Below are 288,358 nucleotides of genomic sequence, written 5' to 3'. Positions count from 1 at the left end.
TTCTTTCTACTTAGTTAGGGGTTCCTCTGTTAAAAATAAAATAAAAAATGATGCCATTGTGGGTGGAGTGGGGCTTGGCTGAGAGTGTACATATTGACTTGCTGTTGGCTACTGCAACACACTGCCAGCCAAACACCAGTCCACACACTGCCATCAGCTGGTGTGATTGTTGTATCAGGCACGTGGGCGTATGTAAGTGATGGGCCCTTGAGTGGCGCTGTCTGTCGATGTGAGTGTTGTAATGTGCTGGGCCCGTGGCTGGCGGTGTGAATGGCCTTGTGTGTGTCATGTATGAAAGTTGTGTGAATGGACTGTAAAGCGGTTGGTGCCTTGTCGCGGCTTTACAGCTCACGAGCTGTGAGTCATTGGTTCAGTTTTTTGCCTTTCAGTTACTAACAGTGCATTTCATTTTTGTGAAAGCTCTTGTTAGTAAAATTTGATCCACTGAACCATCACTCACCCTCGTGCCAAATCCAACCAGTATGTGTGGTAAAAATGACAAAACCTGCTCCGCTGTAATCAGGCGTCGCAGCACACCTGTGACACGCTAGGTGCCTCAGGTGGGACCCTGATGATGAAGCATGCCACCAACTTGGTTGGTGGGTGAGGGGTCTTTTTCACATAACCTAACTGTGTTTCTTTTCAAAATTTTTGTGTTTGGCACATCACGGACGTATGTGGGCACATCAAAACGATATCTTACAAAACTACCTGTGTTTGGGGGGGAGAGGGCACCTATGTTTTTGGTCCTGTGTGCGGCCTTCATCTAGGGAAACCTACCAAACCCAGACATTTTATAAAACTAGACACCCCAAGGAGTCCAGGGAGGTGTGGCTTGCGTGGATCCCCCAACATTTTCTTACCCAGACTCCTCTGTAAACCTCAATGTGCTTAAAAAAAGCATATTTTCCTGACTTTTCTTCGTAGGATCACCACTCCAGCACAAAATTCCTACTCCCCAGTGTTCCCCTCAGCCTCCCAAGTAAAATGACACCTCACTTATGTGGGTCCCCAAAGCAGAGTCAGTCTAAAGATGTATAAAAGAATATGTCCTTATAAACTTGCTGTGCTATCCCCTCTATCTCTACAAGTTGTGGGCCTTATTCTGTTGCAGGCACCTGGCCCACCCACACAAGTGAGGTATCATTTTTATCGGGAGACTTGGGGAACGCTGGGTGGAAGGAAATTTGTGGCTCCACTCAGATTCCAGAACTTTCTGTCACCGAAATGTGTAGAGAATGTGTTTTTTTAGACAGAATTTGAGGTTTGCAAAGGATTCTGGGTAACATAACCTGGTCCGAGACACACAAGTCACCCCATCTTGGATTCCCCTAGGTCTCTAGTTTTCAGAAATGCACAGGTTTGGTAGGTTACCCTAGGTGCCGGCTGAGCTAGAGGCCAAAATCTACAGGTAGGCACTGTTTTCAATGAAAAAATGTGATGTGTCCACGTTGCGCTTTGGGGCGTTTCCTGTCGCGGGCGCTAGGCCTACCCACACAAGTGAGGTATCATTTTTATCGGGAGACGTGGGGGAACGCTGGGTGGAAGGAAATTCGTGGCTCCTCTCAGATTCCAGAACTTTCTGCCACAGAAATGTGAGGAACATGTGTTTTTTTTGCCAAATTTTGAGGTTTGCAACGGATTCTGGGTAACAGAACCTGGTCCGAGCCACACAAGTCACCACATCTTGGATTCCCCTAGGTCTCTAGTTTTCATAAATGCACAGGTTTGGTAGGTTTCCCTAGGTGGCGGCTGAGCTACAGGCCAAAATCTACAGGTATGCACTTTGCAAAAAACACCTCTGTTTTCCTTCACCAATTTGGCTGTGTCCACGTTGCGCTTTGGGGCGTTTCCTGTCACGGGCGCTAGGCCTACCCACACAAGTGAGGTATCATTTTTATCGGGAGACGTGGGGGAACGCTGGGTAGAAGGAAATTCGTGGCTCCTCTCAGATTCCAGAACTTTCTGCCACAGAAATTTGAGGAACATGTGTTTTTTTAGCCAAATCTTGAGGTTTGCAAAGGATTCTGGGTAACAGAACCTGGTCCGAGCCACAGAAGTCACCCCATCTTGGATTCCCCTAGGTCTCTAGTTTTCAGAAATGCACAGGTTTGGTAGGTTTCCCTAGGTGGCGGCTGAGCTACAGACCAAAATCTACAGGTAGGCACTTTGCAAAAAACACCTCTGTTTTCCTTCACCAATTTGGCTGTGTCCACGTTGCGCTTTGGGGCGTTTCCTGTCGCGGGCGCTAGGCCTACCCACACAAGTGAGGTATCATTTTTATCGGGAGACGTGGGGGAACGCTGGGTGGAAGGAAATTCGTGGCTCCTCTCAGATTCCAGAACTTTCTGCCACAGAAATGTGAGGAACATGTGTATTTTTAGCCAAATTTTGAGGTTTGCAAAGGATTCTGGGTAACAGAACCTGGTCCGAGCCACACAAGTCACCCCATCTTGGATTCCCCTAGGTCTCTAGTTTTCAGAAATGCACAGGTTTGGTAGGTTTCCCTAGGTGGCGGCTGAGCTACAGGCCAAAATCTACAGGTAGGCACTTTGCAAAAAACACCTCTGTTTTCCTTCACCAATTTGGCTGTGTCCACGTTGCGCTTTGGGGCGTTACCTGTCGCGGGCGCTAGGCCTACCCACACAAGTGAGGTATCATTTTTATCGGGAGACGTGGGGGAACGCTGGGTGGAAGGAAATTCGTGGCTCCTCTCAGATTCCAGAACTTTCTGCCACAGAAATGTGAGGAACAGGTGTTTTTTTAGCCAAATTTTGAGGTTTGCAAAGGATTCTGGGTAACAGAACCTGGCCCGAGCCACACAAGTCACGCCATCTTGGATTCCCCTAGGTCTCTAGTTTTCAGAAATGCACAGGTTTGGTAGGTTTCCCTAGGTGGCGGCTGAGCTACAGGCCAAAATCTACAGGTAGGCACTTTGCAAAAAACACCTCTGTTTTCCTTCACCAATTTGGCTGTGTCCACGTTGCGCTTTGGGGTGTTTCCTGTCGCTGGCGCTAGGCCTACCCACACAAGTGAGGTATAATTTTTATCGGGAGACGTGGGGGAACGCTGGGTGGAAGGAAATTCGTGGCTCCTCTCAGATTCCAGAACTTTCTGCCACAGAAATGTGAGGAACATGTGTTTTTTTAGCCAAATTTTGAGGTTTGCAAAGGATTCTGGGTAACAGAACCTGGTCCGAGCCACACAAGTCACCCCATCTTGGATTCCCCTAGGTCTCTAGTTTTCAGAAATGCACAGGTTTGGTAGGTTTTCCTAGGTGGCGGCTGAGCTACAGGCCAAAATCTACAGGTAGGCACTTTGCAAAAAACACCTCTGTTTTCCTTCACCAATTTGGCTGTGTCCACGTTGCGCTTTGGGGCGTTTCCTGTCGCGGGCGCTAGGCCTACCCACACAAGTGAGGTATCATTTTTATCGGGAGACGTGGGGGAACGCTGGGTGGAAGGAAATTCGTGGCTCCTCTCAGATTCCAGAATTTTCTGCCACAGAAATGTGAGGAACATGTGTATTGTTAGCCAAATTTTGAGGTTTGCAAAGGATTCTGGGTAACAGAACCTGGTCCGAGCCACACAAGTCGCCCCATCTTGGATTCCCCTAGGTCTCTAGTTTTCAGAAATGCACAGGTTTGGTAGGTTTCCCTAGGTGGCGGCTGAGCTACAGGCCAAAATCTACAGGTAGGCACTTTGCAAGAAACACCTCTGTTTTCCTTCACCAATTTGGCTGTGTCCACGTTGCGCTTTGGGGCGTTTCCTGTCGCGGGCGCTAGGCCTACCCACACAAGTGAGGTATCATTTTTATCGGGAGACGTGGGGGAACGCTGGGTGGAAGGAAATTCGTGGCTCCTCTCAGATTCCAGAACTTTCTGCCACAGAAATGTGAGGAACATGTGTATTTTTAGCCAAATTTTGAGGTTTGCAAAGGATTCTGGGTAACAGAACCTAGTCCGAGCCACACAAGTCACCCCATCTTGGATTCCCCTAGGTCTCCATTTTTTAGAAATGCACAGGTTTGGTAGGTTTCCCTAGGTGGCGGCTGAGCTACAGGCCAAAATCTACAGGTAGGCACTTTGCAAAAAACACCTCTGTTTTCCTTCACCAATTTGGCTGTGTCCACGTTGCGCTTTGGGGTGTTTCCTGTCGCGGGCGCTAGGCCTACCCACACAAGTGAGGTATCATTTTTATCGGGAGACGTGGGGGAACGCTGGGTGGAAGGAAATTCGTGGCTCCTCTCAGATTCCAGAACTTTCTGCCACAGAAATGTGAGGAACATGTGTTTTTTTTAGCCACATTTTGAGGTTTGCAAAGGATTCTGGGTAACAGAACCTGGTCCGAGCCACACAAGTCACCCCATCTTGGATTCCCCTAGGTCTCTAGTTTTCAGAAATGCACAGGTTTGGTAGGTTTCCCTAGGTGGCGGCTGAGCTACAGGCCAAAATCTACAGGTAGGCACTTTGCAAAAAACACCTCTGTTTTCCTTCACCAATTTGGCTGTGTCCACGTTGCGCTTTGGGGCGTTTCCTGTCGCCGGCGCTAGGCCTACCCACACAAGTGAGGTATCATTTTTATCGGGAGACGTGGGGGAACGCTGGGTGGAAGGAAATTCGTGGCTCCTCTCAGATTCCAGAACTTTCTGCCACAGAAATGTGAGGAACATGTGTATTTTTAGCCAAATTTTGAGGTTTGCAAAGGATTCTGGGTAACAGAACCTGGTCCGAGCCACACAAGTCACCCCATCTTGGATTCCCCTAGGTCTCTAGTTTTCAGAAATGCACAGGTTTGGTAGGTTTCCCTAGGTGGCGGCTGAGCTACAGGCCAAAATCTACAGGTAGGCACTTTGCAAAAAACACCTCTGTTTTCCTTCACCAATTTGGCTGTATCCACGTTGCGCTTTGGGGCGTTTCCTGTCGCGGGCGCTAGGCCTACCCACACAAGTGAGGTATCATTTTTATCGGGAGACGTGGGGGAACGCTGGGTGGAAGGAAATTCGTGGCTCCTCTCAGATTCCAGAACTTTCTGCCACAGAAATGTGAGGAACATGTGTTTTTTTAGCCACATTTGGAGGTTTGCAAAGGATTCTGGGTAACAGAACCTGGTCCGAGCCACACAAGTCACCCCATCTTGGATTCCCCTAGGTCTCTAGTTTTCAGAAATGCACAGGTTTGGTAGGTTTCCCTAGGTGGCGGCTGAGCTACAGGCCAAAATCTACAGGTAGGCACTTTGCAAAAAACACCTCTGTTTTCCTTCACCAATTTGGCTGTGTCCACGTTGCGCTTTGGGGCGTTTCCTGTCGCGGGCACTAGGCCTACCCACACAAGTGAGGTATCATTTTTATCGGGAGACGTGGGGGAACGCTGGGTGGAAGGAAATTCGTGGCTCCTCTCAGATTCCAGAACTTTCTGCCACAGAAATGTGAGGAACATGTGTTTTTTTAGCCAAATTTTGAGGTTTGCAAAGGATTCTGGGTAACAGAACCTGGTCCGAGCCACACAAGTCACCCCATCTTGGATTCCCCTAGGTCTCTAGTTTTCAGAAATGCACAGGTTTGGTAGGTTTCCCTAGGTGGCAGCTGAGCTACAGGCCAAAATCTACAGGTAGGCACTTTGCAAAAAACACCTCTGTTTTCCTTCACCAATTTGGCTGTGTCCACGTTGCGCTTTGGGGCATTTCCTGTCGCGGGCGCTAGGCCTACCCACACAAGTGAGGTATCATTTTTATCGGGAGACGTGGGGGAACGCTGGGTGGAAGGAAATTCGTGGCTCCTCTCAGATTCCAGAACTTTCTGCCACAGAAATGTGAGGAACATGTGTTTTTTTAGCCACATTTGAAGGTTTGCAAAGGATTCTGGGTAACAAAACCTGGTCCGAGCCACACAAGTCACCCCATCTTGGATTCCCCTAGGTCTCTAGTTTTTAGAAATGCAAAGGTTTGGTAGGTTTCCCTAGGTGGCGGCTGAGCTACAGGCCAAAATCTACAGGTAGGCACTTTGCAAAAAACACCTCTGTTTTCTGTGATGTGTCCACGTTGTGTTTTGGGGCATATCCTGTCGCGGGCGCTAGGCCTACCCACACAAGTGAGGTATCATTTTTATCGGAAGACTTGGGGGAACATAGAATAGCAAAACAAGTGTTAGTGCCCCTTGTCTTTCTCTACATTTTTTCCTTCCAAATGTAAGACAGTGTGTAAAAAAGACGTCTATTTGAGAAATGCCCTGTAATTCACATGCTAGTATGGGCACCCCGGAATTCAGAGATGTGCAAATAACCACTGCTTCTCAACACCTTATCTTGTGCCCATTTTGGAAATACAAAGGTTTTCTTGATAGCTATTTTTTACTCTTTATATTTCAGCAAATGAATTGCTGCATACCCGGCATAGATTGAAAACCCACTGCAGGGTGCAGGTCATTTATTGGCTCTGGGTAGCTAGAGTTCTTGATGAACCTATAAGCCCTATATATCCCCGCAACCAGAAGAGTCCAGCAGACGTAACGGTATATTGCTTTCGAAAATCTGACATTGCTGGAAAAAGTTACAGAGTAAAACGTAGAGAAAAATTGATGTTTTTTTCACCTCAATTTCAATATTTTTCTTTTTCAGTTGTTATTTTCTGTAGGAAACCCTTGTAGGATCTACACAAATGACCCCTTGCTGAATTCAGATTTTTGTCTACTTTCCAAAAATGTTGCGGTTTCTGGGATCCAGCGTTGGTTTCATGCCCATTTCTGTCACTGACTGGAAGGAGGCTGAAAGCACAACAAATCGTAAAAATGGGGTATGTCCCAGTAAAATGCCAAAATTGTGTTGAAAAATTGGGTTTTCTGATTCAAGTCTGCCTGTTCCTGAAAGCTGGGAAGCTGGTGATTTTATCACCGCAAACCCTTTGTTGATGCCCTTTTCAGGGAAAAAACCACAAGCCTTCTTCTGCAGCCCATTTTTCCAATTTTTTTAAAAAAAACGAAATTTTCACTGTTTTTTGGCTAATTTCTTGGCCTCCTTCTGGGGAACCCACAAAGTCTGGGTACCTCTAGAATCCCTAGGATGTTGGAAAAAAAGGACGCAAATTTGGTGTGGGTAGCTTATGTGAACAAAAAGTTATGAGGGCCTAAGCGCGAACTGCTCCAAATAGCCAAAAAAAGGCTCGGCACAGGAGGGGGAAAAGGCCTGGCAGCGAAGGGGTTAAACAAACACTTTTTTGTTGTTTATGCTAGGAGGCTATTTATTTTTCTGAGACAATCAGAGGTGTCCGGGACAGGCTTGGCAGTAGGTTTTCTCAACACTTTGTTTACTACATATTTCCCCTCTTTGTTTTGAAGGGGATATTGGCCTTCATTATGACACTGTCAGTAAATTTCACTAGCCGTCGCGCTGACGGCTGCCATCTTACCACTGCACTGGCGAATATCCGTTCACCACATTATGTCACACACACATCAATCCGGCAGAATACAGCCACATACACAAAACCGCCAGAACAAAGGTCAGTGATAAACTGGAGGTCTCAAAACCTACACCGTTACGCCAACAGAACAATGCCCATCACATTATGACCCACGAATCAGCACGGTGGACATTCAACGGCGATAAACTATTGCCGTGCTCAAAATAGACACCCACATACAAAACAACACTACATTGGCCAATACCATACACACACCACACACACCCACCCACACCACTATAAATCACACACCCACATTACCCACAAGCCTTTACGAACAACAATTACTACCAGGAGAGTGACACAAACAGCACAGACACACTAGACACACACACAACATATCCCCATATACCCCTCACGCACTCCACATCACACACCCCACCCCACCACATTACACAACACACCCTCACCAACACACATCACACAACAACCATGGCACCACAAAGGCACCCCCGTTTCACTGAGGAGGAATTAAGGGGCATGGTGGAGGAAATCGTTAGGGTAGAGCCACAGCTCTTTGGAGCACAGGTGCAGCAAATGTCAATACCAAGGAAGATGGAACCATTGGCGGTGCATACCGCCGCGCTCAGAAAAGACACCTGCATTCAAAACAACACTACATGGGCCAATACGAAAAGAAAACACCTGACACTCATACACACACCACACCCACACACCCACACCACTATAAAACACACACCCACATTACCTACAACCCTTTATCAATAACTATTGCCACAAGGAGACTGAGAAGAAGAGCACAGAGACAACTAGACACCCACACCACTGACACCCATACACCCCTCATGCACTACACACCACACACCCCACCATATTACTCAACTCAATCTCACCAACACACATCACACAACTACGATGGCACCACAAAGGCACCCCTGTTTCAGTGAGGAGGAGTTAAGGGTCATGGTGAAGGAAATCATCAGGGTAGAGCCACAGCTCTTTGGAGCACAGGTGCAGCAAATGTCAATAGCAAGGAAGATGGAGCTATGGCAGAGAATCATGGACAGGGTCTACACCTTCAGACAGCACCCAAGATCAATGGACAACATCAGGAAGAGGTGGAACGACCTACAGGGGAAGGTACGTTCCATAGCAGCAAGACACCAGCTCGCCATACAGAGGACTGACGGTGGACCCCCACCTCCTCCCCCGCAACTCACAGCATGGGAGGAGCAGGTACTGGCAATACTGCATCCTGAGGGACTCACCAGAGTTGGTGGAGGACTAGACACTGGTATGTCAACTTTTAACAATTATCACCCTCCATACCTGCATGCTATCACACACCCTCATTCCCATCACCCCACCACATCCCACACACTCCACCATCACATCTCACTAATCCCAATGCCAGGCTCTGCATGCTGTACCAATGCATGGACACCCCTCCCAGCCCTGCATGGACATTCATCATTAAAGCATGCACAGCATGGGGAAACTAACATTTTTTTTTTTTCAAATATGTTTTTATTAACTGTTTGCTGTTTTACATATGTAGGTCTATTTGCAGTAACATTTTGTTCTTATTGTACATTTCTACTGACTGAGCCTCGTCCTTGTTATGCTTTGCTGGTAATTTGTTTCACAATCTCCTGTTCATTTTAATTGCAGCTTAATATTTATACATCATTGGTTCCAGCTCTTTAATCAATCCGTTTTTTTGGGTGTCAGTTCTTTCAGTGTCCCTTGTTACCTTTTGTATTTTGTGACCTTATAACAGACTTAACTCAACTTCAAACTGTAAATAAACTTATTGGCTTAAGTGGGTGGATCTGTGTAACTTCTAAAGGGAGGGTTGCCGGGGTATTTCTTGTTATGCAGAGGTGGCCAGCTGTCCGCTCCCCCCCCTCCTCTATCTTTTTAGTTATTGTGTCCTATCCCCCCCTACTTTCCGCCCTTGCGTGTAGCCTGGTGGGGCGCCTGGCATTTCTCGCTTCCTGGTTTCAGGGACCTTCCCTAGCAGTCATATCTATTGGCCGTTTCAGCTAGTTCACCCCATCCCCTCGAGTGCTATCGGTCTCTTCGTTAAGTCGTCCCAGTTTGTCACCAGGTTCTCCCATTCCGAAGCGATGGGGGTCTGGCGAACTCCCCTGGCCTCCTCGGCTTTAAGGACCTGCAGCTCAGCCCTGGACCATCTTGTGACATCGCTTTTCCATTCAGACAGTGAGGGGTGGCCGGGTGACTTCCAGCCCTTCGTAATCAGTCTTTTATAGAGGGCTAGGGACAGGTCTAGGAAACGACCCCCAAACCTACTCCACTTGACGCCGGCCCTGAGGCCCAGTAAACACATGGCGGGGGTTGGCCGGAGCTCCGCCCCGAGTAGCACTGTGAGGACCGCCATCATCGCACCCCAGCCCCTCTGGAGCATCGTGCATCCCCACATCATATGATCAAAGTCGGCCTCTCCATCCCCACATCTGGGGCATGTCCTGGGCGGCCCCCCATATATGCGGTGCAGCCGTTGAGGAGTGAGGTATGTTCTGTGTAGGTAGTTGTATTGGATGCATCTTAACCTCGTGTTGCGTGAGATCATCCTGGGGTAAGCTAGTGCTCTGGTCCACTCTGACTCAGACAGGTCCCGCCCAATTGTCTTTACCCATTTTTCTCTTAGGGAATGCAGGGGGTCCACCGCGGCCTCTATTTGGGCCCGGTAGATTTTAGCAATAAAGTGATGTTCCTCTCCTGCTGTTAGCAGGAGGTGCAGTACCCCGTGGACAGCGGGTTCCGCGTTAATCGTGTCCCAATGATCTTTCAGGGTGTGCACCAACTTCCTAAAGAGTAAAAATTGTCCTCGTGGCACTCCCCCCTCGGATACATCAGTGAAGCTCCTCAACACCCCTTCCTTGAATAGCCCCCCCACTGTCACCATCCCTGCTCTCGTCCATGGTCCCAATCCCAGCCCCCCCGTTCCCTCACTCCCGGGTCCAGGGCGACGACCGCCAGTGGCAGAGCGGGAGAATATGGTGGCCCCACTCCAGTCCTTTTCGTGCACCGTTTCCAGCATTTCATTGCCACATTGCACTTTATGTTGTCCCTTATGGGGGCAACCTTCCTGCCCGCCATACATGCTACTATCCGAACTGTGTCTATTACACGGTGTGCGGTGATCAGGTCCAGTTGTCCCCTGCCCGCCAGCCAGCCAGCAACCCATTGTAACTGGGATGCCAAGTAATAAGCCTCGAAGTCAGGGGCACCCAGGCCCCCCAGATGTGTCGGTCTACAGATGGTCGAGAGCGCCGTTCTCCTGCGACCCTCATCCCATATCAGCTCTCTAAGCAGAGCGTTCAACTCGCGGAACCATGCAGAGGGGACCTGTAGTGGTAAGTTAGCAAAGTAGTAGAGGAGACGTGGAAGCATGATCATTTTTGAGAGCGCCACTCTGGCCATTATTGTTAGTTTCAATGAACGCCAGAACCCTACCGAGGAGCGCAGGGAACTGAGTTTCCTGCCCAAATTACCGTCCCTGAGGTCGTTCAGTTCGTGAAATATTTGTATGCCCAGGTATTTAAAAGTACGCGGGGCCCAGTTTACATCCGCTGGGCATGCATCAGGGCGTGCGCTGCCTGACAGCACGGGGAACACAAATGTTTTCCTCCGATTAAGGCGAAGTCCGGATAAACCCCCGAAGTCTTCCAGGATCCCCAACGCCCACGTGAGTCCTCTTGTCCCGTCCCTCAGATAGAGAAGTATGTAGTCGGCATACAGAGAGACAATATGCTCAGTCGGACCCCAAGCTATTCCCTTGCCCATGCCTTCATACCGCAGCTGCGATGCTAGGGGCTCAATTGCCAGGGCAAATAGCAGTAGGGACAAAGGGCAACCCTGCCTGGTTCCCCGGTATACTGGGTATGCACTGGAAATCGTCTTTCCGGTCTTTACTCTTGCTAGCGGGGATGAGTACAGCAGGTCCACCCATTTCACCCACTCCTCCCCCAGTCCCATTTTAAGCATCACAGTCCTTAGATAGTCCCACCTGATAGAGTCGAAGGCCTTCTCGAAGTCTACCGCGAGCAAGACCCCGTTGGCGGTTTCAGGTCCTTGGGCATGTGCAAAACAGTGAAAACCTGTCTCAGATTCAGGGAGGTACTGCGGCCAGGAACAAAGCCATTCTGGTCAGCGTGCACTAGCTTAGTCATAAGGGGGAGCAGCCGACCGGCCATAATCTTGCTAAGAATCTTAAAGTCGCTGTTTAGCATTGATAAAGGCCTAAAGTCCGTCACCGATGCTTCCCTGACATTCGTCTTGGGAAGTGGCACCACCAATGCCTCCCGCAGCGTGCGTGGTAGCTCTCCATGGTTCAGTGCCTCCACATACATCTCTGTCAGTTGGGGAGCCAGCAGGGACTTGTATTTTTTATAAAAATCCATGGGGTGACCATCGGTTCCGGGGGTCTTCCCAGGTGCTAACTGCGCAATGGCCTCGCTTACTTCCTCCACTGACACTGGTCCCCCCAGGCTATCTCTCTCCTCTGCGCTCAGTGTTGGCAGTGGAGTTTGCTGTAAGTACCTATCGAAGGTCTCTGTCCGCAGGTCGCTGGGTTTCCCATACAAATGCGTATAGTATTCCCTAAATGCGTCATTTATGGGGCCCGGTCTGAGCCTGCGAGATCCCTCCCCATCTAGCACACACGTAATAGGCTCACCATGCCCCCCTGGGCGCACCAGCCACGCCAACAGTCTCCCCGATCTGCCCTCCTCCGATTGTAGGGATGCTAAGTATTTTTGCATATTATGGCACCTAAGCTGTTCTTCGATCCGGGAATATTCCCTGCGGACACGGTTATATTCTTCATTCTCCTGAGCTGCAGTCCCTTGTCCCAACTCTCCCTCATGCATATCCTTCTCTAGGGCATTCAGTTCCTTTTCAAGTGTGCGCTTCACCCCCACTGACTGTCCCAAGCAGTAGCCCCTCGTCACCACCTTGAGTGCTTCCCACTCCGAGGCCCTAGAAGGGGTGGACCCACTGTTTGTCTCAATATATTCTGCTAGATGGCAGTGTAGGGCCTCCCTATACGCCTGGTCTTCAAGTGCTGAGGGAGACAGTCTCCATGACGGTATGGGGGGTCTATCCTCCGACACCCTCATCGTTAATAGCAAAGGATTATGGTCAGACAGGGTGCGGGCTAGATATTCTGAGCGTATCATGTTATTTATCGGGCCTGCAGTGCAGGCCACTCTGTCAATTCTAGTATGCACCCGGTGGAGACCCGAGTAATATGAGTAGTCTCTAGCAGTTGGGTGATGCTCTCGCCAGACATCCGCCAACCCCCACGTGCCCAACCACTCGCCTAACCTTTTGGCTGTTTTAATTGTCGCTGCCCCCTGTAAAGGCGGGGTAGACCTGTCCATGTTTATGTCTAGTACTGCGTTAAAATCCCCCCTATTAATAGCTCCCCGGTGCATTGACGTGTGAGGTGTCTTGACAGGCTCGTCATGAAGGGTACCTGGTCTTGGTTGGGGGCATATATGCAACTCAAGACTATCGGTATACCATGTAGCCTCCCCTCTAATATCACAAATCTTCCCTCCTGGTCTATGTTGGAAGAGATTATTGTGAAAGGGACCCCCGCTCTAATCCATACCAATACTCCTCTTGCATAGGCTGAGTATTCCGATGCAAATACCTTCCCCCTCCATCTGCGTCTTAGCCTCTCTCCCTCCCCGGGTGCCAAATGTGTCTCCTGCAGTAATGCCACCTGTACACCCCTTCTCTTCAAATAGGAGAGTATTTTGTGTCTTTTAGCTGGTGTGCCCATCCCCCTAACGTTCCAAGTCAGGAGATTGTAGTCTGCCATCTCATAATATCAGTCTGGTGACATTGTCCCCGGCTCTCCCAGGCCTTGGATTTGTTCTTTCGCATGTTCATGTTTTTGCCATAATCAGGTTCCACCACCCACTTTGCCATATTAACTTGTAACTGTGTATCCCAACTCCCGATCCCCAGGGCGCCTCTTAAACTGTAGGTTGCCAGCAAACTGTGCAACGGTGCAACTTGTTCAACCACTTATCAGCAGCACTCGCCAGTCTGTTAGATAGGCGAGGTTCTGGTCCGGGGGTGGCCAAGTCCGGAGGGGCCGTTAGTTCCCATGGCATGCCTTGTCTCCGGGGCCTTCTGCAGGTCCTGGCTAGCCAAGTTCGTCAGCCGTTTGTGGGGTCACCTTCGGGGCACGGGCTGAACATTCCAGGTCTCCAGCAGAGCACACCAGTGTGTCGTCCGACTCCTCCCCAGAACTTCCTGGGGGGACGCCTCACCACCCATGCGTGCCGCTGCTTCCAGGGCTTCCTTCCTGCTTTTCTCCTTCTGTGTTTGCGTGGGCGCCAGTCGTCGGCGGTCTCTGGACCTCCGTCCCTTCGGAGCCCGGTGAGCTCTGTTCCCAGTCGGGCCCTCTCCTGTGGACCTCCCCGTCTGGGAGCCATGTGACTCTAGCCACTCCCATGCCTCCTCAGGGGACTGAAGGAACGTTGTCTTCCCTTCCATCATCACTCTTAATCTGGCTGGGTAGAGTAGAGAGTACTGGATTCCGGCATGGGGAAACTAACATAACCACAATACACCAACATACACAAGCAAAAGCTGGCAGGGGAACAACAACCATAGAGGGGAAGCTACAGAAGTACAAATGTCACACACGTGAAGCATAATACATCATTAAATCCTCACAGGTACCCCAGCCAATGTCACTGGAGAGGAGGTGCCACCACTATCCAGTCCCCCAACAGAAGAGGCCCACAGTGATGACAAGTAACTCTGGACTTCTGGATCTGGACGATCTACCTGGCCCATCAGGGACCACTGGACAGCCGGTCACCCAAGCCCACTCACAGACCACCACAGTGTCTCCCCCATCAGGAACGAACACCACAGTACCCACCCAGTGTACCCACACCTCTGCCTCCAGGACCCGTCAATCAGCAGTGTGCCCACCTGTACAGGGACCCCAGGCCACACCTCACCCACAAGACAATCAGGGACCTGGGGTCAGTGGCAGTGGGCACACCGTTCAGGGGACAGAGGCACAGGCCAACAGGGACATTGGGAAGAATGCTGTCCACCAGGGGGAGGACAGGAGCAGGTAACCAAATCTCCGAGATCCTGGGAACCTACCAACATTTTGCAGGATACGATGGGCCAGATCCTAGACAACATGCAGGAGAACAGGCGGCTGCAGGAGGGACAGTATCAGGGGATCAGAGAGGACCTGCAGGCCATCAACAACTCCCTGATCTCCATAGCAGAGGTGCTGGCAGACATGGCCAACATCATGAGGGAGGCAACAGCACACCAGCGGTCCCCTACCACTAGCCAGTCATCTGAACAGCACTCCACTTCCGCTGCCGCCAGTGGCCAGGAGACCCCGCCATAGGACCAACAGGCCACCAGCACCCCCCTTCCCCTCAACAGAAGGTGAACCACCCCGCAAACGCTCCCTGCGACCCGGGCAGAAGCCAGAGACGTTTGCCAAGACCACCGCCAGGAAATTAAATTCTCCTGATTGTCCCCCTTGTGTCCCACTCTGTAACCATGTCCATCTTGAATGCCATTGCTCCCCTTCTTATGTCCCCATGGACAAGGCATCTGTGCTACAAACAGACTGGAACAATACCCTGCATCTTAGCACAACAATAAACACCCTTGGATAAAACTCAACTACTAGTATTTCATGTATTGCACATTTGTATTGATTGAAACAGCTACAACCATTGTAAATGAACTGTAAATAGTATGAGCATAGAATTAATGACCTGTTGCTGGCTGTTCTGATCACATCAGGACAATATTGTCATATCACCAACATCTGTAAAATAAATATCCATAGGTAACAGTAAGTAGAGGAAAGAAGTGGGTCATGCCAGCATGCCAATTCCACAATGAATATAACAATAGTCATAGAAATGTGAAGAAGCACTGTCTCACCTGTGTGTCATTGAAAGTACTAACGTATAACCAAAGTTCTGTTGTCCACAGCCTAATTGTCTGCCTCCTCATCCTCACTGTCCTCAGGGTCTACTGCTGCCACAGGGGCATCTCCAGTCTGCTCCTCCTGCAGAAAAGGTACATGCCATCTGAGGGCCAGGTTGTGCAACATGCAGCATGCCACTACTATCTGGCAGATCTTCCTGGATGAGTAGCACAGGGATCCACCTGTCAGATGGAGGCACCTAACCTGGCCTTCAGGTGGTCAAAGGTCCTTTCAATGATCCTTCTGGTTCGCCCATGTGCCTCATTATAATGCTCTTCTGCCCTTGTCCTGGCATTCCCCACAGAGGTCACTATCCATGATAGGCTGGGGTCATCCGCAGTGGTAGGGACACAAGAGTGAGTAGTCTGTCATAATCTGAAGAACTATATCACAACAGCAGTCCATATCACTGTTTTGGGACAGTGTAATTTAAAAGGTATGTGTCTATTTATCCTGTGACGTAGAAATTATCGATAGACCTGTTCACCCCCCCTGAAATGGCGACCACCTGTCCTGTGTGGAGGGACAGGTGGAAGTGAGGTAATGCCACCGACGTTGTGCGCCGTGGCGGTAGGCGGCTGGGAACCACCGTGCAATTCCTCATTGGTTCATATTGGGCCCTATGGGGTACAGTGGCCAATGGGGATCTCCGCCGGTGGTGACAGTATGCACCGCCGCGGACGTGACCGCCATTTTATTTCACATTCATCACTTGTTTCCTGACCTTCCATAGGAGAGGACCTACAGTGCAAGTGCTGCTGTGACCTGGGTCTGGAACCTACCATGGCCCGTGTGACCAGGGAAAGGGCCCAGCCTTCACTTCTGAGTAGTTGGAGTGTCTGGTGGATGGGGTCCTACCCCAATACAAACTGCTGTATGGGCCTCCAGACCAACAAGTGAGTACACTGTGGGCACAATGCATGTGGCATGAATGCATGGAGTTGTGTGTGAAAGCATTGTGTAAGGGGGTGGGTGGATGTCCTCTTGGCGGTGTACATGTTGAGTGTTGGACTATGTGTGCCAATGATGATGCAAACGTGTATGGGGGCCATTTGTGTGACAGGCTGGGCTGTTTGTCTAATGGTGTTCTCCTGTCTGTATTGCCTCAGCACGTCAGTGCCCATCAAAAGAAGGAATATGGCGTGCCATCGCCAAGGAGGTGCGGACCCTGGGGGTCTATGGCAGGCGGATCACCCACTGTCGCAAACGGTGGGAGGACCTGAGACGTTGGGCACGAAAGACCACGGAGAACCAGCTGGGGATGGCTTCCTAATGAGGAAGTGGTGCCCATCGGAGCCTGACCTCCCTGATGGCCCGCATACTGGCCGTGGCATACCCTGAGCTGGATGGTCGCTGGAGGGCATCACAACAGCCACAAGGAGATGAGTACAGTGGCTATCATTACAACTTTTGGCTGGTGGGGTCGTATCAGGGTGGTGGTTGTGTGTCAGTAGGTGCCCCAAGGCCAGGCCAGACATAGCACCGTAGGTCCTCTGGAAGCTAGTGGTTAAATGGAAAATACTGCTTACCAAGCTTGTTAGTATTCACTTCTAGGTGGGGCTCTGTGGGTCTCAGGTGTGCTGCAGTTGGCGGTGTGTGCCCCTCCTCATGCCTTGGTGGCTAGCCATTTCACTGGTAGTGCAATGCATGGTGTGTAGGCCTGTTGCCTGTGTGTGAGGGTGCTGTGTACGTCAACGGTGGTGTTGGTGCAGTCATTGACCGAGTGTATCCTTTGTCTCTCTCCCCCCTTTCTTGTTTTGTCATCCTGTCCTTATGTGCATTAACATCATCTGGCGGAGAAGCAGAGGCACCGGCAACTGAGGGAGCTGCATCCCACAGGACCCTGGAGGTGGAGTCCACCGACGCTGAGGGAACCAGTGGGACGGAGGGTGAGGGGAGCACCACGGCGGAGGCAGCAGGGAAGAACACAGACTCTGATACCTCCTCAGTTGGGAGCTCCTTGGTGGTGGCAGACACCTCTGTGACCAATCCAGATGCAGGTACAGCTGCCACCCCCGTACCAGCACCGCCCTCCCTGTAGCCCCTCAGTGAGTTGCCTGTGCCCGCTCAACCAGGAGGGTGGGCATCTCCTTCGCCCCAGGCACCTCAGGCCCTGCCCCAGTGAGCCCTGCTGCCCTGAGTGAGGAGGCTATTGACCTCCTGAGATCCATCTCTGTAGGGCAATCAGCCATTGTGAATGCCATCCAGGGGCTGGCAGCCCAGATGCAGCAATGCAATGCATTCCTGGAGGGCATTCATGGTAGACTGGCGGTCCAACAGAGATCGATTCAGGCTTTGGCCTCCTCTCTGATGGCAGCCATTGTCCCTGTTTTAACCGTCCCCCCACCAACTTCCACTTCTCAGTCCCACACTCCTCAACCCCAACCCATCCCAAGCACACAGACAGATGAGCATGCACACAAGACAACACTCAAGAGTGGCACAGGCAAACCGAAGCACCACACTTGATCCCACAGGCACTCACACATACACCATTCAGTTGCAGGCACAACATTATCTACTGCCTCCACTGTCTGCCCCTCCTCCTCCTCCACCTCCCGACCAGTTACGTCCACACTCACACCTGCATGCACTACATCAACATCCACTACCAGCATCATCACCATACCAAGCAGAACACACACCTTGCTGGCAGACACCTCCAAAACATCCATGCATGCGTCCCCTGTGTCCTCTCCCACCATGTCTGTCCACCCCCCACCTAAAGGGGACAAACGCAAGCACTCATACACCCAACAGCCATCCACCTCACAACAGTATACAGCCCATGCACCTGCACCCAAATCCAGCAGACATACACCTCCAACAACCACTCCATCATCCTCCACTCCCATTACTCCTCCCTCCTCCCGCCCCAACGTCTCTAAAAATCTTTTCCTTTCCCAGATTGATCTCTTCCCTACCCCAGTCCTGCACATATGGGCAGGGTAGCAAGGACACAGCCCAGCACCTTAGCCAAACAGTCTACTGGGCCAGTGGTAGCACCACCTACTTGTGGTGGTAGGGATACCAAAACAACAATACAGAAGAGGAAGGAGGCAGCACAACCTGGAATGAAAGGGAAGAGCATGTCACTATCTGTTTGGAAAGGGAAGGAGCCTGCACCAGCTGTTAAAAAGGGGAAGGAGCCTGCACCAGCTGGGAAGAAGGGGAAGGAGCCTGCCCCAGTAGGCAGAGAGGGGAAGAGCCCATCCACCCCTGCCATGAAGGGTAAGGGATCCCCAACCCATGACCAGGAGGAGAAGAGGAACTCTATGCCAGTGGAAGCTGTCAGGTAAACACCACCACCACCAGCTGTCACAGGGCCCCCACCGCCAGCCATGAATGTGCTGCCATCAGTAAATGGAAAGGGGCTGCCCAGGAGCCTCCCCCAACCACCACGAGCATGCAGTCATCACAGAGTGCAGGGGCTGCCCAGGAGCCTTCCCTAACAACCATCAGCATGCAGACATCACAGAGTGCAGGGGCTGCCCAGGAGCCTCCCCCATCCACCACCTGCATGCAGCCATCACAGAGTGGAGGGGCTGCCCAGGAGCCTCCCACAACCACCACCAGCATTCAGCCATCACCGCCGGCGGACGCCATGTAGTCCACCATCCAGGGGCTACTGTGCGGGCTGCCCCTTCCAGAACCAGAGGGCACTTGAGAGACTGTGGCCTTGCACTCCCCAGGACAAAACAATGGGCATTTTTCCCCCTCCAGAACCAGTGGGTTTGTTCCGCATCAGGCAGAGGTGCCCCCCCTCGAGGTACCTGCCTATTTGCAAACTGATGCCCCTGCAGTGTTCTATCCGGATGTGGTCAGGTTTAGAGTTGGCCATTGGACTGTGCCCTGTGTCCATGTGGGCCCTTTAAACTTTGGACTGGACAGTGTCACTTTTCTATACAAGTGTACATGTCTGTTTCCTGGCCAAATCAGATTATTAATTTTGATGTTGAAATGATTACAATCACTTTCGTCAATTCCTGTTGTCCTTTCTTTATTCTGCTGATTTTCAGGGTCAAATTGTTTTTGTGTTGCAGCTGGTTGTGTGTATGGAGTGTGTGTGTCAGGTGTGTTGTACGTGTGTGTGTCACTCTTGTTTTCTTCCCATCCTCCCTTGTGTGCTAGGTGGATGTACTCACCGTTGGCGTCTTCGTCGGTGATGGTGTTCCAGGTGGAGCGTAACGTAGAAGATCATCGGGTAGACTTGCAGTTCCAGTTCCATGGCGGTGTGGTTCTTCCCGGTGTCTCCAATGGTGAATCCTTTCACTTATGTGCTCTGTTTCCGCCAGGCTTTTGATGATGTTGGTACCTCCCCGGAAAAGGTGGCGGTTTGCAGGGTCTTAATATGGTGGGCGGGACTTTGGCTGTAGGGGGCTAACGCTGTGGTGGCTGTTGTTTTCACCCTGGCTGTTGGTGTAGTACATTGGCTGTCTATCGGAGATGTCACCGCCATGGTCATAATTTGGCGGTAATTACCACCAACCTGTTGGCAGTATTACTGCCACTTTATCACCCACCGCCAGGCCCGTAATGAGGGTCTTGTTTTTGTTCTATCCCTTTTTGAATAAAAAATGGAAAAAAGTGAAAAATATTAAAAACACAGAAAAATACAGTTGTTGAAAATTTTATTTGTAAAAGTTCTTTTCATAGCTACCCTTTACTTTTATTATGTATGTTGTTTATACTATGTACTCCTTTATGTCTCCTTGATGACTCTCGCGAGACACTCACAAGAGCCATGGTGCTCTGATACATAGCGTGGTTGACTCTTGCATGCCTCTCACGAGAACCAGGTGCAAAGTCCTCCTTGTCCACTCTGAGATGGCAGTGTTTGATACTTTACGCTCATGAGGCTCTCGCGTGAGTGTACTTTTATAGCTGAATTTGCATTTTCACCACACATTTCCTGTTGTAATAGGTATAATTGATATGCACCAGATTTTCACTACCCCTTTTTTTAATACAATCCAGTGATACTCTTGTGAGATCGTAAAATTACTTGAAAAGAAGAATTTACATTTTTCTTCATTAAAATACTTACCTCTTACAATCCCACAATAATGGACTATGGGGGAAACACTGCCCTCTCCACTGAGAACTTGCATGAAGATAACTGTTGTGCAGTGTAGGGTGTAAAGAGACACTTCCTCTCCATTGACACAATTCCCAGGCTCAGTAGTATGCATAGTAGGTTGGGCACGGTACTCACCTCACATGTAAAACCTCACTATTCCATACTAAGTATAACAAGTACTGGCTTGTTCACTGAGATGTCCCCTCAAGAAAATTACCATATTTATTAGTGTGTTGGAATGAATTTCCCTGTCTACTCACAGTTCTCACCAGCATGACATATATATATATATATATACAGTAGTATGTAGGGAAACTTTGCCTTCTACATTAACAGCTATCTCCACAACAACTAGCATATACAGTACAGTGTAATCTGTCCTAACACATCTCCTTAGAACAACACCAATATGTAGGGCTGTTGGGGAAGGAAGTCATCTCTCTGCTAATACATCTTAAGAGGGTTAGAGGTGTCTCTAGTAGGCTTTGAGAGAAATGTAGCTCTCTACTCATACATTTTCTCTTGGTATTCATAGTAGACTGTGGGGACAAACTGCCCTGTTCTCTGAGACAAGTCTCTGATGATAACGCCGCACAGTAAAGTGTGTGGAGAGACTGGTCTCTCTTCTCTGATGTGTCTCTTGGATCATGCTTGTGCAAATTGTGGTGAGAAACATGGCCTACCGTTGTGCTCACACCAATCCCCATTGTGAAAGAAGTACAAGTAAAGTATGCAATGGAAATGACCTTTATACTCATAGGTATAGCTTGCATAACAACTATAGAGATATGATATGAAAACACAGTGGCTTCTCAGCTAAGACATCTCCCCAGAATAACACATGCAAAATACGATGCAGGTAAAAACTGCCATCTCTGCTCATACCTGTCAGGCATCTCCATATGGGGACAGACTTTGTAGTACGGTGTACACAAAGACAGACCTCTGCAGTGAAAACTCTCTCTAGACGGACAGGCATAAATACTAAGATGTGCAAAAGATTTTACCTATCCATTAGCAAGCAGCAGTATGTAGTATACTATGAGAATGCATTCACCTCTGAACCAAAACCCGCCTGCTGTATAAAAATATTTATTCTACAGTGGGAAGAAGCACTAATCTCTCTATAGTACTTTAAACATACATAGGCATGCAGGAGATCAGTTACAATTCTTGAAAAATAACCTGTCACTTTAATTCAACATTAGAAGACTGTATTAAGTTTCAGATCTTTAAAACCTATTAAGGAAATAAACTAGTAGTACAAGCAAACATTTTACTTAAAAAACAATTTAACAACACAACAAACAATAACAACATTAATACACTACAACAACAACAGTAAAAACAACAATTTTTACAAATTGTTATTTATCTTTGCTGATTTGTAAAATATCTAAAAAGGAGTTTGGCAGGGGCAGCAAGAGCAAGGAATACACCATGAGAACCACTGCCATGTGGCAACATTTGAGGGCTGTGCACCATCAACGCTTTTCTTAGGGTGAGTTAACCCATGCTGCAGAGCTTCATAACTCCTCATGGGTGTCCTTAGCTTTTGAACCTTTGATACTGTGCCTGCCCAGGTACTCAATGCTCAAGCTGATACCAACCCTCCTTATATAAATAAAGCACTTTTTTGCTGCTTAAGTAAGCAAATAACTTTGTAATAATAACAGGTAAAGTAGAGCTACACAGAACAGGCTTCTCCTAGGGTATAAATGTTGCTGAAGCAGAAGGAACATCATCAGTTGTGCAATTACATTTTTTTCATGATGTTCCTCACAGTTACTGCTCCATCTTTCTTTCAAACTAAACTAATTTTGTTTTACTCCTCAATATGTTGTGGGACATGGTACTTCTATTTTTCAGAACTTCTGTATAAAGTTACATACTGGTCAGTAATTGATAACAATGATACATTGCTACATTCTCTGAAGATGTCTAGATTTTTCACCCATAATCACATATTTTTATGTACTGCACCACTAACTTCATTTTCCTTTCTGTTAAAAAAATTCCATAACCCAAAACTCTGCTTTTTTATCCACAATTAAGTTATGATATGCCTTCAAACGTGGCTTCATAACAATTTGTAAAGTAACAGATTCCTCTTTACACATCTTTTCTGACAGTGAGAATAGTGTTTTACTCTGGAAATGGCAACATCTCCACTCAAACATCTAATAGAGGTAAAATATGTGCACAGTAAGGTTCATATATACCCTAGGCTTTAAATAACAGATTGTAGATGCATTGTTTATAATTTCAGAAACACCACCTCTTTCACTTACAACTGCATACAGATTGAGCATTCTATTTTTTGGTACAGATTAAATATGTGGTGATATCTGTCCACAATATAAAGTCTATCTCTCAAAACCTATGTCAATAAACATGCTCCACTGCAAACAACATTTTCACTCACTACATCTTGTATAGAATAGAATTCCTAACAGTAATGCACTTGCTGACACTTCTCAACAAAGATCATAAAGTATATTTCCAATTACCTAAACTTAGAGCAGTTTATTTTATACAGCTGAAGACACAAGTCTGTCTCGGTTCCAAATTCAGACATTTCTGCTGAGCAAAACTCCAACAGGCTTCCTTCTCCTCCAAATCACCAAACAAAATCTGAGCAAGCCCTGGCTCTGCAACCAGTCATAGCACAGCATTTCTTCAACCCTGCAATATGAATGCTAACTGCTGGGTGAGCTTTGGAGGTTTTATTTTACTTTCCCCCATACGATCTCGTGAGACTCTTGCAGGATCCTAAAACATCTCATGCAGGCCCAGTATTTTCCAAGTGGGCCTTGCGAGAGGCTAGCAGGAACCTTGTGGCAGGCTAAGTAATTTCCTCTCAGGTCTTGCAAGCCCCTCATAAGATCGCTCATGTTCACTCCTGAAGCTTGTGAGGTACTCTCGCAAGTGTCTCATGGAATCACAACAAAACTGTAGGGAGGTGCGTGTAGTAGGGTGTGGGGAGAGACCGGCCTCTCCTTACAGACCTCTGTCTTACCTGAAAGGTGTGTGCAGTAGGGTGTCTGCATGGACTGCCCTCTCTTTCCACCCCTCTTTCTCAGATAATGGTAGTACATAGTAAGCTGTGTACATGGACTGCCCTCTCCTTCCAGACCTCTCTCAGATGAGGGGTTTGCATAATAGGGTATATGAAGAGAGACTGCCTCTCCACTAACTCCTCACTCTCAGATGGCAGGTGTACGTCTTAGGGTATGTACGTGCACTGACCTCTTCTGTCAGACCTCTATCTTACATGATGGCTGTGTGTAGTAGGATGTGTACTTTGGTAGAACTGGTAGGGTGTCTGGATGAACTAGCCTTTGCTTTCAGATATCTGGCTCAGATGATGGGTGAACCTAGTAGTGTGTGTAGAATGACAGGCTTGTCCTTTCAGACCTTTCCCTTAGATGATGGGTGTGCGTAGTATTGTGTAGAGAGGGACTGGCCTCTCCTGCCAGACCTCCCACTCAGATGACAGGTGTGCTTACTAGGGTGTGAACATGGACTGGCCCCTCCTGTTAGACCTCTCTCTTGGATGACTGGTTAGCATTGTAAGGTGTTTGCATGGGCTGGCCTCTCCTTTCAGACCTCTTTCTCACATGACAGTTGTGCATAGAAGGCTATGTGGAGACAGACTGGCCTCTCTGCTGTGACCTCTCTCTCAGAGGACAGATGTAAGTATTAGTGGGAGGAGGGGGACTCTCCTCTCTGCTAACCCACCTCTCTCTGATAATTGATGTGCATAGTAGGGTGTGGGAAGGGACTATACCCTACTCACAAATCTTACAAAGCCAATGGGTGTAAATAGTACACTCTGACAAACACCATCTCCATTAATACTGCTTCCTACAGTAGCAAGTGTGCATACTACAGTCTATTCAAAGATCACCTGCTCCTTTCTGCTGTTCACGATCCTGCAAGCGGATCCTCCCGAGATCGTGACCTTTTTTGAGAAACAGGAATTGACCATCTACTCATAATTGTGCTTATTGACCACAAAATGCATTCCTACTGATGGAGTGTAATCTTAACTCATCTACCCCTTTTTACTATTCGTGATCCCTCTAAAGTCCAGAGAGATCACAAACATTAGTTAAAACAATATACATTTATTTTCTTCACAGTAGTTATCCCTTAGACACCTCCTCTCTAAACCCAGGGGGAGAACATGCCTTCCTACGGTCTTAATCTTGGTCACTGTAGATAAGTCCTTTCTCATGGTCATATTATATAGTATTCACCTATCATTCCCATTAGGAGGCATTCTGGGTTACGTAGTTTTCATGGTTGTTACATATCTCCTGTATTTTTACCCAATTCAATAATAAAGTTGTTAAAATATAAGTTCCAAGATGTCTCTGCTGTTTCGTTCTCATGTATAGTTGTTCTTATTTACACATTAACTTTACGTCTTTTCTTCAGTGTGATGTGCCATTGATCTTCAAAGACTGATGGCATCTTTATGAGTGTGTGATCCGAGGACCGCCACACTCATGTTGACAGTCGTGCAGCCGCACTCCGGGCGGTCTGACTGCCCAAATACAACCCCGGCAGGTGGCCCGCCAGGAAACCGCTGTCCCCGCTGGGAATATGGTTCCCGATGGCATGATGGTGGTTAGAGTTGTACTTAGCCAGGGCGGTGCTGAACTCAGCGCCACCTGGCTGATTATGAGTCACCTCACCGCCAGCCTTTCCATGGTGGTTTCGCCGGGTGAGCTGGGGGCCCCACAGCCGGGTGTGCTGGGGGACCCCCTGCCCAGCACCATCAGAATGTGCACTGGCTGCTTTGCAGACAGTGCGCATTCCGAGGGTGCTGGTCGGCCCCCTGTATGCTATGAGATAGCACTCGGCTCCTTTAACAGATCCAAGTGCTATCTCGTAGCACTGTTCCTGCCTGTCTGACCAGTGGAAACGCTCTATTACAATGTTCCCGACAGTCAGACTGGGAGGAATATTATGATAGGGCTTGGGGGGGGGGTGCCACCACCCTGGCAGTGGTGTCCTACCCACATGTTTAGCAGTCTTGTAGTGGCACCACTATACTAGTAATGAGGCCGTTAGAGCCAATTTGTTGATGATGATCACCCTTGAACTTATGTTTTGTTTTATATGCTCCTACTAAGCAGCTCTTATTGTGTAGAAACCTAAGTGGCTATGAGGTTACATATTTGTATAGCTGCCAAAGAGGCTGAAAATGATATGCCACATAACTCACTAATCCATTGTTTCATTAGCAAACATGTCAGAATTTACATGAATAAATGCCAAAATATAGCCTATTGTTAAATGAACCAACATCTAATTGGCATTGTTGTCTGTATCATAGACTGTGACTAAGGGCACAGAAATAAAGGCTCTCTTCCATTACATTTGTATTGTGGATGCAAAAAGTACAGATTGCATATAAACCTCAACCATTGTAAATGCACATTTCATTCTGTTGCTCCTTCTTTTGTCTATAAAATACCCAAGAGTTTTATGTTTTTTTCAATCAATAAGAATTGTGGGTTGTTGATTGAGACCATCACTATGTGCAAAAAGTATAAAATGGCAACAAGGTTTACAGTGGTTCCATGTAACATTTCTCACATATGTGATTATATGGAAGACTGGATGTCAACTTTAAGGATAACTGTTACGAAGTCCAAGTGGACTAATCATAGGTAGAGATACATAGGCAAAAATGTCATGCCGCAAGGGGTAACACGTTTTTACTAAATATCAATGCTGGCACTTGAGAGAGCCCATGAATGTAAATACTTTCTCAGCATTTTATTCAATCATAGAAAGCGTACACCAAAAAATGATTATGGTCCAGTCTTCTGAACTCGCAATATTTTTCTGGGAAAATCATGGTGTCTGCAAACAAATATGTGAATGTAAAACAAAACAAACAAACAAGAGGCATGTCTTGTAGTGTTTAAAACAGGCAACTTACGTGTCACAGATGTATAAACAGTTCCTCATACCAGTTCAGGCCGCATGGCTTTAATTCACTGAATGCTACTGTATCCCTTGACTCAAGTTTTGTAAGTTTAAATTCTCTGTTACCCCTTCCATTAGAATTAGATACACAGTCAATACTTATGGTCATTAAGATATTTTGGTCGACAGGCCCCATGTGTGCACTGGATTTACTGTAAGTGATTGCGGATCTCATTTTCCAAAAGTAGTTTAAAATCAATTGCACCATGTTTACGTTTTATTAGAGGAACAATTGCTTTATATTAAAGCTCAATTAAAGCCGTTTTGTGTTTAGAACATGTAGATTAATAAACCCGTTCTTTAATTTATTAATCTAACATCTACATATAAAGTATTTGATAGATGGATCTAATTTTTGGTTGGGCTGTATAAATAGTCCCCAACTGAGACAAAAAGTATGGCTCCCCAACAGAAAAGATCTGAATGATTTTCATCAACCTTACCAGATACTATGTTAATATAACTTCTAACAGAGCAGAAATGGAAATTCACAAGGAACGTGCAGCATATAGTCGTCTTTTTCCAAAACAAAACTGGCTCTATAAAGCCTTGGAAAGCTTGGAATAGAAGGCTTTCTTCTCTGGGTGTATTTTGAAAGCAAAGTGCCTGCAGAAAAAAAACTGTTCAACCTCATATTATTTTTAAAAACCTGAGGCTTTGTGGTCCACTTTTCGACTTTAACTCTATGCTCTCCACACATTTATCGACGCTTTGGAAACAAGATCTCAGGCAACAACACTCAATTGTCAGGGAAAGAAGGATCAGTAAATGTCCGGCTAGACTGTCCCAAAGATGCTTCTTGGCTAATTATCACAAATACTTTAAAGTCAATCATCCAAATTAACACCATTTGGCCCCTTAAATATGAAATATATTTGACTTCAGTCAAGAGTAGTAAAATCATTAGGCATTCACTCAAATATTTGTCCATACTCCTTCTTTAAGAATGTGGCAGCACATCTGGGATGTGCAGATGAGTTTCTTAAATTAATAAATCAGTCCCTAAAGATGGGGTGTCACCCAATGAACAGAAGGTAGGTTCATTCTGATCTCTGCTAAAAATAAGTTCCTCCTCAAAATGGTTGCAATGTCAACTACATACATTATTCTAATGTCTTGATTCTGTCCAAGGTGTTAGGATGGATGGTACTATTCCAAAATGGCTATTTTTAGAATGTAACACTGTGCAGGACCAACACCGGGTACGTGTTAGGCAGCCACCCTGGCAATGATAGCTAGAACTGGTTCAGGGTGACATCATCTCTTTGGTCTTATTAGATCTATCAACATTTTGACACTGTGGACTACTATACATTACAGAAATAGCTAATAGAGGTTGGAATGGAGGAACACTGCTGAAATGTGGTACCTCCTTTAATTCTGCCAATCAGAGCACAGCTAATTGAATTTAGAACTCCTACTGGCCCACGGAAGACTGGTGCTCCAGAGGCATCTGCAGTTTCACCACTCTTACTCAGTGTCTGTCTTTAGACAATCGTATCATTGCATTCTTTGGATGCAGGACGTATTTTTATTAGGACTGACTACAATTTCAATTATGCTGGATTTTTCAGAATCATTTTGGTACAATGTGATTATGCCAGCATGCATAACTAAGGGTAATTTGGAGTAAAAAATCTTAGCAACAGAACCCAATTAGCGAGTGTGAGCAGCTGTTCAAAATCGCTATAATTTGTATTTTGTTGCTATTTCTTAGCACAAAATGCATCCTTGCATATATTATGGGTGCGAGCTGGGATTTCTTCGCTAAGAAAATAGCACTAATTGCAGAGCTACTCTTTTTGCAAACTTCTGCATCATATCTCTGATTTTTTGGGCAATTCCACCTGATTATGCTACACTGCGTTAGGCGAGTTATGCCCACATCTAATTATACTGACTATATGTACATTCTGTTCAGTCTGACTTAGTCACGATTGATAGCTCACATTTCCAATGGAGTACATGTCAGCTTTATATAGTTACGTTTTGCAAAACAAACTCCTCTCTTCTGACCAGAAGATATCAGCATCGGTTTACTGCCCATGTCACAGTTCTCTTGGTGGACACTGATATCACTAATTTTGTTGAAACCGGCAACTACAACCACTGTTCTCTGAGAAGCTTATTTCACTTCCTGGCTTAACGTCGATGGGAGACAGTGATTGTGTCACTTATGCAGTCCTGGAACATCTTTTCTGTTACAGTCAGATTATAAATTGAAACATATCCAGAATCCTCACTTCTCCAGCATTTAATCAGATGGGCTTGAATTGCAGATGCTTTGTCATACCCGGTCTGAGATCCAATACAGGCTACCAGTCTGTCAAAATAGTTCCACTGTGTTACCCATCAGCTACTCTATAAATGTAGCTCTGTATTTCTTCAACAGAAGTCATTCACTAGTGCTCGCATTGTTTGCTGTGCCTTGTGATGTTTTGCTCTTGAAGGCACAATGTTCCCTGATATTTCGAATTAGAGGGACAATTTTGTGTAGCTATTTCTTTGATAATTTTGAACAAGTAGAAAATATAGTTGTCATTAGCCCATATATATAATTGGAGGCAAACCTTTTTAGGGTCGAGCCTGCGCTAGCATGGCTTGCACATGCGTATCGCTTGCGAGATGCTGTAGTAGTTAGAAAATGGCTCGGAGCCCAGTCCATGTCACGTCAGTGTCTTTCATTGGTTCGTGGGCTTGCCTTTTAAAGTCTGCATGCTTTCATTAGTGGAAGGCATTCAGACGTCATGCCTTTTCTGGTGGTTCCTCGAGCGCAGCGACCAAGTACTGAAAACATACGGGGCTCACTGTTTTCCATCCGGTTTGTGGAATACTTTCTCTTTTTTTTCGCAGCGCGATCTCGCTTGGCAGAAGTCGAGCGCTTTGCATGACATCGACCCTGTTACACAGTTGCACTTTTGCCGGTTACGTAGATCATTGCTCTTTTGCCGATCAGTTTCACTATGAGTGAACTGTAGCAGCGTGATTGCGCTCTTTTTTTCCATTTTTTCTTTTTGCATGCTCACCCTTGCACCCCCATGGTCTCTTAGGCATCTTCATGGCCCTCCCAGACCCAGAGTACCGGAGCCGGACCTGATACTAGCACTTAGCCTTGCGATAGCTACCAGCAACTCGCCTTCTGTGCCGCTCTCCATGACTTCTGTATCCTGGTTGCATGACTTCTAATTTGTGTAAAGTGATACCTTAAATTTCCTTTTCTAATGTTGTTGCTCTCCACCTTTGCAAGAAAGAAAGGAAGGTGACATTAAAACATTTCCTGAAACCAAAAGCAAACAGGCACCTGGGAATATAACCTTTCCTCACCGCCAGATGCCTTTCGTGTAATCTAAGGAACATAACAATTACTGAAAAACACACCTTTTCCAGAAAGCCTGTTCAAGAACTTTGCCATACTAGCCTTTATGGGATTTAAAATATTGCACCGCTTCCCAATGGAAAATATAATGGGTTGTGTTTTTCTTTCCTAAAATGTTGGAATGTTGATTAAGAAAGCGTGCTTGGTAAAAACGTGAAAGTATTTGACCACCTCTGTCAAAGATGTACTTTTCTTTTCCAAGGAAACAGTGGATTTCACAACCTACGATCTTGAAACCACACGCAGAATACGAAAGACACGTGACTTTCCACCAAGTTACTGGTCAAATCTCCAAACAGAGGGTAGATATTATTAACATGCGCTGCTCGAATCTTCATACATCAAATTAGTAATTTACTTTCACTGGTCGGTGGACTTCGGTTGTTGAATGGAATTTGTGTGTACAATTCAATTCACAAGCCATTTTACAGTCTTTCAAAATTGTGTAATTGCAACAAATGTTTTGGGTTGCAAGGGTTTTGGAAGAAAGGATTATGTTTTTCAAAGAAAAGTTTTATTTTTTTCACTAGCAGCTTTGTTTGAAAGCGTCACCTTATACAACAATAGGCTCACTTTACTGTTTGTACTGCACAAAATCTTTATACCATGGTTGTGTTGGTCATTCTTGTGCATTAAATGTGGTTCTGTGAGGCTACCATGGTTCTCCTACCTTCTAAGTACCAATGTGTACATTTTGCATTTAAACGCAATTGCTGGTGACTGAATAGAAGGAGAGAATATCTCTTTCAACAGTGCCAGGGCTGTAATAAGCAGACTGCTTCTAAATACTACTGGATCTCCAGGGTTTGTTTACAGAAGACCATAATAGAAAAGCACAACCATTGGTGGCATGAATAGCTAGAGCGAAGACACCCTTGGGAATCCCATTTATGCAGACATCTGTTTTTTAGGTCGATCATTGCAAGCGCTTCTTTTCCGACGTGTTGGTATGTATCTGGGCTTTTAACCACGCCCACAGCACGCCCATCACTATCACTAGTTAATGGGCTTTCCCTTCAAAAATCCTTTCTTTTCATTGGTAAATGCTTTACATTTGTCCCTCCTTGGGTAGTTTTAGTTACACCTTGGACATCGCCCCTGTTACATGGCTAATTGCACTTTTGCCGATTCGTTTGACTGCGAGCGAACTTCTTTTTCCTTTTGTGTACTCCTTCACGCTGAAGCCGTGGAGCTATAAATTGGCTCGCTTATGTGAAACTGAATTACTTTTAATTTTCAATTTCTGTGCAAGAAAAGTCGAGTTAGGTGTTTACAACGCTAATAGCTCTAACTCGAGCAAATGCGAGACCCATTGCATTGCAAATGCTTGTTAGGTTTTGGTCCCAAACTATTGAGCATTTTTCCTGTGAGCGTCCACAAACAAACTGCAGCATGTTTGTAGATGTTGTACAATTTTCAGTTCATGGCAGTTTTCAGTAACCTTGCTACAAAAATGATCACTTTCGAGTGATATAACATATCCTTCACTCACTGCAAAAGATTAATAAACCACATCATATCTGTGATCTATATTTTTGCCATCATGCATCCCTCAATCGCACCCAGTATTGGGTGAGAAACATTTAATGTGATTGACGCAATTGTTTCCAGTTCATGACAATGTTCTCCTACTAGTTTCCACTTACAGTTGTTCTAATTTACTTCATTAGTGCAAGTCCAATAGCCCGGAATTACATGTTATTTTAGACATACTTATACGTAGCCTACTCTCTTTGCCTTTTACTAATTATCCCTTTTCTCAATCAAGCCATGCTTTGACACTTTCTCAGATCTTATCACATAAAGGGGCAGATTTAAGAGCCCCTTGTGCCACTTTAGCGCCGCCTTTGTGTCATTTTTTATGCTAAGGTGGCCTTTTCCCTGCACCATAATTACAAAGTGGTGAAATGCATGCATTGCACCTCTTTGTAACCCTTCACGCCACATTATGCATCCGCTAGGCATAATATATGCAATGGGGGCGTTCCGGCGCCAGGAGGCCCGCAAAAATGGAGAAATGAAAACTACAAGAGTTTATTGCATAATTTTTGGCATGATTTTTAATGTCTGCTGAAATCAGACGTTAAAAGGACGCACCCATTGAAATCACTGGGCCTCCTTCGACTTTGCTCCACTAGTGTCAACATTTTTAACACTAGTGGAGCAAAGTGCCACAATAGCACCAAAATTGTTGACACTCTTGTCCTAATACCTCCATAGTGCGCTGTATCATAAATATCGTGCACACATGGTGGCGTAAGGCGGGTGCAGGGGGCGCAAGAAAAATTATGCTGCTTGGATGCAGCACCACTTTTCTTAAATTCAGCCCTAAGTGTTTTAAGTCTCACTCTTGAACAGGAGTCATAGCCATTGACCTTTGTTTATGTATTTATTTATTCTTGTATATTGGAGTTTATAGAGTCCTAGACATCAGATAGACTACATCAGAGCATGAAATAATGAGTACAAATTTTACCTGTAAAGCTCTCACTTACGTTGGAATAGATGGAACTTTTTGAAATCACTAAAGTTCTTTCTGTTTTCTGAGTAGCAGCCAAACTCCTGAGATCATCAGGACTGGCCAGCAGCACATCTAGAATGGAATCTGCTCCCTATATGTAACTCCGAGCTGGAGGAAGCAGATGGAGGTAGAAGGCCAGATGTGTTAATTACTTATGCAAAACACTGAGAGCAATTTGTGACCAGCAAAGAATTTGTACTAACATGTCAGTTCATAAAATTCAGAGTCAGGTGACTCATAATCTGACCTATCTCATGAATGTTAATGAAGTAGGTTGCAAATTGCAACTCACTCTGATTGGTGGCCATCACAAGGATCAATTAAACATTTATAGAGTGTAGCAAATCATTTGTGAGGGTCTTGAGGCGCTGGAGCTCTATGCTGCTGCATGGTGGTATGATCATTTGCACACCCAGATCTTTAGTTCTCTTCTGAATTGCTAGAGTGATGGTGCTGTCCTGAGGTGCAGGGTGAAGTTGTTCCAAGCCTTGGCAGCCATCTGTTGAAGGAGCATCCCCTGCTGTTGGCTGGACACATCTGTGGGGTGTCTGCAAGGGAGAGGGAAGCTGATCGGAGATGTCTGGTCAGTTAATGGAAAGTTGAGCGTTTGTTGATGTATGCTGGTCCTTTGTTGTGCAGGGCCTTGTAGGTGTGGATCAGCATCTTGAACTGGCATCTCCTCTGAATCGGGAGCCAGTGTAGTTCCTTGAGATGGGGTGGGATGTGGGTTTTTCTGGGACGTGGAATATGAGTCTTGCCACTGAGTTCTGTATTGTCTGGAGTCTCTTCAGTAGGCATGCAGTGATTTCTTCGTACAGCATGTTTCCGTAGTCCAGTCTGCTAGTAATAAGGGTCTGTATGACAGTCCTTCTGGTATTTGCTGGGAGCTACCTGAATATCTTGCTGATCAAGCGAAGGGTGTTAAAGCAGGCAAATGAGACTGCGTCAACTTGTTTCTTCATAGATAGCTTACTGTCCAGGAGGATGCAAAGGTTGCAGACATGGTCTGTCGGGACGGGCAGTGTGCTGAGCTCTGTGGACCACCAGGTGTCATTCCACAGTGAGGTCTTGTTCCCAAAGATGAGGACTTCCGTTTTTCCGGTGTCGAGTTTGAGACAGTTGTCCTTTATCCAGTCTGCTACGTTCATCAAGGATCTGTGCAAGTTAGCTTTTGTGGTACAGGGATCTTCAGACAGTGGGAGGATAAGCTGTGTGTTGTACATGTAGGAGAATATGTTGAGTCCATGTGATTTGATGGGGAAGGCCAGGGGGATCATGTTGGTGTTGAAGAGGGTCGGGCTGAGGGACGATCCTTTGGGGGACTCCCTGGATGAACTTCTTGGGCTCTGAGGTGAACTTTGGGAGATGGATCCTTTGGGTTCTGCCAGTGAGGTACAAGATGATCCATTTAAGGGTGTTTCCTTGAATCCTGAAGTGGTGGAGTCTGTTGATAATGATGTGGTGGGAGATGTTGTTTAATGCAGTGGATAGGTCCAGGAGGATGAGGGCTGTTCTTTCCTCACAGTCCTGGAGGGCTCTGATGTAATCCCTGGCTGCAATCAGGACTGCCTCGGTGCTGTGGATATTTCAAAATCCAGATTGGGAGGGGTCCAGGAGGTTGTGGTCTTCTAGGAGTGGGTGTGTTGCTGTTTGATTGCTTTCTCAAGGACATTTGCTGGATAGGAGAGTAGAGAGATGGGTCGGTAGTTCTTCAATTCGGCTGGGTCGATGGATGTTTTTTTCAGGAGGGGCCTCACTTCAGCATGTTTCCAGTCCTATGAGAAGATATCTCCAGTGATGGCGGTATTCAGGACCTTCCTGAGCTCATCACAAATTGTCTTGCTTTTGAGGTTGAAGACGTGGTGCGGGCAAGGGTCCAGGGGTGCTCCCGGGTGGAAGGAGTTCTTGATGGAAATAGTGTCTTGCATGGTGAGGAGTTCCCACTGGGTTAGATGGTTTCAGGGTTTGTGTTTGTGCTTGTGAACTGGTTAATGGTGTCGGTGGCAGAGAGTTGGTGTTCAAAGTTTTTGTCATGGAAGAAGTCAGAAAGGTTCTTGCACAGTTCCTGGGAGGGAGTGATGTTGTTTTCGGGGGCTGTGGGATTGGTGAACTCCTTAAAAATGATGAAAAGTTCTTTGCTGTGGCTATCAGTGACTTTGATTCGGTCTGCTAGTGCGTTCTTCTTATTTTCTTTCAGGGGGCAGTGGTGTTGGTTGATAGCAGTACTGAAAGCGGTGCGGTCTTCAGATTTTTTGCTGAGGTGCCACTTTCTTTGCTTGCACCTTTGCTTTGTTCTTTGGCCTTGGCTGCCTTGGCAGGGACGATGGTGTCAGTTAATTCTGTGATCCACTGGGAGAAGTACTTTGCTGCTTATTCAGGGTCATGTGTAGAGTCTGGAAGGTGGAAGTGGAGACTGTTGTTCCACTGGTCTTCTGATACCTTTTCACAGTTTCTTCACATGGATCTGGGGATAACAGTGCCGGGGTAGGTGAGTCATGAGATGGTGAAGTGTACGCTGTGGTGGTCAGACCAGGTGCATGGTGTGGTGTGGATGTACCTGACACTGTCGCTGAAGGAGAAGAAGGGGATGTTACTCAAGCTTTCCAAGAGGTCAGTGGAGGTGGCGTCACAGGGGTTGTTGAGGTAGAAGTTGAGATCCCCTAGGAAGATATAATGTTCGGAGTCGATTGCTTGCGGGCGATGAGTTCCGAGACTGGCATTGCAGAAGCTGGGACATGGTCCTGCTAGTCTGTTGACAAGGGTGCCTCTGGTGGTGCTTTTTTCTTTATGTGTGGAGTTGGAAATTGAGGTATTGCATTACCGGTGTCAGGTCATTAGGGGATGTCGTGCAGTGGATGGTCTCCCTGTAGATGATGGCGATTCCACCTGGTGGCTTTCAATTTATTAAAATTGACCATATGGATAGGTGTTCCACTACTGAAGTCTTGGGAGGAAGCTGGCCTCGGTCCTGATAGCAGGCAGACAATGTGTGTTGATATGATTCTGGGTTTGAAGCTTTTGTTGGCAAACCTTTGTCAAGGTTTGCCCCTGGGAGGAGGTCTGGTGGTCATCACTAACTGAGGCATCACTATGATCTTGTAAACAATTTTATCAACTGTATGCTATTCCTATCCTTGTGACTTGCTCTTGAATTTCCAAAATTGATCTACACCGACTCAGCTCTAATGCAGGGAATTTCAGCTGCAAGCCAAAAAGACATTGGCGGTCATTACAACATTGACGGTAAAAGCCGCTTACCGCCGTGCAGAAGACCGCCAACACACCGCCGTGGCCGCGGAATTACGCCACAGCTATTATGACCCACAGCACGGAATCCGCCAATATTCAGACACCAACACAAGTCTGCCACACCAAAGGTCAGTGATAAACTGGCGAAAACAAAACCTCCACTGTCATGCCAACAGAAATATGCCCAAACTATCACGACCCACTAATCCACGCGGCGATCTTTCAACCGCGGTATTCCATTGGCGGTACACACCGCTGCGCTCAAAATACACACACATATACAAAACACAGCCACATTGGACAATTCAAAATACACACACCTGATACACATACACACACCGCTCCCACACACCCAATACAATATAAAACACACACCTACATCTCCCACAAACCCTTACAATCTCAATTGAGAAAGAAGCACAGAGAGAGACACCACCATCAACAATACTAGCATCCACAGGCACACAACACCATCACCCACATAACTTCCACGCACCTCACACAACACCCCACTACATATCAGCACACTTATCACCACACACACCACCCCACACATCACCCACACCACCCCATGGCACAGCAAAGACACCCCAGGTTCTCGGAGGAGGTGCTCAGGGTCATGGTGGAGGAAATCGTCCGGGTAGAGCCACAGCTATTCGGATCACAGGTGCAGTACACCTCAATTGCAAGGAAGATGGAGCTATGGCAAGGAATAGTGGACAGGGTCAACGCAGTGGGATTGCACCCAAGAAATCGGGATGACATCAGGAAGAGGTGGAACGACCTACGGGGGAAGGTGCGTTCAGTGGTCTCAAGACACCACCTTGCGGTTCAGCAGACTGGCGGCGGACCCCCACCTACTCCCCCACAACTAAGAACATGGGAGGAGCAGGTCTTGGCGATTCTGCATCCTGAGGGCCTCACAAGAGTAGCTGGAGGAATGGACTCTGGTAAGTCAAATCTTAACTATTACATCCTCCACCCTACCTGCATGCCATCACACACCCCCACCCTCACCCCATCACTCTAACTCCTCACAAATGTCCCAACGTCACAAACCCCACATCCTAACACCAAGCCCTGCATGCAACAACAAAGCATGGACACCCATCACTAAAGCATGTCTACTGCACATACACATACACCCCCCTAAACCATCATCACACAAGGTCCCACACAGGAATGCAAGTACTGGGGTACACGGTCACCCACCCATTGCACACCATGGCACACACAGATGTAATGAACATCCTTTTATACCCCTGCAGGACCCCTACCTAACGTCACCGGACAGGAGGGTCCACACATGTCCACACCACCAACAGAAGAGGTCCACAGTGATGACAGCACCTCTGTCCAACTGGATCTAGATGACCAGCCCGGCCCATCGGGGACCTCAGGACAGTCGGTTCCCATCACACAGTCACAGGCCACTACAGAGCTTCCCCCTTCTGGAAACACCAGCACAGCACCCACCCAGCGGGCCCATACCTCTGTCGCAAGGACACGTCAATCAGCAGTGTGTCCACCACTACAGGGAACCCAGGCTAACCCACCACCCCAACAACAACAGGGACCTGGGGGCAGTGGCAGTGGGCACACAGTCCAGGGGACAGAGGCCCAGGAACACAGGGGAACTGGGAGGGCTGCTGTGCGACAGGGGGAGGACAGGCCAAGGGAACCCACTCTCCACGAGGCCCTCTCCAACATCATGGGAGCCTACCACCACTCCCAGGAGATGATGGCAACGGTACTGGCCAAGTTTCAGGAGACCCAGCGCCTGCAGGAGGAACAGTATATGGGCTTCAGGGAGGAACTCAGAGCCATCAATTCCATCCTGTGCACCATTGTAGGGGTGCTGAAGGAAGTACACAACACCAGGAGGGACACTGTGGCACTACAAGGGGCCCCTGACACTAGCCTGGACGATGAACTAGTGGACAGGAGGCACCGCCACAGGACCACCACACAGGCACCCCACCCCCTGCAGAGGGAGAACCACCTCGCAAACGGTCCCTGAGATCCAGGACAAAGACAGAGAATGATGTCAAGACCCCCACCAAGAAATGAGACCACCCTGAATGTCATCCTTCTGTCCCACTTTGTCACCCTGTCCATCCTTAAACTTCCCCAGCTCCACTTCCTATGCCCATTTGGGCAATGCACCTGTGAGACTAATAGACTGGACTCTGCCATGGACATTCCTCCACCATCAACCCTCACCATTTTGCTACCCCCTCCAATATTGAGCACTAAAATAAACACCCTTAAAGCACAAAACAATCTGGAGTCAGTATGTGATTTCGGAATAGTGTATTAGCAATTACAGTGTCAAAAAGCTCTTTCATTTGTAACATACCTATGTCACACAGCTGTAGTCCATGAGGAATAAAAAAACTGTGGGACCCACATCTGTGAAATCGTACGGGAAAGTGACAACTCAGTGACCATACACTGGGTGAAAACGACGGACAGTAGAGAGGTAGTAGTCTTAAAGTACATGTAGTAGGCAGGTTTGCTTACCTGTGTTTCACTGGAAATATTGCTGGATCACTGAGTCCCTGTTGTCCATGTCTTCTTCTTCTGCTTCCTCGTCTTCACTGTCCACAGTCTCCATAGCTGCAACAGCACCGCCATCTGGACCATCCTCTTGCAGAAAAGGCACCTGTCGTTGCAAGCTAAGTTGTGAAGCATACAGCATGCCACGATGATCTGGCACACCTTCTTTGGTGAGTAGAATAGGGATCCACCTGTCATATGGAGGCACCGGAACCTGGCCTTCAGGAGGCTGAAGGTCCGCTCGATTATCCGCCGTGTTTGCCCATGGGCCTCATTGTAACATTCCTCTGCCCTTGTCCTGGGATTCCTCACTGGGGTCATTAGCCATGACAGGTTGGGGTAACCAGAGTCACCTGCAAATGGTGAGGGACAACTGTTAGACACACACTAACTCATAGGGACATCCACAGACCCAGACAACCATTCCCACTGTCTTGCTTCCAGGTGCTCACCTAATAGCCTCACACGGTGCCTCTGGAGTTGACCCATCACATAAGGGATGCTGCTATTCCACAGGATGTAGGCGTCATACACTGAGCCAGGGAACTTGGCATTAACATGGGAGATGTACTGGTCTGCCAAACACACCATCTGCACATTCATGGAATGGTAACTCTTCCGGTGTCTGTACACCTGTTCACTCCTGTGGGGGGGACCAAAGCCACATGGGTCCCATCAATGGCACCTATGATGTTGGGGATATGTCCCAGAGCATAGAAATCACCTTTCACTGTAGGCAAATCCTCCACCTGAGGGAAAACGATGTAGCTCCACATGTGTTTCAGCAGGGCAGACAACACTCTGGACAACACGTTGGAAAACATAGACTGGGACATCCCTGATGCAATAGCCACAGTTGTTTGAAATTACCCACTTGCAAGGAAATGGAGCACTGACAGCACCTGCATTTGAGGGGGGATTCTTGTGGGATGGCGGATAGCTGACATCAGGTCTGGCTCCAGCTGGGTACACAGTTCCTGGATTGTGGCACGGTCAAGCCTGTAGGTGATGATCACATGTCTTTCCTCCATTGTCGACAGGTCCACCAACGGTTGGTACACCGGAGGATACTGCCATCTCCTCACATGTCCCAGCGGACGGTGCCTATGAAGGACAACAGCGAGAACAGAGTCAATTAACTCAGAGGTACGTACCCACAGCTTACACAGAACAAAAATCATAATCCAAAAAGTGGCCTGTATGTGTGTTGAGTCTAGGCCTAGGTATGTGTGACGCAGTTAAAAATGAAGCCATGTGGGCCCCTGAAATGGCGACTGCCTGACCTCTAAAGTGGGACAATGGGATGTGAGGTAACTGCGCTGGCGTTGTACACCATCGCAGTAGGCGTTCGAAGGCCACGGCGCAATGCTGCATTGGTTAACATTGGACCCTATGGGTCCCAGGAGCCAATGACGATGTACGCCGGTGGTGACGGTATGCACCGACGCAGACGTGATCGCCATTTTCTATCTGTTCAATCACTCGATACCTGATCTTCGACAGGAGAGGACCTACACTGCAAGTGCTGCTGTGTCCTCGGTCTGGAAGAGACAATGGCTCAAGTGTCTGGGGAAAGGCCCCCTGCCTTCACATCGGAGGAGTTGGAGAAACTCGTGGACGGGGTCCTCCCCCAGTACACGCTACTCTACGGTCCTCCAGACAAACAGGTAAGTACATTGGGAGCATGCTGTATGGGCTATGCCTGTGTGGAGTGGGGTGGATGTAAGAGGGGGGGAGATTGCAGCGTGCCTGAAACGACGGTGAGTGCATGTGCCACATGGCAAGGGTAGGGATGGGGGCCAATGACTGTGACAGTGCAGTTGTTAATAAGTTTCTCTTCCCCCTGTACAATTCACGTAGGTCAGCGCCCATCAGAAAAAATATTTTTGGCGTGCCATCGCCAAGGACGTCCGGACCCTGAGGGTCTACCACAGACGGAGCACGCACTGCTGGAAAAGATGGGAGGACATTCGCCGCTGGAGCAAGAAGACGGCGGAGGCTCAGCTGGGGATGGCCTCCCAACGTGGGAGAGGTGCCCGTCGCACCATGACCGCCCTGATGTTCAGGATCCTGGCGTACCCGGAGTTGGATGGGCGCTTGAGGGCATCACAGCAGCCACAAGGGCGTGAGTACACTCTCATCCTGCTGATTTTGCGCGCAGTGGAGGTGTCTGGGTGGGGGAGTTGGCTGTGGGTTTCCCTAGGCCAGGGCGAGTTTCGTATTCAAGGTCCCTCCGTAAGGCAGGCCATGTGGTACCCCACCCCACCTCTGTAGAGTGCCAAGTACACCTAGTCATGCCCCTGTGTCATCCATGTGTGCAGATGTCGTCCATAGCTTAGTAGGCCATTTCCCAGGGATTGAACAGTGGAGCCCAAGAGTGCGGCGTAGTGCAGGGGGCTTCTGTGTCTGTCGTGTCTGCCAACGGTAGCGGTAATGCATGCACTCAACATGTCTTTCTTCTGTCACCCCCCCCCCTTTTGTGGTCTCCCTGTTCTTGTGTGCATTAGCATCATCAGGCGGAGGAGCAGTGGCACCGGAGCACGAGGGGGCTGTATCCCAAATGGCCATGGAGGGCCACACTACGGACTCGGACTTCACCAGTGGGACGGAGGGTGAGGGGAGCTCCACAGTGGTGACAGGAGCTGAGACCAGCGACATAGACTCATCCTCTGATGGGAGCTCCCTTGTGGTAACAGCAACATCTGTGCCCCCCCCCCATCTACAGGTACAGACACCACCCCCCCTACCAGCACCACCCTCCCAGCAGCCCCTCAGCCTTTGCACCGTGCCCGCTCACCCGGGAGGGAGGGCATCACCTACGCCCCAGGCAGCTCAGCCCCTGCCACAGTCACCCCTGCTGCCCTCAGTGAGAAGGCCATTGACCTCCTCAGGTCCCTCACTGTTGGGCAGTCTACCATTTTGAATGCCATCCAGGGTGTAGAAAGGCAGTTGCAACAAACAAATGCATTGCTGGAGGGCATTCATTCTGGTCAGGCGGCCTTCAGCGAGCTTTTCAGACTCTGGCCTCAGCACTGATGGCAGCCATTGTCCCTGTCTCTAGCCTCCCCCCTCTAACTTCCTTCACCCAGACCCAATCCCCTGTAACCCAGCCTATCACAAGCACACCTACAGACCAGCATTCACACACGTCAACACACAAGGGAAGCTCTGGCAAACATAAGCACCACACATCCAACAGGCACTCACGCAAGCATCATACCCATGCAGACACACCAACATCCACTGCCTCCACTGTGTCCCACTCCTCCTCGTCTCCTTCCTCCCTCCCAGTCTTGTCTACACTCACACCTGCATGCACTACATCTACAGCCACTTCTGCCATCACCAGCACACCCACCACCACACCACTCTCACGTGCAGTCACCACCCGACTACCATTCACACGTCCCCTGTGTCCTCTCCCAGTGTGTCTGTGACGCCACCTCCCAAGATACACAAACGCAGGCACACACCCACCCAACAGCCATCCACCTCACAACAGCCTCCAGCCCATGCACCTTAACACAAAGTCAGCAAACGAACACCTCCTACAACCACAACCTCTTCCTCCACTCCCAAACCCCCTCCAGCTACCCGTCCCAGTGTCTCCCAAAAACTTTTCCTGTCCAACCTTGACCTCTTTCCCACACCTCCTCCACCCCGTCCGTCTCCTAGGTCCCGAACAAGCACCTCAGCCACAACATCTCCGGGACCAGTGGTGCCTGTAGTCACCGGAATCTGGAGTGCACCGGCCACCAGGGCAGCCAGTGTGGCACGGATCCACAGCACGGACAGTCCCCCACCTGTGAAGCATCAAAAGTTGGCCAGTGCCCAGCGGGAGAGGGGGAAGACAGAGAGGACCGCCAGCACAAGCCCCGCTGGGCTAGAGAGGACCGCCAGCACAAGCCCCGCTGGGACAGAGAGGACCGCCAGCAGCTGAGTCACTGCAAAGGAGCCAACCGCCTCAAGCACCGCTGAACAGGGCATCACCGCCTCAAGCACTGCTGAACAGGGCACCGCCGCCTTAAGCACCGATGAACAGGGCACCGCAGCCTCAAGCACCACTGGCCCATGAGCGCCAAGGGCACTGACGCTACTGAGTCCGTCACGAGCAGGATGAAGCATTCTGGGCACCATGTCCCCTCCAGAACCAGTGGAGAGATACATACACTACCTCTGTCCTTAGCGGGATGAAGCACTCTGGGCACCATGCCCCCTCCAGAACCAGTGGAGAGATACATCCACTACCTCTGTCCTTAGCAGGATGAAGCACTCTGGGCACAGAGCCCCCTCCAGAACCAGTGGAGACTGTCATCCACTTGACAGAGTGTGGCTTTGCACTCCCCAGGATGGAAGAGTGGGCATGTGGCCCTCTCGTGGATTTGGCGTCATGCACTTAACCGGCTAAGGTGCCCCCCCTTCACCCTCCCCCTGAGGTGCCTGTTTTCTTGCTCTCTGATGCCCCTGCAGTGTTCTCTCCGTCATGGTTGGGGATCTTGTGTGGGCCTCGCCCATACCGTGTGGGCCCAGTGTTCCACGGTCTTCATTGGAGCACTACCTGGACTACTTAGCTTGGTGTATATTTTGTTTATGGTGTATATATATATTTTTGCCCACTTGATTTTAATATATTACAATGGTTACACTCACTTTCTTTTGTCTTTCCATTCTTCGGGGGGGTTAGGGGTGTAACTATCATGTATAAATATGTATTAGTGTGTATGTTGTAGTGGGTGAGGGTGGGGGAGGGGGTGGTGGTGTTGCGTGTGTGTGTCCCTGTTTTTTCCCTTCCCCCTCCCCTGTGTCGTAAGTGCAGTACTCACCGTGGTCTTCGCCACCAGCGTTCGTGCTCCTGGTAGAGGAGCAGGAAGACTATTGCAGGGAGAATTTGGAGTTCCGGCTCCATGGAGTCCTGGTTCCTCATGGGGTGTGTAGAGGTGAGCGTTTTCCCTTCGAAATCCTGTTTCTGCCATGTTTTTATCCGCGGTGAATCCGCCCCCGAAAAGGTGGCGGATTGGTAGGTTGTGATAATGTGGGTGTTACTTTGTCTTCCGCCAAGCTGTTTGTCTGTACCGCCGCGGCAGTTGGAGTGTTAAAGTGGCTGTCTTTGTTGGCGGTTTCCGCAACGGTCGTAATTGCAATTTTTTTACCGCTGGCCTGTTGGCGGTCTTACCACCGCTTTAACACTGTCCGCCAGGTTTGTAATGACCTTCATTGTGTTATATCAACACTGTTATTACCATAGCAGCAAGGCCTTTTAGTTGCACGTTTTTGGGCCCTTTATGGCCACTTGTTTCAAGTCAAAAGGCATGCTTCTCAATAAATACTTATGTGATTTCCCTTACCCCACCAAATAGGTCAACTGCCTCCCATAGACTCAAATGAGATCACCCGCCTTGAAAATCTTTCTCACTCTCAAAGAAATGTCAAGTGTCAAACAATTTAAATGTGTTCAACCTCTAAAACCACTAGGTATCATCTCATGATCTTGGAGATTTAACATAATAACTCTCAACAGTTTTTGGGGACTAGGTGTAGGCTAACACACATTTTAGATGAAGGCTTCCAAAAATAATTCACCCACAAATTACGTTACTTTACCTTTAAGAGCATTTCAGAACCCTGTTTTTAAAACACACTTTCTTAAATATTGTATTTCTAGAGTTCAGAAAATAGTATTGAAAATTAAGAGTAACAAAACTGATAACCCCTAGTGTACAAGGCCTGTATATGCAACATCATACAGAACAGACGAATAAACTACAAAGCTACCTTTAAGTAAATTAAACTCTAATGAGGGAGAGAGAAGAAGTAGAAGAGAGAAAATAGACAAGGGCAGTGAAGAAAAGGAGAAAGTTCAAATATTGTAGAGTTGGCCTTCATCAAAACAAGTAATACAACTACAGAAACAGTAAAGAATTTAAACAGTGCTGTGGCGCACATTGCAGCACTTTCAAGAAAGGATTAAAGGCCATTGTAAAGAACATAACAACGTGCCTCATATGGGGATTGCTGGACTCTTACCTTAAAGTTTGTATTACTGAGTTATGTATATATTGCTGATGTAAAGATTAAAATGAAGTAGGGGGATAGGGTGGATCCATGTGGAATCGCATGGTCAACCATGACCAAGGCTCCAGATAGATCCAAGAGTACCAATGCCTGAGTCAAGTCTCTATATTCTTCCTTCACATTGTCTACTACAGAAAGGATGCTGGTTTCTGTAGTGTGGGCAGGTTTCAAGCCAGTCTGGTGAGGGTCATGGAATTCAGATTCCTCAAAGAAGGAGCAGAGAGGTTGAGCAACTTGGGCCTCTAGTAGCTTTGCTAAATAATGAAGTTAAAAGATTGGTCAATAGTTCATCAAACTTACTTGGTCCTCTCCAGGTTTTTGTAGAAGTGGGATTACCACAGCTTCCTTGAAGGCATGTTGGACATTGCACGACCTAGAGATAGATTGAGAAGAGAGTTCACTGGGACTGGAAAGAGAGAGAGTATAGTTATTAAAATCCGAGGGGAACAAGTGTCCTTTAGGGATCCTGATTTAACTTTGGCCATAAGATAAACTTTAGTGGTAGCGGGGAAGGCTGTAATTGAAATGGGATTTCTGTCTTTCGTAGGGTGACATGGGCTGGTGAACTGGAGGGAATGCTCTCTTTTATCACCTTTATTTTATCATAAAAAAATGAGTTCAGAGCATCGTATAAATTTTGAATGGGAACGACAGGTAGGTTTAGTCTGTAATGGGGCACCTAACCTAAGCACACGTTTTCACTTGATCAAAACTCCTCTGTAAATGGGCCTGTAAATTGTATTCTTATCCCATCACATTTGCTGTGCACACAAAAAACAAGATCAAATGTGACACTGTTTTCCGAGGATGCCTGTAAACTTTCCTTCTCTGACTTCAAAGTGAAAGACACCTGTCCCTCCACCCCTCCCTCATCACTGTTTGCACCCTCGGTCCGTTATTGCTTGTTTTAGTTTCTTCTCCCCATGGACATGTTGCTTATTTCCCTCCCACCCGCCTGCCCCGCCCTGCTCATTCTGATCCCGACCCCCTCCTCTCTTGTAGTTTCTTGTTCCATTGCCCTGTTGCTTCTACTCGCCATTAAGAATCACTATAAGATTTCCACATGAGACAAAGTTACAGTCAGGCCATAGTTATCATGCAAGACACGCAAACAAAGAGCTCACCGACTGGACAACATGTGATGTACATTACTCTCTGCCGGGCACAGGCTTTTCCCTGCGTAGCGTCTTTTGAAAGGAAGGAATTTCAGCTCTGTGCCGGCCCTCTTTTACCAGCCTCATGCCTCACGCTTTATTTACCAATTCCAGCTCCGCGCTGCTGCTTCCTCGATGAGCAGAGAACTCTGCAGGTGACGTATGTAGCAGCAACCATATATCCAGCTTGCACTCATGACTAAAACATCCTATGAATTAGCTCCTATAACCAGATCTTAGATTGAAACCCCACCCCGGAGCAAAAGCCATGTTGGATCCCTGCATCCATTTGAATAATCGCTTTATGTACCTTTACCCGGGAACCTGCGTGTACCAGGCAGCACCACAACTTGTGGTATCTGCCACAAAACCAAACATTACAGACCGCAGCATTCACAATAGATTATGTTACCTTAGGATCCATCCAAAATGTCACCCAGATTAAGAAAGCGTTTCGAGGTCACACAGTCAGCATTACACAAGTACCAATAACATAACTACAGAAAAACCAGCGCCCCATATATTTGTCCCCTTGCCCCCCATCCCTGAAATAATGACAAGTTCACTCCACCACCCTTTGACTTAACTCTTAATGTAACATTACAAAAAAGAGACACAGCCAAAAGAAAAGCCACAAGATGGACAGGGAAAGAAAGAGCATTTTCTTATTAAAAAACTCTCACCCACCAGCGTTATCCCTTGGTGGCCTGCTTCATCATTGGGTTTCTTCCCGTTCCGCTGCGGAGCAGGGCGTGCTACGACTGACGAATTACGTGGGAGCACTGTTGTGGTCTCATCAATGTGAATTATAAGAGGATTAGGAGTGGTGGGTTCTCAGGTGAGTTAAAAATACCTGCCTCCGAGTGATACCGATGATTTAATATATCTCACGGGGATGGTATGATTAAAAAGGGGGCATCAGAAGCGGGGTGTGTTATGTACCCTGCTTCCTGGTCTACATGTTTCGGAGCCTTACCCCTAGGCTCCTCTTCAGGACTAGAGTTGATTCCCTAATGTCACTTCTGGCATGACTGCCACTATTAAGAGCATTCATATTTCATGCTATATAGTGTGGTATAATTCACCTAACTGTGGTGATGACTAAAGATGGTACCTATTAATTGCAATGTTCGTCCATAGTACTCAGTGGTGTTGGACTCTCATGTCATAGATCCGCACAGAGTGGTGTGTGCTTGAAGTCACACATTCTTCAAAGCGACACTCCCGCTCTGTACCTAATGCTCACTTTCCCGGTGTCTGAAACACTATCTTGTGCCAATAATAACAAAGCATTACTTGTGCTTAATCTGAGCCGATGGTTGCCTGGGGGGGCCACAGCCACCAGCACATGTTTTTGGAGACTGACACTCTTTTTCCACATCGTATATTGACAAATATGGAAAGATGCAGGAAGAGAAAGATGGAAAACAGGAACAAAGGAGGAAAGAAGGAGCCTACAACAGTGAGATAAACGGCAGCAGTGTCTGGCAGTGCATTTAGGAGACATGAGGGTGTTTCAACACTATGCAGCCTTCCCATGGTATTTGACACGCAGATTTTTACAACACCACCTGAGCAGAGCTTTGGGTACCAGCACTCATTCTTTTACAAATTAATCACTGGGTAAACTAGCACATGGATGACCAAACGTGGGTGTAAATTGGTCCAGTTTTCCGGAGGTATTTCATCATGTAACTAAGCTGTACTTTCCCTTCGCTAATGGATGTTCGATACAAATGATAGTAATTACCAAGCAGTCCTGATGATAAGCATACCCACTGTTTTGCCTACTAAGACCCTAAACAGCTGCCATGCTAAAATGGTGCTTTCCACCCTTCCAACTCTTTCACGTTACTTTGGTTGGAATCCACACTATGGGAGCCATTGCGTATTCTGCTTCAAATATGTTAATAACATGGGTGATGGCACATGCACAAGGTGTAAACCTCTCCCCACTTCACTGGTTTGACACCACTTCATGTTTTGAGAACAAATGACATATGTGTTCAGATTTACTGATTTTTCATGCACAGCAGCTCAGCATCCAAATTTGCTACACTGCTTTGCACAAGCAGAAAGACAGTGCAGTGAAATATCTACAAAGATTGGCCTGGTGCTGATGTCATCTTCTTCACTGGCCCTCAAGCAATGCTTTTTTTGGAAAATTATGACATTTTCTCTTGCTAGAGCTGCTTAAACACAATTTCACACCACCCCACATAATGCAATTCCACTCTACACACTTCAGCACCTCACAATTCCAATCCATTCCACAGTTTCACTCCAACCAATTCCACTCCATGCTAAACAATTCCACACCACGCCCCACTCAATGCCGTCCACGCCATGCAAATCCACTCCACGCCACTCAATGCCACACCATTCCACTGCACCCCCAAAAAAACAATAGATAGCACATTACCGAGACCTATTGGCTTTGCCAACGCTTGTTTTTTTAATGTTCCTAAATGCATTCTGATGCATCAGTAAAATCATTTCGTGATCAACTTTACAGGTGGTGACGTTCATGGATTCTGACAAAGGCCTGAAGTTCGTAAGTGATTCACATTAATTCCCACATACATTTGCTTCTGGCACCTGACTTACGTTTACCCCTATTGTGTACGTCCTCCTCATGGCGCTGGAAGCAAGCTTCCTTCCTTCTCCCACACCCCAGCCCTTTGTACATCCTTACCCACCCACTTTTTCCGCAGGTATGCTGGCTCTAGCCAATTCATGGGTTTCCCCCTTGAATTTTGTAGAAAGTTAACACCCCTCACAATATTTCAAGGCTCCAACGATTGATAAATGTAATTCAAAGTGCGCCTCACAAGCAGCGTTCCTGATTAAATATGTCACTTAACCCAGTCTTAAGATTTAAGATTTCTGTCTAGGAGTACCTATTTATTTCGTGGAAGAATTAGTTCAGTACAGAAAGATTCAGTGAGTCAGCCCTCTGTTTCTGAACGCCTCGGATGCGCCAGGCACCCTTTATAGATAACCGCCCTTCTCGTGCTCTCATTCCAAGGAGCCTTAGAATTGATTGTGAACCCGTTGTTATTGCCTCCATAAAGCACAATAGGCGGCCTGGCTCCCGCTCAAGGTGAGATCTTAGGCTGTGAATAGAATATTAATTAAAATATTATTGAGGTATAAGAGAAATACGTACAATAGGCAATTGAAGTACTTTCAAAGGCTATATAACATGTTGTTCTGCGCTCTTTTTCTCGAAATTACGATTTTATGGTTACTCAGTTAATAAAGGAGCTTCAATGAAATTTACAGTCTGATTAGCTGTAGCGCAACTACCATGCTGCTGGTGTGCGAAATTACAGGAAATGATGTCTGTAGAATCCTGCATTGGCGTCCTGAGGAGAGAAGGTATACACTGCATGCGGAAGACAAGGGAATCAGAGCAGGCCTTGCATGAATGGTTGCTGAGGCGAAATTAAAAGGGTGTTTGGAACAGTTGCGGCTGCCACTGAATGGGGGTGGCAGGGCTCTTTCCTATGCAGATGGGATTGTCTCCTCCGTCCTCTTACCGGAGGCACACAGGCTCCCAGCCACCCCTCCAATCACAACGCTGCTGTCTCCAGCATGACAGCAGTGCAGTGATTAGTGTGAGCACCCTGCTTCGGCGCTCACAGAGGGAGTGGTACCCTGTGCACTTTCTCCTCCTGGCTGTTAAGTACAGCCGGGTGGAGAAATGCAAAGTGTGCATGTCTGTTTGGGCAGCCGAACACAGCCGGCCAAACACACATGCGCACTTATGGTGCACCAACCACTCCTCCCCACAGCCACCTACAGCCCCGCCCCGCCCCACCCCGCCCCACCCCGCCCTAACCTGGCTCACCGAAAAATAAAATGATAATAATGCTTTGTTATTATCATTTTAATTTTTCCTTCCCCTTCTGCTGAAAGTAAGGGGGCGACGCTCCTCCGCCTAAGTGGAGGAGCCACTGCTGGTTTGAAACCGTATTGTGTCAGAACAACCTTCAAGCTGATTTGATAAAACCAGTAAGAAAACTGTATCAGGGCTGTAGCCAAGAGCATTTATGAAGGCATGGCCTACAGTTACAGCAACATGAAGAGAGAGGTGTTTGTGTGGGTGTGTGTGCGTGTGTGCATGTGCTTTTATAGAACAGAACACTTTGCTTTGGGAAATTTAGTAGTTCCATCATTCCTGGATCGAACTGCCTTGTAGCCTTACCAAGCTAATGCCCATTCAGTTTGCTATAATCTCTCTAAGGCAAGCAGCTGTAGTGTATCGGACCAAGAAATGGTACCCGATGAACTTGCTTCTTTATTTTGTACCACTGTCGGGCCGCCTCCCACATGTAGCCTTGGGCAATGACCGCTAGTCTAGCCGACAATGAACACACAGAGACCCGGTGTTGGTTGCGGCTGACTTTGACTAGCCTTAGCCATGCCCCACTCTCTTTTATTAACAATCCTGCATGCCCTGGAGTGAACCAACATTCTATGCATACATGGGGGCCCACCAGTAGACCACCCCACGATGAAAACAACATGGTACGGTACATTCCTCCCCAACTCTAATAAACAAAAAAAACATACCCAACAGGCAATAATGTTCATATCAATACATATTGTCACAATTCACAGTTGCAGCTTGTAGTGTTGCCTTCGTAGCATTCATTTCAGAAAGGCAGCCAGCCTAGAGGACGGTGCCGCGTTATGCCTCAGGTGATATCTGGGGTCTGCATTGTGGCTCTCCATATTCCTGAGGCTGCCTACACTCTGGCTGAGTCACAGCATTCTCCCCATCCTGATTGACAGACAGCAGCGTGTGCCCCAGAGAGGATGGATTTTTAGGCACGGCTCCTGGCTGTGGAGCTTTTGGTCAGTTTCTCCAGCTAGAGTTCTCAAACAAAGAGTCCTGGCCTTTATCAGGATTTGCATTGTTCTCAAGGTCACCCCGAACTCTCCTGAACAATGACACAGTTTCATCCCCCTGACAGCGGTGATGAGGGTACCTAGCCCTTTGACTTCCCTCTGTGGCCTATGTTCAAATGGCAGCCGAAATTTACTCCCTGGATATCTGTCTTTGACAAATACCCAATCTCCAGGTTCAATTGGACTAGAGAGAGCTTTCCTCAACATGCTGGCTGTGTGATTGGTGGTCTTTCTTTGGCGGAATACTTCAGAGTCATTGATTGTCGGTGGTGACCACATGGGGTGATGAAGAATCGTTTCAATGATTATTTGCTCCATGCTATTGCTAGCGCAGATGTCTTAATAAAAATGATTAATGAGTGTTTATGAATTTTTAATAATAAGTATTTGTAGAAAAAATAATAACGTAGAAAAATAATACACACATTTGAAAATGTGATCACTAAGAATGGCAACCAATGATAACTAAATATACTAATCAATGATTGAATAGTATGAAATGTTGAATATATGTTAGACTAATGCAGTAATCTGTCATATTAAGGGTTATGGATTTAGCTTTAACTTTATTAACTGTAGGCCTTAACTTAGCAAGTGTCTTGGCCTCCTTTCCAGACCGCTTGTAAAAGCTGTATTTCTTAGCCTTTAATGAAATTGCTGACCAGAGAAGTTAAACTATGAATGTCAATTGTAGTGTTCAAATGTGCTCATAGGAAGCTTTTCGTGTGAACCGACTGCTAAAAGATGATGTTCTTGCTAATGCAACATTTTATGTGTAATGTGTGTGAGGCTGACTTTCCCAGGACAAGAACAATGAAGATACTGCCTCAATCAATCAATCAGGAATTTGTATAGCGCACTACTCACCCGTGAGGGTCTCAAGGCGCTGAGGGGGGAGGGAAGATGCAGAGGTGCTGCTACTGCTCGAACAGCCAGGTCTTGAAGAAGTTTCCTGAAGGTAAGGAGGTCTTTGGTCTGGCACAGGTGAATAGGAAGAGTGTTCCAAGTTTTGGCAGCGAGGTGCAAGAACGATCTACCACCGGTTGTAGTTCTGGGAACGCGTGGGCGAGGGCGGTGGAGATGCTGGGTCTGGGTGTAGAAGGAGAGCTGTCTGTTCAGGTATTCTGGTCCAGTGTTGTGCAGTGGTTTGTGAGTGTAGGTGAGGACTAGAGTAGCAGCTGCAACAATATTGTTACCTGACAAGCTGGATAATGAGGACATCATAAGACGAACCAATCAACAATATGAGAAAGGAGAAATATTAGAATTCATAGATTTGGGATTTTAGTTTTATTCAACAGAGTGTGAACATACGATTAGCTGACCAATAGGGATTTGGGGGATAGTTTAGGTGACTTTAACTTAACAACACTGCACAGTGAAAAGACAATCATTTTGCCCATATTTTTCCTGACCGAGAGGTTACTACTTTCTTATGCGTCTTGATTAGAGATGTGCTTAACTTTAATGCTTAAAGACTTTGCCCTTTTAAATTTTGATGCAGAAGCCTGATGCCTTGCTGATCGACTGATGTCCTGAGAACAAAGACTGATTCTGCTTTGCTATTCCAACTTGAGGATAGGTGTATCCAGACTGTGATTATTATACATATTTGCTTTTTTCTTTCTGGGTACCAACTGCACTGATTTTCTATGGCTCTACCATAGTTAGATGTTTTTCCAAATTTGTGTTACTAAATTGTTTTGTATGAACCCCAACATGATGATGCTAATCTGATGTTAGTTAAGGATTCTCACTAATGACTTACGATAACAGGGACTGATGCTTGACACATTTCTCTGCTGAATTTCATGTATGTTATAAGGTTGACGCAGTTGACTTTGCTATTGATTTGCACCATACTTTAGAATGTGTTTTAGTTCAAGCTTTGATTAGATTGCGTTTCTTTCACCGCTTTGGACAACCAGTGTTGTTTCTATATGTGTTTCATCTGGTTTTGAGATTCATTTACATGACCTTAGCATTGTTAATATAGGGAAATAAACATTATAAACTTTTACTATAGGTGTGGTTATTCATGCTTGAAAGGTCATGGTGCGTGACAATTACTGACTCCAATGATTTTTATGTCATTGATTACTTATTGATTATTGTCTATTGTGTATTGATTATTGATTTTGTACTGGAGCTATGGTAAGAACATCTTAATTGCGACTCAAAAAGTTTCATCGACCTATTCAGGTCCCTTTGTAAGTCAGATGCGCTAACAGATGGTAGCAGACTGATGGTTCATCTCCTTAGGAGCTTACCATAGAAGTCCGGTACAGAGTGACAGGTGTTAACGGAGGTGGTAAGAGAGACTGATGGTTAGTCTCTTTAAAAGCGTATCATAGATGTGCAGTACACAATAACAGGTGTTCCTACAGATGGTAACGGCTTGATGAGTTGGTTCTTTGAGAGTTCATTATTACTGAGATTTGGATTTTGTTTTTCAATTATGATAATTGGAGAGAAAATGTTCCCTTAAGTCCAGAAATGACTTTCTCAGATCCTGGATCCTGCTAATGGTGTTTGAGGATGTTCCCGGCATTCTAGTGATAGAGTGAGTGAAATGGGTTGCGCTTCCACAGTTTATGCAAATCGCAGGTGAATTGTGAGGTTTGTGAGGGTTTAGAGAGTTTGCGTACTCCAAATGAAGTTGTAGTAGGAGTGTGCATACTCCACAGTGTCAGAGTAGGGAAGGCGTCAAACTTCATATGTGTGTGGCGCTTTGTGCTTAAAAATTGTCCACGTGGTTGTTGATGTACAGACCTTGCGTGGTCTAAGACTCCAGAGTATATTGAAAAGTGTATGAGACACTTGGTTATATGTTGTAATTTGTCTGGTTTAGTAGGTTGATCGGGCGTGGTCAACAAGTCAGTGTGTGAGTTAAAGTGAGCGAAAGAAAAGTGGTGGTGCTGTATGAATCAAAGCCCCTTCCGAGGCCAGCACAGTTTGAGGCATTAGTGATTTGGGAGCTAGTAGCTAGACATTAACAACAGTTTAAATTTGAGAGGAGGGTGAGAAAGGCAGAAAAGACTCTAGGGGAGGCTAGATGGGATTGCGTTCAGAAAGCATGGAGAATGGAGACTTTGCATGGAATAAAGTTGTTTCTGACAATTACACAGGAGAATGAGAAGGAAGGAAAGAAAGCGACTAGGAAAACTAATAAAAATCCATCCCAGAGTAAGGAGGCTAGAAAGTCTTAAACCGTAGAGGGGGAATCGGACGATGATGAGTTTATTGCACGGTTATTGAGAGATCAACCACCACCATACACAGAACATGAGAGTGGTTCGAGTACCAGTACTGATCCTACAGCTCCGACACAGGTTCATGGGACAGTGAGATCGGTACATGTTAATGCTAGTCAGACACAGAATGCGGTGAAAAGTATTCTTAATGTGCCCACTACTCCTGTAGTGCAGAGTCAGATGCAACTGCCACAGATTCAAAGAATTTATCCCGATCTGCCTATTATGGAAACAATTTCGAACTTAGTGGTACCCAAGGAGCAAGTCTTCCTGAGACCGATACTGGTTCAGACTGAGCCAACTCTGATTTTACTGCCCCAAGTACAGCCACAGATAATCCCAAGTTTTATGTCAGTGACAGGGACACAGTCAGATATGACTCCGATGATGAATCAGAATATGGGAGTTACCCTCCCAGAGAGTGTAGGTGCCAGAGCAGCCCTGGATGCTATATCACTACCTTTACTGTTGGTCCAGCGGTACCACTATTTGCACAAAAGAAACCGTCTGTAGGTGAACAGGGAGCAATGTCCCAGGACCTAATAATGGGAGGACATAATGAACATGTTCCGGTAGTCTCTCCTGTGGGTCAGACTTTTGATGGATTAAGATAATTGCTAGACCTTAGTCCATTCATAGCACTTCCAGATACAGTGACAGGGCCAAATATTAGCCAAAACTTGAAATTATTGACACCGCAGACTCCGAATGCAGTTGCACAGCAGGTGCCCCCGGTCGAAGTGAGTAACATTTTGTTACAAGGACTGACAGCTCAGGAATTAACTGAATGGTTAGACAAGCTGAATACCCCACAGCGTGCTCCTAAAGCAAAGGAGTATTTGAATTGTGCTAGGCTAAGCATGGAAGCGGGTGAACTAATTGAATGAACTATGGGGGTGAATAGGTTAGAATCCTACACAGAGGCAGAGTTGAGATATCTGTGCCCAAAAATTACAAGACAAGTAAGCAAGGTGCATTAGAGATTAGCAGATTTGGCAGAGAACTACGACATAGAAATAGAGAAAACAAAGCATTTGAAAAGGAGTTACAGATTAGATTTTGAGGCGAAAGATTTTGGACACATGAGATCTGCCGGAATGAAGGCACACCTTAAAGAATTGCTTCAAAGTGCTCAGACCTGGGGAGCCCTAGACAAGTGGGAAGGCAGATGGGTAAAGAAAAGAGACAAGAGAAAAAGTGAGTCTTTGGCGCTGACAGAAAGTGTGCAACAGGATAAAGATCCTGCAAAGATTTTACCAATGAGGGAGATTCCAGGGGGGAATTTTGTTCATGTCCCTTGGAGCAGAAGTGACATTCTGTCATTTACAAATGATTATCCAAAATTAAGAGAAAAGCCAGTAGAATGGTATCAGCAGACAGACAGATTTGTAAAACTTGTTAAGTGTTTGTGGGAAGATTTGAACCCATTATTAGAGATAGTGGTTCAGCTGATCTGTGGATAAAGTGTAAGTGGTGTGTAGACTGGCCAACAAGTGAACCAGAGAGAGACAAGAATACAGGTTCACTATCCCCTAAGGTATTAAAATATTACTATAAGGTGATTGAGTTTCTGAAATCGAGGATTTCGCCCAAGAATATTGATTGGCAGAGGATTGACAGGACAGCTCAGAAAGCAAAGGAGTCGATACATGCGTCTTATGAGAGATTGTTGCAGGCATACAAACATTACAGTGGTGCAGCGACAATTGAGGCAAAAGACATGCTTCATTTTGTGTTCAGATTTGTGGAAGGATTGATACCTGAAATTAGCCAGATGATTAAGAGTCAATTTGATTTTTGGCAAGCAAAGCCGACTGATGAGGTGTTGCAGTATGCGAAATACTGTAGTGATGAGATTGAATTGAAGCAGAAAAAGTTGAAAGAGAAGGCGATGGTGATGCAGATTAAAGCAGCTCAGAGAGGAGTGCAAGGAAATTTTTCACAGCAGTTGCCACAGCAGCAGCAGGGAAACATGATGTTTCAGCCTCAGATGAGAGGTAGAGGTCGTGGAGGCAATATGAATCGTGGTCCAGACTTGAATACTGTAGTGGTTCAGAATGATGTGCAGGGAATGAAGAAGCTATTGCCATGTCACACTTGCGGCGCTGTTGGACATTGGAAATGGGTGTGTCCCATCATGGTGCAGGAAGTTGCTGTTCAGCAGAGTAATGCCATCAATTCATTCCAGAATGTGAGAGGGCTGAGAGTAAGGGGTCCTAATCCAAATTTTCAAAATAATATGAATCAAATACAAAATTTTCAGCCTATGCAGCAGGTGCAAATGCCCCGTGCACAAGTGTCAAAGTTGCAGCTGATGCAACAGCAGGTTCCCATGGTACCTAAACAGCAAATCCAAATACCTCAAACTGCGATGGAGCAGCAACAGATGCTTTCTCAATGGGTCAGAGGTCAAAGGCAAAATAGAAATAGTAACATAGTGCACTAATTCCTGTTACACATTGAGAATGGAATAAATGATGAATGAACGAGTGATAGTTCAGATGAGGAGCCATGTGTGCTTGTGACTTCCCTGGAAGTAGATCAAAGAGGACCCTATGTGAAGGAAAAGGTTATGGGTCACAAAGTTTCATTCTTGGCTGACACAGGAGCTACATGCTCTGCAGTGAGAAGTGCAGAAGTTCCAAACTTGCCCCTTTCAGGTAGAACAGTTCAGGTTGTGGAGGTAGAAAACCAGTATTTGACAAACTCGATAACAGATCCAGTTCAAGTCGAGATTGGCAACTTTCAGGGATTGCATAAATTTGTAGTCTGCGATTCAAGACCGGAATACCTGCTGAGAAGAGACTTGTTGTATAAAACAAAGTGTTTAATTACTTGCTCAAATGATGGACTTGAGATTCAGACAAATAGTGATGATGAAGAAGAACAAGCCCCAGAAATAGAGTGTGAAACTACAAATGAGGAGTACCCTTTGATTGAGTTTTCCCAATGTTCACAGTGAAAGAGCTTCATCCTGATTTGCAGGGAACAGTAAAAGAGAAAGTGTGGGATTTGACAGGAAAAGGAGTAGGTTTGATAAAGGGAGTGGAGCCAGTTAAAGTTACTGTGAAGTCAAATGCATTTTTTCCCCAACTTCCGCAGTACCACATGCCGCAAGATGTCCTGATGAAAGTGGCTCAGATAATTGCAGACTTTGTAAAGCAAGGGGTTCTGAAAGAAGTATTGAGCAGTCCATGTGACTCACCAATAATGGGTTTGAAGAAGCCTGTGGGAAGGTTCGGATTGTTCAGGATTTGAGAAAAATAAATGAGATTGTGGTCAAATGTTGCCCTGTGGTGCCAAATCCAGCTATGATAATGTTCCAGATTCCATGTGAGGCAGAGTGGTTCACTGTTGTCGATTTGTCACAAGCATGCGTTTCTGTGCCTCTTCATGAGGATAGCCAGTTTCTCTTTTGTTTCAAATTTTTAGATCAAGTCTATTGCTGGTGCAGAATTCCTCAAGGGTATTCATAGTCACCTTCCATTTTCAATGAGACCTTGAAAACTAATTTGGAGTTGTTGGAATTGCCTTTCCAATCGACCTTGGTGCAGGACATTGATGTCTTACCGATTGTGTCCAAGACAAGGGACGAATGCTAGTATGATACGATTGCCCTATTGAACCAATTGGGAAAGAATGGTCACAAAGTGCCTCCGCTTAAATTGCAGTACTGTCAGAAAGTAGTGAAGTATTTGGCTCACCTGATTCAGAAGGGTTCAAGTAAGATATCCAGAGAAAGGATTACAACCATATTGCAGATAAATCCCCGGACTGCACAGAGAGATGTCAGGGTGTTTTTGGGACTGGAGTGTTATTGTCACCAATGGATTCCAAATTTTTCAGTCATTTCAAGATCATTGCAGAAGGTGACTCATAAGGAAGTCACTGATCCCATAGTGTTAGACCAGGATGAAAGCGTTCACTGAATTGAGAGAGAGTTTGTGCAGGGCTCCAGCGTTGGGTATGCCTGATTACACGAAGCCTTTCACATTGTTTTGGCATGAGCCTGATGCACGTTCTTTGTCTGTCTTGACACAAGTCCATGGAGGCGTAAACCACCCAGTAGCCTGTTTATCAGGTAATTTGGACCCAGTTGCAAGAGCCTTATCGGGTTGTTTGTGTGCAGTTGCCGCAGTTGGTCAAAGCCTTACGCAATGTGAGGGCATTATGATTCGACATCCCCTGACTGTAATGGTCCCTCACTCTATTGAGATTCTACTGACAAGGACGAAAACCCAATATTTGACTGGTGCAAGGTTGACTAGATATGAAACGGGTATTTTGGGGTCACCAAATGTTTCGTTGAAAAGATGTAAAGTGCTGAACCCGGCAACCTTACCTTCGAGTGAAAATGGTAAAATTGAAAAAGGGGAAGATGTTGAGCATGATTGTCTTGAAGTAACTGATTTGTGCACAAAACCAAGACCTGATATTAGAGATACACGATAGGAAGAAAATTACCAAATTATTTGTGTTGATGGTTTTTGTTTGTAAGACAATATAGGGACACTGAGAGCAGGATATGCTGTGTGCACAATTACAGGTACCTTGGAAGCTTCTTGGCTGCAGAGTGTGTTCTGCTCAAGTAGCGGAAGTGGTAGCCCTTACTAGAGCGTGCCATGTTTCTGCTCAGCTGAAAGTTACAATCTATACAGATAGCCAGTATGGATTTGGAATAGTCCATGATTTTGGTCAGTTGTGGTCACAGAAAGGTTTCCTGACCTCTTCTGGTTTACAAGTAAGAAATGGTGAGAGGATTAAAGAGTTGTTACATGCTATTGAAATGCCTGAAAAGATTGCTGTGGTGAAATGCAGTGCACATCTGAAGCTGCAGGACTATGTGTAATTGGGAAATGGATATGCGGATCAAGTTGCAAGTTTTTGCTCATTTAACTGTATATTGTTCAAAGATAAGTGGGAACTGTTACCTGAAGAAGACGAAAATTGTACAAGCTATGCATTGAAAATAATTGACACTTTGGAAGAATTAAAAGCATTGCAGAATAATGTTGACAGGGAGGAAAAACGCTCATGGCGCAAAATGAAATGTGTGCAGAGATAAGATGAATTGTGGGTATTAGAAGAGGGTCAGTTGTTTTTGCCAAATAGCCTGTTATCACGGATGGCGAGGTACTATCATGGTCAACCACATATTGGGAGGGACGTAATGGTTCATTTGTTCAAAGATGATTGGTTCAACCCAAAGTTTAGACAAGTTGCTGAAGCAGTTTGCTATCGATGTGTCATTTGCCAACAACTAAATGCGGGGAAAGGGACAGTGGTTAATTTGATCCACATTGGAAGAGCAGGAGGTCCATTCAGCAGAACGCAATCTGATTTTATTGGGATGCCTGTGTGTGGAGGTTTGAGATATGTGTTGGTGATTGTATGCTTCTTTAGTCACTGGATTGAAGCTTACCCTACATGAGAAATGATAGTCTCACAGTAGCGAAACTACTGCTTAGGGAACTGATACCGCGTTTTGGGTTTCCAATCTCTTTAGAATCAGATAGAGGAAGTCACTTCAACAATGAAGTAATTAAATTACTGTGGGCAGCATTGAATATTGAGCAAAAGTTGCATTGTAGTTACTGCCCTGAAGCATCAGGACTAGTGGAACAGATGAATGGAACATTGAAGTCAAGAGTTCCAAAGATGTGTGCGGCTACGAATTTGAAATGGCCTGACACATTGCCTTTAGTGTTGATGTCAATAAGAAACACACCTGACAGGAAGACAGGACTGTCGCCACATGAGTTCCTCATGGGCAGAGCAATGAGGTTACCAGTGGTGCCTGCAAATGCACTTGTCAACATTACAGATGATATGGTGTTGGATTACTGCAAAGGTCTGGCTGATGTGGTCCGCTCTTCTTCTCAGAAGGTGGAGGCCACCACACTGCCACCGATCCATGACTCAGGACACAACCTGAGAGCTGGGGACTGGGTTGTCATCAGAAAGCACATGGTAAAGACATGTTTGAAGCCTCGTTGGAAGGGACCAAATCAGGTAGTTTTGACAACTACCACAGCTGGGAAGTGTGCTGGAATTCTGAACTGGATTCACACACATCACACAAAGAAAGTGGCATGTCCACTGGATCATGAAGAAGAGTGGAGAGAGTACCAACAACAGTGAAACAAGTCTCAGGCCCGGAAGGAGAACAAAGGGGAACTGAGACCAGATCTGAGCTTGTTGAGAACGGTTCAGTCACTCCTGTGAGATGAGGGAGAAGACCTCCAGGAGAGTGACGGAGAGCCTGTTTCAACTAAAGCAGCAAGAGAGCCTAGTCAGAGGAGGGCTTTCCCAGAAGCAGACAAACTTGAGGGACAAACAGAGCAATTGCCAGGCCCAGAAGGGGAAGGAGTTGAGGTAGATCAAAGTCAAAGTGATCTGACTCTTCCTGAACCAGTTGCAGGTCCATCAAGAGAAAACACCACAGAACAAGGAAAAGGTACAAATTTGACTCTAAAGAGAATACTGACAAAGGGTACACTAAAGGGAGATAAGTGGCCGGAATCACAAGTGGAGAAAAGGAAAGAGGTAGTTATCAAACCAACAATCTAGGAAGAAATAGATACCATAAGGAAAGAAGATCTAAGTGAAGGAGAGCTGAATGGTGATCGAAAATTGAAAAGAAAGAGAATAGCAAGTCAAAGATACGCAGGTCCTGAATGGACGTATGCAACTACTAACGAATGGCAGCAAGAGTTTATGTCTTTTTGTTTTGATAGAGAAGTTCTGGGTCAGTATTTTGGCATGTGAAGAAAATTAATGAACTGAACTGTTGAAACAATCTGAGAGAAACATTTTTGAGAAAGAGACTGTTGAAAGTAACCGGAAAAGACATTAATAACCTGATTTTGACAAAGCTGCTAACCGATTTTGACATGGGATCCTGGATCCTGAATTGCTGGAAGAAGAGTTGTTTGTTTTTGATTTTTGCTGCAAGTTTTTCTGAACTTCCTTCTGCTTTGTGATTCTTTACAGATCATGGGTTACATTAGTCAACAAGGTAGAGGTGCTAGGCACTGTAAATATATGAGCATTGGTTTGGCGATTATGTGTGGGATATTGTTTGTGGTGCTGATTGTGGGTATGTCTATTCTTGACCAGAAAGAAGCCAACCATATTTCTGATTTTGAGACAACTACTGCACTAAGAGCATTAGAGAAGTTTAGGTTAGATGAGAAATATTTGCATGAGGATACTAATGAGCAGGGAGAAATATAATCTAATATTTTCTATCGCTTATTGAGTGAGTATGTTGAGACAATGGATGCGAAGAATTGTTTTGTGTGTACGCAGATTCCTTCATCAGTCGAGGAAGGATTCACCTATCATAGCTTGCCTTTAACCTACGGGAAAAGTTGTAGTCTGTTACTAACACGACTTTATAACCAGGAGTATATTCAATATTTTTACTCAAACTATGACGTTGTGTTTTCGTTTGTTCCTATAAATAGGTATTGGAGTAGAGTAGCTAAAGATAATGACATAGTAATAGTTAGAGGGTTCTTTGAACCTACATTGACCTTTGGCACAGCTTATGCACATAGAAATAACTTGACATGCTTGCTTACACCTTTAGAGAAAAGTTTCTTAGATCACACAGATGACAGGAGAAAAGCATTAAAAGAGAAATTAGAGAAAGGCTTAGAGAAAAGGACTTACAAGAATAATGATGCTTACAGTGCAATTAAAACGCAAGGGAAATTAGCTTTAGATGCACAACACGTAGGGAAACTTTGTATATATAGGCCTAATTTGCACACAGACACTTTATTTGTAGGAACGTGGGAATGTAGGCATGGATTTTTGTTTCAGAGTAAATGGACATTTATTTTGAATGGACAGGACCCTGCAATTCCAGGATATATTACATACGTGGACTTAATGCTTATTACCGTCTTCCGAGAGGATGGTATGGGACATGTTATTTAAGGATAGTTTTCCCAAAGATTTTATCAAATGGAGGATCTGAAGAAGTTTCCGAAAGGGACTCAATTACATCATGAGAGACAGAGGAGGGAGTCCTCTTCTGTTATAGTGGAGATCTATTTGGAGCAGTGATTCCTTCAATGGGAGTCATTCTGAATTTGATAAAGATTCAAAAGTTGTCTACTATTGTGGATAACTTGCTGGCAAATTTTTCAGGGGCCATTCTCCTGATAGATACTGAATTAGCTGCTGATAGAGCTATGACTCTTCAAAATCATCTTGCTTTAGACATTCCTTTAGCGAAGAATGGTGGAGTCTGTAAAATGATTAATTCTAGGCATTGTTGTTTGTATATACCAGATAATATAATAGCAAAGAGATAAGAGACGTACTTACTAATCTGGCTAATTCAAGTGCTGATTTGAAAGAATTGAAAGAACCAGGTGTTTGGGAAAAGGTTGGCAAGGGGTTTGCTTCAGGGGGAAATTGGCTCAGCAACATTTGGAATGGGGTTCTATTGAAAATACTACAAGGAATATTAATTGTTGTGGTTTGTCTGATTGGAATATGGAGATTATGCAAATTGTGCTAAAGAATTAAAATTAAAAGGTCAAACAATAATCAGAGGAGGGAAGAAAAGAAAGGGGAAACATTTTACAGGGAAAATTCAAGGGGAAAACTAAATTATGAAGAGATTGAATTGTAAAAAGGTTTAGCTGGTGCAAAGAATTTGTGGGTAATAGTGTGATGACATATTTAGTCAGAAGAGGGATTGCTAGCAGAGGTGTCTTAATAAAAATTATTAAAGAGTGTTTATGTATTTTGAATAATAAATTTATGTAGAGAAAGTAATAACGCAGAAAAATAATAAAAGCATTTGAAAATATGATCACGAAGAATGGCCACCAATGTTAACAAAATGTACTAATCAATGATTAAATAGTATGAAACGTTGAATATTTGTTAGACTAATGCAGTAATATGTCATGTTAAGGATTATGAATTTAGCTTTAACTTTATTCATTGTAGGCCTTAATTTAGCGAGTGTCTTGGCCTACTTGCCAGACCTCATGTAAAAGCTGTATTTGTTAGCATTTAATGAAATTGCTGACCAGAGAAGTTAATCTATGAATGTCTATTGTATTGTTCAAATGTTCTCATATCGAAAGCTTTTCATGTGAACCGACTGCTAAAAGAGGATGTTCTTGCTAATGCAACTTTTTATGTGTAATGTGTGTGAGACGGACTTTCCCAGGACAAGAACAATGAAGATACTGACTAGAGTAGAAGCTGCAATAATATTGTTACTTGACAAGTCGGATGTTGAGGACATGGTAAGACAAACCAATCAACAATATGAAAAAGGAGAAATATTAGAATTCATAGATTTGGGATTTTAGTTTTATTGGACAGAGTGCGAACATACAATTAATTGACCAATAGGGATTTGGGGGATAGTTTAGGTGACTTGAACTTAACGACACTGCACAGTGAGAACACAGTCATTTTGCCCATATTTTTCCTGACCGAGAGGTTACTACTTTCTTATGCGTCTTGATTAGAGACATGCTTAACTTTAATGCTTAAAGGCTTTGCCCTTTTAAATTCTGATGCTGAAGCCTGATGCCGTGCTGATCGTCTGATGTCCTGAGGATGAAGACTGATTCTGCTTTCTGATCCACTCTGAGGATAGATATATGCGACTGTGATTATTATAGATATTTGCTTTTTCTTTCTAGGTACCAACTGTGCTGATTTTCTATGGCTCTACCATAGTTAGATGTTTTTCCAAATTTGTGTTACTAAATTGTTTTGCATGAAGCCCAACATCCTGATGCTAATCTGATGTTAGTTAAGGATTCTCACCAATGACTTACAATAACAGGGCCTAATGCTTGACAAATTTCTCTGCTGAATTTCATGAATGTTATAACGTTGATGCAGTTGGCTTTGCTATTGATTTGCATCATAAATTTAGAATGTGTTGTACTTCAAGCTTTGATTAGATTGCGTTTCTTCCGTCGCTTTGGACAACCAGTGTTGCTTCTGTATGTGTTTCATCCGATTTTCAGATTAATTTACATGACCTTAGCATTGCTAAAATAGGGAAATAAACATTCTAAACTTTTACTAAAGGTGTGGTTATTCATTTCTGAAAGGTCGTGGTGCGTGACTCCATTGATTATTGATGTTATTGACTACCAATTGATTATTGACTATTGTGTATTGATTATTGATTATGTACTGGAGCTATGGTAAGAACATCTTAATTGCGAGTCAAAAGGTTCATCGGCCTATTCGTGTTCCCTTGTATGTTTTCTTATCACAGTCAGACGCGCTAACACTAGCATGTCTTGGGGCTTGACCAGTTGTGGTGTGAGGGGTCCAGCGGTACTCGAGCAGGAAGCTGTAGATAGCTCTATCAAGCAACTGGTTGTCTGTGTGGGCAATGTGGATCACTTTATTTAGTGTTCTTATGAACCACTCCACCTCCTGATTGGCTTGAGGTCATCTTGGTGTTAAATGCACCAGGAATTGAGGTACTCTGCAAATTCTTGTCCCTGGAATGGGGTACATTGTCAGTCTTCACACTCTTCATTATGCCTTGGGTGGCAATCAAGTTTTCCAGTTTTGTGATCACTTCTGGGGCTGACTGTGAACCTAGAATTTCAACTTCAAGATATTCTGTGTAGTCATCTATAATGACTAGAGCATGTCTTCCATTTGGGAGATAGCCAAAATCAAGACTGCCAGATTCCAATAGCCGGTGGGGGCCTTCTTCAGTGATGACAGCTGGGGTGGCTTGGGTGGCCTGGCCACTTGACACTAATGACAGGACTTTACGGTGTCTTTAACCATGTTATCCATGTCTGGCAGCCACACTTTGGTATGTAGTTGGTTCTTTGTTTTGGTGATCTTTTGATGTCCATGAAGGGTCATCTGGACTGCATGTTGGGTTAGACTGGCTGGAAGGAATAGGCAAGAACCCTCTCAATAGAGACTTTTCATTGTCTGCAGACAGCTCTTGTTGAACGTCTAGTAATGATTCTAGTATTTTTCTTGCCTCTGGAGTTCTTTGATGCAGTTGTACTTCGATGGCTCACCAGTTGTTTGTTTGAATTGCAGCTAGGGCAAGCTGCAGGCACTCGTCTTCCTTCTTGGCTTGTTGCAGCATTTCCAGAGATATGGAAAGCGGTCAAGAACATACTGCAATGAAGTGCACATAGGCTTCTGTCACCTCGGCCTCAGCTTCTTCTTCTGGAGTTGCTGCTCGAGGGTGCTGGGAGAGGTAGTCAGCTGGATTGTTTGAGCCTGGCTGGAACTCCACCTGACAGTCATATTCCTGGAGCTGCAATATCCATTTTTTATGCAAGGGTGTGGTTTGGGGACTGACCCTTAGGAAAGTGGCATGAGTGTCTTTTGATCAGTAGTGATGACGGAAGGGTGGCCATATATGTAGAGGTGAAAGTGTGTGCAGACCCAATGTATGCTCATTGCCTCTCGCTCTATTTGCAAGTACTATGGTCTGCTTAGGTGAGCGATCGGCTTGCATACAGGACTGGAACCCAGTCACCATGAATTTGTTGTCGGGTAAGCACTGCCTCTAGTCCCTTGGAGATGGCGCCCACTACAATGTTCATCAGTTCTGCTAGGTCAAAGTAGGAGAAGGTAGTGCTTGGTGACAATGCCTCTTTGTTCCATTGAAAGTCCTGCTCCTGTTTCAGCCCCCAGAGGGTAGTGGCCTTGATAAGCACCCTCAATGGTTGTGTGAGGGCAGTAAGGTCCGAAATAAAGTGACCACAGAAGTTGACCATTCCTAGGAAGCTCCTGACGTCCAACATGTTGGTAGCAGTCAGGGCTTTTTGGACATCACTTACTTTGTCGAGGTCTGGTGCAATGTTTTCTGATTAAAAGGCATATTCAAAGAAGCTTATTTTCTGCTTCAGAAATTCTCATTTTGCTTTGTGTAACTTGGGGCCAGCATCCCAAATGCTCTGGAGGACCCCGTACAGATGATCATGATGTTCTTGCATCAACCTGGTGTAGATGAGGATGTCATCACTGATATTGATGACTCCCAGGAGGCCTCTGAGAACTTCACAAATCATATTCTGGAAAATTTCTGCTGCACTGGAGATGCCAAAAGAGGGGTGGTGGTATCTTCGCAAACCCATGTAGGTCGAGAAAATCATGATTTAGTGTGACTCAGATAATCAGATGAAAGATCGACTTTGGAAAACCATTGAGCTCTATTTAGGTCTCTGAGGATGTCGTTTACAGTGGGAGTTAAATGTTGCTCCCGTTTCATGGTTCTGTTGGGTAATCTCATATCCACGCAAATGTGAACTTCTCCTGGCTGTTTGGGTTTTCTAGTGCTCAAAATTAGTGAAAACCATGGTGTGGGTCCTGACGCCTTCTCAATAATACCAGTTTTCTCTAATTTGATCAGTTCCTCTTCGACTTTGGGTCTAAGATGAAATTCTATGCACCTGTGTCCCAGAGCAATCAGTTGGATTGACCAGTTGATATGGAGCTTGACTTCACTTTATTTGAGACAGCCAATGCCTTTGAAAACATCTGCATATTCTTCTAGGAGGGCCTCAATCTCTTCTCCCTGCACTCGCAAAGCAAATTGTATCAATCCTTGTGCCTCTGCTGTCTGCGCTCTGATCGGCATCCCTTGCCCTCTATTGGCGACAGATCAATATTTCAGCACTGATGTTTCCATGGGATACTGATGTCTGAAAGCATCCCAACAGCGGCATTGTTTTTTTCTGGCCATACGCGAACACTCAAATCTGCTCTTTGGTTAGCAGAGAAGGTTCTTTAAGGAAATCATAGGTGATCTCTGACATCAGTTCGATGGAGGCTTCAATGTCAGTGGTTGCTGTGAGCTGCTGGCTCCTATTTTGATTTGATACTTCAGGAGAAGGTGAAAAGCAGGTGGTGTAGGACCCTATGGCAAAAACAGTGTGGACTGCATTGTGTTCCACATCATCGTCCATGTCTTCTGACTCATCTGTTTTTTCTGGGACTGCTTCTACAACCACTTTTGAGGTCTTAGGCTTGGAGGATTAGCAAACCTTCGTAAAATGGTTATATTTCCCACAAGCGACACATTGTCGAACTTTCTCTGGGCAGTCATTAAGTTTGGGGTGGAGGGGTCCTCTACCGTATCCGCATTCTTTGTGTTTGTCTTGTGATCCTTTCTGGGCCGGTGGGTTTGACCAGGTTTGGACAACATTGACTTGTTCCATTTCGATTGATCGATAAAGAGGGGCTTCCATGTGAGAGGCTCTGACTCTTGACAGTTCCTTTGACCTCCCTAAGTTCAGGATGCTCTGTAGCGATTTTCCCAATTCTTGTAGAATTGCCTATCTTAGCTTTGTGGATGAGCATCCTTGTACCACTTGCCCGCAGAACTGCTCTTGTTCCTTTGTGAAGCCGCAGGTGTGAGCCAGCTCTACTAGTCAACAGTGAAACGCATCCAGAGACTCTTCTGGTTCTTGGCAGGCTTGGTGGAATACAAATCTCTCATAGTCTCTGTTCACCATTGGTTTGAAATAGGTGTTGAGGGCCTGTACCAGGGTGGTGTATAATTTTGGTATTTCCTCTGTCAGCATTTTGTATATTTTGTGAATGCCTTTCCTGCCGAAATGCAGCAGGAGGGTCTTTCATCGTTCCGCAGGGATGTCTGCCCCTTCAAAGTCGAATGGAAGATGCTCCACCCAGTCCTTCGGTTTTGATCATCCTTCATCTCTTCCCGATTTTAATGAAAAACTCCCATTCACTATATGCCTGTGGCTCTCCTAACCAGTGTCTTACCACCCTTCCTGGGATACCTATTGAAATGAGATAAGTTGCGAGTCACCCTCCTTCCATCTGTTATGGCTGTAACCATGGTTCCTTTTCTGTAAATTACTTGGAGGGGTTTGCTGCCATGTCGGGCATTCTTTTTCTTCTTCTGCTCCTTTTGATGATGCCCCAGGCTCCTTCACTGATGTCTGACTTGTGAGCCCTTTCATATATGCTGGCGTGTCTCTTTATTTTCTCTTTTTGCTGCTTGTCTTTGTGTCGATCCCAATTCCTTTCATCTGGGGATTTTTTGTGTGTACTTCTCTCCCTAGCATAATTGTTGCTGGACATTTCCCAGTAGTGGTATGAGGTGTTCTTTTGCATGCTCCCAGTACCATATTTAAGGCCAGCTGCACTTCTTGACGGTTGTGTTCATGTTGCTGGATAGATAGTTTTCTTCAGTCTGGCATTAAACTGCTCTACCATCCCATTTGCCTGAGGCCACAGAGGTGTGACTTTGCAATTTTGGAAATTCAGGTTTCTCACAAATGTGGCAAAATCATGTCCTTTGAACACAGTCCCATTATCAGTCTTGACCGCCACCGGTGCCCCCACACCTCAAACACTTCATCTAGGTCTAGGCTGGTGACCCTGGCTCTGGTGAACAGTATTTGTCGAGCTATCCGAAACCTGGAGTATTCATCCATGCTGACATTGATGTACTTCTTAGACTGCAACAGGCAAAAAACATCAACCTCATCCTGGCACCAGACATCTTTTGGTAGCATAAACATCTGCAGGGGTAAGGGGCAATCTGCTTGACTGATGATTTGGCAATAGAGGCATGCCTTTAGTGTGTTCTCAGCCATCTGGTCTAAGGAGGGGATTCAGAAAAACTGCCTTAGAGCCCGCTTAGCTGCCACTGTGCCTCTAGGCCTTCATTTGTGAGGTTGGTGAATTCCTGGCGCAGTTTCATGGGGATAACGATGCACTTGTCTCTTACAATGACTTCACATACGGCCACTGACAGCTCGTCCTTGATGGGTCTGAAAGAGATCACTTCTTTTGAGCCCACCTTGGTTGCAATGGTGACTACATATTTCCACTCATTTGTTTATCAACTACATCATAACCTTCTGGAGGGTGGCATCTTGTGTGGTGGTGTCTTCGATGGTGCCTAAAAGTATGACAGATAGTTGAGTCTGGTCTATTACAAAGAGGAGATATTCTGCTGCTGGTGATGGCCTTGTGTGGACTGATGCAATAGGACATTTAGGCATACAGTCAGTGGCATTCTTTGCCTTTCCTGGCTTGAAAACGATAGTATAGTACATGTGTGTTCTTGGAGGAGCAGCTCCAACCCACTCATTTTGTGGTGGCATCTTTGCTCAAGGGTTCTCAAAGATTGTTAGAAAGTCTTGCTGGTCTGAACTATTTGACATACATGAAAATGTGAAAGTGTTCACAGGCCATACCACCACCAGGCTAACGTTTCAGGTTGTGGGTGCGCTCTTTCGATAGCAATCAGACTTCAGCTTGTGTGTACCACAATTTGGCATCCCTCATCTGCTTTGCCATGTTGTGCAAGTATCACTTCCAGTCTGATAGGGCTGGCCTTCACAGTAATCTCTGTGTGGAGTCTGGGGTTGAAATAAGCCAGGTTAATTGCATTACCTTCTTTGCTTTTGATTTCCTTGAAGGACCTCTTGCACTCTGAAGTCCACTTGACGATCTGGCCTTGTTTAGTCAGTTCTAGGAGAGGTTGGCTGAGTGTGTCATAGTCCTTTATGTAGCGGCAGCAGTAGCTAGTCATTCATTGAAATACCTGAATGTCACTGACATCCCTTGGGCTGGGTGCCTTCTTCAGTGCTTATATCTTGTCTGGCCTGAAAAGATGTGTCCATACATAAGTAGATTGGGTTTGTGAAATTCACATTTTCCTGTTTTGAGTGTTGGTGTGGTGTTCTGGAGGACTTGACACACATGCTCCAGGGCCTTGTTATGGGCCTCCGTCATGGTTCCAAAATACAACATACTATCATTATAATTTAGTGTGTTTAGTATTGGATAAATAACTCTCTGGATGGCTTCCTGAAACATTTCCACAGCTGATGATATGGGACAACGTAGCTGTGAATAGCTGAACAGTCCTTGATGAGTCATGAAAGTGGTGATATATCTAGATCCTGGTGTAGCTCTAGATTGTGACGCCCCATGTCCAGGTCCAGCTTGGAGAAGACCTTGACACCATTTAATAGCAGAATCATGTCACTGATGTGTGGGCCAAAATGTCTCTCCTACTCAATTGCAGCTAGGCAGCCTCATGTGTACACAGAGGCATACTTTCCCTTCTGTACTCCGCTTTGCATTACGACCACTGGGGATACCCATTTGTTGTCCTTTTGGCTCGTACAATGATGTTGGTGTCCAATAGGTCCTGCAATTCATCCTATCCTGCTCTCTAAAGGTGGAATAGAAGTTTCTGGTGATTCTGTGCTAATAATGTCACCTTCCTATCCATGTGCACCTGGACTTGAACGTTCATCATCTTTCCAACTCCTGTGAACAGTTTGGGGTTTCTGTGCACAATTTGAAGCCTGCCCTGCACCTTGACAGGATGACCACTGTTAGTAATTGGGTCTCTAGTTGGCAGAGGTATGCAGGCAGGCTTAACTTAGAAATCAATGTGTATAGTATTTGTGCAATATCTCATACAGTAACACAGTGAAACCACCACAAAAAATACTCCACACCAGTTTAGAAAAATATGCAATATTTATCAGTGTAAATGAGATCACAATGACAAAAATCCAATAAGCACAAGTCAAGATATCACTTTTTAAAGATTTAGGTGAGTCTCAATCCCTCAGAATCAGTGGCTGTATTCTTTTAACACACAGTACCTGGAATGCGTCAAAATTAATGACGCAGAGTGCCACAGAGGAGGAGATGCATCAGAAAGTAAAGAGTTGCACGTGAAGGTGATGCGTCATTTCTTTCCACGCGGCAAGGTGATGGGTCGATTTTCGGGCAAACAGCCTTGATTCCTCACTGGGATGCAGGGATATTTTGATGCACAGAAACAATACTTGGAAAATTCATAACCTATTCCGAAGAGGTACTGCGTCGATCCGCCAGGCGATGCAATACTTTTTCAGCTGCAAGACAGGTGCTTCATTGATTATGTAGGTGTTGCATCGAATTGCCAGTGGTTGCATTATTTTTTCCGGCTCTGTGGATTTTCTCATTCAGATGAAGTCCTTGATGGTCCTGAGACTTCAAAACAGAAGGCAAGCTCATTCCGAGCCCTTGGAGAGCACTTGTGGGGGAAGGCAGATTCCTTCCAGCAGAGTCAGGGGCCAGCAAGCAGCAGGGCAACAAGCAGGAGAGCATTCTTTCCAGAAAAGCAGTCCAGATGAGTCCTTTGGGCAGCACAGATGTCCATCTGACAGAGTCTAGTTGTAGGTCCAGAAGTGTCTGATTTTAGGGCGTCACAGACCCAGTTTATATACCTAAATGTGCTTTTGAAGTAGAGGAAAACTTCCAAGAGTGGTTTTGAAGTGCACCAGTTCCCCTTTCCACCCAGCCCTGTCTGCCAAGAGATCTGCAGGGGGGTTATCAGTCCTTTGTGTGAGATTAGGCCACTAGCCTTTGAAGTATAAGTGAGAGCCCCTCCACCCTTTTTGCCCTGGAAGACCTATCAGCATGCAGATGGATGCAGATAAAGCTGAATGTCCTGTGTTTATGGCTGTCTGGGTGGAATGCACAAGGGGAGCTGTCAACCAGCACAGACCAGAGAGCAGTAAGTTCAGATACATGCCTACTTTACAAAAGTGACATTTTTTCTAAAATAGTAATGTTAAATCCCGCTTCACCAGTAAGTAGGATTTTCACTACCATTCCAACCATACCATGACAATGCTACTTCTTTCAGATCAGAAATTACTACTTAAAGGTATATGAGGGAATTTCCAATGCTGTCCTATGGGAGGAGCAGGCTTCACAATAGTGAAAAACGACTTTGGGTGTTTTTCACTACCAGGACATGTAAAACGTACACACGTGTCCTACATTTTAGTTACATAGCACCTTGCCCAATGGGCTACCTAGAGCCCACCTTAAGGGAGCCTTTTATGTAATAAAGGGGAGTTTAAGGCTTGGGAAGTAGCTTTAAATGCCAAGTCAAAGTGGCAGTAAACTGCACACACAGGCTCTGTAATGGCAGGCCTGAGCCATGGTTAAGGGCCTCCTTATGTGGGTGGCACAATCAGTACTGCAGACTCACTAGTAGCATTTCATTTACAGGCACTGGGCACATGTGGAGCATTTCAGTAGGAATTTACAAGTAAATTAAATATACAGATTGGGTATGAACCAATGTTACCATGTTTAGGGGAGAGAGCACAAACACTTTAGTACTGTTCAGCACTGGGAGAGTGCGCAAAGTCCTAAATCCAGCAAAAATGAGGTCAGGAAAAGAGGAGATGGAAGGCAAAAAGTTTGGGTGGCCCTTCACCAATTTCAGTTGTTCTGCTGTGTGCAGGCTTAGAAGACCATCTACAATTGTAGATCAATCAATCACTTGAATGTCAACCTATATTGACTTTTCTAGATATGTGAGCTTCGTATTGAATTTTCCTAGACATGGCATTGAATCTTAGGCCACGTACATGTATACTCTCACGTCAGCTCACCTTAGCTTCGGGTGAGGGTTCATCTTGCTATGCTCTATGGCACAAATGTAATTAAGCGACACTCCACTATTAAGGATAAACTGGGCATGATTGCCCCCGTTTGAATATGTAACCAGGGGTATCTTTCCTTCCCTTCTTGGTATGATCCATGAAGGTATAATCATCATTGTATCATAATATTGGAGAAGGAGATCTCAAACGTGATACTTGTGATAGCGAGCAACGGAATTTGGACATGACTGGGGACGTTGTGCCAGACCTTGAGGAGCTTGTGGACTAGTCACTTTTGTCTCCCCAAGATATCCTGTGATGACGCCTTGTACATCTCCTCATAATGAGTCTTTTTTCTACATCATCTGCATTCTTGGCCCATGGCTGAGCATCTCCTGGCATGTGGATACTCTTGTTCTCATCGTTTACACACCTGTTTGTTTTCATGGTGTTTCTGAAGTGGTCCTCTGTTTCTCTGATGCTGTCTAGGCTTTGACCTTCTATGCTTATCTTGACAGCATTTGTTGAATGCCTGTGCCTGCAAACAAAATGGTTGCTCCGGTTTTTTGGTTTTCCCTGCTTCTATTTACTCTGCTTGGATCTTGGCCTGGCTACTAATCTGCATCAGCTCCTCGATGTTGTCTAGTGAGTAGCTCGTCTTCAGCAGTCATTAAAGAAGTGATTTACATTGGCTCCTTCAATGATATGAAGATAGCGGGCTTCTTCAGGCAGGAAATTGTCAAAATCCCATACTGCACTAAACGTTTTAGACTGGTGATAAAGTTCTCCATTACCTCATCTTTGTCTAGTGAGGCCAGATTGAATGTCCTTCATTCCTAATCAACATTCCGCTTATGTAGGAATTACTAGTTGAATGCTTCACATATTTGTTGGTAGATCATTGATGACTCATATGGCAATTCTTTGATTATCGGACCAATGTCTTTGCCCACTAATTTTTTTAACGCTACGATTTGTTGTTACCCATCTGTTTCTCTTGACCCCTTCATAAAGTCTTTAAAATTGCTCATCTCAGATCCCACTGTCCTAGCTAGAGTCACCGAAGTTTCTTACTTTTTTTTGCTGTGTATGATAAAAGGCTACAGACGGTTTTCATTAACTGCGTTTTTTGGCAGTAACATCTGACCTTATTAAAGTAAAGTACTAGCCGTAAAACATTTATTATTTATGAAGGTGATTGATATACATGCTTCCAAGATGATTCTGTCAGAAAAATGAAGGTTAATAATTGCACGTCAGCACTACAGATGCCACGAGGATTTAGCCTTTCCACTACCACATTTCCCAAAAGCAGCTAATTTCTAAAATGTGTCTCGTTACAGTGGCAGAACTACTTTCGTGTTCTATCAACAATAAAAAATGTTACTCAAAGTTTCAAACATAAAACTGGGGTGGGCAAATCTTGATAAGTTTTACCAGAATTCAGGTGAGTTACATAAAAACTCAGTGGGCAGAAATCGGTACGTTTGATTTTTTGAGCCAGGAGCTTGTTTCATGCTGAGAAATTAGCGTGAAGGGCACCAAGCGGCACGCTAGAGGATGCTGCTGCTCGAGCTGTATTTACTGCCACTCGAGTAGATTTTTGTACTCGAGCTGCAGCTTTGCCAACGTGAACACTTACGACTACCCGCTCTGGGAAAATCTCACCAGGTACCTTCCAAGCGCCCAAAAATCAATTTTCGGTCCCGCTCGCCATGTTACTGATGGTGGGCCAAGTTCGAGAAAAACACCCCCACACACCTCTTAGTGGAATTTGGAAGGAACTCTGCGTTACATACGTAACACAGAATAGCCAAAAAGAGTTTATTGCTCAGACCTAAATGTCCGTCTGAAGTCATGGCAGTGGTTGAGTCCACAGGCACAAGGTGAACTATGATTTGTTTTTCAATTTAAGCATTGTATTTCTGTGCTGCAGTGCACCCATTGTATGATGGCAATATGGGGTAGCTGGCCAATTGTCATCCATTGTGGGGGATAGGCTCATTCTGGTTTCCCTACGCCCCGTCTTTCTGGGTGCCCCCCTGTATCCCTTTTATCTATGTGCCTCTTACCTCACGCTGACATTTTTGTCCGTGCTACTCTCAGATGGTCCAACTTTCTGATGAAATTACATAATTATCTGAACCACACTTAAAAAACTCAGCTGCCCTTTACAGATTTTCATACATACTAAAGAAAAAGAAGTCCATCTTTAGTATTTAATGGGGGCAGGGTTTTAAGAACTTTTAATATTATGTTTTGTTATGTTATATGCCATGTCATGTCATGTTATGTTTTGTTATGTTATGTCATATTATGCTATGGAGTTGAGTAGATGGGTACGACTGCTAGTAGGGATTTTGAGGGGTCATGACTCTGACAGGGTCCTGGCCAAAGCCAATGTGTGGATTTAAGTGTTTGGATGGCTGACTGTGCAAAAAGACAGACTTAGCATACATCGGCAAGTCTAATTGTGGGTGCCATTGTTGGAATAGCCAAAGGTCTGCAGATCAAAGTGGGATACATGGGTCATCTTAAGCACTATAAAGTTTAGAATTAAGATAAATTAGCAGAGCTGTCAGTTGGTCTCAGACTTAATAACAGAAAGAACTGTGGTCAATGTTGAAGTAACAAGAGTTCCTGCTGTTCTTTTTTCAAGTGAATAGGTTGAAGGCTGAAGGTAGGACTGAGATGCACTGAGAGAGCAGTGTGAGGGTCTTAATACTGGATTGCATCACATATTGAAGACTATGGCCCTCATTATGACCACATCGGTAAACACCGTTGATCGCAGTGGCAATGGCGAAGAGAAGACCGCCATTGGCGGTGAACAGAAACTCGCCATATAATGATGCAAAAATCAGAAACTGACAAAAATCTCCCTGCCCCCAGTCACCGTCAGGACCTTGTCGGCAGAAATGCTGGACCTCCCACCCCACCACCGCCGAGCACACAAACACCCCACCCTCCAAATAATGAAGCACAAATCACCGTGGCGGTCAGTGGAAGCCGAACGACCATTGGCGGTACAGACCGCCATGGGGGGCAAGTGGACCCAACAGTAAGAAATGCATAGATTGACAAGTTTGAAACCCACACACCTGACACACATCCACAACACTATAAAACACTCACAGACACACCCCACAATCCTTTGCAACGAAATTAGGCCAATCACGACACGGCGCACAGGTGGCCTTCCTCCACAAGATACAACTTCCCCCTGGGAAATCCTGCTCCTTCACCTCCACATGAGGCTCACACCACATTTTCTTTTGCTGTAGCACATATTCACTTGGAGTCTGCATGTTATTACACAAAATCAATCCTTCCTGCCCACCACCACCCACTCTGATGATGACGGTAGTACATGTTGATAACAGAAATCCTTATGAAAGATTGAATGCTCTTAGCCACTATTTATGCCTCCAAACTAGACATGCCCAAATTCTTCCAAACACTAATGTCTCAAATAGGGCGCATGGATTTCGTTTACATCCTATGATGGGGTGATCTCAAACTGCTCATAAATCCTCAACTTGACACCACTGCAGTTGCACAGGTGGGTAAGCCACAATCACTCTCCATCCTCCATGATACCTGTGATACATACCTGCTCCAAGATGCTTGGTGCCCGTGACACGTCTCCACCCCAGCATACACACACCATTCTGTGCCACACAACATTTGCTCTTGCATCGACTATTGCCTCATATTGTTTACCCTAGGCCCCTGGATGGGCACTATCTCACACCTTGCCCGTTCTCTCTCTGATCACTACCCCATACGATTGACACTGAGTACACCCACCCAGGGCGGTCTGGAGTGACAGTGGCGCTTCCCAGGATGGCACTACATGATGAGCTGTTCCACTCAGAGCTACACTCAGCAGTCGTAGAATACTTTGAGGTCAATACAAGGATGGTCTACTCTCACGCCACCTTTTGGGAAGCATTCAATGCCTAAATATGCAGCATATGCATCTGCAAACACACTGTTACATGACAAACGTGTTAATCTAACTTGTATAGAAGTGAACCTGATTGACCTGTATAATGTAGATGCCCAAACAAATCACAAATCACAACTACATACACACTACCTTACTCGCCAAATACTGGGACTTGGCTGACCGTGAGGTGCACTTCCTGGGAAGCATGCTAAAGCCCAGTGATATGGGGAGGTTGAAAGAATGAGTACACTGGCCAGACTTGTTCACCCCCTGAAAGGCTCATCTTACATTCCTGAACTGCACTTAGCTGATCGGACACGAGTGACCAACAGCAAGGAAGCTTTAACCACCTTGCTTTGCTAGCCTACACATATGTATGCTTCCCGACTATCTAGTACTACTGATGACCAGGCCATGTACCTCACGGAGGTGGCCATGGTCTGGCTCATGAGTCCTCAACAACAATTTCTCAGCAAACCCCTCTCAAGCGAAGCAATCATTCTGGCTATTTACTTGCTCAACAGAACTAAGGCCCCTGGCCTTGATGGCTTTCGTGTTTTTTTTTTTTACAAACACTTTAAACACCTTCTAGCTCCACATCTGCATGCTGTAAACGCAGAATCACTCAAAACTGGGGTGCTCCCACCAACACTCCATGAAGCAGTGATCATCATACTTCTTAAACCTGGTAAAGATTCACACCAATCTGTCTCTACCCAAATTTGACAATAAGATACTTGCTAAAGTCCTTGCAACCTGCCTCTCCCCCTGATGGACCTAATGATTTCCCAGATACAATCAGGGTTTGTCCCACATCACTCCACATCCTTGAACTTGTGCACAGTTTTCTCTTTACTTAACAGGATTTCCCATGACACACCTGCTGCCGTCGCATTATTAGACACAGGGAAGGCCTTTTGCTCTCTCGAATAGCCATTCCTCCAAGCTACACTCCTCAAACTGGGCATGCCAAGAGGTTTCATTTCACTGATCATGCTCTTATATACCCAACCTGTGGCCTTTATCTGGGTCAATGCCTCCCTACCTCCTCCCTAAACTGTTACATGGGGGACCAGACAGGGATTTCTCCTGTCCCCTATGCTCTTTATCACGGCTATGGACTACCTTGTGCAACACCTTCAAGAAACGCATCTGCATCGCAGAATAATAGTTAAATCAGCCCCCCTGCTTTTTTCTTTGTATGCAGATGACATCTTGCTATTTCTAGGATATACAGCACACGGCCTTCCCCCAATCCTCTGTGAGATAGTCTGCTTCTGAGGATTCTATGGTCTCCACATTAACTGTTTGAAATCCGAACTGATCCCCCTTACGGATGCCATCATGCCCATCCCCTGTGAGTTCCTACTGACTTGTTGGGATGGCCCAGTTAGATAACTAGGTATATTCTTACATCGTGACACGGGGCAAGTTATGAGATTGAACTATGGCCCAGCCCTTGACAAACTGATAAATCAGGTAGAGTGGTGGATTTGTTTCCTGTTCTCCAAGACTGGCTCTATCACTTTAATTAAAATGGAAGCCCTCCCCCGCTTCTTATACCTTTTTCTCAATGTTCCCATCCCACTTACTAACTCCTTCTTTGCCACGCTCCGTGGGCGGCTTCTGAAAGTTATTCGGGCTGTTTGGCGGCCGCACATCGGCTGGAACACTCTGATACTCCCATATGAGTGGTGTGGATTTGGTGTACCACATTTTCAATTATATTATTTAGCAAAGCAATGTAAATTCATCCACCATTTGTACCACACTGATGCCTATCTCCCATATTCCAAACCTGAGACTCGCCAGACCGCACAAACACCACTGGCCTCATTTCTTCCCATAGGACTTCCCTAAGACCCTTGGGACATTCAAACTCTATCCACCACCAGCTGAGTTTTGAGGAAATTCCTATGGCTCCTGGGAGCTGGACTCCTTTACTCCCCATTGCTGCTGCTGGCAAATAATTCCTGGCTCCCCAACACCCTGTAAAACGGATTTGTGCACATTAGCACGACACGCTGTACACACATTTGGAGACCTCTTACCAGATGACCACATCATTATGCAGTCCGCGGATTCCCAATTCACCACCACATCACACATAGACCATTTAGTCATGTTTGTCACGCCGTGCATTCACAGTTGCTACGAGCTGCCATCCCCACCTACCCATTGGCCCCAAAAGACTTCCCCCAGTTGGCCTTAGTAATTACAGATGTCACCAGGAGACACCTAGGGGCAGATTTAAGAGCCCCTAGCACCTCCTTGCAATACATTAGTGTCTTTTTTTATGCTTATGTGGCACAACAATGCCAAAATTGCTGGCCAAACTTACTTTGTAACCCTTTGTGCTACATTATGCCTGCGCCAGGCATAATGTATGCAAAGGGGACGTTCCCCCGTTAGAGGGGCCACAAAAATGGCACAAAGACATCTAAAAGATTTCTTTGTGCCATTTTTTTCAAAACTTTTAATGCCTGCTCAGAGCAGGTTTTAGAAGGAGGCATACCATTATTTATAATGGGCCTCAATGTGCTTTGCAGAATTAGCGTCAACATTTTTGACGCTAATCCTGCAAAGCACCATATTAGTGTCAAAATTGCTTACGCTAGTTCCCTAACTACTGCCATGGTGCGCCATGTATTAAATCTGACACACACATGTTGGTGTCAGGGGGGCGCTAATGGGTGCAAGAAAAGTGGCGCGGTAGTGGATGCAGCACCATTTTTCCTAAATCAAGCCCCTAGTCTCTAAACTGTACCATGCATGTGTAGCCGGATTGCCCCTTCATGATGGCAAACTTGTGGCCAAGTGGGAGACCACTAACTGACAAGATGTGGGCTGCTTGTTGTGCACAAACCCACTACATTTCACCCAACTACCACAACAAACTCATACGCTACAAATTTTTGCACAGATCCTACACTACACCTTACACTCTGGTATGCCTCAACCCCACTGGATCCTCCAACCGCCCTAAATCCCACCTCTCCGGGGCAGACTTTGCGCACCTGTTGTGGACATGCAGACACATTGAATCCTTCTGGCACACCATTTTCTCTCATTTAGCCCAGATGATAGACAAAGACGTTACCCCTGATCTATTACTAGTGCTGCTGTGCTATGTACAAGATGTACTTAAAAGCGTATGTAACTTCACCGCCATCACACTACTCCTGGCCAAACACAAAATTGCCCTACATTGGGGTAATAGAAACCCACTAATGGCTAATGCTTGGCTTGAGAGCTTAGTATACTACAACACAATCAGTGAGCTCCTCCCAGTGCTTTGTCAATCTCCTGGTCATCTTTCACTTGGATTTCGAGGTGGAAGGATCACTCTCTGTGCTGAATATATACCTTTGGATTTAAGGACTTTGGGCATATGTACAAGCCCCATGGCACAAAGCAGCACCTTGCGCTACAGGAAAAGAGCAGAGATGCACCGTATTTACAAGATACAGTGTATTTCTGTCCTTTTTCCCTGTGTTGGTGCACAAATTGCTGCCCATCACCAACACTGTCACCTTTGCACCTTGGTGCAAGGGTGTCTGCATTTTCTGCAGTATTGTTTTTGTTCAGGAAGGCATGCTCAAAAACAATCCTGGGAGGCATTTTCTTCTTTCTATGTGTGCTGCAGAAAGCAGCACACAAAAAAGAGGAAGCAATGAGGAGAATTAAAGATACTTCTCTTTTTTGTGCCTGCCGTGGGGAGATGTGCGGTTGTGATGCATTCCCAGGTTTACAGATTCTTTTAAATCTGGAAATGAATCAAAACGCATGGGAAAACGCACCACAATGCCAATAAAACACCTCCGTGATACAGTGTAAGGCAATGCAGTGACATGTATTGCGTTACCTCACATTATATCTACAAGGCCATAAAAAGCCTTGCAAATTGGGTTTAGGTGGCCTTGTGGATATGAGTCTGGCCAATGCACCCCTGGTACATCACAAAAAGTGACACACAGGCGGCACATGGAGCTTGTAAATATGTCCCTTGGTTTTTGTGATATCACACAAGTAAGTACAGGAACTATTGTATAAGGGTGTTGTTTGTTTTAAAGGGAATTACCAGTATTTCTTTGAACTTTTATGAGATTTTTAAATTTCATTGTGGTGGGGGGGCCTGAAGTTTCAGTAGGGGGCTAGTTAAGGTTTTGCATTTAATTTTTCACCTTTTTTAAAGGCAACATGTTGCACTGTGCAGTACCTTTTATCCATATTTGTTACATTTGAAATATTCATTTATTTTACTACGTGGCCTAGTCTGCCAACAGATCACCCAGGCAGTAACTCCAGTACTAGTCATCAGTGCATGAATGAACTGTTTCTGTGGTATATGTTTTTTAAAACATCATTTAGGGGAGGGGTGGCATTGTGTTAAATTAAAAATGTAAGCTATTGTTTGTATTTCATGTTTTTCTGTAAAAAGCATATATGTGGGGTGATATTTGATGCAATAGAAAAATGTGTGTTGTTGCATACTTTTTATAGCTCAGTTAATTTTTATGTTTGGCATTGCTGAATTAATCATAGTGTTTTCTTCAGTGTTACCATGCCTCCTTCGTCCAGCCAGTGTGTGTATGTTTGCCATAGGCCACCATTTGTCTTTGTTCTCCTTGCCATGTGACAATAAGTCTGAGTGTGTTCTTTGTTTTCCATGCCTCCTTGCTCGTTATTGATGTATGACCATGTGGCTGGTGGCCATTTTGTGCAGCCAGCCAGTGTGATTTTGCCACAGGCTTGCATGTGTTCTTTATTCTCCATGCCTGTTTGCTCACTGATTTTGCTTGACCATGTGGCTGAGGCCATTTGTGCAGCCAGTCAGTGTGCTTTTGCCATAGTCTTGCATGAGTTCTTTGTTCTCCATGCCTCCTTGCTTACTGTTGTTGGGTTAACCATGTGGCCAGAGGCCATCTTATATACTCAGCCAGTAGGCTTTTGCTATAGGCTTCAATGTGTTCTTTGTTCTGCATGCCCTCTTGCTAGCTGTTGTTGGTTCGAACATGTGGCCTGTGGTAATTTTGTGCAGCCAGCCAGTGTGTTTTTGCCTAGACCTGCATGTGATATCAGTTTAGCAATAAGCTTGAGGATCATTGTAGTATATATATATATATATTATGAAAATGATTATGAAGAACAGTGTTTTATGATATATTACATAAATGAATTATACTTTTTTATTTTTATGTAAAAACATTTGTTTTTACATTTTTACGTTTATGTTAATTTTTTGAATTTTTTCTTTAATTTTCATTTTTTCTTTTTTTTTTTGCATTTTGCATTTTGCCTCGAATCGATCCATCCACCCCCTGACTGCCATAGGTGAAAGGCCACACACCAACATTCATTTGTTTACGAGCTATTCCATTTCCTCCGGTCCCCCTTCCTGCCATAGTGTAGGTACACTGTACATACACCAGAATCATTCATTTTTCAATGATTATTCTATTTCTCCCAGACCACCATGCCTGCCAGAGGCGCACACTAGCCTTCATTTTTTAAGGATCACCATTTACCCATGGACCTCTGTGATTGCCACAGGTGTCTTCTTTAGAATAGATACACATAAAGCAAAGAGCTATAACTGTATGTTGTGTTATCCTGACTGGAAATTAAATTTTATGTCATGTTGGTGTGGTTTGACTTTAAAATGTTTGGATAAATTGTTGGTAATCATTACCTAAGTAACAAACCACACTGAATTATATTGCCTTTGTCTGTACTAATTTAAACTGCAACAGTGGCACATTTCACTAAATGTTTTTCTTCTTTGTTTGCTTTAAGGTTCACAAGTGAAGAAGAGACACCACCTACAGTATTGCCAAACAGAAGGCCTGTACCAAAACACATAACATCAGTCCTCTAATCTCTTCCACTTGTGCACCTTAGTGCCACTGGCAACTGACAGCTTTAAGCTGGCCCCAAAGAAAGGAGCTGCCAAGAAGGTGGTCAGTGAGAAGAAGTAGCTTTCTACCACTGGCATGCAAACCACAACCTTTTTTGGGAGATGTGTGCCTGCCGCACTGGCGTCCGAGGAGGAAGCTGGAAGCAGCACTCCCACATTAACAGCAACACTCCAAGCTAAGCCCAAGCCGATGTCTGTCAGCGAGGCAGCTACTGCAGTCATAGCAAAACCGACGAACAGTGACGTTGAATAGGATTTGTCCCTTTTGCAAAGCAGTACCCAGTCATTTTATTAAACAGAGCAAAGTGAACAGCAGCCGCATCTATCAATAGTAGATTTTCTTGAAATAGGAGCAGACCCGGAAGTTGAGCTTCCTGCCAACAAGAACCTCCTTTTTTAGAATCATTGGCTTCCAGATCTCCTGCAAGAAAATGGAAGGATACTCCTCCATCTTCTTGAAGCACTTCTTCTAATGATAATGATCTTGCCATGGATTGGATGCCAGTAGAGTCTAAGAGATGCCAGGAAAGGCAAGGGAAAAGAAAAGTTCCTGAAAGCCTTAGAATTGTGGAACAGGATGGTGAAGAGAATAACAACGAGCCAGTCATTGTTATGGAAGCTGGAACAGAGGAGTCTGACATTACCTTTTTATCTTACCTCCTCTGAGGGATGTGGAACAGGTCTGCTAGCTCCCATACATGCAAATCCCCAGCTGAGGCCTGCACCAGTTCCTACCTCAGTGGAAGTATGGCTGCAAAGAGGTAATGAATGACACACCCACCTACCTCCAGTTCTTCCTCAGACATTGGCACACTAAGAAAGTACTCGTCCCCAGTTTGTGACCTTTTTTATGCTTAGCAAGCAGGAGGAGAACATAGCAATTTGATCCATTTGCCATGCAAGTGTTAGTCGAAATAAGCCTGGTTCACAGCATGATACTGGAGGTCAATGACTCATATGAAAAAACATCACTTAATCTAGGAGGAGCTCCTTAAAAATCAAAATGGCTCAAGACTCAAAGTGAGATGAGACACCATAGCATACAGTGACTACTCCAAGCCTACATTGAGCCTACCACCTCCTACTTCTCGGAAGTCACCTGCATCAGTGGCCCTAGAAAAGAGGAAAATCCAGACTGCTATCACAGGATTTTTAGGCAGGAGGGGTCCTACCACTACAAACACCCAATGGCACATTTGTACAATGGGAAGAGAGCAAAAATGTTAGCACTGAACCGCCTCCCTTTTTCTTTTTGTGGAAGGAGTGGGATTTTGAATTTGTAATGCTCATCTGCCTGAAATGGAAGGTTCCAAGTCTGACTTATTTTACGAGAGTTGCTGCTCCAGTGCTCTGTCACGATGTGCTGCAATTGGTTGTACAAGCTTTGCTGCAAAGTCCTATTCACACTATCCATCTGATGACAGACATGTGGGCCAGTTGTCAAGTGACTGATTTCATGGGTATCAATGCACACTGTATCTCTTTTGCAGGGGTAAGGCAACAGCTATCAACAGGTTTTGGCCCTGAAGGCAGTTTGAGCGGTTGGCAGCATGAAACAGTAGCCATGTTCACTATGGAGAAATCACATACAGCTGCAAACACCTTGGATGAATTTAGCAGCAAGGTTTGTGAATGGCTGCAACCCAGAGATCTCAGAATTGGATTTTTGCCATGGAAAATGGCAGTAAAATAGTCAAGGACATGGCAAGTGATTGAGATTTTAGGGTCCTCTGTTTGGCGCATTGCATCAACCTGGTTTTGCAGGAGTTTCTCAAAAAAGAAGACAAAGTCAGCAGCATACTGACCACCTGCAAAATAATCTGTACTCTTTTCTGTCCTTCTTTTAAAGACCAAAAAGCAGTTGAGGATTATTCAGCTTGCTAATAGAGTACCAGGTAAAGCCCTCATACGGGGGTGGCAGCACCTTGAAACTCAACCTATTACATGTTGCAAGATCTGTTTGAGCAGTAGAGACAGAGCATGACTATGTCATTGAATGAGGAGCGGATGCAATTGGGAAAGCTATGACCATGGATGAGGACAAATGTGACCTGGTCAAATGCCTAACATAGATGCCACTCACTTTTGAGGCTTTCACACAGAAAGTTAGCAAGGACAGTATGATGGGCCAAGCTACCCTCTTGTTGCATCAGGTACAGGACCAGATAGTGAAGGTGTCGCACTCATGAGTGTGAACACAAATCGGAAGTGTATGCCTTAGTTGAGACATTAATCTTTCACTTGGCTTGTAATGCAAGGCTACAAAATAACATTATGTTATCCAAAAAGTACATCTTTGCACACTGCTTGATCCACGGTGGAAAAGAATTCTGGTCACTGCAGTTCCTTTTTCTGAAAGGGATGTTTAATAATACAAGAGGTGGATTGTTGAGCAGGCCTGAGAACTGGAAGAAGAATGGCTGGAAATTACTACAGACACACTCCAGGGCAGAATGTCTGGAGTGCGGCCTTCAACTTCCAGAGAGGGCAGTCTTGTTCTCATAGCAGCCAACACCTGCAACAAGAACACCGGCAAAAACCACAACTACAGGAACAGAAGAATTGGCCTCACCTCTGCACTGCCTTGGTTTCAAGAGGCAGGTCTTAAGTATAGTGCAGAGGCGAAGGCAAAAGAGCTTGAGCAAGTAGCAGCACGAATGACCATTGAGAGGATGTTCCAGGAGTATCTGGCTGACCCAAATGAATTCTATGTGGGTCACAAACCATTGGTGTATTGGTATACGAAGATGTGCCAATGACCAGTGCTCAGTGAGGCACTTATTTATACATGCAAAGTAACATGCTTCGAGTGGGTATTACATAGTGACATAAGTATTTTGTGTAGCTGCTTAGGGCCTGATTTAGATTTTGGCAGACAGGATCACCATCATCCTTGTGACGGAGTAATACGTCCGCCAAATTCTAAATCAAGCCCTTAGTTGCTAAAAATACAGATTTTAATAATAAATAATCCAAAGCTAAATGTATTTTCCTTTTGATTTTCAAACATGACATCTACTTGTATTTACAAAAAAATGGTTGCAAGGCTGAAAAAGACAAAAACTAGAAAGACACAGAAGAAGGATACTATCTCCTTAAAACTCAGAGTAAAATGGGACAAAATGCAGAGAATGTGCTTAAAGACAAAAGAGCTGTTGGCATGAAAACTAATACATTTCTTAAAATAGTATGTGGAAAATGCAAAGTGTGCAGAAGCATGCAAATACAAAGTGAGGTTTAACATTAGCTGGTAAAAAAGATGGAGTAAGAGATGTTAAAACTAATATATAGTCTAAGAAAACAGATACTTTACCAAGAAGACAGAAACAATTTAGGGATATAAGAGCCAGCATGTTTTGTATTAGGACAATACAGAATTTGGTATGAACTATAATGCAGTATAAAAGGAGCAGGGAAGCAGTCAAACAAAAAACAATATATTGAGACTATAGTTGATAAAGCATTTGCCCTGAAGCAGAAACTATTTATTTTGATATTGAACAGAAAGAGAACACTGGATATGTAAAGAGAAGAACCCCGAAAAAACTTGTAAATAAAAAAAAAATTGCAAACATTTCATAGGAGATTGGAAGCATACTTCTAGTACTGAGCCTTTCTTTAATGAAGAAAGGTTTTTCCAAGAGAACACATTAGTGCATACAGTTGAAACAACTGGTCTATGTTATGAGGTGAAAGATGGTATTCTTATTATGAAAGAGGAGATAGTTACTAAACATTTAGAGGAAGAGATAGCTTAAGCGGTCCAAGGAAGGTGTAGAAATGCCCCTGTATATAAATGGAACTGTAGTAGTATTTGCAGTGTTCATCAGGAATCAATCAATATATTGAGAACTTTCCTATGTGAATTTCTAGACAAACGTTTGAAAAGGAAAATTGCAATTTTGTAAGGATTAGATCTATTCAAGCGAAGGAAATATATTAATTTACAAGGACATTCACTAGCATGTCTATCCAATAAAGTGTGCAGAACAACTTTCATCACTTCAGAATGTAGGCTGTTCATCACTCTAAAATGCTAAATTTAGTTAGGAGACTGTCCTGCCTTAGGCTTAGGAGAAATTAAAAAAAGTAATTTTTATGGTACACTATCAGAGGTAGAAAAAGTTTGTGATGATTTTCAGTTACGTTTCTATGGTCCTGATGAGGAATCTATGGAAGATCAGGAGTTGGTATGTGCAGGTGTAGAGGAACAGAACACAGGTATTACTATTCATAACTTTACGCAGGAGATTGCAAAGATTAATACAGTTTCTTCTGAGAAACAAAACTGTGTTTGTATTTGTTGTCGATGCACTCACTACAAAAGCCAAACTCACAATTTTGTTTTGTTCTCAAAAACTGAACAATAGAACAGAGATAAGTGGCAAGAATTTGATGTATATTTATTTGGGGAGGAACACTTTGATTTGTGAACACAACTAATTATTTGTAAGTATTGCTATGATAAGTTAGAGGATAACAACATGCCTGCCAGAGCAAAACATAAGTTAGAATTGGTTTCAATTCCAGAAGAACTTTGAGATTTATATATTAATACTCCCTTTTCAAACAATACTTCATATGGAGTCAAAGACTGAGGAAACCACCTCCGAAAGAGTTACGGAAAGGCCTTGAAGGTAGAGTTGTCTACTTACCTTTAGATTGTAAATGAAATATTTAAACTGTGGGTGTAGAGAGAGATATTGATGAACCACTTATCATTCTATTAAATGGCTTGCCTTCCAAAAACAAAAAAATATGTAGAGAGATAGTGGGTGTAAATAAAGTAACAAAAAATATACATTATCCCTAAAACAAACTAATGCCTATTACAAAGATGTAGATGTTGAGGGACATGGAACCTGTATGGAGAATGAAATGTTTCCATCAAGTGGACAGATTGTAAAATTGGATAGAACTAACTCAGAAGGAATATATGCATTCCATAGTATCCATCCACTCAATTTAAAGGAAGTTATTGGTGATGCTATTTAATTTTTTCAAATGAAACAAACAAAAGGATGTCCATTTGGTATGTGGAAGAAACATGTATAGACTCGCTGTTTTCTACAACTATTTCCAACTGGAGTAGGTAGGCACTATGATGTCCACCCAATATAAATACCAGCAGTTGAGTACAGGTCCACCAGATTACACTCAGAGGATCCTAGATTTCGCCAGTGTATTACATATATATTTGATATGTTATTTGAGAATATTTTGTCTGGACTATCATATGCATAGTGAAGACAGGAGTTAGTCTACAAAATCTCTTTGCAAATTTTTTTTAAAAAAAAATATCCTTTAAAAAGGTGACAAATTGGAATACAATTTGATTTGATGGCATGTCAAACTTAGACCAACAAGAATTGGTATCATCGTCAGGGTGAACTGAAATGTATGTTGCAAAATTTATGTGCACCTACTTGGTTTGTGACACTCCTTTGTGCAGTGTATGCATGGGATAACGTACTTGACTTTTTGAAAGAAGCAAACACAGACATTAAGGACATCAATTTGAAAACATCAGGATAACTTTGTTATTTGGATTCTGCAACTGTTTGTAGGGATTTTAACTTCAGGTTTCAAGCCATGCCATCTTTCACTTACAACAAATTATCCCTCCTCTTCGAAAAGGTACTGATTTCTTTTGGTGTAAAAAGTATCAAACATGATGGGCTCCTCATATTCATGTGCTGTTATGGATATACGATGCACCAAAATTTGGAATATACACTCTCTTTCATAGAACAGTAAGTGACATGTGACATTCCAAATCAAGTGATGCAAAAGGTCTGAAACAGCAAGTTCTGCGTTTTCAAACACAGAAAAGTACTGTCTGAGAAAATACAGGGCTAAAGATTTTTTTTTACATAAAGTGACACACAATTCCATAGCTGTTGCTCAGTATGTGACTTCCTACATAACAAAATCAGAGAAGACTGAGATGAAGGAGATACAGGAGGCAATTTCTGCTGAAAAGTCTCTAACCAAAAAATTGTACAGCTTCAGTTTATACTCAAAGTCAAGAGGAATTATTTGGGTAAGTCTAGGATCTACAAGCATGCAAAGTAGGGTGCTGATGTCTTCCAGAAATTCAGTGCCTCACAGCGTTTGATCCAGAAAGTACAACAAGTTATATTTATTAATTGTGATTTGTCAGAGAATGATCTTCAATGGAATTATGTATACATAATTTCTTGTAAGAGATTATTTTGCTAGAAGTGTGATATTGTGAAAAAAATGTGTTGGATACTTACTAATCAAGAAGGAGTCCACATTTTGAAAACATGTGTCTTTATGAAACACTACAGATAGAGGACAAAATGTAACAGAAAATGTTGCTGAAAAGAAATATGCAGTGGTTGGTTGCGACAGTGTCTGGTATGGCACATAAAAGGCAGCCTAATTAACCACAGAAAACCGCAGAAAAGTTAGTTGTCAAACTTCTGATTAAAGAGAGTTTTTCTACATGACACTTCTACAACCGTTTGAGCCTTGGCATTCTGAATAATTACTTAGAGACTTTGACTGCTACAAAGAGTCTTTCAACATGGCAAAAGGCAGTATTCAGGGTTCAGTGCTTCCTACCTCTTTAATAAATGTTAAATAATGAGATTGAACAGGAAGAAACAGTTGCTTCTGAGATAGCTAAGGAGAGCCACAAAGCAGCCAAAGGTCAGGACCTCCAAGACAAGATGCTCTCCAACAACCAATTATTGAAAATGAAACTGCCATTGGCATGAGGTGAAGACTACAATGCAATAAGTGAGAGAGGAGTTTTGATTTGGTACAGTTAGTTAGACAATTAAATGATGAGCAAAAATAAATATATGTTGAGGTAAAAGACAGAGCTGAGCATGGTTTCCTTTATGAGTAGAAACAGTGTACATGCACATCATTTAAGCCAATAGTATTGTATGTTAGTGGTCAAGCTGGCACCAGTAAATCACTGATTTCATACAGAAGACTGCAAAATGTAATTTGTTGTGGGTTAGCTGCACACAACATTAAAGGAATTACCTTACAGCGACTTCTCATGCTGCCTGTGGAACATGACAACATACTGGAGTACCGAAAGTTATCTGGTGAGGCTTGTCATGAAGTTTCATGATGAGGTTTACATGGTTTCAAACTTACTGCTTGCCTTTATACACTTGAGAATGCAACAGATTCTAAGGGCAGACTATTATGTGCTATTCAGAGGAAAAGACTTGATAGTGTTTGGGAATCTACTACAGCTTACACCAGTCAAAGGGCAGTCTGTGTTCAACACAGTTCTCCATGATGAAACTAGGAATTCTTTGGGAAGTATTGGAAATGTAAACTTTAGTTACATTATCTATAAAAAGAGCTAATTATGAATATGCATCAAGCATCTAATGTTAGATACACAAATATTATAAAGGATTAGATGTTCTCACAGAAAAGGGGAAACAACACTTAGGAAGACAAGACAAGGGAGCAGCGGAGCTATGTTCACTTCCACTGAAGAAGGAAAACCCATTGTCTTTCTGATACCTACACTTCAGGCATGCTCCAGTTTAAATGAAGAATTATTACAATTGGAGAAAAAAGAGATTTTACAACTTACAGTCATAGACAAAAAAGGTACACCAGCGTGTGACAGTACTCCTAAATGAAAAACTACAAGTAAATTGGATTATTTGGAAAAATCTATTTCCAGAACTGCAGTATTAGAGAAGTGTTTAAGGCCCTCATTATGACCCTGGCGGTCGGCAGTAATTTGGGGAAAGGTACTGCCAACAGGCTGACGGTACCTTTTCCCAAATTATGACATTTGCAGTTTGGCTCAACCCAAACCGCCAATGAACCACTCCGTCCGCCAGGGTGGTAAGGGCTGCTGGGCTGGAGACATTGGTCTCCAGCCAGGCGGGCGTCACAACCCCACTCTCGGGATTATGACCCCACCTACCGCCATGGTTTTTGTGGCAAGAGTACTGCCACAAAAACCATGGCGGTAAGTACTATCAGTGCCAGAGAATCCTTTCTCTGGCACTGATAGGGGTCTCCCCCGCCCCCCTTCCCCTCCCCAGAGTCCTCCCCCATCCTCCCCCTCCCTCTCTTGCCCCTGCACATTTTCACACACGCACACACATACACACATGCATACCCACATCCACCCACGCATGCACACATACATACCCACACACGCAACACACACCAACATACTCTGCCGCACACATGCATTCACAGGACACAACATACACGTACACTCACATTCAGCATTCACGCACACATTCAACGTGACTCACACCCGGATGCACGCAATCATAAACAGACACTCCCACACACTACACCCCCACACAAACACACAACACCCCCATGCCCCTCTCCTGTCGGATCACCCAACTTACCTGCGTGCAGGGGGTCCTCCGGCTGGAGACGGGATGCCGTGCTGTTGTTTGCAGCAGCGCCCGCCAGCTAAACACCGCAAGGCTGTATCATCGCTCATGATACGGTAGGCGGTGTTTTCTAGCAGCAGGGCCACCTTACCGCCGTCGGCCGTCATGACCGTCAGTGGTATTCCATCAGCCTTCTGGCGGAATTCCGTCGGGGTCATAATGCGGTGGGCGGCTGATAGCCACAGCGACAGTATGTTGTCAGCCATTGCTGTGGCAGTAGGCGGCAGTTACCACCAATGTCTTAATGAGTGTTTGTAACAACTGTAGAGTAAATTTGCATTAAAAGTTAAAAGTTGAGGAAGAATTAACTAATGGTGCTATGGGTAAAGTGATTTATTTAATTTCCTTTTCTTATAGGAATGATGTTGAATTCTTATGAATAAAATATAATCAGGTTGATGGCGTAAAACAGATTGGAAGGTTCATTGTACTTTTTTCCTTGTGAAAGACTTGTATGTTCAGAGGATGCAGTTCCCAGTCTTTCTAGAATATGCTGTGACTATAGATAATCTCAAGTTTTAAGTGTAGATGCAGCACTTATTAATATTGGTAGTACTGTGTTCAAGGAAGGTATGTCATCTGTAGCCTTATCGCATGTAAGAATATTGTCCAGTTTGTATCTTGTTGACTTTAATGACAGTAAAGTAAATGCCTATCCAAGTGTGTGAAAGAGTACAACTGATTAGGAAGTGTTTCTGCTCCTTATTTAAGACAGTATCCGGTTTACAAAAAAACCTACCATCTTTCCAAAGTAAAACCTTTTGAAGTACTGTAGTGATGTTGTTGAGAACAAAGGAAAGAAAGACAACAAGGAAGTTGTTAAGAAAAAAAATAATGACAATGACGGAGATATTGTTGGTTACCAGTTGTCAACCCCCTCTGGTGTCAACTGCTGTACCAATGTAGTTCTCAATGCACAGTTTACATTACCTCATGATGTTCATGAAATTGAACAAAGAAGAAAGACAATATTGTGTTCTGCACTGTTTGCTTTGTTGCAACATTTCTGCAATAACAGAACTAAAACACATTGGCCCTCATTACAACCCTGGCGGTAAATCCCGCTTACCGCCGTGCAGGAGACCGGCAACACACCACTGCGGCGGCGGAATTCCGCTACAGCTATTACAACCCACAGCTTGGAATCCGCCAAAATCCAGACACCAACACAAGTCCACCACACCAAAGGTCAGTGATAAACTGGCGATAACAAAACCTCCACCGTCACGCCAACAGGAATACGCCAACACTATCACAACACACAAATCCACGTGGTGGTCTTTCAACCGCCGTATTCCATTGGCGGTACACACCACGGCGCTCAAAATACACATAGATTTCCAAAACACAACCACATTGGACAATTTGAAATACACACACCTGATACACATACACACACCACTCCCACACACCCAATCCAATATAAAACACACACCCACATCACCCACACACCCTTGCGACCAGAATTGCGATAGAAGGCCAGAGAGAGACACCACCAGAAACAACACTAGCATCCACAGGCACACAACATCATCACTCATACAACATCCACGCGCCTCAGGCAACACACACAAAAACATCCCCTCACACATCACATCATGGCACCTCAACAACACCCCAGGGTCTCTGAGAAGGAGCTCAGGGTCATGGTGGAGGAAATCGTCCGGGTAGAGTCACAGCTATTCAGATCACAGGTGCAGCACACCTCCATTGCTAGGAAGATGGAGCTATGGCGCAGAATAGTCGACAGGGTCAACACAGTGGGACTGCACCCCAGAACACGGGATGACATCAGGAAGAGGTGGAACGACCTACGGGGGGAAGGTGTGTTCCTTGGTCTCAAGACACCAGATTGCAGTACAGAGGACTGACAGTGGACCCCCACCTCCTCCCCCACAACTAACAACATGGGAGGAGCAAGTCTTGGCAATACTGCATCCTGAGGGCCTCGCAGAAGTAGCAGGAGGAATGGACTCTGTTAAGTCAACTCTTAACTATTATATCCCCCACCCTACCTGCATGCCATCACATACCCCCACCCTCACAACATCACTCCAACAACTCACATATGTCCCACTATCGAAACCCACCCATCCCAACACCAAGCACTGCATGCAACACCATAGCAGGGACACCCATCACCAAAGCATGTCCCCAACAGATACCCACACAGACCCCAAACCAAATATCACACAAGGTCCTAGACAAGAACGCAAGCACTGGAGTACAGGGTCACTCACCCATTGCACACGATGGCACACACAGATGCAATAATCATGCCTTTTACACCTCTGCAGGATCCCTACCCAACGTCACTGGACAGGAGGTTCTAGACATGTCCAGTCCCCCACAGAAGAGGCCCACAGTGATGACAGCAGCTCTGCACAACTGGATCAAGATGACCAGACCGGCCAATCAGGGACCTCGGGACAGTCGGTTCCCCTGACACCGGCACAAGCCACCACAGAGCCTCCCCCCTCAGGAAACACCAGCACAGCACCCACCCAGCGGGCCCATCCCTCTGTCCCCAACACACGTCAAGCAGCAATGTGTCCACCACTACAGGGAACCCACGCAAACCCCCCACCCCAAGAAAATCAGGGACCTGGGGGCAGTGGCAGTGGGCACACGGTTCAAGGGACAGAGGAACAGGAAAACAGGGGAAGTGGGAGGACTGCTGTGCGACAGAGGGAGGACAGGCCCAGGGAACCCACTCTCCATGAGGCCCTCTCCAACATCATGGGAGCGTACCATCATTCCCGGGATACGATGGCAACGGTACTTTCAGGAGACCCATGCGGCTGCAGGAGGAACACTATCTGGGGATCAGGGTGGAAACCTAAGTCATCAAGACCACCCTGGTAACCATTGTAGGGGTGCTGCAGGACCTCGTCAACACCAGGAGGGACACTGTGGCACTACAAGGGGCCCCTGACAGTAGCCTGGACGATGAAAAGCCCACCACCTCTGCCGGTGCTAGTGGACGGGAGGCACTGCCACAGGACCACGCCACCAGCACCCCACCCTCCACAGATGGAGAGCCCCCCTGCAAACAGTCCCTGAGATCCAGGAACAAGACAGAGAACATTGTCAAGACCCCGCCAGGAAATTAGACCCCCCTGAATGTCATCTTTCTGTCCCACTTTGTCACCCTGTCCATTCTTATACTGCCCTTGCTCCACTTCCTATGCCCCTTTGGACAGTGCACCTGTGAAACAAATAGACTGGACTCTGCCATGGACATTCCACCACCATCACCCCTGACCATTTTACAACCCCCTACACTTATTTGCACAAAAATAAACACACATCAATCACAAAACATTCTGGAGTCAGTCTGTGCTTTCACAAATGTGTAATTGCAATAACTGTGGAATATAGCAATGTCAATTTAAATGTCAACATACCGATGTAACACAGCTCTAGTCCATGAGGAAATTTAGCAGAGGTCACAAAGTGGGACCCACATCTGTTAAATGGAAAGGCAAAGTGACAAGTCAGGGTCCATACACTGGGTGAAAATGACAGACTAATGAAAGGTCAAATAATAGTATGACATGTGGGAGGCAGTGATATCTTCTTACCTGTGTCTCACTGGAAGTATTGCTGGATAACGTTGTTTCTGTTGTTGATATCCTCTTCTTCTGCCTCCTCTTCTTCACTGTCATCAGGCTCCACAGCTGCCACAAGACCTCCAGCTGGACCTTCCTCCTGCAGAAAAGGCACCTAGTCGCAAAGCCAGGTTGTGCAGCATACAGCAGGCTACGATGATCTGGCACACCTTCTTTGGTGAGTAGTAGAGAGAACCACCTGTCATATAGAGGCACCGGAACCTGGCCTTCAGGAGGCCGAAGGTTCTTTCTATAATCCTCCTAGTTCGCCCATGTGCCTCATTGTAGCGTTCCTCTGCCCTTGTCCTGGGATTTCTCACTGGGGTCAGTAGCCATGACAGGTTTGGGTAACCAGAGTCACCTGAAAATATTGAGGGACAACTATTAGACACACACTAACCCATGGGGACAACCCCAGATCCAGACAACTATTCACAGGGTATAGGGTCCTTGTCCTCACCTATTAGCCACACACGGTTCCTCTGGAGTTGCCCCATCATATAAGGGATGCAGCTATTCCTCAGAATGTAAGCATCATGCACTGAGCCAGGAAATTTGGCATTCACATGGGAGATGTACTGGTCAGCCAAACACACCATCTGCACATTCATCGAATGGTAGCTTTTCCGGGTTCAGTACACCTGTTCACTCCTTCGAGGGGGTACCAAGGCCACATGTGTCCCATCAATGGCACCTATGATGTTGGGGATATGTCCCAGTGCATAGAAGTCACCTTTCACTGTGGGCAAATCCTCCACCTGAGGGAAAACGATGTAGCTGCGCATGTGTTTCAGCAGGGCAGACAACACTCTGGACAACACGTTAGAGAACATTGGCTGGGATATCCCTGATACAATGGCCACTTTTGTTTGAAAATACCCACATGCTGGAAAATGGAGTACTGACAGGACCTGCACTAGAGGGGGGATCCCTGTGGGATGGCGGATAGCTGACATCAGGTCCGGCTCCAACTGGGCACACAGTTCATGTATTGTAGCACCGGAGGATGCCGCCATCTCATCACCTGCCCCAGCGGACGTGCCTTATGGACGAGAACAGCAAGCAGAGAGTCAGCCAACACTGAGGTATTACAAAATTTATTTTGCGCAGAGTTATTAATCCGCAATGTTCCTGTTACTGTGTGTATGCAAGGCCTAGATAGGTGTGACGCAGTTATTATTAATGCCATGTGGCACCCTGAAATGGCGGCTGCCTGACCTGTAAGGTGGGACAAAGGGATATGAGTTAACTGCGCTGGCGTTCAACACCGTTGCGGTAGGCGGTCAAAGACCACTGCGCAATCCTGGAGTGGTTAACATTGGACCCTATTGGTCCCAGGAGCCAATGATGATGTACGCCGGCAGTGACGGTACGCACCGCCGTGGACGTGACTGCCATTTTCTGTCTGTTCACTCACTTGATACCTCACCTTCGACAGGAGAGGACCTACACGGCAAGTGCTGCTGTGACCTGGGTCTGGAAGCGACGATGGCTCATGTGTCTGGGGAAAGGGCCCCTGCCTTCACTTCGGAGGAGTTGGAGAAGTTAGTGGATGGGGTCCTCCCACAGTACACGCTACTCTACGGTCCTCCAGACAAACAGGTGAGTACACTGTGAGCATGCTGCTTGGGCAATGCCTGTTTGGAGTGGTGTGAATGGAAGATACATGGGGTGTGAGGGACTGAGGCCTGCATGAGCGGACGGTGAGTGTATGTGCATCAGGGTAAGTGTGGGAACGTGGGCCAATGAGTATGATGGTCTGAACAGGTAAAGATTATCCTTTTCCCCTGTACTATTCATCTAGGTCAGCGCCCACCAGAAGAAGGATATTTGGCGTGCAATCGTCAAGGACGTCCGGACCCTGGGGGTCCACCACAGATGTAGCACCCACTGCCGGAAAAGATGGGAGGACACTCGCCGCTAGAGCAAGAAGACGGCAGAGGCCCAGCTGGCGATGGCCTCCCATGGTGGGAGGGTTGCCCGTCGCACCATGACCCCCCTGATGTTTCGGATCCTGGCGGTGGCGTATCTGGAGTTGGATGGGCGCTTGAGGGCATCACAGCAGCCACAAAGAGGTGAGTACAGTCACAATCATCTGACTCTGCATGCATTACGAGGTGTCTGGGTAGGGGAGGTGGCCAGTGGGTTCCCATAGGCCAGGGCGAGCTTGGTAGGCAAGGTCCCTTGTGAGGCAGGCTCAGTGGCACCCCAACCCCACTAGTGGTTAGTGCCATCTACACTTAGTCAGGATCCTGTGACTTCCATGTGTGCATCAAGCGGGTATAGGCCTTGTACCCCATGGCCCTGTGAATAATCTAGGAACTATAAGTGCATGGCATAGTGCAGAGTTCTGCTGTGTCTGTAGGGTCCGCCAACGGTAGTGGTGTTGCATGCACTGAACATGTCTTTCTTCTGTCTTCCCCCCTCCCTTTTTGTGGTCTCCCTGTTCTTGTGTGCAATAGCATCATCAGGCAGAGGAGCAGTGGCACCGGAGCATGAGGGAGCTGCATCCCACTTGGCCCTGGAGGGCGAAACAACGGAGTCTGAAGCCACCAGTGGGACGGAGGGCGAGGGGAGCTCCACGGCGGGGACAGGAGGTGACAGCAGTGACAGTGACTCCTCCTCTGATGGGTGCTCCCTTGCGGTGGCGGGCCCCTCTGTGCCCCCCGCATCAACAGCTACAGCCGCCACCCTCCCTACCAGCACCGCCCTCCCAGCAGCCCCTCAGCGTGTGTCCCGTGCCCGCTCACCCAGGAGGGTGGGCATCTCCTTCGCCCCAGGCCCTGCCCCAGTCAGCCCTGCTGCCCTCAGTGAGCAGGCTATTGACCTCCTGAGATCCCTCACTGTTGGGCAGTCTACCATTGTGAATGCCATCCAGGGTGTTAAGAGGCCTTTACAACAAACAAATGCATACCTGGAGGGCATTCATTCTGGCAAAGGCAGGCCAACAGAGAGCATTTCAGGCTCTGGCCTCAGCACTGATGGCAGCCATTGTCCCAACAGAGAGCATTTCAGGCTCTGGCCTCAGCACTGATGGCAGCCATTGTCCCAGTGTCCAGCCTCCCCCCTCCAACTTCCTGCACCCAGACCGAATCCCCTGCACTTCAGCCTATCCCAATCACACCATCAGACCAGCATGCACACACCTCAACACACAAGGGTGGCTCAGGCAAACATAAGCACCACACATCCCACAGGCACTCACACAAGCACCATACCCATGCACACATACCAACATCCACTGCCTCCACTGTGTCCCCCTCCCCCACGTCTCCCTCCTCCCTCCCAGTCTCATCTCCACTCACACCTGCATGCACTACACATCCAGCCACTACCTCCATCACTAGTACGCCCATCACCACACACTGCTCATGTGCACTCACCACCCCCACTATTATTCACACATCCCCTGTGTCCTCTCCCAATGTGACTGTGAGCCCTCCTCCCAAAGTACACAAACGCAGGCACACACCCACCCAACAGCCATCCACCTCACAACAGCCTCCAGCCTATGCACCGTCACCCAAATTCAGCAGACGTTCACCTCCTACAACCACTACCTCTTCCTCCACTACCAAACCCCCTCCATCTTCCCGTCCCAGTGTGTCCCAAAAACTTTTCCTGGCTAATATTGACCTCTTCCCTACAACCCCCCGTCTGCCCCCTAGGGCCAGGCTTTCCAGGTCCCAACCCAGCACCTCAGCCACCACATCCCCAGGCATGGTGGTGCCAGCAACTGCGGGCTATTGGAGTGTGGCAGCCATCAGGGCTGCCAATGTGCCACAGAGTGAGGGCAAGGACATTCCGCCACCTACAAGCAGAAAACACCTGCCACCAAGGGCTCAGGGAAAACGAAAGGCGATAGTGGCAAGACAGCTGCGCCACCTTCCAGGGCGGGGAAGGGCCAGAAACTAAAGGGCAGGTCAGGAGAGGGCATGGTGGTACTGACTGAGGGACCAGTGTCACACCTTCTGTCCACATCGACGCCAACCTGTACGGCACAGAAGACCACCACCTGCACTGCCACCTGCACCGCCACAGAGCCCGCCACCAGCACCGCCGCCACAGAGCCCTCAGCCAGCACTGTCGCCACAGAGCCTGCAGCCAGCACCGCCGCCACAGAGCCCGCAGCCAGCACCGCCGCCACGGAACACACAGCCAGCACCGCCGCCACAGAGCCTGCAGGCAGCACCGCCACGACTGACACCACCGCAAGCACTGCAGCGGCCCCGCCATTTCCTGAGCCAGTGGCACCACCGCAGACATAGCTGCCATCCCCAGTGGTCATTCGTCTGATGAGGCACTCTGGGCACCAAGCCCCCTCCAGAACCAGTGGAGAGATACATCCACTACCTCTGTCCTTGGGAGGATGAAGCACTCTGGGCACAAAGCCCCCTCCAGAGCCAGTGGAGAAACACATCCACTACCTCTGTCCTTGGCAGGATGAAGCACTCTGGGCACAAAGCCCCCTCCAGAATTAGTGGAGAAACACATCCACTACCTCTGTCCTTGGCAGGATGAAGCACTCTGGGCACAAAGCCCCCTCCAGAGCCAGTGGAGAAACACATCCACTACCTCTGTCCTTGGCAGGATGAAGCAGTCTGCGCACAAAGCCCACTCCAGAAACAGTGGAGAAAGGCATCCACTACCTCTGTCCTTGGCAGGATGAAGCACTCTGGGCACAAAGCCCCCTCCAGAACCAGTGGAGAAACACATCCACTACCTCTGTCCTTGGCAGGATGAAGCACTCTGGGCACAAAGCCCACTCCAGAACCAGTGGAGAAAGGCATCCACTTGAGAGACTGTGGCTTTGCACTCCCCAGGATAAAGCAGTGGGCAACCCACCTACTTGGGACACTTGAGAGACTGTGGCTTTGCACTCCCCAGGATAAAGCAGTGGGCAACCCACCCACTGAAAAGACTTGAGAGACTGTGGCTTTGCAGTCCCCAGGATAAAGCAGTGGGAAACCCACCCACTTGAGACACTTGAGAGACTGTGGCTTTGTACTCCCCAGGTTAAAGCAGTGGGCAACCCACCCACTTGAGACACTTGAGAGACTGTGGTTTTGCACTCCCCAGGATAAAGCAGTGGGCATTCCACCCACTGAAAAGACTTGAGAGACTGTGGCTTTGCACCCCCTAGGATCAAGCAGTGGGCAACCCACCCACTTGAGACACTTGAGAGACTGTGGCTTTGCACTCCCCAGGATGAAGCAGTGGGCAACCCACCCACTTGAGACACTTGAGAGACTGTGGCTTTGCACTCCCCAGGATAAAGCAGTTGGCATCCCAGCCACTTGAGATACTTGAGAGACTGTGTCTTTGCACTCCCCAGGATAAATCAGTGGGCAACCCACCCAATGGAGAGACTTGAGAGACAGTGGCTTTAGATTCCCCAGGATAAAGCAGTGGGCAACCCACCCACTGCAAAAGACTTGAGAGACTGTGGCTTTGCACTCCCCAGGATACATCAATGATCATGGAGCCCCCTCGTGGAGCAGTGGCATCGTGCGTTCATCTGGCTGAGGTGCCCCCCCTCCCCCTCCTCTTGAGGTGCCTGTTTATTTTCGTTCTGATGCCCCTCCAGTGTTCTCTATGTTTGGAGTCAGGTATCATGTGTGGGCCTCGCCCATGCATTTTTGGCCCAGTGGTCCACTGACAATGATTGGTGCACTATCCGGACTTGTGTAGTTGGTGTACATAATTTTATATACTGTATTTAGAGTTTTGAGTACTGGATTTTTATTGATTACAATCGTTCAAATCAATTCCTTTTGTCCTTCCGTTATTCAAAGTGGGGGTGGGGGGGTATATATGCAATGTTGCAGCATGTATTTGTGTGTATGGTGTTGTGGGTGAGGGTGGGGTAGGGGTGTTGTGTTTTGCGTGTGTGTGTCTCTCTCTTTTCCCTCCCCCCTCCCCTGTGTTGTAGGTGCAGTTCTCACCGTGGTCGTCGCCACCGTCTCTGGAGCTCCTGATAGAGGAGCAGGAAGACCATTGCCGGCAGGATATGAAGTTCTGGCTTCATGGCGTCCTGGTTCCTCGTGGGGTGTGGAGAGGTGAGTGATTTCCACTTCCTTGTACTGTTTCTGCTGTCTTTTCGTTTGCGTTGGTTCCGCCCCGAAAAAGCTGGCGGATTGGCATCTTGTGATAGGGTGGGCGGTACATTGTCTTCCGCCTGTCTATTGCCGGTTACCGCTGCGCTGTTTGTTTGTACCGCGTGGAGGTCGGAGTGTTAAAGTGGCTGTCTATGTTGGCGTTTTCTGCCACGGTCGTAATCCCATTGTGTTTTCTGCCGGCCTGTTGGCGGTATTACCGCCGCTTTAACACCAACCGCCAGGGTTGTAATGAGGGCCATTGTGTGTCACACATTCACAACCTTGTAGACATATGCACTGGATCAATAAAGTTCACACAAAACACTCAAGAAGATGCACACAAATTTCTTCTGGTGAAGATTGGTATTTTAGAAGAAGATAAAGTACCTATTGACAAATTATTTGGACTTAGTGACTCATTGAACCATTAGTGTGAAGAATGTTCATGAACATAAGGTATAGAAATAGATTTAGGGTGATTTTTTCTTAACAGTACCTGATTGCAAAACTGTGAATTTTGAGTAATTGTTTAGAGAAGCTACACTAAGCAATATCTGTTGAAATTGTCGAGCAAATCTCAAGTCAATTTTCCATTTACAAAGAAGTGGCAAGTATCTTATTGTAAAGCTGCAGCGATGGCGAGCAGATGGGAGTAAACTGGAAACTGAAGTTACAAATTTTAAAGCAGGACAAATATCTATTTCAGGAAAACATAAACTACTATGGCGATTACAATTCATGAAGGAGTTACTGTTAGATCTGGACACTATAGTGTCTTTTTAAAAAATAAAAATGGATGGACAGAGTATAATGACTGCCTTATAAGCTATCAAAATCCTATTTTTTGTCTCTTGTAGCTAAGTTTTAATGAGGATTATAGCTGAAAAAGTGAAAGACTATAGGTGTGGCACTTTTATTACAATTATTTATGACATCATAGGACCTACCAGGGGTGATATCTCTATAAGGGTATTGAGATGCTAATGTGCATTTAATGCTACAGTGATGCAGAGGCGATATCAGAAAATAAGAAACTGAATTTACAAAATATTAACCAGGACATTAAACTATTTTGTGGAGAAACAAATACTACTAAGGCTACCATTTTCATGAAGGAATTAGTATTATATTTGTATACTACATTTGTAGTTGAGAACTACAACTGGTTGCACACCAATGTAATGAGAGCAATGTCACAATCAAACAAATATTGCATCATGACCTACCAAGGTCCAGGAAGGATCACAATTGAAAAAGTGAAGTAGTGTACTTGTAGTTCACGTATTATCAGTTTGTATGACATCATACCGCCTACCAGTATGCGGTCTCTCAACGTCTCTCAAAATCATAGTGTCCTTTATATATATTAGTTGTATTGTACCACTCTTAATAAAAAAAATAGTTATTTTAGCATATGGTTCTTTAGGTTAGTTCAGTAGGTATAGCTACAACAATCGGTTCAATAATTGCAGTGAATGAAGTGCATAGTGTGCTTATTCACAGTGACATAATTCCCACGTCTTTTTTTTTCATATTCTATATGATTGTTTTTCCCCACTGTTCAAGGATGATTCTTTATACAGTGCATCATATATGGTGTATAAGTATAGACCTGAGAGCAGTAAAAAAGGGAAACTGAAATGTTTCCTTTTAATATAAGATTTTATTACAACATAAACATTGTCTACTGCTATATTAATAAGAACTAGTGCTCTGCCGAAACTAAAAGGTTATTATGTAACTTAATAAAGCATAATATAAATTTATAGTTAAGTTTGTTTTCTTTCTATACAGATCAATAAACCCATCCATGGGAGTAATGTCGGTTCTTTCACACTGACACGGATGCAGACATTGATGCACCCAGCCAAACACAAATAAAGCCATTGACACACCCAGTCACACACCAATACAGGAACTGACACACCCAGACACTCACTGATACAATCATTGGCACACCCAGGCACACACCAATACTGATATTAACAAACCTAGGGTAACACTGGTGCATACACTGACACACTCAGGGACACACTGAAGCATACACTGACACATACAGGCATACACTGATGCATACCCTAAAGCACCTAGACACAGACTGATACAGACACTAACAAAGCCAGGCACACACTGATGCATATACTGACACATCCAGGCAAACATGTATGCACACACTGAGACACCCAGGCACACACTGATGGAGACACTAACACACTTACCAAACACTAATGCAGCCATTGACAAACCCAGGCACACACTGACACAACGAGGCATGCAGCAATGCAGACACTAACACACCAAGCCAAACACTAATGCATCCAATAACACTCCGAGGCATACTGTAATGTATACACTGGCACAGCCGGGCACACACTCCTGTGTCCACTGCAACACCCAGGCATACAATAATATAACCAAACCAACACCCAGGAGCACTGTCATGTATACAATGACACACCCAGGCAGACACTCATATATGCACTGAGACACCCAGGCATACACCAAATGCTGACACACACACACACCCAGCCAACTACTAATGCGTCCAATGTTAAGCCCAGTCACACACTCCTGCATACACTAACATACTTACCAAACACTAATGCAGTCGCTGACATACCCACCCAAACAATAATGCATCAAATAACACACTCAGACATACCATCAAGAATACACTGACATAGCCCAGGCAGAAACACATGCATGCACGGAGACACCCAGACATACACTAAGGTATCTATTAACACACCCAGTCATACTGTCCTGTATACACTGACAGATTGAGGCAGACACTCATACACACACTGAGACACTCAGGCATACGCACAATGCAGACACTCACACACCCAGCCAAACACTAATGCATCCAATGTCACTTCCATGACAAACCCAGGCGTACCATCATGTATACACAAGCACACCCAGGCAGTCCCTAATGTTTTCAATAACACACCCAGGCATATTGTCATGTATACACTGACATACCCAGGCACACATCAATGCAGACACACACCCCAGCCGAACACTAATGCATCCAATGACGCACCCAGACACACATTCATGCACCCAGGCATACTGATGCAAACATTGACAAACCCAGGCGTACACCAATGTAGTCACTGATGCACCTACTGAACACTAATGCATCCAATAACCCACCCAGGCAGACCGTCATGTACTTATTGACACACCCAGGAAGACAATCATGCATACACTGAGACACCCAGGCATACACTAATGTATCCAATAAAACACCCAGACATACCATCATGTATACATTGGCACACCCAGGCAGACACTCATGCATACACTGAGACTCCGAGTCATACACGACTGCAGGCACTCACACACCCAGCCAAAGACTAATGCATCAAATGACACACCCAGGCACACACTCATGCATACACTAACATACTTACCAAACACTAATGCAGTCACAGTCTCACCCTGGCACACTGATGTATACGTTGACACACCCTGGCCTAAACCAATATATACCCTGACATACCCACTCAAACACTAATACATCCAATAACACATCCAAGCAAACCGTCATGTATGCCCTGACACACCCTGGCATACACTCACATATATACTGAGACACCCAGTCATACACTAATACAGACACTCACATGCCCAGCCAAACACTAATGCATTGAATGACACACCCAAGCACACTCTCATGTATACACTGAGACACCCAGGTATATACTCTTACAACATATCACACAACAAGGCAGATACTAATACACAAACTGACATAACCGTGTACTCACCCTTATGGACACTAACACACTCAGCCACAGACTGATAAAGACAACCACAAACACCCAGATAAACAATCATACATACATTCTGACACACCTGCTTGCACACTTATTCAACATATATATATATATATATATATATATATATATATATACACATATCAAACACTTTGGTCTTAAACAGCGACGCACCTTTCTGCTGGTGCAGTGTTAGGGTAAAAGACCAAAACCCTCATGTAGAACAACAGAAAAGGACATTGCACTACCGGAGACTGAACAATCCACTCTTCATTTATTTCATTTTGAAAGCTCTCCAAACAGACCCCACAACGCGTTTCAACATAATGGCTTATTCCAGGTGGTATTGCCTGCTAATTGCATTTCCTTAACTGACATCATGATTTATTTATAGCATTCTGGGATTGGTAGTCCAAATGATTCCCCACACCTGGAAACACTTAAGAAATTCCTCCTCTCTCAAGAACGTTCCTTTTGCTTTAAGTATATACTGATAAGCGTTGTTAATTCAAAATACTTCACCAACCTCGTAAAAGAAAACTTTTCAAAATACTAATTGCTCCTTCGAATTTAACAAAATCAATCTTTTACTCCGAGGTCAAATAAAGTGTATTATTCCATAATTTCCCTCTCTGACAGATCGTGCCCTTTAAAAAAGGACGTTCCCAAAGTCTCTCTGTTTCCTTGTGTGCAACAAATCCACAAGCCATCATTTAGACTACCAATCCCAGAATGCTATAAATAAATCATAATGTCAGTTAAGGAAATTCAATTAGCAGGCAATACCACCTGGAAGAAGACATTATGTCGAACCGCGTCATGGGGTCTGTTTGGAGAGCTTTCAAAATTAAATAAATGAAGAGTGGATTGTTCAGTCTCCGGGAGTGCAGTGTCCTTTTCTGTTGAGAGATATATATATATATATACACACACACACACACATACCAATATTGCAAATCCTCAAAAAAGGAAAACAGCCAAGGCCACAGTCGTCTTATGAAGCAGAAAGATGATTTATTGGTGTGACAACACCCAACACATTTGGGAAAGCTCAGTTTCCTTGATAACGGTAAAACAACACCACATTCCTCCATCATATTTAAAACACAGTGCTCACTTATTTTCACCACCATAAACAAAGGACTATTGGTATCAGAATTCCTTATTGTAGTGAAAGAGAGTCGGCCATCTTGGAGTGTATTAATGCAATACATATTAACCCCTTCGCTGCCAGGCCTTTTCCCCCTCCTGTGCCAGGCCTTTTTTTGCCTATTTGGGGCAGTTCGCGCTTAGGCCCTCATAACTTTTTGTCCACATAAGCTAACCAAGCCAAATTTGCGTCCTTTTTTTCCAACATCCTAGGGATTCTAGAGGTACCCAGACTTTGTGGGTTCCCTTGAAGGAGGCCAAGAAATTGGCCAAAATACAGTGAAAATTAGTTTTTTTTTAAAAAAAATGGAAAAAGTGGCTGCAGAAGAAGGCTTGTGGATTTCCCCCTGAAAATGGCATCAACAAAGGGTTTGTAGTGCTAAACTCAGCAGCTTCCTAGCTTTCAGGAACGGGCAGACTTGAATCAGAAAACCCAATTTTTCAACACAATTTTGGCATTTTACTGGGGCATACCCCATTTTTGCAATTTTTTGTGCTTTCAGCCTCCTTCCAGTCAGTGACAGGAATGGGCATGAAACCAATGCTGGATCCCAGAAACCTAACCATTTCTGAAAAGTAGAGAAAATTCTGAATTCAGCAAGGGGTCATTTGTGTAGATCCTACAAGGGTTTCCTACAGAAAATAACAGCTGAAAGAGAAAAATATTGAAATTGAGGTGAAAAAAACATCAATTTTTCTCTACGTTTTACTCTGTAACTTTTCCCTGCAATGTCAGATTATGGAAAGCAATATACCGTTACGTCTGGTGGACTCCTCTGGTTGCGGGGATATATAGGGCTTGTAGGTTCATCAAGAACCCGAGGAACCCAGAGCCAATAAATGAGCTGCACCCTGCAGTGCGTTTTCATTCTATACCGGGTATACAGCAATTCATTTGCTGAAATATAAAGAGTAAAAAATTGCTATCAAGAAAACCTTTGCATTTCTAAAAAGGGCACAAGATAAGGTGCTGAGGAGCAGTGGTTATTTGCACATCTCTGAATTCCGGGGTGACCATACAAGCATGTGAATTATAGGGAATTTCTCAAATAGATGTCTTTTTTACACACTCTCCTATATTTGGAAGGAAAAAATGTAGTGAAAGACAAGGGGCAATAGCACTTGTTTTGCTAATCTATGTTTCCCCAAGTCTCCCGATAAAAATGATACCTCACTTGCGTGGGTAGGCCTAGCGCCGGCGACAGGAAACACCCCAAAGCGCAACGTGGACACATCCTAAATTTTGGAAAAAAACAGAGGTGTTTTTTGCGAAGTGCCTACCTGTAGATTTTGGCCTCTAGCTCAGCCGGCACCTAGGGAAACCTACCAAACCTGTGCATTTCTGAAAACTAGAGACCTAGGGGAATCCAAGGAGGGGTGACTTGCGGGGCTTGGACCAGGTTCTGTTACCCAGAATCCTTTGCAAACCTCAAAATTTGGCTAAAAAAACACATGTTCCTCACATTTCTGTGGCAGAAAGTTCTGGAATCTGAGAGGAGCTACAAATTTCCTTCCACCCAGCGTTCCCCCAAGTCTCCCGATAAAAATGATACCTCACTTGCGTGGGTAGGCCTAGCGCCGGCGACAGGAAACACCCCAAAGCGCAACGTGGACACATCCTAAATTTTGGAAAAAAACAGAGGTGTTTTTTGCGAAGTGCCACCTGTAGATTTTGGCCTCTAGCTCAGCCGGCACCTAGGGAAACCTACCACACCTGTGCATTTCTGAAAACTAGAGACCTAGGGGAATCCAAGGAGGGGTGACTTGCGGGGCTCGGACCAGGTTCTGTTACCCAGAATCCTTTGCAAACCTCAAAATTTGGCTAAAAAAACACATGTTCCTCACATTTCTGTGGCAGAAAGTTCTGGAATCTGAGAGGAGCTACAAATTTCCTTCCACCCAGCATTCCCCCATGTCTCCCGATAAAAATGATACCTCACTTGCGTGGGTAGGCCTAGCGCCGGCGACAGGAAACACCCCAAAGCGCAACGTGGACACATCCTAAATTTTGGAAAAAAACAGAGGTGTTTTTTGCGAAGTGCCTACCTGTAGATTTTGGCCTCTAGCTCAGCCGGCACCTAGGGAAACCTACCAAACCTGTGCATTTCTGAAAACTAGAGACCTAGGGGAATCCAAGGAGGGGTGACTTGCGGGGCTCGGACCAGGTTCTGTTACCCAGAATCCTTTGCAAACCTCACAATTTGGCTAAAAAAACACATGTTCCTCACATTTCTGTGGCAGAAAGTTCTGGAATCTGAGAGGAGCTACAAATTTCCTTCCACCCAGCGTTCCCCCAAGTCTCCCGATAAAAATGATACTTCACTTGCGTGGGTAGGCCTAGCGCCGGCGACAGGAAACACCCCAAAGCGCAACGTGGACACATCCTAAATTTTGGAAAAAAACAGAGGTGTTTTTTGCGAAGTGCCTACCTGTAGATTTTGGCCTCTAGCTCAGCCGGCACCTAGGGAAACCTACCACACCTGTGCATTTCTGAAAACTAGAGACCTAGGGGAATCCAAGGAGGGGTGACTTGCGGGGCTCGGACCACGTTCTGTTACCCAGAATCCTTTGCAAACCTCAAAATTTGGCTAAAAAAACACATGTTCCTCACATTTCTGTGGCAGAAAGTTCTGGAATCTGAGAGGAGCTACAAATTTCCTTCCACCCAGCGTTCCCCCAAGTCTCCCGATAAAAATGATACCTCACTTGCGTGGGTAGGCCTAGCGCCGGCGACAGGAAACACCCCAAAGCGCAACGTGGACACATCCTAAATTTTGGAAAAAAACAGGTGTTTTTTGCGAAGTGCCTACCTGTAGATTTTGGCCTCTAGCTCAGCCGGCACCTAGGGAAACCTACCAAACCTGTGCATTTCTGAAAACTAGAGACCTAGGGGAATCCAAGGAGGGGTGACTTGCGGGGCTCGGACCAGGTTCTGTTACCCAGAATCCTTTGCAAACCTCAAAATTTGGCTAAAAAAACACATGTTCCTCACATTTCTGTGGCAGAAAGTTCTGGAATCTGAGAGGAGCTACAAATTTCCTTCCACCCAGCGTTCCCCCAAGTCTCCCGATAAAAATGATACCTCACTTGCGTGGGTAGGCCTAGCGCCTGCGACAGGAAACACCCCAAAGCGCAACGTGGACACATCCAAAATTTTGGGAGAAAACAGTGCCTACCTGTGGATTTTGGCCTGTAGCTCACCCGGCGCCTAGGGAAACCTACCAAACCTGTGCATTTCTGAAAACTAGAGACCTAGGGGAATCCAAGGAGGGGTGACTTGCGGGGCTCGGACCAGGTTCTGTTACCCAGAATCCTTTGCAAACCTCAAAATTTGGCTAAAAAAACACATGTTCCTCACATTTCTGTGGCAGAAAGTTCTGGAATCTGATAGGAGCCACAAATTTCCTTCCACCCAGCGTTCCCCCAGTCTCCCGATAAAAATGATACCTCACTTGTGTGGGTGGGCCAGGTGCCTGCAACCGAATAAGGCCCAAAACCTGAAGGGATAGAAGGGATAGCACAGCAAGTTTATAAGGGCATATTCTTTTATACATCTTTAGACGGACTCTGCTTTGGGGACCCACATAAGTGAGGTGACATTTTACTTGGGAGACTGAGGGGAAAACTGGGGAGTAGGAATTTTGTGCTGGAGCGGTGATCCTACTAAGAAAAATCAGGAAAATATGCTTTTTTATGCAAATTTTGAGGTTTACAGAGGAGTCTGGGTAAGAAAATGTTGGGGGAGCCACACAAGCCACACCTCCCTAGACTCCTTGGGGTGCCTAGTTTTAAAAAGTTTCTGGGTTTTGTAGGTTTCCCTACATGACGGCCGCACCCAGGACCAAAAACATAGGTGGGCCCTCCCCCCCAAACACAGGTATTTTTGGAATATATCACTTTGATGTGTGCACATACGTCCGTGATGTGCCAAACACTAAAATTGTGAAAAGAAACACACTTAGGTTATGTGAAGAAGACCCCTCACCCACCAACCAAGTTGGTGGCATGCTTCATCATCGGGGTCCCACCCGAGGCACCTAGCGTGTCTCAAGTGTGCTGCGACGCCTGATTACAGCGGAGCAGGTTTTGTCATTTGTACCACACATACTGGTTGGATTTGGCACGAGGGTGAGTGATGGTTCAGTAGATAAAATTTTATTAACAAGAGATTTCACAAAAGTGAAATGCACTGGTAATAACTGAAAGGCCAAAAAACTGAACCAATGACTCACAGCTCGTGAGCTGTAAAGCCACGACAAGGCACCAACCGCTTTACAGTCCATTCACACACCTTTCATACATGACTTGCACTAGACCATTCACGCCGCCAGCCACGGGCCCAGCACATTACAAGACTCGCATCCACAGACAGCGCCAGTCAAGGGCCCATCACTTTCATACGCCCACATGCCTGATACAGCAATCACACCAGCTGATGAGTGTGTGGACTGGCGTTTGGCCGGCACTGCCAGCCAAGCGCCACACCACCAGCCAAGCGCCACCCAACCCACACCACCAGCCAAGCGCCACCCCACACACACCGCCAGCCCAGCGCCACCCCACACACATCGCCAGCCAAGCGCCACCCCACACACACCGCCAGCCAAGCGCCACCCCACACACACCGCCAGCCAAGCGCCACCACACCCACGCCGCCAGCCAAGCGCCACTCTACACATGCCATCCCCTTTTTTTTGTTTTTAAACAACAAAGAAACCACTAATCATAAATTAGTACAAAACTACAAACACAAAAGCTCTAACTGAATACATGACTAATGCCAACCGTGAAACCGAACATATAAAAATATAAAACACCAGTTTACGCTCACGGAATTTCCCAATAATTCTTCTGTGTGTGGTAGCTCCTGAAACAGCCACCCACACACAGCCCAGGCTTTGAAGGACAATCAGGGCAGTACATCCTAGTCTCCTTCCTGATACCTCTTCGAGCACAGACTCTACATCTCTTAGCAGGAAAGTTTTTTTTGGCCGTGGGAGGAATGTGCTCAGCAAAGTGACGATCTTTCAATCTAGCCACATCCTCCACCACTGCTTCTCTAGGAACTCTTGCCTGTTCCAGCACAACAAGGCTAGCTATGATAGACTCCTGAAATTTCACAAATGTCATCCTTGACTCTGGAGAACTATCCTTAAACACAACAAAAGCATTAAAAGTTGCCAAGTGGAACAAGTGAAGCGCTAATTTCTTATACCACACATAAGACTTACGAGCAGCAGTGTAAGGTTCTAACCTCTGATCTACTCTATCAACACCACCCATGTGCTTATTATAGTCTAAGATGCACACAGGTTTGCGCACTTCGGCAACCTGACCCCAAACAGCCACAGGTGAAGTACTCTCATCATGGATGGTGCTTAGCATGTATACATCCCTCTTGTCTACAAATTTCAGAGCTAGCAGCTCATCATTCCGCAAGGCACTGCACTGTCCCTTCTCAAGTTTTTTACAGACAAGCTCTTTTGGATAGCCTTTCCGATTAGAGCGGATTGTGCCACAAGCAACAGTGTCCACTCTGAACAACTCCTTGAACAACCGAACTCCAGTGTAGAAGTTATCTACATATAAATGGTGACCTTTGTTAAACAGTCGTCTACCAAGTTCCCACACAATTTTCTCACTAACTCCAAAAGTGGGAGGACAACCAGGGGGGTCAATATTGGAATCCCTACCAGTGTAGACCCGGAAATTATAAACATATCCTGTACTACTTTCTGACAGCATATACAATTTAATTCCATACCGTGCCCTCTTGCTAGGAATGTACTGCCTAAAAACCAAACGACCCTTGAACAGGACCAAAGACTCATCTACAGATATTTCTTTCCCTGGAACATAGATCTCTGAAAACCGATCTACCAAATGATCAAGGACAGGTCTAATCTTAAAAAGACGGTCAGAATCAGGATGATCTCGTGGCAAGGCTAAAGCATTATCTACAAAATGCAACATCCGAAGAAGAAGCTCATACCGGTTACGACTCATGATGGCAGGAAATATAGCAGTTGCCATCAAGGGACTAGTAGGCCAATATGAAGACAGCGACGGCTTCCTTATCAGCCCCATCAAAAAAGTTAAACCCAAGAACTTTTTCAACTCTTCCAGATTTGTGGGAATCCACCGGCTAGCTCTAGAGTGTGGCCTAAGTCTGGCAGCGTTGTCCCTCAAAAACTGCTCTGCATACAAATTAGTCTGCTCAACAATCTCTTCCAAAAATATATCGTCCATAAACAACTCAAAAAAGTTGACGGGCAAAAAGTTTCCCGTATTAACTCGACACCCTGGAAAACCAGTAAACGCAGGCAACTGTGGCTGCTCCATGTTTGGTGCAACCCATGCGTCAGGTCTTCCAATGGGAAGCCTTTCAGCCTCTGGCTCCTGCACCATTGGCACATCACTGTCCTCCTCTAAAACAGGCCCTTCATCAGCACTGAGAGTGGCTTCATCATCAGATGATTCATCTCTGACAGAAAATTCACTTCCAGAATCCTGCACTTCCTCCTCTGCCTCAGATGCAGAGTCAGTCTCATATTCATGGTCAGAAGATGACTCAAAAAGCACACTAACAACCTGCTGAGCGGTCATCCTACGGCTGGCCATGATCCTTCCTACAAAAATTAACTGGACAAATACACCACCAACAACCAGCACTGTGTAAGATAAGAAACAAAGTATAGGTTTATCACTAAGAATTATAAACTCAAAAACTATACTGCTCACTTGCCTGAAAAAGCTTGACTCACCAGCAACTACTCTGCACAGCCACAGCAATCACCAACGATATCCCACTAAAAAGAGAAAAAAAAAAGCAAATTAGACATAAGACAACACAATAATCATTGTGCATAACTCTAAGGACAATTTCACACACAATCCTGCATTCAGTACACCACCTACAAACATGTCATTCATGCATTGCAAAAATACTCACTTGGAGTAAATTTATTTACTTACCTAAAACATGCAACTACGCAAACCGCAGGACAACTACTGCCAAAACTGCAACAAGCCACAGCAAAGTCAGCAAAAGCTTTGAACTAGAACAAAAAGGAGAAAAACTGTTATTATCATAAAAGCAAATACTTCGCCAGTTGACAAACACTCCGCCACTAACCATTTTTTCATTTTCCCTTGTGTCTAGTCTTCTCTGCTTGGGGGAAGATGGGCCTAAAAAAAAATAGGCCAATCTACCCCCAAGGGGAGGGGGCAGAAATCGCCCAGATTACATTGCACCCTTTGGGGGGGGGCGACCCTTGCCCAAGGGGCCACACCCCCACACAAAGCACACACACACACATATAGTATCCCTGGCGCTATGGGGATTCTGCCCCCCTTGGGGACAGAAAGGCCTAAAAAATAGGCATATCTGCCCCCAAGGGGGGCAGAACTGCCCAAAAATACATGTGGGCCCCTGGGGGCGACCCTTGCCCAAGGGGCCGCCCCCCAACACAAAAAATAAAAACCAACAATAAAATCCCTGGTGTCTAGTGGCTTTCTGCCCCCCTTGGGGGCAGATCGGCGTAAAAATAGGGCCAATCTGCCCCCAAGGGGGGCAGAAACGACGATAAATACATTGCGCCCCCGGGGGGAGCGACCCTTGCCCAAGGGGCCACCCCCAACACAAAGCACACATACAAACATATCTTTCTGGCGCTATTGGGATTCTGCCCCCCTTGGGGGCAGAAAGGCCTAAAAAAAATAGGCCTCTCTGCCCCCAAGGGGGGCAGAACTGCCCAAAAATACATGAGGGCCCCTGGGGGCGACCCTTGCCCAAGGGGCCGCCCCCCAACACAAAAAATACAAATCAACAATAAAATCCCTGGTGTCTAGTGGCTTTCTGCCCCCCTTGGGGGCAGATCGGCCTAAAAATAGGGCCAATCTGCCCCCATGGGGGGCAGAAACGACGTAAAATACATTTGCCCCCAAAGGGGAGCGACCCTTGCCCAAGGGGCCGCCCCCCAACACAAAAAATACAAATCAACAATAAAATCCCTGGTGTCTAGTGGCTTTCTGCCCCCCTTGGGGGCAGATCGGCCTAAAAATAGGGCCAATCTGCCCCCAGGGGGGGCAGAAACGACGTAAAATACATGTGCCCCCAAAGGAGAGCGACCCTTGCCCAAGGGGTCGCTCCCCTACACTAGTATGCATTCAAAAGAGAAATCCCTGGTGTCTAGTGGGCATTCCTGCTGCCCGATCGCATCGCGATCGGGCAGCAGGAATGCTCAAAGAGACATCGAGGGAAAGGAAAACCCTTTCCTTTCCCTCGATGCCTCTCTCAGAGCACCCCCACCCCGCACGAAGGTGAAAAACTCACCTTCTCCCTTAGACGCGCTGGAAGCAAATGGCTTCCAGCGCGTCTTTCCCCCTTTCCATGAAATCAGCGCGCGATCGCTCGCTGACGTCATGGGGGGGGGCGGGGGGGTGGGTGGGCGTGAAAGGGGAAGGGATTCCCCTTTCAGCCCTGGCCTGGGGGTGTTGGGGTGCGGCCCTCGGGGGAAGCGCTAGCGCTTCCCCCGACTGCCAGTCCCAGGACGTAATGGTTACGTCCATGGCGCCACACGGGCGCTGCCATGGACGTAACCATTACGTCCCTGGCGGGGAAGGGGTTAAACCTCCACAAATGAACATTATTGTTTCTCTTAGGAATGAAACATTTTCAATTTTATTTCCACCATTCATTTATTTACAAATATTATTAAATAATTTCACTTTACCACAGTGGGTTCTCTGATGGCCTTCCTTTCTCTGAATTAACCTTTAATATCATTGTTACCCACTATCAGCTAATATCTATCTCCTTCTCTATAGGAGCAGTCACGTTTAACTGCCCGAGTGGGCATTTGTTAAAGGATACAATAGCTCTTTTGCTCTTCAATTCCAATGAAATGATAGTAGGTTTAACCAATATTACGGGGTCCATCCTTGTAACATAATTTACAATGTGCACACCATCTGTGAATAAAAAATATCAATTAAAATTTGTTTTGAAAAAATTGTTGTTAAAACATCCACATTTGATCCAAGTTAGAGTGAACATCTATGCATATACCAGAACCAACTTTTAATAACTCCCTATCCTGATAATCTCATTTATGTCAAATGGGCTGCCAGACCAACAGGATGTGGAGTGTTCCGACTAATGATCAATCTTGGTTCTAATTTTCTCAACTCTAAAGTTCTGTTACCTCCCATTTCATGAAATGGAATCCTATCCAAAACCAGAAATCTCAGCTTTCTATTATTCTGCTCATGATCCATTTTGCCACTGGATAGGTTTTGTCATCATGTGTAATCGCTCTCATGTGTTCCAATACTTAATTTTTCGGTGTATGAATTGTACTGCCCACAGATAATTTATTACATGGGCACTGCAAAAGCATATATACTATAATCTGAATTACAGGACACATGTTTTTTGAGGACAAATGGTTTCAGTGTTCCCAGAAACTTACCTTCCTTAAAGTTCACACTGTACTTACAAGCCTTGCAATTTCCCCCAGTGAAAAAAACACAAATAGGTTTACTCTTCTCAATTTCAGGTAACAAGCTTTGACTCAATGAATCTTTAAGGTGACTTACTGCACCTAAATGTGAATCTAGGATACTCATCCATTACTTTTGCCAAGTTTCATCAGTATGTAAAACTGGCCAAAACTTTTGAAATATCTTTTTCACTTCTCCTATTTTATTGTGAAAAGTAGTAAATCTCAAAGATTCACCTTTCTCTTTGTCAATCTTTTTAACCAACAACAAATCATCTCTTTTGGATTGATTCACTTTTACCACAGCTTTTCTGATAGTCAACTCAGAGTAATCTCTTTCTTTAAATCTTTTTGTCATGATTTCAATCTCTTTACTGAAAGCTGTATCTAAAGTACAGTTTGTCCTGGCTCACAGTAATTCACCATAAGGAATACTCTGTATTAAGTTTTTGGGATAATTACTCCTTGCATGAAGCAAGCTGTTTCCTTCCATTTTCTTTCTGTACAGAGCACTCTCTATTTTACCATTAACAATATAAACTTGGGTGATTAAATGTGCAGTAATGTATAGTTTGGCTTCAGCAACTTATACAGGGTGAAATGTAAACCTACTAAAGATGAAATATAAATGAACAGGACTGCTTTCACTAGAATGCACTTTGGAAATCACTTAGAGACCCACCAAGGGCAGAACTGATATTTAACCCTTGCAGGACCCCTACCCAACGTCACCGGACAGGAGGGTCCACACATGTCCACACCACCAACAGAAGAGGCCCATAGTGATGACAGCACCTCTGTCCAACTGGATCTAGATGACCAACCCGGCCCATCGGGGACCTCGGGATAGTCGGTTCCCATCACACTGTCACAGGCCACTACAGAGCTTCCCCCCTCTGGAAACACCAGCACAGCCCCCACCCAGCTGGCCCATACCTCTATCCCCAGGACACGTCAATCAGCTGTGTGTCCACCACTACAGGGAACCCAGGCTAACCCACCGCCCCAACAACAACAGGGACCTGGGGGCAGTGGCAGTGGGCACACGGTCCGGGGGACGGAGGCCCAGGAACACAGGGGAACTGGGAGGGCTGCAGTGCCACAGGGGGCGGACAGGCCAAGTGAACCCACTCTTCACGAGGCCCTCTCCTCCATCATGGGAGCCTACCACCACTCCCAGGAGACGATGGCAACAGTACTGGCCAAGTTTCAGGAGACCCAGCGGCTGCAGGAGGAACAGTATATGGGCTTCAGGGAGGAAGTCAGAACCATCAGCTCCATCCTGGGCACCATCGTAGGGGTGCTGAACGAAGTACTCAACACCAGGAGGGACACTGTGGCACTACAAGGGGCCCCTGACACTAGCATGGACAATGAACTGCCCACCACCTCCGCCGGCCCTAGTGGACAGGACGTCCAGCCACAGGACCACCACACCAGCACCCCACCCCCTGCAGAGGGAGAACCACCTCGCAAACGGTCCCTGAGATCCAGGAACAAGACAGAGCACGATGCCAAGACCCCCGCCAAGAAATGAGACCACCCTGAATGTCATCCTACTGTCCCACTTTGTCACCCTGTCCATCCTTAAACTGCCCCAGCTCCACTTCATATGCCCATATGGGCAATGCACCTGTGAGACTAATAGACTGGACTCTGCCATGGACATTCCTCTGCCATCACCCCTCACCATTTTACTAGCCCCTCCAATATTGAGCACTTAAATAAACACACTTAAAGCACAACACAATCTGGAGTCTGTCTGTGATTTTGAAATAGTGTATTAGCAATTACTGTGACAAAATGCTCTTTCAATTGTAATGTCAACATACCTATGTCACACAGCTCTAGTCCATGAGGAACCTAAGCAGATGTCACACAGTGGGACCCACATCTGTGAAATCGTAAGGGAAAGTGACAACTCAGTGACCATACACTGGGTGAAAACGACAGACAGTAGAGAGGCAGTAGTGTTTAAGTACATGTAGTAGGCAGGTCTGTACTCTTACCTGTGACTCACTGGAAATATTGCTGGATCACTGAGTCCCTGTTGTTCATGTCTTCTTCCTCTGCTTCCTCGTCTTCACTGTCCAGAGGCTCTACAGCTGCCATCTGGACCATCCTCCTGCAGAAAAGGCACCTGTCATCGCAAAGCCAAGTTGTGAAGCATACAGCAGGCCACGATGATCTGGCACACCTTCTTTGGTGAGTAGAATAGGGAACCACCTGTCACATGGAGGCACCAGAACCTGGCCTTCAGAAGGCCGAAGGTCCGCTCGATCACCCTCCTAGTTCGCCCATGGGCCTCATTGTAGCGTTCCTCTGCCCTTGTCCTGGGATTCCTCACTGGGGTCAGTAGCCATGACAGGTTGGGGTAACCAGAGTCACCTGCAAATGGCGAGGGACAACTGTTAGACACGCACTAACCTGTAGGGACATCCCCAGACAACCATTCTAACTGTCTTGCTTCCAGGTGCTCACCTAATAGCCAAACACAGTGCCTCTGGAGTTGACCCATCACATAAAGGATGCTGCTATTCCGCAGGATGTAGGCGTCATGCACTGAGCCAGGGAACATGGCATTCACATGGGAGATGTACTGGTCTGCCAAACATACCATCTGTACATTCATTGAATGATAACTCTTCCGGTTTCTGTACACCTGTTCACTCCTGTGGGGGGGGGGGTACCAAAGCCACATGGGTCCCATCAATGGCACCTATGATGTTGGGGATATGTCCCAGGGCATAGAAATCACCTTTCACTGTAGGTAAATCCTCCACCTGAGGGAAAACGATGTAGCTCCGCATGTGTTTCAGAAGGGCAGACGACACTCTGGAGAACACGTTGGAAAACATAGGCTGGGACATCCCTGATGCTATGGCCACTGTTGTTTGAAATGACCCACTTGCAAGGAAATGGAGCACTGACAGCACCTGCACTTGAGGGGGGATTCCTGTGGGATGGCGGATTGCTGACATCAGGTCTGGCTCCAACTGGGTACACAGTTCCTGGATTGTGGCACGGTCAAGCCTGTATGTGATAATCACATGTCTTTCCTTCATTCTCGACAGGTCCACCAACGGTCGGTACACCGGAGGATGCCGCCATCTCCTCCAATGTCCCAGCGGACGGTGCCTATGAAGGACAACAGCGAGCACAGAGTCAAACAACTCAGAGGTACGTACCCATAGTTTACACAGAACACCATTCATACACAAAAAGTGGCCTGTATGTGTGTTGAGTCTAGGCCTAGGCATGTGTGACACAGTTGAAAATGAAGCCATGTGGACCCTGAAATGGTCGCTGCCTGACCTGTAAAGTGGGACAATGGGATGTGAGTTCACTGCGCTGGCGTTGTACACCGTCGCGGTAGGCGGTCGAAGACCGCGGCGCAATGCTGCATTGGTTAACATTGGACCCTATGGGTCCCAGGAGCCAATGACGATGTACGCAGTCGGTGACGGTACACACCGCCGTGGACGTGACCGCCATTTTCTATCTGTTCAATCACTCGATACCTGATCTTCGACCGGAGAGGACCTACACTGCAAGTGCTGCTGTGACCTCGGTCTGGAAGAGACAATGGCTTGAGTGTCTGGGGAAAGCGCCCCTGCCTTCACATCCGAGGAGTTGGAGAACCTCGTGGATGGGGTCCTCCCCCAGTACACGCCACTCTACGGTCCTCCAGACAAACAGGTAAGTACACAGGGAGCATGATGTATGGGCTATGCCTGTGTGGAGTGGGCTGGAGGTAAGAAGGAAGGGGGAGAGTGCGGCGTGCATGAAACGACGGTGAATGCAGGTGCCACATGGCAAGGATAGGGATGGGGGCCAATCACTTTGACGGTGCAGTTGGTAATAGCTAACTCTTCCCCCTGTACATTTCATGTATGTCAGCGCCCACCAGAATAAACATATTTGGCGTTCCATCGCCAAGGACGTCCGGACCCTGGGGGTCTACCACAGATGGAGCACGCACTGCCGGAAAAGATGGGAGGACATTCACCGCTGGAGCAAGAAGACGGTGGAGGCTCAGCTGGGGATGGCCTCCCAACGTGGGAGGGGAGCCCGTTGCACCATGGTCCCCCTGATGTTCAGGATCCTGGCGGTGGCCTACCCGGAGTTGGATGGGCGCTTGAGGGCATCACAGCAGCAACAAAGGGGTGAGTACACTCTCATTCTGCTGACTTTGTGAGCAGTGGAGGGGTCTGGGTGGGGGAGGTGGGCTGTGGGTTTCCCTAGGCCAGGGCGAGTTCCGTAGGCAAGGTCCCTCCGTAAGGCAGGCCATGTAGCACCCCACCGCTGTAGAGTGACAACTACACCTAGTCATGCCCCTGTGTCATCTATGTGTGCAGATGTCATCCATAGCCTCGTAGGCCATTTCCCAGGAATTGAACAGTGGAGCCAAAGAACGCGGCATAGTGCAGGGGGCTTCTGTGTCTATCATGTCCGCCAACGGTAGGCGTAATGCATGCACTCAATATGTCTTTCTTCTGTCGTCGTCCCCTTTTTTGTGGTCTTCCTGTTCTTGTGTGCATTAGCATCATCAGGCGCAGTGGCACCGGAGCACCAGGGGGCTGCATCCCACATGGCCATGGAGGGCCACACTACGGACTCGGACTTCACTAGTGGGACGGAGTGCGAGGGGAGCTCCACGGCGGGGACAGGAGCTGAGACCAGTGACACGGATTCGTCCTCTGATGGGAGCTCCCTTGTGGTGGCGGCAACATCTGTGCAACCCCCATCTACAGGTACAGCCGCAACCACCCCTTCCAGCACCGCCCTCCCAGCAGCCCCTCAGCCTTCACCCCGTGCCCGCTCACCCAGGAGGGTGGGCATCACCTTCGCCCCAGGCACCTCAGGCCCTGCCCCAGTCACCTCGGCTGCCCTCAGTGAGGAGGCCATTGACCTCCTCAGGTCCCTCACTGTTGGGCAGTCTACCATTTTGAATGCCATCCAGGGTGTAGAAAGGCAGTTGCAAAAAACAAATGCATTCCTGGAGGGCATTCATTCTGATCAGGCGGCCCTTCAGCGAGCTTTTCAGACTCTGGCCTCAGCACTGATGGCAGCCAATGTCCCTGTGTCTAGCCTTCCCCCTCCAACTTCCTCCACACCGACCCAATCCCCTGTACCTCAGCCTATCCCAAGCACACCTACAGACCAGCATGCACACACGTCAACACACAAGGGAAGCTCAGGCAAACATAAGCACCACACATCCCACAGACACTCACGCAAGCTTCACACACATGAAGACACAACAACATCCACTGCCTCCACTGTGTTCCCCTCCTCCTCGTCTCCCTCCTCCCTCCCTGTCTCGTCTACACTCACACCTGCATGCACTACCTCTACAGCCACTACGTCCCTCTCCAGCACACCCACCACCACACCCCGCTCACGTGCAGTCACCACCCCCACTACCATTCACACGTCCCCTGTGCCCTCTCCCAGTGTTTCTGTGACGCCCCCTCTGAAGATACACAAACGCAGGCACACAACCACCCAACAGCCATCCACCTCACGACAACCTCCAGCGCATGCACCTTCACCCAAAGTCAGCAAACGAACACATCCTACAACCACCACCTCTTCCTCCGCTCCCAAACCTCCTCCAGCTACCCGTCCCAGTGTGTCAAAAAAACTTTTCCTGTCCAATCTTGACCTCTTTCCCACACCTCCCCCACCCAGTCCGTCTCCTAGGTCCCGAACTAGCACCTCAGCCACAACATCTCCGGGACCAGTGGTGCCTGTAGTCTCCGGAATCTGGAGTGCACCGGCCACCAGGGCAGCCAGCGTGGCACGGAGCCACAGCACAGACAGTCCCCCACCTGTGAAGCATCAGAAGTTGGCCAGTGTCCGGCGGGAGAGGGGGAAGACTCCAGCCACCAAAGCCGCTCCCAGGGTTCCCGGTGGGAGTGTGGAGTCAGCTGTGACACCTTCCAAGGTGGGGAAGGGCCACAAGAAACCAGGGAAGTCTGGGAAGAGCAGAACGGCGGAGAAGATCGCCATCATCCTCGCTGCCCAGGAGGCCACCTCCAGCACCAGCCCAGCTGCCCAGGACAGGACCGCCAGCACCAGCCCATCTGCCCAGGACAGGACCGCCAGCACCAGCCCAGCTGCCCAGGACAGGACCGCCAGCACCAGCCCACCTGCCCAGGACAGGCCCGCCAGCACAAGCCCAGCTGCCCAGGACAGGCCCGCCAGCACCAGCCCAGCTGCCCAGGACAGGACCGCCAGCGCCAGCCCACCTGCACAGGAGGCCACCACCAGCACAAGCCCACCTGCCCAGGACAGGCCCGCCACCACCAGCCCACCTGCCCAGGAGGCCACCGCCGGCACCAGCCCAGCTGCTCAGGACAGGACCGCCAGCACCAGCCAACCTGCCCAGGACAGGCCCGCCAGCACCAGCCCACCTGCCCAGGAGGCCACCGCCAGCACAGGCCCAGCTGCCTAGGAGGCCACCGTCAGCACAAGCCCCACTGGGCCATGAAGGACCGCCAGCAAAAGCCCCGCTGGGCCATGAAGGACCGCCAGCAAAAGCCCCGCTGGGCCATGTAGGACCGCCAGCAAAAGCCCCACCGGGCCATAAAGGACCGCCAGCAAAAGCCCCGCTGGGCCATGAAGGACCACCAGCAGCTGAGTCCCTGCAATGGAGACCGCTGCCTCAAACACCACTGAACAGGGCACCGCCGCCTCAAGCACCGCTGAACAGGGCACCGCCGTCTCAAGCACCACTGAACAGGGCACCGCCGTCTCAAGCAACTGAGTCCGTCACGGGGTGAAAGTTGCACTCTGGGCACAAAGCCCCCTCCAGAACCAGTGGAGAAAGGCATCCACTACCTCAGTCCTTAGCAGGATGAAGCACTCGGGGCACCAAGGCCCCCTCCAAAACCAGTGGAGAAAGGCATCCACTACCTCAGTCCTTAGCAGGATGAAGCACTCTGGGCACAAAGCCCCCTCCAGAACCAGTGGAGAAAGGCATCCACTACCTCTGTCCTTAGCAGGATGAAGCACTCTGGGCACAAAGCCCCCCCCAGAACCAGTGGAGAAAGGGATCCACTACCTCTGTCCTTAGCAGGATGAAGCACTCTGAGCACCATGCCCCCTCCAGAACCAGTGGAGAAAGGCATCCACTACCTTAGTCCTTAGCAGGATGAAGCACTCTGGGCACAAAGCCCCCTCCAGAACCAGTGGAGAAAGGCATCCACGACCTCTGTCCTTAGCAGGATGAAGCACTCTGGGTACAAAGCCCCCTCCAGAACCAGTGGAGAAAGTCATCCACTACCTCTGTCCTTAGCAGGATGAAGCACTCTGGACACCATGCCCCCTCCAGAACCAGTGGAGGAAGGCATCCACTACCTCAGTCCTTAGCAGGATGAAGCACTCTGGGCACAAAGCTCCCTCCAGAACCAGTGGAGAAAGGCATCCACTACCACTGTCCTTAGCAGGATGAAGCACTCTGGGCACCATGCCCCCTCCAGAACCAGTGGAGAAAGGCATCCAATACCTCAGTCCTTAGCAGGATGAAGCACTCTGGGCACAAAGCCCCCTCCAGAACCAGTGGAGAAAGGCATCCACTACTTCTGTCCTTAGCAGGATGAAGCAGTCTGGGCAAAAGCCCCCTCCAGAACCAGTGGAGAAAGGCATCCACTATCTCTGTCCTTAGCAGGATGAAGCACTCTGGGCACCATGACCCCTCCAGAACCAGTGGAGACTGTCATCCACTTGAGAGACTGTGGCTTTGCACTCCCCAGGATTGAACAGTGGGAAAACCACCCACTGTAGAGACTTGTGAGACTGTGGCTTTGACCTCCCCATGATTGAACAGTGGGCAACCCACCCACTGTAGAGACTTGTGAGACTGTGGCTTTGCACTCCCCAGGATATAACAGTGGGCAAACCACCCACTGTAGAGACTTGTGAGACTGTGGCTTTGCACTCCCCAGGATGGAACAGTGGGCAAACCACCCACTGTAGAGACTTGTGAGACTGTGGCTTTGCACTCCCCAGGATTGAACCGTGGACAACCCACCCACTGTAGAGACTTGTGAGACTGTGGCTTTGTACTCCCCAGGATGGAACAGTGGGCATGTGGCCCCCTCGTGGATTTGGCGTTGTACACTCAAGCGGCTGCGGTGCCCCCCCTTTCCCCCGGAGGTGCCTGTTTAGTTGCTCTCTGATGCCCCTGCAGTGTTCTCTCCGTCATGGTCGGGGATCTTGTGTGGGCCTCGCCCATACCGTGTGGTCCCAGTGTTCCACGGACTTTATTAGAGCACTACCTGGACTACTATGCTTGGTTTATATTTTGTACATGGTATATATATATATTTCTGCCTACTTGCTTTTAATATATTACAATGGTTACACTCATTTTCTATTGTCTTTGCATTCTTCCGGGGGGTTTCGCGGGTGTAACTGTGATGTATTGATATGCATTAGTGTGTGTGTTGTAGTGGGTGAGGGTGGGGGTGTTGCGTGTATATGTCCCTGTTTTTTCCCTCCCCTCTCCCCTGTGTCGTAGGTGCAGTACTCACTGTGGTCTTCGCCGCCGGCGTTCGTGCTCCTGGTAGAGGAGCAGGAAGACTATTGCAGTTAGAATTTTTTAAAAGAGTCTTTAATCAAGAGCAATAAGGCCTAGATTTATACTTTTTCATGCAAAACTGCGCTAACACAGTTTTGTGTGAAAAGGTATACCGCTGGCTAGCGCCATTCCAAGACGCCGGCCGGGAGTCATATTTATGGAAAGCCGGCAGTAAGGCCCGGCTAGCGTCATGAATAAGGACGCTAACCAGATGTGGGAGGCGTAGGAGGAATGCCTCTAACCAGAATAGCATCATTTTGTGACATGCAACTCCCATGGACATGACTCCTGTCTTAGTAAAGACAGGAGTCATGCCCACCACCCCAATGGCCATGCCAGGGGACATATGTCCCCTGGGCATGGCCATTGGGCCCAGTGTCATGTAAGGGGGCCCAAGTTATGCCCCCATGACACTTCAAAAGAAATTGAAAATACTTAACTTACATACCTGGGATGAGGTCCCCCATCCTCTGTGTCCCTCTGGTGTGGGTGGGGGTTGTCCCTGGAGCCAAGAAAGGGCCCTGTGGACCCATTCCATGGTCTCTGACCATAGAAATAGGCCCACAGGTCCCCCTAATGCCTGCCTTGACCCAGGCATTAAATAATGGCACCAAGCAAGCTTAACGCCATTATTTAAGGCCCCCTGCCCCCAAGCTTGATTTTAGCATGGGGGATAAATATGGTGCTAAGGCCATATCATAATGTTTTGCACGGGAAGGCCTACCTTACATTTCATTGGCGCAAGGTAGTTTCCAACGAACAAAAAATTACTGCAACTCCAAAACTTTAAATAAATATGGAGTTAGGTTTGCGCTGAATTTGCCTAAAAAGAAATTACTCAAATTTGGTGCAAACAGAGTATGAATCTGGGCCTAAGTACAACCTCAGGCAGGCTCAGAAACCGTATGTTCTAAAATTACCAGGAATTAGCCCTTTGGCTAATGAGACCTTTATGAAAAAACAGAAGGTCTCTGAACAACCACAGAGTTCTTGGTACACAACATATGCCCCATTCTAATTGAAACAAATACTAACAAATCAAATATTATATATGGAATAAGAACTGTTTATTAATAATAATAAAACATTATATAGTCAATACACCATAAAACCTCTCAACTACATATACAATCATCCAATTTCTTTGGCTTCCTCCTAACACGAGGCTCAAACATTATTTTCATATGTAGGTGATTACGTACATCAACAAAGGTTTCTTCATCAACTTTAGATTTTTCAGTTTTGTCCCATATCCCTGATTCCAAATCATGACACTTAGGGCCTCATTACAACATTGGCGGGCGGCAAGCGCCGGCCGCCAATGCGGGCGCACTCCCGCGGTGCCCATTTTGAAATCCCCGCTGGGCCGGCGGGCGGAAACCGAGTTTCCGCCCGCCAGCCCAGCGGGGATGTGGGCCGCAACAGGGGAGCCGGCTCCAAATGGAGCCGGCGGTGTTGCGGCCGTGCGACGGGTGCAGTTGCACCCGTCGCGCTTTTCACTGTCTGCATAGCAGACAGTGAAAAGCCGCATGGGGCCCTGTCAGGGGGCCCCGCGACTCCCCGTACCGCCATCCTTTTCCTGGCGGTTCAAACTGCCAGGAAAAGGCTGGCGGTTGGGGACTTGTAATCCCCTGGGCAGCGCTGCAAGCAGCGCTGCCCTGGCGGATTACTACCGCCGGGGCCATTGTGGCGGAAAACCGCTGGCCCCGGCGGTGCGACCGCAGCGCTTCCGCCGCGGTCGTATTCCCCCAGGAAGCACCGCCAGCCTGTTGGAGGTGCTTCTGTCATTTTAGCCCTGGCGGTCTCGTACCGCCAGGGTCAAAATGACCCCCTTAGTCACCTTCCTCACATTCCACCACTCTCAATCCTCCAGATGCACTACACTGCCAGTAGCCTCACAAACTTTCATGGGATTTAACTACTTGGAATTCCCCTTCCTGATGTGCCCTATGATGAGTACTCTCACCCAATCACCATCCTCAAATACTCTCTTCTTTAATACTTCATTATGTTTGAGGGCATACTGATGTTGGTACTTCTTCACCCTGACACTCAACACCTCTTTATCAATCACCTCTCACGCAATTCTCTCCACTTATGGTGGAACTAGAGCATTACTTGCCACCCTTCCTTTCAATAGCAAAAACAAAGTTTATTTTGCTCTGGAATGAAGTGTGGTTCAATAACTCCACACATATTCCTCACTTCCATCTTCTATTTCAAACCCTTTCCCAAAGCTAACTGGATATTCTCTTATAACACTCTATTGAATCGTTCAACCAGACCATTTTCATGAGGATTATAAACAGCACTTTTATAATGTTTAATTCCCTCTTTCTTCTGAAAAATTTCAAAATGTTCACAAACAAATTGCGACCCATTAGCTGATGCAACCACTTCCAGACAAGCTTCTTTTCTAAATATTTATTTACAAAATTAAATTAAATCAACTGTTTTCACTTTCTTAAGTAAAGGACCATCAGGCCTTTTGGAGAAATAACCTACAAGTACAAGAGCAAATTTATTATCAAGATCTAAACACTCAAACAGGCCACAAATGTCAATTGCCACTTTTTCCCAGACCCTACTGGGAAATGCCACTGGCTCGATAGTGTTTCAGAATCTTTATGTGTTTTGTCACTGCACGTGCGAGGTACACATTCACAAACAAACCTAACAACTCGATTATCTATCCCAGGACACAAAAAGTAATTTTGTGTTCTTTTTATAGCAGACATGCCACCATGCCCTTCATGCAACAGTGTCAATAATCTTTGACACAATCCCTTTGGTGCAACCAACCTGTCACATCTTCTCAAAATGCCCTTCACAATATGCATTTCATTCTACACTGGTAGGAACTCACTTATATTAGAGTTTTCTACTTGACTTACATCTCCAGAACCAATTAATTTGGAAACTAGTAATTTTATAGTTTGATCTTCCAATAATGCTTCCTTCAACTCATTTTCCCATATGGCTCTCCTACATTTATTTCAGCTACCTTCCACACATCAGCCTCAACTTGAGTATTGTCATACAATGGCAACGAAGACAAACAATTAGTATTATCATTTTTGGACCCAATCACCTATTTGATCATGAATGTGCATTCTTGCAGGCGATACTGCAATTTAGCTATGCATGGTGTCTCTTTTCCAGCTCCTTTTGTGGTGAACAAATCAATTAATGGTCTATGATCTGAATGAAACTCGAAGTGAACTCCTCACACATACTTTCTAAAATACTACATACATCACCAGCATTCCAATGCCTCTTTCTCTATGGTAGAGTTCCTGCTTCTAGCTCTTCTTAAAGTGTGTGATACAAAAGCTGCAACTCTTTCACACCCCTTGTTTACTTGCATTAACACCGCACTAAGACCATGCACACTGGCATCTGTTACCACAATGGAATCATCTTTAGGATCAAATATTTTCAAAGATCAGCACTGACAAGAGCTTTCTTCATGTTGTCAAATGCAAATTGACACTCATTAGACCAATCATACTTAGCTCTCTTACTCATTAGGGAATGTATAACATTCACTTGTTCAGGGAAATTATCCAAACAGTTAGAGTAATACTCTGCTAAGCTGTAAAAAGGATCTTTATTGCTCCTTGTCCTTCGGCAAATGAGCTTTCCAAATGGCTTCCATCAATTTCAACTTGGGTTCAACCCCTTGCAAAGACAATGTGGAGTCATTATGACCCCGCTGGTGAGTGTTAATGTGGTGGTACATACCGCCACATTCTGAGAATGGCGGTAGCCGCCGGGCTGGAGATATCAAACTCCAGCCCAGCGGCCGACACAGTACAGCCGGCGACATTATGAGCCTGCCTACCACCATGGTTTTCGTGTCATTAGCAACGCCATGAAAACCATGGGGGTAGGCTCTAGGAATTCCCTGTCACTGGTAGGTGGCTCCCCGCCCTCAAACACACACCTGACGCCCCCACCCCCCTCTGTCCAAAGCCCCACCCCTACCCCCATACACACACTAACCTCCCAACCCCGACATTTACATACACCCCCTGGATCCAAACACACACCCCCCACCCTAATCCAAACACAAACACCCCCCAATACACACACACACCCGTAGACACGTACCACGCATACACCCAATCACTCACACTGGCAAACACACATTCATACACGTATATTTCCAGGCATGCTCACAACATTCTTACACACAATCACACTGACATGCAGACATGCACTCACTTCACCATTCTTACATGCATTCACTCACACACATACAACCACGCATACACCACAACACACACAGAGGTATTCACACACAACACCCCCACCCTCCCACCCCCCTCCCATGTCGGAAGCCCTACTTAACTTTGTCGAGGAGGTCTTCTGGCAAGGAACGGGAAGGGGCACTGCTACCACCAGCAGCCCCCGTCAGCAGAACACCAACAGGCCATTTCACAGGTCATGATAGGGCTGGCGGCATTTAACTGGTGTAGCTGGGCTGGTGGTAGCAGAGCCAGCTTACCACCATTCGCCACCATGAACACTGACAGATTTCCATCCTTTTTGTGGCAGAAATCCGGCAGTGCTCACAAGGGGGACGAATGGTAGCCATGGTGGCGGTATTTTGGCAGCCATCACCGCGGCGGTAGGTGGTAGGTTTTTAGCATCAAAATAAACATCTGTGTGTCCTGAATATTCCAGTTCCTCTTCCTCAAACTTACACACACTTGTCCATATCCATGGTCAACCCAGCTTGTTCTAACTTCTCTAGTACCTTCCCCAAAGCTGAATCATGTTGTTCCCTATTAGAACCCCAGGCCAAGATGCCATTCCGAAGAAACAACATATTAGATAGTCTATACAACAAGCCTTGCTAAGTTCTCTGGAAGATACGCATATGTGGAGCCAAATCAAAAAGCATATGCACAAATTGGAATGCACCTTCAAGTGCAATAAAATATGTCATGTGCTTAAAATGTTGGTGCAATTGCACCTGATGATAGGCATTGGATATCTCCAATGTGGAAAAATACCTTGCATCTCACGCATTTATCGCGATTACAATAATTCGGGTAGGGAATTGCTATCTACCCAAATGCTGTCATTCATATATCTAAGATTCACACGCATGCATAGATTTCCATAGAACCTCCTCGCCAAAACTATGGGTCTGAGCCACTCGGAAGACTCTATAGGTTCTTTAATTCCCTCTCTACACAAACAGTCCAATCCCTCTTTAAATTTGCTGTGTAAAACCAATGGGACATTAAACATTACATACTTAGTTCACTTAAGCTATTGCGCCCTTCTTCAAAATTATACAAGGCTTAAGCTTTGGAAAACACCCTAATTCCTGAGCAAATAACTTAGGGCCCTTAGAGTTCCATCCCTCAACAGTGTCTTGTGAGGTGAGTAAACCCTGTTGCAGATGTTTTGGGTCGAGCACAATTCCTAATGCATGTTGCTCCTTTCAACCTAGCAAAGTTTTGCACTTCTCTACCACCTACACTCTTCCAATGGCTTTCCTGTTTTTGTACATCAAAATTGCACCCAAGCCACTCATCACTGGTAATTTAGCCCCATCATACACTTATGGTTTTACTTCCATGGACAATAATTTGCAGTCGCTTGAATTTTCCCAAATGACTTGGACAATCAAGGTATACTGAGCACATGAATCTGCCCACATGGAAACTCCAACACCATTCACCTCAATAATACAGTTTGGTGGTTGATGTACCACACATCAGTTGGTGACATTATCTTCCTGAGCGTCAGCTCCACACACAACCAGAACCTCTCCTTCATCACTATCAGTACATCCTCCATCTTCAACCTTACCCCTTTTGATAATTTCTAACCCAGTTCAATTTGAGCTTATCATTATCCATCACAACCACCTTGAACACTCTGGAAAAAAATCCTAACTTTTTACACCTGTAGCACTTGGATTTGCCAGCCAAACATGCATTAGATTCTGATAAATGTCTTATACTACCACATCTATCACATTGCTGTCTTCATATCAGCTTGTGAATCTTTAAAATGTTGATACAATTTGTCGTATTCCTTTGTCTGTAAATCATACACTTTCCTCCCATCATTAGTTTCTGTTCTCTCGTGTCCCTTATCTAATTTTTTGCCATAACAAGACATATTTTCAAAACATTTCCACCATAGTAAGGCTGGTGGAAACAGGAGTGGTGATAAGCACAGAGGCACTGAGTTCAGCTCCACCATGGCTGAGCATGAGCCCGACTACTGTCAGCCTGTCGGGAACCACGTTCCCAGCAGTAACAGTGGTCACCTGGAGGTTTGACTGCTGGGTCGTAATTTTGCAGTCGAACCGCCTGGAGTGTGGCGGTCCGACCACCACCACGAGACGGGCTGTCCTTGGACTGCCAGACTTGTAATAAGACCCATGATATTTCCTTAGATATTGAATTGTTACCTCTGAATCAGGGATACAGATGTCTACTTAGCTATATTACCACATTCAATCGCTTGGTAGATGGGACTAGTTGGCCATAAGTAAAAAGGGCATCCTTATTTTTTCAAGCCCTCATAAGTGAGCTGAAATATAACTTTGCAAATGTGCTTAATGCTCTTACCAAGTGTGAGGAGCTCATTTAGTTAGTGGGTCAGTTGAATCACAGGTTATCTAGACGCTGTTTAGAAAATACAGCTGAGCTGGCAGGCCAGCCTAATATGGAAGAAAACAAAATTGGGGAGACTTTGGACCCAATGCAATTAGGTAGCACAAAAGGGAAAATACAATTTTTGAAAAACATCTTTTAATTGATTTTAGTGGATTATAACTTTCATAACTATGACAGCAATAGATCTCCCCCACAGTCAGAAAAGGGGGGCATATCTATAGATGAGTGAGAAAGAAAGGTAATTTCAGGACTTTAAAATTCTGGAGCTTCCGGGTATTAGACAGGTATTAAGTTTGCTTAATCCTTGAAAATGTCAACTAGTAAGAAAGATTCCTGAGGATGTCAGGCAGGGGAGGCCTCTAAATTATTCTCTGGTTTAGAGAGGCTTTCTACACAAATGATTTCTCTAGTTTGTTTTTCAAATTATCATGAGAAAAGGTGTCCTGATTCAATAGGTCTCCTCATTTTATTATAATGTTGGGAATTCCCTGCTGATCCTACATTATTTTTCTTTTTGTTGATCTACCAGTGCAGTTTAATTTAATTCCAACTACTGTATGAATAGTTGTATGATTTCATGTCCATCCAGAGAAAATCGTCCTTATGAGGTGCTTGGTGGAGCTGGTATTTTGCTGGATACTGTGAGTACAATCTATTTATCCCCTCATTATGAAGAATGTATAGATGTTTTGGATAAGAAAAAGAAAAGTGTATTACCCCAGCACAAATAATATGATTGCAAGAATGGAAAGTATGCATCTGCTGAATCAGGGATAGAATATCGTAGACAGTGTGCATGCAAATTTGGAGAATGAATTTGGGATGCCCTCTCAGTCTCCACCTTCTTCCTTATTATTTTTGAGTTCAAATTAGGAAGAGATAAGAACATGTATTGACTACCGAACTCTCAGTAGAATTACTGTGAAGAATCATTACCCTGTGCAATTGATATCTGTTTGATTAAATGAGATCGGAAATACTATAATATTCACAAAGTTAGATCTGAAATGAGCTTACCATCCAGTAAGGGTCTCAGAGGGTGATAAATGGGAAGCAACATTTTGTAATAAGGGCCTTATTTCGAGATTGTCTCACTAATATGGCTGAAAAGAAAGTAGCAGCAATATTGCACTGGCCCACACCAACCTCAATTAAGGCCATTAAGAGATTATGGGTGTTGCTAATTTGTATGAGGGGGGCATTTATCTGTTTTTTTTTCAAATCATTAGACCAATTATTAAACAACTGAGGAAATGAGTAGCTTATCATTTAATTGCTGATTTATTAGCTTTCCTCAGCTTGGCTTAGGATTACTGTGGCCCACCATCTCAAAATCCATGAGTACACTGTCAGTATATCATCAGTGCCAACTTCTCGTGATTACAACTAATATTATGGTCTTGTATGTTCTCTTCCTGCTTAATGAGTGACTCCCTTACCTGAGGATAGGTTTTCTTATTCTTGCTGTGGTAGAAAATGTAACACCTGAGAGAATAGTGTTGGCGAAGATCTTTGAGGGCTGAATTTTTCTCTTTCTCACTCGTTCAATCCCACTCCTCCTTTCTCTATTATTTGGTTCTGTCTGGAACTTTCTTATTTGTACAAGAGAGCCACATTCCCAGGAAGCATGTGAATTGTTAGTAGAAAGTTTCAGACAATGCTTCCAAATTTTGATACCTCAACTAAAGGACCCCCCTTAACCATCTCCTTTAACATGTTCTTGTCTTCTTCAATTGCTATCACTGGATCCTGCCTAGCCTTAAGTCTCACTGTTTGAGGTCCCTCCTTGAGAAGTACGTTATGGACATAAGGTGTGCTGGTTACCATGTGGAACAGACAATACTTTTTGTTATTTCTATGTATGCCAAGGCAGTGAGTCTCAGTCCTCAATCTCTCCTCTGAGATATTCATTGACAGTTCACACACCACAATATTCTGAATGTTATCAATTGCCTCCAGCCCAATTTGTAAAAATGATCCCCACATTGACCCAGTAATTTAACGATGTATAATGTTTTTTTCTGTGGCTATATGGGTTTGTTTCCAACACTATGCCTGTGTGTCTTTCTGGTAGGAAGACAAGCACATTTATCCTAGTCACAGTACCTGTAGGAACTCATGCTATGTTTCACTGCACGTTGTAAGTCCTGGTCCAAAGAACAGTGAAGGAGGAGGCACAATTGGAAAATTGGCAAAGCACCCCCGGTGGGCTTCTTGCTACATCAAATAGGCCCTGTTAGAAATGGGGTCTTTGGTTGGCAGTCAGGTTACCCCCTGTCCAAGCAAGGACCCTCACTCTAGTCAGGGTAAGTCACACACAATCCAAATTATCCTATGCCCACCCTCTGGTAGGTTGGCACTGAGCAGTCAGGTTAACTTAGAAGGCAATGTGTAAAGTATTTGTGCAATGTATCATACAACAACACCATATAGCACCACAAAATACACCACACAGTGTTTAGAAAAAAATATATAATATTTATCTGATAGGATGTAGGTCAAAACGATTAAAATGCAAAAAGTATATGTTCAGATATCACTGTAAAAGTGAAATAAAGTGTCTTAAGTCTTTTAAAAGCAAACTAAGGGGGTCATTCTGACCTCGGCGGTAAAATGCCCTTACCGCCGGTCATAAGACCGCCATAACACCGCCGCGGCCGCGGTCAACCGTCACGGTCATTCTGACCCACAACGGCCAAACCTCCAAAAATCCGTCCTCCACTGCAGCCCGCCACATCTGCGGGCAGCGATAAACTGGAGATGACCAAACCTCCACCGTCACGCCAACAGAAATACGCCCATGCCATTACGACCCACGAATCCACACGGCGGTCATTCAAACGCGGTATTCCATTGGCGCTACACACCGCCGCGGTCAGAATACACACACATCACCAAAACACAGCCACATTGGACAATTTGAAATACACACACCTGATACACATACACACACCACTCCCACACAATCAACCAACTATAAAACACACACCCACATCACCCACAAACCCCTGCGACCATAATTACTGAGAGAAGGAGAGAGAGACACAGCAGACAATCCATAGCAAGACACACTGAGGCACACTACACCATCACACACACCACATAGTAGCACAAAGCACCACTCACCAACATACTCCTCATCACATACACCACCCCACACCTCACCCACACCACCCCATGGCACCCCAAAGGCACCCACGCTTTTCGGACCAAGAACTCCGGGTCATGGTGGAGGAAATCCTAAGAGTGGAACCCCAGCTCTTCGGCTCGCAGGTGCAGCACACCAGTATAGCCAGGAAGGCGGAGCTATGGCAGCGGATCGTGGACAGGGTCAATGCGGTGGGACAGCATCCCAGGAATAGGGAGGACATCCGCAAAAGATGGAACGACCTACGGGGGAAGGTCCGATCGATGGTCTCCAGGCACAACATCGCGGTCCAGAAGACTGGCGGCGGACCCCCACCCACCCCTACCGAATTTACATCGTGGGAGCAAGAGGTCTTGACCATCCTGCATCCTCAGGGCCTCGCTGGAGTAGCCGGAGGAATGGACTCTGGTAAGTCCCATCTCAACTACTATATCCCCCCCACCCCACCAGCATGCCAACCCACACCCCCACCCTCACCCCCAACCCCCCAGCACACATCCTCCCTGACAATGTCTCACCAGCACAACCCACCCATCCCAACACCAACTCCTGCATGCCAACACAAATCATGGGCACCCATCACCTAAGCATGACCACTGCACTAACCCCCCCCCCCACTAACTACCCTCACAACACCTCCCTCAAGGGAATGCCTGCACTGGGGGACAAGGGCACCCATAACACGCACGCTATTGCACACACAGAAACAATAACCAAACTCTCTTACCCCATGCAGGACCCGAACGACAACACACCAGCCAGGAGGGTCCAGAAGTGTCCATCCCACCACCGGAACAGGCCCACACTGAGGATAGCAGCTCTGTCGACAGTGAACCTGATGACCAGCCCGGACCATCGGGGACCTCTGGGCAGTCGGTTCCCCTCAGGCAGCCACAGGCCACACCAGACCCGACCCCCTCTGCCAACACCAGCACAGCTCCCACCCAGCGGGCCCATGCCTCTGTCTCTAGGACAGCTCAATCAGCGGTGTGTCTGCCACTACAGGGCACCCAGGCTATCCCAACACCCCAACAACAACAGGGACCTGGGGGCAGTGGTAGCGGGCACACCGTCCAGGGGAGAGAGGCCGGGGGAAACCGGGCAGCTCGGAGGGCTGCTGTGCGACAGGGGGGGGAGGAGAGGCCCAGGGAACCCACTCTCCAAGAGGCCCTCACCACCATCATGGGGGCCTACCACCACTCCCAAGAGACGATGGCGACGGTACTGGCCAGGTTCACGGAGATCCAGGCACAGCAGGAGGAACGCTACATGGGGTTCAGGGAGGAGCTGAGAATCATCGGGACCGCAATGGGGACCATCGTCCTGGCCCTCAACAGGATAGAAGACGCGTTGCGGGACCATGTGGCACCACACAGGGCCCCTGTCACTAGCCCGGACCAGGAACAGCCTACCACCTCCGCCGGCGCTAGTGGACAGGAGGCCCCAACACCACGGCAGGCCACCAGAACCCCACCTCCTGCTGAAGAACAACCACCCCGTAAGAGGAGCCTGAGATCCAAAAAAAAGACAGAGTAGGATGTCAAGACCCCCGCCAGCAGGACATACCCCCTGAACTCTTCCCACTGTCCCACATTGCCACCCTGTCCAACCATGAACTGCCTCTGCTCCATCCTTCCACAGGCAAAAGGACAATGCACCTGTGAGACTGAGAACTGGACTCTGCCATGGACATTACTCCACCCCCACCCATCACCCTTATAATCACATGTACCAATATCTAGCCCTGTAAATAAATCACATATTGCACACAAATCAGTTTGGAGTCATGCTGTATTATTAGCAAATGTATTACATATTACTGTTCAATATCTGTTCTGTCAATTAGTGATGACAACATACCAATGTCAATACGCTGTAGTTCATGGGCAAACCAAGCAGAAGTCAGGCACTGCGTCATACAGCACTGAGAAGGGAAGGGAAAATCAAAAATTACCCAAAAATATCTGGTGGGAACTACAGAAAGTACAGATGCAGGAGGCTAGAAGCAATTGGGAAATGGCGTGGGTGATTCTTACCTGGGTGTTACTGGAAATACTGTTGTATCACTCTGTCCCTATTGTCTGTGTCGTCCTCTGAGTCCTCCTCCTCTTCACTCTCCACAGGCTCCACGGCTTCTACAACACCACCATCTGGACCATCCTCCTGCAGGAAAGGCACCTGGCGTCGCAAAGCCAGGTTGTGAAGCATACAGCACGCCACGATGATATGGCACACCTTCTTTGGTGAGTACATTAGGGATCCACCTGTCATATGCAGGCACCTAAACCTGGCCTTCAGGAGGCCAAAGGTTCGCTCAATCACCCTCCTAGTACGCCCATGGGCCTCATTGTAGCGTTCCTCTGCCCTTGTCCGGGGATTCCTCACTGGGGTCAGTAGCCACGGCAGGTTGGGGTAACCAGAGTCACCTATTAGCCACACACGTTGTCTCTGTAGCTGCTCCATCACATAGGGGATGCTGCTATTTCGCATCACATACGCGTCATGCACTGACCCTGGGAACTTGGCATTTACATGGGAGATGTACTGGTCAGCCAAACAGACCACCTGGACATTCATCGAATGATAATTTTTTTCTGTTTCTGTACACCTGCTCACCGTCTTTTGGGGGTACCAAAGCCACATGGGTCCCATCAATGGCACCAATGATGTTGGGGATATGTCCAAGGGCATAGAAATCACCCTTCACTGTAGGCAAGTCACCCTCCTCGGAGAAAATGATGTAGCTCCGCATGAATTTCATCAGGGCAGACAACACTCTGCTCAAAATCTTAGAAAACATAGGCTGAGACATTCCAGATGACATGGCCACTGTGGTCTGGAATGACCCACTGGCCAAAAAATGGAGGACTGACAAAACCTGCACCAGAGGGGGAATCCCTGTGGGTTGGCGGATGGGGGACATCAGGGCTGGCTCCAGCTGGGCACACAGTTCATGGATAGTGGCACGGTCAAGTCTGTATCGAAGTATTATATGGCGTTCTTCCATTGTCGACAGGTCCACCAGCGGTCGGTACACGCGAGGATTCCTCCTTCTCATCGCAAGTCCCAGCGGACGGTGCCTAGGAAGGACAACATGGAGCACAGAGTCAGCCAAACCACAGGTACGTACAGACAGCTTGCACAGTTAAAGAATGGCAATGGGTTGAAAGGCGTGTATGTGTGGCAATGCAAGGCCTAGGCCTGTGTGTCGCAGTCAAAATTAAGCCATGTAGGCCCTTGAAATGGCGGCTGCCTGACCTGTGAAGTGGGACAATGGGATGTGAGGTCAATGCGCTGACGGGGCACACCGTGGCGGTAGGCGGTCGAAGACCGCGGCGCAAAGCCGCATTGGTTAACATTGAAGCCTATGGGTTTCAGGAGCCAATTACGAAGTGCGCCGGCGGTCGCGGTACGCACCGCCGCGGTACGCACCGCCGCGGGCGTGACCGCCATTTTCTATCTGCTTAATCACTCGAGACCTGATCATCCACAGGAGAGGACCTATACTGCAAGTGCTGCTGTGACCTCGGTCTGGAAGATACAATGGCTGCTGCGACTGGGGAAAGGGCCCCTGCCTTCACGTCTGAAGAGTTGGAGAAGCTCGTGGATGGGGTCCTCCCCCAGTATGCGCTACTCTACGGTCCTCCAGACCAACAAGTGAGTACACCGGGTGCACATGGAATGGGCTATGCCTGTGTGGATTGGGGTGGATGTAAATTTGTGGGGTGGGGGGCGAATGAGGAGTGCAACGCCCGACAGATGAGAGCATGTGCCATATGGCAAAGTGGGTGGGGGGGGCCAATTACATCTAACATGCAGGTCATTGATGATTTCCTCCTTTCCACCCTGTACATGTCAAATAGGTCAGCGCCCATCAGAAGATCGAGATTTGGCGTGCCATCGCCAAGGAAGTCCGGAACTTGGGGGTCCACAACAGACGGGGCACCCACTGCCGCAAGAGGTGGGAGGACATCCGCCACGGAACAAGGAAGACCGCAGAAACACTGCTGGGGATGGCCTCCCAACCTAGGAGGGGTGCCAGTCGCACCATGACCCCCCTGATGTCCCGGATCCTGGCGGTGGCCTACCCTGAATAGGATGGGCGCTTTAAGACATCACAGCAGACACAAGGGGGTGAGTATCAGCACATTCTCCTATCTTTCTGCACAGTGGAGGCGTCTGGGTGGGGGAGGAGGGCTGTGGGTGACATTAGGCCAGGGCGCTTTCTGTAGTGTAGTCCTCTCCCTTAGGCATGGCCCTGTGCCCCCGGCCCCCACCTCGGTAGGGTGACAAGTACAGCCATTGAAGGTCCAGCATCTCCCATGTGCGCGTTTGACGTCTCTTGGCCTGTTGTCTTAGTCAGTAGTACTGAGTAGTGTACCCCGAATGCGCGGCTTAGTGCATTAGGCACCTGTGTCTGTCCTCTCCGCCAACGGTGTTGACATTGCATGCACTCAACCTGGTCTTCTTTTTTCTCCCCCCACACTTTCTCTTCATCTTCTTGTGCATGTGTGCATTAGCATCATGAGGCGGAGGAGATTTGGCATCGGAGCACGAGGGAGCTGCAGGACACAAGGCCCCGGTGGGCCCAGGAACAGACACCGAGGGCACCAGTGATCCGGAGGTGCGAGGGGAGCACCACGACGGGGACCGCTGGTGAGAGCAGCGAAAGCGACACGTCCTCGGATGGGAGCTCCCTAGGGGTGGCGGCAACATCCGTGCCCCCCGCCTCTACAGGTACAGCCGCCACCCAGCGCACCAGCCCCGCCCTCCCAGCAGCCCCTCAGTCTTCGCTCCGTGCCGGTTCGCCCAGGAAGGCGCGCGTCTCCTTCGCCCCAGGCACCTCAGCCCCTGCCCCTGTTGCCCCTGCTGCCCTCAGTGCGGAGCTCATTGACCTGGTAAGGACGCTCATTGTTGGGCAGACGACCCTTTTGAATGCCATCCAGGGTGTGCAAAGGGAGGTGCAACAGAGCAATGCGTACCTGGAGGGCATTCATTCGGGTCAGGCTGCCCATCAACGAGCGTTCACTGCTCTGGCCTCAGCACTGACGGCAGCCATTGTCCCTGTTTCCAGCCTCCCTCTTCTTACTGCCTCCAGCCTTTCTCTGTCTCCTGTTCCTCAGGCTATCCCATCCACACCATCAGACCAGCCTGCACACACCTCAACACCCAAGAGCAGCTCATCCAAACACAAGCACCACAGATCCCACAAACACTCACCCAAGCAACACCCAGATGCAGACATGCCAACAGCCACTGCCACCCCTGTGTCCCCCTCCTCCTCGTCTCCCTCCTCCCTCCCTGTGATGTCTACACTCACACCTGCATGCACCCCAACATCAGCCAGTGCTTCCATCACCACCTCACCCTCCAGGACAGTCCACACTCGTGCAGTCACCACCCCCACTGCCATTTACACATCCCCTGTGTCCTCTCCCACTGTGTCTGTCACCCCCTCTTCCAAGACACACAAACGCAGGCAGACACCCACCCAACAGCCATCCACCTCACGACAGCCTACAGCACCAGCACCTTCACCCAATGACAGCACACCTGACTCTCCTACAACCACCTCCTCTACCTCCACTTCCATCTCCACTTCTCCTACCCTTTACCTTGGCCCTAAAAAACTTTTCCTGGCTAACCTTAACCTCTTTCCCCCCGATGAGCTCCCCCATCCATCTTCAAAGAGTCCCAAGAGCACCGCAGCCACCACCAGCCCAGCTTCGGGTGTCACTGTTGTGCCTAGGTTCTGGAGCCCACCCTTTGCCAGCAGTGACACATCGATCAGCAGCAAGGACACGTCCAGCCCCCCCCCTGGCAAGACGACCCGCAAAAACAAGGGCCGCCGTGCGAGGACCGACAGGGCTGCCCCCAAGGAGCAATGTGCGGCCACTTCACCACCCACACCATCTAGGGGAGGCAAGGGTGAGTTGTAATAGTGTGGGCGGTACATTGTCTGCCGCCTGTCTGTTGGCGGTGACCGCCGCGCTGTTTGTTTGTACCGCCGTGGCGGTCGGAGTGTTAAGGTGGCTGTCTGTGTTGGCGGTTCCCGCCAGGCTCAGAATCCCATTTTTTTTACCGCCAGCCTGTTGGCGGGTTGGCCGCCGCTTTAACACCGACTGCCAGGGTTAGAATCACCCCCTTTGTGCTTGAAAGAGACTTAGGGGGTGATTCTAACCCTGGCGGTCCCATGAGTCCACGACGCCAGATCCACGAGGAGCCACCATGCCCACTGGACCATCCTGGGGAGTGCAAAGCCACAGTCTCTCAATGTCTCTACAGTGGGTGGGCTGCCCACTGGACCATCCTGGGGAGTGCAAAGCCACAGTCTCTCAATGTCTCTACAGTGGGTGGGCTGCCCACTGGACCATCCTGGGGAGTGCAAAGCCACAGTCTCTCAATGTCTCTACAGTGGGTGGGCTGCCCACTGGACCATCCTGGGGAGTGCAAAGACAGACCATCAGGTGGATGACAGTCTCCACTGGTCAAGGAGGAGGCATGGTGGGCACAGTGAACCATAAACGGTGCTTGAGACGGCGGTGCCCAGCGGAGCGGTGCTTGAGACGGCGGTGCCCAGCGGAGCGGTGCTTGAGACGGCGGTGCCCAGCGGAGCGGTGCTTGAGAGGAAGGGCCCAGCGGAGCGGTGCTTGAGACGCCGGTGCCCAGCGGAGCGGTGCTTGAGACGGCGGTGCCCAGCGGAGCGGTGCTTGAGAGGAAGGGCCCAGCGGAGCGGTGCTTCAGAGGAAGGGCCCAGCGGAGCGGTGCTTGAGACGGCGGTGCCCAGCAGAGCGGTGCTTGAGAGGAAGGGCCCAGCGGAGCGGTGCTCCAGAGGAAGGGCCCAGCGGAGCGGTGCTTGAGACGGCGGTGCCCAGCGGAGCGGTGCTTGAGAGGAAGGGCCCAGCGGAGCGGTGCTTGAGACGCCGGTGCCCAGCGGAGCGGTGCTTGAGACGGCGGTGCCCAGCGGAGCGGTGCTTGAGAGGAAGGGCCCAGCGGAGCGGTGCTTGAGAGGAAGGGCCCAGCGGAGCGGTGCTTGAGAGGAAGGGCCCAGCGGAGCGGTGCTTGAGACGGCGGTGCCCAGCGGAGCGGTGCTTGAGAGGAAGGGCCCAGCGGAGCGGTGCTTGAGACGGCGGTGCCCAGCGGAGCGGTGCTTGAGACGGCGGGGCCCTGTTCAGCGGTGCTCTTCTGCACCGCGGGCCCTCTTCAGCGGTGCTCTTCTCCACGGCGGGGCCCTGTTCAGCGGTGCCTATCTCCACGGCGGGGCCCTGTTCAGCGGTGCCTATCTCCACGGCGGGCCCTGTTCAGCGGTGCTCTTCTGCACCGCGGGCCCTGTTCAGCGGTGCTCTTCTGCACTGCGGGCCCTGTTCAGCGGTGCTCTTCTCCACGGCGGGGCCCTGTTCAGCGGTGCCTATCTCCACGGCGGGCCCTGTTCAGCGGTGCTCTTCTGCACCGCGGGCCCTGTTCAGCGGTGCTCTTCTCCACGGCGGGGCCCTGTTCAGCGGTGCCTATCTCCACGGCGGGGCCCTGTTCAGCGGTGCTCTTCTGCACCACGGGCCCTGTTCAGCGGTGCTCTTCTCCACGGCGGGGCCCTGTTCAGCGGTGCTCTTCTGCACCGCGGGCCCTGTTCAGCGGTGCTCTTCTCCACGGCGGGGCCCTGTTCAGCGGTGCTCTTCTGCACCGCGGGCCCTGTTCAGCGGTGCTCTTCTGCACCGCGGGCCCTGTTCAGCGGTGCTCTTCTGCACCGCGGGCCCTGTTCAGCGGTGCTCTTCTCCACGGCGGGGCCCTGTTCAGCGGTGCCTATCTCCACGGCGGGCCCTGTTCAGCGGTGCTCTTCTGCACCGCGGGCCCTGTTCAGTGGTGCTCTTCTGCACCGCGGGCCCTGTTCAGCGGTGCTCTTCTCCACGGCGGGGCCCTGTTCAGCGGTGCCTATCTCCACGGCGGGCCCTGTTCAGCGGTGCTCTTCTGCACCGCGGGCCCTGTTCAGCGGTGCTCTTCTGCACCGCGGGCCCTGTTCAGCGGTGCTCTTCTCCACGGCGGGGCCCTGTTCAGCGGTGCTCTTCTGCACCGCGGGCCCTGTTCAGCGGTGCTCATCCAGCAGGTCAAGGGAGCCAGACCTGGCCTGGACTCCCTGCTCAGTCGCCCTCGGACCGTGACGTTTCTGGACCCTTCGGGGACGGACTCCTGGCCTCCTTAGTGTCCTCCTTCCCAGCTGGGATGTGGCATGTGGGGTCCACATTCTCCGCGCTCCTGCTGCCCTTCCGCTCCTTTGATCGGGCTCTCGGGCCCTTGCCTCCCCTAGATGGTGTGGGTGGTGAAGTGGCCGCACATTGCTCCTTGGGGGCAGCCCTGTCGGTCCTCGCACGGCGGCCCTTGTTTTTGCGGGTCCTCTTGCCGGGGGGGGGCTGGACGTGTCCTTGCTGCTGATCGATGTGTCACTGCTGGCAAAGGGTGGGCTCCAGAACCCAGGCACAACAGTGACACCCGAAGCTGGGCTGGTGGTGGCTGCGGTGCTCTTGGGATTTTTTGAAGATGGATGGGGGAGCTCATCGGGGGGAAAGAGGTTAAGGTTAGCCAGGAAAAGTTTTTTAGGGCCAAGGTAAAGGGTAAGAGAAGTGGAGATGGAAGTGGAGGTAGAGGAGGTGGTTGTAGGAGAGTCAGGTGTGCTGTCATTGGGTGAAGGTGCTGGTGCTGTAGGCTGTCGTGAGGTGGATGGCTGTTGGGTGGGTGTCTGCCTGCGTTTGTGTGTCTTGGAAGAGGGGTGACAGACACAGTGGGAGAATACACAGGGGACGTGTAAATGGCAGTGGGGGTGGTGACTGCACGAGTGTGGACTGTCCTGGAGGGTGAGGTGGTGATGGAAGCACTGGCTGATGTTGGGGTGCATGCAGGTGTGAGTGTAGACGTCACAGGGAGGGAGGAGGGAGACGAGGAGGAGGGGGACACAGGGGTGGCAGTGGCTGTTGGCATGTCTGCATCTGGGTGTTGCTTGGGTGAGTGTTTGTGGGATCTGTGGTGCTTGTGTTTGGATGAGCTGCTTTTGGGTTTTGAGGTGTGTGCAGGCTGGTCTGATGGTGTGGATGGGATAGGCTGAGGAACAGGAGACAGAGAAAGGCTGGAGGCAGTAAGAAGAGGGAGGCTGGAAACAGGGACAATGGCTGCCGTCAGTGCTGAGGCCAGAGCAGTGAACGCTCGTTGATGGGCAGCCTGACCCGAATGAATGCCCTCCAGGTACGCATTGCTCTGTTGCACCGCCCTTTGCACACCCTGGATGGCATTCAAAAGGGTCGTCTGCCCAACAATGAGCGTCCTTACCAGGTCAATGAGCTCCGCACTGAGGGCAGCAGGGGCAACAGGGGCAGGGGCTGAGGTGCCTGGGGCGAAGGAGACGTGCGCCTTCCTGGGCGAACCGACACGGAGCGAAGACTGAGGGGCTGCTGGGAGGGCGGGGCTGGTGCGCTGGGTGGCGGCTGTACCTGTAGAGGCGGGGGGCACGGATGTTGCCGCCACCCCTAGGGAGCTCCCATCCGAGGACGTGTCGCTTTCGCTGCTCTCACCTGCGGTCCCCATCGTGGTGCTCCCCTCGCCCTCCGGATCACTGGTGCCCTCGGTGTCTGTTCCTGGGCCCACCGGGGGCTTGTGTCCTGCAGCTCCCTCGTGCTCCGATGCCAAATCTCCTCCGCCTGATGATGCTAATGCACACATGCACAAGAAGATGAAGAGAAAGGGTGGAGGGAGAAAAAAGAAGACCAGGTTGAGTGCATGCAATGTCAACACCGTTGGCGGAGAGGACAGACACAGGTGCCTAATGCACTAAGCCGCGCATTCGGGGTACACTACTCAGTACTACTGACTAAGACAACAGGCCAAGAGACGTCAAACGCGCACATGGGAGATGCTGGACCTTCAATGGCTGTACTTGTCACCCTACCGAGGTGGGGGCCGGGGGCACAGGGCCATGCCTAAGGGAGAGGACTACACTACAGAAAGCGCCCTGGCCTAATGTCACCCACAGTGCTCCTCCCCCACCCAGACGCCTCCACTGCGCAGAAAGATAGGAGAATGTGCTGATACTCACCCCCTTGTGTCTGCTGTGATGTCTTAAAGCGCCCATCCAATTCAGGGTAGGCCACCGCCAGGATCCGGGACATCAGGGGGGTCATGGTGCGACTGGCACCCCTCCTAGGTTGGGAGGCCATCCCCAGCAGTGTTTCTGCGGTCTTCCTTGTTCCGCGGCGGATGTCCTCCCACCTCTTGCGGCAGTGGGTGCCCCGTCTGTTGTGGACCCCCAAGTTCCGGACTTCCTTGGCGATGGCACGCCAAATCTCGATCTTCTGATGGGCGCTGACCTATTTGACATGTACAGGGTGGAAAGGAGGAAATCATCAATGACCTGCATGTTAGATGTAATTGGCCCCCCCCACCCACTTTGCCATATGGCACATGCTCTCATCTGTCGGGCGTTGCACTCCTCATTCGCCCCCCACCCCACAAACTTACATCCACCCCAATCCACACAGGCATAGCCCATTCCATGTGCATCCGGTGTACTCACTTGTTGGTCTGGAGGACCGTAGAGTAGCGCATACTGGGGGAGGACCCCATCCACGAGCTTCTCCAACTCTTCAGACGTGAAGGCAGGGGCCCTTTCCCCAGTCGCAGCAGCCATTGTATCTTCCAGACCGAGGTCACAGCAGCACTTGCAGTATAGGTCCTCTCCTGTGGATGATCAGGTCTCGAGTGATTAAGCAGATAGAAAATGGCGGTCACACCCGCAGCGGTGCGTACCGCGGCGGTGCGTACCGCGACCGCCGGCGCACTTCGTAATTGGCTCCTGAAACCCATAGGCTTCAATGTTAACCAATGCGGCTTTGCGCCGCGGTCTTCGACCGCCTACCGCCACGGTGTGCCCCGCCAGCGCATTGACCTCACATCCCATTGTCCCACTTCACAGGTCAGGCAGCCGCCATTTCAAGGGCCTACATGGCTTAATTTTGACTGCAACACACAGGCCTAGGCCTTGCATTGCCACACATACACGCCTTTCAACCCATTGCCATTCTTTAACTGTGCAAGCTGTCTGTACGTACCTGTGGTTTGGCTGACTCTGTGCTCCATGTTGTCCTTCCTAGGCACCGTCCGCTGGGACTTGCGATGAGAAGGAGGAATCCTCGCGTGTACCGACCGCTGGTGGACCTGTCGACAATGGAAGAACGCCATATAATACTTCGATACAGACTTGACCGTGCCACTATCCATGAACTGTGTGCCCAGCTGGAGCCAGCCCTGATGTCCCCCATCCGCCAACCCACAGGGATTCCCCCTCTGGTGCAGGTTTTGTCAGTCCTCCATTTTTTGCCCAGTGGGTCATTCCAGACCACAGTGGCCATGTCATCTGGAATGTCTCAGCCTATGTTTTCTAAGATTTTGAGCAGAGTGTTGTCTGCCCTGATGAAACTCATGCGGAGCTACATCATTTTCCCCGAGGAGGGTGACTTGCCTACAGTGAAGGGTGATTTCTATGCCCTTGGACATATCCCCAACATCATTGGTGCCATTCATGGGACCCATGTGGCTTTGGTACCCCCAAAAGACGATGAGCAGGTGTACCGAAACAGAAAAAATTATCATTCGATGAATGTCCAGGTGGTCTGTTTGGCTGACCAGTACATCTCCCATGTAAATGCCAAGTTCCCAGGGTCAGTGCATGACGCGTATGTGATGCGAAATAGCAGCATCCCCTATGTGATGGAGCAGCTACAGAGACAATGTGTGTGGCTAATAGGTGACTCTGGTTACCCCAACCTGCCGTGGCTACTGACCCCAGTGAGGAATCCCCGGACAAGGGCAGAGGAACGCTACAATGAGGCCCATGGGCGTACTAGGAGGGTGATTGAGCGAACCTTTGGCCTCCTGAAGGCCAGGTTTAGGTGCCTGCATATGACAGGTGGATCCCTAATGTACTCACCAAAGAAGGTGTGCCATATCATCGTGGCGTGCTGTATGCTTCACAACCTGGCTTTGCGACGCCAGGTGCCTTTCCTGCAGGAGGATGGTCCAGATGGTGGTGTTGTAGAAGCCGTGGAGCCTGTGGAGAGTGAAGAGGAGGAAGACTCAGAGGACGACACAGACAATAGGGACAGAGTGATACAACAGTATTTCCAGTAACACCCAGGTAAGAATCACCCACGCCATTTCCCAATTGCTTCTAGCCTCCTGCATCTGTACTTTCTGTAGTTCCCACCAGATATTTTTGGCTAATTTTTGATTTTCCCTTCCCTTCTCAGTGCTGTATGACGCAGTGCCTGACTTCTGCTTGGTTTGCCCATGAACTACAGCGTATTGACATTGGTATGTTGTCATCACTAATTGACAGAACAGATATTGAACAGTAATATGTAATACATTTGCTAATAATACAGCATGACTCCAAACTGATTTGTGTGCAATATGTGATTTATTTACAGGGCTAGATATTGGTACATGTGATTATAAGGGTGATGGGTGGGGGTGGAGTAATGTCCATGGCAGAGTCCAGTTCTCAGTCTCACAGGTGCATTGTCCTTTTGCCTGTGGAAGGATGGAGCAGAGGCAGTTCATGGTTGGACAGGGTGGCAATGTGGGACAGTGGGAAGAGTTCAGGGGGTATGTCCTGCTGGCGGGGGTCTTGACATCCTACTCTGTCTTTTTTTTGGATCTCAGGCTCCTCTTACGGGGTGGTTGTTCTTCAGCAGGAGGTGGGGTTCTGGTGGCCTGCCGTGGTGTTGGGGCCTCCTGTCCACTAGCGCCGGCGGAGGTGGTAGGCTGTTCCTGGTCCGGGCTAGTGACAGGGGCCCTGTGTGGTGCCACATGGTCCCGCAACGCGTCTTCTATCCTGTTGAGGGCCAGGACGATGGTCCCCATTGCGGTCCCGATGATTCTCAGCTCCTCCCTGAACCCCATGTAGCGTTCCTCCTGCTGTGCCTGGATCTCCGTGAACCTGGCCAGTACCGTCGCCATCGTCTCTTGGGAGTGGTGGTAGGCCCCCATGATGGTGGTGAGGGCCTCTTGGAGAGTGGGTTCCCTGGGCCTCTCCTCCCCCCCCTGTCGCACAGCAGCCCTCCGAGCTGCCCGGTTTCCCGCGGCCTCTGTCCCCTGGACGGTGTGCCCGCTACCACTGCCCCCAGGTCCCTGTTGTTGTTGGGGTGTTGGGTTAGCCTGGGTGCCCTGTAGTGGCAGACACACCGCTGATTGAGCTGTCCTAGAGACAGAGGCATGGGCCCGCTGGGTGGGAGCTGTGCTGGTGTTGGCAGAGGGGGTCGGGTCTGGTGTGGCCTGTGGCTGCCTGAGGGGAACCGACTGCCCAGAGGTCCCCGATGGTCCGGGCTGGTCATCAGGTTCACTGTCGACAGAGCTGCTATCCTCAGTGTGGGCCTGTTCTGGTGGTGGGATGGACACTTCTGGACCCTCCTGGCTGGTGTGTTGTCGTTCGGGTCCTGCATGGGGTAAGAGAGTTTGGTTATTGTTTCTGTGTGTGCAATAGCGTGCGTGTTATGGGTGCCCTTGTCCCCCAGTGCAGGCATTCCCTTGAGGGAGGTGTTGTGAGGGTAGTTAGTGGGGGGGGGGTTAGTGCAGTGGTCATGCTTAGGTGATGGGTGCCCATGATTTGTGTTGGCATGCAGGAGTTGGTGTTGGGATGGGTGGGTTGTGCTGGTGAGACATTGTCAGGGAGGATGTGTGCTGGGGGGTTGGGGGTGAGGATGGGGGTGTGGGTTGGCATGCTGGTGGGGTGGGGGGGATATAGTAGTTGAGATGGGACTTACCAGAGTCCATTCCTCCGGCTACTCCAGCGAGGCCCTGAGGATGCAGGATGGTCAAGACCTCTTGCTCCCACAATGTAAATTCGGGAGGGGTGGGTGGGGGTCCGCCGCCAGTCTTCTGGACCGCGATGTTGTGCCTGGAGACCATCAATCGGACCTTCCCCCGTAGGTCGTTCCATCTTTTGCGGATGTCCTCCCTATTCCTGGGATGCTGTCCCACCGCGTTGACCCTGTCCACGATCCGCTGCCATAGCTCCGCCTTCCTGGCTATACTGGTGTGCTGCACCTGCGAGCCGAAGAGCTGGGGTTCCACTCTTAGGATTTCCTCCACCATGACCCGGAGTTCTTGGTCCGAAAAGCGTGGGTGCCTTTGGGGTGCCATGGGGTGGTGTGGGTGAGGTGTGGGGTGGTGTATGTGATGAGGAGTATGTTGGTGAGTGGTGCTTTGTGCTACTATGTGGTGTGTGTGATGGTGTAGTGTGCCTCAGTGTGTCTTGCTATGGATTGTCTGCTGTGTCTCTCTCTCCTTCTCTCAGTAATTATGGTCGCAGGGGTTTGTGGGTGATGTGGGTGTGTGTTTTATAGTTGGTTGATTGTGTGGGAGTGGTGTGTGTATGTGTATCAGGTGTGTGTATTTCAAATTGTCCAATGTGGCTGTGTTTTGGTGATGTGTGTGTATTCTGACCGCGGCGGTGTGTAGCGCCAATGGAATACCGCGTTTGAATGACCGCCGTGTGGATTCGTGGGTCGTAATGGCATGGGCGTATTTCTGTTGGCGTGACGGTGGAGGTTTGGTCATCTCCAGTTTATCGCTGCCCGCAGATGTGGCGGGCTGCAGTGGAGGACGGATTTTTGGAGGTTTGGCCGTTGTGGGTCAGAATGACCGTAGCGGTTGACCGCGGCGGTGTTATGGCGGTCTTATGACCGGCGGTAAGGGCATTTTACCGCCGAGGTCAGAATGACCCCCAAAGTTCCTGGTTTGTGTGCAAAATCTTCACAGAGAACCGCAGAGGAGATGCGTGGAAACAAAGGTGTGTGAGTCGATTTCTCGGGCTGCCTACTGTGATGTGAACAAACAACAAAACAAGCAAATAAGTTTTTATTAGTTAATTAAAACCATAAACTTTTCCTTCCACCTAAAAATGTAACAGAGCACTTTTAGTGTAATAAAGCAATTACAGATCTTGAGTTTAGAATGAAATGGTATATAAGATTTCCTTCCACATACATTTTTTAAAAAAGATCTTACTTAGTGCTATAAGGCATTAATAATAATAGGGCAACAGAACAATCTTTGTGTAGATAAGGCAAATACAGCGAAAAAATAAAAAAAGTCCTGTGTTTAAAATGAAATGATATATAACATTTCCTTCCACATAGAAATTTAAAAAGAGAAAAGTAATAGACCAATGAGGCATTAGTAAACATAAGACAAGGTGGGAAGAGACCTTCTATTGATTTTATTTACCCCTACTTAAGTCTGATTGTTAGTACTAGACTTTATTGCAACACATGCTAAGCAACCCAAATGAACTACCTAGAAGCCTTCCCTTCTTTAAGATGGTCAGAGTAGGTTATATGGATTTTGCTATCATTTCCGACCTCCCTATGACTTGGTTATTTCGAGATGCTGTGATTTTGAGCGAGAACATTTCCAAAAATGGAACCAGCCTAATGTTCAATATTGTATTTCGAGGGTTAAAAGCTGCAATTAATGCATGTCTGCAGGATCTAATTCTTAAATCGTTTAATTCTTTTTTTAGTAAGAGTCTCCTTTCAACCGCCAAAGCTGGACAAATGCAGACCACATGCACCAAGTTTTCATCTGCTAGATGACAAAGACGGCACTCCTGGGAGCCTACTTGCCGCTCCTTCTTCCATTTTGGCATGAGGTCTAATGTTGGGACTTCACCCATCCTAAGTCTGAGAAAGGATTGCTTGATTTTCCGTGAGTAGGAGCCAGCCATCAGTAGTGATTCTTTAAACGTTTTGTAGGAGTTAAGGATCAACCAACTATGCACCCTTTTGGTCAATGAGACCCTATCTTCTATCCAGATCTGTAATTTACTTGCTATACTCACGGCTTTATTAAAAATGGGGATCGGTAGAGACCGGTCCCATACCTCATCTAAGTTTAAAAGACTCTTACTTTTTTCTAGATACCTTATGTAGTTGCAGTTCCCTCTTTCTAGGATAATTTCCTGCCAGACTAGATTGGCTAAAGACCCTTTTGGAGCGCGGCTCAATTTGTAGCAGCATTTAATATATGCCGCGGGTCGGGCTAATGACTGTTTGACCATCATGAATTCGAGTATGACCTGGGCTGTCAAATCACGCCCGGGGAGCCGAAAAACGCGCTTACAGGTCTTTATCAGAAGCTTATCCAGTAGACCTACTTCCATCCCCCTCATTATTTCGGTCCCATAGGTGATAGTTGGAAGTAGTTTTGTTCTCATTACAGCTGTTAATTGGTTTAGAGCATGACCACAGATTGAGTTGGCTAGCTTACAAAAAGCGTAAGTAAGGGCCTGCGTCTTGTTTTTTATTGCTTCTTTTTGTGGTGTGAAATTACCTCTAGCGTCCACCACAAATCCTAGGTATCTATATGATGTTACTTCCTCTAGGATATTCCCATTCATATGCCATTTACATTGGCTGGTTGGCCTGTGGTTTAAGGTAATCATTTTAGATTTTTTATGATTGATTTCTAAATCATTAGATCCAGAATATTCTTCTAATGCCTTTAACAAATTCTGCATGCCTATTCTGGTGTTACTGATTAATAGTAGATCATCTGCATATAGCAGATTGGATACTTGTTGACCACCCAGTGAGGGAGAGTGGGATGAATGACCATTTAACTTGGTGGGGAGATCTGCTATGTACAGGTTGAAGAGTATTGGGGCCAATACACAGCCTTGTTTCACACCCACTGTTGTTCTGACTGCCCTGGATAGGTGAGAGCCTTCCCCCAATTTAACTTTCACCCAAGTATCAGAATATATCATTTTGATGGCATTTAAAATAGGATGTGGCAGCCCCCCCATTAGTAGTTTGGCCCACAATTTGCCGCGGGAGACACAGTCAAAAGCAGCTTTAAAGTTAACAAACCATGAATAGGTTGCAGTCCCCTTTTCTTTTGCTCTGTTCATGATCAGACCTAGCCCCATAAGATTTGTTAATGTTTCTTGGTGCTTGGTGAAGCCGGTTTGATTAAAGGGCAGAATATTGTTATCTGTAATCCAGGCTTGTAGAGGTTTTAGCACACAGCAGGAAAAGTACTTGAGGTCCACGTCTAAAAGAGCAATTAGTCTGTAGTTGCTTGGGGAGAGCGTGCTCCCACCCTTATATATGGGGTGGATTATTGAGCCTTTCCAGGATGCCGGGACGCTGCCTGTTGTGAGCACATCATTAAACATTGCAGCCAGGAAATTGTCCCATCTTTCCGTTTCTTGTTTGAATAATGCTTGCGGTAAGCCATTAGGGCCGGGGGCGCAGTCCGTTCGTGACTTTCCAATAATTTTTAATAGTTCTGGTGCCGTAATTTTCAAAGCTTCATGGACGTTGGGTTCCCAGCCAATCATATGCCCCTGAATTTGAGGGCCTTCTTCGCTGGTCAGTTCTTTTAGATGGGACTTTAAATGAGATACCCATACTTCCTCTGTAATGTTTGCATTATTGCCTGCTTTTGCACCATTTTCTATTGTAGTGATGATTTTCCAAAATCTTTTGGAGTCAGATATTTTGGTCGCAAAATGTAGTTTGGCCCACAGGACCTCCTGTTGGCCTTTTTTAATGGTCCATAGATCCCTTTTACACAATTTCCTTTGCTCTCTCAGAGCGGTCAATATCGATACATTATCTGGGCATTTACGCAGTGATCTTAACAGTTTACCTACGGCTGCTTTCCTTTTGCGCACTGGCAGCGGTAAACGTGAACTTTGGAGGTGATTCAATTGTGCTCCCTTTCTCGTTTTACTTAAAGAATGTTTTTTTATGAGGTCGAGGGCAAAATTCTCCCAGACTGCTGTCAGCTTCGCCCCACTTGTGGTCAATGATTCTAACTTTCGTAGGGCCTCTTCTGCCTGACTTTCAATGGTGTCAGAGGACCATTTGAGACGCTTTAGATTTTCGATGTCCAATGCCCCGTGTTGGGCTACCACTTTCTCCGGTTTTTGTGGTGATGCACAGATTCCAAATACTTGTGGCTAATGATCACTCTCTGTACGGTCGAGGATGGTAAAAGAGTTCACTACTTTATATAAAGCCGGAGACACCCAAGTGTAGTCTAAATAGGAGACCGATTTCCCGGAGAATCTTGTCCAAGCCGGTGGAATATCGGGGCACTTCCATCCGTTTAGCACGTAGAGGCCCACTGATTTACAAGTGCGTTTAAAATTCTCCCCTATTTTGTCTTTCCTGAGTTTTTTTGGGTGGGTTTGGCTGGGCATTCTTCCCACTGTTTGAATGTGGTCTTCACTGAGGTTGTGGAATAAGCCGAGATTGAAATCAACCAACATTAGCCAGAATGCTGATGTTACTGCATTTTTTATCCTTAATAGATGAGTTAACACTTTGTTTGCTTACATTTTTTTTGGGGGGGATTGATGTATGTGTTAGCCAGAATCAATGGTTCCTGTGTGTTTTTCCCCCAATTGTCCAGCCGGAGTAATTGAGCGGGTTGGTCTTCCTCCTTATGCTCAGAGGTTTTTACCAAAAGGCACGTACTGACGTAGATGGCTAGGCCTCCCTTCGGCCTCCCGGGCCTATTTGTTTTCGTTGCTGGGCTAAGATATTCCATGAATCCGATTATCGGTATTGATTCCATTGCCCAGGTTTCCTGTAGGAGTAAAATGTCGAAGGAACTGAAGAAATGTATTACTGCAGGATCCTCCAGTTTTGCCCGTAGGCCACTGACATTCCAGGAGCAAATGGATTATGTACTGTGTGCAGGTTGATCCTTACTTATGCAATTGCTGCCCACCGGACTTGGGGATAAATTCGTCACTGCCCATTCCCTTTCCGAATATATTTGTTGACCCAAGACCACTCTTGCCCCCCCTTCTTCTCTCCATACTTGGACTGTCAGCGGGTGCTTAGGTGGACTTTTCGCACTGGGCTTTGCTTCAATGGGTCTGCTGGCCTGATGTACTCCTTTCAAAACCAACCATGTGCCTTTGGGATTTCCCAGTTATTGTGAGGCTAGTAACGGAGTTGGATAGCGCTCTCCTTTGTAGATGGTCACCTCAATGCCCCAGGCTTTCAATAGGTCCTTTTTTTTAAGATCCGCTTTGGGATATCTGGTGCCAAGAAGATGGTGAGTGTTGGATCCGTGTGTTGGTTGCCTCTTGCTTGAATACATTTTATTGCTGCGAGGTCCTCCGAGGCTACAAACTGGAGATCCGGTAAGGCTTTTATGATTTTTAAGATATAAGAGCGATTGAGAATGTCTGTGGGGGACCTAGAGGTGAATTCTGGAATCCAGAGTAACTGGAGGATAGACTCCTGGGTATTCGTGTCTGTTATAAGTGACTCATTTTGCTCTATGTGCCGGTTTTGCTCTTTATACCCATCTTCCCACTGACCAGTGGCAGTCTTGTGTCCCTTGCTGCCCACATTAACCCGTGTTAGTTGGGAGGGCAGCGCAGGCACGATGGGTTTTGTTTTTGTACTCTGCTGGCCCCTTGTGGGGCTTGGTCTTAAGTTTGTTGTTATGCCAATTGCTGCAGGTGGCCTCAGAGGGGACTTTGTTGACTGGGTATTGTCTGTTGAGGTGGGGAATGTTATCACATCTACTATTGTGTTAGAGCATGTACTTATGTGGGTAGTAATGTTTCTATTACACCCTCCATTTGACGTCGCTTGGTCTTTGGGTGGTTCCTTTAGGCTAGTATCAGTACTTTTTATGGCAATTGGTTGATGAACTTGTGTGGACTTCCTTCCTTTCCTTGCCCGCTTACGTTCTCTTTTTGAAAGGGTCCGGGTTGTGGGAAACTCAGGGTTCCTGGGCTTATTGATGGACTGTAGCGGAGGATGATTCTCCATGGGTTCCATACTAGCACTTGCTAACTGGTGGCTGTCAGCCGACATTCTCTCCTCACTTATAGTCGGTGAGACGGACGCTAGGGAGGAAAGGGGCTGCTGCTTCTCTTGTTCCTGCTCCCTCTGTGTAGATTTGAGCATGGTGGAGAGTGGTTTAGTGCCTGTATGTTCCTCCTTTTGGGTGGAGCAGATTTCTTGAAGTATTCCCTCTAGGATTTGCGGCAGTTGAGATATATTTTCTACTACCTCCTTACAGGAACAGATTGTAAAGTCATTAGAATGATTGACTTGCGCCTTTGTTATAAGTGCATTTAATTTTTCTAACTTACTGTCAATGCCATGGTATTTAGCAAGTCAACTTGAATGTCCATTTTATTTGAGTGAAATTGCAGCGCCATGACTGTTGCTTGCATTGAATTTAGGATTGCAGCCCACATTTCTTCTGACCTGACCGCCACTGGGGCTAGTATTTTTAAGTCGGGCTCTTGGTTACCACTTGATAACACTTTATTTATTGTTGTGTTATGGGGGGCTTTCTGTGCGGCTGTCACTGCTTCTGCCATTGCTGATCCGCTTACAAAGACCTGTTCTATACCCCAGAGGTCCTGTTTTTCTTTTTCACAGTCGTACGTTGGAAAAGAGTGGAGTTTCGGACTTTGGCAGAATTGGCCACCTTCCTGAGATTCTTGTTCTAAAAGTTCTGCGATTGCTACCAGTTCTGAGTCCAGGATGTGCAGCTTAGCTGGACTAGATGTCCACTGGTACTTAGTGGTATCTAGGGATTTATTGCATGGAGTTAAGTCTTGCCTAGGATTGTAGAGGGATCCTGGTGTAGGAGTAGCTGATACCGCGTCTTCCTGGACTGTGCTTGATGCATCTACTTTCGTAGGGTGATTTTTCCTGATCACAACTGTTGGCGATAGGGGGAGGAGGTGGATTCATTCTGAGTTTCTTTTCGTTGCTTCATTGCTGTTACCGGTCTTGGCAGGATGGCGTTGTTTCCCCAAGACTTGTTTGGGATGGAGCCAGGGAATCGATCCTTTTCCTGACGGCGCAGGTTCCAGCAGTAGTGAAGTAGTCGGTTATCTTGTGATGCTTGGGAGAGACTGTGGACTCTGGAACCCCCTCCGACGGGGTCATCGATTTCCAAAAAGCCGGCTCTCCCCAGTTAATTTCTTCCATGCTGGAGTTTTGGTCACCTTCCCGCATGTGCCGTTTGTTAGATTATGCCTCCTGCATGGGAGGGGGAGAGGGGGAGATCCTGTTCACTGCTTGCTCTCCTTTTTGGGGTTTCTTCATCCAGAGCCAGGTCTCCTTTTCCTTTTTCTCTTACCTTGTTTTGCCGGACGTTTGATAATACTGCCTTGTGCTTTGCCTGATCTCATGGTCATTACATTTTGCTGCCTTAGAGCAGGGTGATTTTGGACGGGCTGAGTGGGAGAGATAGGCCTTGTTGTTCCTTGTTGTGCTTTTTATTATTTTGAGGCAGTTGAGGGTGCCGTCCTCCAAGAAGAAATTTTAACTTTAACGTACGTTGTTTTCTGAGGGTGCAATAAAGGTAACCCTCAGGGGGAACTTGAAGCTTTTCGGGGCTTGGGTCCTGGGGGGGCACAGAGAGTCTGGAAGTGCCAGACCGTGCCGGTCCTTGTTGATCCCTCCTGCCCGGGCTACCCAGGCCTGTGGGGGCCCTGAGCAATGTGCAAGGGTGGGAGGAGGGGGTGGGGCAAGGGGTAAGGGGGGGGTGTTGAGGCCACAGACTACCTGGTTAGACTACCAGGATGGGTGGGGGCGAGGGGTGCAGCACATCCTGGCAGTGGAACCGGGCCGCACCAGAGACTGGACCAGCTTCCCCCGCCTTGTTGCCCTTCTTGCCTCCCTTAGCCCCCTGCCCACTGCTGCTCACCTGCTCGCTTGCCTCTTGCTGGTGCTGGGGGTCGCATCACGGGCAGCACCTGGTGTTGAGGGCCGGTAGCTGATACCCTGAAGCCTGGCCTGGACTTGACACCCAGTGTACCGTCCTTGATGGGTGTCCCTCTTTTCTTTTCTTTTCTTTTCTTTTCTTTTGCCACCATAAATTGTAGCCCCCTCCTATGCCCACCCGCAAGCCGCACCCGCGATCGGGCCGCTTCCGCGGGGGTCCGCAAAGGGGAGAAGACGCTGCCACAGGGCTCCTCAGTGTACGCCTCTGTGCACACCGACGGCAGCTGCCACACTGGCACTGACTGCTGTGGACTGCGGCTAAATGCTAAAAGTGTGTACATTTAGTATCAGTTGCCGAGAAATAGCATTATCTAAGGAAATGAAACCTTTTGTAATAAGGAAACATCTAACCTGTAACACTGAATTGTGGTATATGCATTGTACTGCCCATGTGATAAATTTTATATAGGCAGCACAATTCACATGGCAAAAAAACCGATGTTGGAACACTTTAGAGCTGTGAAGAATGATGACAGACAATATCCGGTTGCAAGACATTTTGCAAGTCACCATGGCAAAAATACAAGTGTGTTAAAATTCTCTGTATTGGACAGTATTCCTGTGAATATAAGAGGTGGCGATAGGGAACAAGAATTGCGCAGGCTGGTATGGACCAAGGTCACGTGAGCTCCTGTCATGCTCCGTGACCACAACTGAGACCTGCATCGAGCGGCAATGGCGGAGGAGCGAAACGCTCAGGAGAGCGTTCCACACTGAGACGAGCGGCTAAGCAGCAACGGTGATGCCTGCCCCCCCATAGCCATTGGAGACGTGGGCTGATGGTTTCCCCGTAGCAGTGCTTTAGGGAGCTAGAACAGAATATGCAGGTGGCAGCTATTCAATTTAAGCATTTACCTGAAGACAAGACACAAGACAGGAGACGTTCTATCAAACTAATAGTTCAAGAGCGGCGGGATATGGCAGGCAAGATATACATCTTGTGTAAGGATGGGACCTAATTTAAGAGTAGCCTCCTGTAACTTAAATGGGGCAAATAATAATACAAAATTTCGTGCCATGATAAGCTGGCTGGAAACTGCTCAGGTTCAAGTGTTTCTCTTACAAGAGACTCACTTAAAGCCTAATTCCAAAGTACCTAGACTTCCGCCTCACATTATCAATTCCTTTTAGGCTTCAGTGGAAGCCGCAGTACGGGGTTTAGCAACTTTGTTTTCGAATAAATTTGTAGGGAAAATCAATATAGTTGTCCGCGACTCACAGGCAAGATGGATAATAGTCTCTACAACAATAGCTAATAAAGAGTGCCATTTTGTTTGTTATTATGACCTGATAGAGGATGATATAAAGCTGATGCAGACATTATATACACATCTTTCCCCTCTTCAAGGGTATTTCATAATAGGAGGGGACTACTTAAATACTCAATGGGATTCATCACGTAAGAACAAAGCACAGAAGAAACCTAAAACTTTGCATTTTCTGGCAAAACTAATTCAAGAAATAGCCCTGGTAGATGTGTGGTGGGCTGTTCATCCTGATGTTAAACAGTATACATGCTATTCCAAAAGGTATAATAGGGCATCAAGAATTGATTTTATTCTAGTCTCTTTTATATTAAAATGGCATCAAACAGGAATTTTTGCAAATTCTTTTTCAGATCATGCCGTTCCTTGGGTCGAATTTGACGATTTCAAAGATTTGGTTAATCAGCACCACCGTTCACAATGGTGCCTGGACAGATCTCTCTTAGCAGAGGAAGACTGGGTCACCAACCTCAAAGTGATGGTAACAGAATTTTTGAAGATAAATAAAGGATCTGCCCGGTTTTCCATATTTGGGGGGCCACTAAGGCCTTCATATGAGGGGAGGCTATTTCTTTTAAAGCTCATTTAGGAAAAATAACTTGTGAGATAAGTTCCAAGTTGCAACAGGAACTAGAGCAGGCACTAAGACAAAAGCAACTATCTCCTAGCCCTGAGTCAACAGCAGGTTTAGCAAGGGCCCAGGCTAATCTAAATTAATTTTTTATATCTAAGGAAATATTAATAGCCATACAACTTATCAACTTATCAACGTCAATGCGAAGAAAGTGAGCATGCTGGAAGATTACTAGCCTGGTCAATTAAAAAGCGTGCTAGGAGTAGTCTGATCAAAGCCATCTTTGATGAAGACCAGGCTAGGATGGTTACACACTCAGAACAGATTGAAAAAGTATTCTTTTCACATTATGATAAATTATACACAGAGTCATCACAAGCGAATGAGTTACAAATCCAACAGTATCTAGATACAGTTTCTCTACCAAGGCTCGACGTTGAGGCACAGAATTTATTACTGTCCCCTATTACTTCCCAGGAAGTTATTAAAGCAATAAGGGATGCTTCCAATGGTAAAAAGTCCAGGGGAAGATTGCCTTTCGGCAGAAGTTTATAACGTTTTGGAAGATCAATTGATTGATATATTAACAAAGTTATTTAATGTAATACTGGAGGTAGCAGAGATTCCTTCTGAATTCTCATGTGCAAGGGTGGTTAGTTTTATTGAGGAAGACAAACCACCGGAATATCCTGGCTCATATCGTCCAATCAGCTTGTTGAATCAGGACTATACATTTTTTACTAAGATTCTGGCAGCTTGTGTAACGCAGGTAGTCCAAATATTGACACACGAGGATCAGTGTGGATTTCTACCAGGTAGGCTACTATCCACCAATACGAATTTCCTAATACAGGCCATAGATTATCTGTTGCATTGCTTCCATCCTGCAGCTATTATGATGCTCGATGCAGAAAAGGGGTTTGATCTGGTTCATTGTCAAGTGTTATTTTCGGTACCTGCAAAGTTTGGCTTCCCGAGGAAATTTATTCAGATTACACGGACTCTGTACAAAGGGGCTCAAGCTAAAATGTTAGTTAATGCACGGGTAGTAGGATCAGTACAAATTACATGAGGCACGAGACGGGGCTGTCCCCTCTCTCCAGTTTTGTTTGCACTGTTTATTGAGTCTTTAGCCGCAGCGATGCAACAAGATTCAAGTACGAAACCTCCTCTGCCAACAGCGCCCAAATTAAAACTTTTTGAGGACGATATGATATTGTATCTCAGGGCGGAACAACAGAATATTGATAGAGCATTTGCAAAGATCAGGACATTCTCTGAGTTAGGGGGCTATAAAATTAATGAATCGAAATCAGAGGCCTTGCTATACAATGCTGAGCCTTTGGTTTTGCTGCAGGGTGTTCGAGTTGCATCTTCAGCTTCCCATCCTATTAGATATCTCGGTATATATGTTTCTCCGAGTTCGAGCAGATTTGTTTCAACTGAATTATATGAAAGTATTGAAAAAAATTCAAGGGCTGCTACGCAAGTGGCTAGAGTCTTCTATGACTATTATACGAAGGGCCGCTTTAGTTAAAATGTCAATTCTTCCTCTACTACTATTTGTTTTTTCAAGTGTAATTTTGAGAGTCCCGAAAAAAAATGTGAATCTGGATGTAGCAATTAGACAATTCATCTGGAACCATAAGAAACCGCGGCTCCAACTGGCTAAATTGTCATTGGCAGTGAAGATGGAGGATTAGCGCTCCCTAATTTTGCAGTTTACTATGAAGCAGCGATATTTGATTGAATGTCGAGAGTAGGGCCAAAGTCAGAACGCAATTTCTATCTCAATCAGATGATGCTAGAAAGTAATGTACATCTTTTGCGATTTTTAAATTCCCTCGCCTACCAAAAAGGGTTAGGTATAAATTATCGGTTAAGATTCAAGTAATTATATTACAGTTAAAGCATAAATATCAAATTGATGAGGATTTTTCATTCCTACAACTGAGAGATATTGGGTGTTTCGGAGTGGAAATAAGTCAAGGCAATATTCTGCAATGGGAAGCACTGGGCTTTACGACTTTAGAGGATTTCTTTCTAGCGGATCGTTTTAAAACATGGGCACAGTGTGTAGTAGGAGTAAGCGTTACTCTAGACAATTTAAAATTTTCATATTGTCAAATTCAACACTCACTACGTCTAGCGCCTAGATCCTCGAGCCGTATGAATAAACCCATTACCCAGGCCTTTTATGATAATCAATCTGGCATTGGAGAGTGGTATAAATTACTTCAGGATGCAGGGGCAACTAAGTTAACTACCCAACTTTTGGCTCGGATAGCTAACATGACAGGATGCAAGATTGAAATGCAGCTGTGGAGAAACCACAACGAGGTGACATACAAAGCTCTTAAAGGGGCCAATTTTAAAAGGATTATTTTATTTTCTAAGTGGCTGCTGTACTATACCCCTGCTGTAGTAAGAGACATGCATCCTGAGTCATCAGGCTCCTGTCCACGCTGCCAAAACTCTAAGGGAGATTGGATGTATTTTTTTTTTTTCGTATATTTTTGGGAAGATACTGGGAGCAGATTTTTCAGAGGATAAGCTCTTGGATAGATTATGTGATCACCCCCAATCCTGTGGTGGCGCTTTGGGGCATTACGCAGACCACAAATCTTACTATCGCATCCAGACAATTGATTTTCGCAGGCTCAGTGATAGCTCTAACGCTTATCCTACAAGCAAGGAAATCACCCATCCCTCCGACTTTTGCATTATGGGAGGCAACAATGGAGTCTATAAGGCTTAGAGAAAAATTGTACGCTAAGCAAATAGGAGCCATGCGAAGATATCATCGGATCTGGGCTAAAATGAGCACTTTGGAGGAAGATTAGATGGAGGGAAGTGGAAGTAGAGAAAGCAGACTTATTTAGTCAATCTTAGGGTGAGCAAATTGGATGATATTTAAGTTTGATGGTTTGATGCGATAAGTAAAGATGTCTTAACATTAATGTATACGGCAATGATATAAGTTGAAGCTATATATATGTATTGTAAGTGTCACCTGCTTTATAAAAATAATAAAAAATAAAAAATAAAAAAAAGAATTGCCCAGGCTGGAATCGAAATTAATCATTAAATACAGGACCCTTCAGCCAAGAGGATTGAATATGGATGAAGAACTTTCAGTTCATCTAGGCTAATATAATAGCATTAAGCAGAATAATTAAGAGTGAGAATGTATGAGATTGTCCATGTACATCGAAGTGTCTATTTTTGAGTAATGAATAGTACATATAAGATAATTAGTATACGGTTACTTGATATGATTCATATATTATATATTTTGTTTATGTGTTATAGGGAATTGAAAGAATTCGGCCTAATGGGATGGAGACAGAAGAGCTATTATATCTTACCCCCGGAATGGAGTGGGGATTACTTTCAAGAAATGTCATGTTAAGTATTATTGACATACAGTATATGTTTTTCTTAATCATTTTTTTCTTATTTATTTTTATTAATTATGTTAATGATATGTCCTGAGGCACTAACTTACAATATTTTAATTAGCTGTGTGACCAACAGTTGGTAATTAATTGGGTCACATTGGTGCGCAAATATTGATAAGAAATGTTTTGATGTTTAGTGGTCAGTACATATTCAGGCTGTTTAATTGGTCCATTCCAAAATGGCCGACATGCCAAGAAAGTACATTGATAAAAACTGTGAATTGGAAATGCACTACAAATTACTCTATTGCTTGCTATGGGAGGGCCTTTACAAAAGATGATGCTGTAATTAATCTAAGGGAACACAACCAGCCCCAAAATGAAACACAAATAAAAATAAGGGAGATATTGCAGGATATAGAGGAGACAAGCTCTAGTTCCCAGGAACCCTAAACAAAAAATCCCAAGAGATATAGGGCCTCATTACGACATTGGTGGTCCTAGGACCACCAATGACGCAGTGGTGGTTAGAGCACAGCACTCCCGGCAGTCTGACCACCATGTTAATGGCTGGCAGAAACACAGCACAGGGGGCCGCAATGGGGCCCCTGCACTGCCCACGAACATGTAGAGGGCAGTGTAGGGGCCCCCCAGCCCAGCACCCTCAGAATATGCAGACAGTGTGCATTCCGAGGGGGTTGGTGTGCAACGGCACCCTGGCTCCTGTAAGGGGCTGACTAGCGGGATCATCGTAATAAGACGTTTTCATCAGTTAGTCAGGTAGAAACATCATAATACAGGGGGGTGAGGCAGCCGGGTTGATTGCGGAATTATCCCTGCAGCTTTGGCGGTCCGATGGTCAGACTGCCAAAGTCATAATGAGGCCCTAAGATATAGAAATTGCAAAACACTTAACAATCATGCATAATGTGGAACAGTATTTGTTATATGACACTTAAACAACGATAAAGGAATCCTGATATTTTCTAAGGCAGATAACTTACTAAAGCAAAAGGATTGTCACCCTTCAATATGTACCCCAAACCATTCACTCAGATATACCTCATACAGGCTAAATATTGCAACTCAAAAACCCTTTTATATATATGCCCTAGTTCTAAATAAACAAAGTAGCATTTACTACGAACTCTTAAAGCACCTCAAACATAAAACAAATAACTATTATCCACAAACAATAATCATAGACAAGTCATGATTCAAGCCATTTTAAAAGTTTACTGACAACCATGCAAGGCTGTTACTACCAATTCAATCAAAGCATATGGAGACATCGCCAACAATCTACAAGCAGTCAATTTGCCTTTGAAATAAAAAAAAGATAGCCTATGTCCCTGTCTCTGATGTATCCAACCACTACACTTTACTGATAGAAAATTGTGAGAAAAAAAGGCTGATTGCAGAGGCACCCTAACTTTATGCCCAATTTTCAGTTTTTGCTGGTGTTTTCATGACTGTGAGGGTGCCCTGTCCCAGGGCCTGCGGTCTGTATAAAATGAGTATGCAAATTAGGTTAATTATAATTGGCTATGTCAACCTACTTATAAGTCCCTCGTATATGGTAGGGCATGTAGGTTTAGGGACCACAGGGTAGGTAGTCCATCCATGGGTGCACTGCTGAGGTGCCCAGTGTCATTTTTTAGGCATGCCTGCCTTGCTGGCTGCTTTTAAATTAAAGTTATATGCAAATTTGACTTTGAAATTAAAAGTACTTCCAAAGTCTCTACCTTTTCTTTACATATAAGTCACTCCTAAGGTGTGCCCTATGTGCCCCTAGGTTTGGGTGCCATATAACTATAAGCAGGGACCCTATAAAAATAGTTTAATAAGCCCAGGTGAGATAAAACAGACAAATGTGTTTTTCCTACATTGTAGTGAATGGACTCCATAGGCTGGAATAGGAGACTTATTTTAATTTGTTAAGTGACAGATACCTCAAGTTTGGTATCAAATTAATTGTTATAATAAATCCCACAACTTACAATTGTTGGATTTATATATAACTTGCTCAGGTAAAGGGTTTTAAACTCTACCTAAAAAGTTGCCAACTTCAGCCCTGTAGTGCTCTGCTCTGACTGGCCAGCCTCTGGCAGCCTGGCCAGGCTGCCTTAATGAGATGTGAAGTTGCCTGGGCATGTGCCTGTGGGAGCAGAACTCCCCACAGCAAATGGAGAAGCAGGAAGGGGGGAGGGCTTCCAAACTGGTCTTCAAAGGCAGGAAAGGCCATTTGGAGAAGCCCGGCACCTCCTCACATCCTGCAACTCCAGACAATTAGGTGCCCTCTTGATTAGATTAGGAGAGGGCAGACGAGGGGCGTGTTTAAGATTTTTAGCCTCACCAGTGGTTGGGCTCAGCCAAATGTAACCTCCAAAAATCAGTTTCAGCCGTGATGGATTTTTGAAGAATGTTGCTCCCTGGGACTGATTTTTGCCACACGTCCCAGGAAGTGGTCATCATATGGGGGAAGGACCCTGGATCTGATTGGAGAACCAGGACACCCCTGTTTTTCACCCAGAATCAAGGATAAAACTGGCAGAGCTGCACCCACACCTCAGTTCCCACCAGATCCCAACAAGGAAGATCATCAGAAGAAGGACTGCCCTGCTGGACCTTTGACCTGCACCTGGACACTGCACCAGCTGCACACTTGGACTTTACCACAAGAAGGACTTTGCCTGGCTTCAGCTGGTTCAAGGAGGGACTCCCTGTTTGCTACGGGTGAAAAATTGCTAACCTGAGTCCCCTGCACCAACTCCTGAAAACAACTGACGAGCTGACCACTGTCCAGTAGCCAATTTGGAGTTTGTGCCAGGTGCATTCTGGGAGTTGTAGTGTGCACCCCTCAAGGAGCACCTCAGAGCTTCTGGAACCTTGGGGTGAGCTGTGGACACCAAACAATCCTTAAAAGACCTTCTGGAAGAAGATCCAGAAGTTTGGAGAAGTTTGGAGAACTTTTTGAAAAAACCTTCATAAAGGGCCCAATCCACGGCAGCAACTTGCCTCAACCGTGACCCGGCCTGACTTGTGGGTTCGTCCCGGTGATAAAATCCCCGAAAAAGTGACCAAGGCCCTCATTACAACCCTGGCGGTCGATGTTAAAGCGGCGGTAAAAAATAGACAGACATAGACAGACACTTTAACACTCCGACCGCCACAGTGGTACAAACAAACAGCGCAGCGGTAACTGCCAACAGACAGGCGGAAGACAGTGTACCGCCCACCCTATCACAAGATGCCAATCCACCACCTTTTCCAGGGCGGAACCAGCGCAAACAAAAACACGCCGGAAACAGTACACAGAAGGGGAAATCACTCACCTCTCCACACCCCAAGAGGAACCAGGACGCCATGGAGCCAGAACTGCAGATCCTGCCGGCGAAGGTCTTCCTGCTCCTCTATCAGGAGCTCCAGAGACGGCGGCGATGATCATGGTGAGTACTGCACCTACAACACAGGGGAGGGAAAAGAGAGTGACACACGCAACACGCATCACCCCCACCCCCACCCTCACCCACAACACCATACACACAAATACATGCTGCAACATTACATATACACCCCACCACTCCCCCCTTGAATAACGCAAGGAAAAAAGGAATTGATTTGAACGATTGTAATCAATAAAAATCCAGTAATCAAAACTCTAAATACAGTATATACAATTATATACACCAACTACACAAATCCAGATAGTGCACCAATCATTGTCCGTAGACCACTGGGCCACAAATGCATGGGTGAGGCCCACACTAGATACCTGATTCCAAACGGAGAGAACACTGGAGGGGCATCAGATGGAAAATAAACAGGCACCTCAGGGGGAGGGGGGCACTTCAGCCTGATTAACGCACAACGCCACTACTCCACGAGGAGGCTCCATGCCCATTGCTGTATCCTGGGAGCAAAGCCACAGTCTCTCAAGTCTTTTGCAGTGGGTGGGTTGCCCACTGCTTTATTCTGGGGAGTGCAAAGCCACAGTCTCTCAAGTGTCTCAAGTGGGTGGGTTGCCCACTGCTTTATCCTGGGGAGTGCAAAGCCACAGTCTCTCAAGTCTCTCCAGTGGGTGGGTTGCCCACTGCTTTATCCTGGGGAGTGCAAAGCCACAGTCTCTCAAGTGTCTCAAGTGGGTGGGTTGCCCACTGCTTTATCCTGGGGTGTGCAAAGCCAAAGTATCACAAGTGGATGCCTTTTTCCACTAGTTCTGGAGTGGGCTTTGTGCCCAGAGTGCTTTATCCTGCCAAGGACTAAGGTAGTGGATATGTTTCTCCACTGGTTCTGGAGGGGGATTTGTGCCCAGAGTGCTTCATCCTGCCAAGGACTGAGGTAGTGGATGTATCTCTCTACTGGTTCTGGAGGGGGCTTTGTGCCCAAAGTGCTTCATCCTGCCAAGGACTGAGGTAGTGTATGTGTTTCTCCACTGGTTCTGGAGGGGGTTTTGTGCCCAGAGTGCTTCCTCCTGCCAAGGACTGAGGTAGTAGATGTGATTCTCCACTGGTTCTGGAGGGGGCTTTGTGCCCAGAGTGCTTCATCCTGCCAAGGACTGAGGTAGTGGATGCGTTTCTCCACTGGTTCTGGAGGGGGCTTTGTGCCCAGAGTGCTTCATCCTGCCAAGGAAAGAGGTAGTGGATGTATCTCTCCACTGGTTCTGGAGGGGGCTTTGTGCCCAGACTGCTTCATCCTGCTAAGGACTGAGGTAGTAGTTGTGATACTCCACTGGTTCTGGAGGGGGCTTTGTGCCCAGAGTGCTTCATCCTGCCAAGGACAGAGGTAGTGGATGTATCTCTCCATTGGTTCTGGAGGGGGCTTAGTGCCCAGAGTGCTTCATCGGACGAATGGCCACTGGGGATGGAAGCCATGTCTGCGGTGGTGCCACTGGCTCAGGATGTCGCGGGCCGCTGGCGGTGCTTGCGGTGGTGTCCGTCGCGGCGGTGGTGGTGGCGGGCTCTGTGGCGGTGGTGCTGGCTGTGGGCTCTGTGGCAGCGGTGCTGGCTGCGGGCTCTGTGGCAGCGGTGCTGACTGCGGGCTCTGTGGCGGCGGTGCTGGCGGCGGGCTCTGTGGCGGCTGTGCTCGTGGCGGGCTCAATGACAGTGGTGCTGGCGGCGGACTCTGTGGCGGCGGTGCTGGCTGCGGGCTCTGTGGCGGCGGTGCTGGTGGCGGGCTCCATGACAGTGGTGCTGGTGGCGGACTCTGTGGCGGCGGTGCTGGTGGCGGGCTCTGTGGCGGTGCAGGTGGCAGTGTTCTCCACTGTACAGGTTGCCGTCGACGTGGACAGAAGGTGTGACACTGGTCCCTCAGTCGGTGCCGCCATGCCCTCTCCTGACCTGCCCTTTAGTTTCTGGCCCTTCCCCACCCTGGATGGTGGCGCAGCTGTCTTGCCACTATCGCTTTTCATTTTCCCTGAGCCCTTGGTGGCAGGTGTTTTCTGCTTCTCCCTCCGGGATGTGGGCAACTTTTTTAGTTTTGCAGGTGGCGGAATGTCCTTGCACTCCCTCCGTGGCACACTGGCAGCCCTGATGGTTGGCGCACTCCAATAGCCCGCAGTTGCTGCCACCACTGTGCCTGGGGATGTGGTGGCTGAGGTGCTGGGTTGGGACCTGGAAAGCCTGGCCCTAGGGGACGGATGGGGAGGAGGTGTAGGGAAGAGGTCAATATTAGCCAGGGAAAGATTTTTAGACACACTAGGATGGGAAGATGGAGGGGGTTTGGGAGTGGAGGAAGAGGTAGTGGTTGTAGGAGGTGTAAGTCTACTGAATGTGGGTGAAGGTGCATGGGCTGGAGGCTGTTGTCAAGTGGATGGCTGTTGGGTGGGTGTGTGCCTGCGGTTGTGTAGTTTGAGGGGAGGGCTCACAGACACACTGGTAGAGGACACAGGGGATGTGTGAATGGTAGTGGGGGTGGTGAGTGCACTTGAGCAGTGTGTGGTGATGGGCGTGCTGGTTATGGAGGTAGTGGCTGAAGATGTAGTGTATGCAGGTGTGACTGGAGACGAGACTGGGAGGGAGGAGGGAGACATGGAAGAGGGGGACACAGTGGAGGAAGTGGATGTTGGTATGTCTGCATGGGTATGGTGCTTGTGTGAGTGACTGTGGGATGTGTGGTGCTTATGTTTGCGTTGAGGTGTGTGCATGCTGGTCTGATGGTGTGCTTGGGATAGACTGAGGTACAGGGGATTGGGTCAGGGTGGAGGAAGTTGGAGGGGGAGGCTGGACACAGGGACAATAGCTGCCATCAGTGCTAAGGCCAGAGCCTGAAATGCTCTCTGTTGAGCTGCCTGACCATAATGAATGCCCTCCAGATATGCATTTGTTTGTTGCAAATGCCTCTCAACACCCTGGATGGCATTCACAATGGTAAACTGCCACAGTGAGGGATCTCAGGAGGTCAATAGTCTCCTCACTGAGGGCAGCATGGCTGACTGGGGCCGGGCCTGAGGTGCTTGGGGCGAAGGAGATGCCCATCCTCCTGGGTGAGCGGGCACAGGACACATGCTGAGGGGCTGCTGGGAGGGCGGTACTGGTAGGGGGGTGGTGGCTGTACCTGTTGATGTGGGGGGCACAGAGGGGCCCTACACCGCAAGGGAGCTCCCATCAGAGGAGGAGTCGCTGTCACTGCTGTCACCTCCTGTCCCCGCCGTGGAGCTCCACTCGCCCTACGTCCCACCGGTGGCTTCTGACTCCGTTGTTTCGCCCTCCAGGGCCAAGTGGGATGCAGCTCCCTCCTGCTCCGGTGCCACTGCTCCTCCGCCTGATGATGCTATTGCACACAATAACAGGGAGACCACAATAATGGGAGGGGGAAAGACAGAAGAAAGACATGTTCAGTGCATGCAACACCACTACAGTTGGCGGACACTACAGACACAGTAGACCTCTGAACTACGCCTTACACTTATAGTTCCTAGATTATTCACAGGACCATGGGGTACAAGGCCTATGCCCGCTTGCTGCACACATGGAAGTCACAGGAGCCTGACTAGCTGTAGATGGCACTAACCACTAGTGGGGTTGGGGTGCTACTGAGCCTGCCTCACAAGGGACCTTGCTGACCAAGCTCGCCCTGGCCTAGGGGAACCCACTGGCCACCTCCCCTACCCAGGCACCTCGTAATGCGCGCAGAGTCAGATGATTGGGACTGTACTCACCCCCTTGTGGCTGCTGTGATGCCCTCAAGCGCCCATCCAACTCCTGATACGCCACCGCCAGGATCCGGAACATCAGGGGGGTCATGGTGCGACGGGCACCCCTCCCACATTGGGAGGCCATCCCCAGCTGGGCCTCCGCTGTCTTCTTGCTCCAGTGGCAAATGTCCTCCCATCTTTTCTGGGAGTGGGTGCTCCATCTGTGGTGCACCCCCAGGGTCCAGACGTCCTTGGCACGCCAAATATCCTTCTTCTGGTGGGCGCTGACTTAGAGGAATAGTACAGGGGAAAAGGATAATCTTTACCCACCCGGACCGTCATACTCATTGGCCCACGTTCCCACCCTTGCCCTGACGCACATACACTCACCGTCCGCTCATGAAGGCCTCAGCCCCCCCACCCCATGTATCTTCCGTCCACACCACTCCAAACAGGCATTGCCCATGCAGCACGCTCACAGTGTACTCGCCTGTTTGTCTGGAGAACCGTAGAGAAGTGTGTACTGGGGGAGGACCCCATCCACTAACTTCTCAAACTCCTCCAAAGTGAAGGCAGGGGCCCTTTCCCCAGCCACATGAGCCATCGTCGCTTCCAGATCCAGGTCACAACAGCACTTGCAGTGTAGGTCCTCTCCTGTCCAAGGTCAGGTATCAAGTCAGTGAAATAACAGAAAATGGCGGTCATGTCTGTGGCGGTGCGTACCGTCACCGCCGACGTACATTGTCATTGGCTCCTGGGACTCATCGGGTCCAATGTTAACCAATGCAGGATTGCGCAGCAGTCTTCGACGGTGTTGAACGCCAGGGCAATTACCTCATATCCCCTTGTCCCACCTTACAGGTCAGGCAGTCGCCATTTCAGGGTGCCACATGGCATTAATAATAGCTGCATCACACCTATCTAGGCCTTCCATACACACAGTAACAGGCACATTGCGGATTAATAAATGTGTGCAAATGACATTTTGTAATACCTCAGTGTTGGTTGGCTCTCTGCTCGCTGTTTTCGTCCATAGGGCAGGTCCGCTGGGGCAGGTGATGAGATGGCGGCATCCTCCGGTGTACAGACCGCTGGTGGACCTGTCGACAATGGAAGAGAGACACGTAATAGTAACCTACAGACTTGATCGTGCAACAATACATGAACTGTGTGCCCAGTTGGAGCCAGACCTGATGTCAGCTATCTGCCATCCCACAGGGATCCCCCCTCTAGAGCAGGTCCTGTCAGTACTCCATTTCCTGGCAAGTGGGTCTTTTAAAACAACAGTGGCCATTGAATCAGGGATGTCCCAGCCAATGTTCTCTAACGTGTTGTCCAGAGTGTTGTCTGCCCTGCTGAAACACATACACAGCTACATCGTTTTCCCTCAGGTGGTGGATTTGCCTACAGTGAAAGGTGACTTCTATGCCCTGGGACATATCCCCAACATCATAGGTGCTATTGATGGGACACATGTGGTCTGTAGAAGGTGTGCCAGATTATCGCGGCCTGCTGTATGCTGCACAACCTGGCTTTGCGATGAGAGGTGCCTTTTATGCAGGAGGATGGTCCAGCTGGAGGTCTTGTGGCAGCTCTGGAGCCTGTGGACAGTGAAGAAGAGGAGGCAGAAGAAAAGGATATCAACAACAGAAACAACGTTATCCAGCAATACTTGCAGTGAGACACAGGTAAGAAGATATCATTGCCTCCCACATGTCATACTATTGTTTGACCTATCATTAGTCTGTCATTTTCACCCAATGTATGGACCCTGACTTGTCACATTGCCTTTCCATTTAACGGATGTGGGTCCCACTTTGTGACCTCTGCTATATTTCCCCACGGGCTAGAGCTGTGTTACATCGGTATGTTGACATTTAAATTGACATTGCTATATTCCATAGTTACTGCAATTATACATTTGTGAAAGCACAGACTGACTCCAGAATGTTTTGTGATTGATGTGTGTTTATTTTTGTGCAAAGAAGTGGAGGGGTGGTGGTAGAGAAATGTCCATGGCAGAGTCCAGTCTATTTGTTCCACAGGTGCATTCTCCAAAGGGGCATAGGAAGTGAAGCAAGGGCAGTTGAAGGATGGACAGGGTGACAAAGTGGGCCAGAAGGATGACATTCAGGGGGGTCTCATTTCCTGGCGGGGGTTTTGGCAATGTTTTCTCTCTGGATCTCAGGGACCGTTTGCGGGGTGGCTCTCCATCTGCAGGGGATGGGGTGCTGGTGTCGAGGTCCTGTGGCGGTGCCTCCTGTCCACTGGTGCCGGCGGATGTGGTGGGCTGTTCATCATCAAGGCTCGTGTCAGGGGCCCCTTTTTGTGCCACAGTGTCCCTCCTGGTGTTGACAAGGTCCTGCAGCACCCCTACAATGGTGACCAGGGTGGTGTTGATGGACTTGAGTTCCTCCCTGATCCCCAGATAGTGTTCCTCCTGCAGCCGCTGAGTCTCCTGAAAGTTGGCCAGTACCGTTGCCATCGTCTCCTGGGAATTATGGTACGCTCCCATGATGTTGGAGAGGGTCTAGTGGAGAGTGGGTTCCCTGGGCCTGTCCTCCCCCTGTCGCACAGCAGTCCTCCCAGTTCCCCTGTTTTCCTGTTCCTCTGTCCCATGAACCGTGTGCCCACTGCCACTGCCCCCAGGTCCCTGATTTTCTTGGGGTGGTGGGTTTGCCTAGGTTCCCTGTAGTGGTGGACACACTGCTGCTTGACGTGTCCTGGGGACAGAGGGATGGGCCGCTGGGTGGGTGCTGTGCTGGTGTTTCCTGAGGGGGGAGGCTCTGTGGTGGCTTGTTCCAGTGTCAGGGGAACCGACTGTCCCGAGGTCCCAGATGGGCCGGGCTGGTCATCTTGATCCAGTTGTGCAGAGCTGCTGTCATCACTGTGGGCCTCTTCTGTGGGGGGACTGGACATGTTTGGAACCTCCTGTCCGGTGACGTTGGGTAGGGGTCCTGCAGGGGTGTAAAGGCATGATTATTGCATCTGTGTGTGCCATTGTGTGCAATGGGTGAGTGACCCTGTACTCCAGTGCTTGCATTCTTGTCTAGGTCCTTGTGTGATATTTAGTTTGGGGTCTTTGTGGGTATCTGTTGTGGACATGCTTTGGTGATGGGTGTCCCTGCTCATGGTGTTGCTTGCAGGGCTTGGTGTTGGGATGTGTGGGTTGTGATAGTGGGACATATGTGAGGTGTTGGAGTGATGGGGGTGAGGGTGGGGGTATGTAATGGCATGCAGGTAGAGTGGGGGATAGTATAGTTAAGAGTTGCCTTACCAGAGTCCATTCCTCCTGCTACTCCTGCGAGGCCCTCAGGATGCAGTATTGCCAAGACTTGCTCTTCCCATGTTGTTAGTAGTGGGGAAGGAGGTGGTCCACCGCCAGTCCTCTGTACTGCAATCTGGTGTCTTGAGACCACGGAACGCACCTTCCCCCGTAGGTCGTTCCACCTCTTCCTGATGTCATCCCGTGTTCTGGGGTGCTGTCCCACTGCGTTGACCCTGTCGACGATTCTGTGCCATAGCTCCATCTTCCTAGCAATAGAGGTGCGCTGCACCTGTGATCTGAATAGCTGTGGCTCTACCCAGACAATTTCCTCCACCATGACCCTGAGCTCCTCCTCAGAGAACCTGGGGTGTCGTTGAGGTGACATGATGTGGTGTGGGTGATGTGTGAGGTGGTGTTGGTTGTGATGTGTAAGGGAATGTGTTTGTGTGTGTTGTCTAAGGCGCGTGGATGTTGTGTGAGTGATGATGATGTGTGCCTGTGGATGCTAGTGTTGTTTCTGGGGGTGTCGCTCTCTGGCCTTCTATCGCAATTCTGGTCGTAAGGGTTTGTGGGTGATGTGGGTGTGTGTTTTATATTGGATTGGGTGTGTGGGAGTGGTGTGTGTATGTGTATCAGGTGTATGTATTTCAAATTGTCCAATGTGGTTGTGTTTTTGTAAATTTGTGTGTATTTTGAGCGTGGCGGTGTGTACCGCCAATGGAATACTACGGTTGAAAGACCACCGCGTGGATTCGTCTGTCGTGATAGTGTGGGCGTATTCCTGTTGCCGTGACGGTGGAGGTTTTGTTATCGTCAGTTTATCACTGACCTTTGGTGTGGGGGACTTGTGTGGGTGTCTGGATTTTGGCTGATTCCGAGCTGTGGGTCGTAATAGCTGTAGCAGTATTCTGCTGCCGCAGCGGTGTGCTGGCGGTCTTCTGCACGGCGGTAAGTGGGATTTACCGCCAGGATTGTTATGAGGGTCTAAGTCCGAACGTAGAAAGTTGACTGAGATCTCCAAGGCAGTGCATTCGATGAGGGCTCCAGGGACATCGGATCAAGATTCAGGTTCGGCCCAGTCGAAGGATTTTCATCTCGAAAAACATCCAAACGCAGAAATCTTCACTGAGGGCTCCCGTGACGTGTATCCGAGGAAGGGCTCCAGGAGGCCTGATCCGACTGGCAACTTCATCCCACTGAAGAAAATCTTCAAGAAAACAACTAAGTACGAAGGTAAACTTTTGACCGAGGCCTCCCACTTGCTGTAGCCGAGCAGGGCTCCATCGCGGTCGGCCTTAAACTTTGACTTTTCCCCGGTCATGGTGCGACCGGATGACCAGATTGGCGCTTTTCATTTCTATGTGCTAGAAAACAGTAATGCTTTACAAATTCATATCTCCGGTTCTCCTTAACCCATTTTAATAGTTTTGGTGTCATTTTAAAGATAAAAATATAATCTATTTTTATAAACTAGTGTCGGATTTTTACTGTTTTTTGTGTTTTACTTATTTACTGTTTTGTGATTTTTAAATGCTCAACACACTAGTCTCCTAAATTAAGCCTTGGCTCTCATTGCCAAGCTACCAAGGGTTGAGCTGGGTTTAATTTATTGAGACCTAACTGGACCCAAGGGGGGTTAGTGGCCTATAACTAAGTGTAATTACTTACCTGATCTTACCAATACTCCATTTTTCAACCAAACTCCTTTCTAACAACAAAATGAACACAAAGAACTCCCCTAATGGATTAGTTGGAAGATATCTGGGTTGGCAGACTACATCGCTCTGGACATACACGTCAACCCAAACTTCAAATACCACGGTGGAATGTCTATGACAGTACCTTGGCACAGGAAGCGAATACAAACAATGCAGAGGAAGGAAGGCAAAATGCTTTCCAATGCAGACTAGGCAGAACACAAACTACATGTTAGAAAGGGGGTCTCTGGTTGGCAGTCAGTTTGCACCCTGTCCAATCAAGGACCCTTACTCTAGTCAGGTTAAGGGAGACACACACCTAGGATAACCCCTGCTCACCCCCTTGGTAGCTTGGCACAAGCAGTCAGGCTTCTTTCAAAGGCAATGTATAAAGTATTTGTACCATCACACACAGTAACACAGTGAAAACACCACAAAGGCACTCAACACCAGTTTAGAAAAACAAGCCAATATGTATCTGTGTACACCAAGACCAAAACAATGAAAATCCAACATACACAAACAAAGTTATGAATTTTCAAAGATTAAACTTGAATACAAGGCTTAGAAACACAAATGCTTCAATTTGGTGTTATAACGGCATCATGATGGGGTCGTTCCTAACAATCTGATGCCAATGGCGCCGGTCGCGGAATCTCACAGACCCCCACGTACAGTAACTTTTGAAAGTGAGGAAACAAGCGGGTGCACGGAGTCAGGGAAGAAAGGAATCACTGGATCCAGTGCAACGTCAGTTCTGGTTCTGAGGAGTAGTGAAGTGGAGGCGTCAGCGCGAAGCATCGGTTCCTTGCTGCGGAGCAGTGGGGTTGATGGGCATTGGTGTGAAGTGTCGGTTCCTTATCCTCTGGTGGGGTCGATGTTCATCGGGTCAAGATGCGGTGGAGGGACCTCACAGGGTGGCGGTCACGCGAAAGGGCAGCATGTGCCACAGCGGAGTCGGGTGTCACGGACATCATTAACACTGCACTCAGGACTCATGAAGTCACAGGACGTCAGCAGGTCTGCAGCATCGTCTAGTCAGCCGGGGTTGTTGCACTCCAGAGGGTACCATGGCTTCCGTTACAGGTGGCGTCATGGGGACAGGCAGCGGCGTCAGTTCGGGCGTTTCTTGGTTTTCAAGCAGCTTTCACTCTCAAGGGCCCATAAACTTGCATAGACGCCACCTAGCGAGCCAGGGTCCACAGGAAGCGAACCCAGAGGCTGATAGGTGAAGTCTTTGCTGCCCCTGAGAGTTCTTAACAGGAGGCAAGCTCAATCGAAACCCTTGGAGATACTTCACAAGCAGGATACACAGCAAAGTCCAGTCTTTGTCCTCTTTAAAGCAGAATCAGCAACTGAAGGCCAACCCAGCAAAGCACACACAGCAATGGGGAAGTACTCCTCCTCCAGCTATTCAGCTCTTCTGCTCGACAGAGGTTCCTCTTGATCCAGAAATGTTCTAGATGGGGTTTAGTGTCCATTCCTTATACTCATTTCTTCCTTTGAAGTAGGCAAACTTCATAAGAAAGTCTCTAGTATTGACAAGATCCTGCTGTGCCCAGGCCTGGCCCCAGACACACATCAGGGGGTCGGAGATTGCATTGTGAGAGGACAGGCACAGCCCTTTCAGGTGCAGGTGTCAGCTCCTCCTTCCCCACTCTAGCCCAGGAGACTCATCAGGATATGCAGGACACTCCCCAGCTCCTTATGTGTCACTGTCTAGAAGGAATTCACAAACAGCCAAACTGACCGTCTGGCCCAGATGTGGATTTCACAGGCAGGCAGAGTCACAGAATGGTAAATCAAGAAAATGCCACTTTCTAAAAGTTTTATTAAACAAACAAAAATGAGGTTTGGCCCTTAACACAGCGATGCTGGGCCAATAAATGTTCAAGAAAAGAAATGACCAATGCTGTGAATTACTTAAACAAACTTACTATTTGAAGTGAGAAAGCATAATCAATTGCCTCACACATGATACAATCCTTTTTCCTAAACCATAAAAATTGTACTGATTACATCAACATATTTTTCAAACACAAAGACAAAAAACAAAAATTGGTCAATTACTGCATACACTGCTTGGCACAGACATAAAATATAGAAACAGACCGAAATCAAGGTTCTGCCAAAATGTTGGATATTACAAGGAACCAGATATAGGCCCTAATTATGAGTCTGGTAGGTAGTGGAGCCGCCCGCCAAACTCTTTAGGCTGGAAACTGCCACTCCGGTTTTCCGCCTGCTGGCCTAATCATGAGTTTCCCGCTGGGTCATCTGGTGGAAGCAGTGTTCCCGCCCACTGGCCCAGCAGGAAACAGGCCACAACATTGACGCTGGCTCATAATCGAGTCCGCAGAAATGTTGTGGTGGGCCGGGTGAAACATTACCCGTCACGCTTTTTACTGCACGTAGTTTGGGCAGTGAAAAGTATGACGGTCCTGTCCATGTGGGCCTCTGCCCTGCCCATGCACATGGCCCGACACCCCATTTCCCACCAGCTTTTGCTTGCAGTGCTGCCCTGTTGGGTTGAGACCACCAGCACCACCAGGCCATCAGCTGGCAGCAACCTGGCGGTGTCGGCCGTGAGACCGTGGTGACTCTGCCACAGTAATAATGTGGCAGTTGCACTACCCTTGTTGGTGGCGGTCCGATCGCCACCGCAAGTCTGGAGGTCCATGGACCACCAGACTCGTAATGAGGCCCCTGGTGTCTGATTTTTTGGGGGTGTTTCACCTTAAGAGAGCATGTGTGTTTGGAGGTTCTACTATATCATCATTAAGCTAGTGCTCTAAGGGATAATGTACATCAAAGAATTATGCTTGATATTCTACCTGAAAGTGTAATCTTCTTAAATGGTGCTCTACACCTTCTCTGGACTGTCGACGTGTTTTGAACCCACCCATGTCAGGGGTTCTCTTCAGGACGCAGAACAAAGCAGAACTGTCAACATGAACAAAGGCATTCACTTACATATCCTACTAAACTTCAACCAGATAAAGAAAACTGCCAAAAAACAAGAAAAAAACACGAAACCCCTAGACCATTTGTAAATACCTGATCAGTAGAGACTGCCATCACAATAGTAGAAATACTTTAAATCTAAAAAAAAGAAAAAGAAAAAACAATAATCTACTATAAACTCACAGTCTACTCACAAAAAACTGAGCAAATAATCCCTGCAGGAATTAATCTATTAAAAGATTGAGCCTTATTCAAGCCGCCACAAACTGGCCTTTAGCCCTAGACACAATGGTACACAGACACAGCTCCATACTCCATACTTCGTAAATAAATAATTGAAATATTGAGCAAATCATCAAAAGCTCAAAAATGTACAATCGCGTATACCTCGCTATTTGGACATTTTGCTACATGTCATTGATGAAGGAAATATAGGGGGTCATTCTGAGCTTGGCGGGCGGCGGGAGCCGCCCGCCAAGCGGGAACCGGCAGAATACCACTGCGCGGTCAAAAGACCGCCGCGGTTATTCTGAGTTTCCCGCTGGGCGGGCGGGCGACCGCCAGAAGGCCGCCCGCCCAGCGGGAAACCCCTTCCCACGAGGATGCCGGCTCTGAATGGAGCCGGCGGAGTGGGAAGGGTGCGACGGGTGCAGTTGCACCCGTCGCGATTTTCAGTGTCTACTATGCAGACACTGAAAATCTTAGTGGGGCCCTGTTAGGGGGTCCCAGCAGTGCCCATGCCATTGGCCCCCAGGGGCCCCACGACACCCATTACCGCCATCCTGTTCCTGGCGGTGAAAACCGCCAGGAACAGGATGGCGGTAAGGGGGTCGGAATCCCCATGGCGGCGCTGCTTGCAGCGCCGCCGTGGAGGATTCCCTAGGGCAGCGGAAACCGGCGGGACAGTTGGCCAGTACCGTTGCCATCGTCTCCTGGGAATTATGGTACGCTCCCATGATGTTGGAGAGGGCCTCGTGAAGAGTGGGTTCCCTGGGCCTGTCCTCCCCCTGTCGCACAGCAGTCCTCCCAGTTCCCCTGGTTTCCTGTTCCTCTGTCCCATGAACCGTGTGCCCACTGCCACTGCCCCCAGGTCCCTGATTTTCTTGGGGTGGTGGGTTTGCCTGGGTTCCCTGTAGTGGTGGACACACTGCTGCTTGACGTGTCCTGGGGACAGAGGGATGGGCCGCTGGGTGGGTGCTGTGCTGGTGTTTCCTGAGGGGGGAGGCTCTGTGGTGGCTTGTTCCAGTGTCAGGGGAACCGACTGTGCCGAGGTCCCAGATGGGCCGGGCTGGTCATCTTGATCCAGTTGTGCAGAGCTGCTGTCATCACTGTGGGCCTCTTCTGTGGGGGGACTGGACATGTTTGGAACCTCCTGTCCGGTGACGTTGGGTAGGGGTCCTGCAGGGGTGTAAAGGCATGATTATTGCATCTGTGTGTCCCATTGTGTGCAATGGGTGAGTGACCCTGTACTCCAGTGCTTGCATTCTTGTCTAGGTCCTTGTGTGATATTTAGTTTGGGGTCTTTGTGGGTATCTGTTGTGGACATGCTTTGGTGATGGGTGTCCCTGCTCATGGTGTTGCTTGCAGGGCTTGGTGTTGGGATGTGTGGGTTGTGATAGTGGGACATATGTGAGGTGTTGGAGTGATGGGGGTGAGGGTGGGGGTATGTAATGGCATGCAGGTAGAGTGGGGGATAGTATAGTTAAGAGTTGCCTTACCAGAGTCCATTCCTCCTGCTACTCCTGCGAGGCCCTCAGGATGCAGTATTGCCAAGACTTGCTCTTCCCATGTTGTTAGTAGTGGGGAAGGAGGTGGTCCACCGCCAGTCCTCTGTACTGCAATCTGGTGTCTTGAGACCACGGAACGCACCTTCCCCCGTAGGTCGTTCCACCTCTTCCTGATGTCATCCCTTGTTCTGGGGTGCTGTCCCACTGCGTTGACCCTGTCGACAATTCTGTGCCATAGCTCCATCTTCCTAGCAATAGAGGTGCGCTGCACCTGTGATCTGAATAGCTGTGGCTCTACCCAGACAATTTCCTCCACCATGACCCTGAGCTCCTCCTCAGAGAACCTGGGGTGTCGTTGAGGTGACATGATGTGGTGTGGGTGATGTGTGAGGTGGTGTTGGTTGTGATGTGTAAGGGAATGTGTTTGTGTGTGTTGTCTAAGGCGCGTGGATGTTGTGTGAGTGATGATGATGTGTGCCTGTGGATGCTAGTGTTGTTTCTGGGGGTGTCGCTCTCTGGCCTTCTATCGCAATTCTGGTCGTAAGGGTTTGTGGGTGATGTGGGTGTGTGTTTTATATTGGATTGGGTGTGTGGGAGTGGTGTGTGTATGTGTATCAGGTGTATGTATTTCAAATTGTCCAATGTGGTTGTGTTTTTGTAAATTTGTGTGTATTTTGAGCGTGGCGGTGTGTACCGCCAATGGAATACCACGGTTGAAAGACCACCGCGTGGATTCGTCTGTCGTGATAGTGTGGGCGTATTCCTGTTGCCGTGACAGTGGAGGTTTTGTTATCGCCAGTTTATCACTGACCTTTGGTGTGGGGGACTTGTGTGGGTGTCTGGATTTTGGCTGATTCCGAGCTGTGGGTCGTAATAGCTGTAGCGGTATTCTGCTGCCGCAGCGGTGTGCTGGCGGTCTTCTGCACGGCGGTAAGTGGGATTTACCGCCAGGGCTGTTATGAGGGTCTAAGTCCGAACGTAGAAAGTTGACTAAGATCTCCAAGGCAGTGCATTCGATGAGGGCTCCAGGGACATCGGATCAAGATTCAGGTTCGGCCCAGTCGAAGGATTTTCATCTCGAAAAACATCCAAACGCAGAAATCTTCACTGAGGGCTCCCGTGACGTGTATCCGAGGAAGGGCTCCAGGAGGCCTGATCCAACTGGCAACTTCATCCCACTGAAGAAAATCTTCAAGAAAACAACTAAGTACGAAGGTAAACTTTTGACCGAGGCCTCCCACTTGCTGTAGCCGAGCAGGGCTCCATCGCGGTCGGCCTTAAACTTTGACTTTTCCCCGGTCATGGTGCGACCGGATGACCAGATTGGCGCTTTTCATTTCTATGTGCTAGAAAACAGTAATGCTTTACAAATTCATATCTCCGGTTCTCCTTAACCCATTTTAATAGTTTTGGTGTCATTTTAAAGATAAAAATATAATCTATTTTTATAAACTAGTGTCGGATTTTTACTGTGTTTTGTGTTTTACTTACTTACTGTTTTGTGATTTTTAAATGCTCGACACACTAGTCTCCTAAATTAAGCCTTGGCTCTCATTGCCAAGCTACCAAGGGTTGAGCTGGGTTTAATTTATTGAGACCTAAATGGACCTAAGGGGGGGTTAGTGGCCTATAACTAAGTGTAATTACTTACCTGATCTTACCAATACTCCAAACTCCTTTCTAACAACAAAATGAACACAAAGAACTCCCCTAATGGATTATTTGGAAGACATCTGGGTTGGCAGACTACATCGCTCTGGACATACACGTCAACCCAAACTTCAAATACCACGGTGGAATGTCTATGACAGTACCTTGGCACAGGAAGCGAATACAAACAATGCAGAGGAAGGAAGGAAGGCAAAATGCTTTCCAATGCAGACTAGGCAGAACACAAACTACATGTTAGAAAGGGGGTCTCTGGTTGGCAGTCAGTTTGCACCCTGTCCAAGCAAGGACCCTTACTCTAGTCAGGTTAAGGGAGACACACACCTAGGATAACCCCTGCTCACCCCCTTGGTAGCTTGGCACAAGCAGTCAGGCTTCTTTCAAAGGCAATGTATAAAGTATTTGTACCATCACACACAGTAACACAGTGAAAACACCACAAAGGCACTCAACACCAGTTTAGAAAAACAAGCCAATATGTATCTGTGTACACCAAGACCAAAACAATGAAAATCCAACATACACAAACAAAGTTATGAATTTTCAAAGATTAAACTTGAATACAAGGCTTAGAAACACAAATGCTTCAATTTGGTGTTATAACGGCATCATGATGGGGTCGTTCCTAACAATCTGATGCCAATGGCGCCGGTCGCGGAATCTCACAGACCCCCTCGTACAGTAACTTTTGAAAGTGAGGAAAGAAGCGGGTGCACGGAGTCAGGGAAGAAAGGAATCACTGGATCCAGTGCAACGTCAGTTCTGGTTCTGAGGAGTAGTGAAGTGGAGGCGTCAGCGCGAAGCATCGGTTCCTTGCTGCGGAGCAGTGGGGTTGATGGGCATTGGTGTGAAGTGTCGGTTCCTTATCCTCTGGTGGGGTCGATGTTCATCGGGTCAAGATGCGGTGGAGGGACCTCACAGGGTGGCGGTCACGCAATAGGGCAGCATGTGCCACAGCGGAGTCGGGGGTCACGGACATCATTAACACTGCACTCAGGACTCATGAAGTCACAGGACGTCAGCAGGTCTGCAGCATCGTCGAGTCAGCCGGGGTTGTTGCACTCCAGAGGGGACCATGGCTTCCGTTGCAGGTGGCGTCATGGGGACAGGCAGCGGTGTCAGTTCGGGCGTTTCTTGGTTTTCAAGCAGCTTTCACTCTCAAGGGCCCATAAACTTGCATAGACGCCACCTAGCGAGCCAGGGTCCACAGGAAGCGAACCCAGAGGCTGATAGGTGAAGTCTTTGCTGCCCCTGAGAGTTCTTAACAGGAGGCAAGCTCAATCGAAACCCTTGGAGATACTTCACAAGCAGGATACACAGCAAAGTCCAGTCTTTGTCCTCTTTAAAGCAGAATCAGCAACTGAAGGCCAACCCAGCAAAGCACCCACAGCAATGGGGAAGTACTCCTCCTCCAGCTATTCAGCTCTTCTGCTCGACAGAGGTTCCTCTTGATCCAGAAATGTTCTAGATGGGGTTTAGTGTCCATTCCTTATACTCATTTCTTCCTTTGAAGTAGGCAAACTTCATGAGAAAGTCTCCAGTATTGACAAGATCCTGCTGTGCCCAGGCCTGGCCCCAGACACACATCAGGGGGTCGGAGATTGCATTGTGAGAGGACAGGCACAGCCCTTTCAGGTGCAGGTGTCAGCTCCTCCTTCCCCACTCTAGCCCAGGAGACTCATCAGGATATGCAGGACACTCCCCAGCTCCTTAGGTGTCACTGTCTAGAAGGAATTCACAAACAGCCAAACTGACCGTCTGGCCCAGATGTGGATTTCACAGGCAGGCAGAGTCACAGAATGGTAAATCAAGAAAATGCCACTTTCTAAAAGTTTTATTAAACAAACAAAAATGAGGTTTGGCCCTTAACACAGCGATGCTGGGCCAATAAATGTTCAAGAAAAGAAATGACCAATGCTGTGAATTACTTAAACAAACTTACTATTTGAAGTGAGAAAGCATAATCAATTGCCTCACACATGATACAATCCTTTTTCCTAAACCATAAAAATTGTACTGATTACATCAACATATTTTTCAAACACAAAGACAAAAAACAAAAATTGGTCAATTACTGCATACACTGCTTGGCACAGACATAAAATATAGAAACAGACCGAAATCAAGGTTCTGCCAAAATGTTGGATATTACAAGGAACCAGATATAGGCCCTAATTATGAGTCTGGTAGGTAGTGGAGCCGCCCGCCAAACTCTTTAGGCTGCAAACTGCCACTCCGGTTTTCCGCCCGCTGGCCTAATCATGAGTTTCCCGCTGGGTCATCTGGTGGAAGAAGTGTTCCCGCCCACTGACCCAGCAGGAAACGGGCCACAACATTGACGCTGGCTCATAATCGAGTCGGCAGAAATGTTGTGGTGCGCCGGGTGAAACATTACCCGTCACGCTTTTTACTGCACGTAGTTTGGGCAGTGAAAAGTATGACGGTCCTGTCCATGTGGGCCTCTGCCCTGCCCATGCACATGGCCCGACACCCCATTTCCCACCAGCTTTTGCTTGCAGTGCTGCCCTGGTGGGTTGAGACCACCAGCACCACCAGGCCATCAGCTGGCAGCAACCTGGCAGTGTCGGCCGTGAGACCGTGGTGACTCTGCCACAGTAATAATGTGGCAGTTGGACTACCATTGTTGGTGGTGGTCCGATCGCCACCGCAAGTCTGGAGGTCCATGGACCACCAGACTCGTAATGAGGCCCATGGTGTCTGATTTTTTGGGGGTGTTTCACCTTAAGAGAGCATGTGTGTTTGGAGGTTCTACTATATCATCATTAAGCTAGTGCTCTAAGGGATAATGTACATCAAAGAATTATGCTTGATATTCTACCTGAAAGTGTAATCTTCTTAAATGGTGCTCTCCACCTTCTCTGGACTGTCGACGTGTTTTGAACCCACCCATGTCAGGGGTTCTCTTCAGGACGCAGAACAAAGCAGAACTGTCAACATGAACAAAGGCATTCACTTACATATCCTACTAAACTTCAACCAGATAAAAAAAACTGCCAAAAAACAAGAAAAAAACACGAAACCCCTAGACCATTTGTAAATACCTGATCAGTAGAGACTGCCATCACAATAGTAGAAATACTTTAAATCTAAAAAAAAGAAAAAGAAAAAACAATAATCTACTATAAACTCACAGTCTACTCACAAAAAACTGAGCAAATAATCCCTGCAGGAATTAATCTATTAAAAGATTGAGCCTTATTCAAGCTGCCACAAACTGGCCTTTAGCCCTAGACACAATGGTACACAGACACTGCTCCATACTCCATACTTCGTAAATAAATAATTGAAATATTGAGCAAATCATCAAAAGGTCAAAAATGTACAATCGCGTATACCTCGCTATTTGGACATTTTCCTACATGTCATTGATGAAGGAAATATAGGGGGTCATTCTGAGCTTGGCGGGCGGCTCGGAACCGGCAGAATACCGCTGCGCGGTCAAAAGACCGCCGCGGTTATTCTGAGTTTCCCGCTGGGCGGGCGGGCGACCGCCAGAAGGCCGCCCGCCCGCCCAGCGGGAAACCCCTTCCCACGAGGATGCCGGCTCCGAATGGAACCGGCGGAGTGGGAAGGGTGCGACGGGTGCAGACACTGAAAATCTTAGTGGGGCCCTGTTAGGGGGCCCTGTTAGGGGGTCCCTGCAGTGCCCAGGCCCCACGACACCCATTACCGCCATCCTGTTCCTGGCGGTGAAAACCGCCAGGAACAGGATGGCGGTAAGGGGGTCGGAATCCCCATGGCGGCGCTGCTTGCAGCGCCGCCGTGGAGGATTCCCTAGGGCAGCGGGAAACCGGCGGGACACCGCCGGTTTCCCGTTTCTGACCGCGGCTGTACCGCCGCGGTCAGAATGCCCATGGGAGCACCGCCAGCCTGTTGGAGGTGCTCCCGTCATTTTAGCACTGGCGGTCGTCGACCGCCAGGGTTAGAATGACCCCCATAGTAATATACTAATAAAAAACTCATAAACAACAACCAGAACCATGAATTGAAAAAGTGAGCTATTGCACATGCCCAACTTGATTATGCTTTCTCATTTCAAATAATAAGCTTGTTTAAGTAATTCACAGCGTTGGTCATTCCTTTTCTTGTACACTTTCTAAAAGTGGCATTTTCAAACTGACAATCTAAAAACCAACTTTACCAAAATATGTATTTTTAAATTATGAGGGAAGAGACCCCAAACTCCAAACCTCAATCTGCTCCCAATGGGAAACCGCACTTAAAAGATAGTTAAAGGCAGTCCCATGTTAACCTATGGGAGAGATAGGCCTTTCAATAGTGAAAAACAAATTTGGTAGTATTTCATATCAGGACATGAAAAACCCACCAGTTCATGTCCTACCTTTTAAAAGCACTGCACCTTGCCCATGGGCCTACGTAGAGCCTCCCTTAGGGGTGCTTACACAACTACATGGCTCCCCATAAAGCCCTCGGGTTTTTATACATGTCGTGAATGTAATGTGTGTTCCTTTGGTCTGGACAAAACCAGTACCTTTTGCTATAATAACACAGGGACTCATACCAACAAGAATTTTATCAATTGTAACACCAAATTTGTGATTTATATTTTAAGGTGCGCATGCAACAAAATATATGTGGGTAGCACCATAAGACCTCTTAAACATAGAATACAGGAGCATGTATGCGCAATCAAGAATAATGAACAGGTACCCACTGTCATCACATATGATACAGGCTCACCCTCATGATGATTCGATTTGGTTTCTAGGCATTGACCATATCCCACCAAATCCCAGAGGGGGAAATAGAGAGCTGCAGTTACGTAAAAGGGAGGCAGCTTGGATATGCCGTTTACGAGCAGTCGAGTTGAGAATCAATACAGACCCCGAATTTCACTATTATTTATAATACATCCAGTGTACAAGATTTTTTTCACAATTACTTCTATTTTACTATTGAATGACATGTTCTTTGAGATCTCTGTATGGGTCTTTTATTCAAAATTGTCTCTTCATAGTGATCCTTTTTATAGTCAGTCTATGGGGGTTATTCCAATTTTGGAGGAAGTGGTAATCCGTCCCAAAAGTGACGGTAAAGTGACGGATAAAACCACCAGCCGTATTACGAGTCCATTATATCCTATGGAACTCGTAATAAGGCTGGTAGTAAATCCGTCACATTTGGGACGGATTACCACCTCCTCCAAAGTTGGAATAACCCCCTATGTGACTAATGCATGTGGAGTCACTTTTAATGTATTGACTTGATTCATGATATATCTTATAAGGTATCTCTCTACTTACCTGCTTAGGGCTTTAACTTAAAAATTTCAAATGTATTCTTTATGCCTATTTGGGTTGGAGTTTCTTCACAATCATTTGTTCAATCAATCATGCAAATAGGTTTTTTCAACGATAACTTAAGACTGTACTGTCATTTGTACCGCATACTTCCTTATTGTTTCATATGATACTTTGCAATCACGTTTTCACCCCTTGTGGTCGGGTACATGCTCTTCTACTTATTATTTGTTTATCACTCGGTATCTTTCCCTATTTGGGTTTGTCACCGCTTTTCACTGTTTCTCTCTCTTCCTCTTTATCCATTTTCTTTTCCCTCTAGCACCTCATTACATGTTTTCAATATCTTTGATACATTTTTTATCTTTATTTTTATCGTTTGAACCTCTGCTCTAGTTCTTTATAAAATACTGGGTTTGTACTCCCCTTTTTTCACACGTTTTCCCTATTTCAAAATGGCCGCTGCACATGACAACTAGCAACTCTAGAACGACGACTGCTGAACACAGTCCGTCATCTATCTTTATACTTGCTTTCCCATCTACGGCGAGATTTTAAATATCCGGCGTCCTCCTCTCTAAAATCTTGGACACTCGGACGCTGAGCATTCACACAATCAGCTGGACGGGCGGCATACGGCCGGGCCTGTCTCTCTCTCTCTCTCTCTCCTTTTCCGCTCACCGGCCTCTGTGACTTTCTGGTTCACCACGCAGCAACCAATTGTTATACTTGTTTCCAGGTAAGGCTGAGCTAGCCTTTTCTTACGAGCGCGGCTAACTAAAACCTTTCAAATTTACTCTTGAGGGTGTCGCTGACATTCTGCTTGATCTATATATTTTATATATATGTTTTATTCTCGTCTCTGTTCTTTGTTTCTACTTTATTCAACATAAACGTAATATTCCTGGCTCATCTGTTCTGAAATTAGTGACCCTTGCCCCCGACCATACACATTGTCATGGGTTCCTTCTTCCCTTTTCTTTTCTCTCTTTTTTTATTAGAATCTCCATATACTTTTGTCCATTTGCATATCGTGAACACAATTTCGCTTCAATTGGAGTACTACCATTGGTATGTGTGTTGTTTTTTTGACCTGTATAAACTTTTGTTATTCTATGTTATTTCTTGGTCACCAATGGGATTTCAGATTTACTGGCTGAGGGATGCTCTCTTTCGAGTCTCTATAATGCTATGCGCACTGGTTCTTTATAAGGAACTCACTCCACTACGTTCCCGTGCACACTCTTTCACAATGTACTTCTTGAACTTCATCTCTGATCCCTCGTTTTTTGATTGTTTCTCCTTGCTGGTTCTGTCAACTGTACATGACTTGATATTGGGCTGGATTAAGACATTGTCTATATATAATTGTTTTCTTTTTCTTCTTGTGATATTGTTGTACTCTCATAAAGTAACTTTGTTGTCTGTTGCGTTTTTGCTACATATATGTAAAGTAATATCTTGTATGTCAATATGTTCTGTTTGTGTTATTTCACGTATGCCATTATATTACCTTACTCTTTTATGGTTATATGCTACTTTGCAGCCCTGAAGAAGCCCATTTGTATACGGCGAAACGCGTTGGCGGCTCCTCTTCATGAACCTTATGTTGTAACAAGCTTCTTACACCAATTAAAGTCTTCGAGAAGAAACTAATAGAAGCTCCGCATCATTATTTGCTCAATAGTATTGGACTTTCTGTACTTACTGTGTCTCATTGGATGTTTTGGAGTGGTGCACCCCCTAATTGCTTTTGTATTGTTGGGGTGTTCTCTCGCCCCTTAGGCTCTTCTTTGCAGCAGGGGCCTTGGTGGAATTGCACACCATAACAGTCTAAACAAGCCATCATTCCATACACTGTGATCTATTGGGCACTAATAGGGATTGATGCATTCTCTGTTGGGCTTGCTGCATCCTGTCTGTTTAATTCATATCAGGACATGTAAAACCCACCAGTTCATGTCCTACCTTTTAAAAGCACTGCACCTTGCCCATGGGGCTACCTAGAGCCTACCTTAGGGGTGCTTACATATACAAAAAGGGAAGGTTTGGGCCTGGCAATCGGGCACACTTGCCAGGTCGAATTGGCACTTTAAAACTGCTCACACAGACACTACAGTGGCAGGTCTGAGCCATGTTTACACAGCTACTCATGTGGGTGGTACAATCAGTGCTGCATCCCCACTAGTAGCATTTTATTTACGGGCCCTGGGGAACTCTAGTGCACTTTACTGGGGACTTACGAGTAAACCAAATATGCCAATTATGGAAAAACCAATCATCAATACAATTTAAACAGAGAGCACTTGCACTGGTTAGCAGTGGTAAAGTGCCCAGAGTACCAAAACCAGCAAAAAGAATGTCCAGCACACAGTCAAGAATATAGGAAGTAGAGGCAAAAAGACAGGAGAACCACACCAAGAATGCCAGGTCTAACGTGTGTCCCCGCCAGCTGAAAGTGTGGAGAACTACCCAACCTCAAGGGAGTTCTCATCACTAAGGCTCAAGAATCTGGACAAACCATCAGCATTGGCTTGTTCTGAACCAGGACAATGTTCCACCATAAAGTCCATTCCCTACACGGAGACGGACCACCTGAACACTTTTGGGTTCTCAACCCTCATCTGCATTAACCATCTGAGGGGCTTGTGGTCTGTCTGAACCCAGAAGTGAGTCCCAAACAAGTAGGGTCTTATCTTCTTCAGTGCCCAGACTACAGCAAAAGGTTTCCTCTCAATGGTGCTCCACCTCTGTTCCCTGGGGAATATTCTACTAATGAAGGCTACAGGATGGTCTCGGCCCTCTTTGTTAGCTGTGCTAGAACTGCCCCCACACCATGACCTGAAGCATCAGTCTGTAAAACGAATTCCTTGGAGAATCCGGGTGCCTTCAGCATGGGTACCGTGCACATGGCTGCCTTCAGGGCATCAAAAGCAGTCTAACAAGCCTCAGTCCCCAACACTGACCCCAAAGCTACAAAGGGACTGTTGCCAGTTATTGGGACATCTGGCCTCCTTCTTTTTTACACCCTCCACAGACCAATCTTTCTCGTGGGCAGACAGGAGGACAGGAAGAGGCTCACTGACCTCTTCCACCCCATCATCTATTGCCAAGAGCATAGTCAGTTGAGACCTCCAATAGTGAGGTTTGAGGCGGATCACATGTAGTACCCTCAAAGGGTTCCTGGGAGTCTGCAAGTTCACCAGATAGGTGACATCACTCTTGCACTCCACCACCTCTAAAGGCCCAGTCCACTTGCCCTGGAGAGCATGAGGCTCCACTGGGGACATGACCCACACTTTCTGGCCAGATTGAAACTCAACCAGAGTGACATTCTGGTCTTACCACCGTTTAATGTCCTCCAGGCTGGCTTCTAGGTTCGCTTGAATGAGTTTCCTGAAGCATGCAGTCTGGTTTCTAAAGGTCAGCTTGTAGCTAAACACGTCCTGGGGGGGCTTACTGTATACTTTCTCCAAGCCCTTTTTCACCAGACTCAGAGGTCCCCTCACAGGGCGCCCATACAACAGATCAAAGGGGTTAAAGCCAATTCCCTTCTGCGATTCCTCCCTGTAAGCAAAGAGAAGGCATGGTAAGAGGATGTCCCACTCAGGTCTCATGACCTGAGTTTGAGCACTTGCACCATAGCACTAGTTAGAAGTGGTAAAGTTACCAGAGTCTCAAACCCAGCAACAACAAAGTCCAGCACACAGTCATGATTACAGGAAGCAGAGGCAAAAAGACCAGGGAATCCACTCCAAGGATACCAGGTCTAACACTCCTCTATTAAAATTTATAGAAACCTTACAAAAAGAACAAAGATACCAAAAACTGCAAATGGAGAAATCAATAACCCAAGTGACACTAACTTGGCAAACAAGCCACAAGAATGTATGACATTCTACAATTTAAAGTAAAACTCTTCATAAACAACAAAGGAGTAGGGGTCAGATGTACGAAAGGAACTTACCCATTCTGTGCCTATGGGAAAATGTGTTCGTATATATGGCCCTAGATTACTTAGAAATAATAGCCAAAAGCATAATATAAAATTAATACTAACCTTCAAAACTACTACAAAAGTATAGCATATTCTTAGCCAACATTAGAAATATTTTTGATATAATTAATAATAATATTTTATTTCATCAGTCAAAACATTTAAATAATCTAATTTTACAGAATACTTATATAATAAAATAATATATATACTATTACTATAATAATCTAAACCTCACCAACCTCAAGCAACAAACCAAATCCATTGTGAAAAATAATTACAACAAATAAAGGGGGTCATTCTGACCTCGGCGGTAAAAGGCCCTTACCGCCGGTCAGAAGTCCGCCATTCTTCCGCCGCGGCCGCAGTAAACCGCCACGGTCATTCTGACCACCAACTGTGAAACTGCCAAAAATCCGACATCCAAGGAAGGCCGCCTCATCAGCGGGCCGCGGAAAACTGGAGATGATCAAACCTCCACCGTCACGCCAACACAAACACGCCCATGCCATTCTGACCCACGAATCCACGCGGCGGTCTTTCAACCGCGGTATTCCATTGGCGGTACACACCGCCGCGCTCAAAATACACACACAGCTCCAAAACACAGCCACATTGGACAATTTGAAATACGCACACCTGAGACACATACAAACAACACTCCCACACATCCAATCAACTATAAAACACACACTCACATCACCCACAAACCCCCACTAGTTGGAAATCGGAGCGAAGGCGAGAGCGAGAGAGATAGAGATAGAGAGAGCGAGCACAGCAATAGAAAACCCCAACACATACAGGAACCCAACTTCATCACCCACACCACATCTACGCACACATCACCACATATCACCACGCACATCACCACAAACACCACCCTGCACCTCATCCACACCACCCCATGGCACCCCAAAGACACCCAAGGTTTTCGGACCAAGAACTCCAGGTCATGGTGGAGGAAATCATGAGGGTTGAGCCCCAGCTCTTCGGCACACAGGTGCAGCACACCACCATAGCAAGGAAGGCTGAGCTATGGCAAAGGATCGTAGACAGGGTCAACGCTGTGGGACAGCATCCCAGAAATCGGGAAGATATCAGAAAGCGATGGAACGACCTACGGGGGAAGGTGCGCTCGATGATCTCCAGGCACAACATTGCTGTGCAGAAGACTGGCGGCGGACCCCCACCCACTCCACCCCAATTCACAGCATGGGAGCAAAAGGTGGTAAACATCCTGCATCCTGATGGCCTCGCTGGAGTACACGGAGGAATGGACTCTGGTAAGTCGAATCTCAACTACTTCACCCCCCCAACCACCAGCATGCCAACCCCCCCCTCACCCCCAATCTCAACCCCCAGCACACAACCTCCCTGCCAATGTCTCACCAGCACAGCCCACCCTAAACAACACCAACCCCTGAATGCCAACACGAACCATAGACAGCCACCACCAAAGCATGACCATTGCACATACCCATACACCCCCCCCCCCCAAACCCTCACAACACCTCCCACAAGGGAATGCCAGCACTGGGGGACAAGGGCACTCAAAATGCACGCCATGGCACACACAGAAACAATAACCATACTCCTTTACCCCTGCAGGGCCCGAACGCCAACACACCGCCACGGAGGGTCCAGATTTGTCCATCCCACCCCCAGAACAGGCCCCCAGCGAGGACAGCAGCTCTGTCGACCTAGAACCTGATGACCAGCCAGGACCATCGAGGACCTCTGGACAGTCGGTTCCCCACACACAGACACAGGCCACAGCAGACCCAAACCCCTCTGGGAACACCAGCACAGCTCCCACCCAGCGGGCCCATGCCTCTGTCTCGCGGACGCGTCAATCAGCGGTGTGTCCGCCACTACAGGGCACCCAGGCTGACCCAACACCCCAACAACAACAGGGACCTGGGGGCAGTGGTAGTGGGCACACCGTCCAGGGGACAGAGGCCTGGTGAAACAGGGCAACTGGGAGGGCTGCTGTGCGACAGGGGGGGGAGGACAGGCCCAGGGAACCAACTCTCCAAGAGGCCCTCACCACCATCATGGGAGCATATCATCACTCCCAGGAGACGATGGCGACTGTACTGGCCAGGTTCACCGAGATCCAGGCACAGCAGGAGGAACGGTACATGGGGTTCAGCAATGAACTCAGGAACATCGCTACCGCTATGGGGACCATAGTCCAGGCCCTCAACCGGATAGAAACCACATTGCGGGACCATGTGGCACCGCAAAGGGCCCCTGTCACTAGCCAGGAACAGCCTACCACCTCCGCCGGCGCTAGTGGTCAGGAGGCCCCCACAGAACGACGGGCCACCAGAACCCCACCTCCTGCTGAAGAACAACCACCCCGCAAGAGGAACCTGAGATCTCAAAGGAAGACAGAGTAGGATGCCAAGACCCCCGCCAGCCTAATATCCCCCCGGATGTCATTCCACTGTCCCACAGTGTCACCCTGTCCAACCTTGAACTGCCCCTGCTCCATCCTTCCACAGGCATATGGACAATGCACCTGTGCGACCGAGAACTGGACTCTCCCATGGACATAACTCCACCCTCACCCATCACCGTTTTAATATCATGTACCAATATCTAGCACTAAAAATAAATCACTCATTGCACTGAAGTCATTCTGGAGTCAGCCTGTATTATTTACAAATGTATAACACATTACTTATCAATAATGTTCTGTTATTTAAGTGATGACAACATACCGATGTCAATAAGCATTAGTCCATGGGCTAACCAAGCAGAAGTCACGCAGTGGGTCATACAGCACTGAAAAGGGAAGGGAAAATCAAACATCAGTTTAAAAGAACTGGGGGGAAATACACAAAGTAAAGATGCAGGGGGCTTTCAGTAAATGTTAAATGGCGTTGGTGATTCCTACCTGTGTGCTACTGAAAATACTGTTGGATAACTCTGTCCCTGTTGTCTGGGTCGTCCTCTTCGTCTTCCTCCTCTTCACTCTCCGCAGGCTCCACAGCTGCTTCAACACCACCATCTGGACCATCCTCCTGCAGGAAAGGCACCTGACGTCGCAATGCCAGATTGTGAAGCATACAGCAGGCCACGATGATCTGGCACACCTTCTTTGGTGAGTACATCAGGGATCCCCCTGTCATATGCAGGCACCTAAACCTGGCCTTCAGGAGGCCAAAGGTTCTTTCTATGATCCTCCTAGTTCGCCCTAGGGCCTCATTGTACCGTTCCTCTGCCCTGGTCCGGGGATTGCTCACTGGGGTCAATAGCCAAGGCAGGTTGGGGTAACCAGAGTCACCAATTAGCCACACACGTTGTCTCTGTAGCTGTTCCATCACATAAGGGATGCTGCTATTTCGCATCACATACGCGTCATGCACTGACCCAGGGAACATGGCATTCACATGGGAGATGTACTGGTCAGCCAAACAGACCACCTGGACGTTCATCGAATGGTAACTTTTCCTGTTTCTGTACACCTGCTCATCGTCTTTTGGGGGTACTAAAGCCACATGGGTCCCATCAATGGCACCAATTATGTTGGGGATATGTCCAAGGGCATAAAAATCACCCTTCACAGTGGCCAAATCAACCTCCTCAGGGAATACAATGTAGCGCCGCATGTGTTTCGTCAGGGCAGACAACACTCTAGACAAGATTTTTGAAAACATAGGCTGAGACATTCCAGATGACATGGCCACTGTTGTCTGGAATGAGCCACTTGCCAAAAAATGGAGGACTGACAGAACCTGCACTAGAGGGGGAATTCCTGTGGGTTGGCGGATGGGGGACATCAGGGCTGGCTCCAGCTGGGCACACAGTTCATGTATAGTGGCTCGGTCAAGTCGGTATTGTAGTATGATATGGCGTTCTTCCATTGTCGACAGGTCCACCAGCGGTCGGTACACGCGAGGATTCATCCTTCTCCTCGCAAGTCCCAGCGGACGGTGCCTAGGAAGGACAACATGGCGCACAGAGTCAAGCAAATCACAGGTACGTTCACCACTGCATGCATAGCACACGATTATCTATGTATTGAAAGGCATGTATGTGTGGCAATGCAAGGCCTAGGCCTGTGTGACGCAGTACAAATTATGCCATGTGGGCCCTTGAAATGGCGGCTGCCTGACCTGTGAAGTGGGACAATGGGATGTGAGGTCAATGCGCTGGCGTGGCACACCGTGGCGGTAGGCGGTCGAAGACCGCTATACGAAGCCGCATTGGCTAACATTGAGGCCTATGGGTTTCAGGAGCCAATGACGAGGTGCGCCGGCGGTCGCGGTACGCACCGCCGCGGGCGTGACCGCCATTTTCTATCTGCTTAATCACTCGAGACCTGATCATCCACAGGAGAGGACCTATACTGCAAGTGCTGCTGTGACCTCGGTCTGGAAGTGACAATGGCTGCTGCGACTGGGGAAAGGGCCCCTGCCTTCACGTCTGAGGAGTTGGAGAAACTTGTGGATGGGGTCCTCCCCCAGTATGCGTCACTCTACGGTCCTCCAGACCAACAGGTAAGTACACTGGGTGCACATTGAATGGGCTATGCCTGTGTGGAGTGGGGTGGATGTAAGTTGGTGGGGTGGGGTGCGAATGAGGAGTGCAACTCACGACAGATGAGAGCATGTGCCATATGGCAAGGTTGGGGAGGGGGGGCCAATCGCATCTAACATGCAGAAAATTGATGATTTTTCCTTCCCACCCTGTACATGTCAAATAGGTCAGCGCCCATCAGAAAGTGGACATTTGGCGTGCCATCGCCAAGGAAGTCTGGGCCCTGGGGGTCCACGTCAGACGGGGCACCCACTGCCACAAGAGGTGGGAGGACATCCGCCGCGGGACCAAGAAGACCGCCGAGTCACTGCTGGGGATGGCCTCCCAACCTAGGAGGGGTGCCAGTCGTACCCTGACCCCCCTGATGTCCCGGATCCTGGCGGTGGCGTACCCTGATTTGGATGGGCGCTTGAGGACATCACAGCAGACACAAGGGGGTGAGTATCAGCACATTCTGCTATCTCTCTGCGCAGTGGAGGCGTCTGGGTGGGGGAGGAGGGTTGTGGGTGACATTAGGCCAGGGCGCTTTCTGTAGTGTAGTCCTCTCCTTTAGGCATGGCCCTGTGCTCCCGGCCCCCACCTCTGTAGGGTGACAAGTACAGCTATCGATGGTCCAGCATCACACATGTGCGCCTTTGTTGTCTCTAGACCTGTTGTCCTAGTCAGAAGTACTGAGTAGTGTACCCCGAATGCGCGGCTTAGTGCATGAGGCTCCTGTGTCTGTCCTCTCCGCCAACGGTGTTGACATTGCATGCGCTCAACCTGGTCTTCATTTTTCTCCCCCCACCCTTCTTCTTCATCTTCTTGTGCATGTGTGCATTAGCATCATCAGGCGGAGGAGAATTGGCATCGGAGCACGAGGGAGCTGCAAGTCACAAGGCCCCGGTGGGACCAGGAACAGACACCGAGGGCACCAGTGATCCGGAGGGCGAGGGGAGCACCACAACGGGGACCGGTGGTGACACCAGCGACAGCGACACGTCCTCGGATGGGAGCTCCCTAGCGGTGGCGGCAACATCCAGGCCCCCCGCCTCTACAGGTACAGCCGCCACCCAGCGCACCAGCCCGGCCCTCCCAGCACCCCCTCAGCCTACGCTCCGTGCCCGCTCGCCCAGGAAGGCGGGCGTCTCCTTCGCCCCAGGCACCTCAGCCCCTGCCCCTGTTACCCCTGCTGCCCTCAGTCAGGAGGTCATTGACCTCCTTCAGACCATCATTGTTGGGCAGACTACCCTTTTGAATGCCATCCAGGGGGTAGAAAGGGAGGTGCATCGGAGCAATGCCTACCTGGAGGGCATTCATTCGGGTCAGGCTGCCCATCAACGATCGTTTAATGCTCTGGCCTCAGCACTGACGGCAGCCATTGTCCCTGTTTCCAGCCTCCCTGTTCTGACTGCCTCCAGCCTGTCTCTGTCTCCTGTTCCTCAGCCTATCCCATCCACACCATCAGACCAGCCTGCACACACCTCAACACCCAAGGGCAGTTCATCCAGACACAAGCATCACAGAACCCACAAGCATTCACGCAAGCAACACCCAGATGCAGACATTCCAACAGTCACTACCACCTCTGTGTCCCCCTCCTCCTCGTCTCCCTCCTCCCTCCCTGTGACGTCTACACTCACACCGGCATGCACACCACCATCAGCCAGTGCTTCCATCACCAGCACACCCTCCAGTCCAGTCCGCACACGTGCAGTCACCACCCCCACTACCATTTACACGTCCCCTGTGTCCTCTCCCACTGTGTCTGTCACCCCCTCTTCCAAGACACACAAACGCAGGCAGACACCCACCCAACAGCCATCCACCTCACGACAGCCTCCAGCACAAGCACCTGCACCCAAAGACAGCACACCTGACTCTCCTACAACCACATCCTCTTCCTCCACTCCCATCACCACTTCTCCTACCTTTTACCTTGGTCCTAAGAAAGTTTTCCTTGCTAATCTTGACCTCTTTCCCTCCACTGACCCACCCCCTCCATCTGCAAAGAGTCCCAAGAGCACCTCAGCCACCACCAGCCCAGCTTCGAGTGTCACTGTGGTGCATGGGTTCTGGAGCCCACCCTTTGCCAGCAGTGACACTTCAATCAGCAGCAAGGGGACAGCCAGCCCCCCACCAGGCAAGAGGACCAGGAAGCTAAAGGGCCGCCGTGAGAGGACTGACACTGCTGCCCCCAAGGAGCAAAGTTCGCCCACTTCACCAGCCACAACATCTAGGGGAGGCAAGGGCCCGAGAGCCCCATCTAAGGAGCGAAAGGGCAGCAGGGCGGAAAAGTCAGCCAGCAGGAGCGCGGAGCAGGAGGGGCCCACAAGCCCCATCCCGGGTGTTAGGAAGAACACCAAAGGGCCCAGGACTCCGTCACCGAAGGGTCCAGCAACAGCACGGTCGGAGGGCGACTGAGCAGGGAGTCCAGGCCAGGTCTGGCTCCCTTGACCTACTGGACGAGCACCGCTGAACAGGGCCCGCTGTGCAGAAGAGCACCGCTGAACAGGGCCCCGCCGTGCAGAAGAGCACCGCTGAACAGGGCCCCGCCGTGCAGAAGAGCACCGCTGAACAGGGCCCCGCCGTGCAGAAGAGCACCGCTGAAGAGGGCCCCGCCGTGCAGAAGAGCACCGCTGAAGAGGGCCCCGCCGTGCAGTAGAGCACCGCTGAACAGGGCCCCGCCGTGCAGAAGAGCACCGCTGAAGAGGGCCCCGCCGTGCAGAAGAGCACCGCTGAAGAGGGCCCGCCGTGCAGAAGAGCACCGCTGAAGAGGGCCCCGCCGTGCAGTAGAGCACCGCTGAAGAGGGCCCCGCGTGCAGAAGAGCACCGCTGAAGAGGGCCCCGCCGTGCAGAAGAGCACCGCTGAAGAGGGCCCCGCCGTGCAGAAGAGCACCGCTGAACAGGGCCCCGCCGTGCAGAAGAGCACCGCTGAACAGGGCCCCGCCGTGCAGAAGAGCACCGCTGAAGAGGGCCCCGCCGTGCAGAGGAGCACCGCTCCGCTGGGCCCCGCCGTCTCAAGCACCGCTCCGCTGGGCCCCGCCGTCTCAAGCACCGCTCCGCTGGGCCCTTCCTGTCAAGCACCGCTCCGCTGGGCCCCGCCGTCTCAAGCACCGCTCCGCTGGGCCCCGCCGTCTCAAGCACCGCTCCGCTGGGCCCTTCCTGTCAAGCACCGCTCCGCTGGGCCCTGCCGTCTCAAGCACCGCTCCGCTGGGCCCCGCCGTCGTAAGCACCGCTCCGCTGGGCCCCGCCGTCTCAAGCACCGCTCCGCTGGGCCCTTCCTGTCAAGCACCGCTCCGCTGGGCCCCGCCGTCTCAAGCACCGCTCCGCCCGCCGTCTCAAGCACCGCTCCGCTGGGCCCCGCCGTCTCAAGCACCGCTCCGCTGGGCCCTTCCTGTCAAGCACCGCTCCGCTGGGCCCTGCCGTCTCAAGCACCGCTCCGCTGAGCCCCGCCGTCTCAAGCAGCGCTCCGCTGGGCCCCGCCGTCTCAAGCACCGCTCCGCTGGGCCCTTCCTGTCAAGCACCGCTCCGCTTGGCCCTGCCGTCTCAAGCACCGCTCCGCTGGGCCCCGCCGTCTCAAGCACCGCTCCGCTGGGCCCCGCCGTCTCAAGCACCGCTCCGCTGGGCCCTTCCTGTCAAGCACCGCTCCGCTGGGCCCCGCCGTCTCAAGCACCGCTCCGCTGGGCCCTTCCTGTCAAGCACCGCTCCGCTGGGCCCCACCGTCTCAAGCACCGCTCCGCTGGGCCCCGCCGTCTCAAGCACCGCTCCGCTGGGCCCCGCCGTCTCAAGCACCGCTCCGCTGGGCCCTTCCTGTCAAGCACCGCCCCGCTGGGCCCCGCCGTCTCAAGCACCGCTCCGCTGGGCCCTGCCGTCTCAAGCACCGCTCCGCTGGGCCCTGCCGTCTCAAGCACCGCTCCGCTGGGCCCCGCCGTCTCAAGCACCGCTCCGCTGGGCCCCGCCGTCTCAAACACCACTGGCACAATGACAGTGCCGGATCTATCTCGAGCTACTGTTTACGGTTCACTCTGCCCACCATGCCTCCTCCTTGACCGGTGGAGACTGTTATCCACCTGATGGACTGTGGCTTTGCACTCCCCAGGATGGCAGAGTGGGCAAGCCACCCACTGTAGAGACTTGAGAGACTGTGGCTTTGCACTCCCCAGGATGGCACAGTGGGCAAGCCACCCACTGTAGAGACTTGAGAGACTGTGGCTTTGCACTCCCCAGGATGGCCGAGTGGGCAAGCCACCCACTGTAGAGACTTGAGAGACTGTGGCTTTGCAATCCCCAGGATGGCACAGTGGGCATGGTGGCCACTTCGTGGATCTGGCGTCGTGGACTCATGTGGCTGTGGTGCCCCCCCCTTCCCTTCCCCCTGAGGTGCCTGTAGTTTTTTCATCAGATGCCCCTGCAGTGTTCTCTCCAAAGGACTCAGGTCTCCTGTGTGGGCTTTGCCCTTGTGTTGATACACTTTGGCCAACGGACACTTGGAATATCGTTAGATGTGCAGGACTTATTGCCTCGGTTTATCGTATGCACTGGATATTGAATTGTTTTTTTTTATTGTTATTGCTATTTGACCGTGACTTATCAGTGGTTTTTATTTCCCATAAATTTCGAGTCACATTTAAATTATGTCCTTGCTTTTTTTACGGGGGTTTGGGTGGTGTCACTGTGACTTGTTGCTCTGCATTGGTGTTTACATGGTTTGGGGGGTGGGTGTATCGCGTATGTGTGTGCACGTAACCTTTCGTCCTCCCCCCTCCCCTGTGTCGTAGGTGCAGTACTCACCGTTGTCGTCTGCGCCGGCGTTCGTACTCGTGGTAGATGAGCAGGTAGACGAGAGCAGGTAGGATGTTTAATTTGGGTTCCATGCTGTCCTCCTTCTTCGTGGAGTGCGTAGAGGTGCGCGTTTTCCCGTTCGTAGTCTGTTTCCGCCGGGTTTTTATCGGCGGTGCTACCGCCCCGGAAAATGTGGCAGATTGGCCGGTCATAATAGTGTGGGCGGTACATTGTCTGCCGCCTGTCTGTTGGCGGTGACCGCCGCGCTGTTTGTCGGTCCCGCCGTGGCGGTCGGAGTGTTAATGTGGCGGGCTGTGTTGGCGGTTCCCGCCAGGGTCAGAATTCCATTTTTTGGACCGCCGGCCTGTTGGCGGGTTGGCCGCCGCTTTATCACCGACCGCCAGGGTTAGAATCACCCCCAAAATCTCAATTCCAAATAACTATCGCAAAACACTTATATAAAAGATAAAATAGAATGTTACCGCCCAAAGCAAATAAATTAAATATGACCTACTGTTCTGTAGTTGCAGATCATCCTCTGCAAATATGTCGTCAAAAAGTATAATCCGCACAAAACTCGAAAAATATTTTCCAAAAAGCCCCTCCAAAGACTGCAAAAATAAAAGCAATCCAATAGAGAGCCTTTGAGGCAAAGTTTCTTGGAACCATAAAAAAATGAAAAAGTGTTAAAAAAGTAAATGCTACTGGAAAAAAGGAAATCAAAGTAAAAAATATTGGCTTATTAGAAACTGAAACAAATTTCTTTAAAAAATAAATGGTAAAACCAAATGCCCGCAGGACACATTCATAAAGAAAAACCTGCCAAAGTAAAATAGAAAACCCACCCACAAACAACAGTACAATTTAAACATCACATACATTATACTTAGGGCCTTATCATGAGTTTGGTAGTCCATGCACAGCCACGGCAGTGTTGTGGGTCAGACTGCTGTCGGGTTCGCAGTCGGACGACCCTATTACGAGTCATGTGGGCCTCCGGAGCCAGGCAGCACAGACAATCACAGTCACAAAGCAGCGCAAGACAGTGTTTCTGCCGGACACATTATGAGGTTGCATACCCCCAATGTGACGGTGGCGGACCAACCAACATCTCTCACCTGGCGGAAAAAGATAGTATAAAGGGAGACACTCACCTGCAGGTAGCCTCACATGTCCGATGCAGCCATGGAGCCCAACACACATATCTTGCCACTGCTGCTGATCATTGATGGAGCACAAAATCCATGCCACCGGGAGTGCAACAGAACGTAAGTACACACACCTATTTGTGCTATTAACCGTAACAGCAGATCGCTGCGCCGTCAGCCACATCATATGGAGGTCACACTATGGGCACCAAGTACATGTCTCATTGTGTCCCTCATTGGATTCAGACACAAAGAAGAACACATGCACAGTCACAATATGCCCCCTTCGGACAGGTCACTCACACTGCACCGCAACACCACACAAAAACACAAGTCTGCTCACCTCAGGTGCAGGGACAGTAAAGTGTACACAATATTGTGTCATGCAACACCAATAACACACCAACATCACATCTACAAATACAACACACACACTCACATTGCACACATGCAATGGACTGCCATCACATACAACATACATACGTATGGATATGGTATGGACACAAATACCACTACCAGTAAACAGCTCTGCAATGGTCACACACATTGCAACACAATAGAAGGACAATGGGATGCACAGTAGTTAGAAAGGCAAATATCCAAAGCTCACTATGTAAACAATACCTGCACAATAGAGATGCAATGAACAGGAGCACTCAGGAAAGGATGCTGCACTGGGACACAGTTCACTTTGCACACACCCTTTAAAACATTAGCACAAGAACTGGCCCTTCAGGTATCTCAGGGACAAACAATACTAGACCCAAATGACATGCCCATCTGAACCATGTGGCAGCGCAAGTCAACAAAGCATATAAAACTCTAACTCCACGTGTCATACCTTTACATGAACAGCTTCAAGGTACAAACAGCTAAATGACCACATGAAAAGGCAAATGCAAACAAAGCTAGCATAATTTAACACACTCCAGGCCAGATGTAGCAAGGGGTTTTATCCATTCTGTGTCTATGGGAAAATGCGTTCGTACATATGGGCCTCCATGTCTGCACGAACAAAACTCAAGGTGGCACGTATTAAGTGAATCCATAAGCCATATTAGGGGGAAAAGTCTAACACCATACATGCTCACGTTAGACAACAAGATGAGATACTTACCATAACAAACAGTGTACAAAGTCTTGACACCACCATTACCTTTACACCCACATATTCATGCAGTCAACATATACCCTTGTCTTTGGGGACACCAGCACTGCCCACAAAGTCAGATACTGCAAACAGCAAATTGATCAGCAAGCAGGCTGAAATGCACACAACTGTAGGAAGACAGCACAAGTCACCCAGGAACAACATAAGGGTAGAAAAAGAATGACAGGACAAATGTATACCCCAAAAAAACAGCTGTTTGAGTTTATTTTAAACCAACTTTCAATAGTCCAAGGCCATTAGCCATTCCATAGGCTTTGCCACAGTCACATAATTGTGCCATTACTTGTTTCCTAACTACCAAGGAACCTCCACAGGAAGGGACATCAAGTGGGCAGGCAGGCACCTCAGGGATTATCTTTGAGGGTGTGGGGTGTCAGATTTTGGAGGGGGGTTTGGTCTTGGGCTTGGGAAAGGATGGACTGCTTTTTTGGAGGGGTGGGCTTCTTCTTGGGGGGAGGGGCATGAGTGCTTGGGGGGAAGGGGAGGCCTTAGAGGTGGAAGGGAGGGGTTGGGAGATGGATGGGGCATAATGCACTTGGTATGGGGGTGGAGAGAACAGAATAAAGGGCATGGGGACGGTCAGCAGAAGTGGTGGGGATTTGGAGGTCAAGGGAGTGGTTGTCTGTTGTGATGGTGTGGACATTGTGGGTGCGTGCTTCTGTGAGGTATGCTTGTGTTTGGTTGGTGTCTGTTGCGTGGGTGAGTGAGTGTGTTTGTTTGTCTTGGGGATATGGGAGGTAGAGGTGCTGGGGGATGGAGTGGTGCAGTGTGTGTGTCTGTTGGGGTGATGTCTGCGATTATGCTGGTAGTGGTGGATGTGTGTGTGTGCCTGTTTGGGTGGTGACTTTGGGTATGGTGGATGTCTGGGTGCCTGTTAGGGTGGGGTCTGCAGGTATGCTGCGTGTAGTGGATGTGTCACTGACTGTAGTAGTGGTGACTGTGGGTGTGTTTCATGTCATGTGTGTTACACTGGGGATGGTGGGAGTGCCTTTGGAAGTGGTGACTGTTGTTGTGTTTGTGGGTCCCTGTTGTTTGCTTGCATGCCGGTGAGTTTTGTGGTGCTTGTCTGTGTGTGTGACGCTCCTATGTGTTGAAGTGAATGTGTGCAAGTCAGCCTGTGTGCTTTGCGTAGGTGGAGGAAGGGCGGAAGAGGGAAGTGGATGGGGAATGCAAGGTGGAGGGTGACTGGATGCCATCAGTGTGGAGGCCAGAGCTTGAAATGATCTCTGTAGGCCAGACACTGCATCATGAATGCCTTCCGGGAATGCATTTGTTTCCTGGAGTTGGGTTGCCTGTACTTAGATGGCATTCACAATGGCTGTCTGACCCACATAGATACTCTTAAGGAGGTTAATAGGCTCCTCACTGAGGCCAGCAGGGGTAACAGGGCCTGAGGGTACGGTGCCTGTGGCAAAGGAGACGCCTACCCTCTTGGGTGAGCGGGCACTGCCAACTGGGTGGGAAGCAACAGGGAGGGCTGTGATAGAACTAGAAGTTTTAGACAAAGATGTTACAGAGGATGCCCCAATGGGTGCCCCACCACTAGGGAGTGTCCACTGGAAGAAGAATCTGATGATGAGGAGGATGTTCTATTCTCCTCCGTGGCACTACCCTCGCCCTCAGGGCCACTGGGTCCCTCTGTATCCATGGTGTCTTAAGAAGAGATCCCGTGGCCAGATGCATCCCCACTCAGCTGTGTCTCATCTCCTTCGCTTGCTGGCGCAGGTGCAGCAAATAGAAAGAAAAATAGGGTAATCACATGTCCATGATCACACTTGAACAACAGCTCTGATTAGCAAACATTGCCATGATATCAAGTAGGCCCCAGCAACACACATGTGAGATACCATATGCATGCAAGCCATATGAACTGTCAACAGTTGCCCACAGTAAAATCAGGATCTCAGATAACTATAATTGCATGGCTGAAGTTCTGCAATCACAGTAGGCATCCAACAAGTAAAAGGCCTCATCATCCTCAAAGCTTTGCCCCATGAAGCAGACCTCAGTTGACTGTTGTCATACAGTAATAGGTCTATGCCAAATGCATTCACACAGATCCCATACAAGGTCATGCACACATCTATTTGTCACCTACATAATGACCCAAAAATAAGAAATAATGTTCCAAAATCTTTCCATGTTGATGTCAAAATTACGATAGCCTGGAGAAGGTGACATGGAAATACTCACATCACACAGGAAATATATCAACAATGCACACTTCACCAAGTGGTATTTGTCCCAACTGAGTCATGGAAGCAAGACTAATGTTGCTCAGATGGACCACGCAGGGATCAACCATGTCTGTGGACTGGAAATGGACACTGTAGACATCATGTGTGCAATATGTTAGGGAGAGATGTCCCCAAAATTTACAACACAGTGAATCAGCAAGCCCCAGGGTAATCTTCACTAATGTCTGGCACCCCTTACAATGACGTACTCTGAGTGCATCAGTATAAACCATTAGTCCCTTAGATGTTGGAGAGGCCCAGAGATTTGAAAGTACCATCAACAGTTTGCCCAATTGGAAACCATATCATTGTCTCTATTATAGTCATGCAGACCCAGATGTCTGTCGGTGGATGAATGCTTGTACCAAAACACAGGATTTCAACATAACTGCAAGTCACTTCATGATGCATGCCAACAGTCAGGTCATAAACCTTACCCATTGCATATGTGCAGTGCACTTTGCTACATGCTGCCACATCAAGGATGTAGAAATGCACATTGTGACTCAAAATTCTAAGCCTATCTGTCATACCCCTCATCGCTACTGCAGTTGTACTTGCCAAATGACATGCTATGGCGCATGAGGGAATGTGTCAGCCAATAAACAATGGCGACACACTCCTGTATGTGGTACAACATGAATGCACCTCCATTGTAAGCTCTGTCACATGTTTGATGACCATATTCACATTACAGACTGCAGTGAGGCACCAGCACCCATCACTACACTGAAAACAACTAGCCTCTTGGTGGCAGTTGCCAAAATACCCATTTACCCAGACACATGGCTGAGGACAGTGATCCATCACTTACTTACCTTTGGCCTGTAAAAGTGAGGAGTAGTGGTCTGTTGCATAGAAGTTACACACACTACAATGAACAAACAATACTTGATTCATCACTGTGCACAGCCATATGTAGTCCTTGGAGGGCAAGTGGTTTGTGGGTTATACACAGTTGTGTCGAAGGTCCCTGGGCCAATAGTCAAGGCACATCAGTATACAACACATGACATGTCTACACAAACAATCACTCATCTACTGTGTTACACATAGCTCACCCCTAATTGTCAGCGGAGTTGACATAACCTAAGACATTTACTTGGCAATGTGACATGCAGGAATATGCTCTGTACCTACCCCTTTTTGGCTGCTGTGCTGCCCTCAGATGCTCATCAAGCTCTTGATAGGCCACCACCAGAATGCATGCTATTAGGGGGGTCTTGGTCTGATGGCACCGCTCCCATTTTGGGAGGACATGCCAAGCTGGACCTCAGAGATTTTCCTGCGGTGGGCGCTCCGCTGGCTGTGGACCCACAGGGTCTGCACCTTCCGTGGGATGGCTCTTCATAGTGCCTTCTTTTAATGGGCGTTGAACTGCATGAATCCAAAAGACAAATCAAGAGATCATGATCACAAGTTTCATTGCAAAGGGTTGAGGCATACAGTATACATGTCAGTAACATCAAGCTAGGACTTTTCAATTTGTCAATACTCCCTAAGTTTGACACCCACAAGCCAATAAGTACAGAGACATGACTATACATATATATATATATATATATATATATATATATATATATATATATATATATATATATATATATATATATTTCCATCTACAGACTAACCCACTACCCTGCTCATGGCCTACAATGGCTTAGCAACCTTACTGACATCAGGTAGCCCATGTTCTAGCAACATGTAATGTTGTGTGAGCCACTATGAAATACTACACAAGTATTTGGTTTCTGAAGGGTAAACTACTTAGGCATGACTGGAACAACATATTCACACTCTGTGAGAATAACTCACTGCATACAGCCCTTACAGGCAACAGTCTGAGTATAAGCTCAAACATTACACATAAGAAACAAAGAAGTGGCTGGCATGGTGAGTACATAAAGTGTATTCCCTGCCCATGTGTCGACATGTGGAATAACAAATGCAGACTCATGCCACTTCATGGGGTGGGGTTCTGTGCTATGTACCTGTATCACAGAACATTTCTTTAGACAGATGTGTCCATCCTACAGAGATGGCATCCAACAAACATGCATTGTAAAGTTTCTGCTATGTGACCAAGCTACTGAGTCACATATCATGGCCTCCAAGGAATCAATACACTTTCTGCATTGTGGGACTGTCAGTTATGCAAAAAGCCTGTACAGGACAAATATGACCTGTGGGAAGGTGACAACAGAGCTGTGGGAGTAAGAGACCTGTCATGAGTGTAAGACACACACTGACAATGAGGCTAAGTTGACATATGGAGTAGATTAATGATTTAGGGCCAGATGTATCATGAAGGCCTTTTGAGATTCGGAATTTGCGATTTTTAAGAAATCGCAATTTCCGGCTCGCAAAATGCCACGTATCACATTTGCGAATCGGCAATAGCGATTTCTTAAAAATCGCAAATGCTACTACCGAATCGCAAATTGTGATACCGGCCCCATTCGCACCTATGGGCCTGTTGGCCCATATCTGCGAATTCTTTGCATTTCCAAAATTGCGATTTCTTAATTTAACAATTTTGGAAATGCAAAACCCCAGGGTGCTGGGGGCCTAAGGCCCCCTCTGCTGCACCCCAAAAAAAAAATTTTCACCATGTAAGGTGCACACATGCCAAAAGGGCATGTGTGCTTTACATGTAAATTTTTAAAATGCATTTTAAATGCATTTTTAAAATTTGCACATGGTTACCACCAAGTTCAATTTGGTGGTAAATAGCGATTCCTAAATGCCCGAATCGCATTTAGGAATTGCTTCATACATGTGCTAAGGAATCGCAAATAAGGAATCCTTATGTGTGATTTCTTATTTAGAGAGTCACAATTTGTGACTCTCTAAACAGGGTCGCAATTTTAAGGAATCGCTATTTTAGCGATTCCTTAAAATTGCGTTCAGAATGTCTTTCATACATTCTGAAATGGCATTTTGCATTCGCAAACGGGCATTCGCACCGTTCGCCAATACAAAATGCTTTCATACATCTGGCCCTTTCTGCTGTACACATTCCTAATTTAGTCTAAGAAATGAGGCATTTAGGGCTAGTTTTTTGGTCACATCACAGGATCTGCTGGAGTACATGGAGTGGGCAAGGGATCACAGTTGCATAGCCACAGTGACCTTCCCACAGCCTGGACTACGTCCCCTACTGGGAGTTACATGTGACAGGGCCTGGTCTCTGCAGGCTGAGCTGACAGAACCTACACGACACTCCATTCCCATCACTTCCATGCATGACAGAACATCATGTAGCCAGCAGCAATTTGTCACGTAGTGAGTGTGGCAACCTGAAGGGTGCAGTGAGTCATGATATGCCTTCCAAACAACAGCTGAGCAAGGGCAGATGTGGTTTGCAATATCTGTGGCACTCTACACATTGCACAGACATTGTTCAATGTCTGTGGCACTGTACACATTGCTCACATGACTCTCAACTGACTCATACAACTTGCATACACAGCTCATGCTGTCACACACATATATGTTGCCTGGAAGTTACAACAATCATGATTAAAGAGATGTCAGTGATGGCAGTAATGTCTCCTCACCTAGTTATGTGCATCCAACACAAAGAGAACATAAGACTCCAAAAACCTCACCCAACACAATGTGACTGAACTTAACATATGGCACTGGCCACCAATACCTGCACATAGTACCTCACATTGATGCCACACAGACTGCAACAACAGGCACATGAGTAGTCAAACTAGCACACATGGCCACAATATAGTCTGTGAGAAGGGAAAGGGTGGTGAAGAAAATTGTGCACTTGAGGGACTCACCTGCTCATCTGGTGAGTTATAGAGCTGTCCAACAGGGGTAGGACCTCAGTCACTAGCCTCTCTAGCTCCTCTGGAGAGAAGGCAGGGGCCCTATCACCTGCTGAATGTGTCATGATTGCTCCCAGAGGTGGCACACAGCAGCTTCGGTTGTGGAGGTGTTGCTGGCAGCAGTGTCAGAAGTCAAGAGAATGAATTTGCTGAACATAGCAGTCACGTCCTCCAATTTCATGGTCGTCACTTCGGCGGACACAGCCATTGGCCCCCGACAACCACTGTCAATAACGTTAGCCTATGGCTGTGTCAACCACGGTTGCAACCGCCTACTGCCATGATGACTTCCACCGGCGATTGCGGGTGGTTCCTATTGTCTAGTGGAGTAGGTCAGGCAGCCACCATTTTGGTGGCCTGAAATGCTGTATTGGGCTATATTAACTGCATCACACCTGTGAAATTTATTTTTGACTTCACAAACAGGCTTATCTTGTCTTGCCATGTAGGTCCTAAGACTCAAACACCATTGTAGTACATTGTAGGGCACAGATGGCATTTAACAGTGGGGCACAGTCCACCAATGGCGACGGTCATTTCAGTGGTAGGAATATCTAGTTACATTTTGAGGGGCACAAAGGTATGGATAGTGCACCACTGCACAAAGTCAGTAAAGTCCAGTAACACAACGTTGTCTTTTAAACATCTTCATTTTTTATTATTGCTTTTTCTTGAACAAACGAGCAATCAGCCAATGCGTTTCGTCCTACACAAAAGGACTTCTTCAGGGCTGAAATGTAACATAAAAAGAATGTATATATCACACCAGGACAGATAAGACACAGTAAATACAAAAATAGTTAAACAAAAAAAAAATGTACAAGAACATACAAAAAATCACCTCTAATGCACATACTTATGATCATAAAGAACTCATAATCATAAGAGACAAGGGACACAGGCTACCAGGAATGTTATTCACACATTTAATCGATAGAGACACATATATTGATATACCACATGACACATATTGCTAATATTTACAAAGACAAAATACAAAAAACAAAATACAAACACCAGTTTTTAAAAAAAAGGATATAGTCTACATAGTTCTAAAGATTTTTTTAATATCGCCATCATTCTGTAATTTTTAACAATATATTTATTGAAAAGAAAAAGAAAAAAAAAATATGTAAAGAAATAAATATGATATCAAACACTTCATACCTTTTATTTGCATGGTCTTTAAATTGATTGTCTTTCCATATTATTGGAATTAAATGTCCAACCTATTATTACAAAAAAAAAAATGACAACACTATGTAATATCCCACGGATTGAAAAATGAGTAACAACAAAAAGTTATAAACTACCCACACATAAATTTAATATTTTCACAATTTTCAAAAGATGAAGTCTTTTAAAAGAAGTCAACAAACTCCATAAACAAATAGCCCTACATAAATGGCCAAAAATGCCACAAAGAAAGACCACCAAAAAAACCCATGATATAATTTCAAAAAGACACGAGAAATTATGCTCTAAAGATAATAACCAAGGCTTATATGAATAAATATATGAATGTAGCTATTTCTATTTTACAAAAAAACACAACTCATAAACCATAACCCACAAACCTACAAGTGCTTAGACAAAAACATATATTTATAAATTCTAACACCCCACATATACTAATATGCTATTAATTTGTGTTATCACTACAAAACAATCCCAATGGGAGAGGAAATTAATAAACATAATACAAAACAGCGTCCCACAAGATGACATTTACAAAAATAAGGCATTTGCGGTATATTTAAATTTAAATGCCTAGTCATCGATAATACTACCTGAAAGGTCCATGAAGCATGTGAAATTGCAATCAATTAGTAGCCGCTTACCCTATAAAGTAAGGGATCAACCATGTCTGTCCCGGTCGGCAAAGGAAGTAAACCGAGCCCAGCTTGACATCCACTTTTAAACCCTAGCAATCTTGATAATGAGATTATTTGACACAGGTGGCATACTCATTGCTATGGCGACCGTTCTGTAATGAGAATAGTCGCCATCTTAGGTAAACAGATCGGCCATTTTTGAATGGTGTCATCCATTCTATAAACAGATGTATAGGATCCATATAGCATTATACAGGCTTAACCGGAATTTTGATAAAGCCCTAAAAGGTAAACAAAAACTGATACTCTATACTAAACAGGACCCAAGAGGCATATAAATTGCTATAGCGACTATTATACGATAAAATTACTCTTCATATCGCATAAATACGTCAGCCATTTTCAACTGGTGTCAACTATATTGAGAACCAACGGAGCCTAAGACATTCTTATAATAAAGCCCTAAAGTGTAAAGCTTACAAACTATGCCATGTTATATTAACATGACATAGGAAGAGCCACGAAAAACTGATCATTTTAAAATGGAGTGTCAGCCATCTTAAGAAGATGTAATCAATAACGTAGATGGTGACAAAACAAGGAAGAATATTAATAAAACATTGTTGGGGCTTGAAAAAGATTTTAATAAAGCTCTACAACGTAAGAAGAGAAAGATAATCTGTGATGAATAGAACACAGGAAACATACCCGTCACTATAGCGACCATAGTATCATTGAAATATTCGCCATATTGGATAAGGGCGTCGGCCATTTTGAACTGGTGTCAGCTATACTAAATGTATATAGGTTAAATGACAATTATGGCCCACCATCAATTGAGGGTGAATCCAATTAAAAAAAACTAAAATTGTGAAATTCTAAATAGAATTTAGCCAACAGGGGAAAAAAGAGAACAAAAATCTGACAAACGATGCCTATTTAAAGGAAATAATGGAATTCTTCATCTGTATTGTGGCCCATACTCACGGCGCGTAGGCGGCATTTCCATGCTGCCTCTCTGCGTCGCAGGGTCAATTCTCTGTCACCCCCTCTTTTGTTTGATGGTACCGTATCAATCCCATTTTTAGGGGCACTTGTGTTGTATATCTTTGAGTTTGGTCCATATCGATGTTGTGACCACATGTGTTGAAAACCATGCTGGTCACATGTGACCCTTGTGTTAATTGCAGCTGTGATGTGTACTGGTTGCCACGTCAATCCATTCAGAAATGCCTTGTCACATGACATCATTGACATGCAACATGTATGTTGCTGTGGACACAATTTCATGTTTTGTCATATATGGGTACCCAGGGAGAGGGAGGATGCAACAACCTCCTGTTTACCGTCCACTGCCAGACCTTCAGTCAATGGAAGGACACCACATAATCCTGCTGTACCATCTGAATTGGCAAACAATAGTGGACTTATGTCATCATTTGGAGCCAGATCTTATGCGAACTATTAGTTATCCAACCAGCATACCACCCATTGTACCAGTCACGTCAGTATTGCGCTTCCTCGCCACAGGGTCCTTCCAACATACAGTGGCTCGGCCAGCTGGCATGTCCTAACCTATGTTCAGTCTGGTATTGAAGGATGTCCTCGCAACAATATTGAAACAACAGGACAGCTATATCCAGTTACCTTGACTGAGGAGTTAGCTCATTTGAAGGCTGACTTTTATGATTTTGAATGCATCCCATATGTGGTGGGGGCCATTGATGGCACACATGTAGGATTGGTCCCACCGCAGGCCAATGAACAAGTATACCACACCAAAAAGAACTTCCATTGCATCAACTTGCAAGTTACCTGTTTGGCAGATCGCTACATTTCACATGTCTGTGCCCGTTATCTGGGTTTAGCCCATGATTCCTTCATAACGCAGAACAGCACCATACCTCAGCTGATGTCACAACTGTACCCAGAGAGGGCATGGCTGGTTAATAAGTCACAACTGTCCTGTTTGTGTGTGTGTGCAATGCCTGGTGCTACAACCATGAAGTGAGTGAATTGTTGCATATATGTACCATTACTGGAGACTCCTCACATCTAAACCATCCTTGATTGTTGGTGCCAAGAAGGAATCCAACTATGCCAGGGAAAGTCTGCTTCAATGAGGCCCATGGAAAGACAAGGTGGGTAGTGAAGTGGGCTTTGTGCTCCTGGAAGGTCAGATTTCTGTGTCTGGACCGGACACGTAGAGCTCTCATCTACTCATCAGGACTGTGTCAGATCACTGTGTAATGTTGCATGCTTTACAACATCGCCCTTCGGAGGAATATCCAGTACATCCCAGAGGAGGGGAGCCTGCAGTGCCACCTGGGAGGACTCCTGAAATGCCAAGTGAGAATGGCAGTGGTGAAGAGGAAGGAGCTGACTTGCTGGAAGATCTCATCAACAGCTACTTTTCATGAGTGTAAGTATGCTATGCGATGTAATGACTGACTGCACAATTTACTGTAGGTCTGAGAATCTGTGAAGTTGAATGTTTTGGCAACAACTAAGGAGCTGATACTGTGTAATATTCAGCCAAAGAGGGCTTGAAGAGTTAGGTATGCTTTTTAGCCTATACTCCTTGTTTTATCTTTGTAAAGGTGCCTTCACTATGACATCCTCATGGGGGCATTTGAGAGTTGTGATATTGGCAGGTATCTGATGCTGTTCTGACATACAGAGTGGACATGGATTGTTTCAGGTAATGCAGGACACAGATTTGGGATGTATGAGACATATGCCTTGGTAGCTTGTACAGTTTTTGGGTGGAAGGTCAGAAGTGCCCATGGACTTATTTCATGTGCTATGTCGGGCTGATTGTATCATGTGTGTCATCATGTGGGCTTGAAATATGTAGTCATCAATTGCATGCAAGGCATTCACCCTTCACATTGGCTAAATACTGTTTTTGTATGACCTGTATGTAGCTGTAGATGTGTTTCATCAATGCAGGACACAGTGCATATGCCACAACACTGACATATATGTGTGTCATACTACCAGATGCATGGTCATTGGAGAATGATGGGCCTGTGATCTGGGACTGTTGTTCGGTCCTCTGTTTGCACCTTGGTTTATGCAATGGCCGATTACTCTGGTGTGATATGTGATAAGGCTCAAGCTGGTGACGCCATCCACCTTTCTGTTTGCCTATTCTACAGGACAATGTCTGACAAGGCCCTTTCTTCCATAGTCTGAAGGGCTGTATCTTGACATGTGTACCTTGACTCAGTATGAGTCAGCCATTTGTGGGTATGACAGTCCAGACATTTCAACAGCCTATGTGCTGTACAGTACAATAAAATGTTTAGTCTAGACACTTGTAACAATGTGATTATGGCCCTCATTCTGACCCTGGCGGTAGGCTACCGCCAGGGCCAACGGGGGCGGGAGCACCGCCGACAGGCCGGCGGTGCTCCCGAGGGCATTCTGACCGCGGCGGTTCAGCCGCGGTCAGAAAGGGTAAACCGGCGGTCTCCCGCCGGTTTACCGCTGCCCCAGTGAATCCTCCATGGCGGCGGAGCGCGCTCCGCCGCCATGGGGATTCTGACTCCCCCTACCGCCATCCCGTTCCCGGCGGTCCTCCCGCCGGGAACAGGATGGCGGTAGGGGGTGCCGCGGGGCCCCTGGGGGCCCCTGCCGTGCCCATGCCAATGGCATGGGCACGGCAGGGGCCCCCGTAAGAGGGCCCCGCAAAGTATTTCAGTGTCTGCTAAGCAGACACTGAAATACGCGACGGGTGCTACTGCACCCGTCGCACCCCTGCAACTACGCCGGCTCTATTCTGAGCCGGCGTCCTCGTTGCAGGGGCATTTCCTCTGGGCCGGCGGGCGCTCTTTTGGAGAGCGCCGCCGGCCCAGAGGAAATGTCGGAATGGCCGCCGCGGTCTTTTGACCGCGGTGCGGTCATTCGGCGGTGACCGCATGGCGGGCGGCGACCGCCGCCCGCCGCGGTCGGAATGAGGGCCTATGTGTTTTGGTAATAATCCTCAGCAGCACACTGTACCTATAAATTAGCCCTCTTTGCATTAGTATCTTGTGTCTTCTTCATTTGCTTCGCATGGTCTTACATCTCTACATAGTAAAATGTGGAACAGAGCCAAGCAGACAATGACTTTGTGATAGGTGGATGTATTGCATATTTGAGCAGAAAATTAAATTAGGGCATGATGGAGAAGAAAAGTGAATGGGTCAGCCATGGTGGATTAAATCACTGGAGTAGATGCCATACCATTAGAAGTACAGTATGCTCCTCCATTTGCAAATGGAAGGTGGTTGAAGAACAGTCAGCTTGTGGATATGTGGCCCACAAAGATGGTCATTTATTAAGAGAGCATTGCTGGCAGTGGTGGATGTCTTGCTATCTACACCTCCTGGATTCCTCCTTGGATGTCCCTGCTTGCATTGTGGGGGGAATCTACTGCTAGGCAGGAGTGTTTGGGGCAGGTTCTTCCCCTGACAGGGCCTACCTTTGAGTGGCTGGCACCGATGAAGGGCCTGGTGTAGGTACGCTGAAGGAAGTGGTAGAATATGGGTGTCGATCCCTGCTTGGTGTGGGGTTAATGTCCCTCTGCATCCCTGTTAGTGAGGCCATGATGGTATTGTGAGCTTCCCACTGTACACGCATTTCGCGATTGAAGTCCCTCTGCAGCTTCTTCATTTCCCAGAGTTCAGAACGTACCTGGCCCATCACGTCTAGGGACTCCTGATAGACCCCAAGACTTGGCTGATGGTGTCCTGGCCATGAGAGACCGAGTGGCCTCGCCCCCTGGCCCAAAGCATCCCTCCCATGCTCCCTAGCCCCATGGGCCTGTACCCTTGCCACAGGGTGCCTTCTCCCACTGGTTCCTGGACCATCATTGTCAGATGTATTGTGATCTGACTCAGGATCCTAGACTGGGGGACACACAATGGTTGACACTGTACTAGGGACACAAGTTGAGGGCTCATGGTTGCCCGTGGTGTTGCGGCAACTGGACTGGACTGGGAGGTGATGTAGTAGCAACAGGGAGACTCTCTGTTGGTATCTGAGCAGCTTGCCCAGATGGGTCAGAACTGCCCTCCACAACCAGATGTCCAAGAGTTTCTTCATCACTGAGGGCTTCATCCACGGGGCAGTGGCAATCTCTTCAGGGGTCTCTGTGTAGCCAGAGACAGCTCAACCTATTGATGTGAAAGATGCAATGCTGCATTGTGACATCTACCTCCAAACGTTTGCAGTGGCATTCCAGAAAGACCTTGTACATAGTTGATTTTCAGGTGATCCCGTTGTGACATGTACACATGGTATTGATTGTATTGACATGAAATTTGTGCCAGATTTCCTTGCCTGAAACAGCTACTGAGATCTTCAAAACATTGTCCCTTGGTCAGATGGTCTGAGAATGGCATCTTGCCACCAGTGCAGGCTAAACAGTGGTTAGTCAAGCTAGGTTTGTGGCCAATTTTGAAGCCTAGGCGCATGTGATGCAGGCAGACCCAGGGGTTTGTAGCATGTGTGACAGGAGTCATCATGTGGTTACTGCAGTGCTAACGTATCCGCTGCCAATACCATTCTGGTTATGCGTCTTGAGGCCTTTGGGATCATTGTGTTGCACACTGGGTAAGCTGTCCTTCCTGCCCTCAGTAGTTTCATCTTGGGTTAGCCGGTCAAGATGGAGCTAGGTAGCCAAACACATCTCGGAGTTGGGCATGATCTGTATCCTTGTCACTCCCAGATGAGTAAACCTCAAATCTGACTTAGCAGGTAAGGGTATTTGATCACGTAATCACTGGTGTGGTGTTTTGAGTTGGGAGAAACAGTGCCTCCTGGGAGTTACAGTCATGCCACTGTCTCTACTGCACACACTTGAAAATTGTCATCCCTCCCAGGTGTGTAGAGGCATATGGACCCAGGCCTTGTGTCTGGAGTGAGAGATACAGTGTCTCTCGGCCTTAGCAATTAGGTCACTCCCTCTACTACACACACTTTGCAAATAATATCCTCACTTATGGGTAAACTTAGATTGTGATTTGCCAAACTGGGCCAGTTTGGGATCCTTGATCAAATGTATGCTGTTTTGGTGTTTGGAATCAAAGCAACAGTGCCTCCTGTGAGTTGCAGTCAGGTTATTTTATCTACTTCACACACTTAACCAATGTCATCCCCCAGGTGAGTAAACTTTGTTTGTGATTTGACAAAGTTTACTCACCTTTTGAGTTTGGGTCTTTGGACATAGGGACACTCTTTTGGTACTTGGAGTTAGTGGAACAGAACCAGTTGTGCTTTGCATTCAGCCCACTCTCTCTACTGCACACACTATACATATGTCATTCCCCCCAGGTGAGTGAACTTCATTGGGGAGTTTCCAAACAAGAATATTTGGATCTGGTGGTTGAGGTGACAGTATCAGAGCCTACTGGGAGTTGCAATCATGGCAGTCCATTTACTACAGACACAATCTATATGATGTTTCCCCAGGGCAGTACACTTCATTTTGAATTGACAAACAAGGGTATTTAGAGAAGGAAACACTTGGCTGGAATTTGGGTAACAGTGCCTATTGGGCTTTGCAGTCAGGTCACTCCCTCAACTTTCAACTTCCCAACATTTGAGAAATGTTATTCTGTTTTATAAGTCTCTCTCTCTCTATATATATATATATATATATACATATATATATACATATATATATATATATATATATATATACATATACAGTAAATAAACTTCAAAACTGTCATAAATAATACATTTTTGCCTCATTAAAGACAAAAATTAATAAAACGACTAAAGGTATAAAGACTACGATAAAATACAAAGAAAATAACAGTTACAAATTATATTATATATATATGACATTTTCTAAAATAATATTTTTTATAACCACATTAAAACATCACTTAAAACTATATACTTACCTTCTATATTACTGTCCACAATATTTTCGACATCCCAATATTTATGACACTATGGGGTCATTATGACCCTGACGGTCCTGCTCCGCCATGCCTGCTATGGCAGCCAGGCCGCCATCAGCGTGGCAGTGCAGGACCACCAATTTATGACAACGGGTAGTCAACTGGCTGCATTGCAGCCAGTTCACCACCTGTACGCCTTCGACCTGGTGGTCTACCTAACACTGCTCACAGTATTTTGAGCATCCTTACCGCCAGGGATTCCGTGGTGGCAGCCCTCCACGGAATCCCTGGCAGTAACGATACTGGCGACAGGAATGCTTATTCCTGTCGCCACTGCAGGACTCCCCAACTCCCCTTCATGTAGGACCCACCCCCGACCCCATCAGAAGCCCTCAACCCCCAAGCAGTGACACCCCCTCCACTGATCCCCATTCAGAACCCCCCACCCCCGATCCCCATTCTGAACCTCCCCACCCACGGTACATCCACACAGGCACACGTAACACATACATACACACACACACTAAGTCACACACACATGCACCCACGGCCACGACACCCTCCCCACCCCGCATACATGCATTCACACAAACACACATACACTTGCATACACTTGCATACACACACATACAAACACACACAACACCCACCACCTCGCTACTTTCACACAAACACATACCCCCATTCATTCACACAAAACTCTACACCCCCCTCCCCTGTCGGTCGATCACCTTACCTGATGGTCGCAGTGGTTGTCTGGGAGGGAACGGGGTCCATGGCACTTGCTCCGCTGCCAGTGCCCCATCACCACAACACCGCCACGCCTATTACTAAGTCGTAATAGGCTTGGCGGTTTTGTGTTGACATGGCAGTGCCAGAAGAGCAACCTCCACTGGACCGCCAACCGCCAGTACGGCTGCTGGCGGCTCTCCACCTAATTTATGGAGGAGGGACCAAGGAAGTCATAATGAGGGCCTATATTTTTGTATCACAATATTTTTTATTTAATGCTTTCGCCAAACACCATAACTCAAACATCCCAGCCAGGCTGGCCCATATCAACAGATTTCAGCCCTCATTACAACATTGTCGGTATTGACTGCCTACTGACACGGCGACGGCCGCCAACATACCACCACCATGGCTACCAGCCAGCAATGTGTATTATGACCGCCGGCGGTCATGGCGGCGGACGGAGGTAAGGCGGCGCTGCTGACAACAGAACCGCCACACTAGCAAAACTCTGATGACCGTATCATGAGCAATGATACGGCCTGGCGGTGTTTTGCTGGCAGACGCTGCTGCTGACAGTACTGCTGCGGACCCTCTCCAGCCGGAGGACCCCCTGCAAGTAGGTAAGTCGGGTTCTCTGACCGGAGCGTGGGTAGGGGGTGTTGTGTGTATGTGGGGTGTGTGTGTATGTTTTGGGATGCGTGCATGCGGGTGTGAGTCGCGTTGGATGAATGCGTGAATGAGTGATTGTGAGTGTTGTATGTTGTGGATGCGTGTGTGTGACAAGGTATGTTGGTGTGTGTTGTAGTGAGTGGGTATGTATGGGTGCATGCGTGGATGGAGGTGGGTATGCGTGTGTGTATGTGTGTTTATGGGTGCGCGTATGGGTGTGTATATGTTCGGGGCAGAAGCCGGTGGGGACGGTTGGGGGAGTACTCTGGGGAGGGGGTGGGGAGGAGGGACCCCGACCCCTATCAGTGCCAGGGGAGGGATTCTCTGGCATTGATAATACCTGCCTTCATGATTTTCGTGATGGTACTGAAACCACGAAAACCATGGCGGTAGGCCGGGTCGTAATGCCAAGGGTGGGAATGTGACGGCCACCGGGCTGGAGACCGAAGTCTCCAGCCTAGCGGCTGTTACCCCCCTGATGGTCGGTGTGTTAAAGGGGCTGTGTTGGATGACGGGAACCGCCAGGGTCCAAATCCCATTTTTCTTACCGCAGGCCTGTTGGCGGCATTATCGCCTCTTTAACACAGACCAACAGGGTTGTAATGAGGGCCTTAGTATCCGCTCCCTAGTATAAACTGGCACACAGCATAGAACTCCGAGTCCCTAGAACAGTGTTCCTCAGTTTGTTTAAGTTAAAATAGATTACCATAATTTCCACAAAAACCTAATGAGAAAAAAACATCTTCTCTTAAACATGATTCATCAAATCCCAGCAGAAGTCCAGCACTTTTCACATAGAGACACACACCTTTGAACACCTCAAATCCACGTAATTACTACAATTAGCATTCCACTGCAAATTTTATAATGTGATTAAAATCTGTGCAGCCCTTTCCATGTGTATCTGTTTGTGACTCTCACAAACAGACTTTCAAAACAATGGATTTAATCCATTTCAATGGGACAGAAATGGCAGAGCCATAACACCACAAAAATAGCATATATATATGCACCTGTTTGTGAACCTCACAAACAGACTGTCACAGCAATGCCTTTTAATAGGGACAAAAATGGCAAAGCAATAACACCACTAAGAACCAGCAAGTATGCATGCATCATGTATCCTTCCAGTTAAAAAGACAAATGAAAACCTTGCAGCCTAACTTACCATTTTATAAACTTCACCACAAAATGTAACGGTCTGGTTCACATTAGCAATACTATCCAATGAAGAGGGCACTCTCAAGTAGTTATTGGCTGGGGTGGAACATTGCCCTTGGCTTTGCCTTGATCATCTTAACTCCTAACAAGTCCAACTCCAACTTCCTTCCAGTGGTCACTCCCATTGTATAATATTGTTGCAATTTGGTTCCATTCAGTATGCCTGCATTTTTTGCTTTTTGGATCCCCCGTTTCTTGACTTTACACCGTGAATGAGTCTCACTACAGGTGTCTAACCTAAGGTAATTACAATTCAAATGGACTGTGTGTATAGGTAAAGGCACTTGGCTAGTTACACGTGAACACGTTTGCACATGTGTTCGCACACATGTGCAAGGTGCACATGGAAGACTACTGTTGTGTGCAGTCCATTAACTGTGCACTGGTAGCCTGACTCAATGGGGACTCTACAGGATTAGATATTCACCTAGGATCGGCCTTATAATGTTAATGTACACTAACAGGGAAACTCAGTGTGATTTATTCTTTTGTCTATAGTGACACTTTATTATACACATAGGGAGAGAACTGCCTGAGGGTGCAGTTTCACTTTCCGTTGGCCCACAGAGACCATTGACATCTTGAATTGAGGTGTAACCTGTGTGGGAAAATCAATTCTGTAATTTCCAAAATGATGTCTGTACACTTAATGGGTCATGCAGATTGGTCATATTTCTCTGAATCAGTTCAGGATCAGAGCCCAGGCCTTTTGTCACCCTGCTGTGCCAGGTTAATTACATTTTTCTCCAGTAACAAGAACAAAGGCCTCCCCACACAGGGAGCAATTAATAGTACTTCATCCAGGGCCTGAGAAGGAAAGGAGTGGGCGGAATGATCTACCTCAATCAATCAGCTGTCACATTGTACCAGGGATGGCCTTCTCAAGCCCACTGAACAAAGGAGAGAGACCAGACAACTGGATCCAACTCAGGAGAGGGGCTCTCTATGAACTTTTGTCATGCAAGACCCTGGCAGTGATGTCAACGAGGGGCAGAGCTGAGAACGCAGAAGCTGATGTGACCACTGACTCCTGGATAGCACTATTTTGAACTGTCCCAGCATGCGGGCAGGAAGGTTGGGACTGAGTGGAGAAGTGATGTGGCACCCTAGGATTGGCCAGGGGTGCCTGACTTCTGGTACTTTCTTTTCCCCTTTAAAACTCTTGTACAAGGGAGAGACTCTCTCTGACCTGGTGATTTTGCTGCACTTCACTGCTGGACCCTAGGACTGCCATGGGCAACTAGAAGGCTAAACCTCTGATGCCAGGAAAGGACTAAACACCCTCCCCGGTTGTTCCCAGGACCAAAGGGTTTCCCAACAGTCAAAACCAAGATCAGAAGGAGAGTTGACACAGGGAGCCAAGAGAACCAAGTCCTTGAGGATTGCACTGTTTTGGAGGTGAGGACAATTGCTGGGACTGCCCTGGTGGCTAGAGCTCATCACCAGAAGTAAAATGAGCCAGAGAATGTCAAAATCAACCTAATGGGGTCAAAATTATGGCATTTTTTGGTTTGTGATCTTTGACCTTTCTCAGCACAGATCGCATGGGGCTCCACTCCCTCATCCTGCAATACCTCCCGGTGGGCCAGGGCCTAAGGGTCAGTGCAAGGGATACTTGCCATTTACATCAAGGCAGGTGGTGTACATAGGGCCCCCACCCCTGTCTCTTCTCTCTGCCCTTGGACCCCATCCTCCAGGTGTGCTCATTTTCCAGGTGCCAGGAACCAATCCCAGTGCCCACATGCCAAAGAAAGTGCTGGTGCGTGAGCACCGTTATGCCCCCCCCCATGGAAGTGGCCTCCCAAGCTCCCCAATGCCTGTTTCTAGGGGGAGTGGGGCAGCAGAAGTGGAAGGTCACAACCTGCCCAGAAGTAAGCTGTCGGCTCCCTCAGCTGCAAGAGCAGGTACGTGTTGCAGGAGAGCCAGTGGGGCAGAGAGTGCTGAGCTCCCTCAGCTGCTTCTAATGTTTGGGTGCATAAGGGTGCTCGAGTGGGAACGGGCACCCCTTCATCACCGACAAAGCCATACGCAGTTAAGCCGCTGATAAAATATTCACACACTCACAGAGGAGCGACCCATAATGCCCTGCGGGTTGGTCATTGTTCACTGTTTTCGCTCTAATTTTGGCTGCTTCTCCCTTTGTGGTGGATGCAGGATGGCAGGGCCACCGCCAACAGTGTTAGAAAGTGGGCAGCCTTCCCCCAAAAAGGAGTTGAGGAGTCTCAACCCTAAGTTGTGTGGGACTCCATAAGAATGACTAACCCAGGATTTCAAGCATGCTTTTAAACACTCCCCAGGGTAGGGTTTTTGCTCTATCATTGAGAGTACTGCATCCTTTAGTGGTTATGTTTATGGTTACAGCTGTGGTAGTCTGAGAGCCCTGGATGTGGTTGTAGAAGATACATGTCTTAAAACACTCTTTAGAGACCAGGTTAATGTTTGTGATGTAATGTCATTTATACAGGAGTATTGTTTTGGTGATTGCATTTAAGTGTAAAATGATGTTTTTAATGTGGTTTGTTGCTCTTGAACCTTGACAAAATCCACAGACTCACTTGATATGTTTGTGTGGCCCCTTTAGGGGATCAAAGGTGGTCATACAATGTAATCTATGGTGTTTTCCACCTGCCAATGTACATATTTGTGAATTATTGCACAGTATTTAGTGTGTGTGTGTGTAATAAATATAGTCTTTTTTTAAAGTAAAAGTACTGACTGGACGATCATTTATTAAGTGTTATTATTGCGTGCCAATACTAGCCCACACCACCTCCTCTGAAAAGGCCTTAGACTGCTTTGCCTCGCTACCTTGAGACAGTCAAGTGCTACAATGGGGTGCTTGGTTCTCAGCGAGAGGAACTGTGGACCTATTACTTGTGCAGGCCATACAATAACCCAATTTCCTACAAATATTGTTCAAATATGGTCCGAATAATGAGTGCCTCAGAATTCAGAGATTTCTATTTGGCAGCTACAGATGATTTTCTGCTGGAATAGTGCAAGGGAACTTTGGCCTTTTGCCTGGGTATTTCCATCTCCCATGCCCAGAAAAGAACAATATTTGAAGCTCTCACCTGCAATATGTCTCCCTTCACTACCCCCTGGTGATTGCCTGTTATTATGCCTGTCTTACTCCAAGTTATGGATTCACCTGCCATGAAACTCTGCATCTCTGAGCTACCATCTTGTTTCAAAAATGGAATTGCATAGACTTTCCATCTGTGGCTCCCACATAATAAAAGTGCTGCCTTTTTTTTTAAGCTGTAAAAAATGAGTTCCCTGACCAACGGGTGCATTTATCGGAACTAAGCACATAGCAAAAGCTCTTTATTGTAGGTTCAACTGCAGCCATTCAAAATGCATTTTACATTTTAAGAGTTGTATTGAGCCAAACTTGAATTTAGCAGTTTTTTAAATGTATGTGAGTAAACCACTTGACAAAACCCCAGACAATATTTGTTGGGTATCGATTAGTGCCAAAGTTCTACATGAGCAATGAGAATCACCTTTAGCCCAGAGACACTAGACTGCATATTTAAGGGGATTTGGCAAGGCAGCACAGCAAGTCACCTTGCTGTGCTGTCCTGCACCAAAGTGAAAGGGCAGGAATGTGCTGTAACTATAGCATACAGCGCATTCCCTGTCCTATGCCCCTGCACTGGTGCACAATGGGCTGCATAGCGCCAATGCAGGCACCCTTGTACCATGGTGCAAGGATGTCTGTGCTGCATGCAGGATTGTCTTTGTGCAGGAAGAGACACCTTAATGCACAAACCAATCCTGTGAGGCTTTTTTCTCTTTCAATGAGTGCTGCAGGATGCAGCACACATCGTAAGAGGAAAAAACAAGGAGGACTAAAGATACTTCTCCTCATTGAGCTTTTCCTGGGGAGGTGTCAGGGATTGGTGCATACCCAGGTTTACAAGCTCTTGTAAATCTGGGGATGCGTCAAACTCCATGGGTGTTGCTTGGGAATACTCACTGCAACACCCATGGAATGCCTCCCTTGTGTAGAGTAATGCAACGCAGCGATTTTCTCTGCCTTGCCTTATTCCACATCTATGAGGCCATTCAAAGTCACGCAAAGTGGAGCAAGGGGCTCACAGACATGCCCCTAGATTCTTGGTATCTAATAAAAATAGCTTGTTACAATCTGGCACAACTTCCTGCTTGTCTTGCAAATAATGTACTAAAAAATCAATGAGCTATCTTTCTGCAAAATAATGAATACACTCAGATTGAGTTATGGCACATCCCACCATTAACTGGCATCTGGTGCCAGTTTTCCACGTATGTGTTGATATATCATCTTGCTTGATCAATTTCTTGGAGTCTTTTGGATTTCTCTTCCCATTGGGTTGCACAATGGATTTACACCGGAACTAAGATATTTGTAAGTAGATACATATAGTAAAATCCTAGCTTCAAGACAAAGGGGCCCAGAACAACGTGTTTCAAGACAGGCGGTAGATGGTCAGTAGTAAAGGTGGACAATGAAAGCACAATGGAAAGAAGAGGAAGTGAATTGAAGTAGTCAGTATTCATCAAGACACTGTTTACCTTCTGTGGTGGATGGAAATCTTTGAAAGTGGTGGACACAATATTTATCCTGAACTTTAGTTATTAAGCGAAGTGAGTAAGCCTGAGTTTTTTGGGAGCTTCAGAGGAGTTCTCCACTTGGGCAAATATTGTCAAGAAGAGGGTCAAATAATGCATTTTAAAGCACAATTTTCTCATACATTTGCTCAAAAGCCAGAGGCTCTGAAAGAGCATTAATTAAATATTCAAGTCCTTTCAATGCGTGTCAAGACATTGAAACATGATGCTACCTGGAGGTTGAACCCACTTTTTCCAAACACACAATAGGTGCCCCATAAGTCAACATTACCTCCATTGTGTAACAGGCCAGGTTTTCTCATTGGTAAACCCTTAGGCCAAAAGTTACATACACTATGCCAATTCTCGAATTCTGCCACTATTGCTTTTTTTTACCTTAAGTAAAAAAAAGATTTTAATATGTTTACATAACTTTACAATATGTCTACATATTAATTACATTGGATGCATACAATCTATCTTAGTAGATTGAAGTATTTATATGTTCTTGTTGAGTTCTTGTAGATTTATGTAGTATTCTTGAATATTTCTTCTGCATAAAGCTTCATGTTAGATGGCTCCTTTTATTACTATGTCCATTTCAATGCAACTGTTGGCCCCTGTGATTTTTAATTATGGTTAATTTTGGTCTGTTTTGAAATTACCACTTAGGTTATTTGTGTCATTAATTGACTTATATTTGTGGTATTTCTTTGTTTGGTATATGTCCTTCTGGCCAGCATGCACCCCCTTAAAATGGCTACCATGATTGAAGAGGGATCACATGACCCGCACTGATCTGATTTAACTTCCACGTGCTCTAGCCCTCTCAGCGTCCTTGCGGTAAAAGTTGACAACAAGTTACTGTTGCGGTTTGGAGCTGATGGCTGCAGCTCTTCTGGTTAGTAGTTGTGCCTGAGGGTGGTGATTTTGTTCCTTGATTTATAGATTGGTTTTGTTCGATTTATAGATTGGGTCATTACTGAGATCTTTGCTCGCCCTTTTTTGCAATGCATTCAGCGTGCACGGCATATGAACAGGCACTGAACTAGTGCTACCTTTTAGAGTGGACTGGGGTAGTTTTTTGAGTAAGTATGATGGCAAGGTTTTAGTTCTGCCTTATGTAAGTTAATAAGTACTTTTTATTGAGAGTAATGTTCCTTTTTTCAGATTATTTCCTTGGTAGAGTTCTTATATTTTTCTGTTGCTGCTCAGTAAGAGGAATGTATTTTATTCTATAGATTTGTGGTTAACTTGTGGTGACTTCACTTTTGCTTTCATAACCTCTTGCCCCTTTACAATGATGATTGATGTTATTGATTTTAGCACATTGCTTAGGCGGTAGGTGGCACTTGTTTGTCATCCCAATCTTAAATATGGTGATCGATACATACACGTTAGTGGTTTAGACTAGGGTTATGTCATTTGGGCACTAGCATGCTCAGCATGTTTTGGTTGACATTCCACAGTGTGAAGGGGCAAGCGGTGCATATCTTGTCCTTAATTATGAACTTCTTGATGGCACACCGGTATGGATTTATATTTGTTTGTGCTATTTAGGTTCATTTATATCAACACTGAGCCCTGATAATCGTCTCGCGGACCAGGTGGCCTCTTGAGACTAAAACGTTGACGGTTCCTCCTCCTTAACACTAATTAAGCTATGATACTTGCTGATCAGTCCGGAATATTTTGAAAAAAGGACTCATAGTTTGGACTGTGGATTAAGTACTTAATCAAGTTAAGAGGAGGCCACGCCTCCCCAAGATCCCTGGATTCAAGCACTATAAATTATGTTGATGAATGATCTTGCTTTGAAGGGGGGAAATAGTGTTGATTGATTAATACTGTTAGGATTGATTGATTTTCTCATTGATTTGTTTATTGGTTTCTGTGTAATTTTACCAATGTATTTCTTTGTAAAACAGTACACTTCCTTGCTTTCGTAGGCCAGTTCTTTTTGTCGGAGTTGCACCTCTCACGTATGCCACAGCTTTCCTTCATTATGCCAACAATCACCTCCAATATGCAAACCTCAGTAATTTGCAATATGAGCTACAAGGCAAAAATGTCCTCCAGCTATGCAAGTGCCACAATTTTTCACAGGTGCCACTCTGTTGGAGATTACCTACAGTATGTCAGCATCATTATTTGTACCTGGTTGTCCAATATGATACGTACTACCTCTACTATGACACTAATATGTATTGCCTGCAGAATTCCAGTGCCAAATACTGCTTCTAGTATCTTCGTATTGTGTCATTAGAGCCTGTCATGCTAAGAACTGCCTCCAATATGCCAGTGTCAGCATTTTGCCCTTGTTGCCTCTATAATACATGAATTACGTTCACTATGCTAGGGCTACCTCAAACTCACATGCATTACACCATATCCTCATTCAGACTCACTTTCACTTACCTATTCTCACTCACTTGCAATCACTCATTCAATCTCACTCACTTTCTTATGCTTTCAGTCTTGTGCTCACTCATCTTTACTCATTCCTACTCTCTCACTTTGAATCACTCATACTCAGTCACACTCTCTTGCACTGACTCTGACTCATTGAGTTATTCTCATTCATTCTCACTTATTGTCACTTAGAGTAACTCATGCTCACTCACTCTGATTCACTTATTCTCATTTACAGTTATACCCACTCACTGATAGGCACTCTCACTCATTCTCAGTCACATTCATTCTCACATACATTCCCTCACACTCTCTACCATGACTTGCATTTATTCTTAATCATTCAGTCTCTCCCACTCTCATGGATGTGCAGTCATTCCTACTCTCACTCACTTTTACATACTCATACCCACACACTGACACTCAGTCTCACTCATTCTCGCTCACTACTTTTCACTCACTCAATAACTATCATTCCCACACGCATGCTCAAATAAAATTAGACATGCCCACACATACACGTTCTCTTTCACTAAAACACACTCTCACCTGCATGCGTTCACACATGAACAGTTCAAATAATTTTCTTTTCACTTGCCTCAATTGCAAAAGGAGCACCTAATCCAGCTCCTGATGCCCCATTTTAAATACACTAATACTGACTCACAGCCTATTAAACATTAATAATATAATAAGATGTTAAGAGCCTCCAATACCCATAAGGGCCATCTACCACCTCTCCCTTTACATATGTGTGTTACCCTAGAGACTTAGCAAGTTGGGGGAGGGGGATGCTCATCCCCCCCATTGAAAAAAATTAAATACAGCCCTGGGGATGGGGTCCTAGGGACTAACAAGGCTCGAGCGGAGGCTGCGTGCCACCCTTCCCCTTTGTATTACATGGCAGGTCTGAAGATTGGAGTCCTATCCTATATATATATATATATATATATATACAGTATATATTGATATATCAATCCATGTAGATAGATATGTCTATCTACATGGATATATCTATAGATAGATCTATATATATATATATATATATATATATATATATATATATATATATATATATATATATATGTGTGGTTTCCCTGGGGGCTGCAATCGGCCCCCAGGAAAACCAGACCCACATATAAAAGTGATCTATATATATATCTTATATATATATATATATATATATATATATATATATATATATATATATATATATGCCACCAGTTGTCTTGCAGTTGCAGCTTGCGTCTTCAAAGCAGTGCACTTACTTCAGCTGACGCATTTCAACTGTAGCTTTTAGGCAGCAATAAAGAAGTCAAATAAGTCTTGTGATTATGTTTCTGCTACAAAAGGATCAAACTTTTGTCTAGTGGCAGTTTTAGTGCCATAAAGAAGCGCAGAAGGTTTATATGACTACTGCAAAGAGCAAACCTGTATTTTAAGTAAATAGCTGAGTACGTTAGTAAAGTCAGCCACTACCTGCGCGATAATACAAATTAAATGTATGTGAGGGGTGGGGGGCAGCTATGGAGAGATGAAGAGCACGTTTGCTGGGTGGTAATGGGGAATCCGAGGAGGAGGACATGGGAGTGGGAGCACCAATAATGATTGTTGGACTGGGCGCAGGAGGTGCTAATGACTGTGACGAATGGTATGTGACAAGGTGTTTGAGTGTCTTGAAAGAACATGCTGATTGAGGGAAGAAGGGCAGGTAAGGTGGCCTCTACTGTTGCACGTATCACACACAAACACCAGCAATTTTGTGACTGTCTATGTAGGCTAGTGTTTTAGAGCAACAGTTTAGCCAATAGAAGAGATGGCATCTTAATGAATGACTGCTGCTGACGTCACTCTGGTCATAGAGGACAGCTCTGACATAGGATCAGAGACTGAAACAGCAGATACTGAGACAGCATCTGAGGGATAGGACAATGGTGCAGACTCTGGGAGTGATCTTTCAGTTGGAGGAGTCCCATTGGATAACTCCTTCCAGTAAATTGTGAGGGAGGTGATGAGGGCAGTCCTGTTGTCCCTTCACAAGCACAGTCTATGCAACAGGGCAATAGTGGGTTAGCCCAACTCAGAGAGCAGGTGAATGCGGGGGCAAGCACAGAGAGGGTGCTCTCTTCGGAGCTCCCCGAATTTAGTTCAGCCCCGAATTCCACTGCCCAAATTGTATTGTGGAGACATCAAAATTATCTATCACAAAACAAACTGGTTTTGTAAGGCAGGCACCTGTGTTTTTGGTCCTGGGTTCGGCAGCTATATAGGGAAACATACTAAACCCAAACATTTCTGGAAACTAGACATCCGGGGGAGTCCACAGAGGTGTGACTTGTGTGGATTCTCCAAAGATTCCTTACCCAGAATACCCTGCAAAGCTGAAATGTTGAATAAAAACTCTATTTTTCTTGCATTTCTGTCACACAAACTACAGGAATATGCTGCGATCCACAAAATTCCTACCACCCAGTGATTCCTCACCTGTCCTGATAAAAATACTACCCCACTTGAGTGCCTATACCCAGTGCCTGCGTAAGGAATGGATCTCCCCAGGGCCAGCAGTTGCCTCATGTAAGTACCAACATTGACCGTTGTGTGATCTATTCCTGTTGCGGGCACTAGGCCTACCCACACAAGTGAGGTACCATTTTTATTGGGAGAATTGGGGGAATGCTGGGTGGAAGGACATTTGTGGCTCCTCTCAGATTCCAGAACTTTCTGACACCGAAATATGAGGAAAAAGTGTTTTTGGGCCACATTTTGAGGTTTGCAAAGGATTCTGGGTAACAGAACCTTATCAGAGCCCCACAAGTCACCCCATCTTGGATTCCCCTAGGTGTCTAGTTTTCAAAACTGTGCAGGTTTGCTAGGTTTCCCTAGGTGCCTGCTGAGCTAGAGGCCAAAATCCACAGCTAGGCACTTTGCAAAAAACAGCTCTGTTTTCTTTGTCATATGTGATGTGTCCACGTTGTGTTTTGGGGCATTTCCTGTTGCGGACACTAGGCCTATCCCCACAAGTGAGGTATCATTTGTATCTGGAGACTTGGGGGAATGCTGGGTGGAAGGAAATTTGTGGCTTCTCTCAGATTCCAGAACTTTCTGTCACCAAAATGTGAGGAAAAAGTGTTTTTTTGGCCACATTTTGAGGTTTGCAAAGGATTCTGGGTAACAGAACCTGATGAGAGCCCCTCAAGTCATCCCATCCTGGATTCCTCTAGCTATCTAGTTTTAAAAAATGTGCAGGTTTTGTAGGTTTCCCTAGGTGCTGGCTGATCTAGAGGCCAAAATCTACAACTAGGCACTTTGCAAAAAACACGTCAGATTTCGATGTAAAAATTTGATGTGTCCATGTTGCCTTTCCTGTCGCGTGCATTAGGCCTACCCACGCAAGTGAGATACCATTTTTATCGGGAGACTTGGGGGAACACAGAATTGCCCCTTGTCTTTCTCTACATTTTTTCCTTCCAAATGTAAGACAGTGTGTAAAAAAGATGTCTATTTGAGAAATGGCCTGTAATTCACATGCTAGTATGGGCACCCCGGAATTCAGAGATGGGAAAATAACCACTGCTGCTCAATATCTTATCTTATGCCCATTTTGGAAGTACAAAGGTTTTCTTGATACCTATTGTTCACTCTTTATATTTCAGCAAATGAATTGCTGTATACCCGGTATAGAATGAAAACCCACTGCAAGGTGCAGCTCCTTTATTGGCTCTGGGTAGCTAGGGATCTTGATGAACCTACAAGCCATATATATCCCTGCAACCAGAAACGTCCAGCACATGTAACAGTATATTGCTTTAAAAAATCTGACATTGCAGGTAAAAGTTACAGAGTAAAACTCTGAGAAAAATGGCTGGTTTTTTTCAGCTCAATTTCAATATTTTTCTTTTTCAGCTGTTATTTTCTGTAGGGAAACCTTGTGGGATCTACACAAATGACCCTTTGCTGAATTCAGAATTGTGTCTACTTTTCAGAAATGCTTAGCCTTCCGGGATCCAGTATTGGTTTCACACCCATTCCTATTACTAACTGGAAGGAGGCTGAAAGCACCAAAAATAGTAAAAATGGGGTATGTCCCAGTAAAATGTCAAAATTGTGTTGAAAAATTGGGTTTTCCGATTCAAGTCTGCCTGTTCCTGAAAGCTGGGAAGATGGTGATTTTAGCACCACAGACCTTTTGTTGATGCCACTTTCAGGGAAAAAACCACAAGCCTTCTTCAGCAGCCCTTTTTCAATTTTTTTTTTAAAAAACTACATTTTATGTGTATTTTGGCTAATTTCTTGGTCTCCTCCAGGGGAACTCAGAAACCCTGGGTACCTTTAGAATCCCTAGGATGTTGGAAAAAAAGGACGCAAATTTGGCGTGGATAGCTTATGTGGACAAAAGGTTATGAAGGCCTAAGCGCAAACTACCCCAAATAGCCAAAAAAAGGGCTCAGCACTGGGGGGGCGGGGAAAGCCCAGCAGCTAAGAGGTTAAGTAAGGCAGACCTCCTGAGTTTGTCAAAGGATCGGTCTACCAAAATATAAAAAATTGGACTATTGTCTTAATGTAGGGGATGATATATCAACATATATAAAGCACAGGTATGTTCTGTATCTTTAATGACCAATGAGTATACTTAAATGCATATCACATCAATGTACTCAGTGCAGTGTTTAAAAAGGAATTCTCCTAAAAATTAACAAAGGTGCATTCAAAAAGAATCAGCAAAAATTATCAAAATGTTGCAGTCCTTTTTAACATTATTTAAGTTAAAAAGTGTAGCCATAGAACCCACTACAATAGGGCTCTATACAGTATTATAAAAATGCTTAATGGTGCCCCTGCCCATTCTAGAGACACCACTACGCTCTGTAAAATAATTTAAAGAACCTTCTCAGGGCATTATGGGGCGTTCCATGCATGTAGCAGGGAATGATAAAGCTATAGCTTCTGCAGCCTATGTATTGTTTATTTACTTTTTTTTTTATATTTTTGGGTTTCTTGTGCTCAGCTGGGACACCCACATCTTTTTTGGGGGTGGGGTGGGGGTGGGGCTGTGACGGGAGCATGGGCCCTGCAGGAACCTGCAACATGTGTCTTTTTTTGTTTGTTTTGTTTTTTAAAGTGGAACGCTCATGGATCCCAGTGCCCACTCAAGGCACCCAGTAGCATTATTTTTTTGATGAGTTGTGCAGGGGGAGCAGCAGGGCACCTATGACCTCACCAGCACCCTGAAACCAGCCCTGAGGTCATGCAGGAGATGGCAATGATTCTTTTATTTGTATTTTATAATAATGAGGTTGCCCTGTGCCCACCCAAAGTGCCTCATAGCATGACTCATGTTTGAGGCTTGCAAGGGGGGAGACCAAGGCATCTGCAGCTCCACTGGATCACCTACCTGCATTCATCCTGTGTGCAGCAGGAACCAGCATTGTTCTCACCCTGATGCAGCAGCTTTATTTTGCTCTTGCAGGGCTTAAGCTCATGGTTGCCCTGCCTGCTAGAGCGCAGGCAAGGAGAAATGTATTTACTCCCACCCAGCAGGAGCAATGGATATCCTTTTGTTTTTCCTGATCCCCTTCTTGCTTTCCGGTGTTTCCTTGATCTGATATAAATGTTCTTCCTCGTCCTCATATTTGACCTCTGCCCCTGCCTCTTGGTGTTCTCTGATCCATGTATACCAGTTTCATTTCATCTAAAAAAGTAGTTTTTCTTATTGGTACTGGTGTTCCCTCACCTTCACTGATCTCTGCATCTGATTCACTAATTAACGTATCAAGGGATTGCATTTTACTGTTAACATTAATGTAATTTTGTTGTTTGAGTACATCAAATCTTTTGGCAAATGTTAATATTCTCCCAGTTTCATAGTCAATCTCATCCCTTCTGAACTTTCTCTGTTTCTGTTCTTCTATCATCTTCTCATATTATTCCAAATTTACCTCCATTATTTTTCTTAGTTTATTACTTTCTTCTACGCTATGTGGGGAGTACGATCTGTCCCCTAAAAAAACAAATTTTAGAGCATATAAGAGCTGTACCAAATAAAGATCTGAATTATGCTATGGCGAGACATTTCAAAACACATGATGGTAAAAACTGGACGGATATGAAGTTCTTTGGAATCGCGAATATTGTTAAAAATGAGAGAGGAGGAGATTGAGAAATGAAATTAAGGCGCTTGGAATCACGGCTAATAATACAGCTTAAAACAAAGACCCCTACGGGTCTTAATGGGGATGAAGAACTTCACTATCATTTAAAAAAAAAAAAAAAGGAGGATTGTTAGATTAAATTTACCATATAAAATGATATTCGTGAGATTAAAGGTAGCTCTTGGAGTGGAAATAGAATATGTTGCTGGACAATACAATAGACAGACATTATCACAATAATATCTAACAACATGATTGCATTGGATTTAAAATATAGAATCTATATTGAAGACATGTATAAACTATGGAAATGAGAGCATTTATAAGTGATACATTGAAGACACCAACGAGTTATGCAAACAAGAAGAAATGGATGAACTCCCCATAAAAGTATAATTGTTAAGAATACTAACAATGTCTCCTTTTGTACAGACTCCTCTTAACATTTACATGTATGCCTATATTTATATTTATTATTATATTAATCCTTCATTTATTATGCACGTTAGTTTTGAATGAATACATTTGTGTAGTATCCTGTTGAACTAAGATGAATCACTGTTTTTTTAGGGTTAAATATTTTCATTGACACTACGTGTCCCATAATGCACTCAGATGGTAGAGCTAATAGGTGGTTATTACAACTTTGGAGGAGGTGTTAATCCGTCCCAAATGTGACGGATATGCCACCAGCTGTATTACGAGTTCCATAGGATATAATGGACTCATAATACGGCTGGTGGTATATCCGTCACTTTACCGTCACTTTTGGGACGGATTAACACCTCCTCCAAAGTTGTAATAACCCCCATAGACTATAAAAGAAAGACATTGAAAAAATACTCACAAACTGTGAACAAGACCGTGTGGTCGAAATGCGTAGGTGGTGGTGTTTGGTGGAGCACACGATTGGATGAAAGTACATAAACTCTCCTGGAGTGCAATGTTACAATTGTTTTCGATTGTTTGTTTTGAAGATTAAGAAGGAAAGGTCCGTTCCTCATGTGTGCACCAGTGGAAATTGTGCGCTGCAATTAGGATGTTTTGTTGGAATTTATATGTATGTATGTATCTATATATATATATATATGCAAAAAAGAATAGAGAACTCTGGGTAGTTCCCAAGTCTAGTAAGGAGCACCCTGCAACACCAGCGACACTTTAGATTTGCTCACCTCTAATGTCTGTTTATCTAGCAAAGATTTTAAGCATTGGATCAGCACAGTATTACAAAAGACTTTGTCACTATCTAGCTCAGCGGGGATAGCACTGTGCTGATCCAATGCTCAAAAACTTTGCCTATAAACAGACATTTGAGATGAGCAAATCTAGAGTGTCGCTGGTGTTGCAGGGAGCTCCCTACTAGAGATGCTCTCCACCTAAACCTGGGAACTACCCAGAGTTCTCTATTCTTTTTTCCATAATTTATGGGTCACTCTAACACTGAAAGGGATTTGTTTTGATATATATATATATATATATATATATATATATATATATATATATATATATATATATATTTAAAACAAAGGTCATCACACAGCATTAGAGAGGCAATATTTACCAGCTCCTCATGGCAGGATTGACTCCGGCACCATCCATCAACTCGAAGAGTAACTTATTTTCTTATTTCTTGTAGAGTACAAAGTACATAGTGCTATTCAAACAAAAATGGCAACGCATTTCGCCTGAGCCTTCGACTGGCCATAGAGTTAGTTGTGAAGTTAGTGTATTTAAGTCATGTGATCACCCACCATCCACCAATTAAAGTCCATAATCATTACATATCACTAAAATGGCATTTCATTATCACTTTTTTCACCCAAAATAAAGTTTGTTTGTCTATAGCGGAGATTTGTGTTAAACATTGATATTTTTTGTTGAATCAAAGTATAATTTGATGTACTTCAAAATCTGATACTTAGGGCCAGATGTAGGTACGTTGCAAATTGCGACTTGCAATTTGCGAGTCTGAGCGACTCGCAAATTGTAACTTGCAATTTGCTATGCAGAAAGGTGTCTCAGACACCTTCTGCGACTCGCAATGGGGTCGCAAAGACCCACCTCATTAATATTAATGAGGTGGGTCGCAGTTTGCGACCCCATTGCGAGTCTGGGCACCCACGGGGATGGTGGACTGCTGGAGACAGCAGACCACCATGTCCGTGACTGCTTTTCAATAAAGCAGTTTTTTTTTCCATCTGCAGCCCGTTTTCCTTAAAGGAAAACGAGCTGCACTTGGAAAAAAATACCGAAACCTTTTGTTTCGGTTTTTTTCAGAGCAGGCAGTGGTCCATAGGACCACTACCTGCTCTGAAAAAATATTTTTGTGATCATTCACAAAGGGGAAGGGGTCCCCTGGGGACCCCTTCCCGTTTGCGAATGAGTTACCATCCACTTCAAGTGGATGGTAACTGCGAGTTGATTTGCAACCGCTTTCCCGGTCGCAAATAAACTTACATTGCCTTGCGAGTCACAAATAGAAAGGGAACACCCCTTCCTATTTGCAAGTCGGAAACACATTTTGCGAGTCGGTTCCGACTCGCAAAATGCGTTTCTGCATCGCGTGGGGGCTTTTGCGCCTCACAAACGGCGTTTTTCACCATTTGCGAGGCGCAAAAGCCTTGCTACATCTGGCCCTTAGTTCTCAAATGTATCCATATTTAATTACATTTCTATTTTCTCCATCTCTATTGATTTTTCTTCCTCTCTAGTTATTATTGTTTAAGTAAAGGACCTATATCTAAACATTCACAATCCACACATCTATGAAGTGCAAAAAACAGGATTATGTTTCATTTTAAAGATACATTTGTTCTATGAATCCTACCAAGTTTTCATCTCACCTGATTTTGGGATTTTTGGGGGATTTTTGACTCACGGTGAAGTACCTTTGAGAATGAGAACAAATTAAACTCATCTTGAACACGTCCAAGGCAAGAGAAAGAAGAAGATGAAGAAGATATATATATGTTTGCTTTTCCAGGGGGCATCTACCCCAGCCTTAAAAGGTTGTGAGTTTGATGGTACTCGAGTACCCTAATATAGATTATGCCATCCTACTTCTCTGCAACAAAGAAATGCACAGGCTTGAATAGCAATACTGGTGCGATGTTTTGGCTCAACCAATGAGCCTTGTTCACATGGTAGCAACTTTAAGTTAGAATACATAAATACAGAGAGTTTGATCAACAGTAAAAAGAGACTTATGATTTTTGCCCAACCAAATCCTTCTTCCAAAGTGTCAAAATCGTTTTGTGATCATTTTTTTCAGGTGAAAATTCGAACAATTTTCTTAAGCGTTGGTGTAGTTTGATATATCAGCACAAAAACTATCAATTAAATAATAATAGTGACTAAAATAAGGCTTTTCAAGTTTTTGATACATTCATGGAGGGATGGGTAGGGGAAATACAATGTACAGCCAAAAAATGTTTTGCATTTTAACTGCAATAGAAATCTTAGGACCTGATTTAGATTTCAGCGGACAGGTTACTGGGTCACAATGGTGATGGATAGCCCATCTGCCGAAATCTAAATCAGGCCCTTAGTCCTCTGTTGTACCAAAAACCACTGAACAAAATGACACCAATCTCATCAAGGAGCTAGCACTTTATTCAGAATTTGTTTAGGTTCATGTGTATTTATTTAGCAGTTTTTGAGAAATCAGCTTTACAATAAGGTGCCAGACAAGTGTGGAAGGTTTCATTTTAGAGATAAGTTGACCATTTATTTGTGGATCCTTCGAGGATCAAGATCCTCAAATCTTCTGAGCATAAGAAAATTCTGAATAAACAGATGCAATTTTCCCAATCATTCAGTGCAAAACTGAGAATTTTAAGATTCAAACAATCAGTTTGACTGGCAACAATAGACACATTTTGTTGTTTAGCCCATTACAGAATGCCAGGCACTGAAACCTCTGTCCTAAAAAAGGAGACAGGGCACATCTGAGGGTATTAGGGGAGTGCCCCCTGACAACTAGTGAGTATGTGAGAGATTCTCAGAGGACAGATACTTTCCCATATAGCAAAATTCAGATTGTAAATCCACACATTCTCAGGTGGAACCACAAACATTTGGAAACATTTGATGTATTTTTTGAAAATCCTTTAAATTGTAACCGTTTCGCTGCCAGGCCTTTTCCCCCTTCTGTGCCAAGCCTTTTTTTGCCTATTTGGGGCAGTTCGCGCTTAGGCCCTCATAACTTTTTGTCCACATAAGCTAACCAAGCCAAATTTGCGTCCTTTTTTTCCAACATCCTAGGGATTCTAGATGTACCCAGACTTTGTGGGTTCCCCTGAAGGAGGCCAAGAAATTGGCCAAAATACAGAGAAAATTTCGTTTTTTTTCAAAAAATTGGAAAAAGTGGCTGCAGAAGAAGGCTTGTGGTTTTTCCCCTGAAAATGGCATCAACAAAGGGTTTGCAGTGCTAAAATCACCAGCTTCCCAGCTTTCAGGAACAGGCAGACTTGAATCAGAAAACCCAATTTTTCAACACAATTGTGGCATTTTACTGGGACATACCCCATTTTTGCAATTTTTTGTGCTTTCAGCCTCTTTCCAGTCAGTGACAGAAATGGGCATGAAACCAATGCTGGATCCCAGAAACCTAAATATTTCTGAAAAGTAGACAAAATTCTGAATTCAGCAAGGGGTCATTTGTGTAGATCCTACAAGGGTTTCCTACAGAAAATAACAGCTGAAAAAGAAAAATATTGAAATTGAGGTGAAAAAAACATCAATTTTTCTCTACGTTTTACTCTGTAACTTTTCCCTGCAATGTCAGATTATCGAAAGCAATATACCGTTACGTCTTCTGGACTCCTCTGATGCGGGGATATATAGGGCTTGTACGTTCATCAAGAACCCGAGGAACCCAGAGCCAATAAATGAGCTGCACCCTGCAGTGCGTTTTCATTCTATACCGGGTATACAGCAATTAATTTGCTGAAATATAAAAAGTAAAAAATTGCTATCAAGAAAACCTTTGTATTTCCAAAAAGGGCACAAGATAAGGTGTTGAGGAGCAGTGGTTATTTGCACATCTCTGAAATCCGGGGTGACCATACTAGCATGTGAATTACAGGGCATTTCTCAAATAGATGTATTTTTTACACACTCTCCTATATTTGGAAGGAAAAAATGTAGAGAAAGACAAGGGGCAATATCACTTGTTTTTCTAATCTATGTTCCCCCAAGTCTCCCGATAAAAATGATACCTCACTTGTGTGGGTAGGCCTAGCGCCCGCGACAGGAAACGCCCCAAAACTAAACGTGGACACATCTCATTTTTTTGAAAGAAAACAGAGGTGTTTTTTGCAAAGTGCCTACCTGTAGATTTTGGCCTCTAGCTCAGCCGGCACCTAGGGAAATCTACCAAACCTGTGCATTTCTGAAAACTAGAGACCTAGGGGAATCCAAGATGGGGTGACTTGCGGGGCTCGGACCAGGTTCTGTTACCCAGAATCCTTTGCAAACCTCAAAATTTGGCTAAAAAAACACATGTTCCTCACATTTCTGTGGCAGAAAGTTCTGGAATCTGAGAGGAGCCACAAATTTCCTTCCACCCAGCGTTCCCCCAAGTCTACCGATAAAAATGATACCTCACTTGTGTGGGTAGGCCTAGCGCCCGCGACAGGAAATGCCCCAAAGTGCAACGTGGACACATCCAAATTTTAGAAAGAAAACAGAGGTGTTTTTTGCGAAGTGCCTACCTGTAGATTTTGGCCTCTAGCTCAGCCGGCACCTAGGGCAACCTAACAAACCTGTGCATTTCTGAAAACTAGAGACCTAGGGGAATCCAAGGAGGGGTGACTTGCGGGGCTCGGACCAGGTTCTGTTACCCAGAATTCTTTGCAAACCTCAAAATTTGCCTAAAAAAACACATGTTCCTCACATTTCTGTGGCAGAAAGTTCTGGAATCTGAGAGGAGCCACAAATTTCCTTCCACCCAGCGTTCCCCCAAGTCTCCCGATAAAAATGATAGCTCACTTGTGTCGGTAGGCCTAGCGCCCGCGACAGGAAACGCCCCAAAGCGCAACGTGGACACATCCAAATTTTTGAAAGAAAACAGGTGTTTTTTTGCGAAGTGCCTACCTGTAGATTTTGGCCTCAGGCTCAGCCGGCACCTAGGGAAACCTACCAAACCTGTGCATTTCTGAAAACTAGAGACCATGGGGAATCCAAGGAGGGGTGACTTGCGGGGCTCGGACCAGGTTCTGTTACCCAGAATCCTTTGCGAACCTCATAATTTGGCTAAAAAAACACATGTTCCTCACATTTCTGTGGCAGAAAGTTCTGGAATCTGAGAGGAGCCACAAATTTCCTTCCACCCAGCGTTCCCCCAAGTCTCCCGATAAAAATGATACCTCACTTGTGTGGGTAGGCTTAGCGCCCGCGACAGGAAACGCCCCAAAGCGCAACGTGGACACATCCCATTTTTTTTAAAGAAAACAGTGCCTACCTGTGGATTTTGGCCTGTAGCTCAGCCGGCACATAGGGAAACCTACCAACCCTGTGCATTTTTGAAAACTAAAGACCTTGGGGAATCCAAGATGGGGTGACTTGTGGGGCTCGGACCAGGTTCTGTTACCCAGAATCCTTTGCAAACCTCAAAATTTGGCTAAAAAAACACCCTTTCCTCTCATTTCGGTGATAGAAAGTTCTGGAATCTGAGAGGAGCTACAAATTTCCTTCCACCCAGCATTCCCCCAAGTCTCCCAATAAAAATGATAACTCACTTGTGTGGGTGGGCCAGGTGCCTGCAACAGAATAAGGCCCAAAACTTGAAGAGATAGAAGGGATAGCACAGCGAGTTTATAAGGGCATATTCTTTTATACATCTTTAGACGGACTCTGCTTTGGGGACCCACATAAGTGAGGTGTCATTTTACTTGGGAGACTGAGGGGAAAACTGGGGAGTAGGAATTTTGTGCTGGAGCGGTGATCCCACTAAGAAAAGTCAGGAAAATATGCTTTTTTATGCAAATTTTGAGGTTTACAGAGGAGTCTGGGTAAGAAAATGTTGTGGGAGTGTAGGAGGCTGGACTGGCTTGTAGTGAGTACCAAGGGGTACTTACACCTTGCACCAGGCCCAGGTATCCCTTATTAGTGTAAAGCAGAGGTCTCCAAACATTTTAATGGCGTGCCCCCCCAGTTGAAAAATAAAAATCATTGGGCCCCCCCTTAGAATTTTTCACAATTATTTTATTAACATGGCAATGTTTAAATATGTCTAAACCTATTTAAACATTGCAGTTAAGTACTGTTAGCTTTTTAAAACTGCAATAACATGCTTCTGCTTAAAACAAAGGCCTGTTATCTGTATAATATTTATTTATTTATTTTGGCCAGAGTCTGGGGCCCCCCCTGGGATCACTTCAGGCCCCCCTAGGGGGGCCCGCCCCCCAGTTTGAAGACCTCTGTTGTATAGGGTGTCTAGCAGCTTAGGCTGATAGATAATGGTAGGTTAGCAGAGCAGCTTAGGCTGAACTAGGAGACGAGTGAAGCTCCTACAGTACCACTAGTGTCATATGCACAATATCATAAGAAAACACAATACACAGATATACTAAAAATAAAGGTACTTTATTTTTATGACAATATGCCAAAAGTATCTCAGTGAGTACCCTCAGTATGAGGATAGCAAATATACACAATATATATGTACACAATACCAAAAATATGCAGTATAGTATTAGAAAACAGTGCAAACAATGTATAGTTACAATAGGATGCAATGGGGACACATAGGGATAGGGGCAACACAAACCATATACTCCAAAAGTGGAATGCGAACCACGAATGGACCCCAAACCTATGTGACCTTGTAGAGGGTCGCTGGGACTGTAAGAAAACAGTGAGGGTTAGAAAAATAGCCCACCCCAAGACCCTGAAAAGTGAGTGCAAAGTGCACTAAAGTTCCCCAAGAGCACAGAAGTCGTGATAGGGGAATTCTGCAGGAAAGACCAAAACCAGCAATGCAACAATGATGGATTTCCAGACGAGGGTACCTGTGGAACAAGGGGACCAAGTCCAAAAGTCACGACCAAGTCGAGTGTGGGCAGATGCCCAGGAAATGCCAGCTGTGGCTGCAAAGAAGCTGCTACTAGGCAGTAGAAGCTGAGGTTTCTGCAGGAACAACAAGGGCTAGAAACTTCCCCTTTAGAGTATAGATGTCCCACGCCGTGGACAGTCGTGCAGAAGTGTTTTCCTGAAGAAATACTGCAAACAAGCCTTGCTAGCTGCAAGTCGTGCAGTTAGGGTTTTTGGATGCTGCTCTAGCCCAAGAGGGACCAGGATGTCGCAAATTGCGTCAGGGGACAGAGGGGGCGCCCAGCAAGACAAGGAGCCCTCTCAGAAGCAGGCAGCACCCGCAGAAGTGCCGGAACAGGCACTACAAAGAGGAGTGAAACGGTGCTCACCCAAAGTTGCACAAAGGAGTCCCACGCTGCCGGAGGACAACTCAGGAGGTCGTGCAATGCAGGTTAGAGTGCCGTGGACCCAGGCTTGGCTGTGCACAAAGGATTTCCGCCGGAAGTGCACAGAGGCCGGAGTAGCTGCAAAAGACGTGGTTCCCAGCAATGCAGTCTGGCGTGGGGAGGCAAGGACTTACCTCCACCAAACTTGGACTGAAGAGTCACTGGACTGTGGGAGTCACTTGGACAGAGTTGCTGGATTCAAGGGACCTCGCTCATCGTGCTGAGAGGAGACCCAGGGGACCGGTGATGCAGTTCTTTGGTGCCTGCGGTTGCAGGGGGACTATTCCGTCGACCCACGGGAGATTTCTTCGGAGCTTCTAGTGCAGAGAGGAGGCAGACTACCCCCACAGCATGCACCACCAGGAAAGCAGTCGAGAAGGCGGCAGGATCAGCGTTACAGAGTTGCAGTAGTCGTCTTCGCTACTTTGTTGCAGTTTTGCAGGCTTCCAGCGCGGTCAGCAGTCGATTCCTTGGCAGAAGGTGAAGAGAGAGATGCAGAGGAACTCTGATGAGCTCTTGCATTCGTTATCTAAGGAAATCCCCAAAGCAGAGACCCTAAATATCCAGAAAAGAGGGTTTGGCTACCTAGGAGAGAAAATAGGCTAGCAACACCTGAAGGAGCCTATCAGAAGGAGTCTCTGACGTCACCTGCTGGCCCTGGCCCCTCAGAGCAGTCCAGTGTGCCAGCAGCACCTCTATTTCCAAGATGGCAGAGGTCTGGAGCACACTGGAGGAGCTCTGGGCACCTCCCAGGGGAGGTGCAGGTCAGGGGAGTGGTCACTCCCCTTTCCTTTGTCCAGTTTCGCGCCAGAGCAGGACTGAGGGGTCCCTGAACCGGTGTAGACTGGCCTATGCAGAAATGGGCACCATCTGTGCCCATGAAAGCATTTCCAGAGGCTGGGGGAGGCTACTCCTCCCCTGCCTGAACACCTTATTCCAAAGGGAGAGCGTGTAACACCCTCTCTCTGAGGAAGTCCTTTGTTCTGCCATCCTGGGCCAAGCCTGGCTGGACCCCAGGAGGGCAGAAACCTGTCTGAGGGGTTGGCAGCAGCAGCAGCTGCAGTGAAACCCCTGAAAAGGCAGTTTGGCAGTACCCGGGTCTGTGCTACAGACCCGTGGGATCATGGGATTGTGCCAGCAATGCCAGGATGGCATAGAGGGGGCAATTCCATGATCTTAGACATGTTACATGGCCATATTCGGAGTTACCATTGTGAAGCTACACATAGGTATTGACCTATGTGTAGTGCACGCGTGTTATGGTGTCCCCGCACTCACAAAGTCCGGGGAATTTGCCCTGAACAATGTGGGGGCACCTTGGCTAGTGCCAGGGTGCCCAAACACTAAGTAACTTAGCACCCAACCTTTACCAGGTAAAGGTTAGACATATAGGTGACTTATAAGTTACTTAAGTGCAGTGGTAAATGGCTGTGAAATAACGTGGACGTTATTTCACTCAGGCTGCAGTGGCAGGCCTGTGTAAGAATTGTCAGAGCTCCCTATGGGTTGCAAAAGAAATGCTGCAGCCCATAGGGATCTCCTGGAACCCCAATACCCTGGGTACCTTAGTACCACATACTAGGGAATTATAAGGGTGTTCCAGTATGCCAATTTAAATTGGTAAAATTGGTCACTAGCCTGTTAGTGACAATTTGAAAGAAATGAGAGAACATAACCACTGAGGTTCTGATTAGCAGAGCCTCAGTGGGACAGTTAGGCATCACACAGGGAACACATACCTATAGGTCACAAACTTATGAGCACTGGGGTCCTGACTAGCAGGGTCCCAGTGACACATAACAAACATACTGAAAACATAGGGTTTTCACTATGAGCACTGGGCCCTGGCTAGCAGGATCCCAGTGAGACAGTGAAAACACCCTGACATACACTCACAAACAGGCCAAAAGTGGGGGTAACAAGGCTAGAAAGAGGCTACTTTCTCACAGGGAGCCACGCAAGCCACACCTCCCTGGACTCCTTGGGGTGTCTAGTTTTAAAAAGTTTCTGGGTTTTGTAGGTTTCCCTAGATGAAGGCCGCACCCAGGACCAAAAACATAGGTGGGCCCTCCCCCCCAAACACAGGTATTTTTGTAATATATCATTTTGATGTGTGCACATACGTCCGTGATGTGCCAAACACAAAAATTGTGAAAAGAAACACACATAGGTTATGTGAAGAAGACCCCTCACCCACCAACCAAGATGGTGGCATGCTTCATCATCGGGGTCCCACCCGAGGCACCTAGCGTGTCACAGGTGTGCTGCGACGCCTGATTACAGCGGAGCAGGTTTTGTCATTTTTTAGCACACATACTGGTTGGATTTGGCACGAGGGTGAGTGATGGTTCAGTGGATCAAATTTTATTAACAAGAGATTTCACAAAAATGAAATGCACTGCTAATAACTGAAAGGCAAAAAAGTGAACCAATGACTCACAGCTCGTGAGCTGTAAAGCCGCGACAAGGCACCAACCGCTTTACAATCCATTCACACACCTTTCATACATGACACGCACAAGACCATTCACACCGCCAGCCACGGGCCCAGCACATTACAACACTCACATCGCCCACATGCCTGATACAAGAATCACACCAGCTGATGAGAGTGTGGACTGCCGTTTGGCTGGCACCGTCAGCCAAGCGCCACCCCACGCACACGGCCTGCCAAGCGCCACCCCACGCACACAGCCAGCCAAGCGCCACCCCAAGCACACCGCCAGCCAAGCGCCACCCCAAGCACACCGCCATCCAAGCGCCACCCCAAGCACACCGCCAGCCAAGCGCCACCCCACGCACACCGCCAGCCAAGCGCCACCCCAAGCACACCGCCAGCCAAGCGCCACCCCACCCGCGCACACCGCCAGCCAAGCGCCACCCCATGCACACCGCCAGCCAAGCGCCACCCCACGCACACTGCAATCACTTTTTTTATTTATAAACAACAAAGAAACCACTAATTATAAAATAAGCACAAAACTACAAACACAAAAGCTCTAACTAAATACACGACAGAGATGCCAACCGTGAAACATATGGAAATATAAAACAGACAGCTTACGCTCACGGTATTTCCCAAAAGTTTTTCCTTGTATGGTAAGTTCTAAAACAGCTGGGCACACACAGTCCAGGCTTTGAAGGGCATTCGGGGCAGTACATCCGGCTCTCCCTCCGGATTGATCTCCGGGCACATACTCTACATTTCTTTGTGGGCATGTCTTTTTTGGGAGTGGGAGGAATGTGATCTGGAAAGTGCCGATCTTTCAATCTAGCCACATCCTCCACCACTTCTACTCTAGGAACTCTTGCCGGTTCCACCACAATAAGGCTTTCTATCACCGACTCCTGAAATTTAACAAATGTCATCCTTGACTCAGGTGAACAATCCTTGTATACAATAAAGGCATTAAAAGTTGCCAAATGAAATAAATGTAGGGCCAACTTTTTATACCACACATAAGATTTACGAAGAGCAGTGTAAGGTTCCAACCTCTGATCTACTCTATCAACACCACCCATGTGCCTATTGTAGTCCAAAATGCACGCAGGTTTGCGCACTTCCGCACTTCCGCAACCTGACCCAAAACAGCCACAGGGGAAGTACTCTCATCATGGATGGTCGATAGCATGTACCCATCCCTCCTGTCTGAAAATTTCAGAGCTAGCAGCTCATTATTCCGCAAGGCACTGCACTGTCCCCTCTCAAGTTTTTTACAGACAAGCTCCCTTGGATAGCCTTTCCGGTTAGAACGGATTGTGCCACAAGCAACAGTGTCCACCCTAAACAACTCCTTGAACAACTGCACTCCAGTGTAGAAATTATCTACGTACAAATGGTGACCTTTGTTTAACAGCCGTCAAGCAAGTTCCCACACAATTTTTTCGCTAACTCCAAAAGTGGCCGGACAACCAGGAAGGTCAATACTGGAATCCCTACCAGTGTAGACCCGGGAATTATACACATATCCTGTATCGCTTTCTGACAGCAGATACAATTTAATCCCATACCGTGCCCTCTTACTAGGAATGTACTGCTTAAAAACTAAACGCCCCTTGAAAAGGACCAAAGACTCGTCCACACTTATCTCTTTGCCTGGAACATAGACCTCTGAAAACCGATCCACAAAATGATCAAGGACAGGCCTAATCTTAAAAAGGCGGTCACAATCAGGGTGATCACGTGGCAAGGCTAAAGCATTGTCTACAAAATGCAGCATACGAAGAAGAAGCAAATACCGATTACGTGTCATAGTTGCAGGAAATATAGCAGTTGCTATCAAGGGACTAGTAGACTAATAAGAAGCCAGTGACGGCTTCCTGATCAACCCCATCAAAAAAGACAAACCTAAAAACCTTTTCATCTCTTCCAGATATGTGGGAACCCAATGAGTAGCTCTAGACTGAGGCTTAAGTCTGGCAGCGTTGTCCCGCAAATATTGCTCTGCATACACATTTGTCTGCTCCACAATCTCTTCCAAAAATACATCGTCCATAAACAAGTGAAAGAAATGGACAGGCAAAAGGTTTTCTGTATTAACTCTACACCCTGGGAGACCAGTAAATGCAGGTAACTGTGGCTGCTCCATGTTTGGGGCAATCCAGGTGTCAGGTCTTCTAATGGGAAACCCTTCAGCCCCAGGCTGCTGCACTCTTGGCACATCAATGTCCTCCTCTAACACAGGCCCTTCATCTGCACTGAGAGTAGCTTCCTCGTCAGAAGAATACTCTTGGACAGAAAACTCACTTCCAGAATTTCCTGCTTCCTCCTCTGCCTCAGATGCCGAGTCAGTGTCGTAATCATGGTCTGAAGACGACTCAAAGAGCATGCGAACAACCTGCTGAGCGGTCACCTTGCGGCTAACCATGATCCTAACAACAAATGGATTGCCAACAACAACTAGCACTAAAATAAGTAATAAACAAAGTGTAGCTTTATCACAAAGAGTTATGTACTCCAAAAAACTATACCACTCACTTGCCTGAAATAGCTACTCACCAAGCAACTACTCTGCACAGACACAGCAATCACCAATGATATCCCACTAAAAAGAAAAAAGAAAAAAGCAAATTAGACATATGACAACACAAACATCACTGTGCTCAAATCTAAGGACAATGTCAAACACACAATACTGCATTTAGTACACCACCTACAAACATGTCATTCATGCATGTCAACAATACTCCTTTGGTAAATTGCAACTATGCAAACCGCAGGACAACTACTGCCAAAACCGCAAAGATCCACAGCAAAGGAAGCAAAAGCGTTGAACTAGAAGAAAAAGAAGAAATAAATTGTTATAATCACAAATACAAATACTTTGCCAGTTGACAAACACCCCACCACCAAGACACCACCAAGAACTTAGAAGTTGTCCCTGGTACCTAAGTGGATCCTGCCCCCCTCAGGGGTAGATGGGCGTAAAAAAATTGGCCAATCTGCCCCCAAGGGGGGCAGAAATGGACAACACCTCTGTGCCCCCTTTAGGGTGCGACCCTTCCCAAAGGGGGCACCCCCAGCACAACACAAAACAAAACAAAAAAATCCCTGCCGTATTGGTGGTTTCTGCCCTCCTTGGGGGCAGATGGGCCTACAAAAATAGGGGCAGAGATGGCCAATACGAACTTTCCCCACCTTAGGGGGGCGACCGTTGCCCAAGGGGTGCCCCCAAACACACACCACACACACACACACACCCCAACCACACAATCCCTGGCGCCTAGTGTGCTTCCACCCCCCCGGGGGCCAGATCGTCCAAAAAATGGCTGGTCTGCCATCGGGGGGCCGAAACAGAAAAAAAAAATAGCTCCCCAGGGGAGCGACCCTTGCCCAAGGGGTTGCCCCCAAAATAAACAATCAAAACAAAATCCCTGGTGTCTAGTGGATTTTGCCCCCACCCCTAGGCGGCAGATCAGCCCAAAAATTGGCAATCTGCCACCGGGGGGGGGCGAAATACTAAACAAATAGCCCCCCAGTGGGGCGCCCCTTGCCCAAGGGGTCACCCCCCCAAAAAACTTCACAATAAAAATAAATCCCTGGTGTCTAGTGGATTTTGACCCCCCCCCACCCCCCGGGGGCAGATCGGCTGAAAAAAAGGCGATCTGCCCCCGGGGGGGCCAAATAAAAAAAAAAATTGCCCCCGGGGGGGGGGGGTGCACCCTTGCCCTAGGGGTCGCCCCCAAAATACACACAAAAAATAAAATCCCTGGTGTCTAGTGGTTTTCGCCCCCCCTGGGGGCAGATCCGCTGAAAAATTGGCAGATCTGCCCCCAGGGGGGTCGAAATACTGCCCAAGGGGTCGCCCCCAAAATACACCTATTACAAAAAATCCCTGGGGTCTAGTGGAGATTCCTGCTCCACGATCGCGGGCCCTGCCCGCGATCGTGGAGCAGGAATCTTCTGAAAACAGGCACAGGGGGAAAGGAAAAACCCTTTCCATTCCCCCGTGTCTGTTTTCACCACCCCCGCCCCCCTAAAACGGAAAGGACTCACCTTTTCGGTCCTTTCCCGACGACGCGCTGGAAGCAAATGGCTTCCAGCGCGCCCGGCAACACTAGATGACGTCAGCGCGCTGTGCGCGCGCTGACGTCATCAGATTGCCGGGGGGGACGGGGGTGGAAGGGGAAGGTCTTCCCCTTCCATCCCCGCCTTGGGGGGGGAGGGGGGTGCACGGGGGGCGCGCTAGCGCTCCCCCAAGTTCCCCTGTGCCTTGGACGAGATGATCTCGTCCAAGGCACAGGGGAACTGTAGCCTTGGACGAGATGATCTCGTCCAAGGCATAGAAGCGGTTAAAGTGCCAAAAGCATCACAATGCAAATACGCAAACCAAAGACCATGCATAGTGTGTGCTGAAGTCCATGGGGATGGTTCAGGGACTGGCCAAGGTCAATATTGGCTATTCACAGATGGTTGAGAGCATGACCTGGCAAGTAGTCGTGCATTCCTGAAACTGGTGCTGCACAGGATGACAGCCTGCCCTGCGGCAAATCCTGACACTGCTCAGAGCAGCGTCAGGATTGGCTGGGAGCGCCCAGTCAGGGTGCTCCAAGGTAGACTGGGAGCCGATGCCTGTTCTCTTCAGCCCGGCAACACAGTGCTGGGCTAAGTGAGCCTATTGCGCATGTGTGTTTGGCCGGCCTGGGATGGCTGGCTAAACATACATGCGCAGTGAGGGTGCATGTCACAGCCTGTGGCCCTGCCCCATTTACCCAAAAATTATATTATTGTTTTTTGGTAAAGGGTTTGCAGCTGCTGATGCTGGCGGAGGAGCCGTGCCTGCTAATCAGGTAAACATGTTTGGGCTTTATGCAAAAAGAAAAGAAGACAAAAATGAATTTGGAAAACATCTGACTATGGCACTAACAAAAAATAGTGTTTGGGTTTCTAAAAGAAGGAACATCGAAATATTAACAAGAAAGAAATTGCACATTTGGTTATACCTCTCCTAAATGGATTAGCAGTCAGTCTTCATCAGTGGAGCACCTCCTGGTCATCTTTATTGGTCAGTGACATTATAGAAAACAGTTCAGTAATGTTAGACTTTAATGTATCTGGAGGAGGCTGGCCTGGTTTGTAGTGGGTACCCTAGGTACTTACACCTTATACCAGGTCCAGTTATCCCTTATTAGTGAAATGTAGTCAGTGTTCTAGCTGCTTAGGCTGTTACAGGTAGCTGCAGCAGAGCAGCTTAGCCTGAACTAGAAGACATGCAAAGCTCCTGCAATACCACTATAGTTACACAGTACTTATACACAATAAAAGACAATACTCTGTGTTACCAAAAATAATGGTACTTTATTTTAGTGACACAAGGCCAAAATATCTTAGAGGCAATGCTCTTTCTGGGGGTAAGTATTATACACAATATATACATTGGAGACCAAAATCAGGAAAGTAAATAGTCACAGAACAGTGCAAACAGTAGAAAATACCATAGAATGCAATAGGAAGAAATAGGCATAGAGGCAACACAAACCATATACTAAGAAGGTGGAATGCGAATCACAAATTCCCCCCTAGGCAAGTGTAGTGTGTAGAGGGGTGCTGGGAGTGTAAGAAAACCACAAAGGTGAGTAAAATACCCCCCCCCAGATTCCAGGAACGTAGGAGTAAAGTATTGCAAGTTTCCTCAGGACACACTACAAGTTGTGAGTTATAGCAACAAATGGTGAATAACTGGACCTGAAGACCTGTGAAGAGAGGAGACCAAGTCCAGAAGTCGCAGAAGATTCCAGGGAGGACAGGAGCCCCTGACATCTTACAAAATGGTGCAAAAGAGGATTCTCCGGTTGGAAGAAGTCTACAGAAGAGTACCAAAGAAGATGGCTCCTGGGTTCCTGCATGATGCAAAGGATGTCCCACGTCGAGATGTTGGATGCAGGTGAGTTTCAGCGCTGGATTCATCCAACAAGTCTTGATTCAAGCAATGTTGCAGATTGTGTCAAAATAGGGCTGCCTGGAAGCAGGAGGGACCTGGGGTCCTCAACTCTGACTGAGGAGGTAGAGGGGGCTCTCAACACTGGAGGGAACCCACAGATGACCAGGCAGCACTCATGAGAATCCCAGGACATGGGGACAAAGAAGGTGCAAATTGCGGTTGCTGCAGCACTACAAAAGAAGGTCCCACGGCGCCGGAGAACAATCCAGCAAGTTGAGCATCGGAGGATGGAGTGCTGGGGAACTGGGCCATGCTGTGCATGAAGGATTCTTACAAATAGTGCACAGAGGCCTCAGGAGCTAGAGATGACGCGGTGCACAGGGGCACTGTCGCAAACCGGGAAGACAAGCTCTTACCTCCGCTCTTACCTCTGCTAAATTTGGACAACTGGACCTTAGGACAGTCTGGGTCGAAGGGGTCTACCACCTGTGTTCCAGGGAGCACACTCGTCCTCAGGAGAGGAGTCCCAGAGAACCGGTCGTCATCTTAAAAGGTGCCTGCTGGAGCAGGGAAGTGACTCGTCACTCCAGGGGAGATTTCTTTGGTCCTTCTGGCACAGGGTGAAGGCAGGGAGTCGTCAGAGCGTGCACACCTTGGAAACTGTTGCAGTTGCTGGCTGGAGCTGAACTTGCAGAGTCACAGTAGCCTTCTTGTGTACTTTGTTGCAGTTACAGTGGTTCCTCGAGCAGTCTGCGGTTTATCTGACGGTCAGAGGATGAAGCAGGAGGTGCAGAGAATTCCTGGTGGAAACTTGCAAGCCAAATCTGAAGAGGAACCCGCTGGAGAGACCCTAAATAGCCCTGAGAGGGGATTGGCACCCTTACCAGGTATGCACCTATCAGGAGGGGTCTCTGACATCTCCTGCTGGCACTGGCCACTCAGAGATCTCCAGAGTGTCCCCACACCTTGGAAAACGAGATGGCTAATACCAGGGACACACTGGAGGAGCTCTGGGCATGGCCTCTGGGGTGGTGATAGACAGGGAAGTGGTCACTCCGCTTTCCTTTGTTCAGTTTCATGCCAGAGCAAGGACTGGTTTATGCAAGGAGGGCACCATCTGTGCCCTTCAAAGCATTTCCAGAGGCTCTGGGAGGCTACCCTTCCCAAGCTTGTAACACCTATTTCCAAAGGGAGAGGGTGTAACACCCTCCTCCCAAAGGAAATGCTTTGTTCTGCCTTCCTGGGACTGAGCTGCTCAGACCCCAGGAGGGCAGAACCCTGTCTGTGAGGTGGCAGCAGCTGTAGCTGCAGTGCAAGACTCAGAGAGCTGGTTTGGCAGTACTGGGGGTACATGGTGAAGCCCCCAGGATGCATGGGAGTGGCCCCCATATAGCATATTTGGAATTGGGGATCAATTTTATGATCTTAGACACCTTACATGGTCATATTCAGAGTTACCATTGTGAAGCTACATATAGGTATTGACCTATATGTAGTGCATGCGTGTAATGACAGCCCCGCACTCACGAAGTCCAGGGAATTGGCTATGGACAGCGTGGGGGCACCTCACACTTAGTAACTTTGCACCTAGCCTTCAGTTAATGAAGGTTAGACATATTGGTGACGTTATTTAAGTGCAATGAAAATGGCTGTGAAATAGTGTGTGCATTATTTCACGCAGGCTGCAGTGGCAGTCCTGTGAAAGGGTTTTTCTGAGCTCCTTATGGGTGGCAAAAGAAATGCTTCAGCCCATAAAGATCTCCTGGAACCCCAATGCCCTGGGTACCTAGGTACCATTTACTAGGGACCTATAAGGGGGGTCTAGTGTGCCATTTGAAATTAGTACATGAAGGCACTAAACTATAATGACTAATTTGGAAGCAGAGAGAGTATAAGCTCTAAAGTTCTGGTTAGCAGAACTTCAGTGACACAGTTAGGCACTACTGACAACACACACATTAGGCCACAAACTGTGAGCACTGGGGTCCTGACCAGCAGGATCCCAGTGAGACAGGCAAAACATACTGATGAACAGGTAGAAATTGGGAGTAACATGCCAAGAAAGATGGTACTTTCCTACAGCATCTGAACTGTCAGTGGCAGAGAGCTAACGCATATCACATTATTCACTAGCAAAAATAAAAGCACATCTGCACACAGCAAGAATCTGAGCAGAACTGACTGAACTTGCATCACATACTTCTGTTATATTAATCCCCTAGAAAGCAACTAGCTAAAAACTCTATTGGTCAATCTATGGGGTGGTTTGAGTAAAAAACAATTGAATTCACTCCACTTTCTCTGCTGTAGCCTTTTCATTCTTTTGGTTCATCATTAGTTCATCCTTTCTTCATGCAGTCACCAATTTCTGCAGCAGAATACAAATGTTGGCAATTAGGCACACAGCTATTCATAAACCCAGTACCTTTTGTTCCCCAAGTACATGTTATCTTCAGGATGCCAGACAAATGTTGATACAAAAGAACATAACCTTCCTACTGTGAGCAATGAACATGTCACAGGATGCTTAGAAAAACCTAAGCAGTTTAACCATTGCAGCTGCATTTATTTCTAACATGGGTCCTTTTTAAAAGGAAATCTAAAATATGCAGAGTTAAACATTTCATATTTTTCAAACCATGAATTCTTTAGTAGATTCAATTATGCACCCACTAAATATAATTTATTAGACACTTAGGCCCATATTTATACTTTTTGACGCTAAACTGCGCTAACGCAGTTTAGCGTCAAAAAGTTTTGCGCCGGCTAACGCCATTCTGAAGCGCCATGCGGGCGCCTTATTTATTGAATGGCGTTAGCCGGCGCAAGCAGACCGGCGCTGCCTGGTGTGCGCGAGAAAAACCACGTACACCAGGCAGCGCCGGCGTAGGGGGAAAATGGCGCATGGGCGTCTTAAAATGGGGCAAGTCAGGTTACGTCGAAAAAATCGTCGTAACCCGACTTGCGCCATTTATTTTCGACGCCCATCCCCCATCAACATGACTCCTATCATTGTAAAGATAGGAGTCATGCCCCCTTGCCCAATGGCCATGCCCAGGGGACTTCTGTCCCCTGGGCATGGTCATTGGGCATAGTGGCATGTAGGGGGGCACAAATCAGGCCCCCCTATGCCAAAAAAAATTATTAAAAAAAAATAAAAAAATACTTACCTGAACTTACCTGAATGTCCCTGGGGTGGGTCCCTCCAGCCTTGGGTGTCCTCCTGGGGTGGGCAAGGGTGGCAGGGGGGGTCCCTGGGGGCAGGGGAGGGCACTCTGGGCTCATTTTGAGCCCACTTGTCCCTTAACGCCATGCCTGACCCAGGCGTTAAAAAGCGGCGCAAATGCGCCGTTTTTAGCCACGCCCACTCCCGGGCGTCTCTTTTGCCCGGGAGTATAAATACCACGTAAAGGCCTGGGAGTCATTTTTTAGACGGGAACGCCTCCCTTGCATATCATTAACGCAAGGAAGGGGTTCACGCTAAAAAATGACGCACATTCCGGGAACTTTGGCGCTATACGCCTCTAACGCCATAGTATAAATATGGCGTTAGTTGGCGTTAGTTTTGCGTCGAATTTGCGTCGAAAAAAACGACGCAAATTCGGCGCAAACGGAGTATAAATACGGCCCTTATTTTATTATTATGTCGAACTAGATTTATAGCTGCCACCAGAGTGCTCATGTTTTCTAAAGCACACGTTTTTCTAAAGCACACTTTTCAGCATTACACATTTTAATCAGGTTATTTCATTTAGCACACTTTTATTAATAATGTTTACACTCTAGCACGATCAAGACACTGAGCAAGGCCCACATGCTTCTTTGGGTTGTTGTCAAAGCAACTGTGTATTTGGGTGTTATTGGTATTCATGTGGAAGTGCATCTAATGTTTATTTAATATTTATGTCAGGTCCAACTTCTAGATGTTGAAGAAATATAGAAGAGTGAGAATCTCTGTGGAACTCTAAATTTAACGCACAAGCTACTGTGGTCCAGCCAAATGTGATGCTTCGGCAACCCAACGTCCTTGGCAATCTACCACCCACGTCTAAAATTAGACAAAAGCTAAAATCTTTCTTCAAATCAAATCAAATCATTAGCATTTATAAAGCGCGCTACTTACCCGTGCGAGTCTCAAGGCGCTAGGGTATAGGGGGGGTTACTGCTGCTCGAATAGCCAGGTTTTTAGGAGTCTCCGGAAAGCGGAGTGGTCCTGGGTGGTCCTGAGGCTGGTGGGGAGGGAGTTCCAGGTCTTGGCCGCCAGGAAGGAGAAAGATCTCCCACCCGCCATGGAGCGGCGGATGCGAGGGACGGCAGCGAGTGCGAGACCAGAGGAACGGAGGAGGCGGGTGGGGACGTAGAAGCTGAGGCGTCGGTTGAGGTATTCCGGTCCCTTGTTGTTGAGGGCTTTGTGTGAGTGGGTGAGAAGTCGAAAGGTGATCCTTTTGCTGACTGGGAGCCAATGCAGGTGTCTCAGGTGTGCGGAGATGTGGCTGTTGCGGGGTACGTCGAGGATGAGGCGTGCCGATGCGTTTTGAATGCGTTGCAGGCGATTTTGGAGTTTGGCTGTGGTCCCGGTGTAGAGGGTGTTGCCGTAGTCCAGGCGGCTCGTGACGAGGGCGTGGGTCACGGTTTTTCTAGTGTCGGCGGGGATCCAGCGGAAGATCTTGCGGAGCATGCGGAGGGTGAGGAAGCAGGCGGAGGACACGGCGTTGACTTGCTTGGTCATGGTGAGAAGAGGGTCCAAGATGAAGCCGAGGTTGCGGGCGTGGTTTGTGGGGGTCGGTGCGGTGCCGAGGGCCGTGGGCCACCAGGAGTCGTCCCAGGCGGACGGGGTGTTGCCGAGGATGAGGACTTCCGTTTTTTCAGAGTTCAGCTTTTGGCGGCTGAGCCTCATCCAATCTGCGACGTCCTTCATACCCTCTTGTAGGTTGGTCTTGGCGCTGGCGGGGTCCTTGGTGAGGGAGAGTATAAGTTGGGTGTCGTCGGCGTAGGAGGTGATGATGATGTCGTGCTTGCGAACGATGTTGGCGAGGGGGCTCATGTAGACATTGAAGAGTGTCGGGCTGAGCGATGAGCCTTGAGGTACGCCGCAGATGATCTCGGTGGGTTCTGAGCGAAACGGAGGGAGGTAAACTCTTTGGGAACGGTTTGAGAGGAAGGAGGCGATCCAGTCCAGGGCCTGGCCTTGGATCCCGGTGGAGCGGAGGCGGGTGATTAGGGTGCGGTGACAGACGGTGTCGAAGGCAGCCGAGAGGTCGAGGAGAATGAGGGCGACTGTTTCACTGTTGTCCATCAGGGTTCTGATGTCGTCAGTGACTGAGATGAGGGCGGTTTCCGTGCTGTGGTTGGTTCGGAATCCGGTTTGTGAAGGGTCGAGCAGGTTGTTGTTTTCCAGGAAGGTGGTCAGCTGTTTGTTGACGGTCTTCTCTATTACCTTGGCTGGGAAAGGCAGAAGAGAGATGGGGCGGAAGTTTTTCAGGTCGCTCGGGTCAGCCGTAGGTTTCTTTAGTAGGGCGTTGACTTCGGCGTGTTTCCAGCATTCGGGGAAGGTAGCAGAAGAAAAAGAAGAGTTGATGACGGTCTGGAGGTGCGGGGCAATTATGTAGTCGGCTTTGTTAAAGATGAAGTGAGGGCAGGGGTCCTTCAGTCAAGGATTGCACCTATGAGGTCTGAGTTTTAAACAGTTAATTGGTAACATAATTCATAGGTTATGATAAATGTTATCTAAATAACAGATTCACTAGACCCCTCGCAGGAGCATCTGGAAAATTGCTGTGCATTTCGAGCTATCCTAGTATAGATCATTTCACCTGTTCATCAACTCTAGTGCAGTGGTTCCCAACCTGTGGTCCGTGGACCCCTGGGGGTCAGCGAAGCCTCATTAGGGGGTCCGCCACTGGTTAGAAAATTAAATAACATTAACAGAAATGACTCAGTGGGGGTCCCCAGATTCCAATGATGATTCAGTGGGGGTCCCTGGGTTCCAGTAATGATAAAGTGGGGGTCCACAGAAGTCAAAAGGTTGGGAACCACTGCTCTAGTACGTTCAGGAAGTGCTTAACACAAATATTGCATTAAGTAATCTCATGCAAAACATAATTATTACAATTATCTTCGCCTATTTAACTTCTTCATAACATTCAAATTAAAAACTTTCTTCAGCTGCTGAATACTTTCATCAAAACATTCAGCCAGCCATTCTAAACTGGCATTCAGCGCTACCTTATCGGACTGTAATGTTGTAGCAGATTTGTACGCAACCATGAAGTAAATCTTTCACATTTTGAACATAATTGTATATCCTACAAGGACAAGCTTCTTTGAGAAAATGATCTGTTTCCTTGACCTGTTTTTGCTAACAGTTTCCCCTGTTGCTTTAGGACTAAAATTGTTATTTGCTGAAGGTAATTTGGACTTGCCAAATTGATCTTTCCAGAAACAATTGCATTCAAAGAACTAGAACGCTAGTGTTTTTCAACAATTTTCTAAAATATTACCAACCATAAAGTGAAAGGCAAGCACATTTTAAAAACTGTTCCTTGGTCTAATGGACATAAAATCATTTTTCAGAAACTCTGGAATCATAGGGGGTCATTCTAAGTCTGGCGGGCGGTGGAGGCCGCCCGCCAGACTTCCCCCCTCCAAAATACCGCTCCGCGGTCGCAAGACCGCTGAGGGTATTTTGGCTTTTGCACTGGGCTGGCGGGCGACCGCCAAAAGGCCGCCCGCCAGCCCAGTGCAAAAACCCTTCCCACGAGGACGCCGGCTCAGAATTGAGCCGGCGGAGTGGGAAGGTGCGACGGGTGCAGTTGCACCCGTCGCGAATTTCACTGTCTGCAATGCAGACAGTGAAATTCAAAGTGGGGCCCGCTTACGGGGGCCCCTGCAGTGCCCATGCCATTGGCATGGGCACTGCAGGGGCCCCCAGGGGCCCCACGACACCCCATACCGCCATCCTGTTCCTGGCGGGCGAACCGCCAGGAACAGGATGGCGGTATGGGGTGTCTGAATCGCTGCGCCGCCATGGAGGATTCAGAAGGGCAGCGGAAAACCGGCGGGAGACCGCCGGTTTTCCTCTTCTGACCGCGGCTGAACCGCCGCGGTCAGAATGCCCTGCGGGGCACCGCCAGCCTGTTGGCGGTGCTCCCGCCGACCCTGGCCCCGGCGGTCTAGTACCGCCGGGGTCAGAATCACCCCCATAGTGTGTTGGGATATGATATTTTTTATGACTGTATCACTTGATAGTTGATGACAAAGACTAACCCTTGCAGGTTATTTTAGAAAACATGTAACATGCACTAAGTTGTAAAAAATATATTTTTAAGATTGATTCATGGAAAATTGTCAGGCTGACAGGTGCAGCTCCTCCGATAGGGCGGAGGAGCGTCGCCCCCACCAGCAGCATCAGCAGCAGCAGCAAACCTTTTACCAAAAAACGATAATAAACTATGTTTATTATCGTTTGTGGGGAAAAGGGGTGGGCCCATAGGCTGTGACGTGCACTGAGGGGGAGTGCTCTGAGCAGCGTCAGGAATGGCTGCAGGGCAGGCTGGGAGCCTGTGCCTGCATCCTGTCTGTGGAGGAGAGGAGCAGCGCAGGGGTGACAGCAGAGGTGGTGACAATTCAGGTACGTTTTTTAAATTATTATTATTAATTCCCCCCACCTGCGCATGCCGTCCCGCCCCTAATTAGTGCAGAGAGTCACTCGTGCTGATTAGATTAATGGTTAGGAATGTCCCATTCTAAATTTGACTGTTCCATATAAATTGATTGCAAACAATTCATCTACAATAACTAAATTTGACTATCATTTATTTGCTATTGTTGTTATTCTGCATGGTGGTTTTTGAATGGTTAATGATAACTATTCTGTTTAGACTGAGATTCTTCCAAAGATTTGGTCAGCCTGTGTTAGTCATGTAGTGTTATCATTTGATCTTGCTTTTGGTTTACCTGATCTTAGTATTGTTATTCTAAAGGGCAATAAATGTTTGAACTTTACTAAACTGGTGTGGTGATTCATGGCCTCATGGGTTATGGTGTGTATGAGTTACTGACTCCAATATAAAAGGTGATGTTTATTGATTTGATTTAATTGTTGTTAACCATCTCACTCATATCTGATTCCAAAGATCTGTGTAGACCTCTAAGGGTAATTGATGGTTACCCTATACCTGTCACCTTATAAATAAATGATCAAAAGTAATACAAGGCTAAACACGCCCACAAACATACCCACCAGTGGATAAAGAAGAGATTCCTGTCTTTAAACAGAGCAGAGACCAAAGTCCTAGGGTCTCAATAAAGGTTTGATGGAGTGGGAGTCACCCTGTCAAACATGGAGGCCCGTAGCTGGGAAAACAGCTATAACTGTGATAAGGAGTCTTAATTGTTAACTAACTCAGAAACCCTTGACCTAGCAGCCCATCTGCCGCAGGGCTTTCTACTTGGGGATACCGAGAAATCACAGATCTCCAAATAAGGGGGGCAGTCCTCAACTGTGAGAGAAAAGGCACTGCAGCGCCAATACACTTGAGCCACCAGTTTCCTCAAGTGCTAGTTGAGAGACATTAACATAATTACCTTCATAATCCTGACACCAACCTCCATCATTATGGTGAAATTAAAACCCCCCACATAATTTTCAGTTCCAAAGTATGCTTTGTAAGGTAAGTTCAGGAGATGTTCAGATACTATTGCAGATTGGGCAAAATCCTGTGAAATTCCATGATGTTGCTGACTCAATTCATGCAACACACAATGACTTCAAATGCAATGTGGAGGGCAACCTCCCAGGTTGAGCAGAGGTGAGACAGACATAGTCAAGATCACAGCCATGCCACTGAGTTCTGGCTGCATTTTCAATAGAACGGGAAAGTTGCACTTCCATAAAACAGACATTTTCACTAATGATGACTGAAGAGAATAAATATATGGGCCACTCTTTACATCCTTCATCATGTTCCTGGAAGTAGGGGCGCTGGTTAATGGAACTACCTCTATTCCCACAGATTGTGTTAGCATGATTTAATAGGTTTACCACAAACCAGTATGATGGTTTAGATTTTATCAAATTCCCTATGTTAAAAAACGTGATTGACCTTGTCTTTTTGGATGAATTTTATGATTTAGAATTCCCTGTGTAAGGGTTCTATCCTTATACTGAAAGTGGTATATATATATATATATATATATATATATATATATATATATATATATATGCAAACGTACAAAGACTGTCCTGGTAACTGACGAGGCGGATTCTTAAGCGGTGCGGTGCGGGTTCCAGGAGCCCAAAATTTCACATACAGCAATTTCATAATCCAGAAAAGGATAACCGGACACCATGGCCATGCAATTTTACATTTATTGACGCGTTTCGGACGTAGCCTTGCACACAATACTCCTCCAATTCATTCTAGTCACATATAAACCTAGATTACAAAACATGAAAAAAGGACTAATTTCGAAGACAGGTTCCTCAGGAAAGAAAAAATGGCAGCCATTTTGAACTACATCTCTTTACATAATGAAATACAAAAAGCGACACAGTGTTTACTGCAGTTCCTCCTACAATGAAGAACTATATTTATATTTATGTTTCCTTCAATTTGTCAACCTTTAATAATTATATATAGTAATATAGACTAAATTTCTTTAACACTCTTCAGTTGAAACTATTCTAGTTCTTTTATTCCATTAATAGCAGAACATCCGCTTATCCACTATGTCTGTTTTTCAAGTTGACTCACCTAAGTTGCTGTCTTCTCATTAAGTCATTAATCATCTGCTGTTATCTCCAATATTTTATAGTGTGTTATTGTTCACTTCTACCCATAAATAAATGAATCTAACTATAACAATCTAAAATATAAAAAAAACAACCTCTGTGGCTTACTATTATCCATCTTGTCATCTTGTTATTCCGTTATTTGAACATCACATTTTAACAGCTAATACTGATATAATATCCAGACTGTTTATAAATAATACCTCTATTTAAATAAATATGAATATTAAATATATTCAGTAATCGCGGAGTAAATAAATAAATAAGTCAACAAGTTGGAAACTCCTAAAACACCAGTGCTACTCATATAATCCCCCAACACACATGTTAATTAATAACCCCAAACATACCAACAATGGAATACAAATATAAATATAAAATTATTTGCAATTATTAATTAATTCATTTTAGGTAATATCAAAAAATAAAAAAATCAGGACATGAATTTAATTTTCTCTCAAATGTACAGCTAACTCCTCACTCAGGTTTAATCCTTGTGGAGCAAGGGTCTCGAAGTCAATAATATATTTTGACTCAAGAATCCTCAATTTTACAGCTCTGTCCCCTCCACGTGGATCCCTTTTCACCTGATCAATCACATTTTTTTTTAGCTTGTTCACATCTCCATTATGCATAATCTGTAAGTGTCTTGCCACCGGATACTTTTGGTCATTGTGTTTAATGGCTCTCATATGTTCGAGAACCCTCTTTTTTGCCCGGTGAATTGTACTGCCAATATACACCTTATCACAAGGGCAAATTAGGCAGTAAATACAGTAATCAGTGTTGCAATTAAAGAGACCTCTAATTTTGAAATGTCTGTCTCCTAACCTAAGGGTATTAGAATTCTCACTCTTACTGCATGCTTTGCAATTCAAGCAGCACACAAAGCCTATGCTTTCGTTGCCGTTGTCATAAGTATTGGAAGTAATCATATTATGACTCAGATTATCTCGCAAGGACTTACTCTTTCTAAAAGTAATCTGCGGTGTCTCGTGTACATATTGTGTCAATACAGAATCTGTATGTAGAATGCGCCAGCTTCTACTTAGTATAGATCTAACCCTCTTCGATTGTTTAGAAAAAGTAGTAATGAATCTTATACTTTCTTCCTCAATAACTTTGGTGTTGCGAGTATCAATGAGCAGGCTTTCTCTTGTGATTCTGCTGACCTTATCCATTGCCTGAGCAACCAGATGTTCACTATATCCCCGTTCTTTAAATCTTGTACACATATTTCTCTGTTCAAGTTCAAAATCTAGGGCAGTACTGCATATTCGTTTTGCTTGCAGAAGTTCCCCATAAGGAATACTGCGTATAAGACTACCCGGGTGTGCCCTCTGTGCACTAAGAAGGCTGTTCCCTGCTGTTTTTTTCCTATCCATTTTGTGGTAAGTCTTTCTGCCTCTACAGTAATCATTACATCTAAAAATTCAATGCCACTATTGCTGACTGTTCCACTGAAAGCCAAATTACAATTATTCACATTCAAATTCGATATGAAATCATTCACTGAAATCGTGTCACCTCTCCAAATGACAAATACATCGTCGATATATCTACACCATAAAATTACATGTTTCTCAAACTCAGGTAAACTGATGGACATCTGCTCCTCCCACCAGCCCATAAACAAGTTCGCGTAGCTGGGGGCAAAGCAAGTGCCCATCGCGGTCCCCTGTAGTTGTCTATATACATTGTTGTCAAACAGAAAGAAGTTATTCTTTAGACAGAAATCAATCATATCTATTATCATTTCAGTATGTAGCAAGTAAGAAATCGGTCTTGCCCTCATATGATGTCAAGTAGCGGCCAACCCCACATCATGTTAAATACACGTGTACAGGCTAGCCACATCTAATGTCATTAGTAGAAAGTCTTGTTCCCAATGTATTCCATCTATGATCTTAAGAAAATGTGTTGTGTCTTTTATATAGGAGGGTAATCCCTCCACAAAAGTACGAATAAAAAAGTCAATATATTTAGACGTATTTTCCAACATTGATCCTAAAGCAGACACAATTGGTCTTCCAGGGGGATTGATCTTATCTTTGTGCAACTTCGGTAATAAGTAAAGAACCGGAATTTTGGGATGTTCACATACAAGAAAACAATATTAATCCCATTCCAGTAGTCCTTGCTCTCTCCAATTTCGTAATTTATCTCTGAAAGAGTTATCGGACTGTTTTACCAGCTCATAATTTACTCTTATGTAGCAATTGGAATCCCCCCAATTGTCTTAAACCTTCCTTGATGTACCACTTCTTATCCATGACAACGACATTGCCTCCTTTGTCGGACTGTCTAATAACAATGTCGTTGTCCTTTTTCAATTTCTGCAGTGCTTGAAACTCTGCTATACTCAAATTATTCTTCCTATTGTCACATTGTTTGCCCTTCGGGTACGGGTACACCTAGGGGGTCAATACAACCTCAGCGCTCTTCTCGCAAGACCGCCGAGGTACCGCCGTGCTGGAGACCGCCAGTGGTGGTGGTCTTCCGCGCAACGTATTATGAACGCTGGAAGGCCGCCGTCCTTTCTCGTACGGAAAGCCGCCAGCAGCCATACTGGCAGATGGCGGGAAAGTGGAGGTTGCTCAACCTCCACCGCCATGTCAACAGAACACCGCCCACTGATTCACGCCCCATGATTCGGTGTGGCGGTGTTCTGGTGACGGTGTTCTGGTGGCGGAGCTGCCCCCATGGTTCCCGTCCCCTCCAGGAGGATCAACGGACAAGGTAAGTTGATCGTCCATTAGGGAAGGGGGGTTTATATGTGCATGTTCGGGGTCAGGGTGGGGAAGGGGGTTGTGCCACCTTTGGGGGGTGGCAGGAGGGTGGGGGGGTGGGGGGAGGATTTGTTTGGGGTAGTGGAGGGTAGCGTGGGTGGGGGAGAACCCTATCAGTGCCAGGGAAGGAATTCCCTGGCACTGATAGTGCCTACCGCCATGAATCTCATGGCGGTTCCCAACCACCGAGATCCATGGCGGTATGCAGGGTCCTGATACCGTCGGCGGTCTAGTGACGACCGCCGGGCTGGAGACCGCAATCTCCAGCCCAGCGGTCTTCACCGCCATGGCGGTCGGAATGGTGAAGTGGCAGATGACCGCGGTGGGAACCGCCGAGGTCATAATAACATTTTTTTTTTGCCGGCCTGTTTGCGGTCTTACCGCCGCTTTACCACCGACCGCCGGGGTCGTAATGACCCCCAAGTCATTGTTACAGTAACGTTTCTTTTTTAGAACGTTTCTGGTCCAACTAATTCCACAACTTTTATGTTGGAGAGAGAGCAAAGATTAAGTATAGCATTTGTGATGTTTCTTGTTTCCTTGATGTCCATAATTACATTCTCCTTAAGATCTGTGACATTAAAAAAATGCTTGAGGTTTGGGCCTTTAAAAATTATCTAGAACTCAGGGCTGTGAGCCCCTATGTGCAATTATTCTTGTCTTATGTGCCCATAGTCAGAAGCCTTTGGCACAAAAGTAGTTGCCTAACCACACACAAAGCACCACTCTCCTACTACCAATCCATCTGCCATTTTAATGTATGAGAGGTCTGGACAGAAAATCCTGGTTCATGGAAATAGCATAGATTAGCACAGGAGCTGCATTTTTCAGTGTTGTGGTCTGACCAGTTGATTGAGAGTAACATGGCCACCCATCACCTGATACATTATTGTGTGTAGAATAAAAAATATGATTTGACTTCTTTCTCTAAAACCATCAGGTTATAGGTTAGGACATTTTACAGTGTCCCAAATTTATATTTAAAGAAGGGTTCAAAATTGTGAGTAACTGGAGCCTGAACCCTTTTGTGCACTTGGCTCTCACCTAAGGAAAATATATATGGGTTGACCTTCGAAAACAGCACACAGTGTGTGGACAACATCTCTAAATCTTTTCAGCACATCTCCAGTCCAGCCAACCTGTCACTAGATTCCTTTAGTGTGCAGATGTTGAAAATGTTTGCCTTTGATAATTTTGGCTGATCAACTAACTTGGGATACATGCTTCTGTCAAACTTCCATGCCCAATACCCTGAATTGCCGAAATGGCTGCGTGGAGGCAATCATCTAATGTCAAGAGACACCTGGTCAGATACGACATGTGATGAAGAACCATTTCCTGTGCTCGTTTGAAAGACAACTGGACTCAGGATATGAAACCAGCTGAGAAAAATCCCATAGCACCCCCCAACTTTGATGTGGCATCAAAGTGCAGCCATCAGAGATAAGATGGTGAATCTTCACCTGCTGGGGTTGTTGGCTCTTGCCCACACTTGATGGTGATCTGGATGAATTCCAGATGGACAAGAAATGCTGGGCACACCACACTCACCTCTTGTGATCTCGAACTCCTGTGGAAGCCACCTGGCTTGAATAAAAAAGTTACTTACTTTCTGTGAAAAGCTTTCTGGTGGGTACTCTGTGTACCTGCTGATTCTTTATCATTCAAATATCCCCTGGCGTCAGATGAACCTGGAAACTTGTATCATAAATCTCCCCCTCTGGTAGATATGGCTTGCTCCATCTCAGCGCCAGAAGTTTGCAGGTACGACATCTTTGGAGCAATATAGTGACACTTTGGTGAACGTAAGTCAGTTCCTTGACCATTTTTTGCTGAGTCCTTAAAGGTAGAGACTAGGGTTGTATCAAACTGAACGTGATTCTGCAAAGCAACAAATTAACTTGGAACTTTATTAATATCACTGATTTGTGATCATCCTTTGAAACAAATAGGTGGGTGGGATCGATGGGAATCAGCAGGTAGAGTATCCACCAGAAAGATGATTACCAAAGGCAAGTTACTTTTTCTAGTAATAGATACCTCTCCATATAGGCTCCACATTGTTTGAATAGATAACTTAAGCAGTGCCTCCCATCCCTCGTGGTGGATTTAAAGGAGAGCTCAAACATGGAAATTCTACAGCATTGACCATCCTTTCTAACTTTGGAATCCAAGCAATAGCACTTCCAAAGTGCGATGGGAAGGCCATGTCACCACAAGACAAATCTGAGCCACAGGACCACAAGTAGCAAATGAAGAAGTTTAAGACTTCGCTCTAATGGAATGAGCGTTGATTCCTACCTTTGGTTCCTTTGTGGCAAGGGCATGGACAATTTAATGCAAAGGACGATACAGTGTGATAAAGTTCTCTTCTGGACAGCCTTGCCCATTTTTCTTTTCTACCTACCCAGTGAAGAACTGGTCATCAGATCGAATTTCCTTCATCCAGTAGATGTAGTAACTGACCACTCTGTAAGGAATTGAGCCAACATAGGCTCTCCTACTTGATGAATGGCGTGAAGGGGATAAGTTGGGGAGTTTGATCATTTGTCCCAGATGGGAATTGGGTCACCACCATAAACTGAAAGTCGCTTTAGTTATCAAGACCACATTATATGGCGAGAAGGTGAAAGGAGGATGGAAAAACAGTGCTTTCGACTCGCTATTGCATTGCATCAAAGGGATGACCTAAAAAATTAAAAAAAAGATTTAAATCTCAACAACCATAATTGGTAACTGTGTAAGGGTTCAAATGGGGGCCTCCCATCGAAAAAGTTGAATCTTGATTCAAATCCCACTGGGGCACCACAAAGGGTTCAGGAGGAACTTGTAAGTGAGCCCTTTCAAAAATCGGACTGACAGAGACTTAAACGAGGAAGCATGGTCTGGAAGACCAATGCGGAAAGGACAGCTGTGTATTCTTTCACAGTGCCCACAGCCCAACCCTGTCATGTTACAGGATAGCAAGAGAGCAAAGTACAATATGTATCAGAAAGGTGCTTCTTCAGTAGAACTGTATTTTGCTCTGCACATCATGTGGCAACATGGCTCCATCTTCCTGAGTAGAGAGATTTTGTGGAGGGGCAATGAATTGACAGCATGACATTGACCACCTCAAGTAACAACTGAAAGGAGTTCAGGTGTCACGGCAAAATCTGCAGGGGACACCACCGTGAAGGTTGTGGTTGGGGAGCAGAACCTACCCCTTAAACTGAGAGAAAGCAGGTCCCCTTTGGGAGGTAGTTGGAATGGGAGAGTCGCATGAGGTCTGTACACTCATCCTTCTTGGCATATCTGGAACAGTTGGAATGGTTTGTGCCCAGTCCTTGTTCATCTTCCTTAAAACTTGAGAAATTGAGAGTTTGTGGGAAATGCCATGTGAAATGGAAACTTCCACCTCAATAAAAACATATTCCTCTAGTGCTGCCTACAACAAAATTGGAGGGCACAGAATTGTGTGTAGTGCGTGTTTTCGCAAGTAGCAAAGAGGTCCACTTGAGGGGTGCTGCTCAGGACAAAAGTAATCTGGACCACATAAACATCAAGACACCACTCGTGGAGGCAGGATGATGTCTGATCAGGCTGTCTACACTGGTGTTTAGAGAGCCTGACAGGTATTTGGTGACCAGTCAGTATCCCTGTGCATTCCAGACTCCTACGTAGTATGTGCTATAATCACCTCCATCACCTTCATGAAGATTCAAGGGTGCTGATGCCAATAAAAATGGTAGGATTGTAGAGCCCACTATGTGACAGTTACCTCCTGTGCTCCTGCAGAATGAGAATCACTAGGTGATAATACACATTCTGCGAGTCAAGGGACACCATCCTGTATTCCGCATGCAGTGCGCAAGCCACGGACAGCATCTCGAACTTCTCCTCGTGACAAGCCTGTGGTCTTGGATCAGATGCAGACAGCCATCCTCCAGGAAGTACAGTGAGTAACACCCCTATAAAATATATTTTGCTCCGAGACCAACTCCACATGTCCTGCTGCAGGATCTGAAGGAGATCCTCAGACTGTGGGGACTGAGTGAAAAGGATCTGGTGGGGGGCGCTATTGGAAGAGAAGGGCATTACCTCTTTCTCTGATCTCCAAAACTCTCTGCTCTCATGTTATTACCTTCCAGACCTGTAGAAAGACATTATCCCTCCAACTGGCCACAGGCGCACCCAAAAGCTAAAATGATCTTCCGGTGGTGTGGAGGAGGATGAGAATGTGGAGAAGGGTTGCTGGGTTTTTCTGCCTTTTCCTTTGCCTCCCTCACTGTACTGCCGCGAAAATGAGTTTGTCTACTGTAAGGGTTAGAAGAGTTGACACCGGCGAAATGCAAACCTTTGAAAATTTCCAAAACTGCATGTAGTTTTAGGCTAAAGAATGGACAGTGGCTCTTTCTGCCTGAACTCTGTCCAAGGCTGAGCAAACTTTGTCTCTGAACAGATGACCCCCATCAAAGAGCTTTTTCATGATCCTTGACTGCACATCACCAAAGAAGCCAGTGGACCGCAGCCATGCACACCTTTTCAGGGCTAATGCAGAACCTATGGCCCTGACCACAAAGTCAACTGTGTCCAGGACTGCCCTGATCATCCATCTGCAAGAATCCTGGCCATCACTCACCACATCTGTAAAATGATCCTTCAATTGGGCTGGTAAACTCTCCACCACCGTGCTTGTCATCTACCACAAGACATATGATAGCTCTGGCTGATGCCAGAGTTTTGCCATGAGGAAGTTGTCTGGGGTCGAATGGTGTCCAGTGTGAACCCGCAGGCAGTGTCCCAAGTGTAACCTCGAAGTTTCCCATGGGGCCTGGAGGCACACCATAAGGGACCACCCTGGTCCTGAATAATGTCATCATGGTGTGAAGTAGCTGCGCTGGGTCAGCATTTGGAGCCAGGAACAGTGGTGGAGCAGAATGTGTGCAGGCATTGGGAATGTAAATTGAGATGACTGCCCATGGGACTGGAGGCAGTGAGGGGGATTAGCAAAGGGCTCAGATTGGGCACTAAGGCCAGCGCTGAAGCTAGCAACACAGCTGGGGAAAGCTGTTTGGGCAAAGTGAGTTCAACAAGCTCTGTCTTGTAAGAAGCCTATCCTGGTGTGAAGAAGACACACATAGGTGACCTTCCTCCGGTCCTTTAGAGGTATCAAGATGAGTCGTCATCCTCTTTCCTTCTCTTCTTGTGCATCTTCTCTTTCAATAATTTGAAGGACAAAGAGGAACTCAACTATAAGGCTGATCTCGACCACCATCTGGTCCAACATTCTTCAAACGCACAGCATGCATGAGGAGTTTGGCCTCCTGTTCCTTGGTGGCCTTGGCATGAACAAGGCTGCATTTGTCGGACAGCATTGAGTCATACCAAGGATCAATCATCTCACCTTTGCTTTTCAACATCTACATGATATCTTTACCAGAACTGATCAATGATTTCCATCTCACATGCTACAAGTATGCAGATGACACACAAATACTACTTAAATTAGAATGCCCCAAAAACATTGAAAACTCACAAATCAGTTGCCCCAGAGCCGTTGATCAGTGGATGAGCCATCTCAAACTAAATACCTCCAAAACAGAAATACTCATATGTGGTGACTGGAAAAGTTATGACCCTCTGTGCGTCTGGCCTGACGATCTCAGACCTCCTCCTCAATTATCCAAGGAAGTTAAAAACCTTGGAATCACCATGGATTCCAAGTTAACTATGAATGCCCAAGTGGACAAATTAGCATGAACAAGCTTCATCACCTTGAAGTCTTTACAACGCATCTTCCCCCACCTCGGATTTCCACACAAGGTGCAAGCTACTATCTTGCATGTACTATCCAAACTGGATTATGCCAATGGCTTCTACCATGGATCATCTCTATCTATTATGAAAAAACTACAACGTAGCCAGAACTCCGCAGCAAGGCTACTATTACAGCCGCAAGCCCACATATCCCCTGCCTTGAGAGCACTACACTGGTTACCCGTTGCCAGAAGATGCACTTTCAAGCTGCTTCGTATCACCCACAAAGCTGTACATGGAACAGGACTTTTTATCAGAAACAAAATAACCAAATACATCCAACAAAGAAACCTCCGCTCAAGATTGGCACCCCGCCTTAGAACACCACCATACAAGAAAAAGACTATAGGTGGTACATCCTTCTCCGTTCAAGCAGCCAAACTATGGAATTCATTACCCCCAACTATAAGAGCCACAGATAACTTTCTTGTCTTCAGAAAACTACTCAAGAGTTGTCTGTTTTCTACATAACCACCATATTCAAACAACTATGGACTGCATATGCCTATGTTGATAAATATTTGTTCTGATTATGTGTCTATTTCTGGTTATGTGTAGTTCTTTAGAAAATATGTATTGATACTATGTCATAACAATAAAATACACACACACTCTTTAAACCTGTTTGACTAAGTATATTTACTGTGTACTGTATGTACATATATGTGTGCATATGTGTGTGTTTTCATATGTGTTTGTATGTGTGTGTGTATGTGTGTATGTATATATATAAATATATATATATGTATGTATGTATGTATGTATGTATGTGTATATGTTGTTTCTGTGCTTGGCATGTTCGTGGGTCATTGCATGGCTCCTGGGTGGGTTGTTATACTAGATTTCTATGAATCCCTGCTCTCATCTTATCACACTTATCTACCCATCATCTTATGTCATGTCTCTATTAAAGTATCCTCCATTCCCACTCTGACTCATCCCAATTCCTTCCTACTACTTTCATCTCCTAAATAACTCTGCCTAAGCTCTTACCTCCGCTTCCACATCTAACCCACCAAACCTCACTCTACTACCATGACCTCCCACACAACCCTACTAAATTCTCCCTCATTTATCTCACCCTGCTACTATGGTCTCGCTAACCCTTCCACAGACTCTTCCCTCTTCCATCCCCCTTTACTCATCCCAAGCCTTTGGGTTGAGTAAATGAGGGATATACTCCCAATTAACACTTCTGGATTTCTTTCCTCCTCCACCCCTCCATTACTTCAGTCAATCTAACTAATAAACTCTCATATCCACGGCTCAAATTAACTCATAATAATACTAAAACTGTACTCATATTTCCCGATACTAATCCATCACTAATTCTTGTTGGTTTCCAGAGTAGCATGCTACTCACCAAAAAGCGCTTCGGCGCCTCGTCAGGGTTAGTAAGCACTATATAAATACTATTACAATACGATACAAGACAATAAAAGAAACAAAACAAAGACCAAGAATATGGTTTTATAGACACTAACAGCCATATTTAGGGGCTCATTTGATATTATTTCACCCAATCCTGTGCAGCATTGGAGCTTGCTACACTGAGTTGCGTTAAAGGGAGAAACCAGAAATGCTCCATACAAAGATATGGTGCATTTCTGTTCTCTCCTTGTACATGTGATCTGTGTGCTACCTCGTGCCAATGTAGGCACCGTTGCACCATAGCGTAAGGCTGCCTACGTTATGGGCAGGATTGTTTTTGTGCAGAAAGAAACAGAAACACCTTCCTGCACAAAACAATCCTTAGATCCTGAGAGGAGTATGCCTCTTTCTGCAGCACCCATGAAAAGTGGAAGTAACAAGAAGAAATAAAGATATTTAGACTTGTTGCCGAGGCACAGCAGTTTACAAATCTTTATAAATCTGGTCTACCCATGCACGCCTACCCAATGCAAAGTAATGCAAAGCACCACAATGTGCTGCTTTGCTATTCTTTGTGTTTACTAAACCACGCAAAGCCAGGAAAAGTGGCTTAGCATAGCTTAATAAATGTCAAAAATGATTTTTTGTTGGGCTGCTCCACAAAATTGATGGAATCCTAATGGAAAATCATAGTAAATCAGGGCCTTAGAGTTAATGACAGATTTCCAGCCTTCTTTATTACAAGTGCCTTATATCCCAATGCATGTGTAATGGGGCTAACATGACATCAGTCACAATTGTTATAGAGTGCCCATCCACCAATCTCTATATCAGGCCCTAAGTGATTTAGGACATTTAAAGCTCCCACGTGGAGAAACATTTTGGCCTTAGTACTCCAGTTAGCTCTGAGGTTGTTCGGATTCATTAATTTGTGTTCTCAAGGTCTTAAGGACTTGTGTTTTCAAAAAGGGAAGGGATGACTGAAAAAAATGTGGTGGATGATCTTTTATAATGAACATGTATGAGAATTGATGAATACTTGTTTATATAATTTCATCTCCAATGTCTTGCATTGGGATATATTTCACAGCAATTTATTTAAACTAATAAATGCATTTATTGAGTATGCAGGATGTATTCCCTGCCTGATGAAAATAATAGGCAAACACAGGTCACATGTGATTGTGATTATTTTTGCCCCTATGTATGTGTTTATCTTAATCAGTTGGTTATCCCCTCACCTCTCAGTGGATACAGTGACTCCCCTATGCTGTAGTTTGATCATACATCACCTCAACATTGACATCAATTATGACATTTTTTGAATGGCCACGTACTTTTGTGTGTGTGTGTGTTTGTGTTGATCTGTGGGCATGCTTATGAGTACAACCCTGAAGAAGATTGCTCTCAAAGAGCAAGTCTCATGGTAAAATTTTAAGGTACTGTGTGTTAAACTTGTCAGCCAAACTTAGGGTGGTCTTTCCTCAAACTTTTTGCCTTCACCCCTACTATTTGTGTGACTTTGTTTTATTGGCCTTATGGCTCTGTGCACCCTACCACTGCTAACCGGCTGGAAAGTGCTTTTGCTCACTCCCTAAAACATGGTGAAATGGGCTTCCACCTGATTGGCATATTTGATTTTCTGATACGTTTCTAGTAAAGTGGTAACCCATATACCCAGGGCTGGTAAATTAAATGCTATGAGTGGGACTGCAGCACTTATTGTTCCACTCACTGAAATAGCCCTCACAAAGCCTTAAACTCCCTTTTTATTAATTATAAGTCACCATAAATGAAGGCCCCAGACATCCCATAGGGAATGGTGCATTGTAAATAAACATTTGGACATGTACTTTTAGGCTTACATGTTCTGGTAGTGAAAAACTCACAAATTTGTTTTTCACTACTATGAGGCCTACCGCTCCCATGTATTTAACAAAAAGTTCCCTTATTAAATTTTTTAAGTGGTATTTTTTAATGGGGAGCAAGTAGGAAAGTTGTTTTTGCTGTCTGAAGAATTGGAATTGAAATTCCTTTTAATGGTAAAGTTGGATTTTCAGTCACAATTCTGAAAAAAACATTTTTAGAAAGTTATCATTTTATTGTTCTACTATTTGGTGTCTACAGCCAGTTCCTGGTTCACATGGGTAGGTGTAGTTGGCTTTTATCTACTTCTCCCAGACAGCAATAGTACAGAGGGTCTGGGTATTGCCGGGATGGGTCATCTCTAGCAAGATGGGGAGTGAAGTTGCCACCTACCATACTCACACTTTCAAGGCACTAGCCCAGTTCACACACAAAGGACTTCACACAGCTGTACTTCCAGACAGACTGGGACCAGGGCAGGGAGGCAGGAAATTCCAGACACCTGTGTAGGTAGAACTCCAGAAGCTTCTCCAACTTCAAAGAGGGAACCAAGAATAAACCAAGTATGAAAATAGGACCCTCAGACCCACCCCCTTAGTACACTCTGGGACCTGTGAATACTACTAAAGAACCACCTGCTGCGTGAGGCCTGCCTGCTTGCTGAGAAGAAAGACTGTCCCTGTGCCCTTCATCCTAGGCTGAAGAGACTCCAAGGGTCAGCTGACTGACCTCCAATTCTGAGCTTTAGGGACACAGCAAACTCCAAAGGCATCTCTGTAACTGCCCAGCTGATCTGCTGTAATTGGAGCTACCTGGACCTGCTACTGGACCTGCCTGAGCCCTGCTGGCCTCTGCTGGAGGATTTCCCTATCCCCAAGAGATGCATCAAAGATTCTAGACCCTTGGTTTGGCATTAGTTAAGCTGTTACACAAAGAAGAGAAGAAATCCTGAGGTTTTGGGCTCTTCACAACCAAAAACCTTCTGCTTATGCCAACCAGCAATGTGTAGCTCCAGTTTACCCGACTCTATGCACTACAGCGACCACCAGCAATGGCCAGCAAAATGAGATCTGCACTTTGTGCTACAGCATTGAGAGCCTGCAGTGACCACCAGTCAAAACTCCAGCAACAACTATTCACAACACTGTCCGTGATGCTGGCCTGCTTTTCACACTACAGTAATGACCATCTACTCTACCCGCTCCTTGCAATCTTCTTCACCACAAACTGAACTCTTAGTGCCAGACTTTCAGACTGTAACTTTCTAAACGGAAATGATGTGGTCCCTCTTTCATGCCCACACTCCAGTGCTGTCGGCTTGTGGAACCCGGTCTAGCATAACCAGATAACGTTTGTGCTTTTAGGCACCATTTTCACCTGAAACCTTTAAAATTCTATATTTACAGTTCTACTAGTTGAATTGGTGTTGCTTTTGTGTTAATTTATAAAATTTTACTCTGTTTTATACACTGGTGTTATATTTCATTTGTGTTGTGTTTTCACTTTAGTACTGTTTGTGTGTTGAATAAATATTTTACATATTGCCTCTAAGTTAAGCCATGCTTTTGTGCCAAGCCACCAGAGGGTTAAACCCCGGTTAATTTAGTGACTTTTTGTGGTCCATCCCGACAAGGGTTGTGGCTGTTGATTGAGTAGTGTTTCACCCTCCCTCAACCAACAACCCTATTTCTCACACCACACAAGGATAATTAGGCTCTCAACACATTGGGGGTCATTCTGACCCTGACGGGCGGCAGAGCCGCCCGCCAGAGTTCCCCCCTCCGAAATACCGCTCCGCGGTCGAAAGACCGCGGAGGGTATTCTAGGTTTTTCCCTGGGCTGGCGGGCGGTCGCCAAAAGACCGCCCGCCAGCCCAGGGAAAAACTCCCTTCCCACGAGGATGCCGGCTTGTAATCGAGCCGGAGGAGTGGGAAGGTGCGACGGGTGCTGTTGCACCCGTCGCGTATTTCACTGTCTGCCAAGCAGACAGTGAAATACTTGTAGGGGCCCCCAGGGGCCCCGCGACCCCCCCTACCGCCATCCGGTTCCCGGCGGGCGGACCGCCGGGAACTGGATGGCGGTAGGGGGGGTCGGAATCCCCTCGGCGGCGCAGCTAGCTGCGCCGCCTTGGAGGATTCAAAAGGGCGGCGGTACACTGGCGGGAGACCGCCAGTGTTGCCGGTCCGACCGCGGCTTTACCGCCGCGGTCGGAATGCCCTGTGGGGCACCGCCGGCCTGTCGGCGGTGCTCCCGCCGACCCTGGCCCCGGCGGTCTAAGACCGCCGGGGTCAGAATGACCCCCAATGTCTGGAACCATTGTTCTTGGATATTGTCTGGTTAAATATGCAAGTATTATATTATTGTATAAACTATATGAAGATCACTAAATGAAAAGTTGTATATTTGTGCAAATTTTGAAATTAATGTGATATATATATATATATATATACATATATACACATTTTATGTGTGTATACCTTTCCAATAAGGGTATATGCAACCTCATATTTCTGATCTAGTTGACCATTATCCCCCCATTCCCCTGAAGCAATCAATATTAATCTCATACTTCTATTTTACTATGTGACGTAGATTGCCTCGAAATAATTATAGAAGAGAAGCAGGTCTCAAAAGAGCACTCTATGATTCATTGTGATGCACACAAGATGCTCTTCTTCACTATGCACTGAACAAGCTGTCAGGCTTTCTAAAGCTTCTTTTATATTGATTGTAAGTTTGTTCGATGTCATATTGTGGCTTTAATTATTCTTTTTTCGTCTTCACATTGCTCTGCACGCTATTTCTGGCTTGTTAGACGGAACTTCGCAGTGATTCAGTCAGGCTGAGTAAGCGTTCAGCATACTGTGTCGATACATCCATTCTGTACATTTCCAGAATTAATGTGTATCGAAGGTTGGAAAGTGATGGTACTGAATGACTTTACCTTTTCCAGTCCTTGCATGATGTAGGAGTAAAGAGGATCACACGTTTTAATCCTTCTCGTGAAAGCTATGTTATGCTACAAGAATGGCAAAATAAATATTTATATTTCTTATTAAGCGTTCATTAGCATAGAACAGGATCAGGATGCCATGGTTGCACAAAAACACCTTGTGCCATAATTCACTCTTCCAGAATGGCAGAAACTAAACAGCACACCGAAACTTTCTGCCACTTGGCCGACTTGTTCATTAACCCTCCGTAATGATACTAAACCTTACTTATAAATGCAAATTAATATGTTTCACTCACCTTCTTGAGAAGACACGCTCATATTAAGGACAGCCCATGAATGTGAGGGTGAAAAGACAAATTATATATCACCATGGTATATGAGGTATGTATATGGAGGAAACTCATTGTACCATACTGTAGCCAATGGAAGGTAAATCCTGACATTCTGTTACCTTAAGAGTGCTTTGCTCAAGAGCAAAGCCTTCCTTGCAGCTGTGACTGGAGTACCGTACATCCTTTCCTGAATTAGCTTCAACGCAGGGCGAAGGTGTGTGGCACGGCAGAGGTATAACAGTGACTTACCTTGCCTCTGGGTGCAGTGCCATAATAAAACTTGAGAAGGTCCCCATGCAAAAGGACATGGAGGGACTCCCCCTCCCCGACCCATCACCTACCACTTTTGTTGAGGAATCCGCCTGGAGCTTGAGCCCCCACCGCACTGTAGGGACTGCTGGGGCTTATGTTACCCCACTGTCTGGGTGATCATCTGTGCTTACCAGGATTGCTAATATTCATTGTGATGTTCTGCTCAGCTACTGCAAAGGGCAGATCAGTTTTTGAAATCATGCAATGTACTAGTGCTTTCAGAGCAGGAACTGGTTGATATGAGCATGAGGACGGATGCACACCATGTCCAGGTGAACATATGTAGTCTTTGCTGATCTGTGTTATCCTTGAATCCAGTGTAACCACAGCCTCTACATGCACAACCACCCGTGCCTGCCGTCTACATGGCTGTGTTGCATCGGGTCTTTAGAAGGATTCTGTTATTGCTGGAGTTTCGTGCCATAATCCTTTTTGAGTTGGGCTGCTCCTGGCAATGCCTTTAAAATTAGGAATCTTTTATCTTGTAGAGGTCCTTCAGTGGAGACGTTGAGAGCCTTTGAGGAGGAGGAATTTTTGGAATCTCTGCAGACAGGTGACTGGTTGGGAACAGCTGCTGTACCGGTTGTACATCCATCCATCCCTTAGGACAAGGCCATGCACTATGTGACTGCCCCTCCTGGGCCACATAGCAGTACACCTGCACCTTTTTTTTATCAGTTCTGAAGTCACCCTTGACATCATTATGAAGTAGGTCGTTGTTATAGGTGACAAGATGGTTGTGTTTCATTTCTCAACGACCCAGGTCTCTGGAAATTATTAAGCATTAGGCCCATGAGGTCTTACTTTGCCTCCTTCCATAAGTGCCTGGACTCCACTGACAGGTGCCTGGCAGACATTGAGAGCATGTCTGACTGCAGCTATGAGCTCTGGCACCTTTGGTGCAAAGTCACAGACCAGGAAGATTGCTCACATAGTGATATTATCTACCAAAACGACCTACCCAAGCACATTTGGAATGATGAATCATAGTTTTCCTGTGGAACTTAATCACCCAACTGTTGAACCTGCAATTTTCTGAGCCACTTGAATTCAAAAGAGCTCACAGATTTCAGTCCCGAGGTCCACAGTGTTCCAATAGCCCTTAACCTCTAATAGAATGTCTATTTCACCATCAACATTTCTGCGAGGTCCTTCAGACAGTCAAGATGTACGGAGGTCCTTTCTTTTCAGCGCGATGGGTGATCCCTCCACATCACTGTAGACTAGTCACATGAAAGAGCTGTCTGGATTAAGAAATTCCGTGCATTAGGATGCAGGCTTGGATGAGAAATATTAAATTCAGACTTCACCATTGATATTGTCATGATCAATGGAAAAACCTCTGAATTCTCTGAGGTGGATGATTTAGCAGATTTCCTAGGCACTGCTGACTTGACACCAATTGACGTTGTAGGCTCTCGGCAGGTACCGGACCCAGATGATGAAGGGGCCAAAGTTCAACACAGTGCCCTTCTCTTTGTCAGTCAACATTTACACATAGCATGTCTCACAAGCTGGTAAGACCACGATGAGCTGAAAAATGGGGTGGAGTCTTTTATTCAGGATAGATCCCTCCTGAAGGACAGCATTTCAGATACAGGTAACAATGACCTGGACTTGGAAGGCAGGTACACCTTCATAAAACTGAAGACTGCCAAGCAGGCCATGAGTTTCACCTAAGCCCCCAATTTCAGCAAAGCACAACTAATTTGTCTTACTATTTTTAATTCAGTAGTATCCTGATTATGGTTGGGGGAGGTTGGAATTTAGCATTGACCCTAAAACAGACAGAAGCAGAGCAATAAATGCAATGAAGATGACAGAGTTTTATTGCGTGGTGTGATGTGTGGCAATGACCTGGTTAACATCTGGTGAATTACAGACCACTCGGAAAAGAATGCACCATCCTCCACCGGTGCACTGCACTAATTCTTGATAATTTTTTGGTACAAAGCTTACTACTTTGACTAATGTCCTTTCAGTGTGGAGATGCTGCCTGCTGGTTTACCGGTTCACTGTCCTGACTGACTGTTTAAGTATAGACTCCCTGAGGATAAAATGCTCCTTATTTCCATGTTTGCCACAGTAGAGAAGAAAATCAGCGCCTAGGTGGTGGATGCTGGTGGAGGCAGGAAATGTAACCCGGGAAAGCCTGTTAAAATACAACATGGCCATAACTAAGGAAAAGTCTGGTTAGAGCCCAATATGTTCCCATTGACATGAGTGGTTTGATAGACTGCACTCCATCACGACTGTACAACTGATGATTGGTTAGTCTTGCCCACCTCTCAGGGTAAGTTCCTGAGAGAAAAAAGTTGCCAATTTTTCTATTTTAAACTTTTCATCAATGGCAATGTCCCTGTATGTCTATATAGGAAAGGGCTACACCATTCCACTGTGTAGGTTATAGATAGACCAGATGTGATCCTTTCCGCGATCTTTGGCTTTGTCCCAATGTGGAACCCCAGTTGGCAATATGGTCAATACTGTCCATCGCTGATGATGTCATCGTACAACCATCAGTCTACCTGGCCTTACTTCATAACGTGGTGGACAATATGGTGCCCTCAAACCACAGGCATATTTGGTTGGAGGCTCTGTTGGCAGTTGCAAAAACTTGTATCCTTAGACCCCTTAGGAAACCCATGGTTCCAGCTCTTGATGAATGGGATGGAAACAAAGCTGGCAAGGGTGGCTGTCTCAGATGCGGGGACCCTTTATAAAACTCTGACTTACAGTGCATTGCCAGACTGAGGGTGCTGCATTGTTAACACTGGCAGCCATTACCTTGCCACGACTGGGAGTCACTTGTATCTCAGATGCCATGTTCTTGATAGTTGTATGCTGTGAACCTCTTTAGTGCTATCCCCTTGCCGAGAGTTTGTAGGTCATTGGGCACTCAAGGGTCCAATTTGCGACCGATGGGGGTATATTTAAGAAATAGTGGCACATCAACTATGAAGCTCTACTTTTCTTGCCTTCCCTACCGACACCTAACTACACCATGGTTGCACCTAACTACATCATGGTTGCATGGCCATAACTAATACAGCGCACCATGTTTGTCATTAGCACAATAGCATCAAACCTTTTGACACTATTGTGGAGCTTTGCTACACTAGAGTCAAAGATTTTGACGCTAGTGTTGCAAAGTGCAAGGACACCCATAGCTTACTATAGGTTCAGCATTTCAAAACCTGCTTTCAGCAGGCATTAAAAATTATGCCAAAATGGCACAGTGAAATCTTTTAAATTTCACTGCGCCATTTTGGCGGACGTCCAAGTGCTGGAACACCCCCATTGCATATATTATGCCTGGCGCAGGCATAATACAGCGCAAGGGTTTACAAAGTGGCGCAATGCATGCATTGAACCACTTTGTAAATATGGCGTGGCAGAAAAGTCACTTTAGCGCTTCCTTAGCATAAAAACATGGCGCTATGGCAGCATTAAGATGACACTAGGGGCTCTTAAATCTCTTAAATATGCCCCGATGTTTTTATATGTCTTTCTGCCTCCTTGACTTCATAATATTGGCACTAGCTCCGTTTTGCTTGCATCACCCTATGTGATGCGGTTGCTTGGGAAACACTGGGGGCTTCAGAGGAATCCGATGCCATAACCATTGTGGGGGGGGGTCTGGAAACTCAGGAACTCTGATTGCTTAAAATTGGATAGCTTTGTGCGTTGCTTCATTTCATCCATTTGTCACAACTTTCCCATAGTTGGTTGATATGCTACTACTTATCTGGTGCCTTAACTTTTTGAGCTTCACTTCTTGCAGATGTTCTCTGTATGATCTGTTAACCTGAAAGTGAGTACTAAAAGTAAATTACTGAATAACTTCAATGCAGTTAGTGAAAGTCTCTACCAGTATTTTTTTTTATCACTCCTCGGACGGATACTTTACCTTTTTTCCAGTATTTTTTTTTTTTTCATTTATCACAAGCACATTGCAAAAATAAGAGCCAGTAGTATTGTTTCTCTTACCTAATGCAAAAAAGAGCATTGCCATTTTATATTATTGTGAAGAGAAGACCATGCTTAAATATTCTTCTGCTGACAAATGAAGAAGTGAAAGAACGCGTGAACCATCACACGCTGTGCAATTTATTTATGTGTTCTTCTGACAGAGAAAAATATGTTTTTTCTGCATTTATCAATGTCATTGCAAAGCATTTTCTATGTAATTGCATCTTTGAGGTCTTGCATTGAATTCCAATATCGCAAGGACAATTCTCAACTGACAAATTACCAAAAGAGAGTTTGATAGAACATTTTAATTGAATATGTCCCTGTTAAAATCATTAGTTGAGATTGCTGTGCACCACTGAAGTCATATTTTGCTCAAGTTATTATTACAAAGAAAGGGGCATGTTTATGATGCCCGGAGCACCACCTTGCACCATATTTGCATAATTTTTTTACGCAAATGTGGCGTTAAGGTGGCATTTCCCACACGCCATATTAACAAAGTAGTGCAAAAAAAAAGCATTGCGCCACTTTGTAAACCCTTGTGCTATATTATGGGGGGTCATTATGACCCTGGAGGTCACCAGACCACCAGTGTCATGGTGGAGGTCGTATTACCATGGTCACGGTGTTTCGACCACCACATTATGAGCGTAGCGGAGCCGCCACAGTCCAACCGACAACACTGTCAGGCTGCCACTATCCTGCAACCTGGCGGTCCAGGGATCATAACCCGCCATGGAAAGGCTGGAGGAATGGAGGACTCGGTGGGCCCTGCACTGCCCATGCACTTTGGCATAGGCAGTGCAGGGGCCCCCATGCACAGCCCCATCATGCATTTTACTGCACGAAATACGGGCAGTGGAATGCGTGACAAGTGCTGCTGTACCTGCTGTACTGCCACATTGCCGCCGGCTCCATTAGGAGCGGTCTGCAATGTTAAGACCCTGTCCCTGCTGGGCCAGTGGGTGGGAACACTGTTTCCGCCTGCCGGCCCAGCGGGGAACTCAAAATAGGCCCGGCAGGGTTCAGGCCACCCGTGTGTCCTGATGGCAGAATGAAGCCGCCCGCCAGTGTCATAATGAGGGCATATGTGTGCGGCAGGCATAATGTATGCAAGGGGGCATTCCTACGTAGGGAGGCCCAGAAAAATGGTGCTGTGAAATTTGCTAGATTTCACTGCACCATTGTTAGCGTCATTTTTAAGATGACGCTCCCATTAAAAACAATGGTCCTCCTTGTGCTTTGCTGCATGAACGCCATGATTTAGTGCGCTAATCCTACCAAGTACAACATTAGCACAATAAATTAGGAGGCTAATGTAGTAGACACGACCACTATGATGTGCAGTATTGTAAATACGGCGCACAGATGGTGTTGTTAGGTGGACGCAATGAGGTGCTAGAAATGTCAATAATGATGCACCAAGTGTCTGTGGTATTGCCCATAATCTTAAAATATGCGTGATTGTTTCACAAAAAAAGAATTCCTAAGAAAAGACATTGACAAATCTGAGCTTTAAACCGAAGTCACACTAGAATGCAGCCCAAGGGTCCATGTATAAGAGAGGCTAGGTACACATGCGCAGATTCAGTTTCTCCCTTGCAACCCATAGCGATGCATGATGCTGAAACCACTGTGTTATTGGATGAATAAGGACGTTAGACCTCAGAGAATATGTACCTAACCGAAAAAATGCAAAGACAGGTAACATTCTGTGTTCACTGTTACTGATCTTCGATTACAGATTACTGATGGCAAAATCGTGATCTAGTGACTAAGACACAGGAGATGTGCTTGGCACTGCAAAGTTTATAAAATGAGAAGTCCTGTCAATAAGGACCGCTTCGCAGGTTTTCCTTTAGCCTAAAGGCTTGAGATGGTGGGAATGAGGAGGGAGTTTGATGTAGTTTGTAAGGCCTGCTGGTATATGTCTAAGTCTTCGGAGACACCATAATTGTCTGCTGAGCTTCAGTCAGCTTGCCAACTCTAATGTTTCTGTCAACATGGCATTTATTTTCCTTCAAAGCATTTCCTTTCATGACGGAGGGGCATAACACACGTCCATGAAGTCCCTGCAGCCCCTGCACCCAAAGCCTTCAGCGCCCCCTCCCCAACCCTTCAGGGAGCCCCATTCAGCCCAAGGCCAATAAACATCGTGAGAAACGTAGGGGCCAATCTGCACATTCTGGGTGGGGCATACGTTTGTGTTAGGCTACAGCCCCATTGTGAAAGATATCTTGGTTGCTCTATACCAAAGCAGGTTTTACCCTTGTGAGAAAATAGTTCTCTCAATTCTGGTAAAATGGCATTGTGAGTATGTCTATGTACAATAATATCTATTAACAAGGTGAGGTTAACTTAAGCAGCTACAGGCTGACTTTCATCCATCTTCCTCTCCTCAAAGTTGTAAGTGCAGTACAGTCATCCCTTGAAGTATATGTTGTTTGAGGTAGCAAACAGGTGGAACTAGCCCGGTAGTACAGCTATTTCGAGGCTCAGGCAGACAACCTTGTCCACCTTCCCTCGCCTTTCTTCCTGGGCATGCATGCTATAAATGAAGGGGTTCACCAAGGTGCCACCCAGATCATAGGGTAAGTTCTGAAATCTGATCTGAGTTAGTGACCTCTCCAAAATGTGTTGGTAGGACTGTTATTAGAGACAGTGGCTATTTGTGCAGCTGCAAGTGTGCCCTTGTAGTTTCTGGCAGGGATAGCCCACTCCCTCTGCATGGTGGTACACGATGACAAATAGAACTCTTCTCCTTCTGTCAAAGTAGTTTGAAAGAAGAATGACTAAACAAATATGTGATCATGAAATCAGTTTTAAAGAATTGTAGTTGAGAAAAGCAAATCAAGTGATTACTCACCTGTTTCTCCCCACGCCTTTCTTCTATTTGTTTTTCAGTGGTGTTGGTCTCTGTCTATGCAGCACCCTTGATATCCTACCCTTTCTTCACCTGTCCTCTTCCGCACACGAGTGCTCTCATATGCCTTCAGTTGTGCTACCTATACCACTCTAATACTACTTGGTTCTGAGGCTCTTTGGAAAAAATATAAATAAATAAATACATAAACATAAAACCACTAATTAAAAAAACTTAAAATCAGGACATGCACCAGGAATTCCTGTGTCTAGCAACGTTTATAAAATAAACAATGAGCCACAAGCAGATCAACAAATTCAGCCAAGTCTCCCATGGAAGAAAGAGGAGCAAGCAGAGAATGAACAAGTGAGGTATGGATAACTGGTGCTCAAAGACAAAGGGATGTAGATCGTATTTATCGCCATTAGGAATCTCGCACTCTGCATAAGGTGCTGTTTAACTGACAGACTAGATTTCTCATTTGAGAGATATCTATTTTACAGATAGATTTTCTCCATATGAAAATGAGTGCAATGATTTACTGCCTTTATGTGCCAGCCATTTATCAGCCATTGACTCCTAAGGCCACTGAGACACTATGGTGCTGTCTACTAGTCATTATACCATATGAATACTGATGCAGTTCTCCATTCATTGTGCCATTAATGAGAATCTTTTCTCTTCCTTACACAGGAAAGAGACTTTGAAGTGTGAGTGCGAAGCGAAGCGTAGGAGGTCACTCTGAGTGTTCTATGTGACTTTAGTTGTCATTGACTGAAAGTGAAGTTTGCTTTCCATGTTTAAACGTTTTGACAGCTTTTGTTATTAATTAGGCAGAGCGACAGGGCCAAAGTTGTGCCAATCATAGACCAGCAGCAAATCTGGGGCATGCAGAGGTAAGAGGAGATGGCATATTAGGTCACGGTGGGCCGGCTCACCACTTTGCAGCTCTGCTCATGCCGACATTAGCTAAGATGAGTGCCTCCACTCAGGTCACTAACTCAGTTCATGTCTGCCTCTGACCTGTACGCTGAATAGAGTAATCCTGCTTATTAATGAAGTAGATCCAGGCAATGAGACAAAGTGCATTCATTAATCTCTATTCTAAAACACATCCTAGGAAGATAATAGTCAAGGAAAATGTATGCCTATTAAGCTTTTCAACAAAATACTATTTAATTGTGACACAGGCCTTTGATGTTCTGTGTGACACTTTATGATTCATGCACAAAAGTGGACAAAAGGAGAAAGTCGTTTCAAAAGTTTTTTAAAACACACAGATGTAAACAAAATCTGTATCTTCTTTTATAAAGTGTATAGCTATTTTTAAAAGTATGATCCTCATTGAAAAGGGAAATGGGAGATGCAACCTCTCAATATTGATCTGTGACAGAAAAAAATAATTTCCTGAAAGGGCAGCACGAACAAATGTAAACACATGTATTTTGTAGGACATCAGATAGGTTAAACCACTTTGTTTTTTATTGTTGTTAGTTATGTCCTGTGTTTCTAGTAGATCCAACTTAATTACAAATCAATAAATCCATGTGTTTAATAGAATTCTATTGTATGACAGCACAACAGGTTCAATGTATTATCAGATATATTACCTATTCCCAAACTGCATTTTGTAAGGAAAAGTAGTACAAAAATCTTTGCGCAAAGACCACTGCCTCGTCTATCACTTCTGTGCAGGGATCTCCGCAAAGATATCTACATATTGTCATAGTAAATATGGGAGGGGCTTGGGTTAGTGGCTGAAAACTGGGTAATTATTATTTCAATATGGGAGGAATTTAAGGAAATCTAAGAAAGGATATAGGGTGGGATATGCTGATACAAATCACCACAAAAGAGTTGGATCATTGCTATCCGTAAACCTACTTCTACAGTTAAAACAACTCTAAAGGTGTCAAACATTTGTAAGTGAACTCCAGCCCACACTTGGAGAAGGTCAAGCACTGCACATAGCCACACACTATAGCAACAATAGAAAACAGTGGATGCTGGGAAATAAAAATAACATCCCAAAGGAAATAATGTTAACTAAAAGTAATACTTACTTTTACATTTCTTTATAGAAATAGTCCAGACCGTGCCCATTCAGTCTTATAGTGCTGAATACATTGTGCAAAAGAGAAGCAGAGAACCCTAGATAGAAACCAATATTTAGGTGGAGAGCAGCTCCTTTATATGGAGCACTTTGCAACATCAAGGAATTATTACTTGTCTTTTGCATAATTTATGTCCCAAAGTCTCTGGATAAAAGCCCTGCCTTTCTCTATATTTTAATTTTACAAATATATACAATTAATAACTATTTTAAAATGTAAAAATAAACATCAAATGTTTACTAAACAATTAAAATGGGGTTAAATCATTAAACGCATAGACCTAGTATTACAATTTAGACATTCTTCGTACTTAGTGATGCATAGGGTGTGAGGAAAAAATACTCTCATTCTCAAAACACTTTGAGGTGCTACAAAAAAAAATCAAACAAATGTTTGCATTCAATCTGACATTTTGGGACCATGGGCCAGATGTAGGTAGGTTTCATTTTGCGAGTTGCAAATTGCGAGTCCCAGCGACTCACAATTTGAAACTCTCAAAAAGAAATGCAGAAAGGTGTCTCAGACACCTTCTGCGACTCGCTATGGGGTCGCAAAGACCCACCTCATGAATATTAATGAGTTGGGTCGCAGTTTGCGACCCCACAGCAAGTCTAGGCACTCACAGGGATGGTGGCCTGCTGGAGACAGCAGACCACCATATCTGTGACTGCTTTTAAATAAAGGAAAACGAGCTGCAAAACGAAAAAATACCGAACCATTTAGTTTTGTTTTTTTCAGAGTAGGCAGTGGTCCATAGGACCACTGCCTGCTCTGAAAAATATTTTGGGGACCCCTTCCCTTTTGCGAATGAGTTACCATCCACTTCAAGTGGATGGTAACTGCAAGTTGGTTTGCGACCGCTTTCGGGGTCACAAATCAAATCTACATCGCGATGCAGTCGCAAATAGGAAGGGAACACCCCTTCCTATTTGCGAGTCGGAATCACATTTTGCGAGTCGGTACCGACTCGCAAAATGTGACTCTGCATCGCGGAAGGCCTTTTGCGCCTCGCAAACTGCGTTTTTCACCGTTTGCGAGGCGCAAAAGGCTACCTACATCTGGCCCCATATTTTTTTAATTATATTTCTGGATATGAAGCATTACCAAATAAATGTTTGAAGAATACTAGTTTTCATCCTGTCTCAAATCTATTGGTAGTACTAGTCATTTAGTATGCAATTGCCACATCCAGATGGAAACATGCTAATCTTATGGCAGAACCTGAGGACCATATTATGCTGTCTCTAAACTTGTTTTATTGAATAGCAGCTGTCATGACAGAAAGAAAACCAGTGCTTAATTTGAGGTGGTGGTTTCCAGTGGTGGGCACTGGCACTTATTTTTCTACATCAGGCATTTACTACAAGCAAAATACATATATGGGAAAGACGGAGGAAGAGAAAAACGAAAAAGCAGCATAAAGGGAGAAAAATGGAAATCTGCCAGAGTAAGCTGAAGGTGCAGGGAGTGGCTGTAAATGGATTAAAGAGGCCCGAGTTGGCTTCAGGATTACACTGCCTCAGTATTTTGTTCTCACGCATTTAATTTCAGCAGCGGCTTGTTTAAGAGAAGAGCTTTTGGCACCGTCACATTTACATTTACAAATTAAGCACTGCTAGTAAGTCCCTAGTAAAGTGCACTAGAGGTGCCCAATGCACGTAAATCAAATGCTACTAGTGGGCCTGCAGCACTGATTGTGCCACCCACATGTGTAGCCCTGTAAACATGTCTCAGACCTGCCATTGCAGTGTCTATGTGTGACGTTTTGCACTGTCAATTCGACCTGGCAAATGTACCCACTTGCCAGTCTCAAACCTTCCTTTTTTGTACATGTAGGTCACCACTAGGGTAGGCCCTAGGTAGCTCAATGGCCAGGGTGCAGTGTATGTTAAAGGTAGAACATGTACTGATGTGTTTTACATGTCCTGACAGTGAAATACTGTCAAATTTTGTTTTCACTGTTCCAAGACCTATCTCTCTCAAAGTTTAACATGTAGACTGCCTTTAAATATATATTAAGTGCAGTTTCCCGTTGGGAGCAGATGGAGATGTGGAGTTTGGGGTCTCTGAAGTCACAATTTAAAAATACATATTTTGGTAGAGTTGGTTTTTAGAATGTCAGTTTGAAAATGCCACTTTTAGAAAGTGGGCATTTTCTTGCTTAACCATTCTGTGCCTCTGTCTGCCTGTGGAATCCAGGTCTGAGCCAGACTGACAGTTGGGCTTCTTGTGAATTCCCTCTGGACAGTGACACAAAGGAAGCTGGGGTGTAGCCTCCATATCCTGATGAGTCTCATGGGCCAGGGAGGAGCTGACACTTACATCTCAAAGGGCTGGACCTGCCCTCACACAATGCAGTTTCCAACCCCCTGGAGTGTGTCTGGGGCCAGGCCTGTGAATAACAGAGACTTCCCTTTGAAGCTTGCCTACTGCAAAGGCAGAAAGTAGTATAAGTAGTGGACCCAAAACCTCAGATTTTTAGATTACTTCTAGTTCAAGAGGAACCTCTGCCAGGGAGAAGAGCTGAAGATCTGGAGGAGGAGTACTGCCCCCTTGCCTATGAGTGTGCTTTCCTGGGTTGGCCTGCAGTTGCTGCTTGTGCCTTTGAGAGGACAAGATTGCACTTTGCTGTGTTTTCCTGCTTGTGAAATGTCTCAAAGGGCTTGGACTGAGCTTGCCCCCTGTTCTGCAATCTCAGGGTCATCAAAGACTTTCTCTGCCAGCACCTGGACTCTCTTGCTGAGACTCCTAACCTGCCAAGTGGTGCTTAATCTAGTCCCAGGGCCCTTGAAAGGAGAAGCTGGTGGAACCAAGACTGAAATGTATGCACAAGAGCCGTGCGGGAGAAAAATCGACACAGCACCCATGCTGCGCAGCTCTTCACCACCGTGCTCTGGAATTTTGTACGCATCGTCGATAGCCATCAAAATAATCGTGAACCTGCGCAGACCCCAGGTTGCCTGTCTCAAAATCGACGCATCGTTCTTCTGCAGGAGAGAAAAACAATGCATCTCTGACCCTACCGGGGAGGAATCAACTCATGGCCTCACTTGTGAGTAAGGAATAAATGCATTACTCACTTTTCTGAATCATGCTCTCACGTGCGGCTTTATTTTTTATGCAAACCTAGTACTTTGCGTAAAAACAATGCATCCATTGAGTTCTTTGGATTAAGACTCTTTTAACTTTAAACGTTTAGAACTTTGCTTGTGCATGCTGGATTTTTGTCATTTTGGTCTTGCTTGATTTAGATAAATATTGGCTATTTCCCTAAACTGGTGTTGTGTCCCTTTTCTGTTTTTTCACTGTATTACTGTGTGTGTTAGTGTTAGACGTTTCATTCTTAGTGTGGTCTCCCTTCACTTTTTGCCTCTGTTTCCCAGGTTGTTGATGTGTGTCCGGACTCTGTTTTTGCTGTTTTTGTTACTCTGGGCACTTTACCACTGCTGACCAGTGCTAAAGTGCAAGTGCACCTCAACAAAAGGTTTATGTGATTGGTTGATCCATGGTTGGCATTTTTGATTTACTAGTAAGTCCCTTGTAAAGTGCACTAGAGGTGCCCAGGGCCTGTAAACCAAATGCTACTAGTGGGCCTGCAGCACTGGATGTGCCACCCACATGAGTAACCCTGTAATTATGTCTCAGACCTGCCACTGCAGTGTCTGTGTGTGCAGTTTGAAACTGTAAATTCGACTTGGCAAGTGTACCCACTTGCCTGGCCTAAACCTTCCCTTTTCTTACATAGAAGGCACCCATAACGTAGGCCCTAGGTAGCCCCAAGGGCAGGGTGCAGTGTAAGATTGAGGTAGGACATATAGTACTCTGTGTTGTATGTCCTGGCAGTGAAATATTGCTAAATTCGTTTTTCACTGTCTCAAGGCCTGTCCCTCTCATAGGTTAACATGGGGAGTACCTTTAAATCTGATTAAAGTGTAGATTCCCTTTGGGAGTGGATGGACATGTGGAGTTTGGGGTCTCTGAGGTCACAATTTAAAAATAATTTTTTTAGTAAAGTTGATTTTAAGATTGTGTGTTTGAAAATGCCACTTTTAGAAAGTGAGCATTTTCTTGCTTAAACCATTTCTGTGACTCGTTTTGTCGATTCCCTGTCCGGGGCAGTTTGACAGTTCGGCTGTTTGCACCTCACACTCGACAGTGACACAAAGGGAGCTGGGGTGTAGTCTGCATTTCCTGATGAGCCATCTGTGCTAGGAGAGGGGGGAGTGGTCACTCACACCTGAAAGGTCTGTACCTGCCCTCACACAATGCAGTCTCCAACCCCTGGTGAGTATCTGGGGCCTGGCCTGGGCAAGGCAGGATTTCACATTCAAGAGACTTTCCTTTGAAGTAGGCCTACTTCAGAGGAGAAATTGGGTATAAGAAGGGCACCCAAAACCACAGACTTTAGAACACATTCTGGAAACCAACAGAAGAGCTGAAGAGCTGAGGAAGAAGAGCTGCCCTGGCTATGACTGTGCTTTATGGAGCTATCCTGCAGTTGCTGCTTCTGCCAGAGTAGGAGGGCAAAGACTGGACTTTGTGTTGCCTTCCTTCTTGTAAAGATCTCCAAGGGCTTGGTTTAGAGCTTGCCTCCTGTTATTTGAAGTCTCAGGGACAGCAAAGACTACTCTCTGCCAGCACCTGGAGTCTCTGGAAAGACTCCTACTCTGCCAAGTGGTACCCATCCAGTTCCTGGGATCCTAAAAGGAGAAACTGGCAGTCCAAGAGTGAGAAATCCACACACAGAGCGCCATGCAGGGAAAAGATCGACGCAACTCCGATCTGAGGCTGAAAAATTGACACGCCACCAGCTCGTGGCTAAAAATCGATATTCACCTGCAACGTGACCTGAAGATCGACGCCCGGAGCTGGAGAAACGACGTACAGCATTGCTGACGGAGGCTGGTGAGATCGCAACCAGCGCTACGTGGTTTTCGGATAATTGTGCGGCGGGATTTCCGACGCAAACACCGCTGGGTGTGTAAAAACGACACAAGGCCTGCCCGGACCCGAGAGTGCTGACCGGATTGACGCATCGCTTTCCTGTGGAGAGAAGAAACAACGTGCAGCAACCCGACGTAAGAAGAAACAACGCAAGGTCTCGCTTGTTAGTGAAATCGATGCATCGCAAGCCCTTTTTGATGCACACTCGCCTGTGCGGAGTTATTTTTGACGCACCCAAGGTACATTTTCACGCTAACAGCATTAGTGTGTGTTTAAAATTACATGAAGACTCTTTTTGCATTTTTTAGTGATAACTTGACTTGTGTATTGTGGATTCGTGTCTTTTTGGTCTTGTTTTGTTTAGAAAAGTATTCTCTATTTTTCTAAACCTGTGTTGTGTCATTTTGTAGTGTTTCATTGAGTTACTATGTGTGTTGGTACAAATACTTTATACCTAGCACTCTGAAGTTAAGCCTACTGCTCGTGCCAAGCTATCAAGGGGGTAAGCAGGGGTTAGCTGAGGGTGATTCTCTTTTACCCTGACTAGAGTGAGGGTCCTTGCTTGGACGGGGGTAACCTGACTGCCAACCAAAGATCCCATTTCTAACATTAGTGATTAGCGGTTGGGATTGGACTTGTATTTGTAATTGACATACAGTGATCAAGGGCCATATTTATACTTTTTGACGCACAACTGCACCAACACAGTGCATCAAAAATGTTACCGCCGGCTAACGCCATTCCAACGCGCCATGCGGGTGCCTTATTTAAGGAATGACGTTACCCGGCACTGCGGACTGGTCTGAGTCAAAAACATGACTCACACCAGGCAGCGCCGTAATAGGGGACAATGGGGGCTGTGCGTCAAAAAATGGTGCAAGTCAGGTCTGAGGCAAAAATCTGGACTCAAACCGGACTTGCCCCATTTTCTTTGACGCACAACCCCCATTTACATGACTCCTGTCTTAACAGGCATGTAGGGGGGCCCAAATTAGGCCCCCCTATGCCACTTAAAAAAACCTTTAAAAAATACTTACCTCAACCTACCTTTACTGACCTGGGATGGGTCCCCCCATCCATGGGTGTCCTCCAGGGGTGGGCGAGGGTGGCAGGGGGTGTCCCTGGGGGCAGGGGAGGGCACCTCTGGACTCCTTCCGAGCCCACAGATACCTTAAAGCCTGCCCTGACCCAGGCGTTAAACAACGGCGCCCATCACTGTGCATCAAAATGACGCTGGGGTATAAATAAGGCGCACAGGCCTTAAAGTCATTTTTTTTGGAAGGGTACGCCTACCTTGCATATCATTAACGCAAGGCAGTTTCCTGCTTCCATAAAATGACGCACACGGTGGAATTTTGACGCCCGCGGGCATCAAAGTTTAAATATAGGGCAAGGTTTGCACCGAATGTGCGTCAAAAAGTTTGACGCACATTCGGAGCAAACAGAGTATAAAGATGCCCCCAAGTGTACACTACTGTTTTGAGTGTAGACCACTAAGTGACCACATACTGCTTGTCTGGTGATTTTTTTATTTTTCTCTTTTGCTTGGATTTTTCCCTACATCCATTTTTGTGGTAATCTTTGATTGACTTCTGAACTTCATTTGGGAACTTGTTTTCTGCCTTTTAGAACGTTGCGCTTTTGTTGACTTTTCATCATGTCCCAATCTGGAGATGCATCAGTTGGAGCTGCTTTTGACCTAGAGAAATTGGAAAGCTATACCAAGGCTCAGTTAAAGCAGTTCTGTAAAAGTTTTGACTGTCCCATTAAGAGCTCATCCAAGAAGGAGGAGCTGCAAAAGGCGCTGAGGGCCTGGGTGACAACCAAGAGCACTGAAGGGTACACAGAGGAGGAGGAAGATGAGGAAGAGCATTCCACACACAATGGTATTGAGGGTGGGCCTGTTATGTCCAGGGAGAGAGTCTCCAGGGCAGGTATCAGTGTCTCATCTTAGGGTCTGACCCCTGAAGAATTACAGGACAGACAGGCATAGAGGGAGCACCAGAGGGAGTTGGAGAAAATGAGGATGGCCATTGAGGAGAACAAGTTGTTATTTGCTCATGAGTTCAGCTTGAGGGAGCTGGATTAGAGGAGCCAGTCTAGTAGAGATGGTGGCAGTCACACTACAGTGCAGTCTGAAAGGAGGGTGCACATTCCTAAAGATCTTGTGAAAGATTATAAAAGGGAGGATGACATATACTTGTGGTTTAAGGGGTATGAGTCTGCTCTCCATATGAATCTAGTCCCTGAAGCTCATTAGGGGGCGGGTCTGTGGAAGCACTTTGAGGTAGAGGGGAGGGATACACTGACAGCCTTAGTGGATGCTCAGAATCTCACCTACACTATCATGAAGGATACCCTACTCGAAAGGTATGGTCTCACCCCTGAGCAATATAAGGATAAGTTTAAGTCCTATAAGAAGAAGGAATCCCAAATATGATTGGAATGTGTAGATTTTCATTGCAGGTCACTGGATGGTTGGGT

The sequence above is a fragment of the Pleurodeles waltl genome, chromosome 10 (assembly GCF_031143425.1).
Source record: "Pleurodeles waltl isolate 20211129_DDA chromosome 10, aPleWal1.hap1.20221129, whole genome shotgun sequence".
Taxonomy (NCBI): Eukaryota; Metazoa; Chordata; class Amphibia; order Caudata; family Salamandridae; genus Pleurodeles; species Pleurodeles waltl.
This window is presented reverse-complemented; position numbering follows the sequence as displayed.